The 288,358-nt window shown below is 39.0% G+C and overlaps 1 pseudogene; it reads right to left on the bottom strand.

Annotated features, from left to right (window-relative positions):
- Positions 1 to 4,730: 4,730 nt before the first annotated feature.
- LOC120311872 lies at positions 4,731 to 6,095 on the bottom strand (annotated as a pseudogene).
- Positions 6,096 to 288,358: the final 282,263 nt, after the last annotated feature.

Raw genomic sequence — 288,358 nt, forward strand, 5'->3', positions numbered from 1 at the left:
TTCAAGGACACCAGCACAAAATACTTCATTATGTTATTTACGCCCAACATGATAAATACAAGAAGCCTGGAATGACATAAAAGCTGAATATGAGCCCAATAATGAATCTGATACTGTGATGTCTACCATCAGATACTGAAGACCACAACTTATTAAACAATTTACCTCATTCTCCTGAAAACAGGAACCAGTTCTGCCAAAACAATTAAGTGCTATCATTGCTAGTCATATTATTAGATGAAACAACATTTCCAGGACCAAGACTGATCTGTGACCTTGGATGATAGATTCCTCACTCATCCCACAAAAGAAGGTTTTCTTAATTCATTGTAGTAATTACTGTGCAGGATTACTAATTCATCAAAGCAATTAGTTAGCATTAATGCCTTAATATGAAACTAGATTATCTGAGATTTATTTCATTATTATAATTTAACTCTCCCCTCCAATGCAAACTTAAAAAAAAAAAACAAAGTTAAATGGCCACTGGAAGGGGAATCACATTTTAGGACTACACCAGTTATATTTTAATACCAATAACATCCCAATCTACCCTAACCTGGATTGGGAAGTATCCATTGATGCATATTGTGGAGGATTGTTATTAACTGAGTCCTAGCCCTTATAAAATATAAAACTCATTTTCCATTTTCCTCCTTTTAAAGTACAAGAAAACTACATCACAATAATTCAATGTCACATATATTGCATTGACTTTGCATTCATGAATTGTCTACAGCATATAGTATACCTGCTTAGATAGTTGGGTTTATATTTGTTTCTGTAACCTGAGAATAGAACACAATAGAACAGAACAGAATAGAACAGAGCTGGAAGGGACCTTGGAGGTCTTTTAGTCCACCCCCTGCCCAAGCAGGAGAACCTAAACCATCTCAGAGAAGTGACTCTCTAGCCTCTTCTTAAAAATCTCCAGTGATGGAGTGCCCAGAATTTCTGGAGGCAAGCTATTTACTGGTTAATTGTCCTCACTGTCAAGAAGTTTCTCCTTAATTCCAGATTGCTTCTCTCTTTGATCAGTTTCCAACCATTGTTTCTTGTCCTGCTCTTTGATGCTTTGGTGAATAACATGACCCCCCCTCTTCTTTGTGGCAGCCCCTCAAATACTGGAATACTGCTATCATGTCTCCCCTATTTCTTCTTTTCTTTAGACTAGCCAAACCCAAGTCCTGCAGCTGTTCTTCATATGTTTTAGTCTCCAGGCCTCCAGGATCATCTTAGTTGCTCTTCTCTGTATTTTTTCCAAACTCTCAACATCTTTTTTGTGATATGGTAACCAAAATTGGCTGCATATGATTCAATATGATTGAAAAAAAATACAAAATACTTACAATCAATAAATTCCATTGTCTTTGTCAAACCCAGCCCAAGAATGACGTAGAACAGTCTAGCCAAAGTTCAATTCTTTATTTGATTATACCCAGGAGACTGAATCTTGCCAGACTACTACTCTCATCCTAATAGATATACAATGGAAGGTTCAAGGGAGTGACTATTCTAACTCTCTTTCTCTGTCTCTGATCCAGCTCTTGGCTGTACTTCTCTTGAGTCACTACCATCCTTTGAATATGCTCTCTCCTTCCTAAGAAACTGCCATTTTACTGTAGTCCTACATACTACAGTATCTCTTCCTATAGGCAGCATCCATCACAGGTGGTTTTTTAAAAAAAACAAACAAACAATAACAACAGAAATATCTGTGTCCTCATTTATTAAGTTAGCTTTGTGGAAAAAACCTAGACAGACAAAGATTGTGTTCCGAATTCATATTGACCTACACATATTTTGCATTTTTTCAGATAAATCCAACAATCAGGTAAATTCCACAATCTTTCTCAGTGATTTCAGCCTGGGTCTATTAGCATTACTTCTAATTAAATTACAAATATAAGGATTGAAAGAAGTATACAGTTTGTTCTTCTTCAACATCTATAGACAATAAAGCAGATCTTGAACACACCCACCAAAAAATAGTGATAAGGATACAAACAAGCATGGTACATATAGAAAATGATCCCTGGAATAAAAATGTAGACATTCTTAAAATTCATTGAACTGTCTTAGAACTCACATTCTTTCACCATTTTAAATTATTTTTAATTCAGGAATTTCTCTTCCTTGTTTCCCTCCCCTCCCCCCAAATACAGAACAAGCCACCTAAAGGATAATTGGGGAAGACTGTTCAAGTCCAATATAAATGTGTATGATTATGGATAAGTTGTTGCTTTGTTGTATTGTGTTATTGTGGTGGAGCCACTGAAGGTGAGGGCACCCATTCTATGTGGTGTAAAGAGATATTATAGTTTAGATTATGTTCAAGGCAGGAAATATCTGAGGTCAAAATCTTTGGTCTATATCTGCCATTTGCCAAGACAAGGTAGACAGACTGGAAAGATTCCTTAATATAGGTGATCAACAATAAAATACTTACTTGGGCTTGTCCATGAGTGGTTCTGTTTGCTTGTGCCTAACAATTTTTTTTATTATTATTTCCAAAGTTAAAATCCAAAATCCAAAAAAGAAAATAAAGATAAAAAAGACAAAAACAAAACAAGACCAGAAAAAAATGTGCCTAAAAACAAAGTAACAAAAATAAAGATTGTCCCCCCCCCCCACTTGAATGTTGATAATTATTATGTATATAGTTTATTGAGATTGTTTTGGTTTTCTTTTGCTTAGTCATTGTGGCACACTGCAAAGAGTACAGTGTTTTAGGTGATATATCAATAAGCAAACAAGCAATGAATAAATAGAAAGTTGTTCTTGTTATGTCAGGGTGGATGAGGTAAAACACTGTGCATACTAACAATCATACTCAATTGCTTATGAAAAACACATCTATTACTCTTAGATCTCTTGCAGATAAAAAAAACAGCTCATTGTAAGGAGTCATTGAACTCCAACTCCTCTCTCTCTTTTCACTTTCTCTTCAAAAATGAATCTCAGTTCATCTTACATACAGATGTAACATTTGTCCTAACAAAAGATATTTTTGCATTTAAAGTTTCTGTTTTATTCCCCCCCACCAACATATTGTAATGCGACTGTTAAAAGGTTATTAGAAGCATTCCAAATATTGTACAGATAGACCTCGACTTGCAACCACAACTGAGCTCAAATTCCTGTTGCTAAGTGAGATGTGAGACATTTGCTAGATGAGTTTTGCACCATTTTACAAACTGCAGTTGTTAAATTAGTAACACAGTTGTTAAGTGAATCTGGCTTCCCCATTGACTTTGCTTGTCAGGAGGTCACAAAAGGTGATCTATGACCCCCCCTGGACACAGCTACAGTCATAAATATGAACCAGTTGTCAAACATCTGAATTTTGATCACATGATCATGGGGTTGCTGCAATGGTTGTCAGTGTGTAAAAAGTCACTTTTTATAATGCCATTGACCATTCAGTTAAAGGTCACTAAATGAACTGTTGTAAGTCGAGGACCTTATAGCTCATACAAGGAGGAGATAAATCAGAAAAGAATGTTTCCTGGATTGTACCACCTGAAAATATAGCAGATTCAGTATTTTCTAGAACTAGTGACTAAAGCCAAGTTATTGATACCTAGACAAAACTTCTGCAATGTTAATTCAATACATTAGATGATCATTCTGCTTGACTAACATCCATGGACTTTAGAAAGCTATAGTGTACTAATGAGACAAAAGGTAAAGAAAGGATCAAAGCAGTAAAATATAAATAAAAGTGCATCAAAGCAGTACAATATAAATAAAAGTGCACTTTGTAGAAGCAAATGTAAGCATATCCTATTGGAACAAATTTCCAGGAAGCAGAAAAGATCTGCTTGAGCTTGTTGAGAATACATTGCAAACATTTGCTGGGAAAAGCTTTAAATGAATAAATTCAAATAAATGAATTCATCAGTAAGCATTTCCATGGTTTAAAAAGAGGCAAACTTCAAAATTCTTTGTTAACAGTGACTATGTTTTATGCCTGTCCCCTTGCATAGTGACTGATGCCACAGCTATGTCCAATAATGCACCACTGCGAAAGCCTACTAAGTAAAGCAATCCTTCTTTTTATAGACTGTGCCTCAGATCCCCACAGCATGCTATTATTCTGGTTTTGCCATATGCTACAACGTAACTTCATAAAGGAAACAGTTCTCTTTGTCAAAAATTCCCTTCACCATTTCAGCTGTATGATACTTTATATAAATGTCTCTTGCATCTCCAGCTGCGTATATCCTGTGTTAAATCTAGGTTCTGCTTTATTTGGGTGATTCAAGCTATTCCTTTTATCACTAAAACATTCTGTATGGCTATCCCAAAGATGGTTTTTCATGAAGCAACTGGACTTCCTTGGTTTTCTTTGAAGATATTTTGCTTCTCATCCAAGAAGCTTCTTCAGCTCTGACCGGATGGTGGGGAATGGAAAGATTTATACTCAGTGGGTGGGATTCAAATATGTGAACAACCAGTTCTCTGTGTGGATGCTGCTTCCAGAAGTCCATTCTGGGCCTGAGCTACAAAAAATTAGCTACGGGTTCTGCCAAAGTGGTGCAAACCAGCTGAATCCCACCACTGTTTATACTCTGGCAGACAGGTGTTCATTTGCATTCTTTTAGCGAGTCGTTAATGCTACCTGGAAGCTTATCTGTATCTTCAGGGTCACCTGAGTAGTGCAAATGGGTGTGGAGCCTTCTTGGAACTGTTGAAAAGACTGTGTTATAGACTGAAGGTAGATGATGTCATATCCCTCCCTCTCCGTTGACATGGATGGCCTCTTTGACCCCTCTTTCATACCAGCAGTTCTCTTTGTCTAAAATGTGGACTTTGCTGTCTTCGAAAGAGTGGCTTTTGTCTTTTAAGTGCAGATGGACTGCTGACACTTGTCCTGATGGGTTTGTTCTCCTATGCTATGCCATACATTTATGAAATTGTTGTTTTGTTTCCCCAATGTACAGATCTGCACATGGCTCACTGCATTGTACTGCATATGCTACATTGCTCAGTTTGTCTCTGGGTGTTTTATCCTTGGGATAGACAAGCGTCTGCCTTAGTGTATTCTTGGGTTTAAAATGTGCAAGTATGTTGTGTTGGCTGAAGATCCTCCTGAGCTTTTCCAATATTCCTGCAACGTATGGAATGACTACATTCATTTATTGTTTTCTTCGTCTGTTATGGAGGAGTTCCTGCTAGGTCTTTTTTGAGATTTGATGAAGGCCCACTTGGGATAGCCACATGTTCTGAGGGCTTCCTTGATGTGTTTTATTTCTTTTTCTTTTCCTTCTTTGCTGGTGGGCAGGTTTTTAGCTCTGTGGTGTAAGGTTCTGATAACTCCCATTGTGTGCTCCAGTGGATGATGTGAATCTAATGTAAATATTGATCTATGTATGGGAGTTTTCTGTAAATTTCAATGTTAAGGTTTGTCTTCCTTAATGTATACAGCACAGTCCAGGAAGGCTAGACTATTTTCCTTAACATCTTCATGTGTGAATTTGATATATCTGTCCACTGAGTTGATATGTTTGGTGAATGCTTCTAATTCCTGTGTTTTGATCTTGATCCAAGTATCATCCACAAACCTATACCAGTGAGTGGGTTGAATTCCTGTGAGGGAGTTTAGGGCTTTGGCTTCTACCTAGAGATTGTAGAGATTGGCCACAATGGGAAACACAGGTGAGCCCATGACTCAGCCATGTTTTTGTCTGTAGAAACCTTCACTGTATTGAAAATAGGTAGTAGTTAGGCAGACATCCAGCATGGCACATATGTGATCTGGGCTGAGGTTGATTCTGGGTGCTGTCTTGGGTGCTGTCTTGCAGCACATGTTTTTTCACTACTATGACAGCTTCAGTTGTTGTAATGCAAACGAAGAGGGAAGTCACATCATAGGAAACCATGGTCTTATCCGTGTCCAGTTTTATTTGCCAAACCTTGCTAGCAAAGTTGTGTGAATTATTGATGTGATGAGTGGTGTTACCAACTAAACCAGCTGGTATGGTAGTTAGATATTTTGCAATGTTGTAGGTGACTGAGTTGATGCTGCTAACAATTGGTCTGAATGACATTCCCTCTTTGTGGATTTTGGGAAGTCCCTATATGCATGGCATTGTTCCCCCATTTTGCAGGGCTATTTCCTTTGGTAATCTGTCAAGACCTCAAGACAGAGTCCTGGTGACCAATAATAGCTAGAAATACTTTTTTAAAAAGTTAGTCTCCTTACCTTACCCGCTGTAGTAAAGTAGTCCCCTTACTTGTCCTCTTACCCTGATATTGTACTGCTACTGTTATGTTTTGAGTTAGTGAGGCATTGACGAGGCGAATGGTGCAAACAACAACTCTTTATTCAGTTAACAGAAGCAGCTGATAGGCAACTGTTCAGTGATTTGACTGCTGAGAAGCTTCTCTCATGGATGCTGGTCCACTGCCACTGTGCCTTTTTATCCAAGAGTAATGGCTCTACCACTGCGGCCTTGTGTGGAAGAAAGGCATAATAAAAACTGAGTAGGCCTAGGAAAGCCTGGAGCATCCCCCTTGACTTGTGACTGGGGACCTGCTGAATTGCTTTGAGCTTGGATTCAGCAGGGTGAATGCCTATGGCATCAATGCGGAAACCAAGAAATTTGGTTGAAGCTATCCCTATTTTGCATTTTTCCCTCTTAAGGTTCAGCCTTAAGAAATTCACGGAAATGCTGAAGTATGGCTTTGAGCCTTTCTGCCAATATTTCCACTATGAGGATGTCATCAAAATGGGATATTTTTGAGCGTGTGCTTCATCACGCTCTGGAAAATCCCTGGGGCGACACTGACCCCAAATTGTAGGTGCCTTACTCTGAAAGCTCCCCTGTGGGTAATTATGGTCTGAGCTTCTGCCATGGCATCATCCACAAGCAGTTGCTGGTAGGCTTGAACCAAATCTAATTTGGCGAATATGCGACCTCCCTGTAGTGACACCAAAATATGCTGACTACAGACACTGGATATAAATGTTGAAATATGCTGACTACAGACACTGGATATGAATGTTGAAGTGCTTATTAATAGTGCATTTATAATCTGCGCAAATGCGCACCTCCCTGTTGGCCTTAAGTGGTGTAACTATAGGGGTTTCCCACCGGCTGCTGTCTATTGGCTGCAACACGCCTTATTGCAACAGCTTGTCCAGCTCTGCATTAATTCTAGATTTAAAGGCAAAAGGCACTCTGCGGGGCTTGATACTTATTGGAGTTATGATAGGATCAAGATGGAGAATAATTGGAGGTTCCTTGTACTTTCCCAAGTCAGAGCTGAAAACATCAGCAAACTCCTGGCAAATGACCTACAAATCCGTTGCTTGCATTCGGTTTATACCAGTCACATGGATGCCCAAGACATCAAACCAGTCTAGCCCGATGAGGCTTGTGTGGTTGCCTTCAACAACCATGACATCCAGGGGACCCTCAAATTCTTTGAATTGCACTTTGAGTATGGCTTCTTCTTTAACCGCTACATGGGAGTTTTGGAAATCAGTTAACATGAGATTCGATGGCTTGAATTTGACTTATTTGCCGCTGTGACTGCAAATGTGGTTAAAAGTTCCTTGGAAAATGTGGTTAAAAGTTCCTTGGGAAGTCTCAGCTTCTCCTTCATGGGTTGATGGGCACCTGTTCTAAACACACTCCTTCTGCTAGCAGAAAAACCAACTCTGTGTTTCCCCGGGGCCCCGGTACCTTTTCTGAGAAACTCTTCTTGTAGAGCTTCTCTCTGGCGGCCTTTACAGATGGCGGCGATGTGGCCTTGTTTGCCACATGCCCGGCACATTGCTGTGCGGAACCTGCACTCTGAGCATCTATGTTGGCCTCTGCAACCCACACATTGAGTGAAGGGAACTGTCTTGTCAAATGGCTGCTGGGCCCTTTCTGGTGGTTTCTGCAACCAATCGATCTCCTGGTCCACGTCGGGGTCTTCATTCTGTTCAGCATCTTCATGGTGAACGGTTTCTGGGCTGGGAGTGTTCTTGGAGGGCCGTAAGGCTTTGACGGCTCCCCCAGCAGCTTTGGTGGCCATAATCTCCTTCAGGGCATCCTGGAACAACAAGGTCTCCTTTGCGAACAATTTCTGCTGAAGGTCCTGGTTCCTCAGCCTCGAGGTCTGAGAAATTGCAGAGCTGGGACACCTGTCGTAGGGTGGCTATGAACTCGGTGGCAGACTCGCCTGGTTGGTGCTCCCTTTGTTCGAAAGCGTGTCTCCAGGCTATAACAGAGAGCTTCAGCTCAAAGTGTTCCTTGAGCATTTTCTTGAGCTCGGCGTAGGCAACTGACTCAAACATAGCTGGAGCGACCAAGTTCTTAGCTATATCGAATGTTGCCTGGCTGCACACACACAGCAGTGTTGCAGCCTTTAAGCCGTCTTCACTAACTTGGTTAGCTCTCAGATAGTTCTCGACGCAAGAGATATATGAGCTCCACCTCTCCAAACTCTGACAAATTTCCGAGTTTGGCCATGGTGAGTTGTCTCTGACTTTGCAATGCCTTGTGCTGCTAAGGCTTCTGTTGGTGGTCCTGGGGACGGGTCCCTCAGGCATTGGCCTCCAGCATTGCTTGCTGGCAGGCAGAGGGGGGAACATAGTTCCTACCAGGGCACTGAGGCCTGGTCTTACCCCTAGTGACTTCTGGCTCTATTTCTTCGCAGCACATCCCACCTTTGTCACCACTGTTATGTTTTGAGTTCAATGAGGCATTGACAAGGCGAATGATGCAAACAACAACTCTTTATTCAGTTAACAACAGAAGCAGCCCAAACTGCTGCTTAACCATTATTTATACAGTTCACCTCTAGGTGGCAGCCAGTAGAATTAAAGCAGTATTTCCCTCTTAAAGACAAGATAATTAGCATGTAGACAATCAGTCTGGAGTTTAAAAGGTGCAGCCTTTTGACCGTTTCCAATAGTTTCTAAGCGATTAACCTCAATACATAACAGCTACGATAAACTGAATTTTGACAATTAAATATCTGAAGCAACATCAAGAGAGTTTAGCCCTCACCTAAATGAAAACAGAGCATTGAAATTGAAGACAGGTATTTGCCAAGATCACCTGTAGAGGATTTTCTTGTATCACTAAAGGAAAATGGGCTTAACTATAAAAGTTCAAAGCTGCTTGCACTTTGAGTCCTCCAAATATCAGCCCATTACAGATAAATGGAGTGGCAAGGAAAAGCTTTACATATTCCAAAGGGAATATGTTTATTTGAAAGAAGCCATGTCTCTTTAAGGATATAGCTGGTTCTCAATAATAATTAACTGCAGTTTACTAGGCACTCTTTACTTGTTCTAGCATTACCATGTAACATACTTTGTGTAAATAATCAACACATATAGATCTCAAGCCTTGAAAAGAAATGCTCTGTAGGGAGGTTTAACACTTAAACTGAGGAGATTAGTTATTGAGCTCAGACTAAATAATTGAATCAAATAATTACCAAATTTAAGACTTCAGTGCAGAAAAGTTGATTAAATTTGTGCAATTAAGCTTACAGCAGCAGCTATAACGCTAGACGTGTCAAATAAGGAAGTAGGGAGGGAAAAAAGTCTTTTTCAACGATGGAAATGCAGAGAGTTGGCATTTAGTCAGAAGCATTAGAAGATCTCAGAACATTGAAAGAGTAGAAGAGCTATGATAGGAAAAACAATCTTAAATATAGCCAAAAAAGAGAAGGGTAAAAAGATTGGAGCAAGCATATTTATCTATTCCAGAAGAGGAGGATTGAACAGCTGTCAATTTTAGTTCCAGTTCCAGGGATTCTGCTTCTGTGATTTTGTAAGCAAAAAATAATGTCTAATACTTTGTTTATAACATCTACCTTTACACATTCAAAGAAGTGATCTATGCTTCCTGCTTGCCCCTGCATGAGGACAAACCACCTACCATTTCAGAAGGACAGGAACAATCAATGATGTCTTCAGCATATCTCTAGCCTGCTGGGAATGTGACCTTTACCCAGGTTAGCTGGCTTCACATCAAAAGCAGAGATTTTCCCTCTCTGCTGGCATAGTCTGGTTCACCCGTGATATCTCATTTATCCTGCACAAATGCCTCCAATCCAATTAGCTGGTGTGTGTGCTCTGCTGGGTGCGTCCCCAGGCTCTCCTCTCTATCTTCAATGGCCATGTCACTGTGGACTGCTGGGTTGACTGCCATGAAAGGCTGGACTATTTTAGAGGTTCATTGATGGCTGGATGGCTGGCTGGATAGCTTTTCTTCCTTTTAATTGGGTAAAATTGACAAGACTTTTGTCAGGTTCCCTCTTGCACTTCAGGAAAAGCTATAAAACTATTGGTCTTTTTTTAAAAAAACAAAAGCCCCCCCCCCCCCCCCCCCCCCCCCCCCCCTTAGAAGACCTGCCCATTGAAGAGGAAACAATTGGTGCTTGCTCTCCTGGCATGGAAGGGAGAAGGAAAGCAGGAATCCACTATAACTTTTTAACAAGTGTTAAAAGAGTCCGTGTTAACTTTCACTAGACAGAAAACTAACCAGAACTGTGGAGAAAGTAATTGAAGTCCAGAAATGGATTTCGGCAAGCCAGATTCATTTCTAACCAATTTATACCCAGGAGACTGAAGAACTGAAGGCAGCTCTGTGGAAAAGCCCAAGTAATCAAAGTAATGTATTTTGTACTGATAGGCAAAGATACTTTCTGCTTTTAATAATTCCTACATGTTTCAATGAGCATTGCAAAAAGGGGGAGCAGGGAAGGCACGGAAGAAGGAATATTCAAATACATTTAAACATTAATATTGTTCAACACGAAGCATATTTATACAAAGGTTTTGAAAGAAAAACATATCTAATGTAAGTAATTAAATGTAGAAGCATAGAAATCTACATGTCAATGTGTATTAAATGTCACTGAATGTGAAAACAGGATGAAATGAATTTCTGGTTGAATATGTAGATGAGAGTGGCATATTTCTGTATTTGTAATTTGTAGTGTCATTCAGCCACAACTGTGGCAAAATAGATCCTGTTTTTATTAATCATATGTCATAATAGTAATGCGAACATGACACTAGTTTCTAGCATTGTCTCACCCATTGTAAAATTCCCATTTAACTTACATTTCTATTTATGTGAACAATAGCTTATATTACATCTTGCATATTGCAAGATAATTTTTTCCCCACAGGCATCCAGGGAATTAAAGCATGGCATTTAACAAAATATATATCATGATACAAAAACTATAGTTTGTATATTAGCATTAAACATCTAAAGAGGGATTTGCATTATGATGTCACTGCAAGTCTGATTGTGTTGATTTAATCTCAATTCACTGCAAATGCCTGTGATTATTCCATGTCTTAAAACAATATTCTCCAGTTTGATGTTATCCAAACAGATGGACTACAACACCCATTATTTTTGGTCAGTGAAGCCTTTGAGGAAGACTTTTCAGGAAGAACCCTGACTTTGAAGAAGTACCTTAAATGAAGTAATATGCCACTACAATATCTGTTTCATTTCATATCTTAAAAGTTATTAAGGTCTTGCAGGGATAGTGACATATGCCTAATGCTTAATGAAGTTAATGGCATTTAAATTGTCATAACTATGTGCAAAATTATAGCCGTAGGCTATGATCCTAAGCTCACTTATCTGTTACTCCTTTACTTATACATGAGGTTTCTTCCTAGTACTTCCTAGTACAAATGCTGGTGATGGGGATATTAGATTAGATGAAAATGGCTATTATCACACCTCTGATGTCAGTCTTCTGTGGAATGAAATGCTTATCTGGAGATAGAAATTGAAGGCATTAACTAACGGAATGGCAAGATTTGGAGATAAATATATGTAATGATACCAGCCACCATATTACAACATCTAAAGCATAACTAAATTGCTATAGCAGAACTAAATAATAGAGGAAATGCAGGGGATTAACACTGGCAGAGCCAGTAATGGCTGATCTTGGGTCAGCTGGAGCAAAATGGAGCTGGCAATACTATGGAAGGCTGAAGAGGCAATAATGGTGGCTCATCCAATCAGCAATCTGTCTTTGGATTGCTGCACTTTAGGGAGATGGCAAACAATCCGGCTTGATGGACAAGGACCATTTTAAAGTATTGATAATTTCCATGTAAATTAAAATGATCTAGCTGAAAGTGTAATAACAGGCCTGGAGGGATGCTTGGCAGGTTGCCTGCTTATTACAACAATGCAGTCACCAAGGAAGGATATCAAAGCTATTTAGAATTACAGCTGTAACTTATCCTTGGTGTTGAGTAGTTGGGGAATAATATATTCCTCCCAGGGGTTTGCTTTGTGATTTACTGACAGTGCAGTTTATTAACTTAGAACAAGGTGGCAGAGCTTACATCCTTCTCTCAGTGTAATTCTTCCATGATTAAAACAATGGAACTGATGGCACAGGAAGCTGGTGCCAACTCATTCGTGGACTTAAAATATTGCACTGGTATCAGGACAAGAAATGAATACATGATGAGGGCAAGGATAATAGTAACATGGCTTAAGTTGCCTTGAGACCTTGTTCTTAAAATGCAGCTTCATATGATGATGCAGCTCTACTTGGACTCTGGGCCTAATGGTTTTATTACTATAACTTTCCTCCCTATAGAAGGCTATAGGCATAATTATAGCCATAAAGCACAGAAGAAACATTTTGACACTGAATCCTTTGCAGTTGTTAAAATTCCTTAAATGTTAAGTTCCTTTAAAATGAACATAAATCCCATCAGCATGATTTGATCATCTTGATCCTGTCTTATATTACATACTATACCCCAACTAAAGCAATTGCTGTCAATCCATCTGACCCAGGAGTCTCTGGTGCTGAAGTCTAACCATCTTCTCAATGATCTTCCCCAGGAGATTGGATGAAAATTGTCCAGAATAATTGTGTTTGTGAAGGTTTCCTGAGCATACAATCTTGAGGACCCTCTTCACTTTCTCAAGACTCACATCCTGAAATATCCTCCAGATAACTCTACAACTAGACCTGTTCACTGGAATCCAACTTGGAGCAGATCTAAGTGACATTATTTTCCAGATAACAAGAGTAATCATCACAATGATTCAATAAATGTTCATATGTCCATTCATTCCCAAACAAAGCCACCACACAGTTATCAGCAGATGAAATAGCATTTTGCCATCCTTATTGCCATAATGTAATCCTGAATTTGAACTTGTACCCATATTTGCTGTTTGTCTTCTTTCTCCAGTACTTAAGATGGCTCTTATAATCACCTGGAGTTCCTTCAAAAAATCTCTGCATAGCCCATAATCAGCTCACAGAGGCTTCCTAGGAGCAATTCAAAGCAGGGTCTCAGGTGCCCATTCCAATCTAGGTGGTGACTAAGGTCTCAGATGAACTGTCCACTAGTTTTTTAGTGAAAGCCCTAAGAGTTTTCTGGAAACAACCAGGCCCATCATACACCTGGAGTAGGCCAATCTGACAGATCCTAAACCTCATGCTTTGGGGTAGTCTCAGAAAGTCAAGAAAAAAGAATCAGAGAAGAGAGATGGCATCATCAGCCACCTAAAGTGTTGGACCCACTTAACTCTCTTTTTGAGCAGCAGAAAGGAAATTTCAAAAAGCTTCCCTGGGGGAAAAGTGAAAATAAAAAACTCTTAAGAACTTTGTAATGAAGTATGGCTTGAATTTGCTTCCTTTTCCCCTCATCTTCTCCTTCCCAGAATCATTTGCTTTTTTGTGTCATGTCTGTAAGGATGTGACCCTTAGGATAATGATTGCTTTATTATTAAACTTCAGAAAAAGCTATGTGAGATTTTCAGCTGAAGAGTAAAGTAAAAATGTTTTACAGCAAGTCAGGCAACTTTTTGAAGGGGGTTTACAGGTTTTGGAGCTTATCTTTTTGGTCTTGAAGGCCCAGAAGTAGAAATGATGTAATAATGTAATCAAAGAGTTTAAATTTTTACTCTAATATTTAGGAACAGCATAGTTTTTGAAGCAAAATACTGTAAGTACTAATTTCACATTCCTATTTAACAGATTTTTAAAATTGGAGAAGGAAAGAGTTGCAGCTGGCTCAGTTTAATTAAATCACCGGCTGTTGGTACAGACATCTTGTCACATTGATGTTTAATATGAAATTTAATAGGGTGGTTATCATGGATTTGCCTCCCTAAAATCAGGTCTAAGACCTTATCTGGCTTCAGTTGCTAAGCACTATTTGGGATTAACAGGCCTGTAGGGAAGTAGACAATAGTAGCCCACTTACAAATTTTGTAAGGAAAATTGCACCCACCTGTTCCTAGGATCATCAGAAAATCAAGTTTGACTTGAAGAACACTTTTCCTTTTTCAGATCTGCTATCACTTTTGTGTCAATAAAAAAAAAGCACTTTCTCAACATTGTCTTTTGGTGTCACTGAAGCTCCAGTACAGTCTCAGCTTTGTTTACATGCAAATATCATGTAGAATTATCTGTCCTACACCGATGCTCGTTGCTCCCAAGTCTTTCTGCATGGTTTGCCTGCCTGCCAGTTCCATATGTTTGTCCATCATGGTTCTTTTTGTTGCTGGTTGCTTGTATGCAATCTGGTCCAACTAACTGTCCTGCCAATTCAGATAATGAAGAAAGGATACTGTGAAGACCAACCAGATATCTACATTTTCATCCATCCACAATTTTTTTCTTTATGAATTTAAGGGATTTCTAGAGATGAAGCTCTTCCTTTCCTGGCATTGATACTGGAGTACTAATCCCTATAGCACTTCAAGGAGACTTGGAGGTCTGCAATATTCTCTAATTAGATGAATTCTCTTTTAAAATAGTGGAAAAGTCTAGTAATTTACTCTTTGTTCAGTTCTGCACTGTACCTGGAATTTGTTTGGGTTGTTCGAAGTTTTCATTCAGTTCCAAATTATATTGCAAAACTTGAGAAGAAATATAGATTTTGGCACATAAAGTTTGTGTACTGGTTCACAAATTACAAACTACATTAAGTTCATTCATGTGTTTCAACATGAATGCTTATCTTATTCAAATCAAATCAAAATCTTTATTATGGTCATAGACCATCATAATGTATCTTATTCACACTTTACATTGTTAAGGATGTGTTAGCTATATAGTGAGAGACTGACTTCAGTCATCAGACTTGGACTGAATCAGAGAAATCTGTTCCAACTCATTTCTCAAATCCAAATTAAAACCCAGAAAACAAATACTCGTATCTTCCATTGTTTAACATAGAGACAGAAAAATTTTGTAGACACAATAGATTCCTAAATATATGCAAATATCCAACAGGAATTCCTCCTTCTGTCATGGAAAAAGCAGAGGAAATTTCAGTGAGGCGTAAAAAGAGTATAGAAAGGGAAAGATATTCCAGGAACGTATAATTTTTTGCCAAAGTCCTGAATGTGGAAAGGTGGAAGGATAGAAATACAGGTTAGAATAAACATTTCTAATAAACCAATCACTTAAAAGGAGCTGGGAAAAGGTTAAATAAATCAAGAATCAAATAAAAGGAATTAAGAGATGTGTCAAATTATCTATTTATTAAACTTATAATACAAAGCTAATAACTAAAAATGTTAGCAACGGTTAACGCAATGAAGCTGCTGCTGATGGATACTTTCATGTGAGTTGGGTGGATTGTACAAATATGATAAATAAATAAGGAAGAAACAAATGGAGCTTGTTTCCTACTCTAAATGGTTGTTCCAGATGAGTCCCAATAAGAAAGAAAACAGTTATGCACTGCCTCCTGGTGGTCACATAATTATACAATGTCCAACTATTAGGTTGATCTCACTGATCTGCTCCCAGAGTACAATTATTTGAACTGAGAAATTCAGTATTTTTGTCTGTTACCTCCATTCTTATTTTCCAGTAAATTTAATGTGCTATTCCCTTTGCAACAGCAAATAGTTCCGGAGATGTAGATAACTTTATTGAGAATCAGATTCAGTCAATAAAAAGTTAATTTGATTCTTCTTTGTCTTGCGGTCGAGATCCTCTCAGTTGTACTTGGGGCTTTAATTCATCTGAATTTGAAGCACTGCCTTAATAATACACTTAAAGCACACACACACACACACACAGAGAGAGAAAGAGAGAGAGAGAGAGAGAGAGAGAGAGAGAGAGAGAGAGAGAGAGTTTACATCAAAAACTGCATGTATGACTTTGAAAAAAAAGATTTCTGGTATTTTTATGATGCCTAGAAGTTTTACCATTTTGATAAAGCCATTCCTGCGAATTTACTAAGAGTCTGCCCTATAGTACGTATTTTCTATTCAGTCATGTATAATTGTCAGAGACTGCCTGGACAAGTCCCTGAAATTTACTTGTCAAGGTTTTACAGAAGTGGTTTTCCATTACCTTCTTCCTAGAGCTGAGAGAAAGTGATTGGCCCAAGGTCACCCACTTGGCTTTGTACCTAGGGCTGGGCTAAAATGCATGGTCTCCCAGTTTCTAACCTCAATTCTGTATTCTTATATAAGAATTTCCTAATTCATAGTTGCAAACGTATGGCTTAATGGAAACATGGAGCTGAAAATTCAGTATAATTTTCAACTTTTCAACTTTTCTTGATCAAGTGGTAGATAGAGGCCAGAAAGGAGGGCCTTGCCCAACTTCAGCTGGTGCAGCAGTTGTATGCCTTCTACCACAGTGGCATGTGTTATCATTGCTCACACTTAAACCATTCCAAGATGCTTTGCCCAAGTCTCTCTTGTAAGTGATTAATTAACTCAAAATGCAGTGGTATGATTGTAAAATACAGAAGAGTCATTAGCATTATTCCAATTCTCTAATCAGTGCATTGGACTTCTGGGTTCAGTTCATGCATTTATCTTCCATCCAAGCAGGACTACTGTGAGTCCTACCCATATGTGATAAAAGGACATGGTTTCCCCTGTAGTGTGGAATTTCCTGTACTTTGATGTGTGGAAAGCACACACTGTTTTCAAACAATAACAAAGACCATGTTGTTCAAATCAGCTTTGGCACAGATGATGTTCTTGGATTATTCCTGCCTTCCTTTTCTGTTCCTTTTGGTCAGAGTAATGTTGAAATGGCTGTATGTATGTATGTATGTGTGTGTGTGTGTGTGTGTGTGTGTGTGTGTGTGTGTGGATTAAAGAATGTAATAGAGTTGATAAAATTTAAAATATGTATCTTTGTCAATACTAACTTCATGTTGTATAAATCATAAGCCCAAGACCAAGCTAGTGAAACAAATTCCTCTAATTAATGAGTGATTGCAGGAAAATTAGTAGAGTTCATTAGCATCATACCAGGAATTATTTTAGTCTGTAAAATCATCCATCCTTGGTCACTCTAAAAAATAAATCAAGTCAGGTCCAATTACAGATTCTATATGCTTAACTTTGCACAATCAGTGGAATGAAAATTGCAGACAAAATTTGAGACCCTGCCAAGATTTTTGCATTCAAATAATTACAAATTCCACAATGGTCTTAATGTATGAGATTCACTGCCACAAGGTAGGATCATGATCCAACAAAGAGGCTAGACAAATTCAAAAATGATAAATTTCCTGTTCAGGTGAAATGAGTTTTAAAACAGTACATGCTAATAAAAGGAGAAGCCTGATCTAATTAATTGCTATGGTAAACTTGATGCTTGGCTAGATGGGCTTTGATCTGTTTAAGAAGACTTGAGTTTTTTATGAAATGTACAAATCTCTCATTAGAGTTTTGGAGATTCATTCTAGCTCAGTGGTTCTCAACCTGTGGGTTGGGACCACATTTGGGGTCAAACGACCATTTTATGGGGGTCGCCAAACAACGCAGTCCGCCATTTTTCCCCCTTTCCTTAGCTGTGCTATTCCCTTTTATTCTATTGGCTTTTGAAAGCCAATAGAATAGACTCCCTTGAATAGAGTCTAATTCTATTGGCTTTCAAAAGCCAATAGGAATTGTCCAGGCTGTCTCTGCCCTGCTGAGCCCGCCAAAAGTCCCATTCTGCAAACGGTGCTGCACCAGTTGAGTAGTCCTCGACTTACGACCAGTTGAGTAGTCCCCGACTTATGACTGGTTGGGGGTTGCGGCATTAAAAAGGTTGAGAACCACTGTTCTAGCTTCTACAGTGTCTCTGTCCTTGACGATGATGGCATTAGTGAATTGTAACCTAGATAGGTAGATAGATGATAGGTAGGTAGGTAGGTAGGTAGGTAGATAGATAAATAGATAGATAGATAGACAGACAGACAGACAATGCTTTTGGCTTGTGGCATTATAAATAATTTCTAGGGCTATGGCCACTGCATGAAGAAATTGGATATAGTTCAATCCAACTGGAACCTAAAAGGTGTTGTTCTTGTACAAGATCCAAACCATTTCTTCTGAACAATTTTCTTAAAGCTCAGTTCCACTATTCTCAAACACTATATCCAATGTCAATTCAATGTCACATTTTATAAGAAAATCTCTGAAAGACACGTAAACTACTTTTGAGTTTTTGATCAATAAGTTTTACAGCATCAGGGAAGTTTCATTTAATCCTTAGTGAAAGAAGTGGGGTGGGGAATAAACAGGAAAAGGGTGATTAACATTGGACACAATAAAGGATATTTTTCAACAATGGACTCAAAATTTTTAAAAAGTGTCTATCTCTATAGATAGGGTGTGTCTAAAAGGTGTTATGGAATAGGAACAAATTACACTTGACAAGATTAAGACTGAGTTAAAAGAGGATTTAAAAATGACAACTACAAGAATGACATGGATAGACACGCAAAAGAAAACAGATGATGTCTTAATAATTAAAAAAGACAAGCATAAACCAAGAAAGTGAGCTGAATAATTTCTCTGTATTGAAATTACAAAAAAAAGGCTTATTAAGATTTTGAAGAATTGGAGAATGGATAAAGAAAAAATGAAATCAAGTTATGCAACACTATTTGAATGGACTAAAGGTCAAGATTGTTAAAAGTAAAAAAAAGGAATATAAAGTTGATTTATTTGATCAAGGCTAAAATAGATATGTTATCTTTTGCTGACATCAGAATTGAAATGATGAGGCTTTGTGGATTTGTTGATAGACAAGAGAGGGGATATGGGAAGAAGAGATTGTTGTATTTTAAGAGAAGGTAATAAGTTACTAAAATTGTTTATATATTTTGTGATGAAAATGGGAGATTCCTTCTTTATACTGTATATATTTTTTCCTTTTCTTACTATATCCTTTTTTCCTATTCCTCTTTCTAGTTTTTCTTTTATTTCTTCTCTGCATAGTTTACATTTTCTTTTTCAGTTGTTTTTTTTTCAGTTTGTATTAATTTTAATGTTGTAATTATAACAGTAACTCTGAAAAACAGTCATCTAAAATACCTATTTGGTTGTCTTAAAAACTGTGATCAAAATACTGTGGAATGGATATGATAAATACTTCCCTATCTTCATACTAATGGATAATAGCATGGCATGATAGTTTCTGCAGGAAGTTGCTATATAAGTATTAAGAGCAAATACTAAAAGGTAGTAGTTGTATTGTAAATCTGAAGTTGTTATCAGATATGGGAGGGAGGATAGCAATATAAGAGCTGGAATGCTCTCTTTGTAACTAGGCAACAGGGCCATCCCTTTCTTCCCTCCTTCTTCGTGCTGTAACTTTTGTTAAGGCCTTTACTGAACTATTGTTCTATTTCTTTGTTTCTGCCAGTAAACTGCTATGATCTCATGAGTTTTAGCATCACTTAATTGTTGCCACTGAACCTTTTATATAAAAGTTGATGCAATTTATCTCTCTTCATTGTATAAAAGTATTGGTATCGCTGAGTACTCCACTCAGCTGGGAAGTAAGATGTATGCATGGTGTTCTGGATTGTTGGTTTTTCTTCTATTACCAATCTCATATATTACTAAAATCTCATGTAGAGGCACAACAAGGGTCCTAGCATTGATTATATGATTCTTTCTGGGCTCAACTATCAAAAGAGATATCATTTTAAGCATTGGTTAGCAAATGTGGAAATCAGTTTATGTACATTTGAGTGTGAGAGAGTTTCTCTATGTTAGATGCAAAGAATTGTTAATCTAAATCAAAAGTCACCTTGTGACAATTGTTACCATCTGAAGGAAAGTGCATAGTTCCTACATCTTTGATTTATGGTCCCATCCTCTTGTTTATTTACCTTGTCAACTGAATTCATATAAAAATAGGTGGCAACTGGTTCACTCTGGTCAGAGATGGCAGTGGTGCCATATAAGGTCACTTCCTTTCAGAAATTGCTTAGTTGCTCATCAAATCCATCATAAATGTTCCAAGGTTAATGAAAAAACCTTTTAAGCCCCCTGGATGCACTGGAAACAAGGTAATCTTTTTATTAGAAATGTCGACCATTTCTCAAAAGCTGGCCCTCTGGTTGCCTACTGAAGTAAAATGATCACACTTTTCAATGGCAAATAGATTGCTCAATTGCTAAATATGAATAGCCTTTCCATTCAACAAGACTTCTACTTTGAATTCATAACAAAGAGAATATGAATGATCCTATCTAAAGCATCTCCCTCTGATTACACTATCTTTCTAAATCTTCCTGTGAGTTACTACCAAAATGCCTGTGTGCAATATTATCCATTTGTTGTTCTTACAGAGTGCAAGGACCAACTACCACCTGGCACTCCATCAGGTTATAGTCAGATGAGTCATTCAACTTTTGTATTAACTGCCAAGTAAGCTGAAACAAAGCTTTTCAGGTACACAAGAACATTTTATCTTCTTCTCATCCTTCTGTAACCAAATGTTCGGGTTGCAGCCAAGAGGCAAGGAAGAGAGACACGATGAATGGCACATTATTCTGCCAGAAGACAGTGACATGATAAAAGAAGGTAGAAGACAGGCAAGGCAGAATTTGAAATGACAGGGAATCCAGGAAGAATAAACAGCCTGCTTGAAGAGCATTTGAAAGACAATTGATCTTTTTTTGCTTAATAGCATTGAGAAATGTACTTATAAACAAATATTTTAATTAATGCAACTTCTTAATACAGCCAGGGAACTATATACCATAACTATTTAATCATGAATATTAATATTCTTTCTGTTGTAGTGTTATATACTGTATTGCCTTGGGATGTCCACATTTGCAAAAAGTTCATTTTGGGATAATCTGGCAATCGTGTTAGCTTTTCATTACCACAAACAACAAAAACAAAGCTACATGAATTTGCTATATGCATATGGCAGTTCAGTTTATGGATGATGCAAAAAGAGGGACAAAAACTATGGCTTAGATAATAATAGAATAACAGAACAGAATAACAGAGTTGGAAGGGTCCTTGGAGGAGTTCTAGTCCAACCCTCTGCACAAGCAGAAGACCCTATACCAGTGGTGGGATTCAAATACCTGAACAACAGGTTTTCTGCATGGATGCAGGCCTGGGCTTCTGAGGCCTAGAATGGACTTCTGGAAGTGACATCCACACACTTCCTGTGGGCCGTTCTAGGCCTGGGAGGCCTCCAAGGCCTAGAATGGACTTCCAGAAACAACATGGGTTCAGCCGTTTTTCCGAACTCAGCAACGTTTAGCTACCAGTTCTCCCAAACTGGTGCGAACCGGTTGAATCCCACTACTGCCCTATCCCATTCCAGACAAGTGGCTATTCAGTCTCTTCTTAAAAGCTTCTAGTGATGGAGTACCCACAATTTCTTTCAATAATATCAGGATTGTCAAATATCAATATTAAGATAATATATATATATTATATTGATAGATAATATCAAGATTGTCAAAGGGCATCTGGACAAGCTGAAACACTGGACAAATGCAAAAAGAGGCATTCCAACAGGAAAAATACATGCTATGCAAAAATACAAAGTCCTACATTTGGATATCTTAGCAGGGTAGACAGAATTAAATGCACCAGTCTTCTTTACCCATAGAAGAACATCAAAGATGAACAGGTTTCTCAAAGCAAAATTTAGTAGTGATTGGAGCTGTTGCAAGCCTACAGGACTAATAATAGTACTCTTCAAGTATCTGAAAGGTTATCATGTACAACAGTAGAGATTATTCAAATTTATTCCAGAAGATAGGAAAAAAATAATGGATTCAAATTGCAAAGTAGATCTCAATTTTAACTTGATGAGATAGCAGTGAAAGCTTGGAAAAGAAATTCAGATGTGATTATTTTCCCTGTGACACTCTATGGAAGTGAAAGTTGGATTTTGAAGAAGTAAGATAAAACGACTACTGAGAATTGTATAACTAACCAAAAAAAAAAAAAAAAATCCTAAGCATGGAACATATCAATCCAATGTTCTACATAAGGCACAGGTAAGTGGGCTCAAATTCCATATTTTGAATACATTATGCAAAAACCTCAATAGTAAAGAATAAGCAATCAAGAAATAGTCCATGACTAGCATATGAAGACCTTGGAAAAGATATGAACAGTGCAGGCAATGGAATTCTCCATGACATTCAATGGAAGCAAAATTTGGACTTTGAAGAAGCCAGATAAAAAAGATATTGCAATTTGGAATTGGAAAATATTCCCAATATTCCAAGAAAATAAACAAATGGATGAACCCAGAGTTCTCAAATTACCAGGCTCAAATTACCCTACTGTGGACATGTTATCTGAAGATCTAGCTCTAATATTCTTAAAGGAGAAAGGAAAGAGAAAAACAGGAAGATCAGCAGCAAGATGGATCAGTTACAGAGCCCACTGGAGTTGGGTGACTATAATCAATTTGGAAATTTATAATAAAATGAAATGATGGATGCATCATTGGAAGGCTGCCCTATAGGACCAAATTAGGGATAAATTATCCTGCAGAAATTCTCCCTATGTGATTGCAAAGAGTTAATTTTAACTTAACTGTACACAATCAGTCTATCATTTAATCAATCAGATTAAACGATCAGACATGTCAAACTCGCGATGTCATGTGACATTGCGCAATGTATCAGGGCAGTTTTGCCATTGCTGGCAATGGGGTGGGCATGGCTTTCATGTGATGCGTCCAGCACGTGGGCCAGCAGTTTGACACCCCTGAACTAGATAATCTCCAAGATCCAGGGCTTTTTTTCTCATAGAACGGATGGAACCTTGTAGGATAGGCAAGGCGGGTTGTATGATGTTTGTGAGTTCCGGCACCTTTTTTTTTTTAGAAAAAAAGCACTGCCAAGATTACTTTAACTCCACATGAGATTATGATCCTTTGAAGTGGTCCCTGGTGGTTTATATATATTCAACTGAATTTACATGCTTCTGGAGACAGAAAGTTACTGGAAATATTGCATAAACTGCAATGTACTTCAATTTGCAGAATGAAAGAAATAGGAGATGTACCAGAATTCTGCAAGTAATTAAACCTTATTTAAGAACTGAAACCTGCAGGTCTTGCATGAAAACAAACAGAATATTTTCCTTGACATTCCTACTGCAGCTCAACTGTTAAGATCTAGCTAAAATCATGTAGTTCATGATGTGAAGCCTATATATTCTCATATTTCATACCAGACATGGCAATAAATCTTAACTCTCCAGACACTTAAATAAAGAAAGTTAATATAGCAGACGTTCTCAAAAATGATATGGTTAGATAAAAGGCTTATTGCAGACAAGATAGAAGACATAAATATGTAAAACATTTGCCTATTCACAACTCAGAAATTAATAAATGTTTGCATAAACACGTGTGTGTGTGTGTGTGTGTGTGTGTGTGTGTGTGTGTGTGTTATAAACTCTGGGACCTCTCTCTTTTTGAGTGAATAGACATGTGACCACTTTTCCCCATATTTAGTATTGATAGACATCTGACACAATCTGTCTGGCTTGAGAACTGTGGCTCCCACCTTGCCAGTGCGTACTTTTATATATATAATTCAAAATTGCTTTGAATAAGCTACCTGAAAATAGGTAAGAATGGCTGACTTTTCCCAAAGCTATTTATATGCATCTAAAAACAGCAGCTTCAATCCTTCATAGCTTCATTCTGGTGCATCAAGTTGTTAAGGTAATCTTTGATAACTTGTGTAGCATGTTATATTAAAAATACATCCTGTGCATTTTATCATCCTCCCACATTAAAATGCTGCTCATTATTTCATAAAAGCAATTTCATAAATTTGGTTTAGGATTGCAGCCAAACTATAAATTAGTTAAACAAATTCTAAGCAACCAATACAAAGCATGCAAGTTTCTATGTTAACGAAGCAGGCTAAACTTAGTATTGAATATATATGAATATGGTTTAAATTATTAAATGACCCCACGGTAACCATGGGAACATGGAGCTAAGAAGCACAAACATGGAAAGTTCTACACAGTCAAAAATGAATTTAATTTCCTAAACTGTACATTGACCTCTTAGCAGTGGTGGGATTCAGCCAGTTCGCACCAGTTTGGTAGAACTGGTAGCTAATTTTTTGTTACCCAGGCCCAGAATGGACTTCCGGAAGTAGCATCCACACAGAGAACCAGTTGTTCACATATTCAAATTCCACCACTGCATGTTAGGTATACGTGAGTTGAGATGGAATAGAATTAGACAATTTCAATCAGAAAATTATACTGTTTGCTACTCAGGACATTAAAAACCAAGAAGGAACAAAAGTTGGTTACAGTGCAATCAATGACTGATTAATAATAATCAGACTGCCATTATTATGATTATCCAAGTTTATATTCCTACTACTAATGCAGAAGAGAAGGAGGTTGATAAGCTTCATGATCAAGTTCAATTTGAAATCTACAGAACATGCAAACAAATGTGCTGGATGTGGCTGGACCCTGGAATGCCAAAGCTGGAAATACTAAGGAGGAAAAAGTACTTGGACTGTATGACATAAGAAACCAAAATGAAGCAAGAAAACAACTTATGTTTATGCTGGTCCAATGGTTTCTTAGCAATAGCTAACACAGTTTTCAAACAATCAAAACAACACCTATATAGACATCACTAGATGGAGTACCAGAAACTACCAGAAATTAAATGGATTGTATTGGTAGAAGGCAATAAAAAATGCTCAGTTATACCAGAAAAGATTTGGCTAGGGCAGACTGTGCCACGGATCACAAAGTGTCCGTTTACAAGTTCCATGTTAAGCTGAAGGGGAAGAAGAAAACCACCTAATTTCCAGGATACTATTTTTATCTAAGGAAAAAAAGTGATTGTTGAATAAATCAACCCAGAGTTCTCACTCAAGGTACAAATGACTAAGCTCAAATTATCATAACTGGCTCATGATATGCAAAGATCTAGTTCTCTATAGAAGACTGTAATACTGGTGAAAGTGGAAGAAAAGAGAAGAGGATAGCCAATCACAAGATAGATGGAGTCATTTATATTAAAAGGGTACCTTGATGGAAGACCTAGAGTAGAGGTCCCCAACCTCCCAAGCTGTGGACCAGTAGTAGTCCCTGGCCTGTTAGAAACCACACCATGTAAGTGGTGGGTGAGCTAATGAAGCTTCATCTGTGCATGATCAGAATCCAGGTAACATGTGAAACCATTCCCACCCATCCCCACCCCCAGTTTCATGGAGAAATTGTCTTCCATGAAACTGCTCCCTGGTGCCAGAAAGGTCAGGGACTGCTGATCTATAGCACCATTTTGGGGAGAGATCCTCAGATAGACAGATCCTATGTCTATGTATGAGTGCACAGCAATTTGATGGCACATAATCATGAGCCAATACTTCGTGGTACAAGATAATTATAAATTATTTTGAAATAACTGGAAATTAGTCATGCTACCCCACCCCTGCAACCCTTCCCCCAACAAAACTTTCTAAAGCAGAATTGAAATTATGTTTTCAATAACCTAGCAAAATAGTCAAACAAATGTATTAAAGGCTTCTATTCAGTGGATCAATTCAGCAGCGAGAAGCAATGGAGCTATACTTCATCCACATTACCAAAAAAATGCTAATATAAAAAAGCACTTCTTAAAACGTCTGCATTTAGAGCAAGGAAGGACATTATTATATGTTTCTTTGTTTGTTTATTAAATAGATTTATATGGCTACCATATTTAACCCAATAAATATAAAACTATGTCTCTTTATATGCTTTTAAAACTCCAGTATTATTTCTTCATTAATTATTTAGATATATAGAACTCAGGTGACTGTAATGTTACCTGACAACACAAAGGGAATCTTTAATAATATTGTCAGTGTCAAAAACAATTAGTTTGGCAACATCCCTCTGTGTTCTGGAATGTCCCTTCACTCATGAGCAGTGATGCCCGACTGAGTTAATGATTTGGTTTTAATTATAAAAGGGACACTGAGCTGGGAAACCATTTTAATCCCCTGTAAGTTATTATGGAGGCAATTCTTTACACAATTATTACTGCAAAATTCACTCTCTGGTGATGGAAGGCCACTCAAAATGAAAAGAGAACAAAGCAATCTTTCATAGTCTTCTGGCTTGATAAACTCTTGTACCACAAGAATGAAATTTGTTTTGTTTTGTTTTCCTAATGAAATATTAGGTAAAACAAGACAGCAATGACATGTGTTGTTGTGTTTCTGTCAGATGAATTACACATGAAGCTGAGTTAGATAATCTGTTCATCTAATTCAGTGACTTCCTAAATGGTCTGGCAGAAGTTTTTTTTTTCCATGCTGCCTACTGACATCTCTTTGAAATTGTGATGGACATTGTATAAAATGTGTGGCAGTGTATTAGTCTGCTAATGAATTAGTGGTGTATTAGTCTGCAATTTGATTTAAAGGCATCGCATCAAATGGGCAAAAATAATGGTTTCTTATTTTAACTATCTGAAAAAAAACTTTTAAACCTTTAACTTCCTTCACCCAATCAATATGCTATGATAATATCGGTCCCCATTTCCACTTCTCCATACCCACTTTTGACATCATGCTGGTGGAAATATCTTCAGACAATGCTGGCTCAATCAACCTTGAAACGGACATGAGCATCATCTCATATAATCAGCAACAACTAGCAGAGTAAAATCCTTTATACCTACTATGAATAACCTGTGGGTTTTGATATGATCCAGTTAGAATTGTTTGTTCAAAACTTTGCACATGCATTGCCTCAAGGGCTAGAAAAGTGCTTGGATTTTTTTTTGCATGATTATCAATCATATAGTAGCCCTTTAATGTCATCACATTGATACTGTTCCATGAAGATTCTTCCACAAAATGATTATTTATGCGGAGGCATAGAAATAAGGACAGAGAGACAACTGCTATGTGATTAGCATAACAGAAGAATCCCCTTCCTGTTTCTTCCAAAATCTTCCAATAACCCTCTTTGAGATAAACTAATAAAAACAGAAGTAAGATGAAAATGGTGTGAATTTGTTGCCCTTAATCCTGGGAATTATGAGGGTGGCATATTTTGGATAAAGAAACATTATTTTCAAAGTGTCGATGGAAATTCTCAGTCATCCAGGTCATGGTTGTTCCAAAGGTGCTTTTTCCAAAAGGCAACTGGACTTTGTTTTTCCTTGAAGATGTTTTGCTTCTCATCCAAGAAGCTTCTTCATTCCACTGGTTTATTGTTCTAACTGTCAGGAAATTTCTCCTTAGTTCTAGGGTGCTTCTCTCTTTGGTTAGTTTCTATCTGTTGTTTCTTGTCCTGCCTTCAGGTGCTTTGGAGAAGAGCTTGATTCCCTCTTCTTTGTGGCAACCTCTGAGATATTGGTACACTGCTACCATGTCACCTCTCATCCTTCCTTTCACTAGACTAGAGATACCCAATTCTTGCAACTGTTCTTCATATGTTTTAGCCTCCATTCCCCTAATCATCTTTAGTGCTTTTCTCTGCGCTCTTTCTAGGATCTCAACATCTTTTTTGTACCATGGTTACAAAAACTGGATGCAGAATTCCAACTATGGTCTTACCAAGACATTATAAAGTGGAACTAACAATATGATCTTTATACTATCCCTCTGTTGATGCAGCCTGGGACTGCATTGGCTTTTGTGGCAGCTGCAACACACTGCTGGCTCATATATAAGTGGTTGTTCACTAGGACTTTAGGACCCCTGAATTTGAGAAAGTACCCTAATTGATTTGTAAAAAAGCAAACCAGATTTAGACATTGTTTATATTTGGAGGACACACATGCAGAGGCACACAAACCTCCAGGGTTCTACGCTAAAGTGGAAAAAGAAGATGATTGTAAATTGTTTCCACATTTTTATGAAAAGTGAATGGATGCATCCATGAAATTTCCAAATTATGAACTGTACTTTATTTAATAAAAGATTCACAATTCAAAAGACATTGTTATGTATTTCAAGACAACGTGTATTTTTAAAAACAATTTGATGTATGGTTTATATTTTTAAGTAAGTTTGCATCAAGGAAATGATTTAAATTACGAAAACATATTCTAAAAAATCCAGTGCTCAGAATAAGTGTCTTTTGTACATGTCTCCATTAATTAAACTTGTTTGGAAATCAATACCAGTGTCAGAGTGGAAAAAGGAGTTAAAACAAAAGGAGCAATGTATATTTGGGAGCAGAAGACTAGCTCATAATTAGTCTCACAGTTAAAATAAATGCATGGATGTAAGAATGTTCTGCATCCTTAAAGCTAAGAATTCCACAATGGAACATGGAATTCTTGATTCAAATGTGCTTATTCTCTATTGCCCTTCAACATGAATTTATCTCTCAGAATAGCAAAGGCATCTGTAGGTCACAATGTACATTAGTTTGTATAGCCATCTTTTAATCTCATAATCTTCTAAGGATCTGTACATTTTAGCTGAGGTATTATCTTCAATATTAATGCATTTTATTGTAAATTAATAACCATGAGGATAATATGGATTGACATCTCTTTTACAAATGAAATTTTACCAGTGTGTTCTCATGTGCATTTTTATAATAAAATAGCACTGAAAGTCTAATATTAAACACAGATTTATTGAAATGTTGGGGACAATAGGCTGACTCTGTAAACCACTTAGAGCAGCAGTTCTCAACCTGTGGGTTGGGACCCCTTTTGGGGTTGAACGACCATTTCACGGGGGTCGCCAAACAATGCAGTCCGCCATTTTTTCCCCTTTTCCTTAGCTGTGCTACTCCCTTTTATTCTATTGGCTTTTGAAAGCCAATAGAATAGACTCTCTTGAATAGAGTCTAATTCTATTGGCTTTCAAAAGCCAATAGGAATTGTCCAGGCTGTCTCTGCCCTGCTGAGCCCGCCAAAAGTCCCATTCTGCAAATGGTGCTACAAATTGTCTGCAGTGAAGGTGAGCTGTCTGGAAGTTTCCACCCCGCCATGCTGAGCAACTACTAAAAATGTAAGTAAAAGAGGGCCAGGGGTGGGAGGTGGGAGGCCGGCGGGCACAAGGAGGGTTGCTGGCGCACATGGGGCCCGGCGGGTGCCTTACCTCCCTTGGGCTGGGCCAGCTGGTGGCCCAGCTGGTGGTCGGCCTGCGCCGTCTCTGCCACTTGCCAGCTACACCTTGGCCGGCACAGGGGGCGGCACCACGCATGCGCGGCGCTCCAGGGCAGGGAAAGTCTTCGACTTATGACTGGTTGGGTAATCCTTGACTTACGACTGGTTAGGGGGTCACGGCATTAAAAAGGTTGAGAACCACTGACTTAGAGCATCGTGAAGAGGTATATATGTCTAAGTGCTATTGTTATTGCTATCAACATAAATTAGTAAAATAACTCTGAGGTATACTTCTTGAAACCAGTATATACACTAGGTGAATCAGATATAGCTTTTGCCATCTAGACCATGGCTAAGTAGAAAGCACTGAGTAGGAAGTATCTACTGTTTCTTTAGTGTTTTCTAGTATCTTGGAAGCTCCTAGATTTGATGAGACATGCTCTATGATGAAACTATAGGAGAAAATAATGTGCTTCATCTCTTGTCACCCACACAACCCAAATCTTTCTCTATTTTGCTGTCTTGATATTTAAGAAGGTCTCCACCTGCACAGTGTTCTGTGAGATTCCCTACATTGATTTTAGCTGCTCTTTGGCAGCAGATGGTAACTCTGCTTTTGATAGTTTTTTCTTACCTGCCTTTATGCTGCACTGTAATGTGCTGCAGTCTGCTTACTCTGTAACTGTAACCATGCAGAAAGTTTTCTGTATTTATTTTTGTACTATTTTGCTGATGAAAGAATCTGTAACAGAAACTCAATTTGGTATATTAAACACCTACGTGGAAAGACTCTGGAAGAGACTATGAAACCTTTCAGATCTCAGTTTACTGGTGACAGTTTTGATTAATTTCAAGAACTCTAAATGAGGCATGAAATCCTGAGTCGTTGATTTAGTGTACAGGCATAGGAAGTCACAAACCTGCAACTGGTGGGCTGTTATAAATTGCAGGGAAAGCCACAACATAGTTTCCTGCCCAACTCTACCTGTTTCACCTTCTAGTGGTTTATTTTGTTGTACATGGATTCATAGCTAGTGATTTACCCTCCATGCACAGAGCAGGAACTCAATAAAAGACACTGCAGCAGCACAGTTGGTCACCATAGGTGAGGAGTAATGCTATTGGAAGTGTTGAGCAATAGAAACTGTGCAACTGGTCAATGAAAAGTAACTCACACCAACACTTGTATGTGCAAATACACATATAAATGTCCATACCCAAGGGTTATGCAAAAGTTTTGTTCAGGATCTTTTTTTTGTTTCTTTTCAGACAAACAAAAGTCTCATGCCAATAGTGAGATCTGCCATAAGTACAGTCTTTTTTGCATCTGGATGTATTATTACAGGTTATAGCACTAGTAACCATGGAAAATGTGGGTGTCTTTTTCTATCTGTTTCCACTGCTTCCACTGAAGGAGTTTGAATATTGATATTCAGTATTAATATTGTTATTGTTCTCTCTGCAAAATGAACAAACGTGACATCTAGAACAGAACAACAGAGGCAGGTGTATCTACATTAGCAGTCTGTGATGACATGATGCTGCTTACATCATGAAGTAAGGTTCAGATAATGGTCACACTCTCTTTGTTTGGCTCTAGCAAACATTTCATCAGCCTTTTTTCTGTTCTGTCTGAAAATATGACCAGGAAAGCCCCCACCCTTTCCTTAACAATCAGCCTTTCTAATTGTAAACTACTCAAGTTTAACCAATACCTTATGTGCATTGAATTTCATAGAGGGAAGAATTGATCTTCAAAGGTAGCTCCATATAGGGTGGTTTGAAGTAGCCCAGGTTTCTCTTGATATGTTGCCTGAACTTACTTCTTTTAATCCATTGACTTTGGTTCTAGCTTTCCTCTCTATTTGTTTTATGATAAAAGTTTTTTAGACCCTGTTTTCTACCTTTTGGATTTAAAGTAAAGTTTTAGAAACTGGAGTCCTAACTTTCTCATACAAGTTCAATATATCTGAAGTACAGTGCCGAGAGTTTTTTCAAATTGGAATCTAAGTATGTCTTGACTTTTTTTTCTTGTGATGTCATTTTCAAGCCCATTAACCTCTTGTCCTAGCAAGAAAATGGGAATTTATTCTGACACCATGCAAGCCTAAAAACTGCATTGAATGTATTATGTGACAGGTGACAGCCATGACTCGAAACAGAGGCAACAGAAGTAGGCTAAGAATCAGCAGTGGGAAGCACAGATTTCATGTGTGTAGTATTTTCTGTTGACTCAGGGGATGAGTGAAAAACTCTGCTTTCTCTAGAATTATTGTTTTCATTGTTATGCATTGTGTTGTTTTGTTGATTATTTCTTAATTAGATAATAGGAATGCTGAAAGGAATGAAAGCTGTAAAAACTGCGTTTTGTTCAGTGTTTAGAGTAGATTGACCAGGAGACCTATTATATCTCCTGGTTTATTTGCAAAAAGGAACAGGAGGAAACCCCATGAAGATCATTCTGGAAACTTTTCACTACATTTAATATGCAATGACCCACTCAGTTAAAACAAGTAGAAATACTGTTATTTGCACCAAGCAATCATCTGCTTTGTAGATATTTCATTGGTTACATTTAACTAATTCTAACTCTTGTTGAAAAAAAATCTAAACAGTACAAACCAGTGATTGGGGGAGAGAACGTATTTCTACCATTTATTCATTGTACAGATAAATGCCATTGGTAGTTATTTTGTATTTCATTTTGGGAAGGTGCCAAACTGAATGCTTTTACATCCTATACTTTAAAAACCTTTTTATTCAACATTTCATACTGATGGTAAATGTTGTTTCCATCTTTCTCCAATTAAGTGTAAGTCTACTTTCTGCTGTCTATTTTGATAAGCATAAGGGAAAAATGCCATGATTGTCTGAGTCTTACTTTCAAGTTTGAGGCCTGAGTTTAATAGGGATTTCCAGAAATAAAAGTATAGATAGGTGAAACAGCCTATATCTCTTTCACTTGCCATCAATACCCATAGATGCCAATTCAACATAACCAACTATTACATATGTACTAATAAAGAAGAATATTTGTTGCTCAAGGTTGACATGAGGGGTCCTTGGAGCTCTCTGAGCTTGCTTGTTTTCTTGCAGATGTTTCATGAACCAAACTAGGTAATATTATCAGTGCTAGTAAGGAGTGAAGTTGGCTGTTAGTTTATATTCTAGTGGCTTGCCTGTCATTGTTGGTGGGGTGGTCTTAGAGATTATTTGATTGGGAAAAACCACCCATACTAACAAGGTGGTCCACTATCAAAGCAACACCCCAATCTCCCACAAGAGAGGGACTATGTAAGGACTTGATTTAGATGAACCCAAACACACTGCAGCAACCTGGAGCAGCACAAAAAAAGGAAATAGAACATCTATACAACATATTCCCACAAATTGGATATCCATGCAACTTTATTAAAAAGTTCCTGGCCACTCAACCCAATACTGCACAACCAACACAAACCTTAAAAAGAATCACACTGCCATATGTCAAGAATATCTCAAAAACACCAACAGACTACAACAACCCACATCGAATCAGCACAGCACACAAGCCAACTAAAGCTCTTCAAAATATCTTAAGCAGAACAAAAGACCCAGTAACCCCAGAAGAAACAACAGGACTCATCTACAACATACAATGTAAGAACTGCAACAACCACTGTGTAGGACAAAAAGGCAGAAGACTGGCAGAATGCATCCATGAAGACCAACTAGCAGTCAGAAGACATGATGATGATTTTTTAATTCACAACCTATAGATAGATTTAACCATAGTTTCATTTGGGAAGATGTGACCATTCTAGAGGAGGACAAGTCTAAAAATGCCAGGGAATTTCTCAAAGCACTCTGACAAATTAGCCATCAATAGGCACATAGACATTAACAACATCTATAGACTATGCAAAAGAGACTATCACCCAGCTCAAAAAGGAACAAAAAGACCCAAGCACCTCTCCATTAGCAATCAGCACCCAGATCAGCATAGATTAACTCCAAGATTAACATTAGACCAACAATCAAGTAAACAATATCCCAATCAAGAAACTGCCAAAGAAGCCAACAGCAAACAGCCCAACCAAAGAATCTCCAAAATCATCCCCACCAACACTGACAGGCAAGCCATACTAGAATATAAACTGACAGCCAACCGCACTCCTTACATGCACTAATAAAGTTATCTAGTTTGGGAACAAAACTTCTGCAAGAAAAAAAGCAAGGTCAGAGAGCACCAATGTAAACCAGCGAATATTACACTTTATCATAGAACCATACATAATTATGCTAATTACAAGTTAGCATTTCCTTATCTACATATTTTATACATTTTTTGTACATACCCTTTGCAAATGTGTATTTTTGATCCTGTTTTCTTAAATCTGTAAGATGTTAGGTTTGAAATAAGAAATAGTTAAGATGAATTGTAGTGGATTCTGTGAATTGCATGTTTTGGGGCTATACTAGATTCTATTTTGGAAGATAGTATTATTTTGCTTAAAGAGAATACTTAACTGATTTTCTCCCCAATATCTCTATATTAAACAAAGCAAGAATAGAATTAAGATAAATAGTGCTTTCATCCAAAAGGAGTATATATTTGACAAATGTGTAGAAAATGAAAATATTAACTCTTGTTATCAAGGACATTTCTTTCAAGGACAAAGATATATAAAGAACTTTGAAAAATTCAAAAGTATACTGTGCTGTGCAGTATACTCTAAAATACAAATTTCTCTTATCTTTTCACAAGGATTTTGAAGTAGAAGTTTTTCTTAAGTAACACCATTGGCTAACATCTGTTGTTTACATTAAAAACTGAGGTACTGGGCATTTCATTCATTCATTCATTCTGCATCCTTCTATCTGATCAGATACTCAAGAAGTCTAACAAAACTTTAAAATGAAAACAGAACGTAAAATATTAAAAATATTGATTTAAATTAATAAAATAATTGAAAGGCTGGGAAGATGTGCTAAATGTGGTGGGAGGACACAATTCCCAATAGCAATTGGCCACTAGTACAGATCTTTCTGAAAGTGTAAGCTTCATCTATATTTATCTTCCACCAGTTATAGCTGTGGAATTTTGCTCCAATTGCAACTCTTAAAAACTTCTCAACAGTAGTCCCACACAAAGTGTGCTACAGTAAACCTATTTAGAAGAAGTAGATTTGATGAATGATTCAGGGACAATGTGAGGCCTCCAATTACAAAAATATACTGTACAAGCTCTATAATATGGAGATTACAGAAGAGTGGGAAAATTCTATTTCTCCTCTTGCCAAGGGAGAAATATTTTTCAATTGAATCCATGCCACAACATTAATACACATGGCATTATATATATAGCATGTGTATATATGTGTTATATATGTTTATGGGTAGATATTTAATTTCTTTTGAGGGCAGGCAACATAATTTCATTTTTAATGTGGGCCAGGGTGCTCACAGTAAAAAATGACAATATAGTTTATCTTATCTTATCTCTTATCTTATGTATATTAAAGAAAGAAAAAAAATGCTAAGCCTTGGTTATGATTCTGAATTCTTCCCCAAATAACAAAGTTACTACAGCTTTCTGTAAAGTGGCCACGTAGCAATTATTTTTTGTAAAACTGAGAACCATATCACAATAACCACTTAATTAAGCAACAGTAGTGGTATATATATAAGTACAAACATTTTTTAAAAGTTTTCATCTAGATATTTTTAGACATTCTCAGAATTATGGAGGGGTATTGTTCACACCCTATGAGTTGTTTTGTACATTACACAACAAAGTCATGCTGACTTTGTGTGCCCAGTAAATTATGCATTATTTCAGCAATTACCAGGCTGTGTTTGATGAAATATGCCATAGCATGCACATCAGTGTAACAGTCCAAAACTTTTATAATACTTGTTTCTTTGTATGTAATCAATGTGAACTTTACACAAGAGATCTTGAAGTTATAATGAGATCAGCCAGAGTTAATTGCTCTGGGGATAATTAGAATAGTTTTAGCAGTATCTTAGCTGCTAATAAGGAATAATTTAGGTCTTCCAAAACATGGACAGGTTTGGTTGTTCATAACTATCCAACTACTTTGCACTATGTTGTAAATGTATTCCACAATACAGTAATCATAAGAAGGAAGGCAAGCAGGAAGGCAGTTCTGTATAAAGATAATAACAAACCACTTCTATATTGTTTTTGATCCTAGGCAGCTCCTTTGGACCGACGAAGAAAAGATCGGCCATCAACATGGCCGATCACTAAGCCATACCGGCCAAAAGTCAGAAGCACATATCCAATGGAGATATTGGTATTTACCATATTACGCTGCTTTGTCCAATGGAAGTGCCATTTGAAGATGCTCCAAGAGGAAACTAGAAGAATTCAAGTATCTAATTTTTTTATATATATAAAGTATTTTATTAGGTTTTATAAGGATGGGAAAGGAATGGGACCGGTACGGTATGGAAAAAGGTAAAGATAAGGGGTTAGGGATGAGGTAAGGATGGGTACAATAATGGGGTTACCCCCAACAGAAATTCCACACTTTAGCAAACAGATTACCATCCGGGTGTAAATATTAAGTAAGCATAACTAGTATAACACTAAACAGTTACAATAAATTGTATTAACAATAATCATAAAAATAAAGGTTAGTAAATACATATCATTCATCTTACTAAATAACAATAATTAATAAAGTACTAGTTAATTATAGTCACTAATGCTTCAAATCACTGGTGATAGTAATATTCATAAATTAAAAGAGAAGCTTAATTGGAAAATATCATTCATCCTATTGGGTTTCAGAATCTTTTTTTGTTCTATTGTATTGCTAACCAATGATAAAAATTTTCCCATGTTTTAAAATAGATAGAGTCTTCTTTCTCTCTGTCCAACGGAAGTGCCATTTGAAGATGCTCCAAGAAGAAACTAGAAGAACTCAAGTATCTAATTCTATGGTAATTGAATACATGAGGGAACCAACACATTGAGATGAGTAACACTTTGTAGAACATTCTACTGAGTTGACAGATGACAGAAGCCAATTTCATTCAGCTTTTATTTTTTCTGCAAAATATAGCTACTTTCTTGCAAAAGATACCTGCTGCCTTCTCACAGGGAATAAGATCAAGAAGATAATGGGTTCTCAGCTGAGGCCTCAATAGATTATATAGGAAACTATCAAACCAAATATAGATAATAGTACACAAGGAGGTTCCACATCTTTTAATAACAATAGCATGTAGATTTATATACTGCCCCATAGCGCTTTACTGCCTTCTCTGGGTAGTTTACAATATAGAAGCATTATTTGCATATTTTCCCCAATAATCTGGGTCCTCATTTTACTTACCTCACAAGGCTGAGTCAACCTTGAGCCCCATCAGGATTGAATTCCAGGCTGTTGGCAGAGTTTGCATGCAATACTGCACTTTAACCACTGGACCACCATGGCTCATACCACCCAGTATGTTTGTGGTTCCAGCTAGACTAGATAATCATTGTATCATCTGTAATGAGCCAGGTGCCTTGTCAAATGATAATTCCTAAGAATCTTTGTACATGTTATTGCTGTTGGCAAAACCTTTTGGATTCCTAAAAGTCTGGGGTTCCTATCACCCAATTTCTTAGCTCTCCTGTTTGAAAGAAATGGGGAAAGAGCAGGAGAGAAATAGGGATTGCTTGCCCGTTTTGATTCTGAATGGTTTGATTCTTGATACATGACATGTTTGTGAGGTTTTAAACAATTGTAGGAAGAAGCCTGAGTTAATTCTGAATGATATTTATTAAAACAAACAAATAAAACCTTATGAACTATGGAGTCAATCTATATGAGCTATCTCCTTGGCCAAAACAGAGATAACATGCTGGGTTATTATTGACTGATTACTTCCCTCATATAACCTCTTATCTGTAGCTTCAAGCACACAAGACTTCTATCCCATGCTGCTTTTGGTCAATTACATTTCTTAACTTCAGCAAGCTACAGTTTTTTTAAAAAATACATCAGCAATCAGACAGCAATATCTTTTTATATCAATTCCCTATGGTGGACAGATATAAATTAAGCAGTGGTATAATTCTTTTTTTAAAAAAAGTTAACTCAATATTTATGAAATTGGTGTGGTAGATTTTTATTTATGATTTATAATGCAATCAGATGACATGACAAATACATGCTAGCACTTTTCTTCATGCACTCATACAGTGTCTCTCAAACAGCAGGAAATCATTCTTTGACTGTTTGCTTTGACTTCTTTGACCTACAGCATTGTGTTTGATTCCTAGATTTAGCAGAAGCCTACCATAGGGCATAAACAACTTTCTTAAAGATTCTTTTTGATGCACGAGTTTCTTCAGCATGAATTCTGTTCACAATGTGAGCAGCCAACTCTTTATAACATGTTTTCTTCCCAGAAGACCCACTTCAACAACTTCAAACCAAATTCACTAAAGTCTCTGAAGAAGTTCATCTGCCCTTTGTGAGTGGTTATTTTTCCATATGATGAAACCCCAAAACACTAGCTGGCCAACTAAGTTTATACTCAGTTTATTCACAGAAAATAACAAATCAGATAATCCAACTTTTTCAGGAACAGCACATTGTCAGTTCAAATGCCAAACTCAAAGACCTCAATAGGACTTATTCTGAGATAAACAAATAGGATGCAGTAGCCTAAACATCCTATATTACATTAATAGTGAGCTGAAAATACCAAATGAAAAGAGACTCAAAAGCAAATAGTGAGCCCAAATCTCACAACAGAAAGGAAATAAAAAACAAACAGTAAAGATGCATGCATGAATAAATACAGAATTAAAACAAAGAAGGCCTTTATTTTAAATATATTTCAGCAATATAAATTTTGATCAACATGATTATCCTGTAGCGAGATAGGAAACATAAGATAAAAAACAGAAAATCTCATTTTAAGACAGTTGGGTAGATAATGCATTGAAATCATGCAATCATTTTTTTCAGAGGAAGATGCAGTTTAAAACATGACTGACTAATTAAAGAGAGAAAGTGAAGGTTGATTTAAAAAATCTTAAATACATTTTTAAGTCTTAAACTGCTGGTGTTTTCAAGGAAGAGAAAATAGCAGTCATGATGCTGATATCCCTTTCTTAAACAAAAAAAAAGTGGAACCGGTTAACTTTATTTACCTTATTTAGCATTTGAACTAGCCTATGAAAATAATCTAGAATTCCATAATGAATCCTAGAATTTATTATGGAAGTGATGCAGTTTCTCTTTGAGGAAGTAAAGAGGCAATATATCTGGTCTTAATCAGGCACAGCTCCTTGTACAAGAGGTCCTCATTTAGTGATCACAATTGGGACTGGTAACTCAGACGGTAAACAAAGCAGTCACTACTGAACTCTTGATCTTTCTTTGGCTTTTCTTTTCTTTACAGACCTGCAAAGATCATAAATGTGAGGATTGGTCACAAACTTGCTTTTTCATTACTGTTCTACTGTAACTGCAAAATGAATAATGAATATATAATGAGTAATGTTATTTTAAAAGATATAGAAGCAATTGGCTTTATATTTGTGAAAGCCTGATTCTGAGTATGTATAAATGAGGATGCGTTGCCTGTGCTAAAATTCAAGGGAATGGCATGTAAATACTGTTCCCTTAATTTCTGTATGAGATTTAGCTTGAAATAGAACATTGTTTTGGAGCTGAATATCAAATTAAAGGCTTGAATAGGGAATAGGGTTAGGATTAAGGTTAGGATAAATGAGGCAGTTGCTGAATGTAATAAATGTATACATGTAATACATTTTGTTTGTTTGTTTGTTTGTTTATCAAATGTATTTGCTGACCATCTCACAGTTTAGGTAGGAGTCCAAGATTTGAAAAAAAGTATCAGTAATTATTGATTAAATCCAGTATTTGTACAGAAGCCCCTTCTGAATCTTCTGAATGCTTTGAACTTGGAAATAAGGAAACCACATTGCTTCAAGGCAGCATTTTGCACAGATTTCATTGTGAAGCATTCCCTCAAAGATGTGTATAGCCCTAATCTTAATGCAAGTCACTTGAGGAAGAAGATAATGAAAATAGTCATATCTGTTCTTCCCTCCTTCCTTTAATTATAATAGTGGCTTGGATAAGCTGGAAATCACTGGATCAATAAGTTGTATGACCTAGCTTTATTGTGTGTATTGTGAGTCAGGACCGCACCAGAATTAATTTTGCAGAAAATTTCCAATTCAAATCTCCAAAATGATTTGTAGGATTGAATCAAATTGGTTGCCTCCAATCCATATTGGCACGATTCAAGTATGTTTGATTATTCAAAAGATATGTGTGTGTGCCTGTATAAATGGGGAAGTGTGAAACTTACCATATTTTCATAGCTTGCCTATACTACTGCTTGTTAGATCTTCATATACTGCTTAGATGTAATAATGTCAACATTTTAATTAAAGAAGAATAACAGATTGTCTTTTTTGAAAGTGATCCAAATAGTTTGACAATGATGGTGATTCAAGCCACGATAAACATTCATTTAGGAACTACACTATTTGGCTGACAACTCCGATATTCTGAAATTAAAATGCAGCCATGCTCTCTTTTTGCTCCCCCATGCATTAAATGAACTATTCTTTGCCAATGATACCAACCTATGAAGAAACTATTTCATTTATGATATTTTCTGATGGACACAAATCAATATTTGAGAAGTTGTTTATATTTCAGCCTTGTGATCTCTGGAAATCATGGAAGAAATAGTAACGCTTACATCTGCATGCCAGCACTCACCAGGAATTTAAGCACATTTGCTTAGTGCTTCAAATGTTGGTGTTATGTTTGTGATAGCTGAACTGTGTATTTGCAACAAAGAGTTCCAGAGCCAGCTGGGTGAATTTGGGCCAGTTACTCTCTTAGCCCAACTCCACTCACAGGGTTATTGTTATGTGGAAAATAGGAAGAGGAAGGTCTAGTAGGTGTTCACTGCCTTGAGTTATTTATAAAAAAATAATGAATGCATAATCTAAAATTAATAAATAGACTCCCCCAAAAGCTGAACTTCACATTGATTTGCTTGTATAACAAGAAGAAAGGGATGTTTCTTATGGATAAACCACATTAACTATTCAGTTTCATAGGTGAATAGTTACTTTCCCTATGTTTGATAACTTTAAGATTTACATTTTACCTTTAATAGAATATTATAGTCAGATACATTTACAATCTGGAGGGGATAAGGAGGTCAAAGTTGTGGGAATTTGTATATGTCTGTATAAACAGTGCAGGTCCAAAGGGATGGGACTTTGATCTGTAGCCACATCCAGCCTCTTGATCTTCTTGGTCCCTTTGCAGACAACTTTAATTCCAGTTCTCCTTGCTAAAGAGATATTTTTTAAAAAAATAAATGTTTTTGCAGGAGTGGCTTCTATGAGAATTACTGTTACACATGTGCTGGATCTTCCTTTCCATTCCTTTAAAAGCTCTATGGATTACATTCCAGATCTTAGATATAATCTAAGATCATATTTATTTATTGAATTTATTTGCCACCCATTTCACCACAGGTGTCTCTGGACAGCTTACAACATTAAGGGAAATATATATGTATATAAACAATAAAAGAAAAAAATATAATTAGAAATGGGGAGGAAGGAGGTGGGATCTTCTATATTTGTTATTAGGGATTCAATATTTTCACATTTGAATGTGAACAAATGGCTCTAGTTTGAGGCTACTGAGCTGCTTGTTTTGAGTTTGTCAGTGAAAACTATAACTTCCTCTGTGCAATTTGCTATTATTCGTCTTAAGATCTTCCTTCTTGAAAATATCAATTCAGGCAGGATATCTCTTCTGCCTCTTTTACAATAAAAACAGATTCCAATAACACAATTGACTTCTGTACAGTATCCATATTCCTCTTTGACATCCCTTTGACTCCCTTGTCATTCAGGGAACAAACTGACTCTCACATAGATCTTGAGCTTCTGAGCTACACAAATCAGCCCTTGCTGGTTTCATTATTATTAATATGTTTCCCAGAAATATTCCTTGTAACTTTCATTGGCTGCTTGAATTTTCATTGAAACCACAGTGTGGCTGCAGGTATCTGCAGCTTAAACTTTTTTAAAAAAAATAATTGTATTGAGTTTGAAGAGAACAATAGAATATAAAATAACTCAGGGCTCTTGTTGGCACTAACAGGGTATTTTCTATGCATGATTTGTGAACTTTTTTTGTGCATCTTATCTTGATTTAGAGCAAAGGAATTTATTATGATGAATTTTAAAAAAGAATACTAATTCATATTACACATTTAAAATATTATATAGCTTACTCTATTACGCTCCTTTTTTAAATTAAAGTAGGACTACAAGATGTATATTTGAGCAGGGTTAATTATTAGCTAATTCTTTATTGATATCTAACCTAAAATACCAAATGCAGTTATTTTCCAATATTCCAACAGTAAGGAATGGAGACAGATAATTCCATTTTCACTAAAAGTTTTTCTTTTCTGAAAATTTTATTTAATTTGGCCTGTTTCTGAATTTGCAATTATTTCCTTTTTCCTTTTACACATTTATTTTATTCATTTCTTGGCCATTTCAGTTTACATATTTAGTGTACATGTTTCTTGGGATTTCTCCAAAAGTGAACATGAATGAAAGTGCCCACTTTTTGCAAGCATTTTTTCCCCAACTATAAAATGCAGTTTTGTGCCTATGGCTGAATACCTGATAATTAATACTGAGTGTTTCTCAGGTACTGTTTGAAATTTCAGTTGCTTCCTTTGAGGTACACTGTATTTTAAAAACATTTCTGAGTTTACTACTCATTAAATTATTGAAATAATATCTGTGCAATGTGCAAAATGAAGCTGTATTTACTACTATTGTTAAGTTTACTGTAATAGATGCTGGATAAAAGAGAAAATTTTCAAGGGAGTTGGAGTTACATCTTACAATTATGTAGACTGGGATTGATACCATGATTGTGGTTAATGTTATTTTATTATCCTGTTACTTTATTGATATTGTTTTAGAATTGGATTTCCTTGTCTTTTTCAATTTTATTTTGTTTTGCAAACAGAAATGTGTCAGTCTGATTCAGTGCAATACAATACATAAGCAATAATAATAATAATAATAATAATAATAAATAATAAACAATAATAAATGAACTGAACTCCCCATCAAAAGAAATAACATTTTTAGAAAACTACAGAGATTAAACATAGATATAATTTGTTTGTAAGAGACAAATATAAAAAGACAATACTATAAACTGTTGGAATACCCAAAAATGGGGAAACTTTATCATGCATTAGCGCAGCAGAAAAAAACAGGTGTAACTGTATATATTAAAGAGACAATAGACTCTAAAATGATTTATTCAGATGAAGAAGGAAGAATTGTGATGGTAGAAATATTTCTACATCAAAAACAAACATTGTTAGTAGTAATATATGCACCAAATAATAAAGAGGAAGAATTCTATCAAACTCTCCATAGAAAAATAACAGAAATGGAGTACCAAAATATTTGTTTAGTAGGAGATTTCAATGCAGTAGTGGATGGGACATTACATTATAAAAGTAGCAAAACAGGAAAAAATGGAAGAAAAAAATTACCTAAGACTTTTTTTAATATGATAGAGGAAATTGGGGTATAAAATGTCTGGAGGAAAATTAATCCAGGAAAATTACAATATACATTTTATTCAAATAGTCATAAATCCTGGTCCAGAACTGATATGATTTGGATGACATCTGAATTGGGGACAAGTATGCAGGAGATTGAGATAGAACCAGGTACATGGACAGATCACAACCCTTTAAAAATGATATGGAAAGGAATACCCAAAAAATTAAGATGGGCCTTGAATCAATCCATATTAAAAGAAAATATTTTTATAGAACTAGCAACAAAAGAAATGGAGTTTTTCTTTAAAGAAAACAAAAAAGAAGATACATTACAAAATGTATGGGATACAGCCAAAGCATATTTTAGATGTATAGCTATAATATACACAGCGAAAATATAAACAAACAAAAAAGACAACAATATATATTATTAAGGGAAGAATTTGAAAAATTAGACTCACAACTGCAAATGAATCCACAAAAGAAAATATTTGAAAAGAGAAATGGAAACAATAAAACATAAATTAAATATGTTGGATTCAGAAAAATTGGCACAGCAAATCAAAAGAGCAAAACAAAACTTTTTTGAAAATGCAAACAAACCAGGAAGATGGTTAGCATATAAACTTAAAAAACAGAAGGAGAAGAAACTGATAAATAACTTAGTAGATGAAAAAGGTTGGGTACAATTTAAAAACAAAGAAATAAAAAAGATAATTAAAGACTACCATAAGAAACCTTTGGAGATCTCTCAGATAAGTAAAAAAAATGAAAGAAAAAATAGAATTACAAATAGTTAAAAAGGTTAAATACCTGGGAATATACCTAAGAGCAAGATGTTCAATGATAAAAGATGATAATTATATAAAATTATTGAACTAAATAAAAGTGGACTTGGAAAAATGGAAAAACTTGCAATTGTCAATATTAGGAAGAATTGCTACAGTGAAAATGAATATATTACCAAAAGTTTTATTTCTATTCCAAACAATACCTATAAAACATGAGAAAAAATTATTTGAAGATTTAAATTCATTAATTTTGAAATTTATTTGGCAAGGAAAGAAAGCTAGAATCAAGATGAAAACGTTACAAGATGCCAAGGAAAATGAAGATTTTGGTTTGCCAGAGTGGGTTTTATATTATCAAGCATCTAATAATAATAATAATAATAATAATAATAATAATAATAATAATAATAATAACAATAATGTTGGAAGGGACCTTGGAGGTCATCGAGTCCAACCCCCTGCTCAGGCAGGAAACCCTATACCATTTCGGACAAATGGCTGTCCAGTCTCTTCTTAAAAACTTCCAGTGTTGGAGCATTCACCGCTTCTGCAGGCAGGTTGTTCCATTGGTTAATTGTTCTAACTGTATTAACATGGTAAAAGAATGGATAACTCTTAGAAATAAAAGGTTGTTATATTTGTAGGGACATGATTTACAACTGGGGTGGCACGCTTTTTATGGTATGGGAAAAATAAAATTCATAAGTACTTTCAAAATCACTATATAAGAAATGCGTTATTATCAACATGGGAAAAAATAAAATGTAAAATATATCTGAAAATCCCAGGGGGACTTTTAACAATGGAAGCATTTTTAAACCCAAATTTAGTCAATTCTGAAAAAATCCAGACATATAGAGATATTCTAAACTCTGAAGGGAATTTAAAATCTAAATAAGAAATGGAAAATCAGGATATCAATCTATCATGGTGGGCATATTTACAAATGCAAGTTAGATATGATAAAGATGTCAAACTGTATGGATTTTATAAGGAACAAACTTTGTTTGATAAGATATGATTAACCTCTGATGAGAAACTAATTAAGAAAATTTATAATTTTTTATTAAATCTGAAAATGGAAAGCAAACAAGTTAAAGAAACAATGATAAGATGGGCAAACATTTTTGGATACAATATAGAATTAGAAAAAAATGGCAAAATTTGTGAGAAAGAAATTATAAATTGACAATGTCAACTTCTTATAAAGAAAACTTATATAAAATGTTTTATAGATGGCACTTGCCACCAGCAAGACTAGCAAAAATGTTTAGAAACATATCAGATAGATGTTGGAAATGCAAACATAAGTCAGGTACTTATTACCATGTTTGGTGGACATGTGCCAAAGCAAAGAGGTATTGGAAAAAAATATATGCCTGACTAGAAAAGATGTTGGGAGACTATGTAGATTTTAAACCTGAACTTTTTTTATTAAGTATAATGCCAGAAAAGATTAATAAACAAAGTATATATTAGATTCTACATATTACAAAAGCGGCAAGAATTATATTTGTGCAGTATTGGAAAAATAAAGAAATACCATCAGATGAAGAAATAATTTAAAAAGTACTAGAATGTGCGGAGATGGATAGATTGACTCTGAGGTTGAAAGAAAAAGAAGAAATGGAATATTATCAAACTTGGGACTTATTTTATCGATGGCTAAAGGAAAGAATAAAGGATTAGGAATTAAATATGTATTAGTGAATGTAAACTCAGACAGCACAATTGTTGAACAAATACTATTGAATGTATGAAAAAAATCAATAAAAAACATAATAATAATAATAATAATAATAATAATAATAATAATAATAATAATAAAAAATGGGTTACAGGACTCAGGACTGTTGGCTGAGCAACCAGGGCCAGCAGCTGCAGAACTACTGGAAGAAAAGGTGTTTACCCGTCGCAGATACACAGTGATGGAAAACAAAGAAATAATGATCTGTTACTACAGATCAAGTCCAACAAGAAGAGGATATCTAAAACGAATGCACCAGTTCTGGAAAGAACAACATCCAGAATCAGAAATAACAGAACAGAGACTAGCAGATCAACGCCGATTTATAACACGAAATAAATATTCACAGAAACAGAATTGGACGAACTGCAAAGGTTTACCCAGGGCAAAGAAATCAAAGCCTTACCAGAAGTAATTCAGAATGTAGAGGCAAACCAGGGGGAGTTGGCAGTGAAGGAATCTAGCAGAGATATACAACTGTTCTCATTTGGAAACCAGGCACCTCTACCTCAGGAAGAACAAAACCCTCTAACTAAAGAAATAAAAGAATTGAAACAAAGAATAACTGAGCATCTAGAACAGCACAAAAACAACAGAATAAGGCTACCTGCATTGAAGCTTGTTCCAAAGAAACAGCTAGCACAAGCATTAAAAGATGCAAATATTGCAATATCAAGTATAAGCACCAATTCACTGCAAGAAACAAACCAACTAATGTACAGCACAGCTGCAGTTATAACAGAATACCTGGGATGCAAAATCAACAAAGAAGAAAAACAAACAAACAGTGCACCAGAAAAATGGAAGGTTAGACTAGAAAATAAGATCAGCAAGTTAAGATCACATGCAAGCAAGCTAGAACAGATGAAAGAAAAGAAGCTGAAGAACAAGAAGACCAAAGAATACCTAATCAAGAAATACCACTTAGAAACAAGGAAGATCAAGGAAGCACTGGAAATAATAAAGCAACAAATAACAGCTATAGCCAGGAAAATCAGTAGATATGAAGCTCGAATTGCAAACTATAGGCAGAACCTCCAATTTCAATCCAATCAGAAACGTTTCTACCAATCCATCAATGGAGAAACTGCAAGGAATCAGTCAGTACCTGACAAGGAAGAAACAGTGCAGTTCTGGAAGCAGATATGGGATAACCCAAAGAAATACAACAAGGATGCGGCTTGGTTAAAAGAGGTGGATGCAAATAAAACAGAAGTTGAAATGAAAGAACTAGTAATAACAACAAAAATGGTAGAAAAAAGAGCAAAGAAAATCAAAAATTGGTCAGCACCAGGTGAAGATGAACTGCATGGGTTTTGGTTGAAACATCTAACTGTTATACACCCACTCATTGCCAAGCAGTTCAACAATATACTACAAGGAGGAGAAATTGAAAAGTGGCTAACAACTGGGAAAACCTACCTAATAATGAAAAATCCAGCAAAAGGGGCAACACCAGGTAACTACAGGCCAATTACCTGCTTACCAACAACTTTCAAATTACTAACTGGTGTGGTAGCTGATGCAGTACAACAGCATCTAGTTGAAAACAATCTCTTTCCACCTGAGCAGAAAGGAAACCGCCCCAATAGCAGAGGAACAAAAGATCAACTCCTAATAGACAAAATGATCTTGGAAAACTGCAAGAGAAGGAAGACCAACCTGAATGTGGCATGGATTGACTACAAAAAGGCATTTGACTCTCTGCCACATGATTGGATAATAAAGTGCCTAGAAATAACAGGAGTCAGTAGAAACATCAGAAAATTTGTGCAAAGATCGATGGCACAATGGAAGACACAGTTGCAGATCAATGGTGAGAGGCTGGGAGAGGTTAATATCAAGAGAGGAATATTTCAAGGAGATTCATTATCACCATTACTATTTGTTATTGCACTGTTTCCTCTGTCAACAATACTGAATAACTCAGGACATGGCTATCAAACATCAAAAACATCTGCCAGACTATCCCACCTCCTTTATATGGATGATCTGAAGCTGTATGGAAAAACATCATCTGAAATAGAATCGCTGCTCAACACTGTCCGTATATATAGCCAAGATATTGTAATGGAGTTTGGCTTGGACAAATGTGCCACACTTACTATCAAACAAGGAAAAATAATGAAAACTGAAGGAATCAAGATGCCCCACGAAAATAACATTAAGAGTCTGGATGAGGAAGAGTACTACAAATACTTGGGTATCCTTCAAGCTGACAACATCAAGCACACTGAAGTCAAGAAAAAGATTAGAGGTGAATACATCAAGAGAGTGAAGAAGATCTTAAAATCCAAACTCAATGGAGGAAATACCATAAAGGCAATCAACACCTGGGCAATCCCAGTCATTAGGTACACAGCTGGAATAGTGGACTGGACTCAAGCAGAACTAAAAGCAATGGATAGGCAGACCAGAAAAATAATGACAATGAATCATGCCCTTCATCCACGCAGTGACATTGATAGACTTTATCTACCAAGGCAAATAGGTGGGCGTGGAATGCTACAAGTACATCAGATGGTTGAAGAAGAAAAAATGGCTTTGGAAGAATATCTGAAGAACAATGATGAAGATGCACTGAAATTAGTATATCAGGAAGGCTTACTAACTACTGGAGAGACCAAACTGGCCTACAAGAAAGACCAAATGAAGAACAGAATAGAGGCATGGGAAGACAAAGCACTACATGGCCAATACATGAAAAAAATAGCTGGGAAAGCAGATAATAATAAAACCTGGCAATGGCTAAGAGCAGGAAAATTGAAGAAAGAGACCGAGGGACTAATTCTGGCTGCACAAGACCAAGCCTTAAGGACAAATGCATACAAAGTCAAAATTGAGAAGACAGCAACAGACAGTAAGTGCCGCCTATGCAAAGAAGCTGAAGAAACAGTGGACCACTTGGTAAGCTGTTGCAAGAAGATTGCACAAACTGATTACAAGCAGCGGCATGACAAAGTAGCAACAATGGTGCATTGGAAGATCTGCAAAAAATATCATTTGCCTGTAAGCAAAAACTGGTGGGATCATAAAATAGAGAAAGTCATAGAAAATGATAAAATTAAACTGCTCTGGGACTTCAGAATTCAAACAGACAAGCACCTGCAACATAACACCCCAGACTTAACAATTGTCGATAAGAAAGACAAAAAAGTCTGGATAGTGGACGTGGCAGTGCCTGGAGATAGCAGAATAGAAGAGAAAGAACTGGAGAAGATAACAAAATACAAAGACCTACAAATAGAAATAGAAAGACTGTGGCAAAAGCAAGCAAGGGTAGTACCAATAGTAATAGGCTCCTTGGGTGCAATCCCAAAACAACTGGAGCACCACTTGAACACCATTGGCATTGACAAATTCGCTATTAGTCAATTGCAAAAGGCAGCCTTACTAGGAACTGCTTCCATCCTGCGACGATATCTGTAATACCATCAAACATCCACATCTGCCTATCCCAGGTCCTGGGTAAGGACTCGATAGGTAGACAAAATGCCAAATCCAGTCTGAACATCTGGCTGACTGTGCGATGATCGATAATAATAATAATAATAATAATAATAACAGTTCTATGTATGTATGTATTTTGATTTATATAGCCACCATTCATATACATAACTCTGGGAAGCTCACAAGTTAAAATAGCAAAACCAAAAATTGTATAAAATAAAAATTACAAACTTAAAACAATTAAAACAAGTCAACCAAAAACAAAACAAAAACAGAACAAAAAATGCAAACAAAACCACCCATCCAATGTGAGGGAGAGGGCCAACAAACAATCTATTTTTCAGGCTTCTCTTCCTTCCTTCCTTCCTTCCTTCCTTCCTTCCTTCCTTCCTTCCTTCCTTCCTTCCTTCCTCCCTCCCTCCCTCCCTCCTCCCTCCTCCCTCCCTCTTTAATTGCATCTTGGGTGTTCATATTTCATGCCACTTAAAGAAGCAGCAAAAACTTTCTTCCTGCTTAAATACATGTGTTCTCGGTATTTGGAAGGACTGAAACTGACATGTCAGTAAAAGCAAAAATGACAAAAACAGCCAGCCAAGCCAAGCAGAGTAATAAAAAACAGGCATACAGCAACCCTGACCAAAGCAAGTAGTATAAATACACATAAAAACTCAGCAAACCCATTCTCTCTTGTCAAAAAAAATGGATAATGTTATTTAGTTCAGAAATGAAATGTTTGCAATAAGGAATGCCAACTCAGTGAACACCTATATCCTAATACAAATATTCCACCATTCTCATTCCAATGTTGTCTTTCACCTACTGAAATTTGGCAAGCAGAACATCAATAGCCTGGCAAGAAGAACATAGTTAGTCCAAATACACACAGAAATAATAATTAATTTTGTAGACTTGTAGCAGTATAAAGAAGGAGAAACTCACTCTGAGTCCTCCATTGATTGGGATCCAGTAGTTTAATTTTAATCCACTCTGCTTTGTTAGAATTTCATATACAGAAAGATAGCTCCTCAGTCGCTTCTGCATCAGACAGTTCTGCATGCCAGCTTTTCAGGAAGGTGAGATCTAAAGCAGGCCTGTCTTTGGGTATTACTTAAAACTCCTGTGAAGTTGTCTGTTAATGAGAAAAACCCTAACATAGACATGAAACAGGGCAGGAAGTGTTCCTTAGACAACAATTCAGGGAGAAGCCTTTAGGGACTTAGCTGGGTTTGAGCCAGGAGTTCCAAGACTGAAACCCTAAAACACACACTGGGCAGTTTCCCATTAGTTCAATGTGGCAAATGCCTGAACTTTTTCTGCACATTAACTCTACAACCAGACTTTGTAAGGAATGGTCTAAATAAACTCATTTCAGAGATATATAGGCCATCGGTCCCCAACAACAAGGAAGAGAAACCAATAAAGAGAGAGTACAGTGTAACATCTTTATCAACTTATCTCTTTCCCCCATCAGCTGTACTCTAAAGTGAGTAAGATTATTCGTATATTGGTGTGGGATTAGACTGAAACTTAAGGCTTAGAATTTAGATATTGGTATGTGGTATCAAAGCTTGCTAATTTCTTCATTCCTTGTTTTTTTGGAGGCTATATGAGTATTTTTTGTTAAATTTTCCACATAAAAAATAAAATTGTTTTTGCTCTCTAATGAACCTTGCCTTATGACTTTTTCTCTGCATGTACATTAACTCATACACTGAAGCAAATAGAAACAAAATCCCATCATGTTCCACATTAAAAAAAATTTTTTATCCTGAAGCACAATATTTGCTGGATAGCTTATCCACGGAATACCCCAATTCTCTACAATCCATAGAATGCCTTGGTCCTCAAAATCACTTTAAGTAAGGACTTGCAACTTAAATGATCTTAACCTGACTCTACTATGGCTGCAATTGCTGGAATTTATTGCAAATCTAGTTTGGAGGGATAGCGCAGAGAATCTGAAACTACAGCCTGTCTTGTTCAAGGGTGGTCTTCATCAGGGGTTTGTGACAGCAATGTAGTCCAAAAGGGTAATCAAGAATATGAAGTCATGAATCAATTTTTGGATCCTGGTACACAATTCAGAAGACCTGAGAGAGATTCATTAGATGCCCTTAGAAGAATCTCAGTTGCAAGCAACTCTAAGGGAAATAAAATAGGAACATATCTGCAAAGCAATATGTCTCCTCAGATGTCTCCAGTCCTCTTTTTCTCCAAAATACTACTTCTGTCAGAAGCTCCAGCTCTCAATTTTCAAATGTACATTCTATATTTGCTTCAGCAAACTCTTTGGAAGCTAAAACTGAATCCAACTTGGCTAGAGACAAAAAATAGGGTATCACAAAATTAATCCAAGTAATAACTTTGATTAGAGACAAGGTCCAAATAAAACCCAAATATCAGCAAACGGGAACTGGTGAAAAATTGATGAGTGGCACTGATGCAGCTCCTCAGAAGGATTGACTTTTAAAGCTGGATTCTCAGATCCCCACCTAAAATTCAGATGCAAATGAGCAGAATGAGTATACTTGTAGGAAAAGACATACTCATGAAGAGTTCAATCTTTAATTTGCTTTATGGGCATTTCTTCACCTGACCATCAATTCACTGTGCATATTTTACTGCCTGAGATTCTTAGGACTATATCAGAATCCGAGGATCCCATCACATCCCAAGTGAGCCAAAAATGATTCCCTTTCAGGAAGGAACAGGAGTTTTCTGGTTAACTTCAGAGTCTTGGAAACTATTTTCGTCAGGTAAATTTCTTAACTTAGTTCTTTGAAAACAAATCCTCCAGGGCATGGAGGCAAAGATGACAGAATAGACTCTTTCGACTATTTTCATGCTGTTAATCCAATTAAATATCTCTATAAGCTCTACCTAAGCAGTTTTTCTAAAATTAGGCTCAAAGGCAAATTTTGTGTCACATTGTAATGTTATTTAACTGATGATAACCAGATTTTTTTAAAAAAGAAAGGACAGCTGAAATTGCTTTCTCTAGCCCTTGAATCTGTGCATCATTTTTTGATAACTTTTGTGTGAATTCTATCAGTCAAGTGTACATCATGCTCAGACTAAATCTGTGACTTTTGCCTCTCAGAGAATATAGTTATTGTTTTTTCTATTTCCATGCCTACTCATTAAAATAAAACAATATTTTGTGGTAAATAGAACACTGATACAAATCCTTGCCATTTTCAGAGGAAATTGGCAGGGCAGTGCCTTATATATTTCTTATCCATATAAGAAACTGGAGTCTCAATTCTGTGCGACTATGTATGAAACTGTATGTATTAGTGTCTTTAAAGCAGGTGAAAAAGGTTCATAGTGAAATATTTTCACTGTAATACTGATTAACAAGCCACTCTATATTCTTTGTCTTCTCATTTTCAGACTTTTCTGAGATAGTGTTTTCTTTACCTTCCCCAATTTTTAAACACAATCTGCTGCTTTACCCTAGAAACAGTCTAAGAAACTTGATGCACAGCTTGACAAGAAAATAGAATGTTTTCAAATAGGTGTAAGTTGTAATCCCCTTGGTGCTACCTTAAAACTTTCAATAACCCTTTAATAGATTTTTCAGTTAAACATCTTGTCTGAACATAGAGAGATACTTTATACCTACCCTTACTTTTGCAAAAAAGAGAATTTCTGAATGTGGAATGGTCAATTTTTAATTTTATAGTCAAAACTCCTTCAATAACAACATTTGCTTAGGAATTATTTCATCCCTTTTCTCCCTGAAATCCATATACCCTGAGTCCTTTTAGGTAAGCAGTGCAAGTCTATGTCAATGAATAAGTTTAAATATACGGTTCACCAATCTAGGGAACCATTGTGTATCAGTTCATTTGCCCATTCATTAGTTTTTTGTCCCACTTTTCCACTAAGAGCAGAAGACTGCATTCATAGCACATCCTCCTCTAATTTTTGATAACAATCTTGTGAAGTTGAATGGACTATGAAATAGTGACTGGCATAATGTCACCCAGTTATACAAATTTTAAGTTAGGTAGTCCTACTAATAGCAAAAAAGACAGAGATAAAGACAAAAATATATAAGAACCTTCTTTACTTTAAAAAAAATTCTTAAATTTGCTGTGTGGTGGTACAATTCTCAATAGGGAAGTCCCTACAGAGACTCACTTTTACAATTACTGCCAAACAAAAATATTCCTGCTTTAAACAACAGAAGAAGCTCAAGGCTCAAGAGAATTCCATATAACTCAAGATTTTAGATACAAGCACAGCACAATAAATGTTTGACTGACCTAGTTCCCATTCTACAACTGAGAACATGCCCTGAGCTGCTGCACAGAAGTCTCACATTCACTCACATTTGTCTTTTCCAATGGCCAGTGGATATTTACTATATTCTACTTCATTTTATATATCATGCTGGAAGCAATTTTTTTTCTGCTTAAAGTGGCCATTTTATAAAATGAATATGTCGATTGATCATTTTTTCCCTTTTCTCTGCCTGAGAAAAAGGGATGTGTGCAGCCTAAGATCTTCCCCTCCCCTCCATTTTTAAAACAAAAAATCACTGTCAAAAGGTCACAAAAGGACAATATTAACATTTTCCCTCAATGCGGAATCAATTTTTGACACTGGCAATGTTCTCATCAAGGAAGACGCTGTGGGATAAGAAATACATCAGGATGTACAAGCAAAAATTGTAGTGAAAGTGGAACTGTCCCAAATGAAGTCATTTCTGTACTTCCAAATGAAGACATTTCTGTACTCCGCGACTTTTTAATTCCTTTTCATCATGAGCAGAACTCGCACCATTATTTAAAGGCACCTTCCTTTGATAGCTTGGGGGATGAGAAAAAGGAAGGGAGCATTCCCATGAGATATTACCTTCATTTCCATAAGCTTAAATTCAGCTTTGTGGAATATCCTTCCCTATAGGAAAAACAGCAGGTGTCAAACACACTGGCAAAGAACAAATCCCTTTAGCTGGTGACCTTTCTTTTCCAAGATAGAATGGCACTGTTTTTCAATATTGCTCTTTAATATTGGTCATTAGCAGCTGCTGCGACAGATGTTGTTAGAACTTTATACTTACACTGGGGCTTGCATAATGGGCATTGAAGATCATGATCTGGCCTTGGCTTTTCTGAGAGATTTCTGCCTTATCTTCCCAAGACATTCTCAAAGATGCACAAGGCATGGCTTTCTTTGATAGACTTTGGAAGGGAATTTGAAAAGTTGATCCCCTTTGTGGCCACTCTAGTATCGTTCTTTTACTGTAGGTTGTCTGGAGGACAGGGTCTAGTTCTGCTGAGTGAAAGAAAAAGTTACCAAACAGCACTTTCAGCTTATATTAATTGTACTAAATCCTGTTAAAGCAAAGATTCCACAATGCTGGAAAGCAGCAGAAGGATGTAAAATGTACAGACTGTTATAGGAAAATATGGGAGATACCATAGCTCATAAAAGTAACTTATTTTGCTAGGAGTCAACACAACTTAGTAATGATTTTATCCAAAGAATATAGTGTGATAAACTTTGGGCAAGATACATTTCACAATAGGATTTAACTACATACAGTTCAGTGCAATATTAATGATTGTGCATTTGTTGCCCTTTAAGTTATTGGTATTTCTTTCTTCAATATACTCATATTAATTTATTAATTTATGGAAGAAATAAAAATGGTGAGGAAAAAGATAATGATGGCAATACTTTAAAATATTTTTCCTTAGAAATTAGAAATGAAGGAGGATTGCTTGTGCTTTGTTTTAAATAATTTTTATTGGGAATTTTTACTTGAATAAAAGAAACAATACAGATATATAAAAGAAAGTAAAAAAGAAAAAAGTGTGGAAACAATACAGTTAAAAGAGAAGAAGGAAAAAAGATAATTAAAGAGGTGATATCTGACCTTATTACAGCAGTTACAATCAAAATGATTATCCCTTCTCCCTCTTAAACATAACCACAATCCCTTTGTCCACTAATTCAACAGTTTTTAAATTGTCCCATCTAAAAATATATTATTTTAGCTCTTTTCATTTTCAGCAAAATATTCAGCAACAGTATTTGTTATTTTAATCTTTTATTTTGGGTATATCCATTTTATACATGTAATATAATTTTGCTTGTCAATGAAATTATATCTTCTTCAATGAATTTATCTATCATAAATATATTCTTTTGGAGTGGACCAATCCTGTCAGAGCTGCTTGAATTGAATAATAATAAATATTTTAAAAAAACCTTACTGAACATGAAAAGCCTGGCTGGATTTTTACACTCTCTTTGTTTGACATTGATGTCATCAGGACTGCTTGAATTTAATAATAATAACAAATAATAATGATTTTCTGATCATGTGAACCTGGGTGGATTTTATATTCTCCCCGATCCACATTGATGTCATTAGGATTTCAAAATGACCTCAACCTGATGATAAGCAGTTATTTTTATTTCTTAGCTAGCTTAACTTCCTTGCAAAAATGTGTGGAAAGAACAGTAATTATTCTGACACAGGACTAATTCTCTTCTTAAGCGTGAACGTCAAGGGATAGTATTCTGTGTGGCATTTTATAGAACTGCATCTGTGCCCAACAGAGACTTGCCAACAAGCATAGCTGAAAAGTTTCATGCATCTCAGAAATGAAAGGGACTTTAACAAGCAAAACATGAGAAATATACTCAAGGCTGGCAGGAAAGTTCCATGCGTTGTAAATCCGGAGTTTGCAAGCACCAAGCAATTGTCTCCAGTGAGCAAACTGGGATTCCATCAGCCACAATAGGCTTATCAGGTGCATTCTAAAAGTGATGTTTCCAAAGCACATTTACTGTTTTTCAGGTTGATATGTTGTGCTCTGACAGATCGCGTCAAGTTGTGTCAATTGGGCAATTTATAAAAGGGTATTTTTTCCTTTTAAATTTGCAGTTGCTGAGAAGTGCTATTTGGAAAGGAACTTTTATAAAAAAAAGAAAGCAGAAATACAAAACCATCTTTACAGAAACACATCAAAATTTGCACTACTCATATTTTCCCATTATGGCTAGAAATGTGGAGTGTCCATGACACGTTTCTATATATAGAACATACTGTTTGATGTCCTTTATTTGCCTAGAGTGCATATTATTTGCATCCTGGGAAGATCCAATTAATCATAAATGCTATGAAAATAAATTCTAGCCCCTATTCTCTTCAGAGTGGGGGAAAAAACCCTCTTACCCAAAAACGGTTCTTTTGAAATTAATTTCAAATCTGACATTTCCACTCTCCTTTGACTGTCTTCATGAGCTTTCTTTCCCACTACCATCTATATTCATCGTCTTTGTGTGAGGCAAAGAAGTGACAAGGCACTTATGCATCAATAACATTTTCTTTTCTCATATATAGCTTGCTTGGCTAAGCTCCGAAGGGGGGGGAGAGGAGGAAAGGATGTCCATGGAGGTCTTTCTGTGTGTCAAAATGGCGATCACAACTTGTGATCAAAGCACCACTCCTTTTAACACCACATGCACATACAAAGGGATCAGATTTCAAATGCGTAATTGTGACCACCCTTTCTCCAACCACAGCACATATAATCTTACATAAATGCAAACTGACAATTATTGTATATGAAAAAAAAAATCAATCAATTAATTAATACACACAAACATACAGGCACTTCCACTTACCTATCCTTAGTGACCATGATGGCTTGTTTGTAAATATCCATGCTGATCTGATGAATCATTCCATAGTACTCTTCATTTGGGAAGATGGATGTAAGCATAGTTAAAGGTTCCATATTGCATTTAAAAAGAATAGCTAAATTCAATTTCTCTCTGCCCCCCCACCTCTCCATGTATATGTGTATAAATAAAATCTTGAGTTTTCTCCTGGATGTTCACCATGCACCCTATTGATATTTGCTTACTTTTCAACACTGTAAAATCCAGTAAATAATTTATCAGCTACTGTGTGTAGTTCCACATTACCCATCAAACTTAAAAACCAGCTAGCAACATGCCCCAGCCATGAACCTATTGTTTTTCAGAGGGAGGGAAATAAGAGGCAACCATCATCCACACTGGTGATAATTTGAAGTATAACTACTATCAAATAAAAAAATAAGCAGCACAATCCTTTTATGTTTTTAAGGAAGCTTGAGAAAGATCAACAATGTCTATCTATAAACTTAACTTTTGAGAACACACAGCAATGACAAAACTAACTATATACTTACACAATGGAAGTCTAACTAAATTTAAGCAAGAATGGTTCCCATAGATACAATGCATCAGGAAGCATTGTAAATATAAGCACTTATAGTCTGACTTTTAAGGGGGCCTGAATGCTAACAGAAAATGATTTTTGATTCCTAGCAACCACATAGAAAGATTTTCTTTATGATATCCTGTTCCTAAACTTTTAAGTTTCCCCAGTGGTGTATGTGTATACATAATAATGATACAATTAACTTAAGATCAAAACCATTAACATAAAACCAATACTTTGATGTGAATTGCACTCATTTTAATTTTATATTTAACTTTGGATGAAAAAGCAAATTATTTTAACCTTGTAATATTGACATACTAAATTGTAATTGATAGTGATGCATTTATTCTTTGTTTCAATCTATTTTCAATATTTTAAGCTATCTAAATAATAGAATGTTAATAATCTCTAATCATATCATATTAAGTCACTGCAATGAAATAGTATCAATAGTTATAACAATATAATAAAAGCTAAAACAAGTAAAAATATCAGTGGATGATTCTAAGGACAGTTTGCAGCATCTATACAAGAGGAGAATGGGATTAATTTGCTCATGAAACAAACCTTCAAGTTATAAGCTTGCTAACTTGGTAACAGGAGTTTTTGAACTCAATGGAGCTTATGACGGAATAAGGACATATATATTTTCTTGTATTTGTGGGCCAGTTCAATGGTCTCTGTTGACCTCTTTCCTTTTAAAAAAAGGTCAGTGTGGCAGAAGTCCATGTCAAGCATACTGTAGCAATAGCTCATGCATATATACTTGAACAAATGTAAAATGGGACTTCCTAGAAGGTATTTAAGGCTAGATCTGTGCGTTATCTCTAAAAATGTATGTGCACCATGAAGTATGTCTAAGAGGAAGAAAGAGAAAAAGAGAGAGGAAGGTTTCTTGGGAGACAATGAATTGTATAAATATTTGTAGAGAAGATCATGGCATTTTAAAAGTGAGATGTCTTATTTTAAACCTGATAAAAACTTATTTTATTAATCATCAGTAATTGTATTTTTCTTTTGGGCTTGTGCTCTTTCGGAGTATGTGTGCATGTGTATGTATGTACATGGAAAAGTAGAGAGAGAGAGATTTATACATGCATAACCCACATACCACATATTTGCCCACCAATCAAGTATGCTGTTGCTGAGGTGGTGATGTATATTTGTGTGTGTTTTTGAAAGGGATGAGTGAAGAACACCAAGATTGTATGCCAATTGGTATTCACTGGAAGATCACCCAAGGCATGAAAATTATCCCATCAATCAGGCACCTATTGGGCAGCAGCAATATAGCATGATGCTGATCTTAGAAAATTATTTTAATAGCAATGACATTTCCTACTGTGTGAGATAAGGCCTCTTGCCTCTTGTATTTTACAAAAAATGGATAGAAAGTATAAAATTAGCAATATAATGCTGGATGTTGCACTACTGAGTTAGGATGACCAAACGATTGGTCATGTCAGGGTTAAGTGGAAGTAGAAAGCCAATCAATTTTGACAATATGATCCTGAGCACATAACTATCATTTTCAAGAAAAACATCACAAATCATATTGAAGTAATGAACCTCATTGATAGAGAACTAAAGGAATTGTGGAATGAACATAAAGTCATTAAAGATGAATATGAAAAGCCACTGCCACAGATCAAGAAACAAAGAGAAAGAAAAATGGAAATGATTAAGAACAAGAGAGATAGATCTATGCCTATCGATATAAGAATGATACAGGGAATGATTTTCCTGGTGACACTCTTTAGGAGCCAAAGTTGGATTTCAAAGAAGCAGTATAGAAAGAATTTTGATGCTTTGGAATGTTAATGTTGAAGAAGACTCCTGACATACTGTGGACAACCCAAAGTTCTCAGTCAAGGCACAAATGAACAATCTCAAATTATTATTCTTCAGACATTTTATGGAAAGACCTTGCTATCCAAGGAAGTTCATAATATTGTTACATTTGGGAAGAAAGAAAAAAAGAAGGTGAGCAGCATGCAGGATAGATAGATTTAATTAGAGTGACAGCAGCGCACTGTTGGAACAACTAAAGGACCATGTTAGAAAAAGATCTTCCTGAAGAAATTCTATATATGCAATTGCTAAGAGCCAATACCAATCTGATGGCACACTTCATATTTATGTTTATGAACATACAGACATACCTGTGCATAAAATGCAAGATTGTATACATAGAAGCATTTACTGGAGTGGTAATTTTCCAAATTTGTTTTCAATGGAAATTACCAATCAATGGTGACATGAAAGAGAACCTGGGCAAAATGTATTTTTTCTTTCATATTTATAAATTGCTTTTTTGGAGGGGGGCCTTTTGGGACAGGTGGGGTTATCTTAATTTTGGAGTTGTCTTTCTTTAGGGTAAATTTTGTTCAATCTTACCAATCACCCAAATCATGACAAGGTTGGCCCACTTGATTAATATCAAGATACCATGAGCCATGCGTTCACACCTTCAGTCAGTTTCAACAACAGAAATGCAATGACACAAAAGCCATCCCCACTACTGCTGTACTGGGACAAGACAATGTTTTTGTCATTTCTGATCCACTTCTACTCACGATTGTACATCAATTCCTTTGAGGCTCAACTATTTGGCAGGATACCCACCAGCTCTTTTTTGTATGAAAATAGTATCAGTGAAGGAAAAGTCTTTCAAATGAGCAATTTGCATAAACCTGTCAAGTGGGTTTTTTTTTTTTTAAATACTTTGAAACTGTTCAAATGTTAATGTGTCCAAGAATATATGTAGTCATCCTGTTTCTTAACATAGGAAAACATAAGTCATTGTTGCATGTTTGTTTCCACTATTTAGGCTTGTGGAATTTAATATTTTAGAAAGTTGTCTTTTACTTCTACAACAGTAAGAGAATGTCTATTGATTAGGGTCAGTTATTTAATGGAAAGAGATAAAGAGACTTTACATTTAAATCCTAATCCAATAGCTATGTTTTAGCCAAACTAATAATTTGATATCATATTTTCTTTCTTCAATGTTGTGTCCTTGTATGAACTGTGAATTTTGTATTTGTAAATTATGCAGCATACCACATGCATGGGATAGATAGATAGATAGATAGATAGATAGATAGATAGATAGATAGATAGATAGATAGATGATAGACGGACAAAGAGACAGACAGACAGACAGACAGACATTCTAAAAATAAATAGTTGAGAAGAATTGATCCATATTGGAGCATTCTATTACTGTATGGAATTGTATGGGTATTTGTCTTACACTGATTGGTGTAAATATATACACCCTATATATTTAAACAAAAAAAAAAACTAAGTTTCAAATACTTTGGCCATTAAACACCTTCTTCTAGCAACTTATTCACATTTATGGCACCTTAATTTTGCAAATATTATGTTCAAACAAAGAGCAGATGCAGTTATATCTGAAAATATGGTTACAAAGTTATCAAAGCAGATTGTTCTGCAGGAGACTGAATTTGGAAAGAAGAGATCTTTAAAAAGGAAGGAGGACCTTTATCCATACAGAATCCTCAGCTTGTGATCAGATTATATAGATAATATAAAGAGATGCAAGGGAATGAAGAATAAAAGAATCTAAGCTGTAGTTATTCTTGAAGCCCCTTAAAAGAAAGAATGTCCTGGTGATTTTTTAAAAAGTTATTAACAGGCTGCATTTTACAGGAGAAAGGTCCTAAAGCAAGCAAAAAGAGGCTTCTTTTTATTTACAAAATAATAAATAATATAAAAATAATTTTATATCCTTTCTTATTTGCAAAATCCCCATGAGAGCAGTCATTTCCTGATGTCTTTTTTTTGCATTTAATTAAACTGTGGGAAACGAAGCAAAATGCAAAGGTTTCCATTCATAGACACATACATATATGCACACACCTTGAACTTCCAACCACTTCCTTTCATGTTCTACATTGTTCAAATCTTACATGGCTACAAACTTTCTTTCAAAGGATTTGCATTGTACATTTGACATAGCTATCAGATATAGTGAATGAATAGGATGGAAAACAAGAGACTGTCTGTGCCCTAGAGTCTTTTGGTATATGTTCTGGCAGTATATTGTAGGATTTTTCACAAAGTTTTCATAAACTTTTATGATTCGCTTTCATGTTTGATGCCACTGTATCAATATGAACTACACAACCCTGCCAATTAGTTTTGTGAAATTGAATTGCTATGACAAAAAGGTTAACTGTGATATAATTATTGAGTGATCTTGAATGAAAGAGAATAATGTTGGAAGTGTGGAATTGGGTCTAAGACTGTCTTACTACTTAGTAACACAATATTACTGCTGACAAAGATCAAACTCAATTGAAGCCATTGGGGAACTTAAGAGTTGAACAAGTAGCAGGACCAACTGATTTATTTCTGTTTAGATTTCTAGCAACTCATGATTCTCTTTTGAGAAGTCATATGCTAGTTATCACTTTGGCTGTTGAAATCATCAATTACAATTGTGTTTTTTGTTTTTATAAAGCTGACTCCATGAAATAAAAGATCATACATTATTTGTAAAGCAGGCTGGCTTACATTCCTCAGTATCTCTATCCATTGCCACTGCAGTTGTCATAATGCATTAAATTATCATTACGAAAGCCATGACATCTTTAATTTCATATCCTTAGCTAGGGCAAATTATCATCTTGGTTCTCTGCATTTCTTTTAAAATGAGCATTTGCTATTTTATATATTTTAGTAAATGAGGGCCTATTGGCAATTTTAGTAGTCTTTGATATGTATTTAGATATGTAACTGAAGAGCCAAGGTGGCGCAGCAGTTAGAGTGCAATACTGCAGGCCACTTTAGCTGACTGTGTTCAGCAGGTCAGCGGTTCAAATCTCACCGGCTCAAGGTTGACTCAGCCTTCCATCCTCCTGGGGTAGGTAAAATGAGGACCCAGATTGTTGGGGGCAATGTAAATATAATATACATTGCTTACTGGTGTACACCGCTTAGAGAGTGCTTGCACTTAAAGCGGTATATAAGTCTCATAAATAAATAAATAATAAACTGTCACTGAAAGTTCCATAGGGGACTCTTATCATATGTAAAACATCTAGACATCTTTAAAGTTCACCTTTAGATTATCAGTGAACCTTATATCGTATTAGAAGATTAGTAGTCAATAATCAAAGAATAACTCCTAGTAAAGCATGATATGATGGCTGAATTATACAATCCTATTTAAGTATGTGAAATTTGTAGAGCTCCTGGCCTGAATGAAATTTAACTGACCAAATAAAAACATTTTGGACTGAGGAAACAAAAAATGCTGAAGCTCATCTGAAATATTGAAAACAATTTTTTTTAAATGTCATATCAGAAGTGTAGTGTTGATTGACTGCTCAGTTGCAATCAGCATGGTTAATCATTGCACTTGGGTATGGAAATTATACAATCTGACAAAGGATTTCAAATTAATTATTATGTGAATGCTCCACAAACTCATGGAAAATTGCTGCTTCCAGGTTGACCTTGGAGGCAAATGTAATATCAGCATTTTCAATAGAAAGTCTCCCCACAAGGAAATGTGATGTCACCACTCCTCTTTAATATTTATAGGACTGATCCACCAATCCAGCCATACACAAGAAGCTATTATACCAGGCCAGGTTTGGGAATGTATTTAATCTGAATATATTCAGTTTAAAAAGAAATAACAGAAGCATTAGAATAAAATGACTATCAGACAACTTTTCCAAATAAAAGTAAGTCTCTGATCAGCTTCCTCTAGTTGTGCAACCAAGAAGCAATTTATTTAATACTGTGTAATAACTTTGGATCAGATACTTATTTAAAATACATACAGAGAAATTCAGAAGCAAAATTAGTGCCCCCAACCTTTGAAATTTCCACTAGAGATGCAATCTGCAAATGTTAAAAGCTCTTTTTTTGGTTCTCTGTTACTCCAGTGCATGTCTGATGTGGCAATATTTCATTCATGCAAAAAAAAAAATGACTTGCTATTGAACAGCAGCTGCTGAATTATTGCAGATAGTTTGAAGCTTGCTAAAATATGTAAAATGTATATTCCTGCTGCAGTAACTGTTCCACATACCCAGAGAACTGTAACCAATTGATCTGAGAGAAAGCAACAGTTGGCAGATGCTAGACATTCTCAGTTCAACTGCACCAATGAACAGAAATGGCTGAGACGAGCCAATTTTTTTCTGATAGCAACAAAAGTATGAAGTACCAGAGCAATTTAAGTTAGAGAAGGATTATAGCAGACATGACTAAAAAGACCTTGTGGAAGATGACTTAGGTATTGATATAGAAGAATATCTATCTGGTAGAGCAGAGTGGACATTTGGAAAACCTTTGTACCCAGGTAATAAAGCAAAGCACCAAATGAGGATATTCTGTCAGACCAGAGGCTAATGACTATGGAAAGAGGCAGACGATGTTCTATTTTGTTCTTTATCAAGGGCAAACTGCTGCATTGCACAGGGCCTCCCAGAGGCTGACTCACAAGCAGTGAGATATGCACAGCAGAAAAAAGAAATATCATGTGTTGAATGGACATAAGAAAAAGATTTCTTTGACTCCTCTCAAAATATATATATATATAATCCCTGCCTCCTATCTACGAGAAAATCACTGAATTGTTATTCTTTGGGCATGGGAGGGAGGAAAATAAGGCATTTTTAATGACATGAAAGAGAAATGATAACAATGCAAAATAATATTTCAAAACAGAAATAATCCTGAAGATCCAGATGTGAGTAATCATTTTAATACATAGGGTTTTTAAAAGAATTTTATTATATAAACTAAACTTAAATAAAGAAAAGAGAATTTCAATGAGGAGTAAAAAGAAAAAAAGAAGAAAAGAGAACGAAAAAGATAGGAATATAATGAAGAAAAAGGAAATATATAAGGAAGTTACTTCCAGCCTTCATTGTTACAAGCATAAACAAATTTAGTGATTATTCACCTTTATGATTACATTTTTCTCTTCATCTCATATCCCCTGTCTTTATACACAAATTCATTAAACATAATCTTTTCAGTTTTGGCATCATCCTAACCTCATCCTTACCCTATGACAGAGAAAAGTCCACAAAGAGTTGCCAGAAGTAACAACATATCTTTTTTAAAATCGTGATCAAGTAAACCAACTTTATAGTCCTTCCTTTTTCTTCTAACTATCTCACTTAGTTCGTTCACATATTTGGTATAATATTTGATTTCTCTTTGTTTCTTCTTTATCCCATTCCACTGAGTTCTTCAAGACTTTAAACAAGCATCTTTTTAAAAACGTTTTATTAGTTTATTGTATACATTACAATGAAAATACAAAAGTAAATAGCGGAAAAGATGGGGAAGGGAAAAGGGAACAGAGAAATAAGGTAGGGAACAGAAAAAAGAAAAAAAAGGCATTGACTTCCGACTTCCTTTGGTGCAGCAAAGTAGAGTATCAATTTCAAGCCTCAACTTTTTACTTTTACAAATATAAGCTAGTCATTTCGATAATATCAACTCTATTTAACTGGTAAAACCCGAAATCAAAATTTCATTATTTCGCATCATTTTGCATGCCTATATATTTTTCTGCTACTTAAAGTCTTTAGTCCTCTTTAGTGTCCAGTTTTTGAAATCATGGAATTATCTTTGTTAGTTTTATAAAACCCAAAATAGGATCTATAACCCATGAGAAGTTGTATACCATATAATTAATTCCAAAATGTTATTATAAAAGTGTCAACATTCCAATTATTTATCTGGAGCATTAATTTATAACTTTCTAAAATCAAAATCTTATTTAGTTTTTCTTCTGTCTATTTCAGATTCTTTAAATTCTTAAGCTTATGATTAAAATTTCCTTTCCTTTAGGATTGAAGGCAGAGTCACCCAGCATTTTTAAACTTGTTGCTCCAAGGGTCTCTAGTAACTTAGTAGTAGTTAATGAGCAATTTCCAAAAGTGATTAGAAATTGAGGTCTGTGAACTTGGTGTCCTTTAAAAATTGTTGCTGTTGCGAGGAAGATGGCTAATCCTATAATCTCCTGGCACTCAAATCTATAGAACATCACTGTCCTGCAGTCTCCTTGTAAGGAACAAGTATCCAGAGCACAAGTGGGTGATCTCCCTTTTTCCTCTTACCCAGAAAATTTCCAAGGAACAGATCTACTCACCAGATCTTTGGTCTTTGCCACAGGTGTCAGTTCTACTTCCACTGAGATGTTCTCAGTTTGCCATATCTCCATCAGAAGTAAATAAGTGAGCAATCATATAATACATCTTTAAACATCAGTGTCTATTTTTTTAATCCATAAGAAACTGCTACTACATTTAATGCACGAAAAAAATAGGGATATAGTCATAAATTAGATGAAAAAATGGCAGATATTTGTATATTAAATTGCAAATGGTATTTCGGTTTAGGTGAGCTCAACCATTGAAAATCATATCAGTTTACAGTATTTTTACCACTTTATAGCTAATATTGTATTTTGTCAATCAAACACCTTTCTAAGGCTTTCACTATACAAATTTGTGATATAGTTTAACCGAACTTTATCTACCGAGTGCTAAAACTCTACATGTCAGTTCTTTTTTTTCCTCTAGAAAGTCTTTCCTTGATTTGCCTTGAAAAATGATTTCTATTTATTAAACTGAAACATTTATATAATTTTGGCACTAGAAGGAACTGTGAAACATTTAAATGTTTGATATAAATTTAATAGGCTGCATTAACAGAGGGATTAAATCAAGATCATGTAAATACCACTTTACAATGACTTGGTAAGGCCACACTTGGAATACTGCATCCAGTTTTGATTACCACGATGTAAAAAAGATGTTGAGACTCTAGAAAGAGTACAGAGAAGAGCAACAAAGATGATTAGGGGACTGGAAGCTAAAACATATAAGGAAAGGCTGCTGGAACTGGGTATGTCTAGCTTAATGAAGAGAAGAAAGAGGGGGGACATGATAGCAGTGTTCCAATATCTCAGGGGCTGCCACAAAGAAGAGGGAGTCAAGCTATTCTCCAAATTGCCTGAAGGCAGGACAAGAAGCACTGGGAAGTACAAAACACAAAGCTCAAAATGGTATTTGAGTAAATCTCAGACTGATCTGTAAGAAGTTAATCTGGCAAAATATGGGTTACCTGGTTCACAAATGGACTGGATGTTCAAATTGTGCATGATTTCCTAAATGCTAATGTTGTGCCATTGTCTTTGCTTATGCCTTTGTAAAATTATTTTTATCTCAACTGAAAATAAAAGGTTTGATTTGAAGAATTAAATTGTTCTTTCCCAAGTACTTCTTACTTATGTTCTTTCTGCTATAGCCATCATGACTGTTCCTTCTTCTCATCCTCTTCACTGGCTAAGATCACAGTTCATTACAATGCTTACCATAGACTCTGAGCCAAGTAAATCTTGCTGTGGCCAAACACTTCCAGAGCATTACATGCATGCTAATAATAATGTTGGCAATGTGTTAACATTAGGAAGCCTACATTTGGATAACAAACAGAGAAGGACTTTGAAAATGGCATCCAGAATCCTTAATCTCGTTCTTGGAAATGAAAATCCAGTATAATCCATCATATATTATTTGAAAATGTATTTATTTAATGGCAAGAGAAAGCAATACACTTAGAAATTTTTCTGATTTTAAAATAATAACAGAAGAAAGAAAAACAAAAAGAACAAAACAAAAAGATACATACATAAAAACATACATAATAAGTATATTAAATATTAATATATTCCAATATCTGTATGCCACTTAAGAACTTCATGTGCCCACAGCACAGTTTTCAAATGATATAACAATATTTGTTCTAAGAAGAAAGATATACGATATGATGACTATGGCCAGGAGGTCATTGGAGATTTCAAAATAGTATCATTTCTGATGGGCATCCAAGACAGTTTCACAAAGTCTCCTTGTTTTCTTTGCCTCTGCGACAGCTGGGACACTAAGGCACACTATCACAGATGGGAATGGCCACAGTGGACCACGTTCTCTATAGGAAAGAACAACATAAAGTGAAAGCCACTGATAGACCCTTGAAAGGGCTGGTGCCACCCCTGCACATCAAGTTAGGCCTCATCAAATAATTTGTCACAGTTCTAGACAAGGAATCAGCAGCTTTCAAGTACCTCCAAGATCTCTTTCCACGGCTGTCAGAGGCAAAGGTTAAAGCTAATATCTTTGTCAGACCACAGATAAAGAAGATCATAGAGTGTGACAAATTCACCAAGAAGCTGGAAGAAAGTGGCTCAGAAAATTTCTTTGTAATGGTTCATGGCTTTCTTCGCAATCACAATTATGAGCAGCTGGTTCAGACACTCATAAAGAACTTGCCAAAATGGGATACAGAATATCCCTCAAAGTCCATATCCTTGATGCTCATTTTGAAAAATTCAAGGAGTACATAGGTGCTTACTCAGAGAAGTAAGACAAGCATTTTCACCAAGATATACTGGACTTAGAACATCATTACCATGGACAGTATAATGAAAACATGATGGAGGACTATGTTTGGAGCCTTCTTTGAGAAAGCAATTTGCAGTATAGCTGCAAATTTAGAAAATCTACTAATTTCTGAACCCTTTTGAGTGGTTTTGATTGTCTTTGTATATTTGCTATGCAAGTATATATTGTTCTTTCTCTAACTGCTTAAAAAGATAAAAATTTGCCTGATTTGTCTTTAAAATAGGAAACCTTTATAGGCTGTGATCACAAAATCAAAGTTTGTGATGAATATAGCCATTTTTGTATAGACTTTAGAAATAAGCAGTTGAAATAAGACATTTAGAAGCCAGGAACATAGTGTAATATTTGTAACACCATCAAACAACATGTTACGATATCATACACATGTCCATAAAATACAAAACTTACAGTGCAATATTGCTTTTGATGATGTGGATGGCCATGTCTTCTTCCTACGCATTTGTTTGTTGATTTTTACTTCCTCATCTACACTGCAGCCTTGGCAGTTACTGGTGATTTTTCATAAAAGTACTAAATTGACCTATTCCTGCTTAGCTCTGAGCCCAGAAAAGTTCAGTATGGTGTTGTCATTTGCTGAGGCATATACAAATGAGGTCTGAACAAATATTCTCAGAGGACTCTTTTTGCTGATGTTCATTATTCTTTCTTCAGTTTTCATTTTATGATTTAGGTCAAGTTAGATTTTTCCCACAATAAATAGATTCTTCCAATTTATTCATTTCTCTGTACACTGTCTCTCATCTTCTATTTTTATTAGTGTTGGCATTGCTCCATCTGCTTTAAAGTCTGGTACAGAGGCATCCAAGCTGGCAAAGCACTGTAGAAAAACATCCATTGAATGATTAGTGTTGTTTTGACTGCAGAAGAAACTGAAATTACAAAGAAATGATAAGACAAAAAGGCACCCAATACAGAAAGAAAATAATAGGTCTCTCATTTAAAGATTTTGAAAGACATTGCATTAAAAAAAATCATTTTTGAGTTGAGTACATTGATAATTTAGATGGATGAAACTGATTTCAGGACATAACAAACATGGGAAGCTGTTTTATACTGAATAAGATATTGCTCCATTGGTATTGCTAAAGTTAACTGATGAAAGCATCTTCAGATTGATTGGAATATGCTAAACCTGGATATAGTCCAAGGCTCAAAATGCTGAATTGCAGAACTCCAGAGGACTAGTAGCAACAACAATCACCAGGGAGGATGAGATAGTAGCAGGGACTATCATCTAATCATTATCCAGATTTTTGCAGATCACATCTTGTGCCCTAACTGAGGTAAAGTGGTTTATTGCATACCAATAACATAGTTAGTGATTGATTAGGAGGGGATAAATACTTAGATAAATACATTTGAAAAGGACCATGGCAACAATTGACACTATTAGAGAGATAACTCCTACTTAAATTTCAAAATGTATGTCTGGATGACCAAAATTTTCAAATTTATAAACTCAGTCCTTGTTTTTCTAGAATGCGTGTTTGTTGAATAAAGGAAGGGATTTATTTTTCTCTCTTCTGTAATTATGCTTTTTGTTACATTACTGTTCTACTTATCCTCTATGAAACTGTTATCACATCCATACACACCACTTTTATTTTTAACTGAAACTATTAAAACAAACAAAAAAATGAAAAGAATTCCCTTATACAAATGAAACCTATTCCTACAAAAACCTACTAAAACGTGAACAGTTGTATAATATGACATGACTATACAACTGAATTGTTCACATTTGCCAGTTTTTGTAACCAAAACATAGGAAATTAAAAATAAATTAGTATGTAGTCTGAATTTCAGAACAATGCTTCTGTCAAGACTTTCAGCAATAAAAAGTACTTCATCAAGAAGTACATTTTAAAAGACCACCATATTCTTGATGTAGAATGGAAACCTGGAATTCTCTTCAAGAATCTAAGCTCAAGGCTAAACTAGGCTGATTTGGTTTTTTCATAAGACATATCTAATGGGTGAGAATAAGGATTAGATGAAGGAAAATAGACATCTGAACATTGATAACTTTAGCATATTTGATTAGGCAGAAGATGGCATTCATGATTTAAGGGAAGGAGCAGAAAGTAGTCTTATTTAGAATTAGAATTTTTTGGTAAAGTTTGGTCTTCCATACCAAATTAATGTATTTGGAATCTTCCTGTGTATTACACTACTTAAACACTTTGCTTGGATCAATGGAGGGTAAAACCCCTTTTAAACCTACTTCATAATATTCCAGTTTCTCCATGTATACCTTTAAACAAAGAGGAACCATTGTTCACAACTTGTCAGGATAGGCAAAAGGGGTGGATTAAGGTCAACAGGATTTCACTACTAGCCCTATGCCTTTTCTATGTGGAATAAGATATTGCACCCACACCTAAAACTAGCAGAGGTAGTTACCTAATTGCCTAAAGGTAATTGGCACACTGGGGACTATGTAGGATCATATTGTGATGCCATTTTCATCAGAATGTCCAAATTAATCGATTTGTACAGATGCCATTGTTCCCAAAGACTTTGTGGGCAGGTCAACCTTTAGAAGCAGCAGAAGGCAGCATCAAGGCAATGCAAAGAACCCTGCATTGCCTCCATTTCTGAATGAAACAAAGAGTGATGCATATTATCCTATTGAGGCAAGGGTAGTTACCTTACACAAGCCTAAAGGAAATTGGCACACTGGGGACTATTAGAGCTAAAAATTATTTGGACATTTTTGATGATGACCAAACAAGTAACTGGCAAGGAGGATGATGAAGAGGTTTTGACTAGACTTTAGAGTGCGTAAATCAGTGGATCAATGTAATATGGAATGCTTTATCCTCTCACCTTTATGCTTTTGTTTATGGAAGAAACACGTTCATACAATATATCATACAACTGACCAATCAGATTCAGAAGGGAGAAAAGAGACAGAGAGGCAAACAAATGTTGGCACTGCAGTGTCCTTTCATTTGTCAAAAGAGATTGTAATTGCAACACCATACGTTTGGAATGCTAAAGAAGTAAGAAAAACAGCAGAAAATAAATATTACCCAATATAGATACTGAGGTGTTTGATTTAATTTAAGAAAAAGACTATCTACATATCAACATAGCCAGACTTACCCTACTCCCACCTCCATAATTTAAAATATACAAAGGGAACATAATTGAGATCTTTAATAATTAGAGCATCCCTGTTTTCATTCCTTGGTGTTCAGTATTCATCACTGTGATTGTGCCTACAGAACTCAAACTTTCCAGTTCCCAGTTAAGCCAGTATCTGTCATCACTAAAACATGCTCTGCTGTTTAAAAGATTGGTAGGAATCAATGGAAATACATAGATAACTCTTGCAAGACTAGCTTACTGTAGTTATACTAAATATGGTGCAATATTAATATATTCCACTGTGATTGTGATGGAAAGACAATTCTATGCCTGAAGCTTAAAACTTTATGGGGGTTTTAAAACTTGCATCAGTGTGAACCACAGCTGCTTGGTGGCCCAATCTTAAATCTGCAAGACTCAAAAAGGTTTTCTGACAACCAGCAACATTACAGGAAGAATAAGATCTGAACGATGGCAGGTTTCTTCCTTGGAATTGGACCTACACTACATTTCTCCACCTGTCATCTTACATTTTTTTTATTCTCCCCCCAAAGATACCAATGCTAACATGGTTGTCAAAAAGTAGAACATTAAAAATCATGCTCATAATTACATACAAAAATAGCCAAATCATTTTTTAATTATACTTCTCTAATATGGAAGAGGCTTTCTCACAAGTCAGTGTGCAGTAAACCATGGATTCCTTCCATGATACTATGGCAATTAATTAATTACAACATACTTTTATAAAGGTGACTTTATATTAGGGTCATAAAAGAAGCCTGTCCACATATTTATTTTCAAATCAAATGTTGCAATCCATCAAAGTAAATTGACAACAGAAGGTAGCAATGAATGAAAACCTCTGCTATTTATCATTCTTCATTAGAAGGGTTTGCATGCCAATTGGTATATTTGAGAGAATAATACCTAGAGTTTGGCACAATGTTAATGAATAACAATTACTGTATATAAGAAAAAAACAATGTATAAATTGTTGCAACATAAGTGATCTCTTCTAGAAAATTATGTTGATTAGGGGTGCCTACAGCAGGGTAAACAAAGGACATTTGTATACAAAATTGCTTGTACTTATTTATTTATTGAATTTATATCCTGCCTTTATTTTATACAATTCAAGGTGATATACATAAACATGTTTCCTATTTTCCTCAGAAAACAATTCTCAGATTGGTTTGAGAAAGAGGGATTGGCCCAAAGTCACTTCTGTTCCTAAGTAAGGATTAGAACCAGGGGTGGGATTCAGCCAGTTTGCACCACTTCAGCAGAACCGTTAGCTAATTTTTTTTTGCCCAGGCCCAGAATGGACTTGTGGAAGCGGTATCCACACAGAGAACTGGGTGTTCACATATTTGAATCTCACCACTGACTACACTCATAGTCTCCAGCTTCTAGTCTACTATCATAACTATACTGTTTTATTTATATTTTAAAATATTTTGTACAAATCTGTAAAAATTTAGGAAAATTTCAGGGACACGTTCTTTCATAAAAATTAGTTTTGACATATGTTGAAAAGAATAGGATGAAAAAAACACAGAGTTTTTTCCCAACTAGATATGAATTTTTATAGACAAATAAACCTTTCTAGGCTGTCCTGTCTATATTTTCTGGTAAAATACATGGGAAAATCCTATTTGGGAAAATTCCACTTAGGATTAGGGTTAGGTAACCAAGAACTCGTAGAGCGAAATGGATATTCCAAACAAATTCGGGTGCTTGGGAATGGTAAGGATGGCACTGATTCTTCTAGCCTTCGATCTCCGTGTTTCCTGCTAAAATACATGTTGTTGTTGTTAATTGCGAAGTCGTGTCCGACCCATCGCGACCCCATGGACAACGTTCCTCCAGGTCTTTCTGTCCTCTACCATCTTCTGGAGTCCATTTAAGTTCTCACCTACTGCTTCAGTGACTCCATCCAGCCATCTCATTCTCTGTCGTCCCTTTCTTCTATTGCCCTCAATCTTTACCAGCATTATGCCCTTTTCCAGTGAGTCCTTCCTTCTCATTAGGTGACCAAAGTATTTGAGTTTCAACTTCAGGATCTGGCCTTCTAAAGAACAGTCAGGGTTGATCTCTTCTAGGATTGACCAGTTTGAACGCCTTGCAGTCCAAGGGACTCGCAGGAGTCTTCTCCAGCACCATAGTTCAAAGGCCTCAATTCTTTTGCGCTCAGCCTTTCTTATGGTCCAACTTTCACAGCCATACATTGCAACTGGGAAAACCATGGCCTGGACTATACGCACTTTTGTTGGCAGGGTGATGTCTCTGCTTTTTAGAATGCTGTCTAGATTTGCCATAGCTTTCCTCCCCAGGAGCAAGCGTCTTTTAATTTCTTGGCTGCAGTCCCCATCTGAGGTGATCTTGGAGCCCAGAAAAATAAAATCTGTCACTGCCTCCATTTCTTCCCCATCTATTTGCCAGGAATTGAGAGGGCCGGATGCCATGATTTTGGTTTTCTTAATGTTGAGTTTCAAGCTTACTTTTGCACTCTCCTTCTTCACCTGCATCAAGAGGCTCTTTAGTTCCTCTTCACTTTCTGCCATTAGAGTGATATCATCTGCATATCTTAGGTTGTTGATATTTCTCCCGGCAATCTTAATTCCAACGTTTGATTCATCTAGCCCTGCCTTTCTCATGATGTGCTCTGCATATAAGTTAAATAGGCAGGGTGACAGTATACAGCCTTGCCGGACTCCTTTTCCAATTTTGAACCAATCAGTGGTTCCGTGTCCAGTTCTCACTGTTGCTTCTTGACCCGCATATAAGTTTCTCAAGAGACAAATGAGATGGTCTGGTACTCCCATCTCTTTAAGAACTTGCCACAATTTGTTGTGATCCACACAATCAAAGGCTTTAGCATAGTCAATGAAGCAGAAGTAGATGTATTTCTGGAACTCCCTAGCTTTCTCCATGATCCAGCGTATGTTGGCAATTTGATCTCTAGTTCCTCTGCCTCTTCGAAATCCTGCCTGTACTTCTGATACTTCTCGATCTACATACTGCTGGAGTCTAGCTTGTAGGATTTTAAGCATAACTTTACTAGCATGTGAAATGAGTGCAATGGTGCGATAGTTTGAACATTCTTTGGCATTGCCTTTCTTTGGAATTGGAATGTAAACTGACCTTTTCCAATCCTGTGGCCACTGTTGAGTTTTCCAAATTTGCTGGCAAATTGAGTGTAGCACTTTTACTGCATCGTCTTTTAAGATTTTGAATAGCTCAGCTGGAATACTGTCACCTCCACTAGCTTTGTTGTTGCTCAGATTTTCTAAGGCCCATTTCACTTCACATTCTAGGATGTCTGGTTCGAGGTCAGTGACCATCTCATTGTGGTTATCTGGGATGTTAAGCTCATTCTTGTATAGTTCTTCTGTGTAGTTTTGCCATCTCTTCTTAATCTCTTCTGCCTCTGTTAGGTCTCTGCCATTTTGGTCCTTTATCATGCCCATCTTTGCATGAAACGTTCCCTTCATATCTCCAATTTTCTTGAAGAGATCTCTGGTCCTCCCTATTCTGTTGTTTTCTTCTATTTCTTTGCACTGTTCATTTAAGAAGGCATTCTTATCTCTTCTAGCTACTCTCTGGAATTCTGCATTCAATGGGGTGTATCTTTCTCTTTCTCCTTTGCCTTTCGCTTCCCTTCTTTCCTCAGCTATTTGCAAAGCTTCCTCAGACAGCCATTTTGCTTTCTTGCATTTCTTTTTCTTTGGGATGGTTTTAGTTGCTACCTCTTGTACAATGTTGCGAACTTCCATCCATAGTTCTTCAGGCACTCTGTCTATCAGATCTAATTCCTTAAATCTATTTGTCACCTCTACTGTATATTCATCAGGAATATGATTTAGTTCATACCTGAGTGGCCTAGTGCTTTTCCCTACTTTTTTCAATTTAAGCCTAAATTTTGCAACGAGAAGCTCATGATCTAAGCCACAGTCAGCTCCTGGTCTTGTTTTTACTGACTGTATAGAGCTTCTCCATCTTTGGCTGCAGAGCACATAGTCAATCTGATTTCTATGTTGACCGTCTGGTGATGTCCATGTGTAGAGCCGTCTCTTGGGTTGTTGGAAAAGAGTGTTTGTTATGACCATCGTATTCTCTTGACAAAATTCTATCAGCCTGTGCCCTGCTTCATTTTGTACTCCAAGGCCAAACTTGCCTGTTATTCCGGTTATCTTTTGGCTTCCTACCTTAGCATTCCAATCCCCCATGATGATAAGGACATCATTTTTTGGTGTTAATTCTATAAGGTGCTGTAGGGCTTCATAAAACTGGTTAATTTCATCCTCTTCAGCACCAGTGGTTGGAGCATAGATTTGGACTATTGTGATATTGAATGGTTTGCCTTGGATTCGAATTGAGATCATTCTGTCATTTTGGGGATTGTATCCCAGTATTGCTTTTCCTATTCTTTTATTGACTATGAAGGCTACTCCATTTTGTCTGAGGGATTCTTGCCCACAGTAGTATACCTGATGGTCATCTGAGTTAAATTCACCCATTCCTGTCCATTTTAGTTCGCTGATTCCTAAGATGTCGATGTTCAGTCTTGTCATCTCTTTTTTGACTACGTCTAGCTTGCCTTGATTCATGGATCTTACATTCCAGGTTCCTATGGAGAAAAAATCTTTACAGCATCGGACTTTCCTTTCACCACCAGATATATCCACAGCTGAGCGTCCTTTCGGCTTTGGCCCAGTCGCTTCATTCTTTCTGGCGCTACTAGTACTAGCCCTCTGCTCTTCCCCAGTAGCATATTGGACACCTTCTGACCTGAGGGGCTCATCTTCCAGCGTCATATCTTTTTGCCTTTTAATACTGTCCATGGGGTTTTCATGGCAAAGATACTGGAGTGGTTTGCCATTTCCTTCTTCAGTGGATCACATTTTGTCAGAATTCTCTGCTATGATCTGTCTGTCTTGGGTGGCCCTGCGCGGTATAGCTTATAGCTTCATTGAGTTAGGCAAGCCCCTTCGCCACGACAAGGCAGTAATCCATGAAGGGGGGTAAAATACATAGAAAAATCCTATTTGGGAAAATTTCACTTAGGGTTAGGGTAAGGTCACTCTGAAATCAGACAGGAAAAGGGACATCACCTAGAACAGTGGTTCTCAATCTTTTTAATGCCGCGACCCCCAATCGGTTGTAAGTCGAGGACTACTCAACCGGTCATAAGTCGAGGACTACTCAACTGGTGCAGTACCGTTTGCAGAATGGGACTTTTGGCAGGCTCAGCAGGGCAGAGACAGCCTGGACAATTCCTATTGGCTTTTGTAAGCCAATAGAATTAGACTCTATTCAAGAGAGTCTATCCTAATGGATTTCAAAAGCCAATAGAATAAAAGGGAGTAGCAAAGCTAAGGAAAAGGGGAAAAAATGATGGACTGCGTTATTTGGCAACACACGTGAAATGGTCGTTAGACCCCAAAATGGGGTCCCGACCCACAGGTTGAGAACCACTGGCCTAGAAACTCGGACGGCTTGGGAATGATTAGGAGAGCACTGACATTTCTAGGCTGTCCTATTTGGGAAAATTCTACTTAGGGTTAGAGTTAGATCAGGATGAATTCAGTAAGGAAAATCGAAATCACAAAGAAATTTGGAGTGCATGGGAATGGTTTGGAGGGGACTGACTTTTCTATGGTGTCCTATATATGTTTCCTGTTAAAATACATGGGAAACTCCTATTTAGGAAAATTTCACTTAGGGTTAGAGTTAGGTCACCCTGAATTCAGAGAGGAAAATGTAGATCACCCAGAAACTCAGATTGCTTGGGAATGGTTAGGAGAGCAGTGATTTTTCTAGGCTGCCCTATCTGTTTCCTGGAAAAATACATGGGAAAATCATATTTGGGAAAATTCCACTTAGGGTTAAAGTTAGGTCACCATGAAGTTGGAGAGCAAAATGAACATCAGCAAAAAACTCGGAGTGCTTGGGAATGGTTAGGAGATCACTGACTTTCCTACAGTGTCGTATCTATGTTTCCTGGTAAAATACATGGGAAAATCCTATTTGGAAAAATTCCATTTTGGGTTAGGGTTAGAGTTACACTGACCATGGAGAGGAAAATAGATATTGCCAAGAAACTCGGAGTACGTGGGAAAGGTTAAAGGGGTACTGACTTTTTTAAGCTGCACAATCAAGGTCACCCAAACTCCGAGACGAAAATGGACACTGCCAAGAAATTCAGAGTGCTTGAGAATGGTTAGGAGAGTACTGAACGGAGAGAAAAAAATAGATATTACCAAGAAACCCAGACTGCTTTGCAATGGTTACAAGGGCAGTGACTTTTCTCAGCTGCCCTTTCTATGTTTCCTGGCAAAATACATAAGAAAATCCTATATGGGAAAATTTCAATTAGGGTTAGTGTTAGGTTACCCTGAACTCAAAGAGGAAAATGGACATCACCAAAAACTCGGAGTGCTGGAGAATGGTTAAGGGGGCAGTGACTTTTCTTGGCTTCTCTCTCAATGTTTCCTGGCAAAATACAGGGAAAAATCCTATTTGGGAAAAATCCACTTAGGGTTAGGGTTAGGGTTAGGGTTAGGTCACCCTGAAATCGGAGAGGAAAATGGACATCGCCAAGAAACTCAGAGAGCTTGGGAACGGTTAGGAGGGAACTGCCTTTTCTAGGCTGCACTATCAATGTTTCCTGGAAAAATACATGGGAAAATCCTATCTGGGAAAATTCCACGTAGGGGTAGGGTTAGGTCATGCTGAACTCGGAGAGGAAAATGGACATTGCCAAAAAAATCGCAGTTCTTGGGAATGCTTAGGAGGGTACTGAACTTGGACAAAAAAATAGATATTGCAAAGAAACCCGGACTGCTTGGCAATTGTTAGGAGGGCATAGACTTTGGTCGGCTGCCCTTTCTATGTTTCCTTACAAAATACATGGGAAAATACTATATAAGAAAATTCCACTTAGTGTTAGGGTTAGGTTACCCTGAACTCAGAGAGGAAATAGGACATCACCAAAAATTCGGAGTGCTTGAGAATGGTAAACGGGACAGTGACTTTTCTAGGGTTCTCTCTCAATGTTTCCTGGAAAAATACATGGGAAAATCCTATTTGGAAAAAATCCACTTATGGTTAGGGTTAGGGTTAGGTCACCCTGAAATCGGAAAGGAAAAAGGACATCGCCAAGAAACTCGGAGTGCTTGGGAATGGTTAGGAGGGTATTGAATTTTCTAGGCTCCACTTTATATGTTTCCTGGGAAAATACATGGGAAAATCCTATTTGGGAAAATTCCACTTAGGGTTAGGGTTAGGTTACCCTGAACGCGGAGAGGAAAATGGACATTGCCAAGAAACTCGGAGTGCTTGGGAATGGTTAGGAGGGTACTGAATTTTCTAGGCTCCACTTTATATGTTTCCTGGGAAAATACATGGGAAAATCCTATTTGGGAAAATTCCACTTAGGGTTAGGGTTAGGTCACCCTGAATTCGGAGAGGAAAATGGACATCGCCAAGAAACTCAGAGTGCTTATGGATGGTTAGGAGGGGACTGCCCTTTCTAGGCTGCACTATCTATATTTCTTGGCAAAATATATGGGAAAATCCTATTTGGGAAAATTCCACTTAGGGTTAGGGTTAGATCATCCTGAACTCGGAGAGGAAAATGGACATAACCAAGAAATTCGGAGTGCTTGGGAATAGTCAGGAGGTACTGACTTTTCTAGGCTACACTATTTCTATTTCCAGGGGAAAATACATTGGAAAATCCTATTTGGGAAAATTCCACTTAGGGTTAGGGTTAGGTCATCCTGAACTTGGAGAGGAAAATGGACATTGCCAAGAAACTCGGAGTGCTTGGGAATGGTTAGGAGGGTACTGACTTTTCGAGGCGGCACTATCTATGTTTCCTGGCAAAATATATGGGAAAATCCTTTTTGGGAAAATTCCACTTAGGGTTAGGGTTAGATCATCCTGAACTCGGAGAGGAAAGGGGATATCACCAAGAAATTCAAGGTGCTTGGAAATGGTTAGGAGGCTACTGACATTTCTAGGCTGCACTATCTATGTTTCCTGTCAAAATACATGGGAAAATCCTATTTGGGAATATTTCACTTAGGGTTAGGGTTAGGTCATCCTGAACTCGGAGAGGAAAATTGACATTGCCAAGAAATTTGGAGTGCTAGGGAATGCTTAGAAGGGTACTGACTTTTCTCGACTGCACTATCTATGTTTCCTGTCAAAATATATGGGAAAATTCTTTTTGGGAAAATTCCACTTAGGTTTAGAGTTAGGTCATCCTAAACTCGGAGAGGTACATGGACATCGTCAAGAAATTCAGAGCGCTTTGGAATGGTTAGGAGGGTACTGACTTTTCTCGGCTGCACTATCTATGTTTCCTGTCAAAACATATGGGAAAATCCTATTTGGGAAAATTCCACTTAGAGTTAGGGTTAGGTCACCCTGAATTCGGAGAGGAAAATTGAAATTGCCAAGAAATTGGGAGTGCTAGGGAATGGTTAGGAGGGTACTGATTTTTCTAGGCTGCACTATCTATGTTTCCTGGCAAAATACATGGGAAAATCCTATTTGGGAACATTCCACTTAGGGTTAGGGTGAGGTCATCCTGAATTCGGAGAGGAAAATGGACATTGCCAAGAAATTTGGAGTGCTAGGGAATGGTTAGGAGGGTACTGACTTTTCTCGGCTGCACTATCTATGTTTCCTGTCAAAACATATGGGAAAATCCTATTTGGGAAAATTCCAATTAGGGTTAGGGTTAGGTCACCCTGAATTGTGAGAGGAAAATGGACATTGAGAAGAAACTCAAGGTGCTTGGAAATGGTTAGGAGGGTACTGACATTTCTAGGCTGCACTATCTATGTTTCCTGTCGAAATATATGAGAAAATCCTTTTTCGGAAAATTCCACTTAGGGTTATGGTTAGGTCAAACTGAACTCGGAGAGGAAAATGGACATTGCCAAGAAATTTGGAGTGCTAGGGAATGGTTAGGAGGGTACTGACTTTTCTCGGCTGCACTATCTATGATTCCTGGCAAAATATATGGGAAACTCCTTTTTGTGAAAATTACACTTAGGGTTAGGGATAGGTCACCCTGAATTCTGAGAGGAAAATGGACATTGAGAAGAAACTCGTAGTTCTTGGGAATAGTTAGGAGGGTACTGCCATTTCTAGGCTGCACTAGCTATGTTTCCTGGCAAAATACATGGGAAAATCCATTTTGGGAAACTTTCACTTAGGTTTAGGGTTAGGACACCCTGAATTCTGAGAGGAAAATGGACATTGACAAGAAATTCGTAGTTCTTGGGAATAGTTAGGAGGGTACTGCCATTTCTAGGCTGCACTAGCTATGTCCTGGCAAAATACATGCGAAAATCCCATTTGGGAATATTCCACTTAGAGTTAGGGTGAGGTCATCCTGAACTCGCAGAAGAAAATGGATATTGCCATAAAATTTGGAGTGCTAGGGAATGGTTAGGAGGGTACTGAGTTTTCTAGGCTGCACTATCTATGTTTCCTGGTAAAATACATGGGAAAATCCTTTTTGGGAAAATTCCATTTAGGGTTAGGGTTAGGTCATCCTGAACTCGGAGAGGAAAGGGGATATCACCAAGAAACTCAAGGTGCTAGGGAATGGTTAGGAGGCTACTGACTTTTCTAGGCTGCACTATCTATGTTTCCTGTCAAAATATATGGGAAAATTCTTTTTGGGAAAATTCCACTTAGGGTTAGGGTTAGGTCATCCGGAACTCGGAGAGGTACATGCACATCGTCAAGAAATTCAGAGTGCTTTGGAATGGTTAGGAGGGTACTGACTTTTCTCGGCTGCACTATGTTTCCTGGCAAAATACATGGGAAAATCCTTTTTGGGAAACTTCCACTTAGGGTTAGGGTGTGGTCATCCTGAACTCAGAGAGCAAAATGGACATTGCCAAGAAATTTGGAATGCTAGGGAATGGTTAGGAGGGTACTGCCATTTCTAGGCTGCACTAGCTATGTCCTGGCAAAATACATGGGAAAATCCCATTTGGGAATATTCCACTTAGGGTTACGGTTAGGTCCTCCTGAACTCGGAGAGGAAAATGGACATTGCGAAGAATGTTGGAGTGCTAGGGAATGTTTAGGAGGGTACTGATTTTTCTAGGCTGCACTATCTATTTTTCCTGTCAAAATATATGGGAAAATCCTTCTTGGGAAAATTCCACTTAGGGTTAGGGTTAGGTCATCCTGAACTCGGAGAGGAAAGAGGATATCACAAAGAAACTCAAGGTGCTTGGAAATGGTTAGGAGGCTACTGACATTTCTAGGCTGCACTATCTATGTTTCCTGTCAAAATACATGGGAAAATCCTATTTGGTAACATTCCACGTATGGTTAGGGTGAGGTCATCCTGAACTCGGAGAGGAAAATGGACATTGCCAAGAAATTTGGAGTGCTAGGGAATGGTTAGGAGGGTACTGATTTTTCTCGGCTGCACTATCTATGTTTCCTGTCAAAATATATGGGAAAATCCTATTTGGGAAATTTTCTCTTAGGGTTAGGGTTAGGTCTTCCTGAACTCGGAGAGGAAAAGGGATATCACCAAGAAATTCAAGGTGCTTGGAAATGGTTAGGAGGGTACTGACATTTCTAGGCTGAACTATCTATGTTTCCTGTCGAAATATATGAGAAAATCCTTTTTGGGAAAATTCCACTTAGGGTTATGGTTAGGTCAAACTGAACTCGGAGCGGAAAATGGACATCGCCAAGAAATTTGGAGTGCTGGGGAATGGTTAGGAGGGTACTGACTTTTCTCGGCTGTACTGTCTAATTTTCCTAGCAAAATACATGGGAAAATCCTATTTGGGAACATTCCACATAGGGTTAGGGTGAGTTCATCCTGAACTCGGAGAGCAAAATGGACATTGCCAAGAACTTTGGAGTGCTAGGGAATGGTTAGGAGGGTACTGATTTTTCTAGGCTGCACTATTTATGTTTCCTAGCAAAATACATGGGAAAATCCTATTTGGGAACATTCCACTTAGCATTAGGGTGAGTTCATCCTGAACTCGGAGGGCAAAATGGACATTGCCAAGAAATTTGGAGTGCTAGGGAATGGTTAGGAGGGTACTGACTTTTCTAGGCTGCACTATCTATGTTTCCCGGCAAAATACATGGGAAAATCCTATTTGGGAACATTCCACGTAGGGTTAGGGTTAGGTCATCCTGAACTCGGTGAGGAAAATGGACATTGCCAAGAAATTTGGAGTGCTAGGGAATGGTTAGGAGGGTACTGACTTTTCTAGGCTGCACTTTGTTTCCTGTCAAAATATATGGGAAAATCCTATTTGGGAAATTTTCTCTTAGGGTTAGGGTTAGGTCTTCCTGAACTCGGAGAGGAAAAGGGATATCACCAAGAAATTCAAGGTGCTTGGAAATGGTTAGGAGGGTACTGACATTTCTAGGCTGCACTATCTATGTTTCCTGTCGAAATATATGTGAAAATACCTTTTTGGAAAATTCCAGTTAGGGTTATGGTTAGGTCAAACTGACCTCGGAGAGGAAAATGGACATCGCCAAGAAATTTGGAGTGCTGGGGAATGGTTAGGAGGGTACTGATTTTTCTCGGCTGTACTATCAATGATTGCTGGCAAAATATATGGGAAACTCCTTTTTGTGAAAATTACACTTAGGGTTAGGGTTAGGTCATCCTGAACTCGGAGAGGAAAATGGACATTTCCAAGAAATTTGGAGTGCTAGGGAATGGTTAGGAGGGTACTGATTTTTCTAGGCTGCACTATCTATGTTTCCTAGCAAAATACATGGGAAAATCCTATTTGGGAACATTCCACGTAGGGTTAGGGTGAGTTCATCCTGAACTCGGAGAGCAAAATGGACATTGCCAAGAAATTTGGAGTGCTAGGGAATAGATAGGGGGGTATTGACTTTTCTCGGCTGCATTATCTATGTTTCCCGGCAAAATACATGGGAAAATCCTTTATGGGAACATTCCACGTAGAGTTAGGGTGAGGTCATCCTGAACTCGGAGAGGAAAGGGGATATCACCAAGAAACTCATGGTGCTTGGAAATGGTTACGAGGCTACTGACATTTCTAGGCTGCACTATCTATGTTTCCTGTCAAAATATATGGGAAAATCCTATTTGGGAATATTTCACTTAGGGTTAGGGTTAGGTCATCCTGAACTCGGAGAGGAAAATTGACATTGCGAAGAAATTTGGAGTGCTAGGGAATGGTTAGGAGGGTACTGATTTTTCTAGGCTGCACTATCTATGTTTCCTAGCAAAATACATGGGAAAATCCTATTTGGGAACATTCCACTTAGCGTTAGGGTGAGTTCATCCTGAACTCGGAGGGCAAAATGGACATTGCCAAGAAGTTTGGAGTGCTAGAGAATGGATAGGAGGATACTGATTTTTCTAGGCTGCACTATCTATGATTCCTGGCAAAATATATGGGAAACTCCTTTTTGTGAAAATTCCACCTAGGGTTAGGGTTAGGTCATCCTGAACTCGGAGAGGAAAATGGACATTGCCAAGAACTTTGGAGTGCTAGGGAATGGTTAGGAGGGTACTGATTTTTCTAGGCTGCACTATTTATGTTTCCTAGCAAAATACATGGGAAAATCCTATTTGGGAACATTCCACTTAGCATTAGGGTGAGTTCATCCTGAACTCGGAGGGCAAAATGGACATTGCCAAGAAATTTGGAGTGCTAGGGAATGGTTAGGAGGGTACTGACTTTTCTAGGCTGCACTATCTATGATTCCTGGCAAAATATATGGGAAACTCCTTTTTGTGAAAATTCAACTTAGGGTTAGGGTTAGGTCATCCTGAACTCGGAGAGGAAAATGTACATCGCCAAGAAATTCAGAGTGCTTGGGAATGGATAGCAGGATACTGACTTTTCTCGGCTGCACTATCTATGTTTCTTGTCAAAATATATGGGAAAATCCTATTTCGGAAAATTCCACTTAGGGTTAGGGTTAGGTCATCCTGAACTCGGAGAGGAAAGGGGATATCACCAAGAAACTCAAGGTGCTTGGAAAAGGTTAGGAGGCTACTGACATTTCTAGGCTGCACTATCTATGTTTCCTGTCAAAATATATGGGAAAATCCTATTTGGGAATATTTCACTTAGGGTTAGGTCATCCTGAACTCGGAGAGCAAAATGGACATTGCCAAGAAATTTGGAGTGCTAGGGAATGGTTAGGAGGGTACTGACTTTTCTAGGCTGCACTATCTATGTTTCCCGGCAGAATACATTGGAAAATCCTATTTGGGAACATTCCACATAGGGTTAGGGTGAGGTCATCCTGAACTCGGTGAGGAAAATTGACATTGCCAAGAAATTTGGAGTGCTAGGGAATGTTTAGGAGGGTACTGACTTTTCTAGGCTGCACTATCTATTTTTCCTGTCAAAATACATGGGAAAATCCTATTTGGTAACATTCCACGTAGGGTTAGGGTGAGGTCATCCTGAACTCGGAGAGGAAAATGGACATTGCCAAGAAATTTGGAGTGCTAGGGAATGGTTAGGAGGGTACTGATTTTTCTAGGCTGCACTATCTATGTTTCCTATCAAAATATATGGGAAAATCCTATTTGGGAAATTTTCTCTTAGGGTTAGGGTTAGGTCTTCCTGAACTCGGAGAGGAAAAGGGATATCACCAAGAAATTCAAGGTGCTTGGAAATGGATAGGAGGGTACTGACATTTCTAGGCTGCACTATCTATGTTTCCTGTCGAAATATATGAGAAAATCCTTTTTGGGAAAATTCCACTTAGGGTTATGGTTAGGTCAAACTGAACTCGGAGACGAAAATGGACATCGCCAAGAAATTTGGAGTGCTGGGGAATGGTTAGGAGGGTACTGATTTTTCTCGGCTGTACTATCTATGATTGCTGGCAAAATATATGGGAAACTCCTTTTTGTGAAAATTACACTTAGGGTTAGGGTTAGGTCATCCTGAACTCGGAGAGGAAAATGGACATTGCCAAGAACTTTGGAGTGCTAGGGAATGGTTAGGAGGGTACTGATTTTTCTAGGCTGCACTATTTATGTTTCCTAGCAAAATACATGGGAAAATCCTATTTGGGAACATTCCACTTAGCGTTAGGGTGAGTTCATCCTGAACTCGGAGGGCAAAATGGACATTGCCAAGAAATTTGGAGTTCTAGGGAATGGTTAGGAGGGTACTGACTTTTCTAGGCTGCACTATCTATGTTTCCCGGCAAAATACATGGGAAAATCCTATTTGGGAACATTCCACGTAGGGTTAGGGTGAGGTCATCCTGAACTCGGTGAGGAAAATGGACATTGCCAAGAAATTTGGAGTGCTAGGGAATGTTTAGGAGGGTACTGATTTTTCTCGGCTGCACTAGCTATGTTTCCTGGAAAAATATATGGGAAAATCCTTTTTGGGAATATTCCACTTAGGGTTAGGGTTAGGTCATCCTGAACTCGGAGAGGAAAATGGACATTGCCAAGAACTTTGGAGTGCTAGGGAATGGTTAGGAGGGTACTGATTTTTCTAGGCTGCACTATTTATGTTTCCTAGCAAAATACATGGGAAAATCCTATTTGGGAACATTCCACTTAGCATTAGGGTGAGTTCATCCTGAACTCGGAGGGCAAAATGGACATTGCCAAGAAATTTGGAGTGCTAGGGAATGGTTAGGAGGGTACTGATTTTTCTAGGCTGCACTATCTAAGTTTACTGGCAAAATACATGGGAAAATCCTATTAAGGAAAATTCCACTTAGGGTTAGGGTTATGTCATCCTGAACTCGGAGAGGAATATGGACACCACCAAGAAATTCAAGATGCGTGGGAATGGTTAAGAGGGTACTGAGTTTTGTAGGTTGCACTGTTTATGTTTCCTGGGAAAATACATGGAAAATCCTATTTGCAAAATTACACTTAGGGTTAGGGTTAGGTCAGCCTGAACACGGAGAGGAAAATTGAAATCACCAAGAAATTCGGAATGCTTGGGAATGGATAGGAGGGTAGTGACTTTTCTAGGCTGCACTATCTATCTTTCTTGGGAAAATACATTGGAAAATCCTATTTGCGAAAATTCCACTTAGGTTTAGAGTTAGGTCATCCTGAACTCGGAGAGGAAAATGAACATTGCCAATTAATTTGGAGTGCTTGGGGACGATTAGGAGGGTAATGAATTTTCTAGGCTGCACTATCTATGTTTCCCGGGAAAATACAATGGAATATCCTATTTGGGAAAATTCCACTTAGGGTTAGGGTAAGGTTAACCTGAACTCAGAGAGGAAAATGGACATCGCCAAGAAACTCGGGATTAGTTAGGAGGGTATTGCCTTTTCTAGGCTATACTATCTAAGTTTCCTGTCAAAATACATGGGGAATGGTTAGGAGGGTACTGACTTTTCTGGGTTGCACTATCTATGTTTCCTGGCAAAATGTATGGGAAAATCCTATTTGGGAAAATTCCAATTAGGGTTAGGGTTAGGTCATCCTGAACTCTGAGAGGAAAATGGACATCACCCAGAAAATCGGACTGCTTGGGAATTGTTAGGAGGGTTATTAATATTCTAGGCTGCATTATCTATATTTCCAGGGAAAAAACATGGGAAAATCCTATTTGGGAAAATTCCACATAGGTTTAGGGTTAGGTCATGCTGAACTCGGAGAGGAAAATGGACATTGCCAAGAAATTTGGAGTGCTAGGGAATGGTTAGGTGGGTACTGACTTTTCTAGGCTGCACTATCTATCTTTCCTGGCAAAATATATGGGAAAATCCTATTTGGGAAAATTCCACTTAGGGTTAGGTCACCCTGAACACGGAGAGGAAAATTGACATCACCAAGAAATTCGGAGCGCTTGGGAATAGTCAGGAAAGTACTGACTTTTCCAGGCTGCACTATCTATGTTTCCTGGCAAAATATATGCGAAAATCCTATTTGGGAACATTCCACTTAGGGTTAGTTTGAGGTCATCCTGAACCCGGAGAGGAAAATGGACATTGCTAAGAAATTTGGAATGCTAGGGAATGGTTAGGAGGGTACTGACTTTTATAGCCTGCACTATGTATGTTTCCTTGGAAAATACATGGAAAAATCCTATTTGGGAAAATTCCACTTAGGGTTAGGGTAAGGTTAACCTGAACTCAGAGAGGAAAATGGACATCGCCAAGAAACTCGGAGTTCTTGGGTATGGTTAGGAAGCTACTGACTTTTCTAGGCTGCACTATGTATCCTGTCAAAATATATGGGTAAATTCTATTTGGGAAAATTCCATATTTCTCTCCTGAACTCGGAGAGGAATATGGACACCACCAAGAAATTCAAGATGCGTGGGAATGGTTACGAGGGTACTGACTTTTGTAGGTTGCACTGTCTATTTTTCCTGTCAAAATACATGGGAAAATCCTATTTGGGAACATTCCACTTAGGATTAGGGTGAGGTCATCCGGAACTCGGAGAGGAAAATGGACATTGCCAAGAAGTTTGGAGTGCTAGGGAATGGTTAGGAGGGTACTGATTTTTCTAGGCTGCACTCTCTATGTTTCCTGGCAAAATATATTGGGAAAATCCTATTTGGGAAAATTCCACTTAGGGTTAGGTCACCCTGAACACGGAGAGCAAAATTGACATCACCAAGAAAATCGGAGCGCTTGGGAATAGTCAGGAAAGTACTGACTTTTCCAGGCTGCACTATCTATGTTTCCTGGCAAAATATATGCAAAAATCCTATTTGGGAACATTCCACTTAGGGTTAGTTTGAGGTCATCCTGAACCCGGAGAGGAAAATGGACATTGCTAAGAAATTTGGAGTGCTAGGGAATGGTTAGGAGGGTACTGATTTTTCTAGGCTGCACTATCTATGTTTCCTGTTAAAATGCATGGAAAATCCTATTTGGGAATATTCCACTTAGGGTTAGGATGAGGTCATCCTGAGCTCGCAGAAGAAAATGGACATTTCCAAGAAATTTGGAGTGCTAGGGACTGGTTAGGAGGGTACTGACTTTTCTCGGCTACACTCTCTATGTTTCCTGGGAAAATACATGTAAAATCCTATTCTGCAAAATTCCACTTAGGATTAGGGTTAGGTCACCCTGAACACGAAGAGGAAAATTGACATCACCAAGAAATTCGGAGCGCTTGGGAATAGTCAGGAAAGTACTGACTTTTCCAGGCTGCACTATGTATGTTTCCTGGCAAAATATATGCGAAAATCCTATTTGGGAACATTCCACTTAGGGTTAGTTTGAGGTCATCCTGAACCCGGAGAGGAAAATGGACATTGCTAAGAAATTTGGAGTTCTAGGGAATGGTTAGGAGGGTACTGATTTTTCTAGGCTGCACTATCTATGTTTCCTGGCAAAATACATTGGAAAATCTTTTTTGGCAAAATTACACTTAGGGTTAGGGTTAGGTTACCCTGAACTCAGAGAGGAAAATGGACATCGCCAAGAAACTCGGAGTGATTGGGAATGGTTAGGAGGCTACTGACTTTTCTAGGCTGTACTATCTATGTTTCCTGGCAAAATACATGGGAAAATCCTATTAAGGAAAATTCCACTTAGGTTTAGGTTAGGTCACCCTGAACTCAGAGAGGAAAATGGATATTGCCAAGAAATTCGGAGTTCTATGGAATGGTTAGGAGGGTACTGCCTTTTGTAGGCTACACTATTTAAGTTTCCTGGCAAAATATGTGAGAAAATCCTATTTGGCCGAAATCCGCTTAGCGTTAGGTCACCATGAACTCGGAGAGGAAAATGGACATCGCCAAAAAATTCGGAATTCTTCGGAATGGTTAGGAGTGTACTGACTTTTCTAGGAAGCACTATCTATGTTTCCTGGGAAAATTCATGGGAAAATCCTATTTGGGAAAATTCCTCTTAGGGTTAGGGTTAGGTCACCCTGAATTCTGAGAGGAAAATGGACATTGGCAAGAAATTTGGAGTGCTAGGGAATAGTTAGGGGGATACTGCCTTTTCTAGGCTATACTATCTAAGTTTCCTTTCAAAATACATGGGAAAATCCTATTTGGGAAAATTCCACTAAGGTTTAGGGTTAGGTCATCCTGAACTCGGAGAGGAAAATGGACATCGCCAAAAAATTCGGACTGCTTGGGAATGGTTAGGAGGGTACTGCCTTTTCTCGGCTGAAGTATCTATGTTTCCTGGGACAATACATGGGAAAATCCTATTAGGGAAAATTCCACTTAGGGTTAGGTCACCATGAACTAAGAGAGGAAAATGGACATCGCCAGGAAAGGTGGGGTTTTTGGAAATGGTTAGGAGGGTACTGCATTTTCTAGGGTACACTTTCTGTGTTTCCTGGCAAAATACATTGGAAAATGATATTTCGGAAAATTCCACTTAGGGTTAGGGTTAGGTCATCCTGAACTCTGAGAGGAAAATGGATATCACCAAGAAATTCGGAGTGCTTGGGAATGGTTAGGAGCGTACTGCCTTTTCTAGGCTACACTATCTAAGTTTCCTGGAAAAATACATGGAAAAATCCTATTTAGAAAAATTCCACTTAGGGCTAGGGTTAGTTCATCCTGAACTCGGAGAGCAAAATGGACATTGCCAAGAAATTTGGAGTTCTTTGGAATGGTTAGGAGGGTACTGACATTTTTAGGCTGCACTATCTATGTGCAGACTAGAAATGTCAGTACCCTCCTAACCATTCCCAAGCACTCTGAATTTCTTGGCGATGTACATTTTCCTCTCCGAGTTCAGGATGACCTAACCCTCACCCTAAGTGGAATTTTCCCAAAAGGGTTTTTCCCATATATTTTGACAGGAAAATAGATAGTGCAGCCTAGAAAAGTCAGTACCCTCCTAACCATTTCCTAGCACTCCAAATTTCTTGGCAATGTCCATTTCCCTCTCCGAGTTCATGGTACCCTAACCCTAACTTTAGTGGAATTTTCCCGAATAGGATTTTCCCATGTATTTTCCCAGGAAACATATATAGAGCAAACTAGAAAAATCAGTACCTCCTAACCATTTCCAAGCACTCCTAGTTTCTTGGCGATATCCATTTTCCTATATGGTTTCTGGGTAACCTAACCCTAACCCTAAGTGGAAATTTCCCAAAAGCACATTTCCATGTATTTTCCCGGGAAACATATATAGAAAGACTAGAATAGTCAGTACCCTCCTAACCATTGCCAATCACCCCGAATTTCTTGGCAATCTAACCCTAACCCTATGTGGAATTTTCCCAAAAACGATTTTCCAATATTTATTTTTGAGGAAACATAGATAGTGCAGCCTAGAAAGGGCAATACCCTCCTAACCATTCCCAAGCACTCCAAATTTCATGGTACTGTGTTCAGGCTGACCTAACCCTAACCCTAACTGGAATTTTCACAAATAGGATTTTCCCATATACAGTGCAGCCTAGAAAAGTCATCACCCTCCTAACCATTCCCAAGCACTCCGAGTTTCTTGGCAATGTCCATTTTCCTCTCAGAGTTTTGGATGACCTAACCCTAACCCTAAGTGGAATGTTCCCAAATAGGATTTTCCCATGTATTTTCCCAAGAAACATATATAGTGAAGCTTAGAAAAGTCAGTAACTTCCTAACCATTCCCTAGAACTCCAACTTTCTTGGCGATGTCCATTTTCCTCTCAGAGTTCAGGGTAACCTAACCCTAACCCTAAGTGGAATTTTCCCAAATAGGATTTTCCCATATATTTTGCCAGGAAACCTATATAGTGCAGCCTAGAAACGTCAGTACCCTCCTAACAATTCCCAAGCACCCCAAATTTCTTGGCAATGTCCATTTTTCTCTCTTACTTCAGGGTAATATAACCCTAATCCTAAGTGGAATTTTCCCAAATACGATTTTCCCATATATTTTGCCAGGAAACATATATAGTGCAACTTAGGAAAGTCACTATCCTCCTAACCATTCCCGAGAACTCCGAATTTCTTGGTGATGTCCATTCTCCTCTCAGAGTTCAGGATGACCTAACTCTAACCCTAAGTGGAATTTTCCCAAATACGATTTTATCATATATTTTGCCAGGAAACATAGATAGTACAGCCTAGAAATGTATTTAGCCTCCTAACCATTCCCAAGCATACCGAATTTCTTGGCGATGCCCATTTTCCTCTAAAAGTTCAGGATGACCTAACCCCAACCATAAGTGGAATTTTCCCAAATAGGATTTTCATATGTATTTTCCCAGGAAACATATATAGTGCAGCCTCGAAAAGTCAGTACCATCCTAAAAATACCCTAGCACTCCAAATTTCTTGGCGATGTCCATTTTCCTCTTCGAGTTCAGGGTAACCTAACTCTAACCCTAAGTGGCATTTTCCCAGATAGGATTTTCTCATGTATTTTCCCAGGAAACATATATAGTGAAGTTTAGAAAAGTCAGTAACCTCCTAACCATTCCCTAGAATTCCAAGTTTCTTGGCGATGTCCATTTTCCTCTCAGAGTTCAGGGTAACCTAACCCTAACCCTAAGTGCAATTTTCCCAGATAGGATTTTCCCATATATTCTCCCAGGAAACATAGATATATAGTGCAGCCTAGAAAAGTCAGGACCCTCCTAACCATTCTAAAGCACTCCGGGTTTCTTGGCGATGTCCATTTTTCTCTCCGACTTCAGGGTAACCTAACCCTAAGTCGAATTTTCCCAAATAGGATTTTCCCATGTATTTTCCCAGGAAACATAGATAGTTCAGTCTCGAAAAGTCAATACCCCCCTAACCATTCCCTAGCATTCCATGTTTCTTGTCGATGTCCATTTTCTTCTCAGAGTTCAGGCTGACCTAACCGTAACCCTAACCCTAAGTGGAATGTTCCCAAATTCGATTTTCCCATGTATTTTGCCAGGAAACATAGATAGTGCAGCCTAGAAAAATCAGTACCCTCCTAACCATTCCCTAGCACTCCAAATTTCTTAGCAATGTCCATTTTCCTCTCCGAGTTCAGGGTGTCCTAACCCTAACCCAAAGTGGAATTTTCCCATATAGGATTTTACCATGTATTTTGCCAGGAAATATATAAAGTGGAGCCTAGAATACTCAGTACCCTCCTAACCATTCCCAAGCACTCCGAATTTCTTGGCGATGTCCATTTTCCTCTCTGAGTTCAGGATGACCTAACCCTAACCCTAAGTGGAATTATTCCAAATAGGATTTTCCCATGTATTTTCCCAGGAAACATAGATATTGCAGCCTAGAAAAGTCAGTACCCTCCTAACCATTTCCTAGCACTCCAGGTTTCTTGGCAATGTCCATTTTTCTCTCCGAGTTCAGGATGACCTCACCCTAACCCTAAGTGGAATTTTCCCAAATAGGATTTTCCAATACATTTTGCCATTAGTTAATAGATATTGCAGCCTAGAAAAGTCAGTACCCTCCTAACCATTCCTAGCACTCCAGGTTTCTTGGCGATGTCCATTTTCCTCTCTGAGTTCAGGATGACCTAACCCTAACCCTAAGTGGAATTTTCCCAAATAGGATTTTCCCATACATTTTGCCAGGAAACATAGATAGTGCAACCCAGAAAAGTCAGTACCCTGCTAACCATTTCCTAGCACTCCAAATTTCTTGGCAATGTCCATTTTCCTCACCGAGTTCAGGATGACCTCACCCTAACCCTAAGTGCAATGTTCCCAAATAGGATTTTCCCATGTATTTTGCCTTGAAATATATAAAGTGCAGCCTAGAAAAATCAGTACCCTCCTAACCTTTCCCAAGCACTCCAGGTTTCTTGGTGATTTCCATTTCCCTCTTCGAGTTTATGGTACCCTAACCCTAACTTTAGTGGAATTTTCCCGAACAGGATTTTCCCATGTATTTTCCCAGGAAACATATATAGAGCAAACTAGAAAAATCAGTACCTCCTAACCATTTCCAAGCACTCCGAGTTTCTTGGCGATATCCATTTTCCTATATGGGTTCCGGGTAACCTAACCCTAACCCTATGTGGAATTTTCCCAAATAGGATTTCCCCATATATTTTGCCAGGAAACATAGATAGTGCAGCCTAGAAAAGTCAGGACCCTCCTAACCATTCCCTAGAACTCCAACTTTCTTGGCGATGTCCATTTTTCGCTTCGAGTTCAGGATGACCTCACTCTAACACTAAGTGGAATTTTTCCAAATAGGATTTTCCAATGCATTTTGCCATTAGTTAATGGATATTGCAGACTCGAAAAGTCAGGACCCTCCTAACCATTCCCAATCACCCCGAATTTCTTGGCAATCTCCATTTTCCTCTCCGAGTTCAGGATGACCTAACCCTAACCCTATGTGGAATTTTCCCAAATAGGATTTTCCCATATATTTTCCAATATTTATTTTTGAGGAAACATAGATAGTGCAGCCTAGAAAGGGCAGTACCCTCCTAACCATTCCCAAGCACTCCAAATTTCATGGTACTGTGTTCAGGCTGACCTAACCCTAACCCTAACTGGAATTTTCACAAATAGGATTTTCCCATATACAGTGCAGCCTAGAAAAGTCATCACACTCCTAACTATTCCCAAGCACTCCGAGTTTCTTGGCAATGTCCATTTTCCTCTCAGAGTTGTGGATGACCTAACCCTAACCCTAAGTGGAATGTTCCCAAATAGGATTTTCCCATGTATTTTCCCAAGAAACATATATAGTGAAGCTTAGAAAAGTCAGTAAATTCCTAACCATTCCCTAGAACTCCAACTTTCTTGGCGATGTCCATTTTCCTCTCAGAGTTCAGGGTAACCTAACCCTAACCCTAAGTGGAATTTTCCCAAATAGGATTTACCCATATATTTTGCCAGGAAACCTATACAGTGCAGCCTAGAAACGTCAGTACCCTCCTAACAATTCCCGAGCACCCCAAATTTCTTGGCAATGTCCATTTTTCTCTCTTACTTCAGGGTAACATAACCCTAATCCTAAGTGGAATTTTCCCAAATACGATTTTCCCATATATTTTGCCAGGAAACATATATAGTGCAACCTAGAAAAGTCACTATCCTCCTAACCATTCCCGAGAACTCCGAATTTCTTGGCAATGTCCACTTTACTTTCCGGGTTCAGGGTGACCTAACCCTAACCCTAAGTGGAATTTTCCCAAAAGGGTTTTTCCCATATATTTTGACAGGAAAGATAGATAGTGCAGCCTAGAAAAGTCAGTACCCTCCTAACCATTTCCTAGTACTCCAAATTTCTTGGCAATGTCCATTTTCCTCACCGAGTTCAGGATGACCTCACCCTAACCCTAAGTGGAATGTTCCCAAATAGGATTTTCCCATGTATTTTGCCTTGAAATATATAAAGTGCAGCCTAGAAAAATCAGTACCCTCCTAACCTTTCCCAAGCACTCCAAGTTTCTTGTTGATTTCCATTTCCCTCTCCGAGTTCATGGTACCCTAACCCTAACTCTAAGTGGAATGTTCCTGAATTGGATTTTCCCATATATTTTGCCAGGAAACATAGATAGTGCAGACTAGAAAAGTCAGTACCGTCATAAAAATTCCCTAGCACTCCAAGTTTCTTGGTGATGTCCATTTTCCTTGCCGAATTCAGGGTAACCTCACCCTAACCCTAAGTGGAATTTTTCAAATAGGATTTTCCAATGCATTTTGCCATTAATTAATGCATATTGCAGACTCGAAAAGTCAGGACCCTCCTAACCATTCCCAAGCCCTCAGAATTCCTTGGCAATGTCCAATTTCCTCTCTGAGTTCAGGGTAATGTAACCGTAACCCTAAGTGGAATTTTCCCAAATAGTATTTTCCCAGGAAAAATATATAGTGCAGCCTCCAAACGTCAGTACCCTCCTAACCATTCCCAAGCACTCCGAATTTGTTAGGGATGTCAGCTTTCCTCTCCGAGCTCAGGGTGACCTAATCGTAACCCTAAGTGGAATTTTCCCAAATAGGATTTTCCCATATATTTTGCCAGAAAACATAGATAGCACAGCCTAGAATACTCAGTACGCACCTAACCATTCCCAAGCCCTCCGAATTCCTTGGCAATGTCCATTTTCGTCTCCGGGTTCAGGATGACCTAACCCTAACCCTAAGATACGTAGATACTGCAGCCTAAAAAAGTCAGTACCATCCTAAAAATTTCCTAGCACTCCAAGTTTCTTGGTGATGTCCATTTTCCTCTACGAGTTCAGGGTAATGTAACCCTAACCCTAAGTGGAATTTTCCCAAATAGGATTTTCCCATATATTTTCCCAGGAAACATAGATAGTGCAGCATAGAATACTCAGAACCCTGCTAACCATTCCCAAGCACTCCGAATTTCTTGGCGAAGTCCATTTTCCTCTCCGGGTTCAGGGTGACCTAACACTAACCGTAAGTGGAATTTTCCCAAATAGGATTTTCCCATGTATTTTCCCAGGAAACATATATAGTGCAGCCTAGAAAAGTCAGTACCCTCCTAACCATTCCCAAGCACTCCGAATTTCTTGGTGATGTCCATTTTCCTCTCCGAGTTCAGGATGACCTAACACTAACCCTAAGTAGAATTTTCCCAAAAAGGATTTTCCCATATATTTTGCCAGGAAACATCTATAGTGCAGCCTCGAAAAGTCAGTACCCTCCTAAGCATTCCCTAGCACTCCAAATTTCTTGGCAATGTCCATTTTACTCTCCGAGTTCAGGGTAACCTAACCCTAACCCTAAGTGGAATTTTCCCAAATAGGATTTTCCCATATATTTTGCCAGGAAACAACTATAGTGCATCCTCGAAAAGTCAGTACCCTCCTAACCAGTCCCTAGCACTCCAACTTTCTTGGCGATGTCTATTTTACTCTGCAAGTTCAGGGTGACTTAACCCTAACCCTAAGTGGAATTTTCCCAAATAGAATTTTCCAATGTATTTTCCCAGGAAACATCTATAGTGCAGCCTCGAAAATTAAGTACCCTCTTAACCATTCCCAAGCACTCCGAATTTATTGGAGATGTCACTTTTCCTCTCTGAGTTCAGGGTAACCTAACCCTAAGTAGAATTTACCCAAATAGGATTTTCCCACGTATTTTCCCAGGAAACATATATAGTGCAGCCTAGAAAAGTCAGGACCCTCCTAACCATTCCCAAACACTCCGAATTACTTGGCAATGTCCATTTTCCTCTCCGAGTTCAGGATGTCCTAACCCTAACCCTACGTGGAATTTTCCGAAATAGGATTTTCCCATATATTTTCCCAGGAAACATAGATAGTGCAGCATAGAATACTCAGAACCCTGCTAACCATTCCCAAGCACTCCGAATTTCTTGGCGATGTCCATTTTCCTCTCCGAGTTCATGGTACCCTAACCCTAACTCTAAGTGGAATGTTCCTGAATTGGATTTTCCCATATATTTTGCCAGGAAACATAGATAGTGCAGACTAGAAAAGTCAGTACTGTCATAAAAATTCCCTAGCACTCCAAGTTTCTTGGTGATGTCCATTTTCCTTGCCGAATTCAGGGTAACCTCACCCTAACCCTAAGTGGAATTTTTCAAATAGGATTTTCCAATGCATTTTGCCATTAATTAATGGATATTGCAGACTCGAAAAGTCAGGAACCTCCTAACCATTCCCAAGCCCTCAGAATTCCTTGGCAATGTCCAATTTCCTCTCTGAGTTCAGGGTAATGTAACCGTAACCCTAAGTGGAATTTTCCCAAATAGTATTTTCCCAGGAAACATATATAGTGCAGCCTCCAAACGTCAGTACCCTCCTAACCATTCCCAAGCACTCCGAATTTGTTAGGGATGTCAGCTTTCCTCTCCGAGCTCAGGGTGACCTAATCGTAACCCTAAGTGGAATTTTCCCAAATAGGATTTTCCCATATATTTTGCCAGGAAACATAGATAGCACAGCCTAGAATACTCAGTACCCACCTAACCATTCCCAAGCCCTCCGAATTCCTTGGCAATGTCCATTTTCGTCTCCGGGTTCAGGATGACCTAACCCTAACCCTAAGATACGTAGATACTGCAGCCTAAAAAAGTCAGTACCATCCTAAAAATTCCCTAGCACTCCAAGTTTCTTGGTGATGTCCATTTTCCTCTACGAGTTCAGGGTAATGTAACCCTAACCCTAAGTGGAATTTATCCAAATAGGATTTTCCCATATATTTTCCCAGGAAACATAGATAGTGCAGCATAGAATACTGAGAACCCTGCTAACCATTCCCAAGCACTCCGAATTTCTTGGCGAAGTCCATTTTCCTCTCCGAGCTCAGGGTGACCTAACCCTAACCCTAAGTGGAAGTTTCCCAAATAGGATTTTCCCATGTATTTTCCCAGGAAACATATATAGTGCAGCATAGAATACTGAGAACCCTCCTAACCATTCCCAACCACTCCGGGTTTCTTGGCGAAGTCCATTTTCCTCTCCGGGTTCAGGGTGACCTAACACTATCCGTAAGTGGAATTTTCCCAAATAGGATTTTCCCATGTATTTTCCCAGGAAACATATATAGTGCAGCCTAGAAAAGTCAGTACCCTCCTAACCATTCCCAAGCACTCCGAATTTCTTGGCGATGTCCATTTTCCTCTCCGAGTTCAGGATGACCTAACACTAACCCTAAGTAGAATTTTCCCAAAAAGGATTTTCCCATATATTTTGCCAGGAAACATCTATAGTGCAGCCTCGAAAAGTCAGTACCCTCCTAAGCATTCCCTAGCACTCCAAATTTCTTGGCAATGTCCATTTTACTCTCCGAGTTCAGGGTAACCTAACCCTAACCCTAAGTGGAATTTTCCCAAATAGGATTTTCCCATATATTTTGCCAGGAAACATCTATAGTGCATCCTCGAAAAGTCAGTACCCTCCTAACCATTCCCTAGCACTCCAACTTTCTTGGCGATGTCTATTTTACTCTGCAAGTTCAGGGTGACTTAACCCTAACCCTAAGTGGAATTTTCCCAAATAGAATTTTCCAATGTATTTTCCCAGGAAACATCTATAGTGCAGCCTCGAAAAGTAAGTACCCTCTTAACCATTCCCAAGCACTCCGAATTTATTGGAGATGTCACTTTTCCTCTCCGAGTTCAGGGTAACCTAACCCTAAGTAGAATTTACCCAAATAGGATTTTCCCACGTATTTTCCCAGGAAACATATATAGTGCAGCCTAGAAAAGTCAGGACCCTCCTAACCATTCCCAAGCACTCCGAATTACTTGGCAATGTCCATTTTCCTCTCCGAGTTCAGGATAACCTAACCCTAAGTAGAATTTATCCAAATAGGATTTTCCCACGTATTTTCCCAGGAAACCTATATAGTGCAGCCTAGAAAAGTCAGTACTGTCCTAACCATTCCCAAGCACTCCGAATTTCTTGGGGATGTCAATTTTCCTCTCCGAGTTCAGGGTGACCTGACACTAACCGTAAGTTGAATTTTCCCAAATAGGATTTTCCCATGTATTTTCCAAGGAAACATATATAGTGCAGCCTAGAAAAGTCAGTACCCTCCTAAGCATTCCCTAGCACTCTACTTTTCTTGGCAATGTCCATTTTACTCTCCGAGTTCAGGGTAACCTAACCCTAACCCTAAGTGGACTTTTCCCAAATAGTATTTTCCCATGTATTTTCCCAGGAAACATATATAGTGCAGCCTGGAAAAGTAAGTACCTTCCTAACTATTCCCAAGCACTGTGGATTTCTTGGTGATGTCCATTTTCCAGGCCGAGTTCAGGATAACCTAACCCTAACCCTAAGTGGAATTTTCCCTAATAGGATTTTCCCAGGTATTTTCCAGGAAACATAGATAGTGCAGCCTAGAAAAGTCAGGACCCTCCTAACCATTCCCAAGCACTCCGAATTTCTTGGCGATGTCCATTTTCCTCTCCGAGTTCAGGATGACCTAACCCTAACCCTAAGTAGAATTTTCCCAAAAAGGATTTTCCCATATATTTTGCCAGGAAACATAGATAGTGCATCATAGAATACTCAGAACCCTCCTAACCATTCCCAACCACTCCGGGTTTCTTGGCGAAGTCCATTTTCCTCTTCGAGTTCAGGGTGACCCACCCCTAACCCTACGTGGAATTTTCCCAAATATGATTTTCCCATTTATTTTCCCAGGAAACATCTATAGTGCAGCCTCGAAAAGTAAGTACCCTCTTAACCATTCCCAAGCACTCTGAATTTATTGGAGATGTCAATTTTCCTCTCCGAGTTCAGGGTAACCTAACCCTAAGTAGAATTTACCCAAATAGGATTTTCCCACGTATTTTCCCAGGAAACATATATAGTGCAGCCTAGAAAAGTCAGGACCCTCCTAACCATTCCCAAGCACTCCGAATTACTTGGCAATGTCCATTTTCCTCTCCGAGTTCAGGATGTCCTAACCCTAACCCTACGTGGAATTTTCCGAAATAGGATTTTCCCATATATTTTACCAGGAAACATAGATAGTGCAGCATAGAATACTCAGAACCCTGCTAACCATTCCCAAGCACTCCGAATTTCTTGGCGATGTCCATTTTCCTCTCCGAGTTCAGGATGACCTAACCCTAACCCTAAGTAGAATTTTCCCAAAAAGGATTTTCCCATATATTTTGCCAGGAAACATAGATAGTGCAGCAAAGAATACTCAGAACCCTCCTAACCATACCCAACCACTCCGGGTTTCTTGGCGAAGTCCATTTTCCTCTCCGAGTTCAGGGTGACCTAACCCTAACCCTAAGTGGAATTTTCCCAAATAGTATTTTCCCATTTATTTTCCCAGGAAACATCTATAGTGCAGCCTCAAAAAGTCAGTACCCTCCTAACCATTCCCTAGCACTCCAACTTTCTTGCCGATGTCCATTTTATTCTCCGAGGTCAGGGTAACCTAACCCTAAGTGGAATTTTCCCAAATCGGATTCTCCCGTGTATTTTGCCAGGAAACATATATAGTGCAGCCTCGAAAAGTCAGTACCCTCTTAACCATTCCCAAGCACTCTGAATATATTGGAGATGTCAATTTTCCTCTCCGAGTTCAGGGTAAACTAACCCTAAGTGGAATTTGCCCAAATAGGATTTTCCCACGTATTTTCCCAGGAAAACTATATAGTGCAGCCTAGAAAAGTCAGTACTGTCCTAACCATTCCCAAGCACTCCGAATTTCTTGGGGATGTCAATTTTCCTCTCCGTGTTCAGGGTGACCTACCACTAACCGTAAGTGGAATGTTCCCAAATAGGATTTTCCCATGTATTTTCCCAGGAAACATATATAGTGCAGCCTAGAAAAGTCAGTACCCTCCTAACCATTCCCAAGCACTCCGAATTTCTTGGTGATCTCCATTTTCCTCTCTGAGTTCAGGGTGACCTAACCATAACCCTAAGTGGAATTTTCCCAAATAGGATTTTCCCAGGTATTTTCCCAGGAAACATAGATAGTGCAGCCTAAAATACTCAGAACCCTCCTAACCATTCCCAACCACTCCGGGTTTCTTGGCGAAGTCCATTTTCCTCTCCGAGTTCAGGGTGACCTAACCTTAACCCTAAGTGGAAATTTCCCAAATAGGATTTTCCCATTTATTTTCTCAGGAAAAATCTATAGTGCAGCCTCGAAAAGTCAGTACCCTCCTAACCATTCCCTAGCACTCCAACTTTCTTGGCGATGTCTATTTTACTCTCCGAGTTCAGGGTGACCTAACCCTAACCCTAAGTGGAATTTTCCCAAATAGAATTTTCCAATGTATTCTCCCAGGAAACATCTATGTGCAGCCTAGAAAAGTCAGGACCCTCCTAACCATTCCCAAGCACTCCGAATTTCTTGGCGATGTCCATTTTCCTCTCTGAGTTCAGGATGACCTAACCCTAACCCTAAGTGGACTGTTCCCAAATAGGATTTTCCCATATATTTTCCCAGGAAACATAGATAGTGCAGCCTCGAAAAATCAGTACCCTCCTAACCATTCCCTAGCACTCCAACTTTCTTGGCGATGTCTATTTTACTCTCCGAGTTCAGGGTGACCTAACCCTAACCGTAAGTGGAATTTTCCCAAATAGGATTTTCCCATGTATTTTCCAAGGAAACATATATAGCGCAGCCTAGAAAAGTCAGTACCCTCCTAAGCATTCCCTAGCACTCTAAGTTTCTTGGCAATGTCCATTTTACTCTCCGAGTTCAGGGTAACCTAAACATAACCCTAAGTGGAATTTTCCCAAATAGGATTTTCCCATGTATTTTGCCAGGAAACATAGATAGTGCAGCCTAGAAAAGTCAGTACCCTCCTAACCATTCCCTAGCACTCCAAGTTTCTTGCTGACGTCCATTTTACTCTCCGAGTTCAGGGTAACGTAACCCTAAGTGGAATTTACCCAAATAGGATTTTCCCACTTATTTTCCCAGGAAACATATATAGTGCAGCCTAGAAAACTCAGTACTGTCGTAACCATTCCCAAGCACTCCGAATTTCGTGGCGATGTCCATTTTCCTCTCCGAGTTCAGGATGACCTAACCCTAACCCTAAGTGGAATGTTCCCAAATAGGATTTTCCCATGTATTTTGCCAGGAAACATAGATAGTGCAGCCTATAAAAGTCAGTACCCTCCTAACCATTCCCTAGCACTCCAACTTTCTTGCCAACGTCCATTTTACTCTCTGAGTTCAGGGTAACCTAACCCTAAGTGGAATTTTCCCAAATAGGATTTTCCCAGGTATTTTCCCAGGAAACATAGATAGTGCAGCCTAGAAAAGTCAGGACCCTCCTAACCATTCCCAACCACTCCGGGTTTCTTGGCGAAGTCCATTTTCCTCTCCGAGTTCAGGGTGACCTAACCCTAACCCTAAGTGGAATTTTCCCAAATAGGATTTTCCCATGTATTTTGCCAGGAAACATAGATAGTGCAGCCTAGAAAAGTCAGTACCCTCCTAACCATTCCCAACCACTCCGGGTTTCTTGGCGAAGTCCATTTTCCTCTCCGAGTTCAGGGTGACCTAACCCTAACCCTAAGTGGAATTTTCCCAAATAGTATTTTCCCATTTATTTTCCCAGGAAACATCTATAGTGCAGCCTCAAAAAGTCAGTACCCTCCTAACCATTCCCTAGCACTCCAACTTTCTTGCCGATGTCCATTTTATTCTCCGAGGTCAGGGTAACCTAACCCTAAGTGGAATTTTCCCAAATCGGATTCTCCCGTGTATTTTGCCAGGAAACATATATAGTGCAGCCTCGAAAAGTCAGTACCCTCTTAACCATTCCCAAGCACTCTGAATATATTGGAGATGTCAATTTTCCTCTCCGAGTTCAGGGTAAACTAACCCTAAGTGGAATTTGCCCAAATAGGATTTTCCCACGTATTTTCCCAGGAAAACTATATAGTGCAGCCTAGAAAAGTCAGTACTGTCCTAACCATTCCCAAGCACTCCGAATTTCTTGGGGATGTCAATTTTCCTCTCCGTGTTCAGGGTGACCTACCACTAACCGTAAGTGGAATGTTCCCAAATAGGATTTTCCCATGTATTTTCCCAGGAAACATATATAGTGCAGCCTAGAAAAGTCAGTACCCTCCTAACCATTCCCAAGCACTCCGAATTTCTTGGTGATCTCCATTTTCCTCTCTGAGTTCAGGGTGACCTAACCATAACCCTAAGTGGAATTTTCCCAAATAGGATTTTCCCAGGTATTTTCCCAGGAAACATAGATAGTGCAGCCTAAAATACTCAGAACCCTCCTAACCATTCCCAACCACTCCGGGTTTCTTGGCGAAGTCCATTTTCCTCTCCGAGTTCAGGGTGACCTAACCTTAACCCTAAGTGGAAATTTCCCAAATAGGATTTTCCCATTTATTTTCTCAGGAAAAATCTATAGTGCAGCCTCGAAAAGTCAGTACCCTCCTAACCATTCCCTAGCACTCCAACTTTCTTGGCGATGTCTATTTTACTCTCCGAGTTCAGGGTGACCTAACCCTAACCCTAAGTGGAATTTTCCCAAATAGAATTTTCCAATGTATTCTCCCAGGAAACATCTATGTGCAGCCTAGAAAAGTCAGGACCCTCCTAACCATTCCCAAGCACTCCGAATTTCTTGGCGATGTCCATTTTCCTCTCTGAGTTCAGGATGACCTAACCCTAACCCTAAGTGGAATGTTCCCAAATAGGATTTTCCCATATATTTTCCCAGGAAACATAGATAGTGCAGCCTCGAAAAATCAGTACCCTCCTAACCATTCCCTAGCACTCCAACTTTCTTGGCGATGTCTATTTTACTCTCCGAGTTCAGGGTGACCTAACCCTAACCGTAAGTGGAATTTTCCCAAATAGGATTTTCCCATGTATTTTCCAAGGAAACATATATAGCGCAGCCTAGAAAAGTCAGTACCCTCCTAAGCATTCCCTAGCACTCTAAGTTTCTTGGCAATGTCCATTTTACTCTCCGAGTTCAGGGTAACCTAAACATAACCCTAAGTGGAATTTTCCCAAATAGGATTTTCCCATGTATTTTGCCAGGAAACATAGATAGTGCAGCCTAGAAAAGTCAGTACCCTCCTAACCATTCCCTAGCACTCCAAGTTTCTTGCTGACGTCCATTTTCCTCTCCGAGTTCAGGGTAACGTAACCCTAAGTGGAATTTTCCCAAATAGGATTTTCCCACGTATTTTCCCAGGAAACATAGATAGTGCAGCCTATAAAAGTCAGTACCCTCCTAACCATTCCCTAGCACTCCAACTTTCTTGGCGATGTCCATTTTACTCTCCGAGTTCAGGGGACCTAACCCTAACCCTAAGTGGAATTTTCCCAAATAGGATTTTCCCAGGTATTTTTAGATAGTGCAGCCAGTCAGAAACCATTCCCTAGATAGTCCATTTTACTCTCTGCAGGGTAACCTAACCCTAAGTGGAATTTTCCCAAAAGTATTTTCAGTGCAGCCCTCCTAACCATTCCCAAGCACTCCGGGTTTCTTGGCGAAGTCCATTTTCCTCTCCGAGTTCAGGGTGACCTAACCCTAACCTAAGTGGAATTTTCCTAAATAGGATTTTCCCATGTATTTTGCCAGGAAACATAGATAGTGCAGCCTAGAAAAGTCAGTACCCTCCTAACCATTCCCAACCACTCCGGGTTTCTTGGCGAAGTCCATTTTCCTCTCCGAGTTCAGGGTGACCTAACCTTAACCCTAAGTGGAATTTTCCCAAATAGGATTTTCCCATGTATTTTGCCAGGAAACATAGATAGTGCAGCCTAGAAAAGTCAGTACCCTCCTAACCATTCCCTAGCACTCCAAGTTTCTTGCTGACGTCCATTTTACTCTCCGAGTTCAGGGTAACCTAACCCTAAGTGGAATTTACCCAAATAGGATTTTCCCACTTATTTTCCCAGGAAACATATATAGTGCAGCCTAGAAAAGTCAGTACTGTCGTAACCATTCCCAAGCACTCCGAATTTCTTGGGGATGTCAATTTTCCTCTCCGAGTTCAGGGTGACCTACCACTAACCGTAAGTGGAATGTTCCCAAATAGGATTTTCCCATGTATTTTCCCAGGAAACATATATAGTGCAGCCTAGAAAAGTCAGTACCCTCCTAACCATTCCCAAGCACTCCGAATTTCTTGGTGATCTCCATTTTCCTCTCTGAGTTCAGGGTGACCTAACCATAACCCTAAGTGGAATTTTCCCAAATAGGATTTTCCCAGGTATTTTCCCAGGAAACATAGATAGTGCAGCCTAAAATACTCAGAACCCTCCTAACAATTACCAACCACTCCGGGTTTCTTGGCGAAGTCCATTTTCCTCTCCGAGTTCAGGGTGACCTAACCCTAACCCTAAGTGGAAATTTCCCAAATAGGATTTTCCCATTTATTTTCCCAGGAAACATCTATAGTGCAGCCTCGAAAAGTCAGTACCCTCCTAACCATTCCCTAGCACTCCAACTTTCTTGGCGATGTCTATTTTACTCTCCGAGTTCAGGGTGACCTAACCCTAACCCTAAGTGGAATTTTCCCAAATAGAATTTTCCAATGTATTCTCCCAGGAAACATCTATGTGCAGCCTCGAAAAGTTAGTACCCTCTTAACCATTCCCAAGCAATCCGAATTTATTGGAGATGTCAATTTTCCTCTCCGAGTCCAGGGTAACCTAACCCTAAGTAGAATTTATCCAAATAGGATTTTCCCACGTATTTTCCCAGGAAACCTATGTAGTGCAGCCTAGAAAAGTCAGTATTGTCCTAACCATTCCCAACCACTCCGAATTTCTTGGGGATGTCAATTTTCCTCTCCGAGTTCAGGGTGACCTAACACTAAACGTAAGTGGAATTTTCCCAAATAGGATTTTCCCATGTATTTTCCAAGGAAACATATATAGTGCAGCCTAGAAAAGTCAGTACCCTCCTAAGCATTCCATAGCACTCTACGTTTCTTTGCAATGTCCATTTTACTCTCCGAGTTCAGGGTCACCTAACCCTAACCCTAAGTGGACTTTTCCCAAATAGTATTTTCCCATGTATTATCCCAGGAAACATATATAGTGCAGCCTTGAAAATTAAGTACCTTCCTAACCATTCCCAAGCACTGTGAGTTTCTTGGTGATGTACATTTTCCTCTCCGAGTTCAGGATAACCTAACCCTAACCCTAAGTGGAATTTTCCCTAATAGGATTTTCCCAGGTATTTTCCCAGGAAACATAGATAGTGCAGCCTAGAAAAGTCAGGACCCTCCTAACCATTCCCAAGATCTCCGAATTTCTTGGCAATGTCCATTTTCCTCTCCGAGTTCAGGATGACCTAACCCTAAGTAGAATTTTCCCAAAAAGGATTTTCCCATAAATTTTGCCAGGAAACATAGATAGTGCAGCATAGAATACTCAGAACACTAACCATTCCCAACCACTCCGGGTTTCTTGGCGAAGTCCATTTTCCTCTCCGAGTTCAGGGTGACCTAACCCTAACCCTAAGTGGAATTTTCCCAAATAGGATTTTCCCATGTATTTTGCAGGAAACATAGATAGTGCAGCCTAGAAAAGTCAGTACCCTCCTAACCATTCCCTAGCACTCCAAGTTTCTTCCCGACGTCCATTTTACTCTCCGAGATCAGGGTAACCTAACCCTAAGTGGAATTTACCCAAATAGGATTTTCCCACTTATTTTCCCAGGAAACCTATATAGTGCAGCCTAGAATACTCAGAACCCTGCTAACCATTCCCAAGCACTCCGAATTTCTTGGGGATGTCAATTTTCCTCTCCGAGTTCAGGGTGACCTACCACTAACCGTAAGTGGAATGTTCCCAAATAGGATTTTCCCATGTATTTTGCCAGAAAACATATATAGTGCAGCCTAGAAAAGTCAGTACCCACCTAACCATTCCCAAGCACTCCGAATTTCTTGGTGATCTCCATTTTCCTCTCTGAGTTCAGGGTGACCTAACCCTAACCCTAAGTGGAATTTTCCCAAATAGAATTTTCCAATGTATTCTCCCAGGAAACATCTATGTGCAGCCTCGAAAAGTAAGTACCCTCTTAACCATTCCCAAGCACTCCGAATTTATTGGAGATGTCAATTTTCCTCTCCGAGTTCAGGGTAACCTAACCCTAACCCTAAGTAGAATTTATCCAAATAGGATTTTCCCACTTATTTTCCCAGGAAACCTATATAGTGCAGCCTAGAAAAGTCAGTACTGTCCTAACCATTCCCAAGCACTCCGAATTTCTTGGGGATGTCAATTTTCCTCTCCGAGTTCAGGGTGACCTAACACTAACCGTAAGTGGAATTTTCCCAAATAGGATTTTTCCATGTATTTTCCAAGGAAACATATATAGTGCAGCCTAGAAAAGTCAGTACCCTCCTAAGCATTCCCTAGCACTCTACGTTTCTTTGCAATGTCCATTTTACTCTCGGAGTTCAGGGTAACCTAACCCTAACCCTAAGTGGACTTTTCCCAAATAGTATTTTCCCATGTATTTTCCCAGGAAACATATATAGTGCAGCCTCGAAAAGTAAGTACCTTCCTAACCATTCCCAAGCAGTGTGAGTTTCTTGGTGATGTCCATTTTCCTCTCCGAGTTCAGGATAACCTAACCCTAACCCTAAGTGGAATTTTCCCTAATAGAATTTTCCCAGGTATTTTCCCAGGAAACATAGATAGTGCAGCCTAGAAAAGTCAGGACCCTCCTAACCATTCCCAAGCACTCCGAATTTCTTGGCGATGTCCATTTTCCTCTTCGAGTTCAGGATAACCTAACCCTAACCCTAAGTAGAATTTTCCCAAAAAGGATTTTCCCATAAATTTTGACAGGAAACATAGATAGTGCAGCATAGAATACTCAGAACACTCCTAACCATTCCCAACCACTCCGGGTTTCTTGGCGAAGTCCATTTTCCTCTCCGAGTTCAGGGTGACCTAACCCTAACCCTAAATGGAATTTTCCCAAATAGGATTTTCCCATGTATTTTCCCAGGAAACATATATAGTGCAGCCTCGAAAAGTAAGTACCTTCCTAACCATTCCCAAGCACTGTGAGTTTCTTGGTGATGTCCATTTTCCTCTCCGAGTTCAGGATAACCTAACCCTAACCCTAAGTGGAATTTCCCCTAATAGGATTTTCCCAGGTATTTTCCCAGGAAACATAGATAGTGCAGCCTAGAAAAGTAAGGACCCTCCTAACCATTCCCAAGCACTCCGGGTTTCTTGGCGAAGTCCATTTTCCTCTACGAGTTCAGGGTGACCTAACCCTAAACCTAAGTGGAATTTTCCTAAATAGGATTTTCCCATGTATTTTGCAGGAAACATAGATAGTGCAGCCTAGAAAAGTCAGTACCCTCCTAACCATTCCCTAGCACTCCAAGTTTCTTCCCGACGTCCATTTTACTCTCCGAGTTCAGGGTAACCTAACCCTAAGTGGAATTTACCCAAATAGGATTTTCCCACTTATTTTCCCAGGAAACCTATATAGTGCAGCCTAGAAAAGTCAGTACTGTCGTAACCATTCCCAAGCACTCCGAATTTCTTGGGGATGTCAATTTTCCTCTCCGAGTTCAGGGTGACCTACCACTAACCGTAAGTGGAATGTTCCCAAATAGGATTTTCCCATGTATTTTCCCAGGAAACATATATAGTGCAGCCTAGAAAAGCCAGTACCCACCTAACCATTCCAAAGCACTCCGAATATCTTGGTGATCTCCATTTTCCTCTCTGAGTTCAGGGTGACCTAACCCTAACCCTAAGTGGAATTTTCCCAAATAGAATTTTCCAATGTATTCTCCCAGGAAACATCTATGTGCAGCCTCGAAAAGTAAGTACCCTCTTAACCATTCCCAAGCACTCCGAATTTATTGGAGATGTCAATTTTCCTCTCCGAGTTCAGGGTAACCTAACCCTAAGTAGAATTTATCCAAATAGGATTTTCCCACGTATTTTCCCAGGAAACCTATGTAGTGCAGCCTAGAAAAGTCAGTACTGTCCTAACCATTCCCAAGCACTCCGAATTTCTTGGGGATGTCAATTTTCCTCTCCGAGTTCAGGGTGACCTAACACTAACCGTAAGTGGAATTTTCCCAAATAGGATTTTCCCATGTATTTTCCAAGGAAACATATATAGTGCAGCCTAGAAAAGTCAGTACCCTCCTAAACATTCCCTAGCACTCTACGTTTCTTTGCAATGACCATATTACTCTCCGAGTTCAGGGTAACCTAACCCTAACCCTATGTGGACTTTTCCCAAATAGTATTTTCCCATGAATTTTCCCAGGAAACATATATAGTGCAGCCTTGAAAAGTAAGTACCTTCCTAACCATTCCCAAGCAGTGTGAGTTTCTTGGTGATGTCCATTTTCCTCTCCGAGTTCAGGATAACCTAACCCTAACCCTAAGTGGAATTTTCCCTAATAGAATTTTCCCAGGTATTTTCCCAGGAAACATAGATAGTGCAGCCTAGAAAAGTCAGGACCCTCCTAACCATTCCCAAGCACTCCGAATTTCTTGGCGATGTCCATTTTCCTCTCCGACTTCAGGATAACCTAACCCTAACCCTAAGTAGAATTTTCCCAAAAAGGATTTTCCCATAAATTTTGCCAGGAAACATAGATAGTGCAGCATAGAATACTCAGAACACTCCTAACCATTCCCAACCACTCCGGGTTTCTTGGCGAAGTCCATTTTGCTCTCCGAGTTCAGGGTGACCTAACCCTAACCCTAAGTGGAATTTTCCCAAATAGGATTTTCCCATGTATTTTCCCAGGAAACATATATAGTGCAGCCTCGAAAAGTAAGTACCTTCCTAACCAGTCCCAAGCACTGTGAGTTTCTTGGTGATGTCCATTTTCCTCTCCGAGTTCAGGATAACCTAACCCTAACCCTAAGTGGAATTTCCCCTAATAGGATTTTCCAAGGTATTTTCCCAGGTAACATAGATAGTGCAGCCTAGAAAAGTCAGGACCCTCCTAACCATTCCCAAGCACTCCGGGATTCTTGGCGAAGTCCATTTTCCTCTCCGAGTTCAGGGTGACCTAACCCTAACCCTAAGTGGAATTTTCCCAAATAGGATTTTCCCATGTATTTTGCCAGGAAACATAGATAGTACAGCCTAGAAAAGTCAGTAACCTCCTAACCATTCCCTAGCACTCCAAGTTTCTTGCGGACGTCCATTTTACTCTCCGAGTTCAGGGTAACCTAACCCTAAGTGTAATTTACCCAAATAGGATTTTCCCACTTATTTTCCCAGGAAACCTATATAGTGCAGCCTAGGAAAGTCAATACTGTCGTAACCATTCCCAAGCACTCCGAACTTCTTGGCGATGTCCATTTTCCTCTCCGAGCTCAGGGTGACCTAACCCTAACCCTAAGTAGAAGTTTCCCATATAGGATTTTCCCATATATTTTGCAAGGAAACATAGATAGTGCAGACTAGAATACTCAGAACCCTGCTAACCATTCCCAAGCACTCCGAATTTTTGGCGATGTCCATTTTCCTCTCCGAGTTCAGGATGACCTAATCCTAACCCTAAGTAGAATTTTCCCAAAAAGGATTTTCCCATATATTTTGCCAGGAAACATAGATAGTGCAGCATAGAATACTCAGAACCCTCCTAAACATTCCCAACCACTCCGGGTTTCTTGGCGAAGTCCATTTTCCTCTCCGAGTTCAGGGTGACCTAACCCTAACTTTAAGTGGAAATTTCCCAAATAGGATTTTCCCATTTATTTTCCCAGGAAACATCTATAGTGCAGCCTCGAAAAGTCAGTACCCTCCTAACCATTCCCTAGCACTCCAACTTTCTTGGCGATGTCTATTTTACTCTCCGAGTTCAGGGTGACCTAACCCTAACCCTAAGTGGAATTTTCCCAAATAGAATGTTCCAATGTATTCTCCCAGGAAACATCTATGTGCAGCCTCGAAAAGTAAGTACCCTCTTAACCAATCCCAAGCACTCCGAATTTATTGGAGATGTCAATTTTCCTCTCCGAGTTCAGGGTAACCTAACCCTAACCCTAAGTAGAATTTATCCAAATAGGATTTTCCCACGTATTTTCCCAGGAAACCTATGTAGTGCAGCCTAGAAAAGTCAGTACTGTCCTAACCATTCCCAAGCACTCCGAATTTCTTGGGGATGTCAATTTTCCTCTCCGAGTTCAGGGTGACCTAACACTAACCGTAAGTGGAATTTTCCCAAATAGGATTTTTCCATGTATTTTCCAAGGAAACATATATAGTGCAGCCTAGAAAAGTCAGTACCCTCCTAAGCATTCCCTAGCACTCTACGTTTCTTTGCAATGTCCATTTTACTCTCGGAGTTCAGGGTAACCTAACCCTAACCCTAAGTGGACTTTTCCCAAATAGTATTTTCCCATGTATTTTCCCAGGAAACATATATAGTGCAGCCTCGAAAACTAAGTACCTTCCTAACCATTCCCAAGCAGTGTGAGTTTCTTGGTGATGTCCATTTTCCTCTCCGAGTTCAGGATAACCTAACCCTAACCCTAAGTGGAATTTCACCTAATAGGATTTTCCCAGGTATTTTCCCAGGAAACATAGATAGTGCAGCCTAGAAAAGTCAGGACCCTCCTAACCATTCCCAAGCCCTCCGGGTTTCTTGGCGAAGTCCATTTTCCTCTCCGAGTTCAGGGTGACCTAACCCTAACCCTAAGTGGAATTTTCCCAAATAGGATTTTCCCATGTATTTTGCCAGAAAAAATAGATAGTGCAGCCTAGAAAATTCAGTAACGTCCTAACCAGTCCCTAGCACTCCAAGTTTCTTGCCGACGTCCATTTTACTCTCCGAGTTCAGGGTAACCTAACCCTAAGTGTAATTTACCCAAATAGGATTTTCCACTTATTTTTCCAGGAAACCTATATAGTGCAGCCTAGAAAAGTCAATACTGTCGTAACCATTCCCAAGCACTCCGAATTTCTTGGGGATGTCAATTTTCCTCTCCGAGTTCAGGGTGACCTACCACTAACCGTAAGTGGAATGTTCCCAAATAGGATTTTCCCATGTATTTTCCCAGGAAACATAGATAGTGCAGCCTAAAATACTCAGAACCCTGCTAACCATTCCCAAGCACTCCGAACTTCTTGGCGATGTCCATTTTCCTCTCCGAGCTCAGGATGACCTAACCCTAACCCTAAGTAGAAGTTTCCCATATAGGATTTTCCCATATATTTTGCAAGGAAACATCTATAGTGCAGCCTCGAAAAGTCAGTACCCTCCTAACCATTCCCTAGCACTCCAACTTTCTTGGCGATGTCTATTTTACTCTCCGAGTTCAGGGTGACCTAACCCTAACCCTAAGTGGAATTTTCCCAAATAGAATTTTCCAATGTATTCTCCCAGGAAACATCTATGTGCAGCCTCGAAAAGTAAGTACCCTCTTAACCATTCCCAAGCACTCCGAATTTATTGGAGATGTCAATTTTCCTCTCCGAGTTCAGGGTAACCTAACCCTAACCCTAAGTAGAATTTATCCAAATAGGATTTTCCCACTTATTTTCCCAGGAAACCTATATAGTGCAGCCTAGAAAAGTCAGTACTGTCCTAACCATTCCCAAGCACTCCGAATTTCTTGGGGATGTCAATTTTCCTCTCCGAGTTCAGGGTGACCTGACACTAACCGTAAGTTGAATTTTCCCAAATAGGATTTTCCCATGTATTTTCCAAGGAAACATATATAGTGCAGCCTAGAAAAGTCAGTACCCTCCTAAGCATTCCCTAGCACTCTACTTTTCTTGGCAATGTCCATTTTACTCTCCGAGTTCAGGGTAACCTAACCCTAACCCTAAGTGGACTTTTCCTAAATAGTATTTTCCCATGTATTTTCCCAGGAAACATATATAGTGCAGCCTGGAAAAGTAATTACCTTCCTAACTATTCCCAAGCACTGTCAGTTTCTTGGTGATGTCCATTTTCCAGGCCGAGTTCAGGATAACCTAACCCTAACCCTAAGTGGAATTTTCCCTAATAGGATTTTCCCAGGTATTTTCCAGGAAACATAGATAGTGCAGCCTAGAAAAGTCAGGACCCTCCTAACCATTCCCAAGCACTCCGAATTTCTTGGCGATGTCCATTTTCCTCTCCGAGTTCAGGATGACCTAACCCTAACCCTAATTAGAATTTTCCCAAAAAGGATTTTCCCATATATTTTGCCAGGAAACATAGATAGTGCATCATAGAATACTCAGAACCCTCCTAACCATTCCCAACCACTCCGGGTTTCTTGGCGAAGTCCATTTTCCTCTTCGAGTTCAGGGTGACCTAACCCTAACCCTAAGTGGAATTTACCCAAATAGGATTTTCCCACGTATTTTCCCAGGAAACCTATATAGTGCAGCCTAGAAAAGTCAGTACTGTCGTAACCATTCCCAAGCACTCCGAATTTCTTGGGGATGTCAATTTTCCTCTCCGAGTTCAGGGTGACCTACCACTAACCGTATGTGGAATGTTCCCAAATAGGATTTTCCCATGTATTTTCCCAGGAAACATATATAGTGCAGCCTAGAAAAGTCAGTACCCTCCTAACCATTCCCAAGCACTCCGAATTTCTTGGTGATCTCCATTTTCTTCTCTGAGTTCAGGGTGACCTAACCATAACCCTAAGTGGAATTTTCCCAAATAGGATTTTCCCAGATATTTTACCAGGAAACATAGATAGTGCAGCCTAAAATACTCAGAACCCTGCTAACCATTCCCAAGCACTCCGAATTTCTTGCCGATGTCCATTTTCCTCTCCGAGCTCAGGATGACCTAACCCTAACCCTAATTAGAAGTTTCCCATATAGGATTTTCCCATATATTTTGCAAGGAAACATAGATAGTGCAGCCTAGAATACTCAGAACCCTGCTAACCATTCCCAAGCACTCCGAATTTCTTGGCTATGTCCATTTTCCTCTCCGAGTTCAGGGTGACCTACCACTAACCGTATGTGGAATGTTCCCAAATAGGATTTTCCCATGTATTTTCCCAGGAAACATATATAGTGCAGCCTAAAAAAGTCAGTACCCTCCTAACCATTCCCAAGCACTCCGAATTTCTTGGTGATCTCCATTTTCTTCTCTGAGTTCAGGGTGACCAAACCAAAACCCTAAGTGGAATTTTCCCAAATAGGATTTTCCCAGGTATTTTCCCAGGAAACATAGATAGTGCAGCCTAAAATACTCAGAACGCTGCTAACCATTCCCAAGCACTCCGAATTTCTTGGCGATGTCCATTTTCCTCTCCGATCTCAGGGTGACCTAACCCTAACCCTAATTAGAAGTTTCCCTTATAGGATTTTCCCATATATTTTGCAAGGAAACATAGATAGTGCAGCGTAGAATACTCAGAACCCTGCTAACCATTCCCAAGCACTCCGAATTTCTTGGCGATGTCCATTTTCCTCTCCGAGTTCAGGGTGACCTACCACTAACCGTATGTGCAATGTTCCCAAATAGGATTTTCCCATATATTTTGCAAGGAAACATAGCAAGTGCAGCATAGAATACTCAGAACCCTCCTAACCATTCGCAACCACTCCGGGTTTCTTGGCGAAGTCCATTTTCGTCTCCGAGTTCAGGGTGACCTAACCCTAACCCTAAGTGGAAATTTCCCAATTAGGATTTTCTCATTTATTTTCCCAGGAAACATCTATAGTGCAGCCTCGAAAAGTCAGTACCCTCCTAACCATTCCCTAGCACTCCAACTTTCTTGGCGATGTCTATTTTACTCTCCGAGTTCAGGGTGACCTAACCCTAACCCTAAGTGGAATTTTCCGAAGTAGAATTTTCAAATGTATTCTCCCAGGAAACATCTATGTGCAGCCTAGAAAAGTCAGGACCCTCCTAACCATTCCCAACCACTACGGGTTTCTTGGCGAAGTCCATTTTCCTCTCCGAGTTCAGAGTGACCTAACCCTAAGTGGAATTTACCCAAATAGGATTTTCCCACTTATTTTCCCAGAAAATATATATAGTGCAGCCTAGAAAAGTCAGTACTGTCGTAACCATTCCCAAGCACTCCGAATTTCTTGGGGATGTCCATTTTCCTCTCCGACTTCAGGGTGACCTAACCCTAACCCTAAGTGGAATTTTCCCAAATAGGATTTTCCCATGTATTTTGCCAGGAAACATAGTTGTGCAGCCTAGAAAAGTCAGTACCCTCCTAACCATTCCCTAGCACTCCAATTTTCTTGCCGACATCCATTTTACTCTCCGAGTTCAGGGTAACCTAACCCTAAGTTGAATTTACCCAAATAGGATTTTCCCACTTATTTTCCCAGAAAACATATATAGTGCAGCCTAGAAAAGTCAGTACTGTCGTAACCATTCCCAAGCACTCTGAATTTCTTTGGGATGTCAATTTTCCTCTCCGAGTTCAGGGTGACCTACCACTAACCGTAAGTGGAATGTTCCCAAATAGGATTTTCCCATGTATTTTCCCAGGAAACATATATAGTGCAGCCTAGAAAAGTCAGTACCCTCCCAACCATTCCCGAGCACTCCGAATTTCTTGGTGATCTCCATTTTCCTCTCTGAGTTCAGGGTGACCTAACCATAACCCTAAGTGGAATTTTCCCAAATAGGATTTTCCCATGTATTTTCCCAGGAAACATATATAGTGCAGCCTAGAAAAGTCAGTACCCTCCCAACCATTCCCAAGCACTCCGAATTTCTTGGGGATGTCCATTTTCCTCTCCGACTTCAGGGTGACCTAACCCTAACCCTAAGTGGAATTTACCCAAATAGGATTTTCCCACTTATTTTCACAGGAAACATATATAGTGCAGCCTAGAAAAGTCAGTACACTCCTAACCATTCCCTAGCACTCCAAGTTTCTTGCCAATGTCAATTTTCTCTCCAAGTTCAGGGTAACCTAACCGTAAGTGGAATTTTCCCAAATAGGATTTTCCCATATATTTTGCCAGGAAACATAGATAGTGCAGCCTCGATAAGTTAGTACCTTCCTAACCATTCCCAAGCACTCCGAATTACTTGGCAATGTCCATTTTCCTTTCCGAGTTCAGGGTGACCTAAACCTAACCCTAAGTAGAATTTTCCCAAATAGGATTTTCCCAGGTATTTTCCAGGAAACATAGATAGTGCAGCCGAGAAAAGTAAGGACCGTCCTAACCATTCCCAAGCACTCCGAATTACTTGGCAATGTCCATTTTCCTCTCCGAGTTCAGGATGACCTAACCCTAACCCTAAGTAGAATTTTCCCCAAAAGGATTTTCCCATATATTTTCCCAGGAAACATAGATAGTGCATCATAGAATACTCAGAACCCTCCTAACCATTCCCAACCACTCCGGGTTTCTTGGCGAAGTCCATTTTCCTCTTCGAGTTCAGGGTGACCCACCCCTAACCCTACGTGGAATTTTCCCAAATATGATTTTCCCATTTATTTTCCCAGGAAACATCTATAGTGCAGCCTCGAAAAGTAAGTACCCTCTTAACCATTCCCAAGCACTCTGAATTTATTGGAGATGTCAATTTTCCTCTCCGAGTTCAGGGTAACCTAACCCTAAGTGGAATTTACCCAAATAGGATTTTCCCACGTATTTTCCCAGGAAACCTATATAGTGCAGCCTAGAAAAGTCAGTACTGTCGTAACCATTCCCAAGCACTCCGAATTTCTTGGGGATGTCAATTTTCCTCTCCGAGTTCAGGGTGACCTACCACTAACCGTATGTGGAATGTTCCCAAATAGGATTTTCCCATGTATTTTCCCAGGAAACATATATAGTGCAGCCTAGAAAAGTCAGTACCCTCCTAACCATTCCCAAGCACTCCGAATTTCTTGGTGATCTCCATTTTCTTCTCTGAGTTCAGGGTGACCTAACCATAACCCTAAGTGGAATTTTCCCAAATAGGATTTTCCCAGGTATTTTACCAGGAAACATAGATAGTGCAGCCTAAAATACTCAGAACCCTGCTAACCATTCCCAAGCACTCCGAATTTCTTGGCGATGTCCATTTAACTCTCCGAGCTCAGGATGACCTAACCCTAACCCTAATTAGAAGTTTCCCATATAGGATTTTCCCATATATTTTGCAAGGAAACATAGATAGTGCAGCCTAGAATACTCAGAACCCTGCTAACCATTCCCAAGCACTCCGAATTTCTTGGCTATGTCCATTTTCCTCTCCGAGTTCAGGGTGACCTACCACTAACCGTATGTGGATTGTTCCCAAATAGGATTTTCCCATATATTTTCCCAGGAAACATATATAGTGCAGCCTAAAAAAGTCAGTACCCTCCTAACCATTCCCAAGCACTCCGAATTTCTTGGCGATGTCCATTTTCCTCTCCGATCTCAGGGTGACCTAACCCTAACCCTAATTAGAAGTTTCCCTTATAGGATTTTCCCATATATTTTGCAAAGAAACATAGATAGTGCAGCATAGAATACTCAGAACCCTCCTAACCATTCCCAACCACTCCGGGTTTCTTGGCGAAGTCCATTTTCGTCTCCGAGTTCAGGGTGACCTAACCCTAACCCTAAGTGGAAATTTCCCAAATAGGATTTTCTCATTTATTTTCCCAGGAAACATCTATAGTGCAGCCTCGAAAAGTCAGTACCCTCCTAACCATTCCCTAGCACTCCAAATTTCTTGGCGATGTCTATTTTACTCTCCGAGTTCAGGGTGACCTAACCCTAACCCTAAGTGGAATTTTCCCAAGTAGAATTTTCAAATGTATTCTCCCAGGAAACATCTATGTGCAGCCTAGAAAAGTCAGGACCCTCCTAACCATTCCCAACCACTACGGGTTTCTTGGCGAAGTCCATTTTCCTCTCCGAGTTCAGAGTGACCTAACCCTAACCCTAAGTGGAATTTTCCCAAATAGGATTTTCCCATGTATTTTGCCAGGAAACATAGTTGTGCAGCCTAGAAAAGTCAGTACCCTCCTAACCATTCCCTAGCACTCCAATTTTCTTGCCGACGTCCATTTTACTCTCTGAGTTCAGGGTAACCTAACCCTAAGTGGAATTTACCCAAATAGGATTTTCCCACTTATTTTCCCAGAAAACATATATAGTGCAGCCTAGAAAAGTCAGTACTGTCGTAACCATTCCCAAGCACTCTGAATTTCTTTGGGATGTCAATTTTCCTCTCCTAGTTCAGGGTGACCTACCACTAACCGTAAGTGGAATGTTCCCAAATAGGATTTTCCCATGTATTTTCCCAGGAAACATATATAGTGCAGCCTAGAAAAGTCAGTACCCTCCCAACCATTCCCAAGAAATCCGAATTTCTTGGTGATCTCCATTTTCCTCTCTGAGTTCAGGGTGACCTAACCATAACCCTAAGTGGAATTTTCCCACATAGGATTTTCCCATATATTTTGAAAGGAAACATAGATAGTGCAGACTAGAATACTCAGAACCCTGATAACCATTCCCAAGCACTCCGAATTTCTTGGGGATGTGCATTTTCCTCTCCGACTTCAGGGTGACCTAACCCTAACCCTAAGTGGAATTTACCCAAATAGGATTTTCCCACTTATTTTCACAGGAAACATATATAGTGCAGCCTAGAAAAGTCAGTACACTCCTAACCAGTCCCTAGCACTCCAAGTTTCTTGCCAATGTCAATTTTCTCTCCAAGTTCAGGGTAACCTAACCGTAAGTGGAATTTTCCCAAATAGGATTTTCCCATATATTTTGCCAGGAAACATAGATAGTGCAGCCTCGAAAAGTAAGGACCGTCCTAACCATTCCCAAGCACTCCGAATTACTTGGCAATGTCCATTTTCCTCTCCGAGTTCAGGATGACCTAACCCTAACCCTAAGTAGAATTTTCCCCAAAAGGATTTTCCCATATATTTTCCCAGGAAACATAGATAGTGCCGCATAGAATACTCAGAACCCTCCTAACCATTCCCAACCACTCCGGGTTTCTTGGCAAAGTCCATTTTCCTCTCCGAGTTCAGGGTGACCTAACCCTAACCCTAAGTGGAATTTTCCCAAATAGGATGTTCCCATTTATTTTCCCAGGAAACATCTATAGTGCAGCCTCGAAAAGTCAGTACCCTCCTAACCATTCCCAACCACTCCGGGTTTCTTGGCGAAGTCCATTTTCCTCTCCGAGTTCAGGGTAACCTAACCCTAAGTGGAATTTACCCAAACAGGATTTTCCCACTTATTTTCCCAGGAAACATATATAGCGCAGCCTAGAAAAGTCATTACTGTCCTAACCATTCCCAAGCACTCCGAATTTCTTGGGGATGTCAATTTTCCTCTCCGAGTTCAGGGTGACCTACCACTAACCGTATATGGAATTTTCCCAAATAGGATTTTCCCATGTATTTTCGCAGGAAAACATATATAGTGCAGCCTAGAAAAGTCAGTACCCTCCTAACCATTCCCAAGCACTCCGAATTTCTTGGGGATGTCCATTTTCCTCTCCGAGTTCAGGGTGACCTAACCCTAACCCTAAGTGGAATTTACCCAAATAGAATGTTCCCATTTATTTTCCCAGGAAACATCTATAGTGCAGCCTCGAAAAATCAGTACCCTCCTAACCATTCCCAACCACTCCGGGTTTCTTGGCGAAGTCCATTTTCCTCTCCGAGTTCAGGGTAACCTAACCCTAAGTGGAATTTACCCAAATAGGATTTTCCCACTTATTTTCCCAGGAAACATATATAGCGCAGCCTAGAAAAGTCATTACTGTCCTAACCATTCCCAAGCACTCCGAATTTCTTGGGGATGTCTATTTTCCTCTCCGAGTTCAGGGTGACCTAAACCTAACCCTAAGTAGAATTTTCCCAAATAGGATTTTCCCAGGTATTTTCCCAGGAAACATAGATAGTGCAGCCGAGAAAAGTAAGGACCGTCCTAACCATTCCCAAGCACTCCGAATTACTTGGCAATGTCCATTTTCCTCTCCGAGTTCAGGATGACCTAACCCTAACCCTAAGTAGAATTTTCCCCAAAAGGATTTTCCCATATATTTTCCCAGGAAACATAGATAGTGCAGCCTCGAAAAGTCAGTACCCTCCTAACCATTCCCTAGCACTCCAACTTTCTTGGCGATGTCCATTTTACTCTCCGCGTTCAGGGTGACCTAACCATAACCCTAAGTGGAATTTTCCAAAATAGGATTTTCCCATGTATTTTGCCAGGAAACATAGATAGTGCAGCCTAGAAAAGTCAGTACCCTCCTAACCATTCCCCAGCACTCCAAGTGTCTTGCCGATGTCCATTTTACTCTCTGAGTTCAGCGTAACCTAACCCTAAGTGGAATTTTCCCAAATAGGATTTTCCCATGTATTTTGCCAAGAAACAAATATAGTGCAGCCTCGAAAAATAAATAACCTCTTAACCATTCCCAAGCACTTCGAATTTATTGGAAATGTCAATTTTCCTCTCCGAGTTCAGGGTGACCTAACACTAACCGTAAGTGGAATTTTCCCAAATAGGATTTTCCAATGTATTTTCCCTGGAAATATAGATAGTGCAGCCTAGAAAAGTCAGTACACTCCTAACTATTCCCAAGCACTGCGAGTTTCTTGGTGATGTCCATTTTCCTCTCCGAGTTCAGGGTGACCTAACCCTAAGTGGAATTTTCCCAAATAGGATTTTCTCATTTATTTTCCCAGGAAAAATCTATAGTGCAGCATAGAATACTCAGAGCCCTGCTAACCATTCCCAAGCACTCCGAAATTCTTGGCGATGTCCATTTTCCTCTCCGGGTTCAGGGTAAACTAACCCTAAGTGGAATTTACATCGCCAAGAAATCCGGTGTGCTTGTGAATGGTTAGAATGGAAATTACTTTTCTAGGCTGCACTATCTATATTGGAAAATCTATATTGGAAAATCCTATAAAGGAAAATTCCACTTAGGTTTAGGGTTAGGTCACCCTGAACTCAGACAGGAAAATGGATATTGCCAAGAAATTCAGAGTTTTATGGAATGGTTAGGAGGGTACTGCCTTTTCTGGACAGCACTATCTATATTTCCATGTAAAATACATTGGAAAATCCTATTTGGGAAAATTCCACTTAGGGTGACGGTTCGGTTCTCCTGAACTCGGAGAGGAAAATGAACATTGCCAAGAAATTTGGAGTGCTTGGGAGTGGTTAGGAGGTACTGACTTTTCTAGGCAGCACTATCTATATTTCCAGGGAAAATACATTGGATAATCCTATTTGGGAAAATTCCACTTAGGTTTACGGTTAGGTCATCCTGAAGTCGCAGAGGAAAATGGACATCACCAGGAAATTCGGAATGCTGGGGAATGGTTAGGAGGGTACTGCCTTTTCTAGGCTGCACTATCTATGTTTCCTTGCAAAATACATGGGGAAATCCTATTTGGAAAAATTCTACTTAGGGTTAGGGTTAGGTCACGCTGAACTCGTAGAGGAAAATGGACATCACCAAAAAATTTGGGGTGTTTGGGAATGGTTAGCAGGGTACTGACTTTTCTAGGCAGCACTATCTATGTTTCCTTGCAAACTACATTCGAAAATCGTATTAGGGAAAATTCCACTTAGGGTTAGGGTTAGGTCAACCTGAACTTGGAGAGGAAAATGGACATCACCAAGAAATTCGAAGTGCTTGGGAATGGTTAGGAGCGTACTTCCTTTTCTAGGCTACACTATCTATGTTTACAGGGAAAATACATTGGAAAAACCTATTAAGGAAAATTCCAGATAGGTTTAGGGTTAGGTCACCCTGAACTCCAAGAAGAAAATGGACATTTTTAAGAAATTCGGAGTGCTAGGGAATGGTTAGGAGCGTTCTTACTTTTCTAGGCAGCACTATCTATATTGCCAGGGAAAATACACTGGAAAATCCTATATGGAAAAATTCCATTAGGGTTAGGGTTAGGGTTAGTTTATCCTGAACTCGGAAAGGAAAATGGACATCGCCAAGAAATTCAGATTTCTTGGGAATGGTTAGGAGGGTACTGACTTTTCTAGGAAGCACTATCTATGTTTCCTGGCAAAATACATGGGAAAATCCTATTTGGGAAAATTCCACTTAGGGTTAGGGTTAGGTCACCCTAAACTCTGAGGGGAAAATGTACATTGCCAAGAAATTTGGAGTGCTAGGGAATAGTTAGGAGGGTACTGCCTTTTCTAGGCTGCACTACCTATGTTTCCTTGCAAAATACATTAGAAAATCCTATTTGGGAAAATTCCACTTAAGGTTAGAGTTAGGTCACCCTGAACTCTGAGAGAAAAATGGACATCACCAAGAAATTCGGATTGCTTGGGAATGGTTAGGAGCGTTCTAACTTTTCTAGGCTGCACTATCTATGTTTCCAGGGAAAGTAGATTGGAAAATCATATTAAGGAAAATTCCAGATAGGTTTAGGGTTAGATCATCCTGAATTCGGGGAGGGAAATGGAAATCACCAAGAAATCCGGTGTGCTTGGGAATCGTTAAAATGGAACTTACTTTTCTAGGCTGCACTATCTATATTTCCAGGGAAAATACATTGGAAAATCCTATTAAGGAAAATTGCACTTAGGTTTGGGTTAGGTCACCCTGAACTCAGAGAGGAAAATGGATATTGCCAAGAAATTCAGAGTTTTATGGAATGGTGAGGAGGGTACTGCCTTTTCTGGGCAGCACTATCTATATTTCCATGTAAAATACATTGGAAAATCCTATTTGGGAAAATTCCACTTAGGGTTAGGGTTCGGTTCTCCTGAACTCGGAGAGGAAAATGAACATTGCCAAGAAATTGGAGTGCTTGGGAATGGCTAGGAGGGTACTGACTTTTCTAGGCAGCACTATCTATATTTCCAGGGAAAATACATTGGAAAATCCTATTTGGGAAAATTCCACTTAAGGTTAGGGTTAGGTTATCCTGTACTCGGAAAGGAAAATGGACATCACCAAGAAATTCGGAGTGCTTGGGAACGGTTAGGAGGGTACTGCCTTTTCTAGGCTGCACTATCTATGTTTCCTTGCAAAATACATGGGAAAATCCTATTTGGGAAAATTCCACTTAGGGTTAGGGTTAGGTCATCCTGAACTCTGAGAGGAAAATGGACATCACCAAGAAATTCGGAGTTCTTGGGAATGGTTAGGAGGGTACTGCCTTTTCTAGGCAGCACTATCTATATTTCCATGGAAACTACATTGGAAAATCCCATTTGGGAAAATTCCACTTAGGGTTAGGGTTCGGTTCTCCTGAACTCGGAGAGGAAAATGAACATTGCCAAGAAATTTGGAGTGCTTGGGAATGGTTAGGAGGGTACTGACTTTTCTAGGCAGCACTATCTATATTTCCAGGGAAAATACATTGGAAAATCCTATTTGGGAAAATTCCACTTAGGGTTAGGGTTAGGTTATCCTGTACTCGGAAAGGAAAATGGACATCACCAAGAAATTCGGAGTTCTTCGGAATGGTTAGGAGTGTACTGACTTTTTTAGGAAGCACTATCTATGTTTCCTTGCAAAATACATGGGAAAATCCTATTTGGGAAAATTCCACTTAGGGTTAGGTTAGGTCACCCTGAACTCTGAGTGGAAAATGGACATTGCCAAGAAATTTGGAGTGCTAGGGAATAGTTAGGAGAGTTCTGCCTTTTCTAGGCTGCACTATTTATGTTTCCTTGCAAAATACATTCGAAAATCCCATTTGGGAAAATTCCACTTAGGGTTAGAGTTAGGTCACCCTGAACTCTGAGAGGAAAATGGACATCACCAAGAAATTCGGGCTGCTTGGGAATGGTTAGGAGCGTTCTAACTTTTCTAGGCAGCACTATCTATATTTCCAGGGAAAATACATTGGAAAATCCTATTTGGGAAAATTCCATTAGGGTTAGGGTTACGGTTATCCTGAACTAGGAAAGGAAAATGGACATCGCCAAGAAATTCAGAGTTCTTGGGAATGGTTAGGAGGGTACTGACTTTTCTAGCAAGAACTATCTATGTTTCCTGGCAAAATACATGGGAAAATCCTATTTGGGAATATTCCACTTAGGTTTAGGGTTAGGTCATCCTGAACTCTGAAGGGAAAATGGACATTGCCAAGAAATTCGGGGTGATTGGGAATGGTTAGGAGGTTACTGACTTTTCTAGGAAGCACTATCTAAGTGTCCTGGTGTCAAGCCCCCAAGGGCTTGACATACACATGGGGACGAGGGAACACGAAGGATACACCCCTCCACCCCGTGGATGCCGAGATACCAGCAGCCACAGCCAAGAACTACACCAGGCAGAGAGCTGGAGTTGCGCATCTTCCCGACCCGGCCATACTGGCTTGGGCAGCTGCAAACTGACTTCCAGATTACACCCTCCCCAAACATCAGCTGCTGCCGGGGCGCGCCGAACTCCAGCTGACGCTGGAATGCTGGGGAAATGCTGACGCACGGACACAAGAGCCGAGCGGGACAGCGCAGGATGGAGGAGAACGCAGCAGACACGATTGGAGGACATTTCAACCGTGCTCAGAGTGTACTAGTGGTGGGGAAGACTCACCAGTCGGGCGGCATAGCAGCTTGGGACAGATGGGGGGTGGAGACAATACACAGAGGCTGGGTGACGGGGTGGAGGATTGCGGAGGCGGGATAGCGTCGGTGAAAGGGGGAACACAGGGAGAGGGTGGGGCATTTACCCAAATTAGGCGGATGTCGGTTTGGGGCCGAGGGCGGGGCAACAGGGTGTGGCAAACAGTTATAGAGCACCGGAGAACTACCATTCCCAGTGCTGACTTCATTTCATCCTTGGAATAAAGTACTTGATGAGTTCGTTGTATACTGGCGTTCCAGTGCATTCTTTCTTCTTTCGGACGACGGCGGATACTCCTGACACCTGGCAAAATACATGGGAAAATCCTATTTGGGAAAATTCCACTTAGGGTTAGGATTAGGTCATCCTGAACTATGAGAGGAAAATGGACATCACCAAGAAATTCGGAGTGCTTGGGAATGGTTAGGAGGGTACTGCCTTTTCTAGGCTGCACTATTTATGTTTCCAGGGAGAATAGATAGGAAAATCCTATTAAGCAAAATTCCAGATAGGTTTAGGGTTAGATCATCCTGAATACGGGGAGGGAAATGGACATCACCAAGAAATTCGGAGTGCTTGCGAATGGTTAGGTGGGTACTGCCTTTACTAGGCTACACTATCTATGTTTCCTGGCAAAATACATTGGAAAATCCTATTTGGGAAAATTCCACTTAGGGTTAGGGTTAGGTCACCCTGAAGTCTGAGAGGAAAATGGACATTGCCAAGAAATCCGGGGTCCTTGGGAATGATTAGGATGGTACTGAATTTTCTAGGTTGCAGTATCTATGTTTCCTGGAAAAATACATTGGAAAATCCTATTTGGGAAAATTCCATTAGGGTTAGGGTTAGGGTTAGGTTATCCTGAACTTGGAAAGGAAAATGGACATCGCCAAGAAATTCAGATTTCTTGGGAATGGTTAGGAGGGTACTGACTTTTCTAGGAAGCACTATCTATGTTTCCTGGCAAAATACATGGGAAAATCCTATTTGGGATAAATCCACTTAGGGTTAGGGTTAGGTCACCCTGAACTCTGAGGGGAAAATGGACATTGCCAAGAAATTTGGAGTGCTAGGGAATAGTTAGGAGAGTACTGCCTTTTCTAGGCAGCACTATCTATGTTTCCTGGCAAAATACATGAGAAAATCCTATTTGGGAAAATTCCACTTAGGGTTAGGGTTAGGTCACCCTGAACTCTGAGGGGAAAATGGACATTGCCAAGAAACTCAGAGTTCTTGGGAATGGTTAGGAGGGTACTGATTTTTCTAGGCAGCACTATCTATGTTTCCTTGCAAAATACATTCGAAAATCCTATTTTGGAAAATTCCACTTAGGGTTAGAGTTAGGTCACCCTGAACTCTTAGAGGAAAATGGACATCACCAAGAAATTCGGGCTGCTTGGGAATGGTTAGGAACGTTCCAACTTTTCTAGGCTGCACTATCTATATTTCCAGGGAAAATACATTGGAAAATCCTATTTGGGAAAATTCCATTAGGGTTAGGGTTAGGTTATCCTGAACTAGGAAAGGAAAATGGACATCGCCAAGAAATTCAGAGTTCTTGGGAATGGTTAGGAGGGTACTGACTTTTCTAGGAAGCACTATCTATGTTTCCTGGCAAAATACATGAGAAAATCCTATTTGGGAAAATTCCACTTAGGGTTAGGGTTAGGTCACCCTGAACTCTGAGGGGAAAATGGACATTGCCAAGAAACTCAGAGTTCTTGGGCATAGTTAGGAGGGTACTGACTTTTCTAGGAAGCACTATCTAAGTGTCCTGGTGTCAAGCCCCCAAGGGCTTGACATACACATGGGGACGAGGGAACACGATGGATACACCCCCCAATCCCGTGGATGCCGAGATACCAGCAGCCACAGCCAAGAACTACACCAGGCAGAGAGCCGAAGCTGCGCACCTTCCCGACCCGGCCATACTGGCTTGGGCGGCTGCAAACTCACTTCCGGATTCCACCCTCCCCAAACATCAGCTGCTGCCAGGGCGCGCCGAACTCCAGCTGATGCCGGAATGCTGGGGAAATGCCGACGCACGGACACAAGAGCCGAGCGGGAGAGCGCAGGATGTAGGAGAACACAGCAGACACGATTGGAGGACATTTCAACCGTGCTCAGGGTGGACTAGGGGTGGGGAAGACTCACCAGTCGGGCGGCATAGCAGCTTGGGACAGATGGGGGGTGGAGACAATACACAGAGGCTGGGTGGCGGGGTGGAGGATTGCGGAGGCGGGATAGCGTCGGTGAAAGGGGGAACACAGGGAGACGGTGGGGCATTTATCCAAATTAGGTGGATGTCGGTTTGGGGCCGAGGGCGGGGCAACAGGGTGTGGCAAACAGTTATAGAGCACCGGAGAACTACCATTCCCAGTGCTGACTTCATTTCATCCTTGGAATAAAGTACTTGATGAGTTCGTTTTATACCGGCGTTCCAGTGCATTCTTTCTTCTTTCGGACGACGGCGGATACTCCTGACACCTGGCAAAATACATGGGAAATCCTATTTGGGAAAATTCCACTTAGGGTTAGGGTTAGGTCACTCTGAACTCGGAGAAGAAAATGAACATTGCCAAGAAATTCGGACTGATAGGGAATTGTTAGGACGGTACAAACTTTTCTAGGCTGCACTATCTAGGTTTCCTGACAAAATACATGGGAAAATCCTATTTGGGAAAATTCCACTTAGGATTAGGGTTAGGTCACCCTGAACTCGGAGAGGAAGATTGACATCCCCAAGAAATTCGGAGTGCTTGGGAATGGTTAGGAGGGTACTGACTTTTCTAGGCTGCAGTATATATGTTTCCTGGGAAAATACATGGGAAAATCCTATTTCGGAAAATTCAACTTATTGTTAGGGTTAGGTCATCCTAAACGCGGAGAGGAAAATGGACATTGCCAAGAAATTCGGGATGCTTGGGAATGGTTAGGAGGGTACTGACTTTTCTAGGCTGCACTATCTATGTTTCCTGGCAAAATACATGCAAAATCCTATTTGGGAACATTTCACTTAGGGTTAGGGTTAGGTCATCCTGAACTCGGTGAGGAAAATGGACATTCCCAAGAAATTTGGAGTGCTAGGGAATGGTTAGGAGTGGACTGACTTTTCTAGTCTGCACAATCTATCTTTCCTGTCAAAATATATGGGAAAATCCCTTTTGGGAAAATTCCACTTAGGATTAGGGTTAGGTCATCCTGAACTCAGAGAGGAAAAGGGATATCACCAAGAAATTCAAGGTGCTTGGAAATTGGTAGGAGGGTACTGACATTTCTAGGCTGCATTATCAATGTTTCCTGGCAAAATACATGGGAAAATTCTATTTCGGAAAATTCCACTTAGGGTTAGGGTTAGGTTATTCTGAACTCGCTGAGGAAAATTGACATCCCCAAGAAATTCGGAGTGCTTGGGAATGGTTAGGAGGGTACTGACTTTTCTAGTCTGCACATAGCTAGTGCAGCCTAAAAATGTCAGTACCCTACTAACCATTCCAAAGCACCCCAAATTTCTTGGCAATGTCCATTTTGCTCTCAGAGATCAGGATGACCTAACCCTAACCCTAAGTGGAATTTTCCCAAATAGGATTTTCCCATGTATTTTCCCAGGAAACATAGATACTTCAGCCTAGAAAAGGCAGCACCCTCCTAACCATTCCATAGAACTCCGAATTTCTTGGTGATGTACATTTTCCTCTCCGAGTTCACGATAACCTAACCCTAACCCTAAGTGGAATTTTCCCTAATAGGATTTTCCCAGATATTTTCCCAGGAAACATAGATAGTGCAGCCTAGAAAAGAAAGTACCATCCTAACCATTCCCAAGCAACCCGGATTTCTTGGTGATGTGCATTATCGTCGCCGAGTTCGAGATGAACTAATCCTAACCCTAAGTGGTATTTTCCCAAATAGGATTTTTCCATGTATTTTTCCAGGAAACTTAGATAGTGTAGCCTAAAAAAGCAGTACGCTCCTAACCATTCCCAAATACTCCGAATTTCTTGGCAATGTGCATTTTCCTCTCTTAGTTCAAGGTGATCTAACCCTAAACCTAAGTGGAATTTTCCCAAATAGGATTTTCCCATGTATTTTGCCAGGAAACATGGATAGTGCAGCCTTAAAAAGGCAGTACCCTCCTAACCATTCCCTAGCACTCCAAATTTCTTGGCAATGTCCATTTTCGCCACAGAGTTCAGGATGACCTAACCCTAACCCTAAGTGGAATGTTTCCAAATAGGATTTTCCAATGTATTTTCCCTGGAAACATAGACAGTGCAGCCTAGAAAATTCATTACCCTCCTAACCATTCCGAAGCACTCCGAATTTCTGGGTGATGTCCATTTTCCTCTCAGAGTTCAGGGTGACCTAACCCTAAACCTATCTGGAATTTTCCTTAATAGGATTTTCCAATGTATTTTCCCTGGAAATATAGATAGTGCTTCCTAGAAAAGTCATTACACTCCTAACCATTCCGAAGAACTCCGAATTTCATGGCGATGTCCATTTTCCTTTCCGAGTTCAGCATAACCTAACCGTAACCCTAAGTGGAATTTTCCCAAATAAGATTTTCCCATGTATTTTCCCAGGAAACATAGATTCTTCAGCCTAGAAAAGGCAGCACCCTCCTAACCATTCCCTAGCACTCCAAATTTCTTGGCAATGTCCATTTTCGCCACAGAGTTCAGGATAACATAACCCTAACCCTAAGTGGAATTTTCCCAAATATCATTTTCCCATGTATTTTGCCAGGAAACATAGATAGTGTACCCTAGAAAATGCAGTACCCTCCTAACCATTCCGAAGCACTCCGAATTTCTGGGTGATGTCCATTTTCCTCTCAGAGTTCAGGGTGACTTAACCCTAAACCTATCTGGAATTTTCCTTAATAGGATTTTCCAATGTATTTTCCCTGGAAATATAGATAGTGCTTCCTAGAAAAGTCATTACACTCCTAACCATTCCGAAGAACTCCGAATTTCTTGGCGATGTCCATTTTCCTTTCCGAGTTTAGGATAACCTAACCGTAACCCTAAGTGGAATTTTCCCAAATAAGATTTTCCCATGTATTTTCCCAGGAAACATAGATTCTTCAGCCTAGAAAAGTCAGTACCCTCCTAACCATTCCCTAGCACTCCAAATTTCTTGGCAATGTCCATTTTCCTCACAGAGTTCAGGGTGACCTAAATCTATACCTATGTGGAATTTTCCCAAATAGGATTTTCCCATGTACTTTGCCAGGAAACGTAGATAGTGCTGCCTAGAAAAGTGAGTACCCTACTAACCTTTCCCAAGCACTCCGAACTTCTTGGCGATTTCAATTTTCCTCTCTGAGTTCAGGATAACCTAACCCTAACCCTAAGTGGAATTTTCCCAAATAGGATTTTCCCATGTATTTTGACAGGAAACCTAGATAGTATAGCGTAGAAAAGGCAATCCCTCCTAACTAATCCTTAGTACTCCAAATTTCTTGCCAATGTCCATTTTCCTCTCAGAGTTCAGGGTGACCTAAATCTATCCCTATGTGGAATTTTCCCAAATAGGATTTTCCCATGTATTTTGCCAGGAAACATAGATAGTGCTTGCTAGAAATGACAGTACACTCCTAACCATTCTTAAGAACTCCGAATTTCTTGTCGATGTCCATTTTCCTTTACGAGTTCAGGATAACCTAACCCTACTATTTCCCAAATAGTATTTTCCAATGTATTTTTCCTGATAATATAGATAGTGCAGTCTAGAAAATTTAGAACCCTCCTAACCATTCCCAAGCACCCCGAATTTTTTGGCAATGTCCATTTTCCTCTCCGAGTTCAGGATGAACTAACCCTAGCCCTAAGTGGAATTTTCCCAAATAGGATTTTGCAATGTATTTTTCCAGGAAACATTGATAGTGTAGCCTAGAAAAGGCAGTATGTTCCTAACCATTCCCAAGCACTCCGAATTTCTTGGTGATGTCCATTTTGGTCTCAGAGTTCAGGATGGCCTAACCCTAACCCTAAGTGGAATTTTCCCAAATAGGATTTTCGAATGTATTTTGCAAGGAAACATAGACAGTGCAGCCTAGAAAAGGCAGTACTCTCCTAACTATTCCCTACAACTCCAAATTTCTTGGCAATGTCCATTTTCCCCTTAGAGTTCAGGGTGACCTAACCCTAACCCTAAGTGGAATTTTCCCAAATAGGATTTTCCCATGTATTTTGCAAGGAAACATAGATAGTGCTTGCTAGAAAAGTCAGTATACTCCTAACCATTCCGAAGAACTCCGAATTTCTTGGCGATGTCCATTTTCCTTTCCGAGTTCGGGATAATCTAACCCTAACCCTATCTGGAATTTTCCTTAATAGGATTTTCCAATGTATTTTCCCTGGAAATATAGATAGTGCAGCCTAGAAAAGGCAGTAGCCTCCTAACCATTCCCAAGCACTCCGAATTTCTTGGTGATGTCCATTTTCCTTTCAGAGTTCAGGATGACCTAACCCTAAACCTAAGTGGAATTTTCCCAAATAGGATTTTCCCATGTATTTTGCCAGGAAACATAGATAGTGCTTCCTAGAAAAGTCCGTACCCTCCTAACCATTCCCAAGAAATCTGAATTTCTTGGCGATATCCATTTTCCTTTCCTAGTTCAGGATAACCGTAACCCTAACCCTAATGGAATTTTCCTTAATAGGATTTTCCAATGTATTTTCCCTGGAAATATAGATAGTGCAGCCTAGAAAAGGCAGTAGCCTCCTAACCATTCCCAAGCACTCCGAATTTCTTGGTGATGTCCATTTTCCTTTCAGAGTTCAGGATGACCTAACCCTAAACCTAAGTGGAATTTTCCCAAATAGGATTTTCCCATGTATTTTGCAAGGAAACATAGATAGTGCTTCCTAGAAAAGTCAGTACACTCCTAACCATTCCAAAGAACTCCGAATTTCTTGGCGATGTCCATTTTCCTTTCCTAGTTCAGGATAACCGTAACCCTAACCCTAATGGAATTTTCCCGAATAGGATTTTCCAATGTATTTTCCCTGGAAATATAGATAGTGCTGCCTAGAAAAGTGAGAACGCTCCTAACCATTCCCAAGCAGCCCGAATTTCTTGGTGATGTCCATTTTCCTCTCAGAGTTCAGGGTGACCTAAGTCTAACCCTAAGTGGAATTTTCTCAAATAGGATTTTCGAATGTATTTTGCAAGGAAACATAGATAGTGCAGCCTACAAAAGTCAGTAACCTCCAAACCATTCCCTAGCACTCCAAATTTCTTGGCAATGTCCATTTTCCCCTCAGAGTTCAGGGTGACCTAACCCTAACCCTAAGTGGAATTTTCCCAAATAGGATTTTCCCATGTATTTTGCAAGGAAACAGATAGTGCTTCCTAGAAAAGTCAGTACACTCCTAACCATTCCGAAGAACTCCGAATTTCTTGGCGATGTCCATTTTCCTTTCCGAGTTCAGGATAATCTAACCCTAACCCTAAGTGGAATGTTCCCGATTAGGATTTTCCAATGTATTTTGCCAGGACACATTGATAGTGTAGCCTAGAAAAGGCAGTACCCTCCTAACCATTCCCAAGCACTCCAAATTTCTTGGCGATGTCTTGGACATTGCCACGAAATTTGGAGTGCTTTGGAATGATTTATAGGGTTCTGACATTTTTAGGCTGCACTATCTATGTGCAGACAAGAAAAGTCAGTACCCTCCTAACTATTACCAAGTACGCCGAATTTCTTGGTGATATACATTTTCCTCTCCGAGTTCAGGATGACCTAATCCTAACCCTAAGTGGAATTTTCCGAAATAGGATTTTCCCATGTATTTTGCCGGGAAACATTGATAATGCAGCCTTGAAATGTCAGTACCCTCCTAACCATTCCCAGGCACTCCGAATTTCTTGGCGATGGACATTTTCCTCTCTGAGTTCAGGATGACCTAACCCTAACCCTAAGTGGAATTTTCCCAAATAGGATTTTTCCATGTATTTTGCCAGAAAACATAGAGAGTGCAGCCTAGAAAAGTCAGTAACCTCCAAACCATTCCCTAGCACTCCAAATTTCTTGGCAATGTCCATTTTCCTCACCGAGTTCAGGATGACCTAACCCTAACCCTAAGTGAAATGTTCCCAAATAGGATTTTCCCATCTATTTTCCCAGGAAACATATATAGTGCAGCCTAGAAACGTCATTACCCTCCTAACCATTCCCAAGCATTCCAAATTTCTTGGTGATGTCCATTTTCCTCTCCGTGTTCAGGGTGACCTAAATCTAACCCTAAGTGGAATTTTCCCAAATAGGATTTTCCCATGTATTTTGCCAGGAAAAATATATACTGCAGCCTAGAAAAGTTAGTACCCTCTTAACCATTCCCAAGCACTCCTAATTTCTTGGGGATGTCAATTTTCCTCTTCGAGTTCAGGGTGACCTAACCCTAACCCTATGTTGAATCTTCCCAAAAAGGATTTTCACATATATTTTGACAGGAAACATAGATTGTGCAGCCTAGAAAAGTCAGTACCCTCCTAACCATTCCCAATCACCCCGATTTCTTGGCAATATCCACTTTACTCTCCGGGTTCAGTGTGACCTAACCCTAACCCTAAGTGGAATTTTCCCAAAGAGGATTTTCCCATATATTTTGACAGGAAACATAGATAGTGCAGCCTAGAAAAGTCAGTACCCTCCTAACCATTCCCTAGCACTCCAAATTTCTTGGCAATGTCCATTTTCCTCACGGACTTCAGGATGACCTCACCCTAACCCTAAGTGGAATGTTCCCAAATAGGATTTTCCCCTGTATTTTGCCTTGAAATATATAAAGTGCAGCCAAAAAAGTCAGTACCCTCCCAACCATTCCCAATCACCCGATTTCTTGGCAATGTCCACTTTACTCTCCGGGTTCAGGGTGACCTAACCCTAACCCTAAGTGGAATTTTCCCAAATAGGATTTTCCCATGTATTTTGCAAGGAAACAGATAGTGCTTCCTAGAAAAGTCAGTACACTCCTAACCATTCCGAAGAACTCCGAATTTCTTGGCGATGTCCATTTTCCTTTCCGAGTTCAGGATAATCTAACCCTAACCCTAAGTGGAATGTTCCCGATTAGGATTTTCCAATGTATTTTGCCAGGACACATTGATAGTGTAGCCTAGAAAAGGCAGTACCCTCCTAACCATTCCCAAGCACTCCAAATTTCTTGGCGATGTCTTGGACATTGCCACGAAATTTGGAGTGCTTTGGAATGATTTATAGGGTTCTGACATTTTTAGGCTGCACTATCTATGTGCAGACAAGAAAAGTCAGTACCCTCCTAACCATTACCAAGTACTCCGAATTTCTTGGTGATATACATTTTCCTCTCCGAGTTCAGGATGACCTAATCCTAACCCTAAGTGGAATTTTCCGAAATAGGATTTTCCCATGTATTTTGCCGGGAAACATTGATAATGCAGCCTTGAAATGTCAGTACCCTCCTAACCATTCCCAGGCACTCCGAATTTCTTGGCGATGGACATTTTCCTCTCTGAGTTCAGGATGACCTAACCCTAACCCTAAGTGGAATTTTCCCAAATAGGATTTTTCCATGTATTTTGCCAGAAAACATAGATAGTGCAGCCTAGAAAAGTCAGTAACCTCCAAACCATTCCCTAGCACTCCAAATTTCTTGGCAATGTCCATTTTCCTCACCGAGTTCAGGATGACCTAACCCTAACCCTAAGTGAAATGTTCCCAAATAGGATTTTCCCATCTATTTTCCCAGGAAACATATATAGTGCAGCCTAGAAACGTCATTACCCTCCTAACCATTCCCAAGCATTCCAAATTTCTTGGTGATGTCCATTTTCCTCTCCGTGTTCAGGGTGACCTAAATCTAACCCTAAGTGGAATTTTCCCAAATAGGATTTTCCCTTGTATTTTGCCAGGAAAAATATATACTGCAGCCTAGAAAAGTTAGTACCCTCTTAACCATTCCCAAGCACTCCTAATTTCTTGGGGATGTCAATTTTCCTCTTCGAGTTCAGGGTGACCTAACCCTAACCCTATGTTGAATCTTCCCAAAAAGGATTTTCACATATATTTTGACAGGAAACATAGATTGTGCAGCCTAGAAAAGTCAGTACCCTCCTAACCATTCCCAATCACCCCGATTTCTTGGCAATATCCACTTTACTCTCCGGGTTCAGTGTGACCTAACCCTAACCCTAAGTGGAATTTTCCCAAAGAGGATTTTCCCATATATTTTGACAGGAAACATAGATAGTGCAGCCTAGAAAAGTCAGTACCCTCCTAACCATTCCCTAGCACTCCAAATTTCTTGGCAATGTCCATTTTCCTCACGGACTTCAGGATGACCTCACCCTAACCCTAAGTGGAATGTTCCCAAATAGGATTTTCCCCTGTATTTTGCCTTGAAATATATAAAGTGCAGCCAAAAAAGTCAGTACCCTCCCAACCATTCCCAATCACCCCGATTTCTTGGCAATGTCCACTTTACTCTCCGGGTTCAGGGTGACCTAACCCTAACCCTAAGTGGAATTTTCCCAAATAGGATTTTCCCATGTATTTTGCAAGGAAACAGATAGTGCTTCCTAGAAAAGTCAGTACACTCCTAACCATTCCGAAGAACTCCGAATTTCTTGGCGATGTCCATTTTCCTTTCCGAGTTCAGGATAATCTAACCCTAACCCTAAGTGGAATGTTCCCGATTAGGATTTTCCAATGTATTTTGCCAGGAAACATTGATAGTGTAGCCTAGAAAAGGCAGTACCCTCCTAACCATTCCCAAGCACTCCAAATTTCTTGGCGATGTCTTGGACATTGTCACGAAATTTGGAGTGCTTTTGAATGATTTATAGGGTTCTGACATTTTTAGGCTGCACTATCTATGTGCAGACAAGAAAAGTCAGTACCCTCCTAACCATTACCAAGTACTCCGAATTTCTTGGCGATATACATTTTCCTCTCCGAGTTCAGGATGACCTAATCCTAACCCTAAGTGGAATTTTCCGAAATAGGAATTTCCCATGTATTTTGCCGGGAAACATTGATAATGCAGCCTTGAAATGTCAGTACCCTCCTAACCATTCCCAGGCACTCCGAATTTCTTGGCGATGGACATTTTCCTCTCTGAGTTCAGGATGACCTAACCCTAACCCTAAGTGGAATTTTCCCAAATAGGATTTTTCCATGTATTTTGCCAGAAAACATAGATAGTGCAGCCTAGAAAAGTCAGTAACCTCCAAACCATTCCCTAGCACTCCAAATTTCTTGGCAATGTCCATTTTCCTCACCGAGTTCAGGATGACCTAACCCTAACCCTAAGTGAAATGTTCCCAAATAGGATTTTCCCATCTATTTTCCCAGGAAACATATATAGTGCAGCCTAGAAACGTCATTACCCTCCTAACCATTCCCAAGCATTCCAAATTTCTTGGTGATGTCCATTTTCCTCTCCGTGTTCAGGGTGACCTAAATCTAACCCTAAGTGGAATTTTCCCAAATAGGATTTTCCCTTGTATTTTGCCAGGAAACATAGATAGTGCAGCCTAGAAAAGTTAGTACCCTCTTAACCATTCCCAAGCACTCCTAATTTCTTGGGGATGTCAATTTTCCTCTTCGAGTTCAGGGTGACCTAACCCTAACCCTATGTTGAATCTTCCCAAAAAGGATTTTCACATATATTTTGACAGGAAACATAGATAGTGCAGCCTAGAAAAGTCAGTACCCTCCTAACCATTCCCTAGCACTCCAAATTTCTTGGCAATGTCCATTTTCCTCACGGACTTCAGGATGACCTCACCCTAACCCTAAGTGGAATGTTCCCAAATAGGATTTTCCCCTGTATTTTGCCTTGAAATATATAAAGTGCAGCCAAAAAAGTCAGTACCCTCCTAACCAGTCCCAATCACTCTGAGTTTCCTGGCGATGTCCAACTTCCTCTATGGGTTCCGGGTAACCTAACCCTAAGTGGAATTTTCCCAAATAGGATTTTACCATGTATTTTGCCAGGAAACCTAGATAGTGCAACCCAGAAAAGTCAGTACCCTCCGAACCATTCCCTAGCTCTCCACGTTTCTTGGCGATGTCCATTTTCCTCTCATAGTTCAGGGTGACCTATCCCTAACCCTATGTGGAATGTTCCCGAATAGGATTTTCCCATGTATTTTGCCAGGAAACATAGATAGTGCTGCCGATTAAAGTCAGTACTCTCCGAACCATTCCCAAGCACTCCGAATTTCTTGGCGATGTATATTTTCCTCTCCGAGTTCAGGATAACCTATCCCTAACCCTAAGTGGAATTTTCCCAAATAGGATTTTCCCATGTATTTTGACAGGAAACCTAGATAGTATAGCGTAGAAAAGGCAATCCCTCCTAACTAATCCTTAGTACTCCAAATTTCTTGCCAATGTCCATTTTCCTCTCAGAGTTCAGGGTGACCTAAATCTATCCCTATGTGGAATTTTCCCAAATAGGATTTTCCCATGTATTTTGCCAGGAAACATAGATAGTGCTTGCTAGAAATGACAGTACACTCCTAACCATTCTTAAGAACTCCGAATTTCTTGTCGATGTCCATTTTCCTTTACGAGTTCAGGATAACCTAACCCTACTATTTCCCAAATAGTATTTTCCAATGTATTTTTCCTGATAATATAGATAGTGCAGTCTAGAAAATTTAGAACCCTCCTAACCATTCCCAAGCACCCCGAATTTTTTGGCAATGTCCATTTTCCTCTCCGAGTTCAGGATGAACTAACCCTAGCCCTAAGTGGAATTTTCCCAAATAGGATTTTGCAATGTATTTTTCCAGGAAACATTGATAGTGTAGCCTAGAAAAGGCAGTATGTTCCTAACCATTCCCAAGCACTCCGAATTTCTTGGTGATGTCCATTTTGGTCTCAGAGTTCAGGATGGCCTAACCCTAACCCTAAGTGGAATTTTCCCAAATAGGATTTTCGAATGTATTTTGCAAGGAAACATAGACAGTGCAGCCTAGAAAAGGCAGTACTCTCCTAACTATTCCCTACAACTCCAAATTTCTTGGCAATGTCCATTTTCCCCTTAGAGTTCAGGGTGACCTAACCCTAACCCTAAGTGGAATTTTCCCAAATAGGATTTTCCCATGTATTTTGCAAGGAAACATAGATAGTGCTTGCTAGAAAAGTCAGTATACTCCTAACCATTCCGAAGAACTCCGAATTTCTTGGCGATGTCCATTTTCCTTTCCGAGTTCGGGATAATCTAACCCTAACCCTATCTGGAATTTTCCTTAATAGGATTTTCCAATGTATTTTCCCTGGAAATATAGATAGTGCAGCCTAGAAAAGGCAGTAGCCTCCTAACCATTCCCAAGCACTCCGAATTTCTTGGTGATGTCCATTTTCCTTTCAGAGTTCAGGATGACCTAACCCTAAACCTAAGTGGAATTTTCCCAAATAGGATTTTCCCATGTATTTTGCCAGGAAACATAGATAGTGCTTCCTAGAAAAGTCCGTACCCTCCTAACCATTCCCAAGAAATCTGAATTTCTTGGCGATATCCATTTTCCTTTCCTAGTTCAGGATAACCGTAACCCTAACCCTAATGGAATTTTCCTTAATAGGATTTTCCAATGTATTTTCCCTGGAAATATAGATAGTGCAGCCTAGAAAAGGCAGTAGCCTCCTAACCATTCCCAAGCACTCCGAATTTCTTGGTGATGTCCATTTTCCTTTCAGAGTTCAGGATGACCTAACCCTAAACCTAAGTGGAATTTTCCCAAATAGGATTTTCCCATGTATTTTGCCAGGAAACATAGATAGTGCTTCCTAGAAAAGTCCAGTACCCTCCTAACCATTCCCAAGAAATCTGAATTTCTTGGCGATGTCCATTTTCCTTTCCTAGTTCAGGATAACCGTAACCCTAACCCTAATGGAATTTTCCCGAATAGGATTTTCCAATGTATTTTCCCTGGAAATATAGATAGTGCTGCCTAGAAAAGTGAGAACGCTCCTAACCATTCCCAAGCAGCCCGAATTTCTTGGTGATGTCCATTTTCCTCTCAGAGTTCAGGGTGACCTAAGTCTAACCCTAAGTGGAATTTTCTCAAATAGGATTTTCGAATGTATTTTGCAAGGAAACATAGATAGTGCAGCCTACAAAAGTCAGTAACCTCCAAACCATTCCCTAGCACTCCAAATTTCTTGGCAATGTCCATTTTCCCCTCAGAGTTCAGGGTGACCTAACCATAACCCTAAGTGGAATTTTCCCAAATAGGATTTTCCCATGTATTTTGCAAGGAAACAGATAGTGCTTCCTAGAAAAGTCAGTACACTCCTAACCATTCCGAAGAACTCCGAATTTCTTGCCGATGTCCATTTTCCTTTCCGAGTTCAGGATAATCTAACCCTAACCCTAAGTGGAATGTTCCCGATTAGGATTTTCCAATGTATTTTGCCAGGACACATTGATAGTGTAGCCTAGAAAAGGCAGTACCCTCCTAACCATTCCCAAGCACTCCACATTTCTTGGCGATGTCTTGGACATTGCCACGAAATTTGGAGTGCTTTGGAATGATTTATAGGGTTCTGACATTTTTAGGCTGCACTATCTATGTGCAGACAAGAAAAGTCAGTACCCTCCTAACCATTACCAAGTACTCCGAATTTCTTGGTGATATACATTTTCCTCTCCGAGTTCAGGATGACCTAATCCTAACCCTAAGTGGAATTTTCCGAAATAGGATTTTCCCATGTATTTTGCCGGGAAACATTGATAATGCAGCCTTGAAATGTCAGTACCCTCCTAACCATTCCCAGGCACTCCGAATTTCTTGGCGATGGACATTTTCCTCTCTGAGTTCAGGATGACCTAACCCTAACCCTAAGTGGAATTTTCCCAAATAGGATTTTTCCATGTATTTTGCCAGAAAACATAGATAGTGCAGCCTAGAAAAGTCAGTAACCTCCAAACCATTCCCTAGCACTCCAAATTTCTTGGCAATGTCCATTTTCCTCACCGAGTTCAGGATGACCTAACCCTAACCCTAAGTGAAATGTTCCCAAATAGGATTTTCCCATCTATTTTCCCAGGAAACATATATAGTGCAGCCTAGAAACGTCATTACCCTCCTAACCATTCCCAAGCATTCCAAATTTCTTGGTGATGTCCATTTTCCTCTCCGTGTTCAGGGTGACCTAAATCTAACCCTAAGTGGAATTTTCCCAAATAGGATTTTCCCTTGTATTTTGCCAGGAAAAATATATACTGCAGCCTAGAAAAGTTAGTACCCTCTTAACCATTCCCAAGCACTCCTAATTTCTTGGGGATGTCAATTTTCCTCTTCGAGTTCAGGGTGACCTAACCCTAACCCTATGTTGAATCTTCCCAAAAAGGATTTTCACATATATTTTGACAGGAAACATAGATTGTGCAGCCTAGAAAAGTCAGTACCCTCCTAACCATTCCCAATCACCCCGATTTCTTGGCAATATCCACTTTACTCTCCGGGTTCAGTGTGACCTAACCCTAACCCTAAGTGGAATTTTCCCAAAGAGGATTTTCCCATATATTTTGACAGGAAACATAGATAGTGCAGCCTAGAAAAGTCAGTACCCTCCTAACCATTCCCTAGCACTCCAAATTTCTTGGCAATGTCCATTTTCCTCACGGACTTCAGGATGACCTCACCCTAACCCTAAGTGGAATGTTCCCAAATAGGATTTTCCCCTGTATTTTGCCTTGAAATATATAAAGTGCAGCCAAAAAAGTCAGTACCCTCCCAACCATTCCCAATCACCCCGATTTCTTGGCAATGTCCACTTTACTCTCCGGGTTCAGGGTGACCTAACCCTAACCCTAAGTGGAATTTTCCCAAATAGGATTTTCCCATGTATTTTGCAAGGAAACAGATAGTGCTTCCTAGAAAAGTCAGTACACTCCTAACCATTCCGAAGAACTCCGAATTTCTTGGCGATGTCCATTTTCCTTTCCGAGTTCAGGATAATCTAACCCTAACCCTAAGTGGAATGTTCCCGATTAGGATTTTCCAATGTATTTTGCCAGGAAACATTGATAGTGTAGCCTAGAAAAGGCAGTACCCTCCTAACCATTCCCAAGCACTCCAAATTTCTTGGCGATGTCTTGGACATTGCCACGAAATTTGGAGTGCTTTGGAATGATTTATAGGGTTCTGACATTTTTAGGCTGCACTATCTATGTGCAGACAAGAAAAGTCAGTACCCTCCTAACCATTACCAAGTACTCCGAATTTCTTGGCGATATACATTTTCCTCTCCGAGTTCAGGATGACCTAATCCTAACCCTAAGTGGAATTTTCCGAAATAGGATTTTCCCATGTATTTTGCCGGGAAACATTGATAATGCAGCCTTGAAATGTCAGTACCCTCCTAACCATTCCCAGGCACTCCGAATTTCTTGGCGATGGACATTTTCCTCTCTGAGTTCAGGATGACCTAACCCTAACCCTAAGTGGAATTTTCCCAAATAGGATTTTTCCATGTATTTTGCCAGAAAACATAGATAGTGCAGCCTAGAAAAGTCAGTAACCTCCAAACCATTCCCTAGCACTCCAAATTTCTTGGCAATGTCCATTTTCCTCACCGAGTTCAGGATGACCTAACCCTAACCCTAAGTGAAATGTTCCCAAATAGGATTTTCCCATCTATTTTCCCAGGAAACATATATAGTGCAGCCTAGAAACGTCATTACCCTCCTAACCATTCCCAAGCATTCCAAATTTCTTGGTGATGTCCATTTTCCTCTCCGTGTTCAGGGTGACCTAAATCTAACCCTAAGTGGAATTTTCCCAAATAGGATTTTCCCTTGTATTTTGCCAGGAAAAATATATACTGCAGCCTAGAAAAGTTAGTACCCTCTTAACCATTCCCAAGCACTCCTAATTTCTTGGGGATGTCAATTTTCCTCTTCGAGTTCAGGGTGACCTAACCCTAACCCTATGTTGAATCTTCCCAAAAAGGATTTTCACATATATTTTGACAGGAAACATAGATTGTGCAGCCTAGAAAAGTCAGTACCCTCCTAACCATTCCCAATCACCCCGATTTCTTGGCAATATCCACTTTACTCTCCGGGTTCAGGGTGACCTAACCCTAACCCTAAGTGGAATTTTCCCAAAGAGGATTTTCCCATATATTTTGACAGGAAACATAGATAGTGCAGCCTAGAAAAGTCAGTACCCTCCTAACCATTCCCTAGCACTCCAAATTTCTTGGCAATGTCCATTTTCCTCACGGACTTCAGGATGACCTCACCCTAACCCTAAGTGGAATGTTCCCAAATAGGATTTTCCCCTGTATTTTGCCTTGAAATATATAAAGTGCAGCCAAAAAAGTCAGTACCCTCCTAACCATTCCCAATCACTCTGAGTTTCCTGGCGATGTCCAACTTCCTCTATGGGTTCCGGGTAACCTAACCCTAAGTGGAATTTTCCCAAATAGGATTTTACCATGTATTTTGCCAGGAAACCTAGATAGTGCAACCCAGAAAAGTCAGTACCCTCCGAACCATTCCCTAGCTCTCCACGTTTCTTGGCGATGTCCATTTTCCTCTCATAGTTCAGGGTGACCTATCCCTAACCCTATGTGGAATGTTCCCGAATAGGATTTTCCCATGTATTTTGCCAGGAAACATAGATAGTGCTGCCGATTAAAGTCAGTACTCTCCGAACCATTCCCAAGCACTCCGAATTTCTTGGCGATGTATATTTTCCTCTCCGAGTTCAGGATAACCTATCCCTAACCCTAAGTGGAATTTTCCCAAAGAGGATTTTCCCATATATTTTGACAGGAAACATAGATAGTGCAGCCTAGAAAAGTCAGTATCTTCCTAACCATTCCCTAGCACTCCAAATTTCTTGGCAATGTCCATTTTCCTAACTGAGTTCAGGATGACCTCACCCTAACCCTAAGTGGAATGTTCCCAAATAGGATTTTCCCATGTATTTTGCCTTGAAATATATAAAGTGCAGTTTAGAAAAGTCAGTACCTTCCTATCCATTCCCAAGAATTCCAAATTTCTTGGTGATGTCCATTTTCCTCTCCGTGTTCAGGGTGACCTAACCCTAACCCTAAGTGGACTTTTCCCAAATAGGATTTTCCCATATATTTTGACAGCAAACATAGATAGTGCAGCCTAGAAAAGTCAGTACCCTCCTAACCATTCCCAAGCACCCCGAATTTCTTGGCAATGTCAGGGTGACCAAACCCTAACCCTAAGTGGAATGTTCAGAGTTCAGGGTGACCCAACCCTAACCCTAAGTGGAATGTTCCCAAATAGGATTTTCCAATGTATTTTGCCAGGAAACTTATAAAGTGTAGCTTCGAAAAGTCAGTACCCTCCTAACCATTCCCAAGCACTCCGGGTTTCTTTGCAATATCCATTTCCCTCTCAGAGTTCAGGGTGACCTAACCCTAACACTAAGTGGAATGTTCCCAAATAGGATTTTCCCATGTATTTTGCCAGGAAAAATATAAAGCGCAGCCTAGAAAGGGCAGTACCCTCCTAACCATTTCCAAGCACCTTGAATTTCTTGGTGATGACCATTTTTCTCTCCGAGTTCAGGATGATCTAACCCTAAACCTAAGTGGAATTTTCCCAAATAGGATTTTCCCATATATTTTGCCGGGAAAAATAGATTGTGCAGCCTAGAAAAGTCAGTACCCTCCTAACCATTCCCAAGCACTCCGAGTTTCTTGGCGATGTCCATTTACCTCTCCGGGTCCTGTGTAACCTAACCCTAAGTGGAATTTTCCCAAATAGGATTTTCCCATGTATTTTCCCAGGAAACATATATACTGCAGCCTAGAAAAGTCAGTACCCTCCTATCCATTCCCAAGCACTCCTAATTTCTTGGGGATGTCAATTTTCCTCTCGGAGTTCAGGGTGAACTAACTCTAACCCTAAGTGGAATTTTCCCAAATAGGATTTTGCCATATATTTTGCCAGGAAACATAGATAGTGCAGCCTAGAAAAGTCAGTACCCTCCTAACCAATTCCAAGCACAGTGAATTTCTTGGCGATGTCCATTTTCCTCTCCAAGTTCAGGATGACCTAACCCTAACCCTAAGTGGAATGTTCCCAAATAGGATTTTCCCATATATTTTGCCAGAAACATAGATAGTGCAGCCTAGAAAAGTCAGTACCTTCCTAACCATTCCCAATCACCCCGAATTTCTTGGCAATCTCCATTTTCCTCTCCGAGTTCTGGGTGACCTAACCCTAACCCTAAGTGGAATGTTCCCAAATAGGATTTTCCCATATATTTTGCAAGGAAACATAGATAGGGTAGCCTAGAAAAGTCAGCACGGTCCTAACCATTCCTTAGCACTCCAAATTTCTTGGCAATGTCCATTTTCCTCTCAGAGTTCAGGATGACCTAACCCTAACCCTAAAGGAATGTTCCAAAATAGGATTTTCCCCTGTATTTTGCCTCTAAATATATATAGTGCAGCCTAGAAAAGTCAATACCCTCCTAACCATTTCCAACCACCTTGAATTTCTTGGTGAAATCCCTTTTCCTCTCTGAGTTCAGGGTGACCTAACCCTAACACTAAGTGGCATGTTCCCAAATAGGATTTTCCCATGTATTTTGCCAGGAAAAATATAAAGTGAAGACTAGAAAGTGCAGTACCCTCCTAACCATTTCCAAACACCTTGAATTTCTTGGTGATGTCCATTTTTCTCTCCGAGTTCAGGATGACCTAACCCTAACCCTAAGTGGAATTTTCCCAAATAGGATTTTCCCATGTATTTTCCCAGGAAACATATATAGAAAACCTAGAATAGTCAGTACCCTTCTAACCATTCCCAATCACCCCGAATTTCTTGGCAATCTCCATTTTCCTCTCCGAGTTCTGGGTGACCTAACCCTAACCCTAAGTGGAATGTTCCCAAATAGGATTTTCCCATATATTTTGCCAGGAAACATAGATAGGGCAGCCTAGAAAAGTCAGCACCGTCCTAACCATTCCCAAGCACTCCGAATTTGTTGGCGATGTCCATTTTCCTCTCTGAGTTCAGGATGACCTCTCCCTAACCCTAAGTGGAATTTTCCCAAAAAGGATTTTCACATATATTTTGACAGGAAACATAGATAGTGCAGCCTAGAAAAGTCAGTACCCTCCTAACCATTCCCAATCACCCCAATTTCTTGGCAATGTCCACTTTACTCTACGGGTTCAGGGTGATCTAACCCTAACCCTAAGTGGAATTTTCCCAAATAGGATTTTCCCATGTATTTTCCCAGGAAACATATATAGTGCAGCCTAGAAACGTCATTACCCTCCTAACCATTCCCAAGCATTCCAAATTTCTTGGGGATGTCAATTTTCCTCTCTGAGTTCAGGGTGACCTAACCCTAACCCTAAGTGGAATGTTCCCAAATAGGATTTTCCCATATATTTTGCCAGGAAACATAGATAGGGCAGCCTAGAAAAGTCACCACAGTCCTAACCATTCCCAATCACTCTGAGTATCTTGGTGATGTCCATTTTCCTCTGCGAGTTCAGGGTAACCTAACCCTAAATGGAATTTTCCCAAATAGGATTTTCCCATATATTTTGCCAGGAAACATGGATAGTGCAGCCTAGAAAATTCTGTACCCTCCTAACCATTCCCTAGCACTCCGAATTCCTTGGGGATGTCAATTTTCCTCTCCGAGTTCAGGGTGACCTAACCCTCACCCTAAGTGGAATTTTCCCGAATATGATTTTCCCATATATTTTACCAGGAAACATATATAGTGCAGCCTAGAAAAGTCAGTACCCTCCTAAACATTCCCTAGCACTCCAAATTTCTTGCTAATGTACATTTTCCTCACTGAGTTCAAGATGACCTCAACCTAACCCTAGGTGAAAAGTTCCCAAATAGGATTTTCCCATATATTTTGCCAGGAAACATAAATAGTGCAGCTTAGAAAATTCAGTACCCTCCTAACCATTCCCTAGAACTCCAGGTTTCTTGGTGATGTCCATTTTCCTCTCCAAATTCAGGGTAACCTAACTCTAACCCTAAGTGGAATTTTCCCAAATAGGATTTTCCCATGTATTTTCCCAGGAAACATATATAGTGAAGTCTATAAACGTCATTACCCTCCTAACCATTCCCAAGCATCCCAAATTTCTTGGCAATGTCCATTTTCCACTCCGCGTTTATGATGACCTAACCCTAACAATAAGTTGAATATTCCCAAATAGGATTTTCCCATGTATTTTCCCAGGAAACATGTATACTGCAGCCTAGAAAAGTCAGTACCCTCCTATCCATTCCCAAGCACTCCTAATTTCTTGGGGATGTCAATTTTCCTCTCGGAGTTCAGGGTGAACTAACTCTAACCCTAAGTGGAATTTTCCCAAATAGGATTTTGCCATATATTTTGCCAGGAAACATAGATAGTGCAGCCTAGAAAAGTCAGTACCCTCCTAACCAATTCCAAGCACAGTGAATTTCTTGGCGATGTCCATTTTCCTCTCCAAGTTCAGGATGACCTAACCCTAACCCTAAGTGGAATGTTCCCAAATAGGATTTTCCCATATATTTTGCCAGAAACATAGATAGTGCAGCCTAGAAAAGTCAGTACCCTCCTAACAATTCCCAATCACCCCGAATTTCTTGGCAATCTCCATTTTCCTCTCCGAGTTCTGGGTGACCTAACCCTAACCCTAAGTGGAATGTTCCCAAATAGGATTTTCCCATATATTTTGCAAGGAAACATAGATAGGGCAGCCTAGAAAAGTCAGCACGGTCCTAACCATTCCTTAGCACTCCAAATTTCTTGGCAATGTCCATTTTCCTCTCAGAGCTCAGGATGACCTAACCCTAACCCTAAAGGAATGTTCCAAAATAGGATTTTCCCCTGTATTTTGCCTCTAAATATATATAGTGCAGCCTAGAAAAGTCAATACCCTCCTAACCATTTCCAACCACCTTGAATTTCTTGGTGATATCCCTTTTCCTCTCTGAGTTCAGGGTGACCTAACCCTAACACTAAGTGGAATGTTCCCAAATAGGATTTTCCCATGTATTTTGCCAGGAAAAATATAAAGTGAAGACTAGAATGTGCAGTACCCTCCTAACCATTTCCAAACACCTTGAATTTCTTGGTGATGTCCATTTTTCTCTCCGAGTTCAGGATGACCTAACCCTAACCCTAAGTGGAATTTTCCCAAATAGGATTTTCCCATGTATTTTCCCAGGAAACATATATAGAAAACCTAGAATAGTCAGTACCCTTCTAACCATTCCCAATCACCCCGAATTTCTTGGCAATCTCCATTTTCCTCTCCGAGTTCTGGGTGACCTAACCCTAACCCTAAGTGGAATGTTCCCAAATAGGATTTTCCCATATATTTTGCCAGGAAACATAGATAGGGCAGCCTAGAAAAGTCAGCACCGTCCTAACCATTCCCAAGCACTCCGAATTTGTTGGCGATGTCCATTTTCCTCTCTGAGTTCAGGATGACCTCTCCCTAACCCTAAGTGGAATTTTCCCAAAAAGGATTTTCACATATATTTTGACAGGAAACATAGATAGTGCAGCCTAGAAAAGTCAGTACCCTCCTAACCATTCCCAATCACCCCAATTTCTTGGCAATGTCCACTTTACTCTACGGGTTCAGGGTGATCTAACCCTAACCCTAAGTGGAATTTTCCCAAATAGGATTTTCCCATGTATTTTCCCAGGAAACATATATAGTGCAGCCTAGAAACGTCATTACCCTCCTAACCATTCCCAAGCATTCCAAATTTCTTGGGGATGTCAATTTTCCTCTCCGAGTTCAGGGTGACCTAACCCTAACCCTAAGTGGAATGTTCCCAAATAGGATTTTCCCATATATTTTGCCAGGAAACATAGATAGGGCAGCCTAGAAAAGTCACCACAGTCCTAACCATTCCCAATCACTCTGAGTATCTTGGTGATGTCCATTTTCCTCTGCGAGTTCAGGGTAACCTAACCCTAAATGGAATTTTCCCAAATAGGATTTTCCCATATATTTTGCCAGGAAACATGGATAGTGCAGCCTAGAAAATTCTGTACCCTCCTAACCATTCCCTAGCACTCCGAATTCCTTGGGGATGTCAATTTTCCTCTCCGAGTTCAGGGTGACCTAACCCTCACCCTAAGTGGAATTTTCCCGAATATGATTTTCCCATATATTTTACCAGGAAACATATATAGTGCAGCCTAGAAAAGTCAGTACCCTCCTAAACATTCCCTAGCACTCCAAATTTCTTGCTAATGTACATTTTCCTCACTGAGTTCAAGATGACCTCAACCTAACCCTAGGTGAAAAGTTCCCAAATAGGATTTTCCCATATATTTTGCCAGGAAACATAAATAGTGCAGCTTAGAAAATTCAGTACCGTCCTAACCATTCCCTAGAACTCCAGGTTTCTTGGTGATGTCCATTTTCCTCTCCAAATTCAGGGTAACCTAACTCTAACCCTAAGTGGAATTTTCCCAAATAGGATTTTCCCATGTATTTTCCCAGGAAACATATATAGTGAAGTCTATAAACGTCATTACCCTCCTAACCATTCCCAAGCATCCCAAATTTCTTGGCAATGTCCATTTTCCACTCCGCGTTTATGATGACCTAACCCTAACAATAAGTTGAATATTCCCAAATAGGATTTTCCCATGTATTTTCCCAGGAAACATGTATACTGCAGCCTAGAAAAGTCAGTACCCTCCTATCCATTCCCAAGCACTCCTAATTTCTTGGGGATGTCAATTTTCCTCTCGGAGTTCAGGGTGAACTAACTCTAACCCTAAGTGGAATTTTCCCAAATAGGATTTTGCCATATATTTTGCCAGGAAACATAGATAGTGCAGCCTAGAAAAGTCAGTACCCTCCTAACCAATTCCAAGCACCGTGAATTTCTTGGCGATGTCCATTTTCCTCTCCAAGTTCAGGATGACCTAACCCTAACCCTAAGTGGAATGTTCCCAAATAGGATTTTCCCATATATTTTGCCAGAAACATAGATAGTGCAGCCTAGAAAAGTCAGTACCCTCCTAACCATTCCCAAGCACTCCGAGTTTCTTGGCGATGTACATTTTCCTCTCCGGGTTCTGGGTAACGTAACCCTAACCATATCTGGAATTTTCCAAAATAGGATTTTCCGAAGTATTTTCCCAGGAAACATATATAGAAAGCCTAGAAAAGTCAGTACCCTCCTAACCATTCCCAAGCACTCCGAATTTCATGGGGATGTCAATTTTCCTCTCCGAGTTCAGGATGACCTAACCCTAACCCTAAGTGGAATTTTCCCAAAAAGGATTTTCCCATATATTTTCCCAGGAAACATATATAGAAAACCTAGAATAGTCAGTACCCTCCTAACCATTCCCAGTCACCCCGAATTTCTTGGCAATCTCCATTTTCCTCTCCGAGTTCAGGATGACCTCTCCCTAACCCTAAGTGGAATTTTCCCAAAAAGGATTTTCACATATATTTTGACAGGAAACATAGATAGTGCAGCCTAGAAAAGTCAGTACCCTCCTAACCATTCCCAAGCACTCCGAATTTCATGGCGATGTACATTTTCCTCTCCGAGTTCAGGATGACCTATCCCTAACCCTAAGTGGAATTTTCCCAAAAAGGATTTTCACATATATTTTGACAGGAAACATAGATAGTGCAGCCTAGAAAAGTCAGTACCCTCCTAACCATTCCCAATCACCCCGATTTCTTGGCAATGTCCACTTTACTCTACGGGTTCAGGGTGATCTAACCCTAACCCTAAGTGGAATTTTCCCAAATAGGATTTTCCCATGTATTTTCCCAGGAAACATATATAGTGCAGCCTAGAAACATCATTACCCTCCTAACCATTCCCAAGCATTCCAAATTTCTTGGGGATGTCAATTTTCCTCTCCGAGTTCAGGGTGACCTAACCCTAACCCTAAGTGGAGTATTCCCAAATAGCATTTTGCCATATATTTTGCTAGGAAACATAGATAGTTCAGCCTAGAAAAGTCAGTACCCTCCTAACTATTCCCAAGCACCCCGAATTTCTTGGCAATGTCCATTTTCCTCTTCGAGTTCAGGATGACCTCGCCCTAACACTAAGTGGAATGTTCCCAAAAAGGATTTTCCCATGTATTTTGCCAGGAAACATATATAGTGCAGCCTCGAAAAGTCAGTACCCTCCTAACCATTCCCAAGCACTCCGAGTTTCTTGGCAATATCCATTTGCCTCTCAGAGTTCAGGGTGACCTAACCCTAACACTAAGTGAAATTATCCCAAATAGGATTTTCCCATGTATTTTGCCAGGAAAAATATAAAGTGCAGCCTAGAAAGGGCAGTACCCTCCTACCCATTTCCAAGCACCTTGAATTACTTGGTGATGTCCATTTTTCTCTCCGAGTTCAGGATGACCTAACCCTAACCCTAAGTGGAATTTTCCCAAATAGGATTTTCCCATATATTTTGCCAGGAAAAATAGATTGTGCAGCCTAGAAATGTCAGTACCCTCCTAACCATTCCCAAGCACTCCGAGTTTCTTGGCAATGTCCATTTACCTCTCCGGTTCCTGTGTAACCTAACCCTAAGTGGAATTTTCCCAAATAGGATTTTCCCATGTATTTTCCCAGGAAAGATATATAGAAAGCCTAGAATAGTCAGTACCCTCCTAACCATTCCCAATCACCCCGAATTTCTTGGCAATCTCCATTTTCCTCTCCGAGTTCTGGGTGACCTAACCCTAACCCTAAGTGGAATATTCCCAAATAGGATTTTCCCATATATTTTGCCAGGAAACATAGATAGGGCAGCCTAGAAAAGTCAGCACGGTCCTAACCATTCCTTAGCACTCCAAATTTCTTGGCAATGTCCATTTTCCTCTCAGAGTTCAGGATGACCTAACCCTAACCCTAAAGGAATGTTCCAAAATAGGATTTTCCCCTGTATTTTGCCTCTAAATATATATAGTGCAGCCTAGAAAAGTCAATACCCTCCTAACCATTTCCAAAAACCTTGAATTTCTTGGTGATATCCCTTTTCCTCTCTGAGTTCAGGGTGACCTAACCCTAACACTAAGTGGAATGTTCCCAAATAGGATTTTCCCATGTATTTTGCCAGGAAAAATATAAAGTGAAGCCTAGAAAGTGCAGTACCCTCCTAACCATTTCCAAACACCTTGAATTTCTTGGTGATGTCCATTTTTCTCTCCGAGTTCAGGATGACCTAACCCTAACCCTAAGTGGAATTTTCCCAAATAGGATTTTCCCATGTATTTTCCCAGGAAACATATATAGAAAATCTAGAATAGTCAGTACCCTTCTAACCATTCCCAATCACCCCGAATTTCTTGGCAATCTCCATTTTCCTCTCCAAGTTCTGGGTGACCTAACCCTAACCCTAAGTGGAATGTTCCCAAATAGGATTTTCCCATGTATTTTCCTAGGAAACATATATACTGCAGCCTAGAAAAGTCAGTACACTCCTATCCATTCCCAAGCACTCCTAATTTCTTGGGGATGTCAATTTTCCTCTCGGAGTTCAGGGTGAACTAACTCTAACCCTAAGTGGAATTTTCCCAAATAGGATTTTGCCATATATTTTGCCAGGAAACATAGATAGTGCAGCCTAGAAAAGTCAGTACCCTCCTAACCATTCCCAAGCACTCCGAGTTTCTTGGCGATGTCCATTTTCCTCTCCGGGTTCTGGGTAACGTAACCCTAACCATATCTGGAATTTTCCAAAATAGGATTTTCCGATGTATTTTCCCAGGAAACATATATAGAAAGCCTAGAAAAGTCAGTACCCTACTAACCATTCCCTAGCACTCCAAATTTCTTGGCAATGTCCATTTTCCTCTCAGAGTTCAGGATGACCTACCCCTAACCCTCAGTGGAATGTTCCCAAATAGGATTTTCCCATATATTTTCCCAGGAAACATAGATAGGGCAGCCTAGAAAAGTCAGTACCCTCCTAACCATTCCCAAGCACTTTGAGTTTGTTAGCCATGTCCATTTTCCTCTATGATTTTAGGATGCCCCACCCTAACCCTAAGTGGAATTTCCCAAAAAGGATTTTTGCCATGTATTTTCCCAGGAAACATAGATAGTGCAGCCTAGAAAAGGCAGTACTCTCCTAACTATTCCCTAGCACTCCAAATTTCTTGGCAATGTCCATTTTCCCCTCAGAGTTCAGGGTGACCTAACCCTAACCCTAAGTGGAATTTTCCCAAATAGGATTTTCCCATGTATTTTGCAAGGAAACATAGATAGTGCTTCCTAGAAAAGTCAGTACACTCCTAACCATTCCGAAGAACTCCGAATTTCTTGGCGATGTCCATTTTCCTTTCCGAGTTCAGGATAATCTAACCCTAACCCTATCTGGAATTTTCCTTAATAGGATTTTCCAATGTATTTTCCCTGGAAATATAGATAGTGCAGCCTAGAAAAGGCTGTAGCCTCCTAACCATTCCCAAGCACTCCGAATGTCTTGGTGATTTCCATTTTCCTCTCAGAGTTCAGGATGACCTAACCCAAACATAGTGGAATTTTCCCAAATAGGATTTTCCCATGTATTTTGCCAGGAAACATAGATAGTGCTTCCTAGAAAAGTCAGTACCCTCCTAACCATTCCCAAGAAATATGAATTTCTTGGCGATGTCCATTTTCCTTTCCTAGTTCAGGATAACTGTAACCCTAACCCTAATGGAATTTTCCCAAATAGGATTTTCCAATTTATTTTCCCTGGAAATATAGATAGTGCTGCCTAGAAAAGTGAGAACGCTCCTAACCATTACCAAGCAGCCCGAATTTCTTGGTGATTTCCATTTTCCTCTCAGAGTTCAGGGTGACCTAACTCTAACCCTAAGTGGAATTTTCCCAAATAGGATTTTCGAATGTATTTTGCAAGGAAACATAGATAGTGCAGCCTACAAAAGTCAGTAACCTCCAAACCATTCCCTAGCACTCCAAATTTCTTGGCAATGTCCATTTTCCCCTCAGAGTTCAGGGTGACCTATCCCTAACCCTAAGTGGAATTTTCCCAAATAGGATTTTCCCATGTATTTTGCAAGGAAACAGATAGTGCTTCCTAGAAAAGTCAGTACACTCCTAACCATTCCGAAGAACTCTGAATTTCTTGGCGATGTCCATTTTCCTTTCCGAGTTCAGGATAATCTAACCCTAACCCTAAGTGGAATGTTCCCAATTAGGATTTTCCAATGTATTTTGCCAGGAAACATTGATAGTGTAGCCTAGAAAAGGCAGTACCCTCCTAACCATTCCCAAGCACTCCAAATTTCTTGGTGATGTCTTGGACATTGCCACAAAATTTGGAGTGCTTTGGAATGGTTTATAGGGTTCTGACATTTTTAGGCTGCACTATCTATGTGCAGACAAGAAAAGTCAGTACCCTCCTAACCATTACCAAGTACTCCGAATTTCTTGGCGATATACATTTTCCTCTCCGAGTTCAGGGTGACCTAAATCTAACCCTAAGTGGAATTTTCCGAAATAGGATTTTCCCATGTATTTTGCCGGGAAAGATGGATAATGCAGCCTAGAAAAGTCAGTAGCCTCCTAACCATTCCCAAGCACTCCTAATTTCTTGGGGATGTCAATTTTCCTCTTCGAGTTCAGGGTGACCTAACCCTAACCCTAAGTGGAATTTTCCCAAATAGGATTTTCCCATGTATTTTGCTGGGAAACATATATAGAAAGACTAGAAAGGGCAGTACCTTCCAAACCATTTCCAAGCACCTTGAATTTCTTGGTTATGTCCATATTCCTCTCCGAGTTCAGGATGACCTATCCCTAAGTGGAATTTTCCCAAATAGGATTTTTCCATGTATTTTGCCAGGAAACATAGATAGTTCAGCCTAGAAAAGTCAGTACCCTCCTAACCATTCCCAAGCACCCCGAATTTCTTGGCAATGTCCATTTTCCTCTCCGAGTTCAGGATGACCTGTCCCTAACACTAAGTGGAATGTTCCCAAAAAGGATTTTCCCATGTATTTTGCCAGGAAACATATATAGTGCAGCCTCGAAAAGTCAGTACCCTCCTAACCATTCCCAAGCACTCCGAGTTTCTTGGCAATATCCATTTGCCTCTCAGAGTTCAGGGTGACCTAACCCTAACACTAAGTGGAATTTTCCCAAATAGGATTTTCCCATGTATTTTGCCAGGAAAAATATAAAGTGCAGCCTAGAAAGGGCAGTACCCTCCTAACCATTTCCAAGCACCTTGAATTACTTGGTGATGTCCATTTTTCTCTCCGAGTTCAGGATGACCTTACCCTAACCCTAAGTGGAATGTATCGAAATAGGATTTTCCCCTGAATATTGCCTCTAAACATATATAGTGCAGCCTAGAAAAGTCAATACCCTCCTAACCATTTCCAAGCACCTTGAATTTCTTGGTGATATCCCTTTTCCTCTCTGAGTTCAGGGTGACCTAACCCTAACACTAAGTGGAATTTTCCCAAATAGGATTTTCCCATGTATTTTGCCAGGAAAAATATAAAGTGCAGCCTAGAAAGGGCAGTATCCTCCTAACCATTTCCAAGCACCTTGAATTACTTGGTGATGTCCATTTTTCTCTCCGAGTTCAGGATGACCTAACCATAACCCTAAGTGGTATTTTCCCAAATAGGATTTTCCCATATATTTTGCCAGGAAAAATAGATTGTGCAGCCTAGAAAAGTCAGTACCCTCCTAACCATTCCCAAGCACTCCGAGTTTCTTGGCGATGTCCATTTACCTCTCCGGGTCCTGTGTAACCTAACCCTAAGTGGAATTTTCCCAAATAGGATTTTCCCATGTATTTTCCCAGGAAAGATATATAGAAAGCCTAGAATAGTGAGTACCCTCCTAACCATTCCCAATCACCCCGAGTTTCTTGGCAATCTCCATTTTCCTCTCCGAGTTCTGGGTGACCTAACACTAACCCTAAGTGGAATGTTCCCAAATAGGATTTTCCCATATATTTTGCCAGGAAACATAGATAGGGCAGCCTAGCAAAGTCAGTACCCTCCTAACCATTCCCAAGCACCCCGAATTTCTTGGCAATGTCCATTTTCCTCTCCGAGTTCAGGATGACCTCTCCCTAACACTAAGTGGAATGTTCCCAAAAAGGATTTTCCCATGTATTTTGCCAGGAAACATATATAGTGCAGCCTCGAAAAGTCAGTACACTCCTAACCATTCCCAAGCACTCCGAGTTTCTTGGCGATGTCCATTTACATCTCCGGGTCCTGTGTAACCTAACCCTAAGTGGAATTTTCCCAAATAGGATTTTCCCATGTATTTTCCCAGCAAAGATATATAGAAAGCCTAGAATAGTCAGTACCCTCCTAACCATTCCCAATCACCCCGAATTTCTTGGCAATCTCCATTTTCCTCTCCGAGTTCTGGGTGACCTAACCCTAACCCTAAGTGGAATGTTCCCAAATAGGATTTTCCCATATATTTTGCCAGGAAACAAAGATAGGGCAGCCTAGAAAAGTCAGCACGGTCCTAACCATTCCTTAGCACTCCAAATTTCTTGGCAATGTCCATTTTCTTCTCAGAGTTCAGGATGACCTAACCCTAACCCTAAAGGAATGTTCCGAAATAGGATTTTCCCCTGTATTTTGCCTCTAAATATATATAGTGCAGCCTAGAAAAGTCAATACCCTCCTAACCATTCCCAATCACCCCGAATTTCTTGGCAATGTCCATTTTACTCTCCGAGTTCAGGGTTACCTAAACCTAACCCTAAGTGGAATTTTCCCAAATAGGATTTTCCCATATATTTCACCAGGAAACATAGATAGACCAGCCTAGAAAGGGCAGTACCCTCCAAACCATTTCCAAGCACTTTGAATTTCTTGGTTATGTCCATATTCCTCTCCAAGTTCAGGATGACCTATCCCTAAGTGGAATTTTCCCAAATAGGATTTTTCCATGTATTTTGCCAGGAAACATAGATAGTGCAGACTAGAAATGTCAGTACACTCCTAGCCATTTCCAAGAGCCTTGAATTTCTTGGTGATATCCCTTTTCCTTTCTGAGTTCAGGATGACCTAATGCTAACCTTAAGTGGAATGTTCCCAAATAGGATTTTCCCATGTATTTTGCCAGGAAACATATAAAGTGCAGCATCGAAAAGTCAGTACCCTCCTAACCATTCCCAAGCACTCCGGGTTTCTTGGCAATATCCATTTGCCTCTCAGAGTTCAGGGTGACCTGACCCTGACACTAAGTGGAATTTTCCCAAATAGGATTTTCCAATGTATTTTGCCAGGAAAAATATAAAGTGAGCCTAGAAAGGGCAGTACCCTCCTAACCATTTCCAAGCACCTTGAATTTCTTGGTGATGTCCATTTTTCTCTCCATGTTCAGGATGACCTAACCCTAACCCTAAGTGGAATTTTCCCAAATTGGATTTTCCCATGTATTTTGCCAGGAAAAATAGATTGTGCAGCCTAGAAAATCAGTAACCTCCTAACCATTCCCAAGCACTCCGAGTTTCTTGGCGATGTCCATTTACCTCTCCGGGTCCTGTGTAACCTAACCCTAAGTGGAATTTTCCCAAATAGGATTTTCCCATGTATTTTCCCAGGAAAGATATATAGAAAGCCTAGAATAGTCAGTACCCTCCTAACCATTCCCAATCACCCCGAATTTCTTGGCAATCTCCATTTTCCTCTCCGAGTTCTTGGTTACCTAACCCTAACTCTAAGTGGAATGTTCCCAAATAGGATTTTCCCATATATTTTGCCAGGAAACATAGATAGGGCAGCCTAGAAAAGTCAGCACGGTCCTAACCATTCCTTAGCACTCCAAATTTCTTGGCAATGTCCATTTTCCTCTCAGAGTTCAGGATGACCTAACCCTAACCCTAAAGGAATGTTCCGAAATAGGATTTTCCCCTGTATTTTGCATCTAAATATATATAGTGCAGTCTAGAAAAGTCAATACCCTCCTAACCATTTCCAACCACCTTGAATTTCTTGGTGATGTCCATTTTTCTCTCCGAGTTCAGGATGACCTAACCCTAACCCTAAGTGGAATTTTCCCAAATAGGATTTTCCAATGTACTTTCCCAGGAAACATAGATAGTGCTGCCTAGAAAAGTCAGTAACCTCCTAACCATTCCCAATCACCCCGAATTTCTTGGCAATGTCCATTTTACTCTCTGAGTTCAGGGTTACCTAACCCTAACCCTAAGTGGAATTTTCCCAAATAGGATTTTCCCATATATTTCACCAGGAAACATAGATAGACCAGCCTAGAAAGGGCAGTACCCTCCAAACCATTTCCAAGCACCTTGAATTTCTTGGTTATGTCCATATTCCTCTCCGAGTTCAGTATGACCTATCCCTAAGTGGAATTTTCCCAAATAGGATTTTTCCATGTATTTTGCCAGGAAACATAGATAGTGCAGACTAGAAATGTCAGTACACTCCTAACCATTTCCAAGCACCTTGAATTTCTTGGTGATATCCCTTTTCCTTTCCGAGTTCAGGATGACCTAACGCTAACCTTAAGTGGAATTTTCCCAAATTGGATTTTCCCATATATTTTGCAAGGAAACATAGATTGTGCAGCCTAGAAAATCAGTAACCTCCTAACCATTTCCAAGCACTCTGAGTTTCTTGGCGATGTCCATTTTCCTCTCCGGGTCCTGGGTAACCTAACCCTAAGTGGAATTTTCCCAAATAGGATTTTCCAATGTATTTTCCCACGAAACATATATAGAAAGCCTAGAATAGTCAGTACCCTCTTAACCATTCCCAATGACCCCGAATTTCTTGGCAATCTCCATTTTCCTCTCCGAGTTCTGCGTGACCTAACCCTAACCCTAAGTGGAATGTTCCCAAATAGGATTTTCCCATGTATTTTGCCGGGATACATATATAGAAAGACTAGAAAAGTCAGTACCCTAATAACCATTCCCAATCACCCCAAATTTCTTGGCAATTTCCATTTTACTCTTCAAGTTCAGGGTTACCTAACACTAACCCTAAGTGGAATTTTCCCAAATAGGATTTTCCCATATATTTTGCCGGGAAAAATAGATTGTGCAGCCTAGAAAAGTCAGTACCCTCCTAACCATTCCCAAGCACTCCGAGTTTCTTGGCGATGTCCATTTACCTCTCCGGGTCCTGTGTAACCTAACTTTAAGTGGAATTTTCCCAAATAGGATTTTCCCATGTATTTTCCCAGGAAAGACATATAGAAAGCCTAGAATAGTCAGTACCCTCCTAACCATTCCCAATCACCCCGAATTTCTTGGCAATCTCCATTTTCCTCTCCGGGTTCTGGGTGACCTAACCCTAACCCTAAGTGGAATGTTCCCAAATAGGATTTTCCCATATATTTTGTCAGGAAACTTAGATAGGGCAGCCTAGAAAAGTCAGCACCGTCCTAACCATTCCCAAGCACTTCGAATTTGTTGGCGATGTCCATTTTCCTCTCCGAGTTCAGGATGACCTCACCCTAACACTAAGTGGAATGTTCCCAAATAGGATTTTCCCCTGTATTTTGCCTTGAAATATATAAAGTGCGGGCCTAGAAAAGTCAGTACCCTCCTAACCATTCCCAATCACTCTGAGTTTCTTGGCGATGTCCATTTTCCTCTATGGGTTCCGGGAAACCTAACCCTAAGTGGAATTTTCCCAAATAGGATTTTCCCATGTATTTTGCCAGAAAACATAGATAGTGCAACCCAGAAAAGTCAGTACCCTCCGAACCATTCCCTAGCACTCCAAGTTTCTTGGCGATGTCCATTTTCCTCTCAGAGTTCAGGGTGACCTATCCCTAACCCTAAGTGGAAAGTTCCCGAATAGGATTTTCCCATGTATTTTGCCGGGAAACATATATAGAAAGACTAGAAAAGTCAGTACCCTCCTAACCATTCCCAATCACCCCAAATTTCTTGCCAATTTCCATTTTACTCTCCGAGTTCAGGGTTACCTAAACCTAACCCTAAGGGAAATTTTCCGTAAGAGGATTTTCCGATATATTTTGCTAGGAAACATAGGTAGTGCAACCCAGAAAAGTCAGTACCATACTAACCATTCCCTAGCACTCCAAATTTCTTGGCAATGTACATTTTCCTCACCGAGTTCAGGATGACCTCACCGTAACCCTAAGTGGAATGTTCTCAAATAGGATTTTCCAATGTATTTTGCCTTGAAATATATAAAGTGCAGCCTAATAAAGTCAGTACCCTCCTAACCATTCCTTAGCACTCCAAATTTCTTGGCAATGTCCATTTTCCTCTCAGATTTCAGGATGACCTTACCCTAACCCTAAGTGGAATGTTCTGAAATAGGATTTTCCCCTGAATATTGCCTCTAAATATATATAGTGCAGCCTAGAAAAGTCAATACCCTCCTAACCATTTCGAAGCAACTTGAATTTCTTGGTGATATCCCTTTTCCTCTCTGAGTTCAGGATGACCTACTAAGTGGAATTTTCCTAAATAGGATTTTCCAATGTACTTTCCCAGGAAACATAGATAGTGCTGCCTAGAAAAGTCAGTAACTTCCTAACCATTCCCAATCACCCCAAATTTCTTGGCAATGTCCATTTTACTCTCCGAGTTCAGTGTTACCTAACCCTAAGTGGAATTTACCCAAATAGGATTTTCCCACTTAGTTTCCCAGGAAACATATATAGAAAGCCTAGAAATATCAGTACCCTCCTAACCATTTCCAAGCACCTTGAATTTCTTGGTGATATACCTTTTCCTCTCCGAGTTCAGGGTGACCTAACCATAACCGTAAGTGGAATTTTCCCAAATAGGATTTTCCCATATATTTTGCCAGGAAACATAGATTGTGCAGCCTAGAAAACTCAGTACCCTCCTAACCATTCCCAAGCACCCCGAATTTCTTGGCAATGTCCATTTTCTTCTCCGAGTTCTGGGTGACCTAACCCTAACCCTAAGTGGAATTTTCCCAAATAGGATTTTCCAATGTATTTTCCCGGGAAACATATATAGAAAGACTAGAAAAGTCAGTAACCTCCTAACCATTCCCAAGCACTCCGGGTTTCTTGGTGATGTCCATATTCCTCTCCGGGTACTGGGTAACCTCACCCTAACCCTAATTGGAATTTTCCCAAATAGGATTTTCCCATGTATTTTCCCAGGAAACCTATATAGAAAACCTAGAAAAGTCAGTACCCTCCTAACCATTTCTTAGCACTCCAAATTTCTTAGCAATGTCCATTTTCCTCTCAGAGTTCAGGATGACTTTACCCTAACCCTAAGTGGCATGTTCCGAAATAGGATTTTCCCCTGTATATTGCCTCTAAATATATATAGTGCAGCCTAGAAAAGTCAATACCCTCCTAACCATTTCCAAGCACCTTGAATTTCTTGGTGATATCCCTTTTCCTCTCTGAGTTCAGGATGACCTAACGCTAACCCTAAGTGGAATTTTCCCAAATAGGATTTTCCAATGTACTTTCCCAGGAAACATAGATAGTGCTGCCTAGAAAAGTCAGTAACCACCTAACCATTCCCAATCACCCCGAATTTCTTGGCAATGTCCATTTTACTCTCCGAGTTCAGGGTTACCTCACCCTAACCCTAAGTGAAATTTTCCCAAATAGGATTTTCCCATATATTTCACCAGGAAACATAGATAGACCAGCCTAGAAAGGGCAGTACCCTCCAAACCATTTCCAAGCACTCCGAGTTTCATGGCGATGTCCATTTTCCTCTCTGGGTTCCGTGTAACCTAACCCTAACCCTAAGGGGAATTTTCCCAAATAGGATTTTCCCATCTATTTTCCCAGGAAACATATATAGAAAGCCTAGAAATGTCAGTACCCTCCTAACCATTTCCAAGCACCTTGAATTTCTTGGTGATATCCCTTTTCCTCTCCGAGTTCAGGGTCACCTAACCCTAACCGTAAGTGGAATTTTCCCAAATAGGATTTTCCCATATATTTCACCAGGAAACATAGATAGACCAGCCTAGAAAGGGCAGTACCTTCCAAACCATTTCCAAGCACCTTGAATTTCTTGGTTATGTCCATATTCCTCTCCGAGTTCAGGATGACCTAACCCTAAGTGGAATTTTCCCCAATAGGATTTTTCCATGTATTTTGCCAGGAAACATAGATAATGCAGCCTAGAAAAGTCAGTACCCTCCTAACCATTTCCAAGCACTCCGAGTTTCTTGGCGATGTCCATTTTCCTCTCTGGGTTCCGTGTAACCTAACACTAACCCTAAGTGGAATTTTCCCAAATAGGATTTTCCCATCTATTTTCCCAGGAAACTTATATAGAAAGCCTAGAAATATCAGTACCCTCCTAACCATTTCCAAGCACCTTGAATTTCTTGGTGATATCCCTTTTCCTTTCCGAGTTCAGGATGACTTAACCCTAACCCTAAGTGGCATTTTCCCAAATAGGATTTTCACATATATTTTGCCAGGAAACATAGATTGTGCAGCCTAGAAAACTCAGTACCCTCCTAACCATTCCCAAGCACTCCAAATTTCTTGTCGATGTCCATTTTCCTCTATGGTTTCCGGGTAACCTAACCCTAACCCTAAGTTGAATTTTCCCAAATAAGATTTTCCCATATATTTTCCCGTGAAACATATATAGAAAGACTAGAAAAGTCGGTAACCTCCTAACCATTCCCAATCACCCCGAATTTCTTGGCAATGTCCATTTTACTCTCCGAGTTCAGAGTTACCTAACCCTAAACCTAAGTGGAATTTTCCCAAAGAGGATTTTCCCATATATTTTGCCAGGAAACATAGGTAGACCAGCCTAGAAAGGGCAGTACTCTCCTAACCATTTCCAAGCACCTTGAATTTCTTGGTGATGTCCATCTTCCTCTCCGAGTTCAGGATGACCTAACCCTAACCCTAAGTGGCATTTTCCCAAATAGGATTTTCACATATATTTTGCCAGGAAACATAGATAATGCAGCCTAGAAAAGTCAGTACCCTCCTAACCGTTTCCAAGCACTCTGAGTTTCTTGGCGATGTCCATATTCCTCTCCGGGTTCTGGGTAACCTAACCCTAACCCTAATTGGAATTTTCCCAAATAGGATTTTCCCATGTATTTTCCCAGGAAACCTATATAGAAAACCTAGAAAAGTCAGTACCCTCCTAACCATTTCTTAGCACTCCAAATTTCTTGGCAATGTCCATTTTCCTCACAGAGTTCAGGATGACCTTACCCTAACCCTAAGTGGAATGTTCCGAAATAGGATTTTCCCCTGTATATTGCCTCTAAATATATATAGTGCAGCCTAGAAAAGTCAATACCCTCCTAACCATTTCCAAGCACCTTGAATTTCTTGGTGATATCCCTTTTCCTCTCTGAGTTCAGGATGACCTAACGCTAACCCTAAGTGGACTTTTCCCAAATAGGATTTTCCAATGTACTTTCCCAGGAAACATAGATAGTGCTGCCTAGAAAAGTCAGTAACCTCCTAACCATTCCCAATCACCCCGAATTTCTTGGCAATGTCCATTTTACTCTCCGAGTTCAGGGTTACCTCACCCTAACCCTAAGTGGAATTTTCCCAAATAGGATTTTCACATATATTTCACCAGGAAACATAGATAGACCAGCCTAGAAAGGGCAGTACCCTCCAAACCATTTCCAAGCAACTTGAATTTCTTGGTTATGTCCATATTCCTCTCCGTGTTCAGGATGACCTAACCCTAAGTGGAATTTTCCCCAATAGGAGTTTTCCATGTATTTTGCCAGGAAACATAGATAATGCAGCCTAGAAAAATCATTTCCCTCCTAACCATTTCCAAGCACTGCGATTTATTTGGCGATGTCCATTTCCTCTCTGGGTTCCGTGTAACCTAACCCTAACCCTAAGTGGAATTTTCCCAAATAGGATTTTCCCATCTATTTTCCCAGGAAACATATATAGAAAGCCTAGAAATGTCAGTACCCTCCTAACCATTTCCAAGCACCTTGAATTTCTTGGTGATATCCCTTTTCCTCTCCGAGTTCAGGGTCACCTAACCCTAACCGTAAGTGGAATTTTCCCAAATAGGATTTTCCCATATATTTCACCAGGAAACATAGATAGACCAGCCTAGAAAGGGCAGTACCCTCCAAACCATTTCCAAGCACCTTGAATTTCTTGGTTATGTCCATATTCCTCTCCGAGTTCAGGATGACCTAACCCTAAGTGGAATTTTCCCCAATAGGATTTTTCCATGTATTTTGCCAGGAAACATAGATAGTGCAGACTAGAAATATAAGTACACTCCTAAGATTTCCAAGCACCTTGAATTTGTTGGGGATATCCCTTTTCCTTTCCTAGTTCAGGGTGACCTAACCCTAACCCTAAGTGGCATTTTCCCAAATAAGATTTTCACATATATTTTGCCAGGAAACATAGATAATGCAGCCTAGAAAAGTCAGTACCCTCCTAACCGTTTCCAAGCACTCCGAGTTTCTTGGCGATGTCCATTTTCCTCTCTGGGTTCCGTGTAACCTAACCCTAACCCTAAGTGGAATTTTCCCAAATAGGATTTTCCCATCTATTTTCCCAGGAAACATATATAGAAAGCCTAGAAATATCAGTACCCTCCTAACCATTTCCAAGCACCTTGAATTTCTTGGTGATATCCCTTTTCCTCTCCGACTTCAGGGTGACCTAACCCTAACCCTAAGTGGAATTTTCCCAAATAGGATTTTCCAATGTATTTTCCCGGGAAATATATATAGAAAGACTAGAAAAGTCAGTAACCTCCTAACCATTCCCAAGCACTCCGGGTTTCTTGGCGATGTCCATATTCCTCTCCGGGTTCTGGGTAACCTAACCCTAACCCTAATTGGAATTTTCCCAAATAGGATTTTCCCATGTATTTTCCCAGGAAACCTATATAGAAAACCTAGAAAAGTCAGTACCCTCCTAACCATTTCTTAGCACTCCAAATTTCTTGGCAATGTCCATTTTCCTCTCAGAGTTCAGGATGACCTTACCCTAACCCTAAGTGGAATGTTCCGAAATAGGATTTTCCCCTGTATATTGCCTCTAAATATATATACTGCAGCCTAGAAAAGTCAATACCCTCCTAACCATTTCCAAGCACCTTGAATTTCTTGGTGATATCCCTTTTCCTCTCTGAGTTCAGGATGACCTAACGCTAACCCTAAGTGGAATTTTCCCAAATAGGATTTTCCAATGTACTTTCCCAGGAAACATAGATAGTGCTGCCTAGAAAAGTCAGTAACCTCCTAACCATTCCCAATCACCCCGAATTTCTTGGCAATGTCCATTTTACTCTCCGAGTTCAGGGTTACCTCACCCTAACCCTAAGTGGAATTTTCCCAAATAGGATTTTCCCATATATTTCACCAGGAAACATAGATAGACCAGCCTAGAAAGGGCAGTACCCTCCAAACCATTTCCAAGCACCTTGAATTTCTTGGTTATGTCCATATTCCTCTCCGAGTTCAGGATGACCTAACCCTAAGTGGAATTTTCCCCAATAGGATTTTTCCATTTATTTTGCCAGGAAACATAGATAATGCAGCCTAGAAAAGTCAGTTTCCTCCTAACCATTTCCAAGCACTCCGAGTTTCTTGGCGATGTCCATTTTCCTCTCTGGGGTCCGTGTAACCTAACCCTAACCCTAAGTGGAATTTTCCCAAATAGGATTTTCCCATCTATTTTCCCAGGAATCATATATAGAAAGCCTAGAAATGTCAGTACCCTCCTAACCATTTCCAAGCACCTTGAATTTCTTGGTGATATCCCTTTTCCTCTCCGAGTTCAGGGTCACCTAACCCTAACCGTAAGTGGAATTTTCCCAAATAGGATTTTCCCATATATTTCACCAGGAAACATAGGTAGACCAGCCTAGAAAGGGCAGTACCTTCCAAACCATTTCCAAGCACCTTGAATTTCTTGGTTATGTCCATATTCCTCTCCGAGTTCAGGATGACCTAACCCTAAATGGAATTTTCCCCAATAGGATTTTTCCATGTATTTTGCCAGGAAACATAGATAATGCAGCCTAGAAACGTCAGTACCCTCCTAACCATTTCCAAGCACTCCGAGTTTCTTGGCGATGTCCATTTTCCTCTCTGGGTTCCGTGTAACCTAACACTAACCCTAAGTGGAATTTTCCCAAATAGGATTTTCCCATCTATTTTCCCAGGAAACTTATATAGAAAGCCTAGAAATATCAGTACCCTCCTAACCATTTCCAAGCACCTTGAATTTCTTGGTGATATCCCTTTTCCTTTCTGAGTTCAGGATGACCTAACCCTAACCCTAACCCTAAGTGGAATTTTCCCAAATAGGATTTTCACATATATTTTGCCAGGAAACATGGATAATGCAGCCTAGAAAAGTCAGTACCCTCCTAACCATTTCCAAGCACTCCGAGTTTCTTGGCGATCCCCATTTTCCTCTCCGAGTTCACGATGACCTAACGCTAACCCTAAGTGGAATTTTCCCAAATAGGATTTTCCCATGTATTTTGCCAGGAAACTTAGATAGTGTAGCCTAGAAAATGCAGTACGCTCCTTACCATTCCCTAACACACCAAATTTCTTGGCAATGTCCATTTTCCTGTCAGCAACAAATTTGGAGTGATAGGGAATGGTTACGATGGTACTGACTTTTCTAGGCTACACTATCTATGTATCCTGGCAAAATATATGGGAAAATCCTATTTGGGAAAATTCTAATTAAGGTAGGGTTAGCTCACCCTGAACTCGGAAAGAAAAATGGACATCACCAAGAAATTCCGAGTGCTTCGGAATGATTAGGAGCGTATTGCCTTTTCTAGGCTACACCATCAAAATTTCCTGGCAAAATACATGAGAAAGTCCTATTTGGGAAAATTCCACTTAGGGTTAGGTCATCCTGAATTTGTGGAGGGAAATGGACATCACCAAGAAATCCGGTGTGCTTGTGAATGCTTAGAATGGAAATTACTTTTCAAGGCTGCACTATCTATATTTCCAGGGAAAATACATTGGAAAATCCTATTAAGGAAAATTCCACTTAGGTTTACTCTTAGGTCACCCTAAACTCAGAGTGGAAAATGGATATTGCCAAGAAATTCAGAGTTCTATGGAATGGTTAGGAGGGTACTGCCTTTTCTAGGCTGCACTATCTATGTTATCTTGCAAAATGCATTCGAAAATCGTATTTGGGAAAATTCCACTTAGGGTTATGGTTAGATCACCCTGAACTCCGAGAGGAAAATGGACATTGCCAAGAAATTCGGAGTGCTTGTGATTGGTTAGGAGGGTACTGTCTTTTCTAGGTTGCACTATCTATGTTTACAGGGAAAATACATTGGAAAAACCTATTAAGGAAAATTCCAGAAAGGTTTAGGGTTAGGTCATCCTGAACTCCGAGAGGAAAATGGACATTACTAAGAAATTCGGAGTGCTAGGGAATGGTTAGGAGGGTAATGACTTTTCTAGGCAGAACTATCTATATTTCCAGGAAAATACATTGGAAAATCCTATTTGGGAAAATTCCACTTAGGGTTAGGGTTAAGTCATCCTGAACTCGGAGAAGAAAATGGAAATCGCCAAGAAATTCGGAGTAGTTGAGAATGTTTAGGAGCGTACTGCCTTTTCTAGGCTACACTATTTATGTTTCCTGGCAAAATACATGGGAAAATCCTATTTGGGAAAATTCCACTTATGGTTAGGTCATCCTGAACTCTGAGAGGAAAATGGACATCACCAAGAAATTCGGAGTGCTTGCGAATGTTTAGGTGGGTACTGCCTTTTCTAGGCTACACTATCAATGTTTCCTGACAAAATACATGGGAAAATCCTATTTGGGAAAATTCCACTTAGGGTTAGGGTTAGGTCATCCTGAACTCTGAGAGGAAAATGGACATCACCAAGAAATTCGAAGTGCTTGGGAATGGTTAGGAGGGTACTGGCTTTTCTAGGCTGCACTATCTATGTTTGCAGGGAGAATAGATTGGAAAATCCTATTAAGCAAAATTCCAGATGGATTTAGGGTTAGATCATCCTGAATTCGGGGAGGGAAATGGACATCACCAAGAAATCTGGTGTGCTTGGGAACGGTTAGAATGGTACTTACTTTTCTAGGCTGCACTATCTATATTTCCATGGAAAATACATTGGAAAATCCTATTTGGTAAAAGTCCACTTAGGGTCACGGTTAGGTTCTCCTGAAGTCGGAGAGGAAAATGGACATCGCCAAGAAATGTGGAGTGCTTGGGAATGGTTAGGAGGGTACTGACTTTTGTAGGCTGCACTATCTGTGTTTCCTGGCAAAATACATGAGACAATCCTATTTCTGAAAATTCCACTTAGGGTTAGGGTTAGGTGACCCTGAACTCAGAGAGGAAAATGGACATTGCCAAGAAATTCGGGGTGCTTGGGAATGGTTAGGAGCGTGCTACATTTTCCAGGCTACACTATCTACGTTTCCTGGCAAAATATGTGAGAGAATCCTATATGGCAGAATTCCACTAAGGGTTAGGTCATCCTGAACTCTGAGAGGAAAATGGAGATCACCAGGAAATTCGGAGTGCTTGCGAATGGTTAGGTGGGTACTCCCTTTTCTAGTCTACACTATCTATGTTTCCTGGCAAAATACATTGGAAAATCCTATTTGGGAAAATTCCACTTAGAGTTAGGGTTAGGTCACCCTGAACTCTGAGAGGAAAATGGACGTTGCCAAGAAATCCGGGGTCCTTGGGAATGACGAGGATGGTACTGACTTTTCTAGGCTGCAGTATCTATGTTTCCTGGCAAAATATATGGGAAAATCCTATTTGGGAAAATTCCACTTAGGGTTAGAGTTAGGTCACCCTGAACTCTGAGAGGAAAATGGACATCACCAAGAAATTCGGGCTGCTTGGGAATGGTTAGGAGGGTACTGCCTTTTGTAGGCTGCACTATCTATGTTTCCTTGCAAAATATATGTGAAAATCCTATTTGGGAAAATTCCACTTAGGGTTAGGGTTAGGTCACCCTTAACTCTGTGAGGAAAATGGACGTTGCCAAGAAATTCGGAGTGCTAGGGAATGGTTAGGAGGGTAATGACTTTTCTAGGCAGAACTATCTATATTTCCAGGGAAAATACATTGGAAAATCTTATTTGGGAAAATTCCACTTAGGGTTAGGGTTAGGTCATCCTGAACTCGGAGAGGAAAATGGACATCGCCAAGAAATTCGGAGTGCTTGAGAATGTTTAGGAGCGTACTGCCTTTTCTAGGCTACACTATCTATGTTTCCTGGCAAAATACATGGGAAAATCCTATTTGGGAAAATTCCACTTAGGGTTAGGTCATCCTGAACTCTGAGAGGAAAATGGACATCACCAAGAAATTCGAAGTGCTTGGGAATGGTTAGGAGGGTACTGCCTTTTTAAGGCTGCACTATCCATGTTTCCTGGCAAAATACATGGGAAAATCCTATTTGGGAAAATTCCACTTAGGTTTAGGGTTGGGTCACCTTGTACTAAGAGAGGAAAATGGACATCGCCAAGAAATGTGGGGTATTTGGAAATGGTTAGGAGGGTACTGCATTTTCTAGGGTACACAATCTATGTTTCCTGGCAAAATACATGGGAAAATGATATTTGGGAAAATTCCACCTAGGGCAAGGGATAGGTCACCTTGTACTAAGAGAGAAAAATGGACATCGCAAAGAAATGTGGCGTATTTTGAAATGGTTAGGAGGGTACTGCATTTTCTAGAGTACACTATCTATGTTTCCTGGCAAAATATGTGGGAAAATCCTATTGGGGAGAATTCCACTTAGGGTTCGGGTTAGGTCACCCTGAAATCTGAGAGGAAAATGGACGTTGCCAAGAAATCCGGGGTGCTTGGGAATGGTTAAGATGGTACTGACTTTTCTAGGCTGCACTATCTATATTTCCAGGGAAAATACATGGGAAAATCATATTTGGAAAAATTCCAATTAGGGTTAGGGTTAGGTCACCTTGTACTAAGAGAGGAAAATGGACATCGCCAAGAAATGTGTGGTATTTGGAAATGGTTAGGAGGGTCCTGAATTTTCTAGGGTACACTATCTATGTTTCCTGGCAAAATATGTGGGAAAATCCTATTGGGGAGAATTCCACTTAGGGTTAGGCTTAGGTCATCCTGAACTCTGAGAGGAAAATGGACATCACCAAGAAATTCGGAGTGCTTGGGAATGGTTAGGAGCGTACTGCCTTTTCTAGGCTACACTATGTAAGTTTCCTGGAAAAATACATGGGAAAGTCCTATTTGGGAAAATTCCGTTTACGGTTAGGGTTAGTTCATCCCGAACTCGGAGAGGAAAATGAACATCACCAAGAAATCCGCGGTGCTTGGGAATGGTTAGGATGGTACTTACTTTTCTAGGCTGCACTATCTATATTTCCATGGAAAATACATTGGAAAATCCTATTAAGGAAAATTCCACTTATGGTTAGGGTTAGGTCACCCTGAACTCTGTGAGGAAAATGGACGTTGCCAAATAATTCGGAGTGCTAAAGAATGGTTAGGAGGGTACTGACTTTTCTAGGCTGCACTATCTATATTTCCAGGGAAAATACATTGGAAAATCCTATTTGGGAACATTCCACTTAGAGTTAGGGTTAGGTCACCCTGAACACTGTGAGAAAAATGGACGTTGCCAAGAAATTCGGAGTGCTAGGGAATGGTTAGGAGGGTGCTGCCTTTTCTAGGCTGAAGTATCTATGTTTCCTGGGAAAATATATGGGAAAATACTATTTTGGAAAATTCCACTTAGGGTTAGGGTTAGGTCACCCTGAACTCTGAGAGGAAAATGGACATTTGCAAGAAATTTGGAGTACTAGGGATTAGTTAGGAGGGTATTGCCTTTTCTAGGCTATACTATCTAAATTTCCTGGAAAAATACATGGAAAAATCCTATTTGGGAAAATTCCACTTAGGGTTAGGGTTAGGTCATCCTGAACTCTGAGTGGAAAATGGACATCACCAAGAAATTCGGAGTGCTTGGCAATGGTTAGGAGGGTACTGACTTTTCTTGGCTGCACTATCTATGTTTCCTGGTAAAATATATGGGAAAATCATATTGGGGAAAATTCCACTTAGGGTTAGGGTTAGGTCACCCTCAACTAAGAGAGGAAATTGGATATAGCCAAGAAATTCGGGGTTCTATGGAATGATTAGGAGGGTAATGCCTTTTCTAGGCTGCACTATCTATGTTTCCTTGCAAAATATATTCGAAAATGCTATTTGGGAAAATTCCACTTAGGGTTAGGGTTAGGTCACCCTGAACTCTGAGAGGAAAATGGACATTGGCAAGAAATTTGGAGTACTAAGGATTAGTTAGGAGGGTATTGCCTTTTCTAGGCTATAATATCTAATTTTCCTGTCAAAATACACGGGAAAATCCTATTTGGGAAAATTCCACTGAGGGTTAGGGTTAGGTCATCCTGAACTCGGCAAGGAAAATGGACATCGCCAAGAAATTCAGAGTTCTTGGGAATGGTTAGGAGGGTACTGACTTTTCTAGGAATCACTATCTAAGTTTCCTGGCAAAATACATGGGAAAATCCTATTTGGGAAAATTCCACTTAGGGTTAGGGTTAGGTCATCCTGAACTCGGAGAGGAAAATAGACATCACCAAGAAATTCGGAGTGCTTGGGAATGGTTAGGAGGGCACTGACTTTTCTAGGCTGCACTATCTATGTTTCCTGGTAAAATATATGGGAAAATCGTATTGGGGAAAATTCCACTTAGGGTTAGGGTTAGGTCACCCTGAACTCAGAGAGGAAAGTGAACATTGCCAAGAAATTCGGAGTGCTAGGGAATTGTTAGGACTTTACTAACTTTTCTAGTCTGAAATATCTAGGTTTCCTGGCAAAATACATGGGAAAATCCTATTTGGGAAAATTCCACTTAGGGTTAGGGTTAGGTCACCCTGAACTCTGTGAGGAAAAAGGACGTTGCCAAGAAATTTGGAGTGCTAGGGAATGGTTAGGAGGGTGCTGCCTTTTGAAGGCTGTACTATCTATCTTTCCAGGGAAAATAGACAGGAAAATCCTATTAAGGAAAATTCCAGATAGGTTTAGGGTTAGATCATCCTGAATTCGGGGAGGTTAATGGACATCTATATTTCCAGGGAAAGTATATTGGAAAATCCTATTTGGGAAAATTCCACATAGGGTTAGGTTTTGGTTCTCCTGAACTCGGAGAGGAAAATGGACATCGCCAAGAAATGTGGAGTGCTTGGGAATGGTTAGGAGGTTACTGACTTTTCTAGGCTGCAGTATCTACGTTTCCTGGAAAAATATATGGGAAAATCCTATTTCGGAAAATAGGTTAGGGTTAGTTCATACCGAACTCGGAGAGGAAAATGAACATCACCAAGAAATCCGAGGTGCTTGGGAATGGCTAGGAGGGTACTGAATTTTCTTGGCTGCACTATCTATATTTCCAGGGAAAATACATTGGAAAATCCTATTTGGGAACATTCCACTTAGGGTTAGGGTTACGTCATCCTGAACTTTGTGGCGAAAATGGACATTGCCAAGAAATTTGGAGTGCTAGGGAATGGTTAGGAGGGTACTGCGTTTTTAAGGCTGCACTATCAATGTTTCCTGGCAAAATACATGGGAAAATCCTATTTGGGAAAATTCCACTTAGGTTTAGGGTTAGGTCATCCTGAACTCGGAGAGGAAAATGAACATCACCAAGAAATTCGAAGTGCTTGGGAATGTTTAGGAGAGTACTGGCTTTTCTAGGCTGCACTATCTATGTTTCCAGGGAGAATAGATTGGAAAATCCTATTAAGCAAAATTCCAGATAGGTTTAGAGTTAGATCATCCTGAATTCGGGGAGGGAAATGGACGTCACCAAGAAATCCGGTGTGCTTGGGAACGGTTAGAATGGTACTTACTTTTCTAGGCTGCACTATCAATATTTCCTGTGAAAATACATTGGAAAATCCTATTAAGGAAAATTCAACTTAGGGTTAGGGTTAGGTCACCCTGAACTCCCAGAGGAAAATGAACATTGCCAAAAAATTCGGAGTGCTAGGGAATGGTTAGGAGGGTACTGACTTTTCTAGGCAGCACTATCTATATTTCCTTGGAAAATACATTGGAAAATCCTATTTGGTAAAATTCCACTTAGGGTCACGGTTCGGTTCTCCTGAAGTCGGAGAGGAAAATGGACATCGCCAAGAAATGTGGAGTGCTTGGGAATGGTTAGGAGGGTACTGACTTTTGTAGGCTGTACTATCTATGTTTCCTGGCAAAATACATGAGACAATCCTATTTCTGAAAATTCCACTTAGGGTTAGGGTTAGGTGACCCTGAACTCAGAGAGGAAAATGGACATTGCCAAAAAATTCGGGGTGCTTCGGAATGGTTAGGAGCATGCTACCTTTTCCAGGCTACACTATCTACGTTTCCTGGCAAAATATGTGAGAAAATCCTATTTGGGAGAATTCCACTAAGGGTTAGGTCATCCTGAACTCTGAGAGGAAAATGGAGATCACCAGGTAATTCGGAGTGCTTGCGAATGGTTAGGTGGGTACTGACTTTTCTAGGCTACGCTATCTATGTTTCCTGGCAAAATACATTGGAAAATCCTATTTGGGAAAATTCCACTAAGGGTTAGGGTTAGGTCATCCTGAACTCTGAGAGGAAAATGGACATCACCAAGAAATTCGGATTGCTTGGGAATTGTTAGGAGGGTACTGCCTTTAATAGGCTGCACTATCTATGTTTCCTTGTAAAATACATTCGAAAATCCTATTTGGGAAAATTTCACTTAGGTTTAGGGTTAGGTCATCCTGAACTCGGAGAGGAAAATGGACATCACCAAGAAATTCGGAGTGCTTGGGAATGGTTAGGAGGATACTGCCTTTTCTAGGCTGCACTATGTAGGTTTCCTTGCAAAATACATGGGAAAATCCTATTTGGGAAAATTCCACTTAGGGTTAGGGTTAGGTCACCCTGAACTCTGTGAGGAAAAAGGACGTTGCCAAGAAATTCGGAGTGGTAGGGAATGGTTAGGAGGGTGCTGCCTTTTCAAGGCTACACTATCTATCTTTCCAGGGGAAACAGACTGGAAAATCCTATTAAGGAAAATTACAGATAGTTTTAGGGTTAGATCATCCTGAATTCGGGGAGGTTAATGGACATCACCAAGAAATCTGGTGTGCTTGGGAATGGTTAAAATGGTACTTACTTTTCTAGGCTGCACTATCTATATTTCCATGGAAAATACATTGGAAAATCCTATTTGGGAAAATTCCACTTAGGGTTAGGGTTAGGTCACCCTGAACTCCCAGAGGAAAATGAACATTGCCAAAAAATTCGGAGTGCTAGGGAATGGTTAGGAGGGTACTGACTTTTCTAGGCAGCACTATCTATATTTCCTTGGAAAATACATTGGAAAATCCTATTTGGTAAAATTCCACTTAGGGTCACGGTTCGGTTCTCCTGAAGTCGGAGAGGAAAATGGACATCGCCAAGAAATGTGGAGTGCTTGGGAATGGTTAGGAGGGTACTGACTTTTGTAGGCTGTACTATCTATGTTTCCTGGCAAAATACATGAGACAATCCTATTTCTGAAAATTCCACTTAGGGTTAGGGTTAGGTGACCCTGAACTCAGAGAGGAAAATGGACATTGCCAAAAAATTCGGGGTGCTTCGGAATGGTTAGGAGCATGCTACCTTTTCCAGGCTACACTATCTACGTTTCCTGGCAAAATATGTGAGAAAATCCTATTTGGGAGAATTCCACTAAGGGTTAGGTCATCCTGAACTCTGAGAGGAAAATGGAGATCACCAGGTAATTCGGAGTGCTTGCGAATGGTTAGGTGGGTACTGACTTTTCTAGGCTACGCTATCTATGTTTCCTGGCAAAATACATTGGAAAATCCTATTTGGGAAAATTCCACTAAGGGTTAGGGTTAGGTCATCCTGAACTCTGAGAGGAAAATGGACATCACCAAGAAATTCGGATTGCTTGGGAATGGTTAGGAGGATACTGCCTTTTCTAGGCTGCACTATGTAGGTTTCCTTGCAAAATACATGGGAAAATCCTATTTGGGAAAATTCCACTTAGGGTTAGGGTTAGGTCACCCTGAACTCTGTGAGGAAAAAGGACGTTGCCAAGAAATTCGGAGTGGTAGGGAATGGTTAGGAGGGTGCTGCCTTTTCAAGGCTACACTATCTATCTTTCCAGGGGAAACAGACTGGAAAATCCTATTAAGGAAAATTACAGATAGTTTTAGGGTTAGATCATCCTGAATTCGGGGAGGTTAATGGACATCACCAAGAAATCTGGTGTGCTTGGGAATGGTTAAAATGGTACTTACTTTTCTAGGCTGCACTATCTATATTTCCATGGAAAATACATTGGAAAATCCTATTTGGGAAAATTCCACTTAGGGTTAGGGTTCGGTTCTCCTGAACTCGGAGAGGAAAATGGACATCGCCAAGAAATGTGGAGTGCTTGGGAATGGTTAGGAGGGTACTGCATTTTCTAGAGTACACTATCTATGTTTCCTGGTAAAATATAGGGGAAAATCATATTGGGGAAAATTCCACTTAGGGTTGGGGTTAGGTCACCCTGAACTAAGAGAGGAAAATGAACATCACCAAGAAATCCGAGGTGCTTGGGAATGGTTAGGAGGGTACTTACTTTTCTAGACTGCACTATCTATATTTCCATGGAAAATACATGGCAAAATATGCGGAAAATCCTATTGGGGAGAATTCCACTTCGGGTTAGGGGTTGATCATCCTGACCTCTGAGAGGAAAATGGACATCACCAAGAAATTCGGAGTGCTTGGGAATGGTTAGGAGCGTACTGCATTTTCCAGGCTACACTCTGTAAGTTTCCTGGAAAAATACATGGAAAAATCCTATTTGGGAAAATTCCACTTACGGTTAGGGTTAGTTCCTCCCGAACTCGAAGAGGAAAATGAACATCACCAAGAAATCCGAGGTGCTTGGGAATGGATAGGAACGTACTGCCTTTTCCAGGCTACACTATATAAGTTTCCTGGAAAAATACATGGAAAAATCCTATTTGGGAAAATTCCACTTACGGTTAGGGTTAGTTCATCCCGAACTCGGAGAGGAAAATGAACATCACCAAGAAATCCGAGGTGCTTGGGAATGGTTAGGATGGTACTTACTTTTCTAGACTGCACTATCTATATTTCCATGGAAAATACATTGGAAAATCCTATTTGGGAAAATTCCACTTAGGGTTAGGGTTCGGTTCTCCTAAACTCGGATAGGAAAATGGACATCGCCAAGAAATGTGGAGTGCTTGGTAATGGTTAGGAGGGTACTGACTTTTCTAGGCTGCAGTATCTACGTTTCCTGGCAAAATATATGGGAAAATCCTATTTCGGAAAATTCCACTAAGGGTTAGGGGTAGGTCACCTTGTACTCAGAGAGGAAAATGGACATGGCAAAGAAATGTGGCGTATTTGGAAATGGTTACACTATGTAAGTTTCCTGGAAAAATACATGGAAAAATCCTATTTGGGAAAATTCCACTTAGGGTTAGGGTTAGTTCATCCCGAACTCGGAGAGGAAAATGGACATCACCAAGAAATCCGAGGTGCTTGGGAATGGTTAGGATGGTACTTACTTTTCTAGGCTGCACTATCTATATTTCCAGGGAAAATACATTGGAAAATCCTATTAAGGAAAATTCCACTTAGGTTTAGGGTTAGGTCATCCTGAACTTGGAGAGGAAAATGGATATTGCCAAGAAATTTGGAGTGCTAGGGAATGGTTAGGAGGGTACTGACTTTTCTAGGCAGCACTATCTATGTTTCCTGGCAAAGTCCATGGGAAAATACTATTTGGGAATATTCCACTTACGGTTAGGGTTAGTTCATCCCGAACTCGGAGAGGAAAATGAACATCACCAAGAAATCCGAGGTGCTTGGGAATGGTTAGGAGCGTACTGCCTTTTCCAGGCTACACTATGTAAGTTTCCTGGAAAAATACATGGAAAAATCCTAATTGGGAAAATTCCACTTAGAGTTAGGGTTAGGTCATCCTGAACTCTGAGAGGAAAATGGACGTTGCCAAGAAATTCGGGCTGCTTGGGAATGGTTAGGAGGCTACTGCGTTTTCTAGGCTGCACTATCTATGTTTCCTTGCAAAATACATGGGAAAATCCTATTTGGGAAAATTCCACTTAGGGTTAGGGTTAGGTCACCCTGAACTCGGAGAGGAAAGTGAACATTGCCAAGAAATTCGGAGTGCTAGGGAATTGTTAGGACTTTACTAACTTTTCTAGGCTGAAGTATCTAAGTTTCCTGGCAAAATACATGGGAAAATCCTATTTGGGAAAATTCCACTAAGGGAAATGGACATCACCAAGAAATTCGGATTGCTTGGGAATTGTTAGGAGGGTACTGCCTTTTCTAGGCTGCACTATCTATGTTTCCTTGCAAAATACATTCGAAAATCCTATTTGGGAAAATTTCACTTAGGTTTAGGGTTAGGTCATCCTGAACTCGGACAGGAAAATGGACATCACCAAGAAATTCGGAGTGCTTGGGAATGGTTAAGAGGATACTGCCTTTTCTAGGCTGCACTATGTAGGTTTCCTTGCAAAATACATGGGAAAATCCTATTTGGGAAAATTCCACTTAGGGTTAGGGTTAGGTCACCCTGAACTCTGTGAGGAAAAAGGACATTGCCAAGAAATTCGGAGTGGTAGGGAATGGTTAGGAGGGTGCTGCCTTTTCAAGGCTACACTATCTATCTTTCCAGGGGAAACAGACTGGAAAATCCTATTAAGGAAAATTCGAGATAGTTTTAGGGTTAGATCATCCTGAATTCGGGGAGGTTAATGGACATCACCAAGAAATCCGGTGTGCTTGGGAATGGTTAAAATGGTACTTACTTTTCTAGGCTGCACTATCTATATTTCCATGGAAAATACATTGGAAAATCCTATTTGGGAAAATTCCACTTAGGGTTAGGGTTCGGTTCTCCTGAACTCGGAGAGGAAAATGGACATCGCCAAGAAATTCCGAGTTCTATGGAATGGTTAGGAGGATACTGCATTTTCTAGGGTACACTATTATGTTTCCAGGCAAAATACATGGGAAAATGATAATTGGGAAAATTCCACTTAGGGTTAGGTCATCCTGAACTCTGAGAGGAAAATGGACATCACCAAGAAATTCTAAGTGCTTGGGAATGGTTAGGAGCCTACTGCCTTTTCTAGGCTACACTATGTAAGTTTCCTGGAAAAATACATGGAAAAATCCTATTTGGGAAAATTCCACTTAGGGTTAGGGTTAGGTCACCCTGAACACTGTGAGGAAAATGGACGTTGCCAAGAAATTCGGAGTGCTAATGAATGGTTAGGAGGGTACTGACTTTTCTAGGCTGCACTATCTATATTTCCAGGGAAAATACATTGGAAAATCCTATTTGGGAACATTTCACTTAGGGTTAGGGTTAGGTCATCCTGAACTTTGTGGCAAAAATGGACATTGCCAAGAAATTTGGAGTGCTAGGGAATGGTTAGGAGGGTACTGCCTTTTTAAGGCTGCACTATCCATGTTTCCTGGCAAAATACATGGGAAAATCTTATTTGGGAAAATTCCACTTAGGTTTAGGGGTAGGTCACCTTGTACTAAGAGAGGAAAATGGACATTGCCAAGAAATGTGGGGTATTTGGAAATGGTTAGGAGGGTACTGCATTTTCTGGGGTACACTATCTATGTTTCCTGGCAAAATACATGGGAAAATTATATTTGGGAAAATTCCACTTAGGGCTAGGGGTAGGTCACCTTGTACTAAGAGAGGAAAATGGACATGGCAAGGAAATGTGGCGTATTTGGAAATGGTTAGGAGGGTACTGCATTTTCTAGGGTACACTATCTATGTTTCCTGGCAAAATACATGGGAAAATGATATTTGGGAAAATTCCACTTAGGGCTAGGGTTAGGTCACCTTGTACTATAAGAGGAAAATGGACATCGCCAAGAAATGTGGGTTATTTGGAAATGGTTAGGAGAGTACTGCATTTTCTAGGGTACACTATCTATTTTTCCTTGCAAAATATGTGACAAAATCCTATTGGGGAGAATTCCACTTTGGGTTAGGGTTAGGTCATCCTGAACTCTGAGAGGAAAATGGATGTTGCCAAGAAATCCGGGGTGATTGGGAATGGTTAATATGGTACTGACTTTTCTAGGCTGAACTATCTATATTTCCAGGGAAAATACATGGGAAAATCCTATTTGGGAAAATTCCAATTAGGGTTAGGGTTAGGTCACCTTGTACTAAGAGAGGAAAATGGACATCGCCAAGAAATGTGGCGTATTTGGAAATGGTTAGGAGGGTACTGCATTTTCTAGGGTACACTATCTATGTTTCCTGGCAAAATATGTGAGAAAATCCTATTGGGGAGAATTCCACTTACGGTCAGGGTTAGTTCATCCTGAACTCGGAGAGGAAAATGAATATCACCAAGAAATCTGAGGTGCTTGGGAATGGTTAGGAGCGTACTGCCTTTTCTAGGCTACACTATGTAAGTTTCCTGGAAAAATACATGGAAAAATCCTATTTGGGAAAATTCCACTTACGGTCAGGGTTAGTTCATCCTGAACTCGGAGAGGAAAATGAATATCACCAAGAAATCTGAGGTGCTTGGGAATGGTTAGGATGGTACTTACTTTTCTAGGCTGCACTATCTATGTTTCCAGGGAGAATAGATTGGAAAATCCTATTAAGCAAAATTCCAGATAGGTTTAGAGTTAGATCATCCTGAATTCGGGGAGGGAAATGGACATCACCAAGAAATCCGGTGTGCTTCGGAACGGTTAGAATGGTACTTACTTTTCTAGGCTGCACTATCAATATTTCCTGTGAAAATACATTGGAAAATCCTATTAAGGAAAATTCAACTTAGGGTTAGGGTTAGGTCACCCTGAACTCCCAGAGGAAAATGAACATTGCCAAGAAATTCGGAGTGCTAGGGAATGGTTAGGAGGGTACTTACTTTTCTAGGCAGCACTATCTATATTTCCTTGGAAAATACATTGGAAAATCCTATTTGGGAAAATTCCAATTAGGGTTAGAGTTAGGTCACCTTGTACTAAGAGAGGAAAATGGACATCGCCAAGAAATGTAGGGTATTTGGAAATGGTTAGGAGGGTACTGCATTTTCTAGGGTACACTATCTATGTTTCCTGGCAAAATATGTGAGACAATCCTATTGGGGAGAATTCCACTTAGGGTTAGGGTTAGGTCATCCTGAACTCTGACAAGAAAATGGACATCACCAAGAAATTCGGAGTGCTTGGGAGTGGTTAGGAGCATGCTACCTTTTCCAGGCTACACTATCTACGTTTCCTGGCAAAATATGTGAGAAAATCCTATTTGGGAGAATTCCACTAAGTGTTAGGTCATCCTGAACTCTGAGAGGAAAATGGAGATCACCAGGAAATTCGGAGTGCTTGAAAATGGTTAGGTGAGTACTGCCTGTTCTACGCTACACTATCTATGTTTCCTGGCAAAATACATTGGAAAATCCTATATGGGAAAATTCCACTTAGAGTTAGGGTTAGGTCATCCTGAACTCTGAGAGGAAAATGGACATCACCAAGAAATTCGGATTGCTTGGGAATTGTTAGGACTTTACTAACTTTTCTAGGTTGAAGTATCTAAGTTTCCTGGCAAAATACATGGGAAAATCCTATTTGGGAAAATTCCACTTAGGGTTAGGGTTAGGTCATCCTGAACTCTGAGAGGAAAATGGACATCACCAAGAAATTCGGATTGCTTGGGAATTGTTAGGAGGGTACTGCCTTTTCTAGGCTGCACTATCTATGTTTCCTTGCAAAATACATTCGAAAATCCTATTTGGGAAAATTTCACTTAGGTTTAGGGTTAGGTCATACTGAACTCGGAGAGGAAAATGGACATCACCAAGAAATTCGGAGTGCTTGGGAATGGTTAGGAGGATATTGCCTTTTCTAGGCTACACTATCTATCTTTCCAGGGGAAACAGACTGGAAAATCCTATTAAGGAAAATTCCAAATAGGTTTAGGGTTAGATCATCCTGAATTCGGGGAGGTTAATGGACATCACCAAGAAATCCGGTGTGCTTGGGAATGGTTAGGAGGGTACTGACTTTTCTAGGCTGCACTATCTATATTTCCAGAGAAAGTATATTGGAAAATTCTATTTGGGAAAATTCCACTTATGGTTAGGGTTCGGTTCTCCTGAACTCGGAGAGGAAAATGAACATTGCCAAGAAATTCGGAGTGCTAGGGAATGGTTAGGAGGGTACGGACTTTTCTAGGCTGCACTATCTATATTTACATGGAAAATACATTGGAAAATCCTATTTGGGAAAATTCCACATAGGGTTAGGTTTCGGTTCTCCTGAACTCGGAGAGGAAAATGGACATCGCCAAGAAATATGGAGTGCTTGGGAATGGTTAGGAGGGTACTGACTTTTCTAGGCTGCAGTATGTAAGTTTCCTGGCGAAATATATGGGAAAATCCTATTTCGGAAAATTCCACTTAGGTTTAGTGTTAGGTCACCCTGAAATCGGAGAGGAAAATGGACATCGCCAAGAAATTCCGAGTTCTATGGAATGGTTAGGAGGGTACTGCATTTTCTAGGGTACACTATTATGTTTCCTGGCAAAATACATGGGAAAATGATAATTGGGAAAATTCCACTTAGGGTTAGGGTTAGGTCATCCTGAACTCTGAGAGGAAAATGGACATCACCAAGAAATTCTAAGTGCTTGGGACTGGTTAGGAGCCTACTGCCTTTTCTAGGCTACACTATGTAAGTTTCCTGGAAAAATACATGGAAAAATCCTATTTGGGAAAATTCCACTTAGGGTTAGGGTTAGGTCACCCTGAACACTGTGAGGAAAATGGACGTTGCCAAGAAATTCGGAGTGCTAAAAAATGGTTAGGAGGGTACTGACTTTTCTAGGCTGCAATATCTATATTTCCAGGGAAAATACATTGGAAAATCCTATTTGGGAACATTTCACTTAGGGTTAGGGTTAGGTCATCCTGAACTTTGTGGCAAAAATGGACATTGCCAAGAAATTTGGAGTGCTAGGGAATGGTTAGGAGGGTACTGCATTTTCTAGGGTACACTATTATGTTTCCTGGCAAAATACATGGGAAAATGATATTTGGGAAAATTCCACTTAGGGCTAGGGTTAGGTCACCTTGTACTAAGAGAGGAAAATTGACATCGCAAAGAAATGTGGCGTATTTGGAAATGGTTAGGAGGGTACTGCATTTTCTAGGGTACACTATCTATGTTTCCTGGCAAAATATGTGGAAAATCCTATTGGGGAGAATTCCACTTCGGGTTAGGGTTAGGTCACCCTGAACTCTGAGAGGAAAATGGACGTTGCCTAGAAATCCGGGGTGCTTGGGAATGGTTAAGATGGTACTGACTTTTCTAGGCTGCACCATCTATATTTCCAGGGAAAATACATGGGAAACTCCTATTTGGGAAAATTCCACTTAGGTTTAGGGTTAGGTCATCCTGAACTTGGAGAGGAAAATGGACATCGCCAAGAAATTCGGAGTGCTTGGGAATGGTTAGGAGCGTACTGCCTTTTCTAGGCTACACTATGTAGGTTTCCTGGAAAAATACATGGAAAAATCCTATTTGGGAAAATTCCACTTAGGGTTAGGGTTAGTTCATCCTGAACTGGGAGAGGAAAATGGACATCAACAAGAAATCCGAGGTGCTTGGGAATGGTTAGGATGGTACTTACTTTTCTAGGCTGCACTATCTATATTTCCAGGGAAAATACATTGGAATATCCTATTAAGGAAAATTCCACTTAGGGTTAGGGTTAGGTCATCCTGAACTCTGAGAGGAAAATGGACATCACCAAGAAATTCGAAGTGCTTGGGAATGGTTAGGAGCCTACTGCCTTTTCTAGGCTACACTATGTAAGTTTCCTGGAAAAATACATGGAAAAATCCTATTTGGGAAAATTCCACTTAGGGTTAGGGTTAGGTCACCGTGAACACTGTGAGGAAAATGGACGTTACCAAGAAATTCGGAGTGCTAGGGAATGGTTAGGAGGGGGCTGCCTTTTCTAGGCTGAAGTATCTATGTTTCCTGGGAAAATATATGGGAAAATCCTATTTTGGAAAATTCCACTTAGGGTTAGGGTTAGGTCACCCTGAACTCTGAGAGGAAAATGGACATTGGCAAGAAATTTGGAGTACTAGGGATTAGTTAGGAGGGTATTGCCTTTTCTAGGCTATACTATCTAAATTTCCTGGAAAAATACATGGAAAAATCCTATTTGGGAAAATTCCACTTAGGGTTAGGGTTAGGTCATCCTGAACTCTGAGCGGAAAATGGACATCACCAAGAAATTCGGAGTGCTTGGCAATGGTTAGGAGGGTACTGACTTTTCTTGGCTGCACTATCTATGTTTCCTGGTAAAATATATGGGAAAATCATATTGGGGAAAATTCCACTTAGGGTTAGGGTTAGGTCACCCTCAACTAAGAGAGGAAATTGGATATAGCCAAGAAATTCGGGGTTCTATGGAATGATTAGGAGGGTAATGCCTTTTCTAGGCTGCACTATCTATGTTTCCTTGCAAAATATATTCGAAAATGCTATTTGGGAAAATTCCACTTAGGGTTAGGGTTAGGTCACCCTGAACTCTGAGAGGAAAATGGACATTGGCAAGAAATTTGGAGTACTAAGGATTAGTTAGGAGGGTATTGCCTTTTCTAGGCTATAATATCTAAGTTTCCTGTCAAAATACACGGGAAAATCCTATTTGGGAAATTCCACTGAGGGTTAGAGTTAGGTCATCCTGAACTCGGCAAGGAAAATGGACATCGCCAAGAAATTCAGAGTTCTTGGGAATGGTTAGGAGGGTACTGACTTTTCTAGGCTGAAGTATCTATGTTTCCTGGGAAAATATATGGGAAAATCCTATTTGGGATAATTCCACTTAGGGTTAGGGTTAGGTCACCCTGAACACTGTGAGGAAAATGGACGTTGCCAAGAAATTCGGAGTGCTAGGGAATGGTTAGGAGGGGGCTGCCTTTTCTAGGCTGAAGTATCTATGTTTCCTGGGAAAATATATGGGAAAATCCTATTTTGGAAAATTCCACTTAGGGTTAGGGTTAGGTCACCCTGAACTCTGAGAGGAAAATTGACATTGGCAAGAAATTTGGAGTACTAGGGATTAGTTAGGAGGGTATTGCCTTTTCTAGGCTATACTATCTAAATTTCCTGGAAAAATACATGGAAAAATCCTATTTGGGAAAATTCAACTTAGGGTTAGGGTTAGGTCATCCTGAACTCTGAGCGGAAAATGGAGATCACCAAGAAATTCGGAGTGCTTGGCAATGGTTAGGAGGGTACTGACTTTTCTTGGCTGCACTATCTATGTTTCCTGGTAAAATATATGGGAAAATCATATTTGGGAAAATTCCACTTAGGGTTAGGGTTAGGTCACCCTCAACTAAGAGAGGAAATTGGATATAGCCAAGAAATTCGGGGTTCTATGGAATGATTAGGAGGGTAATGCCTTTTCTAGGCTGCACTATCTATGTTTCCTTGCAAAATATATTCGAAAATGCTATTTGGGAAAATTCCACTTAGGGTTCGGGTTAGGTCATCCTGAACTCTGAGCGGAAAATGGAGATCACCAAGAAATTCGGAGTGCTTGGCAATGGTTAGGAGGGTACTGACTTTTCTTGGCTGCACTATCTATGTTTCCTGGTAAAATATATGGGAAAATCATATTGGGGAAAATTCCACTTAGGGTTAGGGTTAGGTCACCCTCAACTAAGAGAGGAAATTGGATATAGCCAAGAAATTCGGGGTTCTATGGAATGATTAGGAGGGTAATGCCTTTTCTAGGCTGCACTATCTATGTTTCCTTGCAAAATATATTCGAAAATGCTATTTGGGAAAATTCCACTTAGGGTTAGGGTTAGGTCACCCTGAACTCTGAGAGGAAAATGGACATTGGCAAGAAATTTGGAGTACTAAGGATTAGTTAGGAGGGTATTGCCTTTTCTAGGCTATAATATCTAAGTTTCCTGTCAAAATACACGGGAAAATCCTATTTGGGAAAATTCCACTGAGGGTTAGTGTTAGGTCATCCTGAACTCGGCAAGGAAAATGGACATCGCCAAGAAATTCAGAGTTCTTGGGACTGGTTAGGAGGGTACTGACTTTTCTAGGCTGAAGTATCTATGTTTCCTGGGAAAATATATGGGAAAATCCTATTTGGGAAAATTCCACTTAGGGTTAGGGTTAGGTCACCCTGAACACTGTGAGGAAAATGGACGTTGCCAAGAAATTCGGAGTGCTAGGGAATGGTTAGGAGGGGGCTGCCTTTTCTAGGCTGAAGTATCTATGTTTCCTGGGAAAATATATGGGAAAATCCTATTTTGGAAAATTCCACTTAGGGTTAGGGTTAGGTCACCCTGAACTCTGAGAGGAAAATTGACATTGGCAAGAAATTTGGAGTACTAGGGATTAGTTAGGAGGGTATTGCCTTTTCTAGGCTATACTATCTAAATTTCCTGGAAAAATACATGGAAAAATCCTATTTGGGAAAATTCCACTTAGGGTTAGGGTTAGGTCATCCTGAACTCTGAGCGGAAAATGGAGATCACCAAGAAATTCGGAGTGCTTGGCAATGGTTAGGTGGGTACTAACTTTTCTTGGCTGCACTATCTATGTTTCCTGGTAAAATATATGGGAAAATCATATTTGGGAAAATTCCACTTAGGGTTAGGGTTAGGTCACCCTCAACTAAGAGAGGAAATTGGATATAGCCAAGAAATTCGGGGTTCTATGGAATGATTAGGAGGGTAATGCCTTTTCTAGGCTGCACTATCTATGTTTCCTTGCAAAATATATTCGAAAATGCTATTTGGGAAAATTCCACTTAGGGTTCGGGTTAGGTCATCCTGAACTCTGAGCGGAAAATGGAGATCACCAAGAAATTCGGAGTGCTTGGCAATGGTTAGGAGGGTACTGACTTTTCTTGGCTGCACTATCTATGTTTCCTGGTAAAATATATGGGAAAATCATATTGGGGAAAATTCCACTTAGGGTTAGGGTTAGGTCACCCTGAACTAAGAGAGGAAATTGGATATTGCCAAGAAATTCGGGGTTCTATGGTATGATTAGGAGGGTAATGCCTTTTCTAGGCTGCACTATCTATGTTTCCTTGCAAAATATATTCGAAAATGCTATTTGGGAAAATTCCACGTAGATTTAGGGTTAGGTCATCCTGAACTCGGAGACGAAAATGGACATCACCAAGAAATTCGGAGGCTTGGGAATGGTTATGAGCGTAGTGCCTTTTCTAGGCTACACTATCTATGTTTCCTGGCAAAATACATGGGAAAATCCTATTTGGGAAAATTCCACTTAGGTTTAGGGTTAGGTTATCGTGAACTCGGAAAGAAAATGGACATCGCCAAGAAATTCGGAATTCTTCGGAATGGTTAGGAGTATACTGACTTTTCTAGCAAGCACTATCTATGTTTCCTGGCAAAATACATGGGAAAATCCTATTTGGGAAAATTCCACTTAGGGTTAGGTTTAGGTCATCCTGAACTCGGCAAGGAAAATGGACATCGCCAAGAAATTCAGAGTTCTTGGGAATGGTTAGGAGGGTACTGACTTTTCTAGCAAGCACTATCTATGTTTCCTTGCAACATATATTCGAAAATGCTATTTGCGAAAATTCCACGTAGGTTTAGGGTTAGGTCATCCTGAACTCGGAGAGGAAAATGGACATCACCAAGAAATTCGGAGTACTAGGGATTAGTTATGAGCGTAGTGCCTTTTCTAGGCTACACTATCTATGTTTCCTGGCAAAATACATGGGAAAATCCTATTTGGGAAAAATCCACTTAGGGTTAGGGTTAGGTTATCCTGAACTCGGAAAGAAAATGGACATCGCCAAGAAATTCGGAGTTCTTCGGAATGGTTAGGAGTATACTGACTTTTCTAGCAAGCACTATCTATGTTTCCTGGCAAAATACATGGGAAAATCCTATTTGGGAAAATTCCACTTAGGGTTAGGGTTAGGTCACCCTGAACTCTGAGAGGAAAATGGACATTGGCAAGAAATTTGGAGTACTAAGGATTAGTTAGGAGGATATTGCCTTTTCTAGGCTATAATATCTAAGTTTCCTGTCAAAATACACGGGAAAATCCTATTTGGGAAAATTCCACTTAGGGTTAGGGTTGGGTCATCCTGAACTCTGAGCGGAAAATGGACATCACCAAGAAATTCGGAGTGCTTGGCAATGGTTAGGAGGGTACTGACTTTTCTTGGCTGCACTATCTATGTTTCCTGGTAAAATATATGGGAAAATCATATTGGGGAAAATTCCACTTAGGGTTAGGGTTAGGTCACCCTCAACTAAGAGAGGAAATTGGATATAGCCAAGAAATTCGGGGTTCTATGGAATGATTAGGAGGGTAATGCCTTTTCTAGGCTGCACTATCTATGTTTCCTTGCAAAATATATTCGAAAATGCTATTTGGGAAAATTCCACTTAGGGTTAGGGTTAGGTCACCCTGAACTCTGAGAGGAAAATGGACATTGGCAAGAAATTTGGAGTACTAAGGATTAGTTAGGAGGGTATTGCCTTTTCTAGGCTATAATATCTAAGTTTCCTGTCAAAATACACGGGAAAATCCTATTTGGGAAAATTCCACTGAGGGTTAGTGTTAGGTCATCCTGAACTCGGCAAGGAAAATGGACATCGCCAAGAAATTCAGAGTTCTTGGGAATGGTTAGGAGGGTACTGACTTTTCTAGGCTGAAGTATCTATGTTTCCTGGGAAAATATATGGGAAAATCCTATTTGGGATAATTCCACTTAGGGTTAGGGTTAGGTCACCCTGAACACTGTGAGGAAAATGGACGTTGCCAAGAAATTCGGAGTGCTAGGGAATGGTTAGGAGGGGGCTGCCTTTTCTAGGCTGAAGTATCTATGTTTCCTGGGAAAATATATGGGAAAATCCTATTTTGGAAAATTCCACTTAGGGTTAGGGTTAGGTCACCCTGAACTCTGAGAGGAAAATTGACATTGGCAAGAAATTTGGAGTACTAGGGATTAGTTAGGAGGGTATTGCCTTTTCTAGGCTATACTATCTAAATTTCCTGGAAAAATACATGGAAAAATCCTATTTGGGAAAATTCCACTTAGGGTTAGGGTTAGGTCATCCTGAACTCTGAGCGGAAAATGGAGATCACCAAGAAATTCGGAGTGCTTGGCAATGGTTAGGTGGGTACTAACTTTTCTTGGCTGCACTATCTATGTTTCCTGGTAAAATATATGGGAAAATCATATTTGGGAAAATTCCACTTAGGGTTAGGGTTAGGTCACCCTCAACTAAGAGAGGAAATTGGATATAGCCAAGAAATTCGGGGTTCTATGGAATGATTAGGAGGGTAATGCCTTTTCTAGGCTGCACTATCTATGTTTCCTTGCAAAATATATTCGAAAATGCTATTTGGGAAAATTCCACTTAGGGTTAGGGTTAGGTCACCCTGAACTCTGAGAGGAAAATGGACATTGGCAAGAAATTTGGAGTACTAAGGATTAGTTAGGAGGGTATTGCCTTTTCTAGGCTATAATATCTAAGTTTCCTGTCAAAATACACGGGAAAATCCTATTTGGGAAAATTCCACTGAGGGTTAGGGTTAGGTCATCCTGAACTCGGCAAGGAAAATGGACATCGCCAAGAAATACAGAGTTCTTGGGAATGGTTAGGAGGGTACTGACTTTTCTAGCAAGCACTATCTATGTTTCCTGGCAAAATACATGGGAAAATCCTATTTGGGAAAATTCCACTTAGGGTTAGGGTTAGGTCACCCTGAACTCTGAGAGGAAAATGGACATTGGCAAGAAATTTGGAGTACTAAGGAGTAGTTAGGAGGATATTGCCTTTTCTAGGCTATAATGTCTAAGTTTCCTGTCAAAATACACGGGAAAATCCTATTTGGGAAAATTCCACTGAGGGTTAGGGTTAGGTCATCCTGAACTCGGCAAGGAAAATGGACAACGCCAAGAAATTCGGAGTTCTTGGGAATGGTTAGGAGGGTACTGACTTTTCTAGGAATCACTATCTAAGTTTCCTGGCAAAATACATGGGAAAATCCTATTTGGGAAAATTCCACTTAGGGTTAGGGTTAGGTCATCCTGAACTCGGAGAGGAAAATGGACATCACCAAGAAATTCAGAGTGCTTGGGAATGGTTAGGAGGGTACTGACTTTTCTAGGAATCACTATCTATGTTTCCTGGTAAAATATATGGGAAAATCATATTGGGGAAAATTCCACTTAGGGTTAGGGTTAGGTCATCCTGAACTCGGCAAGGAAAATGGACAACGCCAAGAAATTCGGAGTTCTTGGGAATGGTTAGGAGGGTACTGACTTTTCTAGGAATCACTATCTAAGTTTCCTGGCAAAATACATGGGAAAATCCTATTTGGGAAAATTCCACTTAGGGTTAGGGTTAGGTCATCCTGAACTCGGCAAGGAAAATGGACAACGCCAAGAAATTCGGAGTTCTTGGGAATGGTTAGGAGGGTACTGACTTTTCTAGGAATCACTATCTATGTTTCCTGGTAAAATATATGGGAAAATCATATTGGGGAAAATTCCACTTAGGGTTAGGGTTAGGTCACCCTGAACTAAGAGAGGAAATTGGATATTGCCAAGAAATTCGGGGTTCTATGGAATGATTAGGAGGGTAATGCCTTTTCTAGGCTGCACTATCTATGTTTCCTTGCAAAATATATTCGAAAATGCTATTTGGGAAAATTCCACGTAGATTTAGGGTTAGGTCATCCTGAACTCGGAGACGAAAATGGACATCACCAAGAAATTCGGAGGCTTGGGAATGGTTATGAGCGTAGTGCCTTTTCTAGGCTACACTATCTATGTTTCCTGGCAAAATACATGGGAAAATCCTATTTGGGAAAATTCCACTTAGGTTTAGGGTTAGGTTATCGTGAACTCGGAAAGAAAATGGACATCGCCAAGAAATTCGGAATTCTTCGGAATGGTTAGGAGTATACTGACTTTTCTAGCAAGCACTATCTATGTTTCCTGGCAAAATACATGGGAAAATCCTATTTGGGAAAATTCCACTTAGGGTTAGGGTTAGGTCATCCTGAACTCGGAGAGGAAAATGGACATCACCAAGAAATTCAGAGTGCTTGGGAATGGTTAGGAGATTACTGACTTTTCTTGGCTGCACTATCTATGTTTCCTGGTAAAATATATGGGAAAATCATATTGGGGAAAATTCCACTTAGGGTTAGGGTTAGGTCACCCTGAACTAAGAGAGGAAATTGGATATTGCCAAGAAATTCGGGTTTCTATGGAATGATTAGGAGGGTAATGCATTTTCTAGGCTGCACTATCTATGTTTCCTTGCAAAATATATTGAAAATGCTATTTGGGAAAATTCCACGTAGATTTAGGGTTAGGTCATCCTGAACTCGGAGACGAAAATGGACATCACCAAGAAATTCGGAGGCTTGGGAATGGTTATGAGCGTAGTGCCTTTTCTAGGCTGCACTATCTATGTTTCCTGGCAAAATACATGGGAAAATCCTATTTGGGAAAATTCCACTTAGGTTTAGGGTTAGGTTATCGTGAACTCGGAAAGAAAATGGACATCGCCAAGAAATTCGGAATTCTTCGGAATGGTTAGGAGTATACTGACTTTTCTAGCAAGCACTATCTATGTTTCCTGGCAAAATACATGGGAAAATCCTATTTGGGAAAATTCCACTTAGGGTTAGGGTTATGTCACCCTGAACTCTGAGAGGAAAATGGACATTGGCAAGAAATTTGGAGTACTAAGGATTAGTTAGGAGGGTATTGCCTTTTCTAGGCTATAATATCTAATTTTCCTGTCAAAATACACGGGAAAATCCTATTTGGGAAAATTCCACTGAGGGTTAGGGTTAGGTCATCCTGAACTCGGCAAGGAAAATGGACATCGCCAAGAAATTCAGAGTCCTTGGGAATGGTTAGGAGGGTACTGACTTTTCTAGCAAGCACTATCTATGTTTCCTGGCAAAATACATGGGAAAATCCTATTTGGGAAAATTCCACTTAGGGTTAGGGTTAGGTCACCCTGAACTCTGAGAGGAAAATGGACATCGCCAAGAAATTCGGAGTTCTTCGGAATGGTTAGGAGTATACTGATTTTCTAGCAAGCACTATCTATGTTTCCTGGCAAAATACATGGGAAAATCCTATTTGGGAAAATTCCACTTAGGGTTAGGGTTAGGTCACCCTGAACTCTGAGAGGAAAATGGACATCACCAAGAAATTCAGAGTGCTTGGGAATGGTTAGGAGATTACTGACTTTTCTTGGCTGCACTATCTATGTTTCCTGGTAAAATATATGGGAAAATCATATTGGGGAAAATTCCACTTAGGGTTAGGGTTAGATCACCCTGAACTAAGAGAGGAAAATGGATATTGCCAAGAAATTCGGGTTTCTATGGAATGATTAGGAGGGTAATGCATTTTCTAGGCTGCACTATCTATGTTTCCTTGCAAAATATATTGAAAATGCTATTTGGGAAAATTCCACGTAGATTTAGGGTTAGGTCATCCTGAACTCGGAGACGAAAATGGACATCACCAAGAAATTCGGAGGCTTGGGAATGGTTATGAGCGTAGTGCCTTTTCTAGGCTGCACTATCTATGTTTCCTGGCAAAATACATGGGAAAATCCTATTTGGGAAAATTCCACTTAGGGTTAGGGTTAGGTCACCCTGAACTCTGAGAGGAAAATGGACATTAGCAAGAAATTTGGAGTACTAAGGATTAGTTAGGAGGATATTGCCTTTTCTAGGCTATAATATCTAAGTTTCCTGTCAAAATACACGGGAAAATCCTATTTGGGAAAATTCCACTGAGGGGTAGGGTTAGCTCATCCTGAACTCGGAGAGGAAAATGGACATCACCAAGAAATTCGGAGTGCTTGGGAATGGTTAGGAGGGTACTGACTTTTCTAGGCTGCACTATCTATGTTTCCTGGTAAAATATATGGGAAAATCATATTGGGGAAAATTCCACTTAGGGTTAGGGTTAGGTCACCCTGAACTCTGAGAGGAAAATGGACATTGGCAAGAAATTTGGAGTACTAAGGATTAGTTAGGAGGGTATTGCCTTTTCTAGGCTATAATATCTAAGTTTCCTGTCAAAATACACGGGAAAATCCTATTTGGGAAAATTCCACTGAGGGTTAGGGTTAGGTCATCCTGAACTCGGCAAGGAAAATGGACATCGCCAAGAAATTCAGAGTTCTTGGGAATGGTTAGGAGGGTACTCACTTTTCTAGGAATCACTATCTAAGTTTCCTGGCAAAATACATGGGAAAATCCTATTTGGGAAAATTCCACTTAGGGTTAGGGTTAGGTCATCCTGAACTCGGAGAGGAAAATGGACATCACCAAGGGATTCGGAGTGCTTGGGAATGGTTAGGAGGGTACTGACTTTTCTAGGCTGCACTATCTATGTTTCTTGGTAAAATATATGGGAAAATCATATTGGCGAAAATTCCACTTAGGGTTAGGGTTAGGTCACCCTGAACTAAGAGAGGAAATTGGATATTGCCAAGAAATTCAGGGTTCTATGGAATGGTTAGGAGGGTAATGCCTTTTCTAGGCTGCACTATCTATGTTTCCTTGCAACATATATTCGAAAATGCTATTTGCGAAAATTCCACGTAGGTTTACGGTTAGGTCATCCTGAACTCGGAGAGGAAAATGGACATCACCAAGAAATTCGGAGTACTAGGGATTAGTTATGAGAGTAGTGCCTTTTCTAGGCTACACTATCTATGTTTCCTGGCAAAATACATGGGAAAATCCTATTTGGGAAAATTCCACTTAGGGTTAGGGTTAGGTCACCCTGAACACTGTGAGGAAAATGGACGTTGCCAAGAAATTCGGAGTGCTAGGGAATGGTTAGGAGGGGACTGCCTTTGCTAGGCTGAAGTATCTATGTTTCCTGGGAAAATATATGGGAAAATCCTATTTTGGAAAATTCCAATAAGGGTTAGGGTTAGGTCACCCTGAACTCTGAGAGGAAAATGGACATTGGCAAGAAATTTGGAGTACTAGGGATTAGTTAGGAGGGTATTGCCTTTTCTAGGCTATACTATCTAAATTTCCTGGAAAAATACATGGAAAAATCCTATTTGGGAAAATTCCACTTAGGGTTAGGGTTAGGTCATCCTGAACTCGGAGAGGAAAATGGACATCACCAAGAAATTCGGAATGCTTGGCAATGGTTAGGAGGGTACTGACTTTTCTAGGCTGCACTATCTATGTTTCCTGGTAAAATATATGGGAAAATCATATTGGGGAAAATTCCACTTAGGGTTAGGGTTAGGTCACCCTCAACTAAGAGAGGAAATTGGATATTGCCAAGAAATTCGGGGTTCTATGAAATGATTAGGAGGGTAATGCCTTTTCTAGGCTGCACTATCTATGTTTCCTTGCAAAATATATTCGAAAATGCTATTTGGGAAAATTCCACATAGATTTAGGGTTAGGTCATTCTGAACTCGGAGACGAAAATGGACATCACCAAGAAATTCGGAGTGCTTGGGAATGGTTATGAGCGTAGTGCCTTTTCAAGCAAGCACTGTCTATGTTTCCTGGCAAAATACATGGGAAAATCCTATTTGGGATAATTCCACTTAGGGTTAGGGTTAGGTCACCCTGAACTCGGAGAGGAAAATGGACATCGCCAAGAAATATGGAGTGCTTGGGAATGGTTAGGAGGGTACTGACTTTTCTAGGCTGCAGTATGTACGTTTCCTGGCGAAATATATGGGAAAATCCTATTTCGGAAAATTCCACTTAGGTTTAGTGTTAGGTCACCCTGAAATCGGAGAGGAAAATGGACATCGCCAAGAAATTCCGAGTTCTATGGAATGGTTAGGAGGGTATTGCATTTTCTAGGGTACACTATTATGTTTCCTGGCAAAATACATGGGAAAATGATAATTGGGAAAATTCCACTTAGGGTTAGGGTTAGGTCATCCTGAACTCTGAGAGGAAAATGGACATCACCAAGAAATTCTAAGTGCTTGGGAATGGTTAGGAGCCTACTGCCTTTTCTAGGCTACACTATGTAAGTTTCCTGGAAAAATACATGGAAAAATCCTATTTGGGAAAATTCCACTTAGGGTTAGGGTTAGGTCACCCTGAACACTGTGAGGAAAATGGACGTTGCCAAGAAATTTGGAGTGTTAAAGAATGGTTAGGAGGGTACTGACTTTTCTAGGCTGCAATATCTATATTTCCAGGGAAAATACATTGGAAAATCCTATTTGGGAACATTCCACTTAGGGTTAGGGTTAGGTCACCCTGAACTCTGTGAGGAAAATGGACGTTGCCAAATAATTCGGAGTGCTAAAGAATGGTTAGGAGGGTACTGACTTATCTAGGCTGCACTATCTATATTTCCAGGAAAAATACATTGGAAAATCCTATTTGGGAACATTCCACTTAGGGTTAGGGTTAGGTCACCCTGAACACTGTGAGAAAAATGGACGTTGCCAAGAAATTCGGAGTGCTAGGGAATGGTTAGGAGGGTGCTGCCTTTTCTAGGCTGAAGTATCTATGTTTACTGGGAAAATATATGGGAAAACACTATTTTGGAAAATTCCACTTAGGGTTAGGGTTAGGTCACCCTGAACTCTGAGAGGAAAATGGACATTGGCAAGAAATTTGGAGTACTAGGGATTAGTTAGGAGGGTATTGCCTTTTCTAGGCTATACTATCTAAATTTCCTGGAAAAATACATGGAAAAATCCTATTTGGGAAAATTCCACTTAGGGTTAGGGTTAGGTCATCCTGAACTCTGAGCGGAAAATGGACATCACCAAGAAATTCGGAGTGCTTGGCAATGGTTAGGAGGGTACTGACTTTTCTTGGCTGCACTATCTATGTTTCCTGGTAAAATATATGGGAAAATCATATTTGGGAAAATTCCACTGAGGGTTAGGGTTAGGTCATCCTGAACTCGGCAAGGAAAATGTACATCGCCAAGAAATTCAGAGTTCTTGGGAATGGTTAGGAGGGTACTGACTTTTCTAGGAATCACTATCTAAGTTTCCTGGTAAAATATATGGGAAAATCATATTGGGGAAAATTCCACTTAGGGTTAGGGTTAGGTCACCCTGAACTAAGAGAGGAAATTGGATATTGCCAAGAAATTCGGGTTTCTATGGAATGATTAGGAGGGTAATGCCTTTTCTAGGCTGCACTATCTATGTTTTCTTGCAAAATATATTCGAAAATGCTATTTGGGAAAATTCCACGTAGATTTAGGGTTAGGTCATCCTGAACTCGGAGACGAAAATGGACATCACCAAGAAATTCGGAGGCTTGGGAATGGTTATGAGCGTAGTGCCTTTTCTAGGCTACACTATCTATGTTTCCTGGCAAAATACATGGGAAAATCCTATTTGGGAAAATTCCACTTAGGGTTAGGGTTAGGTTATCCTGAACTCGGAAAGAAAATGGACATCGCCAAGAAATTCGGAGTTCTTCGGAATGGTTAGGAGTATACTGACTTTTCTAGCAAGCACTATCTATGTTTCCTGGCAAAATACATGGGAAAATCCTATTTGGGAAAATTCCACTTAGGGTTAGGGTTAGGTCACCCTGAACTCTGAGAGGAAAATGGACATTGGCAAGAAATTTGGAGTACTAAGGATTAGTTAGGAGGGTATTGCCTTTTCTAGGCTATAATATCTAAGTTTCCTGTCAAAATACACGGGAAAATCCTATTTGGGAAAATTCCACTGAGGGTTAGGGTTAGGTCATCCTGAACTCGGCAAGGAAAATGGACATCGCCAAGAAATTCAGAGTTCTTGGGAATGGTTAGGAGGGTACTGACTTTTCTAGCAAGCACTATCTATGTTTCCTGGCAAAATACATGGGAAAATCCTATTTGGGAAAATTCCACTTAGGGTTAGGGTTAGGTCACCCTGAACTCTGAGAGGAAAATGGACATTGGCAAGAAATTTGGAGTACTAAGGATTAGTTAGGAGGATATTGCCTTTTCTAGGCTATAATATCTAAGTTTCCTGTCAAAATACACGGGAAAATCCTATTTGGGAAAATTCCACTGAGGGTTAGGGTTAGCTCATCCTGAACTCGGAGAGGAAAATGGACATCACCAAGAAATTCGGAGTACTTGGGAATGGTTAGGAGGGTACTGACTTTTCTAGGCTGCACTATCTATGTTTCCTGGTAAAATATATGGGAAAATCATATTGGGGAAAATTCCACTTAGGGTTAGGGTTAGGTCACCCTGAACTAAGAGAGGAAATTGGATATTGCCAAGAAATTCAGGGTTCTATGGAATGGTTAGGAGGGTAATGCCTTTTCTAGGCTGCACTATCTATGTTTCCTTGCAACATATATTCGAAAATGCTATTTGCGAAAATTCCACGTAGGTTTAGGGTTAGGTCATCCTGAACTCAGAGAGGAAAATGGACATCACCAAGAAATTCGGAGTACTAGGGATTAGTTATGAGCGTAGTGCCTTTTCTAGGCTACACTATCTATGTTTCCTGGCAAAATACATGGGAAAATCCTATTTGGGAAAATTCCACTTAGGGTTAGGGTTAGGTTATCCTGAACTCGGAAAGAAAATGGACATCGCCAAGAAATTCGGAGTTCTTCGGAATGGTTAGGAGTATACTGACTTTTCTAGCAAGCACTATCTATGTTTCCTGGCAAAATACATGGGAAAATCCTATTTGGGAAAATTCCACTTAGGGTTAGGGTTATGTCACCCTGAACTCTGAGAGGAAAATGGACATTGGCAAGAAATTTGGAGTACTAAGGATTAGTTAGGAGGGTATTGCCTTTTCTAGGCTATAATATCTAAGTTTCCTGTCAAAATATACAGGGAAAAATCCTATTTGGGAAAATTCCACTGAGGGTTAGGTTTAGGTCATCCTGAACTCGGCAAGGAAAATGGACATCGCCAAGAAATTCAGTGTTATTTGGAATGGTTAGGAGGGTACTGACTTTTCTAGGAAGCACTATCTATGTTTCCTGGCAAAATACATGGGAAAATCCTATTTGGGAAAATTCCACTTAGAGTTAGGGTTAGGTCATCCTGAACTCGGAGAGGAAAATGGACATTGCCCAAAAATTATGGCTGCTTGGGAGTGGTTAGTAGGTTTCTATCTTTTCTAGGCTTCACTATCTATATTATCAGGAAAAATACATTGGAAAATCGTATTTGGGAAAATTCCACTTAGGGTTAGGGTTAGGGTTAGGTTATCCTGAACTCGTAAGGGAAAATGGACATCGCCAAGAAATTCGGAGTTCTTCGGAATGGTTAGGAGTATACTGATTTTCTAGCAAGCACTATCTATGTTTCCTGGCAAAATACATGGGAAAATCCTATTTGGGAAAATTCCAATTAGGGTTAGGGTTAGGTCACCCTGAACTCTGAGAGGAAAATGGACATTGGCAAGAAATTTGGAGTACTAAGGATTAGTTAGGAGGATATTGCCTTTTCTAGGCTATAATATCTAAGTTTCCTGTCAAAATAGACGGGAAAATCCTATTTGGGAAAATTCCACTGAGGGGTAGGGTTAGCTCATCCTGAACTCGGAGAGGAAAAGGGACATCACCAAGAAATTCGGAGTGCTTCGGAATGGTTAGGAGGGTACTGACTTTTCTTGGCTGCACTATCTATGTTTCCTGGTAAAATATATGGGAAAATCATATTGGGGAAAATTCCACTTAGGGTTAGGGTTAGGTCACCCTGAACTAAGAGAGGAAAATGGATATTGCCAAGAAATTCGGGTTTCTATGGAATGATTAGGAGGGTAATGCATTTTCTAGGCTGCACTATCTATGTTTCCTTGCAAAATATATTGAAAATGCTATTTGGGAAAATTCCACGTAGATTTAGGGTTAGGTCATCCTGAACTCGGAGACGAAAATGGACATCACCAAGAAATTCGGAGGCTTGGGAATGGTTATGAGCGTAGTGCCTTTTCTAGGCTGCACTATCTATGTTTCCTGGCAAAATACATGGGAAAATCCTATTTGGGAAAATTCCACTTAGGGTTAGGGTTAGGTCACCCTGAACTCTGAGAGGAAAATGGACATTAGCAAGAAATTTGGAGTACTAAGGATTAGTTAGGAGGATATTGCCTTTTCTAGGCTATAATATCTAAGTTTCCTGTCAAAATACACGGGAAAATCCTATTTGGGAAAATTCCACTGAGGGGTAGGGTTAGCTCATCCTGAACTCGGAGAGGAAAATGGACATCACCAAGAAATTCAGAGTGCTTGGGAATGGTTAGGAGATTACTGACTTTTCTTGGCTGCACTATCTATGTTTCCTGGTAAAATATATGGGAAAATCATATTGGGGAAAATTCCACTTAGGGTTAGGGTTAGGTCACCCTGAACTAAGAGAGGAAATTGGATATTGCCAAGAAATTCAGGGTTCTATGGAATGGTTAGGAGGGTAATGCCTTTTCTAGGCTGCACTATCTATGTTTCCTTGCAACATATATTCGAAAATGCTATTTGCGAAAATTCCATGTAGGTTTAGGGTTAGGTCATCCTGAACTCGGAGAGGAAAATGGACATCACCAAGAAATTCGGAGTACTAGGGATTAGTTATGAGCGTAGTGCCTTTTCTAGGCTACACTATCTATGTTTCCTGGCAAAATACATGGGAAAATCCTATTTGGGAAAATTCCACTTAGGGTTAGGGTTAGGTTATCCTGAACTCGGAAAGAAAATGGACATCGCCAAGAAATTCGGAGTTCTTCGGAATGGTTAGGAGTATACTGACTTTTCTAGGAAGCACTATCTATGTTTCCTGGCAAAATACATGGGAAAATCCTATTTGGGAAAATTCCACTTAGAGTTTGGGTTAGGTCATCCTGAACTCGGAGAGGAAAATGGACATTGCCCAAAAATTATGGCTGCTTGGGAGTGGTTAGTAGGTTTCTAACTTTTCTAGGCTTCACTATCTATATTATCAGGAAAAATACATTGGAAAATCGTATTTGGGAAAATTCCACTTAGGGTTAGGGTTAGGGTTAGGTTATCCTGAACTCGTAAGGGAAAATGGACATCGCCAAGAAATTCCGAGTTCTTCGGAATGGTTAGGAGTATACTGATTTTCTAGCAAGCACTATCTATGTTTCCTGGCAAAATACATGGGAAAATCCTATTTGGGAAAATTCCAATTAGGGTTAGGGTTAGGTCACCCTGAACTCTGAGAGGAAAATGGACATTGGCAAGAAATTTGGAGTACTAAGGATTAGTTAGGAGGATATTGCCTTTTCTAGGCTATAATATCTAAGTTTCCTGTCAAAATAGACGGGAAAATCCTATTTGGGAAAATTCCACTGAGGGGTAGGGTTAGCTCATCCTGAACTCGGAGAGGAAAAGGGACATCACCAAGAAATTCGGAGTGCTTCGGAATGGTTAGGAGGGTACTGACTTTTCTTGGCTGCACTATCTATGTTTCCTGGTAAAATATATGGGAAAATCATATTGGGGAAAATTCCACTTAGGGTTAGGGTTAGGTCACCCTGAACTAAGAGAGGAAATTGGATATTGCCAAGAAATTCGGGTTTCTATGGAATGATTAGGAGGGTAATGCATTTTCTAGGCTGCACTATCTATGTTTCCTTGCAAAATATATTGAAAATGCTATTTGGGAAAATTCCACGTAGATTTAGGGTTAGGTCATCCTGAACTCGGAGACGAAAATGGACATCACCAAGAAATTCGGAGGCTTGGGAATGGTTATGAGCGTAGTGCCTTTTCTAGGCTGCACTATCTATGTTTCCTGGCAAAATACATGGGAAAATCCTATTTGGGAAAATTCCACTTAGGGTTAGGGTTAGGTCACCCTGAACTCTGAGAGGAAAATGGACATTAGCAAGAAATTTGGAGTACTAAGGATTAGTTAGGAGGATATTGCCTTTTCTAGGCTATAATATCTAAGTTTCCTGTCAAAATACACGGGAAAATCCTATTTGGGAAAATTCCACTGAGGGGTAGGGTTAGCTCATCCTGAACTCGGAGAGGAAAATGGACATCACCAAGAAATTCGGAGTGCTTGGGAATGGTTAGGAGGTACTGACTTTTCTAGGCTGCACTATCTATGTTTCCTGGTAAAATATATGGGAAAATCATATTGGGGAAAATTCCACTTAGGGTTAGGGTTAGGTCACCCTGAATTCTGAGAGGAAAATGGACATTGGCAAGAAATTTGGAGTACTAAGGATTAGTTAGGAGGATATTGCCTTTTCTAGGCTATAATGTCTAAGTTTCCTGTCAAAATACACGGGAAAATCCTATTTGGGAAAATTCCACTGAGGGTTAGGGTTAGGTCATCCTGAACTCGGCAAGGAAAATGGACAACGCCAAGAAATTCGGAGTTCTTGGGAATGGTTAGGAGGGTACTGACTTTTCTAGGAATCACTATCTAAGTTTCCTGGCAAAATACATGGGAAAATCCTATTTGGGAAAATTCCACTTAGGGTTAGGGTTAGGTCATCCTGAACTCGGAGAGGAAAATGGACATCACCAAGGGATTCGGAGTGCTTGGGAATGGTTAGGAGGGTACTGACTTTTCTAGGCTGCACTATCTATGTTTCTTGGTAAAATATATGGGAAAATCATATTGGCGAAAATTCCACTTAGGGTTAGGGTTAGGTCACCCTGAACTAAGAGAGGAAATTGGATATTGCCAAGAAATTCAGGGTTCTATGGAATGGTTAGGAGGGTAATGCCTTTCTAGGCTGCACTATCTATGTTTCCTTGCAACATATATTCGAAAATGCTATTTGCGAAAATTCCACGTAGGTTTACGGTTAGGTCATCCTGAACTCGGAGAGGAAAATGGACATCACCAAGAAATTCGGAGTACTAGGGATTAGTTATGAGAGTAGTGCCTTTTCTAGGCTACACTATCTATGTTTCCTGGCAAAATACATGGGAAAATCCTATTTGGGAAAATTCCACTTAGGGTTAGGGTTAGGTCACCCTGAACACTGTGAGGAAAATGGACGTTGCCAAGAAATTCGGAGTGCTAGGGAATGGTTAGGAGGGGACTGCCTTTGCTAGGCTGAAGTATCTATGTTTCCTGGGAAAATATATGGGAAAATCCTATTTTGGAAAATTCCAATAAGGGTTAGGGTTAGGTCACCCTGAACTCTGAGAGGAAAATGGACATTGGCAAGAAATTTGGAGTACTAGGGATTAGTTAGGAGGGTATTGCCTTTTCTAGGCTATACTATCTAAATTTCCTGGAAAAATACATGGAAAAATCCTATTTGGGAAAATTCCACTTAGGGTTAGGGTTAGGTCATCCTGAACTCGGAGAGGAAAATGGACATCACCAAGAAATTCGGAATGCTTGGCAATGGTTAGGAGGGTACTGACTTTTCTAGGCTGCACTATCTATGTTTCCTGGTAAAATATATGGGAAAATCATATTGGGGAAAATTCCACTTAGGGTTAGGGTTAGGTCACCCTCAACTAAGAGAGGAAATTGGATATTGCCAAGAAATTCGGGGTTCTATGAAATGATTAGGAGGGTAATGCCTTTTCTAGGCTGCACTATCTATGTTTCCTTGCAAAATATATTCGAAAATGCTATTTGGGAAAATTCCACATAGATTTAGGGTTAGGTCATTCTGAACTCGGAGACGAAAATGGACATCACCAAGAAATTCGGAGTGCTTGGGAATGGTTATGAGCGTAGTGCCTTTTCTAGCAAGCACTATCTATGTTTCCTGGCAAAATACATGGGAAAATCCTATTTGGGATAATTCCACTTAGGGTTAGGGTTAGGTCACCCTGAACTCGGAGAGGAAAATGGACATCGCCAAGAAATATGGAGTGCTTGGGAATGGTTAGGAGGGTACTGACTTTTCTAGGCTGCAGTATGTACGTTTCCTGGCGAAATATATGGGAAAATCCTATTTCGGAAAATTCCACTTAGGTTTAGTGTTAGGTCACCCTGAAATCGGAGAGGAAAATGGACATCGCCAAGAAATTCCGAGTTCTATGGAATGGTTAGGAGGGTATTGCATTTTCTAGGGTACACTATTATGTTTCCTGGCAAAATACATGGGAAAATGATAATTGGGAAAATTCCACTTAGGGTTAGGGTTAGGTCATCCTGAACTCTGAGAGGAAAATGGACATCACCAAGAAATTCTAAGTGCTTGGGAATGGTTAGGAGCCTACTGCCTTTTCTAGGCTACACTATGTAAGTTTCCTGGAAAAATACATGGAAAAATCCTATTTGGGAAAATTCCACTTAGGGTTAGGGTTAGGTCACCCTGAACACTGTGAGGAAAATGGACGTTGCCAAGAAATTTGGAGTGTTAAAGAATGGTTAGGAGGGTACTGACTTTTCTAGGCTGCAATATCTATATTTCCAGGGAAAATACATTGGAAAATCCTATTTGGGAACATTCCACTTAGGGTTAGGGTTAGGTCACCCTGAACTCTGTGAGGAAAATGGACGTTGCCAAATAATTCGGAGTGCTAAAGAATGGTTAGGAGGGTACTGACTTATCTAGGCTGCACTATCTATATTTCCAGGAAAAATACATTGGAAAATCCTATTTGGGAACATTCCACTTAGGGTTAGGGTTAGGTCACCCTGAACACTGTGAGAAAAATGGACGTTGCCAAGAAATTCGGAGTGCTAGGGAATGGTTAGGAGGGTGCTGCCTTTTCTAGGCTGAAGTATCTATGTTTACTGGGAAAATATATGGGAAAATACTATTTTGGAAAATTCCACTTAGGGTTAGGGTTAGGTCACCCTGAACTCTGAGAGGAAAATGGACATTGGCAAGAAATTTGGAGTACTAGGGATTAGTTAGGAGGGTATTGCCTTTTCTAGGCTATACTATCTAAATTTCCTGGAAAAATACATGGAAAAATCCTATTTGGGAAAATTCCACTTAGGGTTAGGGTTAGGTCATCCTGAACTCTGAGCGGAAAATGGACATCACCAAGAAATTCGGAGTGCTTGGCAATGGTTAGGAGGGTACTGACTTTTCTTGGCTGCACTATCTATGTTTCCTGGTAAAATATATGGGAAAATCATATTTGGGAAAATTCCACTGAGGGTTAGGGTTAGGTCATCCTGAACTCGGCAAGGAAAATGTACATCGCCAAGAAATTCAGAGTTCTTGGGAATGGTTAGGAGGGTACTGACTTTTCTAGGAATCACTATCTAAGTTTCCTGGTAAAATATATGGGAAAATCATATTGGAGAAAATTCCACTTAGGGTTAGGGTTAGGTCACCCTGAACTAAGAGAGGAAATTGGATATTGCCAAGAAATTCGGGTTTCTATGGAATGATTAGGAGGGTAATGCCTTTTCTAGGCTGCACTATCTATGTTTTCTTGCAAAATATATTCGAAAATGCTATTTGGGAAAATTCCACGTAGATTTAGGGTTAGGTCATCCTGAACTCGGAGACGAAAATGGACATCACCAAGAAATTCGGAGGCTTGGGAATGGTTATGAGCGTAGTGCCTTTTCTAGGCTACACTATCTATGTTTCCTGGCAAAATACATGGGAAAATCCTATTTGGGAAAATTCCACTTAGGGTTAGGGTTAGGTTATCCTGAACTCGGAAAGAAAATGGACATCGCCAAGAAATTCGGAGTTCTTCGGAATGGTTAGGAGTATACTGATTTTCTAGCAAGCACTATCTATGTTTCCTGGCAAAATACATGGGAAAATCCTATTTGGGAAAATTCCACTTAGGGTTAGGGTTAGGTCACCCTGAACTCTGAGAGGAAAATGGACATTGGCAAGAAATTTGGAGTACTAAGGATTAGTTAGGAGGGTATTGCCTTTTCTAGGCTATAATATCTAAGTTTCCTGTCAAAATACACGGGAAAATCCTATTTGGGAAAATTCCACTGAGGGTTAGGGTTAGGTCATCCTGAACTCGGCAAGGAAAATGGACATCGCCAAGAAATTCAGAGTTCTTGGGAATGGTTAGGAGGGTACTGACTTTTCTAGCAAGCACTATCTATGTTTCCTGGCAAAATACATGGGAAAATCCTATTTGGGAAAATTCCACTTAGGGTTAGGGTTAGGTCACCCTGAACTCTGAGAGGAAAATGGACATTGGCAAGAAATTTGGAGTACTAAGGATTAGTTAGGAGGATATTGCCTTTTCTAGGCTATAATATCTAAGTTTCCTGTCAAAATACACGGGAAAATCCTATTTGGGAAAATTCCACTGAGGGTTAGGGTTAGCTCATCCTGAACTCGGAGAGGAAAATGGACATCACCAAGAAATTCGGAGTACTTGGGAATGGTTAGGAGGGTACTGACTTTTCTAGGCTGCACTATCTATGTTTCCTGGTAAAATATATGGGAAAATCATATTGGGGAAAATTCCACTTAGGGTTAGGGTTAGGTCACCCTGAACTAAGAGAGGAAATTGGATATTGCCAAGAAATTCAGGGTTCTATGGAATGGTTAGGAGGGTAATGCCTTTTCTAGGCTGCACTATCTATGTTTCCTTGCAACATATATTCGAAAATGCTATTTGCGAAAATTCCACGTAGGTTTAGGGTTAGGTCATCCTGAACTCAGAGAGGAAAATGGACATCACCAAGAAATTCGGAGTACTAGGGATTAGTTATGAGCGTAGTGCCTTTTCTAGGCTACACTATCTATGTTTCCTGGCAAAATACATGGGAAAATCCTATTTGGGAAAATTCCACTTAGGGTTAGGGTTAGGTTATCCTGAACTCGGAAAGAAAATGGACATCGCCAAGAAAATTCGGAGTTCTTCGGAATGGTTAGGAGTATACTGACTTTTCTAGCAAGCACTATCTATGTTTCCTGGCAAAATACATGGGAAAATCCTATTTGGGAAAATTCCACTGAGGGTTAGGGTTAGGTCACCCTGAACTCTGAGAGGAAAATGGACATTGGCAAGAAATTTGGAGTACTAAGGATTAGTTAGGAGGGTATTGCCTTTTCTAGGCTATAATATCTAAGTTTCCTGTCAAAATATACAGGGAAAAATCCTATTTGGGAAAATTCCACTGAGGGTTAGGTTTAGGTCATTCTGAACTTGGCAAGGAAAATGGACATCGCCAAGAAATTCAGTGTTCTTTGGAATGGTTAGGAGGGTACTGACTTTTCTAGGAAGCACTATCTATGTTTCCTGGCAAAATACATGGGAAAATCCTATTTGGGAAAATTCCACTTAGAGTTAGTGTTAGGTCATCCTGAACTCGGAGAGGAAAATGGACATTGCCCAAAAATTATGGCTGCTTGGGAGTGGTTAGTAGGTTTCTAACTTTTCTAGGCTTCACTATCTATATTATCAGGAAAAATACATTGGAAAATCGTATTTGGGAAAATTCCACTTAGGGTTAGGGTTAGGGTTAGGTTATCCTGAACTCGTAAGGGAAAATGGACATCGCCAAGAAATTCGGAGTTCTTCGGAATGGTTAGGAGTATACTGATTTTCTAGCAAGCACTATCTATGTTTCCTGGCAAAATACATGGGAAAATCCTATTTGGGAAAATTCCACTGAGGTTAGGGTTAGGTCATCCTTAACTCGGCAAGGAAAATGGACATCGCCAAGAAATTCAGAGTTCTTGGGAATGGTTAGGAGGGTACTGACTTTTCTAGGAATCACTATCTAAGTTTCCTGGCAAAATCCATGGGAAAATCCTATTTGGGAAAATTCCACTTAGGGTTAGGGTTAGGTCATCCTGAACTCGGAGAGTAAAATGGACATCACCAAGAAATTCGGAGTGCTTGGGAATGGTTAGGAGGGTACTGACTTTTCTTGGCTGCACTATCTATGTTTCCTGGTAAAATATATGGGAAAATCATATTGGGGAAAATTCCACTGAGGGTTAGGGTTAGGTCATCCTGAACTAAGAGAGGAAATTGGATATTGCCAAGAAATTCGGGTTTCTATGGAATGATTAGGAGGGTAATGCCTTTTCTAGGCTGCACTATCTAAGTTTCCTTGCAAAATATATTCGAAAATGCTATTTGGGAAAATTCCACGTAGATTTAGGGTTAGGTCATCCTGAACTCGGAGACGAAAATGGACATCACCAAGAGATTCGGAGGCTTGGGAATGGTTATGAGCGTAATGCCTTTTCTAGGCTACACTATCTATGTTTCCTGGCAAAATACATGGGAAAATCCTATTTGGGAAAACTCCACTTAGGTTTAGGGTTAGGTTATCCTGAACTCGGAAAGAAAATGGACATCGCCAAGAAATTCGGAGTTCTTCGGAATGGTTAGGAGTATACTGACTTTTCTAGCAAGCACTATCTATGTTTCCTGGCAAAATACATGGGAAAATCCTATTTGGGAAAATTCCACTTAGGGTTAGGGTTAGGTCACCCTGAACTCTGAGAGGAAAATGGACATTGGCAAGAAATTTGGAGTACTAAGGATTAGTTAGGAGGGTATTGCCTTTTCTAGGCTATAATATCTAAGTTTCCTGTCAAAATACACAGAAAATCCTATTTGGGAAAATTCCACTGAGGGTTAGGGTTAGGTCATCCTGAACTCGGCAAGGAAAATGGACATCGCCAAGAAATTCAGAGTTCTTGGGAATGGTTAGGAGGGTACTGACTTTTCTAGGAATCACTATCTAAGTTTCCTGGCAAAATACATGGGAAAATCCTATTTGGGAAAATTCCACTGAGGGTTAGGGTTAGCTCATCCTGAACTCGGAGAGGAAAATGGACATCACCAAGAAATTCGGAGTGCTTTGGAATGGTTAGGAGGGTACTGACTTTTCTAGGCTGCACTATCTAGGTTTCCTGGTAAAATATATGGGAAAATCATATTGGGGAAAATTCCACTTAGGGTTAGGGTTAGGTCACCCTGAACTAAGAGAGGAAATTGGATATTGCCAAGAAATTCAGGGTTCTATGGAATGGTTAGGAGGGTAATGCCTTTTCTAGGCTGCACTATCTATGTTTCCTTGCAACATATATTCGAAAATGCTATTTGCGAAAATTCCATGTAGGTTTAGGGTTAGGTCATCCTGAACTCGGAGAGGAAAATGGACATCACCAAGAAATTTGGAGTACTAGGGATTAGTTATGAGCGTAGTGCCTTTTCTAGGCTACACTATCTATGTTTCCTGGCAAAATACATGGGAAAATCCTATTTGGGAAAATTCCACTTAGGGTTAGGGTTAGGTTATCCTGAACTCGGAAAGAAAATGGACATCGCCAAGAAATTCGGAGTTCTTCGGAATGGTTAGGAGTATACTGACTTTTCTAGCAAGCACTATATATGTTTCCTGGCAAAATACATGGGAAAATCCTATTTGGGAAAATTCCACTTAGGGTTAGGGTTATGTCACCCTGAACTCTGAGAGGAAAATGGACATTGGCAAGAAATTTAGAGTACTAATGATTAGTTAGGAGGGTATTGCCTTTTCTAGGCTATAATATCTAAGTTTCCTGTCAAAATATACAGGGAAAAATCCTATTTGGGAAAATTCCACTGAGGGTTCGGTTTAGGTCATCCTGAACTCGGCAAGGAAAATGGACATCACCAAGAAATTCGGAGTACTAGGGATTAGTTATGAGCGTAGTGCCTTTTCTAGGCTACACTATCTATGTTTCCTGGCAAAATAAATGGGAAAATCCTATTTGGGAAAATTCCACTTAGGGTTAGGGTTAGGTCACCCTGAACTCTGATAGGAAAATGGACATTGGCAAGAAATTTGGAGTACTAAGGATTAGTTAGGAGGATATTGCCTTTTCTAGGCTATAATATCTAAGTTTCCTGTCAAAATACACGGGAAAATCCTATTTGGGAAAATTCCACTGAGGGTTAGGGTTAGGTCATCCTGAACTCGGCAAGGAAAATGGACATCACCAAGAAATTCAGAGTTCTTGGGAATGGTTAGGAGGGTACTGACTTTTCTAGGAATCACTATCTAAGTTTCCTGGCAAAATACATGGGAAAATCCTATTTGGGAAAATTCCACTTAGGGTTAGGGTTAGGTCATCCTGAACTCGGAGAGGAAAATGGACATCACCAAGAAATTCGGAGTGCTTGGGAATGGTTATGAGCGTAGTGCCTTTTCTAGCAAGCACTTTCTCTTTCCTGGCAAAATACATGGGAAAATCCTATTTGGGAAAATTCCACTGAGGGTTAGGGTTAGCTCATCCTGAACTCGGAGAGGAAAATGGACATCACCAAGAAATTCGGAGTGCTTCGGAATGGTTAGGAGGGTACTGACTTTTCTAGGCTGCACTATCTATGTTTCCTGGTAAAATATATGGGAAAATCATATTGGGGAAAATTCCACTTAGGGTTAGGGTTAGGTCACCCTGAACTCTGAGAGGAAAATGGACATTGGCAAGAAATTTGGAGTACTAAGGATTAGTTAGGAGGGTATTGCCTTTTCTAGGCTATAATATCGAAGTTTCCTGTCAAAATACACGGGAAAATCCTATTTGGGAAAATTCCACTGAGGGTTAGGGTTAGGTCATCCTGAACTCGGCAAGGAAAATGGACATCGCCAAGAAATTCAGAGTTCTTGGGAATGGTTAGGAGGGTACTCACTTTTCTAGGAATCACTATCTAAGTTTCCTGGCAAAATACATGGGAAAATCCTATTTGGGAAAATTCCACTTAGGGTTAGGGTTAGGTCATCCTGAACTCGGAGAGGAAAATGGACATCACCAAGAAATTCGGAGTGCTTGGGAATGGTTAGGAGTGTACTGACTTTTCTTGGCTGCACTATCTATGTTTCCTGGTAAAATATATGGGAAAATCATATTGGGGAAAATTCCACTTAGGGTTAGGGTTAGGTCACCCTGAACTAAGAGAGGAAATTGGATATTGCCAAGAAATTCGGGTTTCTATGGAATGATTAGGAGGGTAATGCCTTTTCTAGGCTGCACTATCTATGTTTCCTTGCAAAATATATTCGAAAATGCTATTTGGGAAAATTCCACGTAGATTTAGGGTTAGGTCATCCTGAACTCGGAGACGAAATTGGACATCACCAAGAAATTAGGAGGCTTGGGAATGGTTATGAGCGTAGTGCCTTTTCTAGGCTACACTATCTATGTTTCCTGGCAAAATACATGGGAAAATCCTATTTGGGAAAATTCCACTTAGGTTTAGGGTTAGGTTATCCTGAACTCGGAAAGAAAATGGACATCGCCAAGAAATTCGGAGTTCTTCGGAATGGTTAGGAGTATACTGATTTTCTAGCAAGCACTATCTATGTTTCCTGGCAAAATACATGGGAAAATCCTATTTGGGAAAATTCCACTTAGGGTTAGGGTTAGGTCACCCTGAACTCTGAGAGGAAAATGGACATTGGCAAGAAATTTGGAGTACTAAGGATTAGTTAGGAGGGTATTGCCTTTTCTAGGCTATAATATCTAAGTTTCCTGTCAAAATACACCAGAAAATCCTATTTGGGAAAATTCCACTGAGGGTTAGGGTTAGGTCATCCTGAACTCGGCAAGGAAAATGGACATCGCCAAGAAATTCAGAGTTCTTGGGAATGGTTAGGAGGGTACTCACTTTTCTAGGAATCACTATCTAAGTTTCCTGGCAAAATACATGGGAAAATCCTATTTGGGAAAATTCCACTTAGGGTTAGGGTTAGGTCATCCTGAACTCGGAGAGGAAAATGGACATCACCAAGAAATTCTGAGTGCTTGGGAATGGTTAGGAGGGTACTGACTTTTCTGGGAATCACTATCTATGTTTCCTGGCAAAATACATGGGAAAATCCTATTTGGGAAAATTCCACTTAGGGTTAGGGTTAAGTCATCCTGAACTCGGAGAGGAAAATGGACATCACCAAGAAATTCTGAGTGCTTGGGAATGGTTAGGAGGGTACTGACTTTTCTGGGAATCACTATCTATGTTTCCTGGCAAAATACATGGGAAAATCCTATTTGGGAAAATTCCACTTAGGGTTAGGGTTAGGTCATCCTGAACTCGGAGAGGAAAATGGACATCACCAAGAAATTCAGAGTGCTTGGGAATGGTTAGGAGGGTACTGACTTTTCTAGGAATCACTATCTAAGTTTCCTGGCAAAATACATGGGAAAATCCTATTTGGGAAAATTCCACTTAGGGTTAGGGTTAGGTCATCCTGAACCCGGAGAGGAAAATGGACATCACCAAGAAATTCGGAGTGCTTGGGAATGGTTAGGAGTATACTGACTTTTCTAGCAAGCACTATCTATGTTTCCTGGTAAAATACATGGGAAAATCCTATTTGGGAAAATTCCACTTAGGGTTAGGGTTAGGTCACCCTGAACTCTGAGAGGAAAATGGACATTGGCAAGAAATTTGGAGTACTAAGGATTAGTTAGGAGGGTATTGCCTTTTCTAGGCTATAATATCTAAGTTTCCTGTCAAAATATACAGGGAAAAATCCTATTTGGGAAAATTCCACTGAGGGTTAGGTTTAGGTCATTCTGAACTTGGCAAGGAAAATGGACATCGCCAAGAAATTCAGTGTTCTTTGGAATGGTTAGGAGGGTACTGACTTTTCTAGGAAGCACTATCTATGTTTCCTGGCAAAATACATGGGAAAATCCTATTTGGGAAAATTCCACTTAGAGTTAGTGTTAGGTCATCCTGAACTCGGAGAGGAAAATGGACATTGCCCAAAAATTATGGCTGCTTGGGAGTGGTTAGTAGGTTTCTAACTTTTCTAGGCTTCACTATCTATATTATCAGGAAAAATACATTGGAAAATCGTATTTGGGAAAATTCCACTTAGGGTTAGGGTTAGGGATAGGTTATCCTGAACTCGTAAGGGAAAATGGACATCGCCAAGAAATTCGGAGTTCTTCGGAATGGTTAAGAGTATACTGATTTTGTAGCAAGCACTATCTATGTTTCCTGGCAAAATACATGGGAAAATCCTATTTGGGAAAATTCCACTTAGGGTTAGGGTTAGGTCACCCTGAACTCTGAGAGGAAAATGGACATTGGCAAGAAATTTGGAGTACTAAGGATTAGTTAGGAGGATATTGCCTTTTCTAGGCTATAATATCTAAGTTTCCTGTCAAAATACACGGGAAAATCCTATTTGGGAAAATTCCACTGAGGGGTAGGGTTAGCTCATCCTGAACTCGGAGAGGAAAATGGACATCACCAAGAAATTCGGAGTGCTTGGGAATGGTTAGGAGGGTACTGACTTTTCTAGGCTGCACTATCTATGTTTCCTGGTAAAATATATGGGAAAATCATATTGGGGAAAATTCCACTTAGGGTAAGGGTTAGGTCACCCTGAACTAAGAGAGGAAATTGGATATTGCCAAGAAATTCAGGGTTCTATGGAATGGTTAGGAGGGTAATGCCTTTTCTAGGCTGCACTATCTATGTTTCCTTGCAACATATATTCGAAAATGCTATTTGCGAAAATTCCACGTAGGTTTAGGGATAGGTCATCCTAAACTCGGAGAGGAAAATGGACATCACCAAGAAATTCGGAGTACTAGGGTTTAGTTATGAGCGTAGTGCCTTTTCTAGGCTACACTATCTATGTTTCCTGGCAAAATACATGGGAAAATCCTATTTGGGAAAATTCCACTTAGGGTTAGGGTTAGGTTATCCTGAACTCGGAAAGAAAATGGACATCGCCAAGAAATTCGGAGTTCTTCGGAATGGTTAGGAGTATACTGACTTTTCTAGCAAGCACTATCTATGTTTCCTGGCAAAATACATGGGAAAATCCTATTTGGGAAAATTCCACTTAGGGTTAGGGTTAGGTCACCCTGAACTCTGAGAGGAAAATGGACATTGGCAAGAAATTTGGAGTACTAAGGATTAGTTAGGAGGGTATTGCCTTTTCTAGGCTATAATATCTAAGTTTCCTGTCAAAATATACAGGGAAAAATCCTATTTGGGAAAATTCCACTGAGGGTTAGGTTTAGGTCATCCTGAACTCGGCAAGGAAAATGGACATCGCCAAGAAATTCAGTGTTCTTTGGAATGGTTAGGAGGGTACTGACTTTTCTAGGAAGCACTATCTATGTTTCCTGGCAAAATACATGGGAAAATCCTATTTGGGAAAATTCCACTTAGAGTTAGGGTTAGGTCATCCTGAACTCGGAGAGGAAAATGGACATTGCCCAAAAATTATGGCTGCTTGGGAGTGGTTAGTAGGTTTCTATCTTTTCTAGGCTTCACTATCTATATTATCAGGAAAAATACATTGGAAAATCGTATTTGGGAAAATTCCACTTAGGGTTAGGGTTAGGGTTAGGTTATCCTGAACTCGTAAGGGAAAATGGACATCGCCAAGAAATTCGGAGTTCTTCGGACTGGTTAGGAGTATACTGATTTTCTAGCAAGCACTATCTATGTTTCCTGGCAAAATACATGGGAAAATCCTATTTGGGAAAATTCCACTTAGGGTTAGGGTTAGGTCACCCTGACCTCTGAGAGGAAAATGGACATTGGCAAGAAATTTGGAGTACTAAGGATTGGTTAGGAGGATATTGCCTTTTCTAGGCTATAATATCTAAGTTTCCTGTCAAAATATACAAGGAAAAATCCTATTTGGGAAAATTCCACTGAGGGTTAGGTTTAGGTCATCCTGAACTCGGCAAGGAAAATGGACATCACCAAGAAATTCAATGTTCTTTGGAATGGTTAGGAGGGTACTGACTTTTCTAGGAAGCACTATCTATGTTTCCTGGCAAAATACATGGGAAAATCCTATTTGGGAAAATTCCACTTAGAGTTAGGGTTAGGTCATCCTGAACTCGGAGAGGAAAATGGACATTGCCCAAAAATTATGGCTGCTTGGGAGTGGTTAGTAGGTTTCTAACTTTTCTAGGCTTCACTATCTATATTATCAGGAAAAATACATTGGAAAATCGTATTTGGGAAAATTCCACTTAGGGTTAGGGTTAGGGTTAGGTTATCCTGAACTCGTAAGGGAAAATGGACATCGCCAAGAAATTCGGAGTTCTTCGGAATGGTTAGGAGTATACTGATTTTCTAGCAAGCACTATCTATGTTTCCTGGCAAAATACATGGGAAAACCCTATTTGGGAAAATTCCACTTAGGGTTAGGGTTAGGTCACCCTGAACCCTGAGAGGAAAATGGACATTGGCAAGAAATTTGGAGTACTAAGGATTAGTTAGGAGGGTATTGCCTTTTCTAGGCTATAATATCTAAGTTTCCTGTCAAAATACACGGGAAAATCCTATTTGGGAAAATTCCACTGAGGGTTAGAGTTAGGTCATCCTGAACTCGGCAAGGAAAATGGACATCGCCAAGAAATTCAGAGTTCTTGGGAATGGTTAGGAGGGTAGTGACTTTTCTAGGAATCACTATCTAAGTTTCCTGGCAAAATACATGGGAAAATCCTATTTGGGAAAATTCCACTTAGGGTTAGGGTTAGATCATCCTGAACTCGGAAAGAAAATGGACATCGCCAAGAAATTCGGAGTTCTTCGGAATGGTTAGGAGTATACTGACTTTTCTAGGCTGCACTATCTATGTTTCCTGGTAAAATATATGGGAAAATCATATTGGGGAAAATTCCACTTAGGGTTAGGGTTAGGTCACCCTGAACTAAGAGAGGAAATTGGATATTTCCAAGAAATTCAGGGTTCTATGGAATGGTTAGGAGGGTAATGCCTTTTCTAGGCTGCACTATCCATGTTTCCTTGCAACATATATTCGAAAATGCTATTTCTGAAAATTCCACGTAGGTTTAGGGTTAGGTCATCCTGAACTCGGAGAGGAAAATGGACATCACCAAGAAATTCGGAGTACTAGGGATTAGTTATGAGCGTAGTGCCTTTTCTAGGCTACACTATCTATGTTTCCTGGCAAAATACATGGGAAAATCCTATTTGGGAAAATTCCACTTAGGGTTAGGGTTAGGTTATCCTGAACTCGGAAAGAAAATGGACATCGCCAAGAAATTCGTAGTTCTTCGGAATGGTTAGGAGTATACTGACTTTTCTAGCAAGCACTATCTATGTTTCCTGGCAAAATACATGGGAAAATCCTATTTGGGAAAATTCCACTTAGGGTTAGGGTTAGGTCACCCTGAACTCGGCAAGGAAGATGGACATCACCAAGAAATCCGAGGTTCTTGGGAATGGTTAGTATGGTACTTACTTTTCTAGGCTATACTATCTAAGTTTCGTGTCAAAATACATGGGAAAATCCTATTTGGGAAAATTCCACTTAGGGTTAGGGTTACGTCACCCTGAACTCTGAGAGGAAAATGGACATCACCAAGAAATTCGGAGTACTAGGGATTAGTTATGAGCGTAGTGCTTTTTCTAGGCTACACTATCTATGTTTCCTGGCAAAATACATGGGAAAATCCTATTTGGGAAAATTCCACTTAGGGTTAGGGTTAGGTAATCCTGAACTCGGACAGGAAAATCGACATCACCAAGAAATTCGGAGTACTAGGGATTAGTTATGAGCGTAGTGCTTTTTCTAGGCTACACTATCTATGTTTCCTGGCAAAATACATGGGAAAATCCTATTTGGGAAAATTCCACTTAGGGTTAGGGTTAGGTTATCCTGAACTCGGAAAGGAAATGGACATCGCCAAGAAATTCAGAGTTCTTCGGAATGGTTAGGAGTATACTGACTTTTCTAGAAAGCACTATCTATGTTTCCTGGCAAAATATATGGGAAAATCCTATTTGGGAAAATTCCACTTAGGGTTAGGGTTAGGTCACCCTGAACTCTGAGAGGAAAATGGACATTGGCAAGAAATTTGGAGTACTAGGGATTAGTTAGGAGGGTATTGCCTTTTCTAGGCCATACTATCTAAGTTTCCTGTAAAAATACATGGAAAATCCTATTTGGAAAAATTCCACTTAGGGTTAGGGTTAGGTCATCCTGAACTCGGACAGGAAAATGGACATCGCCAAGAAATTCACAGTTCTTGGGAATGGTTAGGAGGGTACTGACTTTTCTAGGAAGCACTATCTAGGTTTCCTGGCAAAATACATGGGAAAATCCTATTTGGGAAAATTCCCCTTAGGGTTAGGGTTAGGTCATCCTGAACTCGGAGAGGAAAATGGACATTGGCAAGAAATTTGGAGTACTAGGGATTAGTTAGGAGGGTATTGCCTTTTCTAGGCCATACTATCTATGTTTCCTGGAAAAATACATGGAAAAATCCTATTTGGAAAAATTCCACTTAGGTTTAGGGTTAGGTCATCCTGAACTCGGACAGGAAAATGGACATCGCCAAAAAATTCAGAGTTCTTGGGAATGGTTAGGAGGGTACTGACTTTTCTAGGAAGCACTATCTAAGTTTCCTGGCAAAATACATGGGAAAATCCTATTTGGGAAAATTCCACTTAGGGTTAGGGTTAGGTCATCCTGAACTCGGAGAGGAAAATGGACATTGCCCAAAAATTATGGATGCTTGGGAATGGTTAGGAGGTTTCTAACTTTTCTAGGCTTCACTATCTATATTATCAGGAAAAATACATTGGAAAATCGTATTTGGGAAAATTCCACTTAGGGTTAGGGTTAGGTCACCCTGAACTCGGAGAGGAAAATGAACATTGCCAAGAAATTCGGAGTGCTAGGGAATTTTTAGGACTTTACTAATTTTTCTAGGCTGAAGTATCTATGTTTCCTGGCAAAATACATGGGAAAATCCTATTTGGGAAAAGATAAGGGTTAGGTCATCCTGAACTCGGAGAGGAAAATGGACATCACTAAGAAATTCGGAGTGCTTGGGAATCGTTATGAGCGTAGTGCTTTTCTTGGCTACACTATCTATGTTTCCTAGCAAAATACATTGGAAAATCCTATTTGGGAAAATTCCACTTACGGTTAGGTCATCCTGAACTCTGAGAGGAAAATGAACATCACCAAGAAATTCGGAGTTCTTGGGACTGGTTAGGAGGGTACTGCCTTTTCTAGGCTGCACTATCTATGTTTCCAGGGAAAATAGATTGGAAAATCCTTTTAAGGAAAATTCCAGATATGTTTAGGCTTAGATCATCCTGAATTCGGGGAGGGAAATGGACATTGCCACGAAATTCGGAGTTCTATGGAATGGTTAGGAGGGTCCTGACTTTTCTAGGCTGCACTATCTATGTTTCCTGGCAAAATACATGGGAAAATCCTATTTGGAAAAATTCCACTTAGGGTTAGGGTTAGGTCACCATGAACTCTGAGAGGAAAATTGACATTGCCAAGAAATTTGGAGTGCTAGGGAACAGTTAGGAGGGTAATGAATTTTCTTGGCTGCACTATCTATGTTTCCAGGGTAAATACATTGGAAAATCCTATTTGGAAAAATTCCACTTAGGTTTAGGGTTAGATCATCCTTACCTCAAAGAGGAAAATGAACATTGCCAAGAAATTCAGTGTACTTGGGAATGGTTAGGAGGGTAATGAATTTTCTTGGCTGCACTATCTATGTTTCCTGGCAAAATACATGGGAAAATTCTATTTGGGAAAATTCCACTTAGCTTTAGGGTTAGGTCATCCTGAACTTGGAGAGGAAAATGGACATCGCCAAGAAATTCGGAGTGCTTGGGAATGGTTATGAGCGTACTGCCTTTTCTAGGCTGCAATATCTATCTTTTCAGGGGAAATAGATTGGAAAATCCTATTTGGTAAAATTCCACTTAGGGTTAGAGTTAGGTCACCCTGAACTTTGAGAGGAAATTGGACATTGCCAAGAAATTCGGAGTTCTATGGAATGGTTAGGAGGGTACTGCCTTTTCTTGGCTGCAGTATCTATGTTTCCTGGGAAAAAAGATAGGAAAATCCTATTTGGGAAAATTCCACTTAGGGTTAGGGTTAGGTCAGCCTGAACTCAGAGAGGAAAATGGACATCACCAAGCAATTCAGGCTGCTTGGGAATATTTAGGAGGGTTCTTTTCTAGGCTGCACTATCTATATTTCCAGGGAAAATCCATTGGAAAATCCTTTTAAGGAAAATTACACTTTTGTTTAGGGTTAGGTCACCCTGAATTCGGAGAGGAAAATGGACATTGCCAAAAATTCAGGGTGTTTGGGAATGGTTAGTAGGGTACTGCCTTTTCTAGGCTACACTATCTAAGTTTCCTGGCAAAATACATGGGAAAATCCTATTTGGGAAAATTCCACTTAGGGTTAGGGTTAGCTCTTCCTGAACTCTGAGAAGAAAATGGACGTTGCCAAGAAATTCGGAGTGCTTGGGAATGGTTAGGATGGTACTGACTTTTCTAGGCTGCACTACCTATGTTTCCAGGGAAAATACATTGGAAATCCATATTAAGGAAAATTCCAGTTAGGTTTAGGGTTAGGTCACACTGAAATGGGAGAGGAAAATGGACATTGCCAAGAAATTCAGAGATGTATGCAATGGTTAGGAGGGTACGTACTTTTCTAGTCTGCACTATGTTTCCTGGAAAAATATATGGGAAAATCCTATTTGGGAAAATTCCACTTAGGGTTAGCGTTAGGTCACCCTGAACTCTGAGAGGAAAATGGACATCACCAAGAAATTCAGGCTGCTTGGGAATGGTTAGGATCTTTCTCACTTTTCTAGGCTGCACTATCTATGTTTCCTGGGAAAATGCATGGGAAAATCCTATTTGGGAAAATTCCACTTAGTGTTAGGGTTAGCTCATCCTGAACTCTGAGAAGAAAATGGATGTTGCCAAGAAATTTGGAGGTCTTGGGAATGGTTAGGAGCGTACTGCCTTTTCTAGGCTGCATTACCTATGTTTCCAGGGAAAATACATTGGAAAATCCTATTAAGGAAAATTCCAGTTAGGTTTAGGGTTAGGTCACACTGAAATCGGAGAGGAAAATTGACATTGCCAAGAAATCCGGGGTGCTTGGGAATGGTTAGGATGGTTCTGACTTTTCTAGGCTGCATTATCTATGTTTCCTGGCAAAATATATGGGAAAATCCTATTTGGGAAAATTCCACTTAGGGTTAGGGTTAGGTGACCCTGAACTCAGAGAGGATAATGGACATCGCCAAGAAATTCGTTGTGCTAGGGAATGGTTAGGACAGTACTTTCTTTTCTAGGCAGCACTATCTACGTTTCCTGGCAAAATACGTGGGAAAATCCTATTAGAGAAAATTCCACTTAGGGTTATGGTTAGGTCATCCTTAACTCTGAGAGGAAAATGGACATCAGCAAAAAATTTGGAGTGCTAGGGAATGGTTAGGTGGGTACTGCCTTTTCTAGGCTACACTATCTAAGTTTCCTGGGAAAATACATGTGAAAATCCTATTTGGAAAAATTCCACTTAGGGTTAGGGTTAGGTCATCCTGAACTCGGAGAGGAAAATGGACATCACCCAGAAATTCGTGGTCCTTGGGAATTATTAGGAGAGTAATGGTTTTTCTAGGTTGCAGTATATATGTTTCCAGGGAAAATACATTGGAAAATCCTATTAAGATAAATCCCAGTTAGGTTTAGGGTTAGGTCACCCTGAACTCGAAGAGGAAAATGGACATTGCCAAGTAATTCAGAGTTCTATGGAATGGTTAGGAGGGTACTGACTTTTCTAGTCTGCACTATCTATGTTTCCTTGCAAAATACATGGGAAAATCCTAATTGGGGAAATTCTTCTTATGGTTAGGGTTAGGTCATCCTGAAATCGGAGAGGAAAATGGACATTGCCAAGAAATTCGGAGTGCTTGGGAATGGTTAGGAGGGTACTGACTTTTCTAGGCTACACTATGTAAGTTTCCTGGGAAAATACATGGGAAAATCCTATTTGGGAAAATTCTACTTAGGGTTACAGTTATGTTATCCTGAACTCGGAGAGGAAAATGGACATCGGCAAGAAATTCGGAGTGCTTGGGAATGGTTAGGCGGGTAATAAATTTTCTAGGCTGCACTATCTATGTTTCCTGGGAAAATACATGGGAAAATCCTATTTGGGAAAATTCTACTTAGGGTTAGGGTTAGGTCATCCTGAACTCGGAGAGGAAAATGGACATCACCAAGAAATCTGGGGTGCTTGGAAATGGTTAGAATGGTCCTGACTTTTCTAGGCTTTACTATCTATGTTTCCAGGGAAAATATATTGGAAAATCATATTAAGGAAAATTCCACTTAGGTTTAGGGTTAGGTCATCCTGAACTCGAGGAGGAAAATGGACATCGCCAGGAAATTTGGAGTGCTTGGGAATGGTTAGGAGGGTACTGCCTTTTCTAGGCTGCACTATCTATGTTTCCTGGCAAAATGCATGGGAAAATCCTTTTTTAGGCTGCACTATCTATGGTTTCTGGAAAAATACTTGGGAAAATCCTACATTGGAAAATTCCACTTAGGGTTAGGGTTAGGTCATCCTGACCTCGGAGACGAAAATGGACATTGCCAAGAAACCCGGAGTGCTAGGGAATGGTTAGGAGTGTACTGAGTTTTCTAGGCTGCACTATCTATATTTCCAGGGAAAATACATTGGAAAATTCTATTTAGGAAAATTCCACTTAGGATTAGGGTTAGGTCATCCTGAACTCTGAGGTGAAAATGGACATTGCCAAGAAATTTTGAGTGCTAGGGAATGGTTAGGAGGGTACTGACTTTTGTTTCCAGGGAAAATACATGGGAAAATCCTATTTGGGAAAATTCCACTTAGGGTTAGGGTTAGGTCATCCTGAACTCGGAGAGCAAAATGGAAATCGCCGAGAATCTCGGAGTTCTTGGGAATGATTAGGAGGGTACTTACTTTTTTAGGCTGAACTATCTATGTTTCCTGGCAAAATACATGGGAAAATCCTATTTGGGAGAATAGGTATTGTTGGTATTGTGCTAGACTGGGCTTTTATTATCTCATTTTTCAAAATTTCCCAAGCTTCTTGGGTTTTTTTTCCTCTTGAGGATTCTCATCCATGGAATCCTTCCCAAGGCCTCTCTAAGTTTATCGAAATTAGCTCTCTTGAAGTCTCAGACTCTAGTTTCACTATGTTCTATTGTTTGTGCTTCCATAATGTTGAATTCCAATATTGCATGATCACTTCCTCCCAGGGTTCCTATGCCTTCTATATCTTCTGTCATTTCATCTCTGTTAGTGAGAATTAGATCCAAAATGACTAATTCCCTAGTTCCCTTGTCTACTTTTTGGGAGACATAGTTTCTGCTCAGTTTGCCAAGAACTTGTTTGATCTTCCACTTGGTGTAGAGTTTGTCTCCCAGTTGATGTCCCAGTTGATGTCAGTGTCCGAACGAAAAGTTTTTATGTCTTCTTTCATTTGAGAACCTCCTAGAATGTAGCCCCCTCACCATTTTGCAACCCGGACTCCAAAGGAATGTATGGCTAACTCTAACTGAGCCCTAACTCTATCCCATCTTTCATTTTCATTGTCAATGGGATTTTCCCATGTATTTTACTGCAGCCCAAAAACGAGTACGACTGAAAAGCTGTTATATTTTTTTTCATTTGTGAATTTCCTGGAATGTAGCCCTAACATTATTTTTCATCCCTGACTACAAAGGCATCTAACCCTAACCCTAACTTCAGCCCTAACTCTAACTCATCTTTCATTTTCATTGTCAATGGGATTTTTCCATGTATTTCACTGCTACCCAAAAAGTGTCTGAATGAAAAGCTTTTATGTTTTTTTTCCTTTGAGAACATCCTAGAATGTAGCCCTCACACTATTTTGCAGACCTGTCTCGAAAGGAATCTAACCCTTATCCTGACTTGAGCCCTAACTGTAACCCTTTCTTTCATTTTCATTGTCAATGAGATTTTCCCATGTATTATACTGCAGCCAAGAAAAGAGTATGAACGAAAAGCTGTTATGTTCTCTTTAATTTGTGAACCTCCTACAATGTAGCTCTCACATCGTTTTTCACCCCTGATCCAAAGGGATCTAATCCTAACCCTAATCTGAGCTCTAACCCTAACCCTACTTTCATTTTCATTGTTAATGTGATTTTCCCATATATTTCTCTGGGGCCCAGAAATGTGTCCAAAATAAAAGCTATTATGTTCTCTTTCTATTGAGAACTGCCTAGAATCTTACAATAACACCATGTTTCAGCCCTGAATCCAGTGTGACCTAATCCTAACCCTAACTTTACTTCTAACCCTAACCCTTGTTTCATTGTCATTGTCAATGGGATTTTCCCCTGTATTTTTCTGTGGCCCACAAAAGAGTCTGAATCAAAAGTTGTTATTTTCTCTGAGAACACCCTAGAAAAGGGCTTTTCAACCTTATCACACATTGTACCACTTTTAGGACATGACAATATTTGAGGATCACCAGTGCTTAGCAAGGTGTCAAAAACCTGATGACTTAAACAAAAGCCTCCTCTCTCCCCCTTCCTCCTTTTATATCCCCTCCTCTCTCCCCCCTCCTCCTCCTTTTCTCTTCTGGGTGCCCTGGAAGTGCTGATCAGCTGAAGGAGTGCATGCTGATCCTGGGCTCTTAGCACAGTCCCAGCAACATCGCATGCAGCTCCAGCTGAATCTCCACCTGAAGACTGCATGCAGCTGTCTGCCACCCCCAAGGCCCCTGGAAGCATCAATCAGCTGTAGTCATGCATGTCAATGCTGGATTCTCAGCACAGACCCAGGAACACTGCAGCTCCAGCTGACTCTCCCACAGCCCTGTGTGGCACTGCCACCGCTTCACCTCATCCACTTTTTACACTTTTTTTTTACAGTGCTTTTCAACCCATCATATGCATTCCACCTGCCAGGTGCCAAAGTACTTCCAGTGGTACACATATCATGAGTTGAAAAGTCCTGACATAGGTAACCAAATTTCACCTAGTTAGTTTCTAGAGTTTGTTTATTATTCGAATTTATATAGCCACCCATACATTCTCCCTGTACATCTTTTGAAGCAGGGGTGGCAGGATGGAGAAAAGGACAGAAGATAGCCTGTATAGGAATTATGATAAACAATTTTTTTTTAAAAAAATAAACATCATTGCAGTTTGTTTTCTGAGTGGCAATCTTGTTGATATAGTTTCTTGGAAGTTTAGCCTCTTCCTGGAGTAAATCATTCCATCTGGCTTAAGCACCTTTTTTTAGAAAGCTCAGAGAAATGTGTTATGAATTCAGTATTATTATTGGATATTGTATATAATATCTCTTATATAAAGAAGTAATTAATTTTGTATGCCACAGTCTAGCAGCAAAACATTATGTCAAATTCAAACAGACAGCAAAGAAAACTCCATAATAAACAAGATATAAACAAACCAAAATGAAAATATAAAAGGAGCTGAAAGTCTTAAGAATAGAGAAAGGCTGGGCACAAAGACTTAGAGGGACTATGCTACTTGTCAGACACATAGATTCAGAGTTAAGGCCTAAGGGAATAGGAATGTAGAGAAAGATAGAAGATCACATATAATAATGTCCAACCAAGATAATAGTAATAATAATAAAAAAAACAAATCTGACTCATTTTCCTGGTAATCTGCTTGAGCATATAGTGGTCTCCTCATCCTCTTCTCACCATGGTGTCAGGATTGAAGTTAGTTTCTGCTCTGCTCTTGACTGTGGTTTCTTTAATAGCAATGCCAAGTTGTTATTAAAATACTGCTTTTCTTTGCTACCCATGGATTTCTCACTATTGTTTCCCTATTGTTCTGGCTTGTTTTGATGCTTAAAGAACTGTTTAAATTAAATAAGTAGTTTGAACAATCCTGGGGAAGGAGAAAAAAAGAACAGGGATCTGTTCGAGGTACAATCATGCTCCTTTTTCATTTCTCCATTCCCACTACAGTTCCAGAGCAGGGTGAGATTAAGAACCTGCTATCATATTGCTATTGTCTCATCTGTAAGGAGCAATAATTTATTCTCAAGTAATAAATATGATCCAGTAGAACACCTTGAACTGATATGGGATGGAGAACATTCCTATACTTCACTTTCAGTCAGAGGACAATGTCCATTCTGGGAGCCATGGAAGATGACAAATCCTCCAGCCCTTGTTAGGTTTTTAACTATAGCAGTTGGAAAGCAGCACTAAAGATCTTATGACTAAATAGTGTCTTCTACCTGCCAATATTGTGTCCTTTATTTTTAAAGAAAGGGTGGCAATAATTATATATATTCCAAAGTCCTTTTAATTTCTGCTTTAAGGGCAGAATGGAAAAGTTTTAGGAGTTTCATTGGGGAAAAAAAAAACATTAGTGGGTTGAAATGGAAGCCAGTGGCATGATCACAGTGCAAAAACACAATGTATATTTCTACCTGAGCAATTAATGCTTTTTTAAAGAGATAACAATATTAATAAAGAAAATAATCTCAGAAAGACATCATTTCCTCCTTAGGTTGGCTAAAAAGTTTCAGGTGGACCTGCAAAGGTTTAAATGGGTACCAAGGACAAATGACAGCAACAAAATTTTGCTGAAGCTCAAATTTCCAACTATTTTATTAACATCTTTCTCACCAAATGATGATGTTCTTGGAATCCTTCCAAATATACCCAACCTGTTTATTTGAAGACACCAGTATTACAGCACCTCTCCCAAAGAAAGCAAATGTGCAAGACTCTAAACCAGTTCCCTGTTCAGAAGCAAACAATTTAGATAAAAACTCAATGCTAGATGACCTTGAGGAGAGGAAAAAAAGCAAAGCACCTTCTAAAAATTAATTCAGTATGCTATCTAATGAAGGACAAACTGAAAATATATGCAGTCTGGAAGACTATATCTAACCTTCCTTCACCAGACTTTGCCATACTCCTTCTTGTCAGTTCAGAGCTCAGAAGAACCACAACAGCATTACAATAGATAGTGACTAGCCTGATCCTCTCAAGTGATCAGTTTGAAAAAAGTTTGCCTGGAGGAGCTGATAATTAAAACTTGAACTGGTTGATTACATCAAAACAGCCTGGGTGAGAGGCAGAGGGAGGAACAAAATAATAATCTCAACCAAAGTGACTACAACCTAATGTATAACATGAAGCCCCTGTTTACAGGGACTGGAGCTACCGGCTCTTGGTTTATTATTGGGAAGCCCCAAGATGAGGTATATATATCACTAATCTTACAATTCATGCTGCCCATGAAATGGGCCCTTATTTAAGACATCATCAGCAAAACAAGCTGAGTAAACCTTTTTTTCAGAGATCAGTATGAGTCCCTACTGATGTCCTGGACAATCATAATATCTCCTTAAATGAATTGATGTAACTTAATGTTATATTATCATAGGATACTTCAATGGCTAGCATGGAAATCATGTTCTGAAAACATTAACCATTGTTTTTAGCCTGAACTTTGGAAGCTGTAGCCTCCATTTATCTAAAGTCCACCTCTCTCTACAGAAGTTGTTGGAATTAGCAAACAACAATTGGGATCAACTATTCATTGAAGCATCTATTACTCTACTTTGCTTAGATGAAATACCAACATCAGTTGTTTTAATTCCACTCCAGGCCATAATGACTGTTTTCTAGGTTTGTTTCAATAGCCAGATTTAAATTGCTTTCATCCCTATTACTCACAAACGTAAACAATTAACTGGGATGGGAGTTGATGGTTGGTGTATGGTCCAAAAATATTTTAATGCATTTAACTGTTCTAGAAAGAGCTGCAGAAGAAGATTATTCTTTTATTCCAATATAATCTGATTTTAAGTACTTTTTTTTAAAAAAAAGACATACTCCAAACACCTCCATGTGTATCTGTCTTGTATTATGCTTGGAATCAGGACTGGTTTCACTTGTAATACCTGTGAGGTTATGCCATCTCAGATTTTGGTCCAAACTGATTTCTTAATCAAAGGTCTTTTACCTTAATTGTGCTGTATGGCTATCAATAAAAAAAATGGCTTAACAATTCAGCATTTCATTTCTCTGCTGGAAGAAGATAGTAATTCAGAACTAAAATTTGTCCTCAACTCTGATCTTTAAAATGATCAGACTGTTATCCCCACTTTTTTATTGAGCAGGGCCAAGGCTGAAAACCCATCACTCATGCCAACTGTCTATTTAACATCTTATGCTTTCTGTACCACACCTTATCCTTGATGAGGTTTAATACTTCACCTTCAATGTTATTGAAAGGGAGATAAAACAACCTCATTAAAGACAAAATATATCCATGACAGCTGGGAGTCATTAAGATAGACACATGTATACTACTGTATTATCTATTCTACTTAAACTGTTATGAAGACTTTTCTCCAAAACTTATTTTGATGGGTTAGATGAAGGGAACGTGTTATTCCTTTTCATGGACAACTATACAGAAACTTATAAAAAGGTAGCCAAGTTCTATAACTATTTAAGCAGGGGTGTCAAACTGCCGGCCTGTGGGCCAGACACGTCACCAGGAAACCGCGCCCACCCCATTGCCAGCAATGGGAAAAAAGCTCCAATATGTTGTGCAATGTCATGTGACATCGTGAGTTTGACATGTCTGATTTAAAGACTCTTCTCAGTCCCTAAATATATATGAACTTTTCTTCTACTGTTGAAAATTTTAATTCAGTTAGCATTTATCTTTGCATATTATATCTTTCTGCTCTATATTGTATATCTGTATATTAATTTTGGACAGTTTGTTCTTTGTAATGTATTTGAGACTTCCTTTTTAAAATTAGTTTTATATAACATAAAATGTGAAAATCAAAAGCAAATAGTAGGGGACAACAGTAGAAAAAGGGAAAACAAAAAAGGTGTGAAGAAAGAGAGGGGAAGAAACAAAAGACATTGACTTCCAACTCTCTCTGTTTCAGTAAAATCAGACATTAAAATCAAATCTCAACTTTTTACATTTGTATAGTAGTATGCACTAGCCATTTCTGTATCAGCAAATCAGTCTAATAAGTAAAACCCAAAATCATAATATCATATTTTTCCACCTCAAGCACAAAGTGCAGAAGCGGTTTCCAAGTAGAAACAAAAGTACTTATGTTCTTTTCTTTTATCAAAATAGTCAATTTGGCCATCTAATTCCATCAGCTTTTGTAACCATTCCTCCATGGTAGGAATCGTGGCATCCTTCTACTTTTGTGCATAGAGCAATCTTGCTGCCGTTACCATATATAAAAACAGAATTCCAATTTTTTTCCAGTTCTGTTTCCATTAGACCCAGAAGGAAAGTTTCTGGTTTAATCTTTATGAGACTTCCTAAATACAACAAGTTCTCAAAAAATTCATACAAATCCCTGAATCACCTCCAACTTTTCTGAGAGTGATAGGAAGGCAGGAAAAATTGGATTTAATGGATGATTGGATTGAACCTTCTTCAAGTCAAATCAATCCTTTGAAACTTCACAATTGTCCTAGTGAAGAAGTTGACTTGAAAATGTTACAGTGCCTCTATCTCCCTTAACTTCTAGATTTACTCTCTGGCTAAGTAAAATAAAATTCATTTTCAGACCACAAAATTTTAGCTGGTAGCCAGCTGAAATGAATTATCCAATCCTATTCAATCCAATTTATATCTCATTGCACTGATAGTATACTACTTCAGTAAAAAGAGATGCATGTTCTGGTTTGTGCCCCTGGAATTAGATTTATTTTTACATTCAGATATTTCAGAATTGAATATTGTCTATGACATAACTGTGTTTAAACTACACAGTCTAGTGCAGAACATGCAAGTTAATGTTATTCTGAACAAGCAGGTATTGTCCTATATTTAATTCAAAGTGGATCTGTCTTAATCAGATAACATGGAGAGCATCTGCTAGATATTAGGAATTAATCCAATTTTAAAGTTGCTTCCATATTGAATGAGTATATTTTTCAGCTTTGTTGAATCCCTAACAGACTATCAGTTACAATATAACAGTTCTGAAAGTATCTCTCTACCTTTAAGAACTGGGTGTTGTCCCAGGTTTCTACATTTCAGAAAATGCACATTAGTGGTAGCAGAAGTAGCAGCAGCTTTTTCACTTCAGGCAGTGAATATCCGTGGCTGCATCCAGCATCATTTAACTCTATATAGCACCAAGGATCCCAAAAATATGGAGAGTATTCAAATGTGTTATGCTTTGTTCTTTGATTTCAGTGTCTGTAATATAAGTTTCTTTCTGCATACTTTTAAACATTTTTAAGCTAATTCCTATTTGATTTTCTCTCTGCCCTAAAAAGTGTTATGGTCTAAGAAGAGAGCAATTTCAGAGACTATTCCCAAGGTTTCATGCTGCCATGAATCTTGTGTAATAAAATCAAGATGATTACCCTTGATTAGAATTGTCAATGTATTTACAGATGTGCCTGAATTGGTAATTGCTTTCCTCTTTAAAGTGACAAGCAATCATTTTAATTCAACCACCATTCTCACCACCCTCTAGTTTAAAATCAGTGATTGGGTTTTTTTTTTTTTAAAAAAAAAATATTCTCATATATTCTTGTAAATGATGCGTACAAAGGCAAGTCACCATGTTTGAAATCATACCTCATCATATTTGATTCACCTCTTTTCACAGCCTTGAATCTTGATAGTTTCTGATGTTTCCTTTCCTGTTGGAAAAGGTAATGTAAACTGTCATCTGTACTTCCAATTAATACATATCAGTTACAGTCTACAGCCTGTACAAATGTAAAACTACCAAACATTTCTTCAACTTTGCCTATTGCTCCCCAGGTGCTTCTATGATTTCTAGCTGGGCAAGCAAAAGTAGCGTAGTCTGGATTTGACAAATCTGTTGACAAGGAGAACTTTCTCTTAGCAAAATGAGCCTCATCTATAGCACAATTCAATTTATTAATATCATTTTGGTAAACATATGTGATCATAGGGAGGCCTTATCATAACAAAACAGCTTATGTTGACACTAAAGGAATAAAGTTGCTATTAGCCAAATTGAAGAAGGTGGTTCCAGATGTAAAAAAATATAACCTTGATTTTGGTAGGACACAGTTGTTTGGCCAAATTTCGGTTGATGTAACTAAATCATTCTGAGTGGCTGAAGATTTATTTATCTCCAGCTGTACAGGAAACATTTAACTAGTTCTAGTGAAACTGGAAAATGTTCCCAGGAAGAAAGATCTCCCCCTCCCATCCCAAAAAATAAAAAAATGGGCATGCTGTTTTGATTTTAAGAGAATCCAATCTAGAAATATATAACTGAATTCTGGTGCATGTAAAAATCCCTGCAAGACAAATTTTGTTCATAGGTAAATAAATGTTTGATACATTTGCTGGCTAATAAGTTATATCTTTCATAGGAGAGAACTGATCACATCCATACATGCCTGGCTAAGCAATAGTTTGTATCAAATGTCACTTTGGCTATCAAGCATAGGGTAGCACTAACCGACCATCACATTACATTGGAAGCATAGAGTTTGAACTGAACAAAGTTATATTTGATATAGATAAGTAGGCACTGCACTGCAGGACAATGAATCAAGATTTGGGCTTCCAGATGGCAACAAATACTTAGTTTTCCATATCTCTTTGCTGCCATATAGTGGACATCTGGATTTTGCAGTATCTGGCAGGATAAACTTTACTCTTTACTTAAAATGCAGTTTGATTTAAGGTAGCATACAGTTTTTTTCTGAAGTTTATTAAACAAATTACCCTTGAGCCTTCATATTCTTGATAAAGCTTCAATTATCACTTCAGGATTGGTTTTTCACTATGAAAGAAGGGTTAAAAACTTCATAAATAAGACTAGGTCTTTGCTTTGGGTCTGGGAAAATGTTGTTTCTCCTATGTTCAGTTTGTGTTCTATTTACAGTACAGAGCATTATTTTATACTGGAAACGATGATTTCAAGTGTATTGCCCAACAGAATGGGATATGCTCTGAAACAGCGATGATCAGTACTATTCATTGTATTTGCTTCAAAAATTGAAACTTGGAATGGTTTGGCATATAATTCTGATCCTCTTTGCAATCTCAACTGAATATTGTTGCCTTGGAATAATGAACTTTGCAAGTTAATTATGTCTCAAGGAAGTAAAAGTATTGAATTTCCTTCAGTATTTTTTTAAATTCTCTTTACTTGACTCAGTTTGTGCCATTTCAGAATAAATCCATACACCTTGTTACTCCACTGAATCCAATTTTTGTTCTGTGATGTTTCTTTTGCCAATGATATCCATTGAAATTATAATTATTGTTTTCTACCATTTCTGGTACTAGAGTTGCAGTTGCTATTATATTATAATGCCAAACCAAAAGCAGATGAAACCATGTATTGAAAAAAGCACACACAGATACAATAGCATTTCCCTCTGTAACTTCATTGTTACCTTAACTGAACACCCATGCAAAAGATATTCATATTGCAGCATTATCTCATCCATCATTTAACTAGCAAGGAAAGGAACAATTACTCACTAGAAACTGTTCACTTTTCAATATGCACCATTCTCTTTGTTTCTTTGTAAGCTAGAGAATGATAGATATTAATAAAATGGTTGACCAATAAAGAAAATAATTATAGTAATTCTAAGAAAAATTCAGTGTAGAGAATCCAAAAATATAGCAATATCTGAAGAAAAATATTCAGACAGAAAGAGGTGATAGCCAATGATAGAGAAAAGATAAATAGTTAAAAAAAGAATCTAGCAAAAGAATAAAATGAAATCTTTCTGCTCAAATGCCAAATTGATGTTTCTATTTGATAGTTGATATTTGGCACCAGTTCATTAAACCTACCTTCCTTCCTTCCTTCCTTCCTTCCTTCCTTCCTTCCTTCCTTCCTTCCTTCCTTCCTTCCTTCCTTCCTTCCTTCCATCCACCCTCCCATCCATCCATCCATCCATCCATCCATCCATCCATCCATCTCAGTTTAGGACCAGTTTCCCAATAGTGAACCAATGTCAACAGGGTCTACCAGTCTCAGCAACAGATCATACACTAGAAAACTCGAAACAGATCTATATTACCTAAGTTGTTTCTGATTCTTTCCTTTCTAGGGCCATTTCATTTTTTTAAACATATAAGGAGTTATGAAATTGCTACTGATTCTGCTTTGCGAGCTGTTGCTGAAGGAGAAATTACTGAAAAGAGAAAGGAGAAAAAGAGATGATAAAAACAAAACTTGAATAATTTATGTTTAAAGTTTAAGATAATAAGTATTTTTTATTATATATATATATATTGGACTTTTTATTATATATATATATATTGGATTTTTTTAATGTATTTTGTTTCAGGTTTACTTAAGTTTAAATGTTTTGTATTCTTAGTTCTAGTTAACCCTGTATTCAGCTCTGGGAAGAGGGGGGGAGGGTTTTTGGGAGGGTAGGGAGGTAGTGGGAGAGGGATTTTATTGTAAAATTGCAAAAACTTTTAATAAAAAAAACAAAAAAAAATACTCGCTTGGCTATTCTATCAAACTATGGTTATGGTCAATAAAATTATTTAAAAAGACTCATTATATGCTATTTCGGCTTTAAAGTGCATTAAAATTCTAAGTCATATGGCAGATGTCACAAAAATACAAAGAATGCATTTCCATGCAACACTCGGTCTGTGTTATCAGAAGTGTCCTCAGGATATGATCCTTTTTTTTTTAATGGGATACAAACTCTACTGTCTTCATACAATGTTACAACACAAGCATGAAAGAATGATGCTTGTATCATGATGGTGCAATGATGCTATTGTTGTTTGTCCTCCTTTCCCCCTGCAGATACCTCTATAACATCATAGTCAGATTGTACTGCATTACATAGAATGGACATTTCTTACCTGTTGCTTATTTGCTACCTTTCAGGCAACCAAGTACAACAAAGTGGAACGCAACATAGAATTCAAATAAACATTGCTGTGTGGATTTCACAGGTATATACTAAAGAAAAGGAGAATTTGGGTTTTAATTTTAGCTATTTTTTAAAACAGCAAACAGCAGAAAACCTTGAAAATCTGGACATTCTCCCAAGCTTTGGAGTAGGATAGATGGATCTGCTTGTTTAAGTTTGTTTGGATTGCTCTCTTTAACTTTTTTGTGATTTTCTTTTGAATTAATGCTATTGTATTTTTATTTATCTGTTACATGTTTTTATGTTGTTCTTAATTTATGAGCCAACCAGAGCTGGTTGGAGTTAAGCAGCAATCAATCAATCAATCAATCAATCAATCAATCAATCAACTACAGAATTTCTAGCCTTTATAAGTGAACATAGATACATACATACATACATATCTGAAACTGCATTGTCTACTGACATCTCAAAAAGTTCTCTGAAATGAATATTCCTGCACATGTTGATTTTCTCATGCAAAACTAACTGAAATATTAGATAATTCAATATGTTTAAAAAAATCTCAAGCAATGATTAGTAATGGTTACACAGTCTTTACCACAACATTACATTTTCTATATTAATTTTGTTAGAGGACAGAGATTGTCTTCAAGTCATTCAACAGTATAACTACTTCTTGGAATGAGGTTTACCCCATTCCTGAGATATTTCAAGTGAATGAATGCAGTATGTCTGACAGGTGAGCCTGTAGCGCTTCTAAACACCCAACAGGTTAAAAATTGCATCTTAAAGCATACCTGATACTGTGCGGTGGAGGAAAATTAAAAGAATTATGAGTTATATTCCTGAGCAATCTTTTCTCGGAGAAAAGCTTCTGATTAATAAGATAAACATCAAGAAGTGCTAAAGTATAGCATGGTGGTTAGATCCTTTCCTTTTCATTTACAGCTAAATGAGATGATGAGCTTCAGGAAGTGAAGAGATTTGCAAGACGTTTATGAAATGCAGATCTAATCAAAACTTGGGAGGAAGATTTTTAGTTCAAAACAAGGTTAGAATTAGACATGAATTATAATAGACATCTTTTCTTTCATAAGAAACTCTGAATTGCTGAAAAATATGAGTGATTTATTCTCTGCTAGAAAATCCTAAAGTTCCCACGGACCCTTTCATTTTTATATCCTGGATAGGGCTGGATTTTGAGGAGCTAAAATTTTTCTTCCACCCATTAATTGGAAAAATAGCTGTTTTTCTTCCTTTAAAAAAAGGTGACCGAAGCTTTTGAGACGGCATTGATAGTGAGTAAAAGACAATCCCTCTACAACCTAGTCTGAACAATTTTGTCAAGTTTAAAGCTTTAAGAAATTTGCTGCAAGCTTTTCTCATGTGCAAGCTAGTTCTTTTCTTTTCTTTCTCTTTATCATTACTCTGGCACTGTCCAAGGACAAGCACAAGGTGCATAAGATCTCTTAGATTTGTGGCTCATGACTTTGATGGAAAGTCAGGAGTCTCTGCTGCTGGGGAACAGAGACAATAAGGAGAAAATTAGAAATATGAGCAGTGAGCAATGAGGATGAGCACAGCAAATTTCAGGTCAATCTATTTTTCTGTTTATGTCCTCACACTTTTACCCCCATTCTGTATATGTCCTCACAATTTTACTTCTTACCCATTGCTAAAGCATCCAAAGCCATCTTTTTATTTTCCTGATTGAGGAGTGCTTATTTTCCTTCTGCTGATTAGACAATCTAAGGTTCATTAGAAGATCTACACATGACATGATCAGGGATATACTGCTTACCTAGTTGGTTGGTTAAGTCTGTTGTAATACTACTCCATCTTCATAAAATTAATGAACATTCTGCCTTTGCTTCTATTTTATCTTGAGTTAAGGAGGCTGGTTATCTGGTACTGTCAGACACAAAAAACCAGATCCACACATTAAGATTCAATTAGTTCCTTTATTACGTACACAGGAATCTTCTCAAACTGATGGTTTGCACCTGGATCAGACTAGGTAAGTTTCAATGGCATTCAAAAGGGGTTGGATCTTGCTCTCTTGTGCCTACAGTATGTAAAGATTCCAGACTAATTCCATGCTTGACTCCTTCTCCTGGCTCAGCCAGTTTCTCTCCAACATGCCCACCCTATTTCTTTGGGATGGGGGTAATGATCAGGGGAGTATTGATTTCATAGAAGAATAAACGTTTAAAAAGAGAGGGGTTATTTTGGATGGGAACCCAAATGCATTTGATTTGGGTTCTCAGCTGATGATAATCTGAAATAATTTTCATTTTTAAAATTTGATAAATTCTAGGCTGCAACTGAGCCACATTTGTCAAGCCACTAGAGATAATCCCCTTCGCCCTACTGGCACTTCTCCAAAATAAATGTGTGTATGGATTCCACCAACCTAGCAGTTAATATCAATCTTTAAACCTTTCAAATATTGATATTTTAGAGTGATGGTTTAGAAAACTAATGCTTGGTTACACCAATCTCTGTAGTTCCTACAGATGTTTGGATTGGGCTTACTCTGCATTGGTTCCTTCCCTATGCCAAGAACATCACTAATATAGAAAGCCAATTGGCAGCTTGCCAGTTTTAGCCAACCTTGGGGGATTTTCATCTCTTCCAGGAAATCTTGCCAATGTAAATGAAAAAAAATGTTTTATTTAAAGGTCATATTATTTTTAACAATATTATCTCATGCTACCTAACCAGCTGGTCTTCTTTTGATTTCTTTATCCCAAACTTATATATTTTCCCCTTGAAGTAAGTAGATAGAAATCATATTTGTGATTTAAGTTAACAATGTTAAGCTAAGAAGTCAGTGATGGAAAATATAGTGAAACTATATTTTTTATGACTCTATGTGTACACTTTAAACACAGTCACAAAAAACCATTTCCCAGGATCTGCCTGCTCTAAATATTAATATTAATAGCAGAGTGATTCTAATTCATATTTTCATATCTCCTTTAATATCCTCTATGATATATAGGAAATAATAACAGTACAAAGATGATTAGGCAACAAATTCCAACAGAAACAACCTTTCTATAATGTTCAAGGAGGCAAAAAGGAAAGCTTTTATCATTTGGACAAAAACTGTATTTAATAAGAACAATAAATGAAATTACTTTTGAATATTTATATATACAATTATTATTTTCTCTAATCAAAGGAATTTCTTTTTAGGGATTTGGCTCTGGTTGCTCTTCTTTTCTTTATTCCAACTTTCATCCCTTCAACAGATACACAGATTCTGCTCCTCCCCAGCTCTTCCTAAGCAAACCAGCTCACTCTTCCTGCCAATTCTCTATATGTTCTGCCTTGCCAGGACTAATCAGATGTCAGTAAGGGATTTCCCCCTGCCTTTGTTTTCAGATTTTCCTAAACCGAAATGGAAATAGAACGCACACTAAAAAAAGAGGAAGAATGGTCAAACAAGTGCAGGTTAGGAAATAAGTCTCTACTATTGGCTTATTAAAATATATATAATTAAACTAGACTCCAATTTGTGCAATATTTTTCAGTTCATTTTTTAAACACCATGATCTCTTCATTTAAGAGCCATCACTGTATCATTTCTGAAATCAGTGTTGTGAATTCAACAATACTCTTTCGTCCTGGAGCAAAACAGTCCTGACACCAAAAGCCCATTCCTTTACACAGTTTTGAATGAATAGATTGATAATGAATTCCTATATTGTACAAGGTACACTGAAGTCAACACAGAGTTGGGATAGGGTTGGATGGTGACAAGAATCTATTAGGGCTCAATTGCAAAGTTATAAAGGTAAATTGTTCGCTGAGTTGAAATTTTACTCTTGACTACAATGTTTTGTCTATACTGTTTTCACGACAGCAATATAGGAGTGACTTGCCATTTCATTCAAGGAAGCTCCAATCTTCAGATTTCTTAATACAATCATTGCCATCCTTTTTGTTTTTTGAGAAGTTTGGCTAGATGCTGACATCTAAGATAGGGGGCCTCCAAATTTAGAAACATGTCGCTAAACATTTTCCTTTAATTTAAATTACTTTTCATATGTGAAGTGGACACATTCCATGCACAAAGGCCACCTTGGAGGTGTCAAGTAACGTCCCTGTTCTAAATGTCTCAGTCATCCAGGTCATGGTTGTCCCAAAGGTGCTTTTTCATGAGACAACTGGACTTCCTTTTTTCTCTTTGAAGACGTTTTGCTTCTCATCCAAGAAGCTTTTTCAGTTCTGACTGGATGGTGGGGAATGGAAGGATTTATACTCCTTGCAGACAGCATTTTTAGAGAGTTAGTGAGGCCACTTGGAGGTTTATCTGTGTCATCAACATCACCTGAGTAATCCACACCCATCTGCACTACTCAGGTGACTTTGAGGAAACAGATAAACCTCCAAGTGGCCTCAATGACTCTCTAAAAGAATGCAAATGACCAGCTGTCTGCAAGGAATAGAAATCCATTCACAACCATCCAGTCAGAGCTGAAGAAACTTCTTGGATGAAAATCAAAATGTCTTCAAAGTAAAACAAGAAAGTGCCTCTTGAAAAAAAACCTTTGTGACTTCCCTGTTCCATTGTTCAGACATATGAAGGCCTTTTTCTGGATGCTCCCAGAAGAGATATTTTTACCTTTTGTCCAGAAGATATGTTCCACCTTTGACGCTTTGAACAACCATACAAATTATGTTTCATTTTAATTTGTGTCTTACTTTGTTTTTGTGTGTCATCATTTTAATGTTTTTATTAAGATTAGAGACATCAGAATGGGTAGCAGCCAGGCTTGTCTGGATTTCTGAAAGGACCTCAGTAACATTTACCTCAGGGATTGTGATAGTGGTATAAATCTATGTATCAATTCTATCAAAGAGGTTTGCACCAGAACTTGTAAGAGATCTTAAATTCATGTTCATATGAGACCCATCTCTGCTAGTGTTTCCAAAATGGAAAATGCAACCATTTCACTAATGCACGAGTGAAATTTTAGCTTTGAAAATTTCATGATACAGAATCATCATTCCATACTACAAGCCCATTGTACATAGTCATCTTGTCTCAACAAAGATGAACTGCCCATATGGACAACTCCCATTGGAACATCATAGCTAAGGGCAGATGGCTGAGATTTTTCACCAAACAAAAGGCATAATTAAACTAATAGCAGAATGCTGAGAGCCAAAAATCATCCAACATTAATTAAGCCCTGGGCACTAGGATCAAGGAGGAGGAGAAAGCCTGTTCTGGCAACCATAAATAGCAGGATGTTATGAATACTAAATAATATCAGCATAATGTGTTAAGCATACATTGCTTAATTGTGCTTGTCATCAAATAACTTCCTTAAAATATGAGATATTACTTTGGATGGCTGTTATCGTTGGGTGCAGAAACGGAGCATGTTTCTCTGGATAAAGAGTAATATTATTGATTGCTAAATTCTCTTTTCTCAAAAGAGTAATATTATTGATTGCTAAATTCTCTTTTCTCAAGTTATGCTTGGCTTTTGCTGTGGCCTCATCCAGTCTTAGAGAATAGTGATTGCCTCTTAAGGAATGTGCAAGAAGGGAATCACAAAGCAAGTATTTTTTTATTCTGATGAGATGCCAGAGAAGATGTGAATCTATTGTTAGAAAATGCTAAGGTCCCAAGGGCCTCGACTATTAAATTTGCTTTGCTTTCCACCAAAAGGGAAAAATAGAGGAAAAAGAGACACAGAGAGGAAAATGCTATGCAATCATTGATACAAATGGGTTCAAGAGCTTCAATTCCACATATGAATAACAATCAGCTGACAGGGACAGTAATTTTTGGAAGGTTAATCCAGGAGTAGGGGAATAATTCAAACTAAAAACTTACAGTGATTTTAATCACTGTATTTCAATGTTAATCTGCTAAATATTTTCAGCGCAGTTTTACTTTTGAAAATGAGCCAGTGGAAAAACAAGGCAAATTTAACTTAACACAAAAAGAAAAAGCAAAAAAATAGCAAAGAAAACAAAATAGCATCATGAGGTTGAACCCTAATGTCACAAACTGAGGGAACATGTCTCCCTGATTACATCAACCTGCCTCATTAGATTTGCCAGAGAAGGCATGCTGCAGGTACTATACTACTTGGGAGGGACTTACATTTGGTGGATCCCAGAAGATGGGCCTTCTCTCCTGTGACACTCACCTTATTGAACTTTCTGCCTCTCCAAGTTGGGCTTTCTTTCTTTCTTTCTTTCTTTCTTTCTTTCTTTCTTTCTTTCTTTCTTTCTTTCTTTCTTTCTTTCTTTCTTTCTTTCTTTTCCCATGACTTTTATTGTTTTATCAATGTATAATATACAAATAAAAATAAAAATAGGAAATTAAGAGAAAGAAAAAGAGAGGGGGAAAGAAAATATGAGCTACAAGGGAAGAAAGAAAAAAGCATTGACTTCCTACTCTTTTTTATAACAATACAAGATAACAACATTACAGCCTCAGCTTTTCACTTTTACGCATTAGTATATAATTAGCCATTTCTGTAACAACAAATCTATCTGATCTGCAAAACCAAAGTTTCATTTTTTTATCACAAGCACAAAACCCAGAAGTGATATCCAAATAAAAAAACATAATTAAATATTGGAATTGGGTATGTCTAGTTTAATGAAGAGAAGGACGAGGGGGGACATGATAGCAGTGTTCCAATATCTCAGGGGCTGCCACAAAGAAGAAGGAGTCAAACTATTTTCCAAAGCACCTGAAGGCAGGACAAGAAGCAACGGATGGAAACTAATCAAGGAGAGAAGCAACCTAGAACTAAGGAGAAACTTCCTGACAGTGAGAACAATTAACCAGTGGAACAACCTGCCTCCAGAAGCAGTGAATGCTCCAACACGGGAAGTTTTTAAGAAGAGACTGGAGAGCCATTTGTCTGAAATGATATAGGGTTTCCTGCCTGAGCAGGGGGTTGGACTAGATGACTTCCAAGGTCCCTTCCAACTTTACTACTACTACTACTACTACTACTACTACTACTACTACTACTACTACTATTATTATTATTATTATTATTATTATTATTATTATTATTATTATTATTATATTCTCCCCTTTAAATAAAGCAATCAGTTTAAACCATTTCTGCTTTATCTTCCTTGCTGTGGAAATAATATGTATGTCAATGTTGCAAATATTGTATATTCTTGCTTTTGACAATATGCAAAGAGCAGAAGGGGCATTGGGGGTAAAGCCCGGGAAAGAAAGAGGAAAAGAACATTTGACCTTCACACTAATTGGATAGTGTGAGATATGACGGCTAATTTAGGGAGGGAACATGCTCAGAGGAAGAGAACTTAGATCCTAGCATCCCTCCGTTGTACTTGTGCCAACATTGTGTAACAATAAAAGACTTTTAGGAAAATCAATGCCTGGAAGATCTTTGGAATGTTTCATTAGCTGGAACCAAAACATCCTGCTAGGATCACTCATTCTTTTCAATGGGGTCCTGAGCCCCATCCACTATCTCTATGCTTGAGAGGAGCTGGCAAAGATTCGGGGAATCATTATGAAGAAAGAAAGATTGCCTGAGGCCAGCCCCGTGGCTGCAACAGTTGCCCCGAGGGGGGGGGGAGTGACAGCCAGCAAGCCGGGGGAGAGAGGAATTTGGCAGATTTCCCAACTGAGAGCAAAGACTTCAAAAGCAGAATGGACAGATAACACAGTTATGGGTGAGTCGTTGGAAAGATTTCAAAACTTAGAAATCCAGAAATCAGTTTCTATAAAGTAAAGTGAAACCTACAGCCCTTCCATTGCAAATGTTCCTGCCAGGGACTCCAGCCCTGAGAGAGAGAATCCTAGTCTGAATTCTCTGCAGCAATGGGGAGATTGGGTTTCCCAGCAGGTGGCTGATCCATGTCCTCTGAACTTACCACAGCTAATAGAGACCTTGCAATGCCTTGGGGTGGTACAGAAGCCAGGAGATCAGCAGCTGTTGGGAGAACAGCCACAGCAAGGAGGTTGGCCACAGCCCCCAAACGTGCAACCCCTGGGCATAAATCTGCAGCCAGGTTGGGGCCTACAGCAACTGGGGGGGCCACAAGAGCAGTGGGGAGCCCAGCAGGAAGCCTGTCAGACCTTGCCTTTACCGGCCAGAGACCCCAACCCTGAAGAGAGGGTGAGTTCCAGTCTGAGGCATGTGCAGCAATGGGTAGATGGGTTTCCCCAGCAGATAAATGATCAACAGCAGCAGAGGGTGTCACCACCCCCTGCAGTCCAACAACAGAGAAGACCACTACAACCCCCACTTGCACAGCCACCATTGGGAGGCCTACAGCAGCAGGGGGCACCATCCAACCCCGCTGGCCAGCAGCAGAGGGCCCAGCAGCTGTGGAACCAGCCCCAGTGGGGGCCACAGCAGCCTGTGTTTGCACCACCTTTCAATGCAACCTTTGATGTGGACCCAGAGAAGCTGATTTTTTTCCTCAACCAAGTGCGTTCTCACTTGAAATGCTGGGCCTATCTGTACCCGGAACCAGGGGCCATGGTCAATGTCATTGTGTCCAACCTAGAAGAAGAAGCATCTGAATTGCTGAACAATTTATATAGCGAGCAAGCCCCCAAATTGGAAGATCCTCACCGCTTTTCTTTAAGTCTGAGAGAATGATTTGAGGACCCATCCATTGGCCTCAAAGCAGCAGGACAAATTCATAAAATAAAACAAGCCGGAAGGCCTGCCCTGGAGTATGTGCGAGAATTCCACAAGACAGCAGGTTGAATAGATGGGTGGCCTGAGCAGTCCCTCATACATTACTTCATCGAAGGATTAGACGATCACCTCTCTCAGGCCTGCATCTATTGAGAAGTACCTGATCGGCTGCAGGAGTGGTACCAGACGGCCGTGAAGCTAGATGTTAAGCTCTCTCACTATAAGAAGCCTCCTCCACATGAACCCGAACAGCAACCAGAGCTACCCGGACAGCAATCACCCCCACGAAAGCCTTTGACTACTGTAAGAGCTGAGAGACCCAGGCCATCTACACACCCTTCCTTCAAGTGTTTCCGGTGTGGACAAGGAGGACATCAAGTGGCCATCTGTCCAGTCCCCTACCCCCAACTGCAGAGCAGGCCAGAACCAGCAATGCGAAAGAAATCTGTTCAGTGGCCAATGAGAAAAAAATCCAACCGACTCATGCAGGAACCTGTCGCCCAGGTTACACCCCACACACAAGAGGATGCCGAGACTCCAGATGGACCCGCCCCTGCTCTACCCTTCTTTGACAGCAACGATGAAGGAGAAAACGACCCAATGGTGAGTCGACAAATCCTGCCTTTTTCACTGGCTGCCAAACTTTAATCCCTAAGTCTGGGGCACAAATAGACTTGAACGTACTAATTGATTCAGGATGCACCTGTTGCATTATTAGTCTGGCGTTTGCCATGAAAATGGGCATAAGGGCAAAACAGCTTTCCAAACTGGTGAGATTTGAGCAAGCTGATGGCTCCCTGATGGGAGGGACTCTTATCACACAATTAACTGAGCCTTTATGCCTAGAAATAGGTGCACACTGGGAGTTTATTCGCTTCCTGGTGGCTCCAAAAATGACTGAGGCAGTGATCCTAGGACTAGCCTGGTTAGACAAATGGAAGCCGTTTATCTGGTGGGAGAAAGGAATGAGAACTGTGAGACTACCTATAGGGCCTGATCCCCCCATTGATTCAACAGATGTTACTGGGTATCTTAGGCCACCCAATGAGCGAGCACATATGGCCACCTCACTGCCTCCAGGTGAACCAGTCATCCCCAAGGAATACCAGGACCTGGCGGAGGTGTTCAGTGAAAAAGAATGTGATGCCCTACCCCTTCACAGACCCAATGACTGCTCCATCGAACTGGTGCCCGGAGCCAAACTCCCACATCCGAGGATATATGCTATGTCCCCCCTCGAAATGGAGGAGATGCAGCGATACATGAACAAAAACCTAGTGAGGGAGTTTATTGAATGGGCCAAATCTTCCGTGGGAGCCCCTGTGTTGTTCAAAGAGAAAAAAGATGGGTCTCTTCACCTCTGCGTAGACTACAAGGGACTCGACGCTGTAAGAGTGGAAAATAAATGCCCCCTCCCCCTCCTAAAGGATTTATTGACCCATCTGGCTAAGGGAAGTGTCTTCACTAAGTTAGACCTAAGAGAGGAATACTACCGGGTGAGAATAAAAGAGGGAGACGAGTGGAAAACTGTCTTCAACTGTCCTATGGGGAGCTATCAGCTATTTGGACTACAGGGGGCCCCAGCTGTATTTATGCAGTTGATTAATGAGGTTCTACATGATCACTTGTACAAAGGGGTTTTGGTGTATCTTGATGATATCCTGATATACAGCACAAATATGACTGATCACATAAAGCTAGTGAGAGAAGTGTTAAAGAACCTATTGAATGCCAAGCTTTATGTCAAATTGTCAAAATGTGAATTTCACCAAACCCAATTAGACTATCTTGGCTACCGAATTTCCAATGAGGGTATTGAAATGGATCCAGCCAAGGTGAAAACTATAATCGAATGGCAGCCCCCAAGGACTCGCAAACAGCTCCAGAGCTTTTTGGGTTTTGCCAACTTTTATCGTCAATTCATCCCTTCTTTTGCTGAGATTGCCCTACCTCTTACAGAACTACTCAAAACAGGCAAAGGAGGAGGGAAGCCACAATCGGGCCAACTACTAGCATGGACAATGAGCTGTCAAACAGCTTTTGAGAATTTAAAGAGACTATTTGCTGCTGAAGCGGTTCTAAAGCACCCCTGCCCAGGGGAACCCTTTGTGATTCAAGCTGGTGCCAGCGATGTGGCAGTTGGAGCTGTGTTACTGCAAAAGAACAAAAATGGGATCCTGCAACCCTGCGCCTACACCTCTAAGAAATTTACTGAGAGTGAGCGGAGATGGGCAATCTGGGAGAAAGAGGCCTTCATGATTAGATGGGCACTATTAAACTGGGGACACTATCTGGAAGGGAGCAAAGTGCCATTTGAGGTATGGACAGATCACAAAAACCTAGAAGCACTGAAAACTCCCTACAAATTGTCACCAAAGCAAGTACGGTGGGCACAGTACTTTAACCGCTTCAACTTCACTCTAAAGTACATACCAGGAGGAAAGAACTTCCTAGCTGATGCGCTATCCCGGTTACCCCAGTACAAAAGCGAACCAGAGCAGGTTAATGAGGTGATTATTCCCAATCCAAAAACTGTTGCTCAACTTACACCCCGCAGGGTCCCCAATCCTGATGACCCTGGAGTGAAGAAAATAAAATGAGAGCTCCTCACTGACCAATGGTTCAAAGATAATCAAGGGTCCTTAACATGCATGGATGGCTTGGCTTACAAAGGGGGGAAGCTATATTTGCCAGAAGCGCTCCATCTTAATACTCCCAAACACAGCCACGATGTAAAGCAGGCTGGACACTTTGGATATTTGAAAACCCTACACCTCACCCGCTGGCAATTCTGGTGGCCGGGCTGAAAAAGAATGTGGAAAACTATGTAAAAAGTTGTACTGTATGTGCCACAATGAAAAGAATCCCGGGGAAAACTCCAGGGTTACTGCAACCCGTGGCAGACCCTTCTCAACCCTGGGAAGAAATAGCTATGGACTTTATAGTAGACCTACCTGAAAGTAGGGGAAATACTGTCATCTGGACTGTAATAGACCTGTTCTCAAAACAGGCTCATTTCATCGCCTGCAAAGGACTCCCATCTGCCCAACGACTGGCCAAATTGTTCCTGAAACATATCTACCGGCTGCATGGCACCCCTAAGCAAATAATTTCAGACAGGGGGGTGCAATTCACAGCAAAGTTTTGGAGAAATTTCCTTACATTGATTGGATCATCTCAAGGGTTATCATCTGCTTTTCATCCGGCCACCAATGGGGCAGCAGAAGCTGCTAACAAAATGGTGGAGCAATATCTTAGATGCTACATTTCTTACCAATAGACGAACTGGGCTGATCTCCTCCCTTTTGCGGATGTGGTGTACAATAATTCTATGCACAGCAGCACTGGCTACACACCTTTGAAAGTAGCCACAGGGAAAGAATTTAACCCAATACCTGAATATCCTCAGTTGCCCTCTGCTTCCCAGACACTTGATCAGTGGGTGAGAGGGTGGGAAGAAGTTTGGAAAAACACAAAAACTGCTTTAAAAAGACTTTTGAAACCTATAAAAATCAGGCTAATAAAAAGAGGGCTCCCCAAAGAACATTCCAAGTTGGGGAAAAGGTCTATCTGTCAACTAAATATCTACGCCTCAAATTGCCCAGCAAGAAATTGGGACCAAAATTCTTGGGGCCTTTCCCCATAGTAAAGATCATCAACCCGGTCACAGTAAAACTAAAACTCCCTAGACTTTTAGGGAAAATTCACCAGGTTTTCCATTGTAGCTTGTTGAAGCCTTATCGGGGCTCCACTTTAAGACCTCCCCCGAAAAAAGCACCTGGGCCCCTCATAGTTGCAGGGCAGATCCACTATGAAGTAAAATGTATTCTTGATTCTAGAATTTTTAAAGGGAAATTGCAGTACCTAATCCAATGGAAGGGATACCTGTTGTCTGAAGCCACCTGGGTGAAATCCAGTGAAGTGAAAGCTGACAGATTGGTCAAAAGGTTTCATATGAAACACCCCAACAAACTGAAAGATAACCCTTAACATATGCTTTTGTTTACTTTACAGGATCCGTCCTTCTTGTAAGGGGGGGCGGATGTCAACGCTGCAAATATTGTATATTCTTGCTTTTGACAATATGCAGAATTGTCTGGTAAATATGGAGTTAATAAAGAGCAGAAGGGGCATTGGGGGTAAAGCCCGGGAAAGAAAGAGGAAGAAAACATTTGACCTTCACACTAATTGGATAGTGTGAGATATGATGGCTAATTTAGGGAGGGAACATGCTGATAATTTAACTGCTCAGAGGAAGAGAACTTAGATCCTAACATTCCTCCATTGTGCCTGTGCTGACATTTTGTAACAATAAAAGACTTTTAGGAAAATTAATGCCTGGAAGTTCTTTGGAATGTTTCATTAGCCGGAACCACAACAATGTATTTTTGTTTGCACTTAATAATGTTTATAAACAATCACCATTTATATTAACAAAATTCACTGTATTCTTTTAGATTCTTAACTTTAAAGGGAAAAATAATCAATTTCAATCAATTTTAAAACACTAAACTTTTCTTTAAAAACATTTCTAAAATCAAAACATTGTAATACATCTTTGTTAACTTCCTCTTAACATACATACTTTAAAGTTCAAATACTTTCAAATACACTTTCATTAATATTTTACAAGCTTTAGGAATTGCTTAAGCATTATATGTAAAGAAAAAATACATTTTCAAACTTTACATTAAGACTTTTCCAATTACAAATATCAAACTAATAAAAATCCATCCTAATTCCAATTGACTCATTAAGTTTAAGTCACTCCTTCCAGCTTATTTTCATGGAATAAAACTTTTTTCTTCTCGGGAATGTTTATCAAGTAGTTATAAGTTTATCTTTTTCTCAAAGTTTCTCAACCCTGTAAATGTCCATGAGGAAAAAATCCCAAACTTGTCCTTTTAAAAGTTACAGATTTTCTTAGAACTCTTCTTTCAATTGTGCTATAAGGTTTATATTTAAACCATCATAATAGAAATTGGTGTCAGGTTTATATTCCAAAATTGCAATTGACTCCTCTGCCTTGTCAGCTACTTGTGGAATTGTCTGGGTGGTTTGATAACTTTCTACATATATTTGCATCTCTGAAGTAGTTTGAGTAGTTTTTTTTAACATCCTTGGTGCATAGCAGGTCTATGAACTGATGGATTTTATTTAAATATTTTTCAAATACATCTCTAATAATTTGTTCCTCCATCTTATTAACTTCCTCTTTAGTCAAAGAGTAGCTTTTTTATAAGTCACTTAAGAATTAATGGCCAATCAGGAATCATAAAAATTGGAAAGTTTTAGCCACCATAGCAAAGGAGATCAAGCTACAAATTACTAAAAATAATAAACCACAAGTTTCTGCCCTTATATTTTTCCATCATTTTTTTAAAAAAAGATATTCCACACTTCCTTATTTTAGCTTGCCTTCAGTAGTCTTCTTCCTTGTTGTTTAACAATGAGGAAATCTCCAAAATGGCAAAGATCTTCAAAAAGAAATAACAGGCCGTGGCTAAAGAGAGCCTGTTTTAGCTTAATAAAGATTAATAGCATTTAAAAGTGTTTAAGAAATGGAAGGCATAACTTACTGTTCATTTGAAAAATAAATTCCAGAAAGGCTGCTTCTTCAACAACAAAGATAAAGAATTATTTCGGGAGGAAAAAAAAGCTGCCTTTATTCACTAAATTTGTCATGAGGGGAAAAAGTAGTTCATCAGAGGAAATGTTTTCCATTTTAAACAAAATGAAGATTTTCTTTTTGTCTCCTTAAATAATAGCTCATGTCCTATTTCAGTGATGGTGAACCTTTTAGAGACCGAGTGCCCAAAAACTGCCCCTGCCCCCGCTCCGCCTCCCACCCTGCCTGCTCCACCCCCCTCCTTCTGCCCTGCCCACCTGCAGGGATATGCACCGCCTCCATGGCCTGCAGCAGATCACCAAGGCAGCCCTGTAGCACCATGGCAGCCATGCCCTCTGCCCACACCCTGCAGCATCATCTGCAAACTATGAGGTGCAAGGGCGGAGTCGTGCCCCTGCTCCCCAGCTATGTCCTTGGCTGCACTGCTCTGTGTGGGCTGCACCCAGGGGCGATTCTCCTCTAGGGAGGCTGCTGGTGAGGAGGGGGCCATGGGAGGAGGTGGGGCTGGGGCGACGGCATGTGTGCCCACAGAGAGAGCTTCCATGCCATAGGTTCACCACCACTGTCCTATTTTATTCCTGATGATGATGATGATGTGTGTGTGTGTCTGTGTGTGTGAAAGAGAGAATTAGGAGGTTTAAGGTTACCATATATATTGGCTGCACCACATACTGAATAACATTCTGATTTTAACCCTCTTGCAATCTTGTTCTTATTTATATTGAATTATTTAAATATTTTAAGTTGTTTTGTAATATATTTTTTGATTTTTTTATGCTGCCCAAATTCAACCTGTATGAGATGGAAGGCCATATAAATATCTGGGCTGCAAAAATCTAGAGGACCATAAATGATAAGATGGAACATTGATGATGACAATGATGATCTCAGAGAGCACCAAGGACTCCAGAGCTTTCTTTTCTGCCGAGTAATGGGCAGATAGTTGCAGTCCAGATATGTCAACCTTAATATGTTATGTCACCAGCAAGATTAAGGACAAGCAAGTCAAGAACAGATCACGGTTATTTGTGCTTATAAAGTATTACTAGGAGCTTTGTGAATGGTGAAGAATTCAACCAAATAAGTAGCCATTAAGAGCTATGTAACATCCTACCTAAGTTTCTAAAAATGAATCACACTTCAGCCCCTCATAAGATTCTAACTGCCCTAAATCTTTCAGTAAAAAAGCAATACTATTACAGTATTGGCAGTTAATAAACCAGAGTTCAAAGAAGTAGAATTAAAATCTACCTACTTCTTTGTTTCTAATGAACACAGCATACCTTGTGCCCTTATAACAGTTTAAAAGTAAAATATAATTTCATCATTCTGTCAGACCTTCAAAATAGATCAGGTAAAATATGACCAGGAATGTTATTTTATTGTTGTCGGGTATATTAACAGAACCTTGAAAACTGTCCAAAACGTTCACTGCTCCTTTTTAAGGGCAAGATTATGGTGGGGCTATGCTGAGTCTTTTTCTCACTCTTTTTATTATTTTCAGGACTCAGCAATTGTACATGTAGTCCTCGATTTACAACCACTATTGAGCTCAAAATTTCTATTGCTAAATGAGATAGTTAAGTGAGTTTTGCCCATTTTACAACCTTTCTTGCCACAGTTGTTAAGTGAATCATTACAGTTGTTAGTAACGTGGTTGTGAAGTGAATCTGACTTCCCCTTTGGCTTTGTCAGAAACTCACAAAAGGGGATTACATGACTCCAGGACTCTGCAACTGTCATAAATATGAGCCGATTGCCGAATTTTGATCACATGACTATGGGGATGCTGTAAGGATCATAAACGTGAAAAGCAATTATAAGTCACTTTGTTCAGTGACATTGCATCTTTGAACAGTTAATAAACAAATTATTATAAGTCAAGGACTACCTGTACCAACTTTCCCTCCTGCTTCTCAAGACAAAGCTGCACATTCAAACTGTGCTTGAGTCATTAATGGCTTCATGAATACATGTAACTTGTTTTCTTGGTTAAAAAAAAAACATTGTTCTTCTGGGATTTTTTTTTTAAATTTCAAGCCTAGTCTATAGCCTTGGTATTCCCAGGAGAAATTCTCCTTCTCTAAAATCATATAATTTCGGTGGACTACTGGTGTTTGTAAGAATGGCAAATCTATACAGCCAAAATAACCAAACGGATAGGTAGAGAATGGGTAAGAATTTCATCTTGCCTACTTGCTTGTCAGCTAGACCAGTGGTTCTTAACCTTTTTGAACGAATTGCCCCCTTGAGCCAATGAGGAAGTTGTCATCGCCCCCTCCCCCAACATAACACCTCAATCACAACATAGGAAATAATTCTTCAATTTATGCAAACACTTGTTTTATTTTCTTTAAAATTGTCATCAGGACATATTGATGCAAATAATTTATTTCCAATCGTTTTCCCATATCTCAACTGTGTGAAAAATTTTGGTGCCACCCGTCACTTTATTCCCAAACTTTGTGATACATGTATTTCATTATGATCTTATTTATTCAAGACACTTAAATGTAATGACCACTTTGAAAACAAAATTCAATTGCAAGAAAGTGAAATGCCTGAAAAGAAAAACAGTAATATTTAATTATTGAATTACAAGTAAAATTTAAAACGCAAAAAGAAATATAAAAAGGGTAGAGGCTGCTGTGCAATGTGCATGAAGATAAGCAATGTGTATTCACATATGTACGGTGTTCTGTACTGAAGCTAGCTGGAGGAACATTTGAAAACACAATTCAATCCACTAATAGCGAGCAATCTGATGTTTTGTATGACAGATATACAGTGATTCACTGTATGAAAAAGTCTCAAAAGTGTCCCCAAAACTTCTCGCTCCATCACCCCCATATTGCTCCCTTTTCGTTCCTTCACTGCCACATCACCCCTTTTTGTTCCATCACCCCCCTGAAAAATGAAATCGCCCCCTGGGGGGCAATATTGCCCAGGTTAAGAACCACTGAGCTAGACAACTTTAGGTCAAAGGTTTACCAGTCTTACAAAAGACAGTAGATGGACCATTCTTCCCATTACTTGAGAAAAATAGCTGCCAGTATGAAACACCTCCACTTCGGTGCTCTGTCACTTGGGCAATTTGCAGGATGGCTAATGCCTCCATCTCAGGCTCTATTCTACTCTGTCCTGAGAAATGTTTTTCTTCCTCTGGAAGCAGCCACCTCTGGATGTAATAAAGCTCGGCTGTCTCATTTTTCTACAAAGGTAGAGAGGTACCTAGAGAAGCTGTGTGACACAACCCTGTTGCTATATAAATCTAATAAATAAATAAAGGTATAAACAATAGCGGGGGGCTGGACTAGAAGACCTCCAAGGTCCCTTCCAGCTCTATACTATTCTAATAGTGCATGGTTGGAAATAAGAGCCAAATTCTCAACTGCTCTCATGTTAGGCCATTTTAGCTTCTGCCACTCTTTCACTCTTGTTCCTGGTTTTAAAACCTGCCATCCTATCAGCCTCTCTATTTTGTACATATCCTCTTTGTATGTTTGGAACTTCCTTCCAGCCAGTTTTAATTAGGTCTCTGTTTGCCCTTTAGGCTTGAGGTTTTAGATATGCACATTTTATTAAAAATATTTTACTAATCCTCTATTTGCTCAAGGTAATTTTTTAATATTTTGTCCAAAACAACTTTTTTTGTGAGATCCTTAGTGCTCTCTAAGCTGGGTTGTTTTCTTGCAGATGTTTCCTTACCAAACTAGATAACATTGTCAATGCTAGTACAGATGATGTTCAACCATGAGCTACAAATATCCTCTTCTATCTAAACCTTTCTCTAGGTATATGACAAACTTTAGGAGCTCCTGTCTAAACCGAATCCCTATATAAGCAGAAGCTAACATAGCCTCTGCATGGTACAAGTTAAACATGGCATCCTTCTGCAAACATTTAGACAAATTAATGTCCAACAACATAGTGGGAGAGAAAGCCACAAATCCCATGAGAATGTTGAAAAAATGGAAAAGCTGAAGGGGTAGATGTTAAAACTGGATAAATGTTAAAATACGGAAGTGATATGCTTACAGTGTCTGTATGGCTTGTTTATTGTGTGTACAAAGAATGCATCTGTACCTGACAATAGAAAAAGCTGTTATGCAAAATGAAAAATAGCAAGTGGAGATACAGAAACTACAGGGGGGTTCCATAAATATGCCTGGGAAAGTGTTTGGCGGCATTTGGATTGAAAGGATAAGACAGAGACAATGCACAACATTTGGGAAGTGCAGTGTGTCTCTAGGACTGGTAGAGAATTTGCAGAAAAAAGATTTCTGCTCTTCTCTAAGAAATGCAGGAATGTGAGAAAGAACACTGTGTATTTCTTGACCTATAAAAAATAATTAGAAAATAGATAGCTTTGAATTGTGGAACATTTTTGCATGAATATGGAACTGAAAATTAGTTGCTCCATTGTAACTTACTGGTGAACAGCCAACAGTGTCAAACATGAGCCTGATCTCTGGTGATATGCTAAACCATAATAAGGAGGGGGGGGGGTAATCTACTTGAAAAAAAACAATGCTGTTTTTGTCCAAATCAAGGCTTGAACCCTGTCTGGAAAGGTCCAAATAATCAGTTTCTTTTACAGTACTCTGTAGTTTTCTTCTCACCATAATCTCAACAATGGGTTTTATATCAGAAGCTATATTCCAGAACTCTTATATCCGTTTCAATGCTCTTTGTCAAGCTTTATCCTTCAGAAAGACGTATGTGAAAATTAATATTATCTAACACAAAAAGACCAATAAAATGCATCTTTTATTTTAAGAACTGTATTTATCTGTTAAACTGTCTGTTCTTCGAGAACTTAAGGCAGCTTCTGTATCATCTCCTTTTTATTTTATCCCCACAACTCTGTGAGGTATACCAACTGAAAGACAGCGACTGGTTCAAAGTCTCCCAGGGGCTTTTCATGGCTAAAGAAGGATTTGAACCTAGTCACAATCCAGCAGTAGTTGCAACACAATGGGTGGGATTTGCAAACAACTTTAGATTTTGACCCAAACTAAATTAAAACTTTTCTTCCCAAAATAATTAAATTGGGAACAGTTCCTTTGATTTATGCACCAAATCAAATGTTTTAGTGAAGAGGTCTTTAGCCTGAGCTTGATGCATGCATCAGCTAGACTTTATTGTGTTTTCCCTGCTCTGATTGTGTTTGTCCCTTTGTGTTTTTCTTTTCTATGACCTTGCATTCTTAGAATGTTGAGAGTCTGTCGGTATTCTTCATGGTACACATATTTTGACAAGCTTGGTAATATTAATTGGTCCCTCAGGAGCTTTCAGTAATAAATCTGTCTTACTGGCAGTCAGAAGTACATGCGAAGAACTCTGCTTTTCTTATTTCCACTATTCAGTGGGGACCACACCATAGAAATATGAGAAGATATGACAAAGTTTCCCCTTCAAACACCTCTTTGCACCTCTGCTTGCAATGAGGTGGGAAGGAGAAAACTGCGATCCCATATATTGCAAATTTTGCAGTATACTAAAAGTTTTTTTTTTTAAAAAAAATAAATTAAAATTAATGTGTTAGTGTTCAGAGTATATCACATCCACTTTGAATGGTTAATTTAAGGTTTTTGAATCAGTGAATTCAAAAAGTCAGATTCTTAAAGAAAATAGCTTTTCTGCCTATTTGCAAAAGAGCATTGAGTCACTGGAATACTTCTGACACAATTTAATTTGACAATTTCATCCAACCTGACAGACCCAGGCGGAACATTGATTTGGTTTCAGGTTTCAGTCAAATTACTTTCAAACTGAGTCTCCCAATACAGGGCAACTTGTATTGCTCATTAACCAATGTAGTAGCCATTTTGTGAATAAACAAATCTCACAGGGTGACTATTTTGTAAACCTGCTCACCCTGTACTTTCAACTGTCCCTGGCTACCCAAATTACTTACTAGTTTGTTTTAGTTTTTGTAATTTCAATCCATTTTGTATTTATAACTGTTATTATATGTTGTTTTATCTTATGTAAGCTGAACCGTAAGATGGGTGGCAAATAAATTTGATAAATAATAAATAAACAAATACTTTGGATTGCATCAAAATAGTTTTCTAAAGCCAAAGCCTCTCACTATATAAGCTTTCTTGTTCAGCCCCATTTGGAATTGTGAATTCATCTATTTGAAAGAAGGTTCATGAAATGCATAATGGATCACTTTTTAAGTACATGGAGAAAGTACTGGCAATTCCTTCAAATGGGAAATTTTCTTGATCCAAAAAGCTCCAATAAAATCCCATCTTCAGGCTACTTTGGTTTTGAGACTGCATTCATGCATTCATAGAAGTGAATAAGTCAGAATCTTAATAAATGTACGGAAATAATTCACTAAAAATGAACAATTGGTCCAGTCCTCAGTTAATGTAAACTGATGCATTTTCTATTGATTCCAGGGAATGAACTAACAATGATTTGCACCATTATGTAAATTATTCCTGAACTGCATACCCCTTTTCATGTATTTGAGAGATTTATATATTTACCATATTGCAAAAGTTCTTTAATATTTTATAGATTTTATTTTAAGATTTTGAAAGAATAGCCTGCCAACATTTAGAATCAGAATAATTTTGTTTTGTATGATGTTCATAAAATTAATGTATTTCTTTATAATTGCACATATCATTTGGACATCTACTGAAGGATATTGACCTTAATTACAAAGCTCATATACATACTGATGAAATTGTAGTGTGATTACCATCTTATGGTCTTGAAAGTATTGGCAAGTTTCACAAGAGTAGAAGAAAAAACAAATTTATTTTACATGACCAATACCTGGAAACAGAAATAGAAAGGTATCTTAAAACTATTCAGTACTTATGCAACAACATCTACAGGAACCAGAGAACAGTGTTTTTGCAAACAGATCCAGCATAATTTAAGATATTCTTAGAATGATATGAGAGAGATGTCAGTTTTCAATACAGCCAAGCACAGATGCTAATTTGTTGATGCTTATTATCTAGCATCATCTTTTACAAATAGTTATAAATTAGTTTTAAATAGTTATAAATTCTTTTCCATAAAGGATACACATTTCATTCTAACTTTGTTTAAAGAAATTAATGGAAGTCCAGGATAACAATACCTATTATTCTGTGGTTTTCTGAACTTTTGTTCAGTTTAGAAAGTCTTTTACTGGTCCTCCCAGCCAGGTCAACACTTCTTATAAATCAGTCCTTGATTCTTTTCTTTAGGCTTGATTCCCAAAATTCCATATGTGTGCATTTGTGCATGCTGATAGCAGGCTTCACCCTTCCCCTGGTTTCTTCTCTGTGATGTGTGTTATGTGCTCCTGGCTACTTTCCTTCGTGACCAGAGGCAAGCTCGCCTGACCGATAACCAGCCAAGACACAGTGAAAGCCTTTTGTTTCGTTTATTGCAATAAGTGGGGAGAGAAGCTTTCAAAGCTTAGTTCTCTCCAAAGTTTTAACCCAAAATATCTCCTTCTTTTATTCATCCCTATCACCGGCCGCTACAGCCCTCCTCTTTCCCCATTGGCTGAGGTAGTATGAGGTTACACTCTTTCCGTCCGCCTATACACATTTCCTGATAACATACTAAATCATATTCACATATACAATAAGAATAAGAAAAAAATATTTTCTTATGGTTATTTTTAAACTCAGATATATTTATATCTCCATTTTACAATGTGCCTCTTTTTCTGTTCTCCATTCAACCTTCCTTTCTGGCTAGCCATTTCCTATAAAAAAACTATTTATCTATTTTATGACTTTCCTCTTCCTTTCTCAGACCCAGCTATTTTTACCTCTATGGTTATCTTACTTCCTTAATGTCTTCCTGACTCTCACCATCTGTATTTTTCTTACTCATTTCCATTGTATTGTAGGTTTTAACTGTCTCTGAAGATTTATCATACTGATGTATATTTATCATGTGACTCACTGGATAATGTTTCTTCTCAACCTGTGCTACAATAATTTCTGGTTTTTGTGGCAGTCCTACTCTCATACCCTATTCATGGAACATGTGGCTACTCAGCCTAGACTTCATATTCTTGTCTTTTTCACTACTGAGGTATTTTGCAGTCAGTATTTGACAGGACCACCTCTCACACTTTTCAGTTGGGACAGTTGCTTGCTTTGTAAGAGTATACAAAATGGACAATTTCTCGGCACTTTGTTCACAAGAGTAACTTCTGCCCATGCAGAGATGCAACTTTTGGGTGAAATTACTTAGAAGCAGCAGAAAGGGAGTTGCTCTGAAAGAGTGCATTCATCAATCCTTCACTGAAGCAAAAGTGCCCCTTGGAATCTTCGCATGGTTGTGTTTTCCTCAGATATTCTAAATTTTCATTGTTCCTAACATGTTCTCCCCATGACTTCCTCAGGCATCAGAGACTTGACTTTTCTTCCAGTGTGAATACTGAACAGTTCCTCCTATCTTTTTCCTCCTCTGTTGGTTTATGAAAGCCTTAAGAAGAGTTCCTTATCTGAACTAAAGAGATAGGTAAGAAGGATATTTTCAAGGTGGCTACTTTACATACCCCAAAGTAAATTGATTGTTTCTTGCCTTTGGTGGAAGGAGGCATATTGCTAAATTAATGCATTTGTGCTCTCTCTCTCTCTCTCTCTCTCTCTCTCTCTCTCTCTCTCTCTCTCTCATCAAAAAAATTAAAAACTTCTGCAGAAAATATTTTATTTCTGAATTTTTGAAGTATCTTTCAAAATTTGCAGAGTATAGTATAGACTCTAACTGCACAATTATCAACGTTATAAAATAATGTATTTTAAGAATGACATGTCTGATGCAGAAAAATAAATAAGCAGAAGACACAAATGGAATACTGAGTGGACACAGTGGTCAGCTCTTAAGTATAATACCCATTTAATTTTTCAGTTTATATTTCTGACTCAACTATGGTTTAGATTGTATACAGGTGATCAGGGCTGGCCTAGATTAGTATCACTCAGAAATGTAATACCTAAGATAAGATAAGATAAGATAAGATAAGATAAGATAAGATAAGATAAGATAAGATAAGATAAGATAAGATAAGATAAGATAACCTTTATTGTCATTTTTTTACTGTGGGCACAACAGCACACATCAAAAATGAAATTTAGTTGCCCGCTCTCAAAGTGAAACACATACATGACACACACCTAAACATATTATGAACAACATATGTATAGACCCATACCCCTACATATACGTAGCAAATAAATATTAAATACTAGGAGGAAAGACTTGGTAATAAATGGTAGAACAGAAAAATCTAAAAATAATTTTCCCCTTCTTATTTCCCCTCTGCTACTGAAACACATCTGTGTCTTTTTCATTCTTTGGCTTGGCACTGAACATTTGAATTCCCTGGGATTACTTTGTAGGAATAACTGACATGCCTCGCATCTGCATATAAAGGGGTAGTGAAGATATAATTCTGTTTGCCCACATTCAAAATTGGTGATGGTGCCCCAGTTACAGAGAAGGCCCGCTTCTATTGCAAGATAATGTAAGATGAGAAGTTTTTAAAAAGTTCTGTAACAGAATATTTTCAGAAGTCTAGGATGTTTATGAAATACAAGTGCCTATTTTCGCTTTGAATCAGTGTGGGCTCATTGCAACAAGTCCCTGCAGACCGGCTGAAGGTTGACTCAGCCTCCCATCCTTCTGAGGTCAGTAAAATGAGGATACAGATTGTAGGGGAAATATGCTGATTCTGTAAACCACTTAGAAAGGGCTATAAAGCACTATGAAGTGGTATATAAGTCTAAGTGCTATTGCTAGTGCTATTTCCTGGCAAGACTTTTCAGAAGTGATTTGCCTTTGCCTCCTTCCTAGGGCTGAGAGAGAATGACTGGCACAAGCTCTCCCAGCTGGCTTTGTGCCAAAGGTAGGACTAGACTCGTGATCTGCCAGTTTCTAGCCTGGTACCTTAACCATTACACCAATCATGCTTTCATGTGCCTATTAAAATAAGCAAGCAGACAATCACATTTATTTAGGGGCTAAATAGTGATGTGTGATAATTTAACAGATAAATAAAACTTCATCTTCTCCTTTTCACATATCCTTTCCTATAATGCAAAATTATAATAATCTAGAAGAGCAAACCTGTATGTCTGTTTAAAAGTAAGGCCCCTTTAATTCCAGGGGTCTTAATTAGAGATTTAGAGTATAAAAGACCAGCATCAGAATGTTTTCTGTGTAGTATTTGTTCTATATCCTTGCTTGTGCAAAAAATGGCTCCATTGTTGAAAGTAAGTAAGTCCCCTTCAGAGGTTATCACTTCACATATCAATAAAATATATTCCTCGTGTTGCATGCTATCAGTTCTTAATGCTTTTTTCTAAGAGTGCATCTCTTCTTTAGGCATTGTTACTGAAGTGCCTTTAATGTGTCTCTGATGGCTTCAGAATGCTTTATTTTGCCATGTTATTAATGGTAATATTTCATGGTTCATTTGCTCCTCATAATAACCTTTTTGCTCTTCAATGGTAAAAAAAATACCAATGTGTTTGATCTCTGTGGATCAATAAAATGAGTCCTTGGAATTTCTTTAATTTTTTTCATAATTAAGTTGCAAGCTAGAGTGATTTTTTCCTAATTAAAAATAAACTTGATTTCATTCTGACCAATGTACTAGACTAAAATGCAGAACACATGGATCTTGAGCATTTCTAGAAATATACTCTGCTATAGATATTATATTCTCTATTTGTCATCTATAAACACTTCAATATTGTTTTAAATATGAGCACAAGTACAATATAGGAAGCTGATTTATATTATATCAAGCTATTTACCCATTTACCCATGCAGTAGGGCTAGATTACTATTATCCCTCTCATCTTTCTTATTATCTTTTTCTGTTGGTACTCTTTGATTTATGATTTGTTGTTTGAATGTCACTGAGAGCTTATGCACTGGAGTGTCTATGGAGATTCTCAGTCACCCAGATCATGGTTATCCCAAAAGTGCTTTTTCAAAAGGCAGCTGGACTTTGTTGTTCCTTGAAGACATTTCACTTCTCATCAAGAAGCTTCCATTCAGAACTGAAGAAGCTTCTTGGATGAGAAGTGAAACATCTTCAAGGAAAAACAAAGTCTAGCTGCTGTTTGAAAAAGCACCTTTGGGATGATTATGCATCGGATACAAATTACTTGTGTGTCTAATCACACTTGGCCAATAACAAATATTCTAATTCTAATTAATTATAATTCTAATTTGATTATAGGTAACCCTCGCCTTACAACTACAATTGAGCCCAGATTTTATATGGCTGTGAAAAATTTATTAAGTGAGCTTTGCCCCATTTTTCCTGCCACGATTAGTTAAGTGAATCACTGTAGTTGTTAAGTTAGTAACATTGTTGTTAAGTGAATGTAGCTTTTCCATTGGTCACAAAAAGGGATCACATGACCTTGGGACACTGCAACTGTCATAAATATGAACCAGTTGTCAAACATCCGAATGTAAATCACATGACCATGGGAATGCTACAGTGGCCATAAGTGTGAAAAACGGTCATAAGCTATTTTTTTCAGTGCTGTTATAACTTTGAACGGTTACTGTTGTAAGTTGAGGATTACCGGTATATCATAATGACATATTATGACGCAAGCTCAAAAATTTAACAATTCAGGGTTCTTCCAGACTTTGGCTATCAGAACCATTACATTGTGCAGAGACGGGTGGACTTGAGATGAAGATCCACAATTTTAACAGTAAAGTACATGTTATTCTGATTATAGAAACCACAAAGCTTATGTCTCTTCAGCTGCTCAGTGGAGCCCCTCCAACAGCCCTTCCTTGACTAGTATTATAAAAATAATAATAATCAAGATGATGATTGTAGTGAGGACTTAAGGCACCCAACTTGAAATTATATTATGATGCAGCCGCTTTAACTTGGTTAAGCGATTGGCTCAACTTAACAAATAAGGATATTCTGTTTTTGGAAGGTTGGGACTTAATATATGGTTGGCATGCATACCTGATTTTCAATAAGAAAGTTGATCGGATTTTTAAATTACATATTTTGAGGAATGCCTTACTTCGTGTTTGGAAAAAGTATTATTTTAGATTGAATTATAAAATACCTATCTGGGGGATTCCCAGACATGCAATTGAGGGAATTTCTAAGGGGACAAATTTCGATAAAATCTCGTATAAAGAATTGTTAATTTGGTCTGGTTCGAATTGGCATTTGAAATCCCTAGATGTATTAACGCAAGAAAATACTCTACAGTCATGGTTTCAATACTTACAAATAGTGGATAGATGGACTGAAGATAAGAAAGAGGGAATAACATTAGAAGATAAACAATTGGTTATTCAGATTAAAAATCAGAGTCAGGTCCATATAAAAAGAATTTACAATGTTTTATTAGAGTTAGACTCGGAAACAGAATTGGTTAAAGACTGTATGATTAAATGGGCTCAAAATATACAGGAACCGATTTCATTGGATTTATGGGAGACAATTTGGACTAGAAATGTTAAATTTACACAAGCTCAAAATTTGAGAGAAAATTTTTATAAAATGTTTTACAGATGGCACTTAGATCCTAAAAAATTATCTTGTATGTATCCTAACATACAGCCCAAATGTTGGAGATGTGGCAATAAAGATGTGACATATTTTCATATTTGGTGGAATTGTAAAAAGGTAAAGGCATTTTGGATTATGATTTGGTGGAACATTCAAAAGATTTTTAGAAGGAAGATAAAGTTTACTCCTCAACTATTTTTATTGGGTATCTTTATGGATTTAAATGATAAAGAAACTATTTTGATGTTGAATTTATTAACTGCCACAAGGTTATTAATAGATTTATATTGGAAGAAAGATTCGTTGCCTACTTTAGAAGAATGGGTATTTAAAGTATCTAGTTTTGCAGAGATGGCAAAAATTTCTGCCTGTTTAAAGAATCATACACAAGAAAGATACATTATTGTATGGAGAAGATGGATAGATTATATTCAGAAAAAGTATGGAACTAAAAAGTTTCACTTATTTTATGAATGAATATTATAGTAAATATTACAGAGAATTGTCTTATAGGCTATTGGAGTTAAAGGTTAAGTATGATATTTTTTTTCCTTTTTTATTATTATTTTTTCTTTTATTCTTTTTTTTCTTTTTTCTTTTTCTTTTCTTTTTTCTTATTATTATAAATTCTTTTAATTATTGACCCTGTATTCTGCTCTGGGAAGTGAAGAGAGGGGGGTTGGGGGTGGGAGGGAGGAAATGTGGGGGGTAAGTGTAATATAGATAATGGTTGCTTATAGGGGTGCGGCCTGGGCACTCCCCTTATGCTGCGTTCATGGGTTTGATAGGGATGAGAGGTGGGCAAGTGTAGAGAGGAAGTAGGGTAGTGAGAGGAGAAGGGGAGTGGAAGAGAGTAGGATGGGAGGTGAGAAAGAGGAGGGAAGTAGGGAATGTTTTAAGAGAGGGTGGACGCGGCCTGGGGGGAGTGCGCAGGTCGTAATAATGTTTATTTTATCTTAAAATTGTATTGTATACTTTTTTTTATAATGTTTATATGGAAAAAATAAAAAACTTTCATTAAAAAAAAGATGATGATTGTAGCCAGATGGTCAAAGCCTGCACCATTTGTATTGCATGCACATACAAATAGAAGAGGCCTAGTCACATCCACCATTTTTATTTTTCTGAGCCTTTGAGAAACATGCTGCCCCAAGGCAAATGTTTCACATTGCAGCTGGCTAGCCCATCGATGATGGAGTTCAAAATAGCACAGGGATGGATTATTTTATCACAGACTTCCACTCCTAAATTTAAGTGAGAAAAAAGGTGTAATTTCAGACTAAACTTTGCTGAAGAATGTATGTTTACCACAGTTCCAGAAAATTCCCATTCACCCTGTCATATGGATCTTTAGGAATCTGCAATGGCCATTATCCAAGAATCTCGAAGACTTTAACTAATAGTGTATACATATCATTATACTGAAACAATATAATATATTAAGATTTATAACAAGACAGTGAACAGTAAAATAAATGAATAAATTATCCAGCTTCATTTTCTGCCCAGGTGGGTGACAGAATACGCTGCAATGTCTTTATCCTTGAGGAAACTCATCACATGAAATTAATGGCTTCAGGTCAGCCATCTGGGAGGAAGGAGAGGTTTTCTTTTTTCTTTTCTTTTCTTTTCCTTTTCTTTAAGGATAAGAAGCACAGACTAAGGAAGGAAATAAAATAGCCCTGTCTTAAAGCAGGGCAAAAAAAATAACCATAAAGTAACAAAATTAAATCAGTGGGAGAAGCTCTCCATCTTAATGGGGCATCATTGCTACATGTATTGTGAACTACTCTTATGCTAGTGTGGGAAGTCAGTCCCCCAGAGAAGGAAATATTAAAAGGGCAGGAAAATATATTTCCTCGAAGGATCTTAAAGAGGGAGAAAAGCATGCCCAGTTTTTCTTAATAGCCCCAAGTCTCCCTTCCCCAAGCAGAAACCAGCTCTTTAGAAATGCAGATGTAATAATCCATTCAGGAAGGTTGAAGCTAGAAGCTTAGGAAGACAAATACTCCTAAAATCTACATACCCCACCCAAACTCTAAGACAGGACATAATAGGATTAACACAGAGATACCAAAGGGCACACTCAGACTCAGGTCAAAGTTCATGCCACAGGAACAACTCCAAACAAAAGGCTTCAGAGGATATTAAAAACCCACTCCCTACATGTGCTCACTCTTTTTTCTGCCAGAGCCATCTTTCTGTCTGGCTCTCCTCTTCAATAAACTGCAACCTTCTTTCTAAAGCAGTTGCCATGTTGTTTATGCCCGGCTTGGACAGAACCATGATGAAGACTTTTCTTCCAACACTAGACTAGTGTTTCTCAATCTCAGTAATTTTTAGATGTATGGACTTCAGCTCCCAGAATTCCCCAGCCAGGAAGGGTTTGAGTCAACTGTGACCTCAGCTGCATGCTTTTGTGCTCTTCTGCATGGAATGGGACCAAATTTATTGTGTATTTTTGCAAAAGAAATACTGGTTTTCTTTAACCTTGCAGAAAATTAAAGCAAAAATCACAACCCTGTTTTATGACATTTTAAAAAATAAATAAATACATTTTATTTATTTTATTTTATCTATTGCTACCTTCCTTGAAATCTCTCCCCCACACACCCTGTCCATTTCACTTAATCTTTCCATAAGTTGCAAAAAATAATTTTAAAAAACCAACAACAGACTTCCGGCTTCACTTACTCTACCGACATTGTTTTCTACTTGCTTTTCATTTGTTAAGAGAAAAAGTAAGAAAAGAAAGAATTATATTGTTGCCCCTTTATCAGAAGAGGCAGCTGCAGTCCAGACAAAATGAGTCTTTGGGTCACTGTACTCCTTTACTGATGAAAGAAGATTTCTGAAACTAATTAGAAGAGGGATATTGCTAATAACCATCTCCCTTCACAAAATATAAATAAAAAATACCTCTCTCAAATACTCATACAACAAAATAACATAAAACTTAAAAAAAGAAAAGAAAACCAACATCCACATTTTCAAAGCAGAAACTCAGAATATTATGGTAAGATCAAGGCATTTCTCAGCCAATACAAGTCTTGTTCTCCTGCTCCAGATGATGCTGGATTACCTCATCCCTGTCCACCAAATTATTTCCTTTAGGCTGCAGAAGAGAGAAGGACATCACTTGGTGTCCTTTTTTCCAATGTCTACTCTGCTGCAATCATGCACATAAAAGGATTAAACCTGGAATAGAATTAAAATTTAGAATTAGAATAAGAGAGTTGGAAGGGATCTTGTAGGTTATCTAGTCCAACCCCCTGCCCAAGCAAGAGACCCTACACCATTTATGACAAATGGCAGTCCAGTCTCTTCTTGAAAGCTTCTAGTGATGAAACTCCCACAAGATCTGAAGGCAAACTATTCCATTGGTTGATTGTTCTCACTGTCAGGAAATTTCTCCTTATTTCTAGGTTGAATCTCTCTTTGATCAGTTTCCATCCATTATTCCTTGTCTGGTATTCAGGTGCTTTGGAAAATAGGTTGATCTCCCTCCTCTCTGTGACAGCTCCTCAAATATTGGAACATTGTCTCTCCTGGTCCTACTCTTCACTAGACTAGCCATGCCCAGTTCCTGTAACCGTTCTTCATATGTTTTAGTCTCCAGTCCCCTAATCATCTTTGTTGCTCTTCTCTGCACTTTTTCTAGAATCTCAACATCTTTTTTATAGTGTGGAGACAAAAATTGATTGCAGTATTCTAGGTGTGGTCTTATTAAGGCTTTATAGAATGGTATTAGTACCTCACATGATCTTGATTGAATCCCTTTGTTAATGCAACTTAGGATCGCATTGGATTTTTTGGCTGCCACTGTACACTATTATCTCATATTTAACTGATTGTCCACTAAAACTCCAAAATCCCTCTCACAGTTACTGCCATTAAGCCTGATTTCACCCAGTCTATATGTGTACTTTTGTTTTTTCTTGCCTTAATGTAAGATTTTACTTTTCTCTACATTGAATTTCATTTTGTTAGATAGGGCCCAGTATTCAAGTCTTGAGCCTATCATCTAAGGCAGGGGTGACAAACTGCCAACCCATGGGCTGGTTGCATCATACAGAGGCCGTGCCCACCCCAGCTCCAGCAATGCAAAAAAAAAAAAATGTGATATGTTGCAACACGTCACATGACATGGCAAGGTTAACACTCATGATCTAAGGTGTTGTCTATTCCTGCCAGCTTAGTGTCACCTGCAAATTTGATAAGTTCCCCTTCTATTCCCTCATCTAGGTCATTTATGAAGATGTTGAAGAGTACTGGGCCTAGGACAGAACCCTGTGATACCCCACTGCTTACTTCCCTCTGTGTAGACATAGTACCATTAAGGACTACTTGTTGAGTACGGTTTGTCAGCCAATTTAAAATCCATCTGAAGGTGATGCTATCTATCCCACTGTTTTTTTAGTTTTCCAAGAAGTAGGTTGTGGTCTACTTTGTTGAATGCTTTGCTGAAGAAGTATACTTTTTCCTTAGCCTTTCACTGGTCTACTAATTTAGTCATTTTATCAAAGAATGAAATAAGATTGGTTTGGCATGATCTGTTTTTGACAAACCTGTGCTGGCTTCTAGTTATAACTTTTTTTGTTTCTAAATCTTTGCAGATCTACTTTTTGATTATGTTTTCCAGTATCTTCCCATGTATTGATGTTAGGCTGATTCGTCTGTAGTTTCTTGGGTCTGTTTCAGGGGTTTCAAGCTTCCAGTAATTCCAATTATATCATATCTACCTTCATATATTAATAATTCTAGTTTACCCTGTTTGTTCCTCAAACTTTGTGCATTTGCTTATAGGCACTTGAGATCTTTATGTCTGACTCTGGGTAAGTTTCCTATGTCTCCTATTTGGTGTTTGAGTTTGTCTTCCTTCCCATCCCACCTTACCTCATTATTTGATTTGTTTTCTAGGGGTTTTTGCTTGTAATTAGGTCCTGAAGATCCTAAAGATTGGTCAACCTCCCCCCTCAGTTTTAGTTTAAAGCCCTCCTGATAATTTGAGCCAGTCATTTTCTGAAAACATTCTTCCCAGTTTTTGTGAGCTGCAGCCTGTCCCTTGCCAAAAGCCCATCATGGTGGTAGTGCAGTCCATGGTCCAGGAATCCAAAGTTTTTTTGATGATATCAATCCTTTAGCCAGTGGTTCACTTCTAGAATCCTTTGTTCCCTTACTGGATGTTGACTTTTCATTGGCAGTACAGATGAAAAAATTACTTGTGCACCTAACTCCTTGACCTTCTTGCTTAACTATTCGTAATCACTCAATATTGTTTTCAGGTCTATTTTTGTGTCATAGTAGAAATGGGTAGTAATCTGTGGGTTTTATTATTTTTGTTAGGTTCTCAGCCACATTTTTGATTTTTGCTCCAGGGAGACAACATACTTCTCTGAATTGACTGTCTGGTCTACAGATGGCTGATTCTGTTCCCTTGAGAGTTGACTCTCCTATCACCAACACTGGCCTTTTTTTTCTTAGGGAATTTTGGGGTATTTTTCTATCTATCACCGAAGCACTTGATGTTATTACTATTTTAGGGATATTTGAAGATGCTTCTTTTCTAAGTATCTGCATGTTTTCTTCCAGGGACAGTCTATGAAATTGATTGCTTGGCACCAGTAGGGCTGCAACAGAGTGGATTGGATTGGACAGGAGTTTTGTTCTAGGTTTGTGTTTTTTTTTCCTATGAGTGACATGTTTCCATCTCTCTTCTTCTTCTAAGGGATCAATTCTTTTAGAAGTTGTTTGATCTTTATTATGTTCAATTTGGGCACGTTCTTCTTGCAAGGTTGGGGTTTCCCATTTTGTAGATTAAGTTTCAAAGTGGTTAGAGTTTCTCTAGACCTTTTACTTCTAATAACATAATTGGCTTACATTTAGTACATTTATAATTTGGATCTTCTATGGGCATAAGCGTACATAGGGAATATGTTTTGCAGATAACAATAGCACAAGTTTCTTTTTCCATGAGTGGATTAAAAAAATGAAAATGAGAAAAAAAAATGAAAATGAGAGTGTAGAAGGTTTTACCACAGATTTTTAAAAGGGAAAAATGTCCAATTTAGAAATTTAATATTATAACAAATTATTTAAAATTTTCAACATTTGGGGAAAGATGTCTAGTTAAAAAAATTAAACTTCTAGCAGTTCATTTAAAACGTCAAACTTTAAGAATAATCAAAGGCTTTTCTGTTTAGAACTGCCTCAGAATTACTTTGGGTAACTTTCTGACAGATATTAGGGATGGGATTTTAAGAAGTGTCTGTGAGAAGCTTAGGAATCAAGATGTTATACTTCTACTGACACAGAAGACAGTTTGAATGAAAGTTTATGAACCTAGTACTTTATAGGAGGGAATTAAAATACGTTTCCTTCTGTTAAAGCTCCTGGGTCCTAAACTAGCTTTCAATTCTTTTATGACTGCCTAATATGATACTTTCCTTTGGGGAATTATCAAGAAAGAAAGCCTTCCTGTCACCAGCTGTAAGAATTTGGTTGAGCTTCTCTATTTCAGTATATTTAAAACTAATTTCATGTTGATGCCCCCAAATTGTGTGGTCTCCACTCCCCACCGAAGATATATTAAAGAGCCAGGATATTTCAAATTGGTCTGGTTTCTCAGAAGCACCAAAGAAGAGGGGTGGGTGGGTGGAGAGAAATTGCTAAAATTGTCTTGAAATATTAGCATCCAAATGAGACCTGTAAGCTTTTAAGATAAAGCTTTTAAAATTTATCTCAAAGCTCTGTGGGATTTCTGCAAAGGATTTGAAGTTTTATATCATCATGCATAAAACAGCTATAGTAAATTGTCAAGCTTTGCTTTGTGTAATGGCATAAGGCTATTAATTTTAAAGCAAAATAATAATAATAATTTAAGGACCCTTTTTCAATCGGATGCAGTGCATTTTCAGAGAAAAATCAATAGGGTAAGCTTATTTCTTTTAAAATTGTGATTGTTTTCATGTAGTGTTAATTTCCTTACTGGTGCACAGATTCCTCAAAAAAATTTAGTAAGTTCTTTGACCTCCACAGGGATGAGAGCAAATTGTTTGGCCATTGACCAAAAAATAGCACAGGCTAGCTTTATTACACTATATCCAGGGCTTTTTTTGTCATAGAACACCCAGAACGGAGTTCCAGCATCTTTTTTGGATGGAATCTTGTAGTGTAGGCAAGGCGGGCTGTATGACATGTGTGAGTTCCGGCACTTTTTTTTTTTACAAAAAAAGCATTGACTATATCACTTTTTTAAAAATTGTCTTCCTCCAACCTTCCATCTTGAGTTACAAAGTGGAAAACAGCTTAGTGCAGCTCAGTTTTCCTTCTTCAGATCTGTTTGGAATTCATTTTCAGTCAGGCAGAAGGAGCTGAAAGCATCATGAAGCTTTTTATATACCAAATATGAAAATGCAAACTTTAGTTAAGTCTGTGCAGTAACAGTTTCAGTAGGTTGCACCTCAAATCAATAGAGGCCACATCCCAAGTTCTCTAAATTGGTTCATGGCTATTCTTTTATTTATTTATCAAATTTTAATACTATCCATCTCACTTTCATGACACTGGGCAGTTTACAAATAAAACATTATGTATATGGGTAGGCAGAGGCCAAGCACCTAGTGCAAAGGTACAAGTACAGATTAGGCGAGACCTGGTTTAAAAACAATAACTGTGAGAGGGACCTTGGAGTCCTAGTGGACGATCACTTGACTATGAGCCAGCAGTGTGCAGCAGAAGCCGAAAAAGCTAACACTATCCTGTATTGTAAAAACCCAGAGGTATAAACAAGATCACACGAAGTATTAGTACCACTTTATAAAACCCCAGTAAGACTACACCTGGAATACTGCAGCCAATTTTGGTCACCATATCACAAAAAATTTGTTGAGAGTCTGGAAAAAATCCAGAGAAGAGCAACTAAGATGATCAAAGGCCTGAAGACTAAAATATATGAAGAATGGCTGTAGCACTTAGGTTTGGCTAGTCTGAAGAAAAGAAGAAATAGGGGAGACACAATAGCAGTATTCCAGTATTTGAGGGGCTGCCACAAAGAAGAGGAGGTCACGTTATTCACCAAAGCATCAGAGGGCAGGACAAGAAACAATGGTTGGAAACAGATCAAAGAGAGAAGCAACCTGGAATTAAGGAGAAACTTCCTGACAGTGAGGACAATAAACCAATGAAACAGCTTGCCTCCAGAAATCATGGGCACTCCATCATTGGATATTTTTAAGAGACTAGACAATCACTTGTCTGAGATGGTATAGGTTCTCCTGCTTGAGAAGAGGGCTGCACTAGAAAACCTCCAGATTCTATTCTATTCTATTCTATTCTATTCTATTCTATTCTATTCTATTCTATTCTATTCTATTCTATTCTATTCTGTTGTTTTTATGTGGCATTTCATATATATTTCCTGTTTCAACAGAGCAAGTATCTGGGAATAATTTAACTGATTATTCAATTAATAAGTTTAAAGAAGATGAAAAATTGGAAATTCTGCTATTAGTTGAGATCAGAACTAAAACTCCTAACAAATAATAATAATAATAATAATAACCCCCAGTGAGGCACTACCTTGACGTGGTTGTGGGGCTTGTGTACTCTGAGGAAGATGAGAGCTATGCCAGAGGTTCAACCATACTGGATAGGTCTCATCAGAGGAGTCAGACAAAGAGTGTCTCTCCCATAAAAAATATGGTGAGACGTAAATTGCAGAATGCCATACCGGCTCGGACGTCGCCCGGGTTAACAAGGTCCGCACTAGATATTGGAGTTCCTGGATATCTGGTGAAAAATGGGTTACAGGACTCAGGACTGTTGGCTGAGCAACCAGGGCCAGCAGCTGCAGAACTACTGGAAGAAAAGGTGTTTACCCGTCGCAGATACACAGTGATGGAAAACAAAGAAATAATGATCTGTTACTACAGATCAAGTCCAACAAGAAGAGGATATCTAAAACGAATGCACCAGTTCTGGAAAGAACAACATCCAGAATCAGAAATAACAGAACAGAGACTAGCAGATCAACGCCGATTTATAACACGAAATAAAATATTCACAGAAACAGAATTGGACGAACTGCAAAGGTTTACCCAGGGCAAAGAAATCAAAGCCTTACCAGAAGTAATTCAGAATGTAGAGGCAAACCAGGGGGAGTTGGCAGTGAAGGAATCTAGCAGAGATATACAACTGTTCTCATTTGGAAACCAGGCACCTCTACCTCAGGAAGAACAAAACCCTCTAACTAAAGAAATAAAAGAATTGAAACAAAGAATAACTGAGCATCTAGAATAAGGCTACCTGCATTGAAGCTTGTTCCAAAGAAACAGCTAGCACAAGCATTAAAAGATGCAAATATTGCAATATCAAGTATAAGCACCAATTCATTGCAACTAATGTACAGCACAGCTGCAGTTATAACAGAATTCCTGGGGTGCAAAATCAACAAAGAAGAAAAACAAACAAACAGTGCACCAGAAAAATGGAAGGTTAGACTAGAAAATAAGATCAGCAAGTTAAGATCACATGCAAGCAAGCTAGAACAGATGAAAGAAAAGAAGCTGAAGAACAAGAAGACCAAAGAATACCTAATCAAGAAATACCACTTAGAAACAAGGAAGATCAAGGAAGCACTGGAAATAATAAAGCAACAAATAACAGCTATAGCCAGGAAAATCAGTAGATATGAAGCTCGAATTGCAAACTATAGGCAGAACCTCCAATTTCAATCCAATCAGAAACGTTTCTACCAATCCATCAATGGAGAAACTGCAAGGAATCAGTCAGTACCTGACAAGGAAGAAACAGTGCAGTTCTGGAAGCAGATATGGGATAACCCAAAGAAATACAACAAGGATGCGGCTTGGTTAAAAGAGGTGGATGCAAATAAAACAGAAGTTGAAATGAAAGAACTAGTAATAACAACAAAAATGGTAGAAAAAAGAGCAAAGAAAATCAAAAATTGGTCAGCACCAGGTGAAGATGAACTGCATGGGTTTTGGTTGAAACATCTAACTGTTATACACCCACTCATTGCCAAGCAGTTCAACAATATACTACAAGGAGGAGAAATTGAAAAGTGGCTAACAACTGGGAAAACCTACCTAATAATGAAAAATCCAGCAAAAGGGGCAACACCAGGTAACTACAGGCCAATTACCTGCTTACCAACAACTTTCAAATTACTAACTGGTGTAGTAGCTGATGCAGTGCAACAGCATCTAGTTGAAAACAATCTCTTTCCACCTGAGCAGAAAGGAAACCGCCCCAACAGCAGAGGAACAAAAGATCAACTCCTAATAGACAAAATGATCTTGGAAAACTGCAAGAGAAGGAAGACCAACCTGAATGTTGGCATGGATTGACTACAAAAAGGCATTTGACTCTCTGCCACATGATTGGATAATAAAGTGCCTAGAAATAACAGGAGTCAGTAGAAACATCAGAAAATTTGTGCAAAGATCGATGGCACAATGGAAGACACAGTTGCAGATCAATGGTGAGAGGCTGGGAGAGGTTAATATCAAGAGAGGAATATTTCAAGGAGATTCATTATCACCATTACTATTTGTTATTGCACTGTTTCCTCTGTCAACAATACTGAATAACTCAGGACATGGCTATCAAACATCAAAAACATCTGCCAGACTATCCCACCTCCTTTACATGGATGATCTGAAGCTGTATGGAAAAACATCATCTGAAATAGAATCGCTGCTCAACACTGTCCGTATATATAGCCAAGATATTGTAATGGAGTTTGGCTTGGACAAATGTGCCACACTTACTATCAAACAAGGAAAAATAGTGAAAACTGAAGGAATCAAGATGCCCCACGAAAATAACATTAAGAGTCTGGATGAGGAAGAGTACTACAAATACTTGGGTATCCTTCAAGCTGACAACATCAAGCACACTGAAGTCAAGAAAAAGATTAGAGGTGAATACATCAAGAGAGTGAAGAAGATCTTAAATCCAAACTCAATGGAGGAAATACCATAAAGGCAATCAACACCTGGGCAATCCCAGTCATTAGGTACACAGCTGGAATAGTGGACTGGACTCAAGCAGAACTAAAAGCAATGGATAGGCAGACCAGAAAAATAATGACAATGAATCATGCCCTTCATCCACGCAGTGACATTGATAGACTTTATCTACCAAGGCAAATAGGTGGGCGTGGAATGCTACAAGTACATCAGATGGTTGAAGAAGAAAAAATGGCTTTGGAAGAATATCTGAAGAACAATGATGAAGATGCACTGAAATTAGTATATCAGGAAGGCTTACTAACTACTGGAGAGACCAAACTGGCCTACAAGAAAGACCAAATGAAGAACAGAATAGAGGCATGGGAAGACAAAGCACTACATGGCCAATACATGAAAAAAATAGCTGGGAAAGCAGATAATAATAAAACCTGGCAATGGCTAAGAGCAGGAAAATTGAAGAAAGAGACCGAGGGACTAATTCTGGCTGCACAAGACCAAGCCTTAAGGACAAATGCATACAAAGTCAAAATTGAGAAGACAGCAACAGACAGTAAGTGCCGCCTATGCAAAGAAGCTGAAGAAACAGTGGACCACTTGGTAAGCTGTTGCAAGAAGATTGCACAGACTGATTACAAGCAGCGGCATGACAAAGTAGCAACAATGGTGCATTGGAAGATCTGCAAAAAATATCATTTGCCTGTAAGCAAAAACTGGTGGGATCATAAAATAGAGAAAGTCATAGAAAATGATAAAATTAAACTGCTCTGGGACTTCAGAATTCAAACAGACAAGCACCTGCAACATAACACCCCAGACTTAACAATTGTCGATAAGAAAGACAAAAAAGTCTGGATAGTGGACGTGGCAGTGCCTGGAGATAGCAGAATAGAAGAGAAAGAACTGGAGAAGATAACAAAATACAAAGACCTACAAATAGAAATAGAAAGACTGTGGCAAAAGCAAGCAAGGGTAGTACCAATAGTCATAGGCTCCTTGGGTGCAATCCCAAAACAACTGGAGCACCACTTGAACACCATTGGCATTGACAAATTCGCTATTAGTCAATTGCAAAAGGCGGCCTTATTAGGAACTGCTTCCATCCTGCGACGATATCTGTAATACCATCAAACATCCACATCTGCCTATCCCAGGTCCTGGGTAAGGACTCGATAGGTAGACAAAATGCCAAATCCAGTCTGAACATCTGGCTGACTGTGCGATGATCGATAATAATAATAATAATAATAATAGTCAATTGCAAAAGGTGACCTTACTAGGAACTGCTTCCATCCTGCAATGATATTGAGCCGAGGTGGCGCAGCAGTTAGAGTGCAGTACTGCAGGCCACTTTAGCTGACTGTGTTCAGCAGGTCAGCGGTTCAAATCTCACTGGCTCAAGGTTGACTCAGCCTTCCATCCTTCCGGGGTAGGTAAAATGAGGACCCAGATTGTTGGGGGGCAATGTAAATATATATATATACATTGCTTACTGGTATATACCGCTTAGAGAGTGCTTGCACTTAAAGCGGTATATAAGTTTCATAAATAAATAAATAAATATCTGTAATACCATTAAACATCCACATCTGCCTATCCCAGGTCCTTGGTAAGGACTCGATAGGTAGACAAAAATGCCAAATCCAGTCTGAACATCTGAGTGACTGTGCAATGATTAATAATAATAATAATAATAATAATACCTTAATTGATTAGCCTGTGGGCCTTATCAAGGTACAGAATTCCAAACACATGTTATACGTACAACCACAATTGAGCCCAAAATTTCCATTGCTAAGTGAGACAATTAAGTGAAATTTTGTCCCCATTTCATTGCCTTTCTTGTCACAATTGTTAACAGAATTATTGCAGTTGTTTAATGACACAGTTGTTAAATGAATCTGGCCTCCCCAATGACTTTGATTGTCAGAAGGTTGCAAAAGACCCCCTGACTCTAGGACACTGCAACCATCATAAATATGAGTCAGTTGCCAAGCATCTGAATTTTGATCACATGGGCATGGGGATGCTGCAATGGGATGAAATGGTTCCTCAGACAGCATGGACTCATGTTACGGAGGCTTTAAATGTAAGAACCAACACCTTTAGTTGGACCTGGAAGCAAACTGGCAACCAGTCCAGCTCCTAAAACAGCAGTGCAACAAGGGTTACCCTGTGGATCTCAAGATCTGTTCATGCAGCTGCATTCTGTACCATCTGTAGCTCCTGGTTAATCATCAAGGGTAGCAACATGTACAGTATGCTGCAACAGTCCAAGCAAGAGATGGCTTGAGTGACCATGGCTTGAGTGACTGAGTACAGGTATACCCGATCCAAGAAAGGGTGTAACTAGTGCACAACTTTGCACAAAGTTGTGCAAAGGCTGTCCAAGGCACAACTGCACCCACTCTTCAAGTAGGAGTCACGAGTCCAGGAGAACCCCCAAGTTGCATACTGGGTCTGTATGAGGCAGCACCATCCCATCCAGAACTAATGTTTAAATCCCAGATCCCAATGCTCCATGCATCCAAAGCCACTCAGTCTTACCAAGGTTCACCTGAAGACTGTTGTCCCCATTCAAATCCCTCACAACCTCCAGGCACTGCAAGATGGCAGTACAGAAATACTGGGTCACTGGGAATGGAGATGTAAAGTTAAGTATTATCAGCTTATTGATGGTACCTCATCCCATGGTAGTGGATGATCTCACCAGGTGGCTACCTGTATATTTAAAAAAGAATGGACAAGACACATGCTGATGTTAAATGCATAAAAAAAAACCAGATCATTTGGGGGAACACTATAATAGGAACACTGAAAGCATGAGAGTAGAAAAAGAGATAGCTGTTCTCTATGTATTACAGTCCTTCTGAAAATTGTCCCAAAACTGCTGTTAACTTGGAAGCTTCTGTTAATACCAAAACAAGTTTCAGTCTCAGAGCTATCAGTAAGACCAAGAAAAGCAACAATTGCAGGTGCAAACACAGAGTTCAGCTAAAGCAGGCATGACAAATTCACAATGTCACGTGACATTGCATGAAGTATCACAATTTTCTTCCCATTGCTGGCAATGAGGTGGGCACGGTTTCAGTATGATGCATCCAGCCCGCGGGCCAGCAGTTTAACATTCCTGAGCTAAAGAGTTAACTTGCCATTTCTGATCTCCTAATTATACTCTGGGAATAATGCAGCAGTTCAAGGAAAATCAAATAAGCCCTCAAATTGCTTTTATGAAATTAATGTAGGATTGAATCTTAAAAGCAAGAACAATTATTGATAAATAACAGGTAATTATTTTCGATGTTTCACCATGACTATGAGATTAATATTACCATTCATTACAAAAATGTCAAGTACAGCAGCACTTTTGGAATATTTAAGATTCTGTTTTAAATCAGTATAGTGTGACTTTTCTAAAATTGCATAGAAATGTGCACACAACATTAAGATACATTAGATTTAATTCCCACTTATTATAAATGGTTTACTACTTTCACTGAGCAATCTTTCCTTGGGGTCAAATCCATCTAGAATATTATTGCTAGTATACACTGGCCAAGTGAAAAAGTAACCTATTTAAGTGATAGCTTTAAAAGTTTTTCTTTTGCTCTGCTACTCCATTATAAGCAGAATAGAATGAATATTTGCATACATTGACATTTCAAATATAAATTAAAGCTTCTAAATGGAGCTTTGGTAGAAAATGAAGAATAATAAAAAAAAATTCAGTGCCAGCACAAATTAAAAAAAAAAAAACACACTTTTAAAGTGGAGCAAGAAAGCATGACTCGGGGCTTTCTCCACCGCAGAAGAGTGACAGTTGAGCATGATCTTATGTATTCACACATTCTCAATGTTATTTCTTATACTGGGGTTGGCTGTCTGAGGTCTATAGTCCTAAAATTGATATTTAAAATTCATTTTGTGAAAACTTTGATTGACTAAAGTCATGATGGATGGTAAAGATCAATTCATGGGCCTACATATTGACAACCACAATGTAGAAAGATTGATAATTGGCATATAAGAGAAATGATTTGCAGAAGTGGCTAAACTGACTTTGATTAAGGAGGCAATTATAATTAGTTTTATAAAAGGCTATGGATTTTTGCTGAAAATGCACAAAAATGAACTGGTGATTTTGGGATTTATTGATTAAAATGTTTATTTATGAGAAGAAGAGAATTGTGTTATGTAATTTGGGAGATGCAGATGGTATTTGTTACATTAATAACTGCTACGAGGAAGATTAAAAGTTGCTTCTTTAGATACCTTTTTCTTTTCTTTCTTTTATCTCACTTTTTCTTTTACCCTTTTATATTTGCTTTTTTCCTGCTTTTTCTTTTGTTTCTGTGGTTTTTAAATCTATGCAAAAACTTATTTTGATAAAAAATATTTTTAAAAAAGGAATGTAAGAGGAATGCATGGTAAAGAATATGAACTAATTAAAAAATGAAAGAAAGTTGATATTTTGTTATGAAACTTAGAGGAATGGAAAGGATGCAATATACCTGAGAAAACATATAGGTGACCCTAATTTAATGATCACTGATTTAAGGACCTTTTGAACTTATGTTAGCACTGAATGAGTGTTACGATCAGTCTTTGTACTTTGTTCTTAAAGGTCTGCTTTCTGGCTTTTGTATGATGTTCTTAAGCAGGCATGTCAAACTCGTGATGTCACATGATGTCGTGAGATGTATCGGGACAGTTTTGCCATTGCCGGCAATGGGGTGGGCGCAGCTTCCGGATGACGCATCTGCTCGTGGGCCGGCAGTTTGACATCCCTGTTCTTAAGGATTCTGTTCATGAAATTCTGATCTCTGGCCTGGCTGACTGTATCTTAAAACTTGGACTGGATTTTGACTATTCTTCTGCATGTTCCTATTAAAAGCAAAATCATTCAGACAAGCTTCTTTCAGAGATTCTGTTTTGGTTGTCGCTCCTTGTCTGCTGTTATCTCTTGACGTTGAATAAACTGCTAATTTCCATAGAAATTGTTTGAGAGTATATAATTGAAGCCAAAAGCAGGATACCTACTGTTGTCTTTAGACTTTAGATTCTTTAGACTCTCTGCCTCAGAATATCACCTTATCCTATTCTCCACACTCATGAGTTATTATTTTCAGTTTTAGAGTTTTGTTTTATCTGTTATTTGGCATCTATATGCTAGCTTTGCTTTTTTAAAGAATGTAATTGTTTAATAAGAATTATTAAATTTTAAATTGTGTATGTTAGTCATCCTGAGCTGTTTAAAAAAGACAGGAAGTAGTATGGATCGATAACTAATAGACACATGCATACTGCTCAAATATTTATCAAAATACTTTAGGAAGCAATGCATTTTCTTAAATCTAAACTAGCATTTCATATTTCTGGAATACAGTTAATGAAATGCAGAAAATCACTTTGAATGGCTAGTCCTAGCACTTCTATTCCTAATACAAAACTCAGCAAGTATGAAAGAAACTAAAGTGGATTTCTGATATTCCCATTGTAATTGATGTTAATTAACATTTTTTGCATAAAATGAACTCAACAGAAATATACAGATTACTGTATAAGGGTAACACATCTAAAGTATTCCCATTAGAATCATGGCACATTAAAACAGGAAATGATTAAAATTAAAATTAATTTCATTGAAATTAAAATGCAAAAGATGAAAGTAGTTCAAAATTCTGTATAAGATAGTATTTTAAAAAATACTTGCATTCCATTTCAAAACAGTTCCATGATTAACATCTGAGCTGTTTCATTCTCTACCACAGAGCTATGTCAGAAAGGAAAATGGGCAGAAAATTCAATATTCAGATTGATACCATCTAACACTGTGTAAACAGAGAAAACAATTATACCAATTCTCCTTCTAGTATCCCACATTCTTTTCTGTCTAAGCCTTGACATCAATGTAGTTAGCCTAAAAGTCTGAAGAAAAAAAGTCCAAGAGTTTGAATGAATGGATTTGCCATAAGGATTCCAGATTTTATAGACACTGAAATATCTGTAACTGTACCATATTCTTCTTTGACAGCATGGGACAGCAAATGCAGGAGTTTTCTGTATAAAAAGTTAAGTAGTTGACTAAGTAGTTTTCTTGATGGCAATATGGAAGTGATTTGCTCGTTCCTTCTTCCAGGATGTTGTTGTTTACTTCCCAATCTAGCTCATACCTCAAGGATGAACCAGGTGTGACCCCATTTAGTTTTTGAAATCAAGGTGAGCAAAGATCGAATGGCCTCATTTCAGTTCCCTTTCTGCCGTGGTTCCCTTCCTATTGTGAAACTATATGAACTCAGTGGCAGGAAATAATGTCTGAATCTTACTGAACTGACTGATTCCTGCATTCCTGATTCATGAGAGCCAGAATCTGACAAACAATTTAACTGAGATACAGGAGGCGGATGCCAATATTTTCACCTATGCAAGATTCCATATGGTTTGAGTGGTACTAGGAACTGTTATATTGCTCTATGCATTATTCATCTGAAATGCCCACCTTCTGACCTATAATTACCAGTACATTGTGGTTAATATGAAACTGTTGTCACGATGACAATTATTCTCAGTATGACATTGGGCCATTTGGAATCCTGGATGGAGAACCATTTTGCTTCCACCTTGCATTTCATATAACTATCATTCAGGAAGCAATGGAGACATTAAACATAAGGTTAGCACTGCATGTGTACTTTTTGACAGTCTCATATGGATGAATAAGTAAAGGTGCTCTGTTAACAGGGATTATTTAGGAAACATAGGCGATCTCATATAAATATGAATTGTAAAAAATACCAGCTTGGTGATGGTTTTCTAATTCAGTGTGTTATGATTGTTCATCTTTTGTTATTGTTGTTGTTAATTGTGAAGTCGTGTCTGACCCATCGCGGCCCCATGGACAACGTTCCTTCAGGTCTTCCGGTCCTCTACCATCTTCTGGAGTCCATTTAAGTTCACACTTACTGCTTCAGTGACTCCATCTAGCTATCTCATTCTCTGTCGTCCCTTTCTTCTATTGCCCTCAATCTTTTCCAGCATTAGGCCCTTCTCCAGTGAATCCTTCCTTCTCATTAGGTGGCCAAAGTATTTGAATTTCAACTTCAGGATCTGGCCTTCTAAAGAGCAGTCGGGGTTGATCTCTTCTAGGACTGACCGGTTTGAACGCCTTGCAGTCCAAGGGACTCGCAGGAGTCTTCTCCAGCACCATAGTTCAAAGGCCTCAATTCTTTGGCGCTCAGTCTTTCTTATGGTCCAACTTTCACAATCTTTTGTTATACAGGAAATAATTTCAAATGTTGTAAAGATGTAACAAAGCTATTGAAAATAACATGGAAAGAGTGGAGGTAGGAAATGTACAGTTTTAATAGCTTTAAAAAACATCTAATTTTCTAATAACTATTTTACTGCTACTTTGCTAGCTTTTTAAAATTGTATTCATCTACTTTCATTGCAAGGTTGATCAATGGTCAATAAGTCAAACTCTTTTTTGTCTTTTCTCAGGGCTATGATCACTATGTGACAGTTAAAATATCAAGAATAATGGCACAAATCTGTGTTAAGCTAATGATGGGAAAGGTCTGTTCAAATAAGGGTTTCAAGTCTAGGAAAGGAGTTTTCAAATGGGCTACTGAACTATATCATAGCACATTGCACAAAATGGAAAGCTGCACTGAATTTAAGTTGTTTTTTTAAAAAAATATTTAGGGGAATCCCAGGGCAATCCTGTTAATGGTGTGTTGCCTTTTGAAAAAAAAGCAAACAGGATACCATTTAGTCAGTGTTTCAGCTCCTGAGCTATGTTAGTTCCTGGACTAACTAACTAACTAACTAACTAACTAACTAACTAACTAACTAACTAACTAACTAACTAACAGGAATAAATTAATAAAGTGAATAAATAGAATTGCTACCTTTACCATCCAAGGGGAATGAATAGAATTGATACCTTTTCTCTCAATGTTTTCAGTACTTGTTTTATACCTTTGTTGGGCTGTTTGCAAGAAAAATCAGATTGATCATTATGAGTGAAAGCTGCAAAGTATCAAGCCATCCTTCTTTTGCAGAGTGTGAGAGTGAAAGGATTTCATGCTGGCATTTTTGCAGCCAAGAGCCTTTCTCAGTTGTTAATCATTTGCACATTGTTGCAACTAGTTATTTATTTATTTCTATTTTCATGGCCACTCATCTCATAGAGGTCACTTATATAAGAAAGGTGACAAGTGCAGTTAAAAACATAAACAGAATAGTACAAAATGAACATTAACAAATAAGAATATAATATTTGAGGTTTTTAAAATAAATTCTATGAAGTATGTATTCCTTGGTTACCCCTTTATGGTTTAATATCTTTTTTGTTCTTGATATGGTATTGATAAGAAAGTTAAGATGTATAAAGATAAGGAAGTAATGTTAAATTGTTCACTAAATATTTCAAATTTGTCAGTCTGTAAAAACTTTGGTTGCTGCAAGCTTAGGATGTAGCTAAGAATATGATGATGTGTGGCTAGAAAGAAACACAACATAAATCTTGGACTGAAGAAATGTATTCACTTCAAGCTTTCAATTTTTAGATATAACAAAATAGATACAACTGTCTTTTTGGCAAGGCTTAATTTGTTGTTTAAAAAGTAAGATGTGATTGTAGTTTATGAATATGTGATTTTTAAGAGGTTTTCTTCTTTGTAAATATTTTTCTTTGTATTTTAGCAAATAAAACAGTAGAAATATTTTTAAAGTCATCTTTACTCCAGCAAGTAGTGACAATGAGAGGATAGCATAATTTGTTACTTTCTCAGTAATCCTATCAATTTTTGAGGATGCCTGAGTTCCAGATGACTCTGGGTTTATAATTAAAAAATAACAACGTGCAAAGGAATATAACCATATTAACAAAGAGCAAAATATCTCAACCATAAGCCTACCAGAAGCAAGCCATACCATACAGAAACAAAAGAGGTTCCATAATCAGATTGTTCCCAAGGCTTCAATTATTTCCTAAACCATGTAAGGTGGGAAACACATGAATCTTTGTTATGCAAGAATACCTAGTAATTGGAACAAATTCCAACAAACTATATGAAACTACAGTATTGTTAAAGCCTCCCACTTACGATGTGATTGGTTCTGAAGTAGAACAAATTATTTACATAAATGAGTCAGTAGCATCTGTTAGTGGGGAAATGCTAATGAATATGAAATTTAAAAATGAACCACCTTTCAGAAACCCATGGAATTTCCCCCAGGGAATTCTCAAGAAGCTTTCTTTTATGAGTATCAAAATATCCTGGGTTTATGACTTAAAGAAAACTTTGTTCTCTTTCAAGTAAATCTGGACAAGATTCCCATTAAAATGTTGTCAGGCAACATCAGGGAATATCTGACAGGTGACATCAGTGATCAGACAAGTACTATATGTTCAATCCTATTTCTTTTTCCAATTTACACTAAGAATTACAGAGTCCGATTTAATAAATCTGGCAGGCCTCAGGTTAATACACACAACAGTATCCTATACAGTCCACTCTAGTAGACCATCCTGAAAGAGTCAGCATGTCTGAGACGGGATTCCAACTACATTTTGTGTTTGACACTGATTTATGCTTATACTTTTTCTTTACTATGAGATTATATAACTTGATCATTGTGTGAGGTGACCACCAATAGTGCTGATTTATATGAAAAGTAAATAAATATATGCGAAGTATATAAATATATGTATATGCAAAGTTTATTTCACATAAACTTTGCATATTTATCATTTAGAAATTATCTATCTATCTATCTATCTATCTATCTATCTATCTATCTATCTATCTATCTAAATCTCAGAAAATTCTTTATGCTAAGTCCCTATTAAATCTCTGTATTTTAAAGGTCTAAATGTGCCCTATCTCCCTAACATTAAAACAAATCAATAGCTTACAGAATCAACTACAAGTAAAAATAAAACAGATTCGAGCCAACTCAGATAGGTATGCCCTAGGTTAGAGCCTAATTCCTAAATATATCTGACTATCTCTCTATACATATTTCTAGGAGCAATGTTAAAATAAAACCTAACAACAAAAACTGCAGGACTAGCATAATAAACAGTATGTTCCTCTTTTTGCATTAGAGTTGTGAAAATAGAAATGGACTTGGTATTTAAAGTGATAAGTTTCTGAATAGATGTGATAGTACAAATTTCATGAATAAATTTAGGATTTAAAGCATCTGAAATGTTGATTTTTTCACTCAGCCTAAACAGTTTCCATTTTTAGTGAGTTCATGTTGACTGAAGGGAAACAACATTTTTTTAATAAAATATCAAGGTCTTGGAATGTTAAACTGAGTGTTCAATCAAAATCAACACCAAGTAACAATGAATTCATGTCAATCAAAGTAGACTTGATATCTGAAAATAAAATTTGGGCATAATGTCATAGAGGTGATACAAATGCATATACACATACATCACATTTATTCCTGAAATCTGTTAACCATGTGGTGGTGTAAAAAAAAAAAGACCCTAAGATTTTTTTCCTATGATGAGTCTTATGAAATTAATAATAGCTAGCTCTCTATTTTAAAAACAGATCAAACATAAAAGCTATGTATAAAATATATGTGATGGATTCATGAGGCTACCATTCTCATTTTAGGTGTTCTTCAGATTTGTGTGCTATGTCCATAATTTCTATCCAGCCTGGATGTTGCTGTAAAGCCTGAAGAGTTTAAGTCTATTCATCTATAGGGCACTCAGGATGTAGAAATCTGATCTAGATAAAGCCTCACAAATCTTTCTTTAATCCATGAAATGGTGGAAAGTGGCATTACCAGACTCATGACCTGGGGACATTTCCTGAACGTCTTCATAGATTACAGTTTATATGATAGATTGCAGTAACAATTGCATGTCAACAAGATAGATTAATAGAATTTTGATGAGAAATCTTGAAAAGCAGAGGGTTGTATTCAGTTGTATCTGACTATCAAGTTGTCAGCCCTTTGAGATAGGTCAGTTAAAAATGGAGTGCTTTTTATTCTAGTAAAGTAGTATAACAAAATTTTGAAAGCCTGTCCAAGTTTTTCTCTGTTCCATCATATACTAAACCAAGACAAGATGGGGTTATTTTGAATGAACAATTCATTGCAATAATCCAATCATGAGGTGACCAGAGCATAAGCAATTGTCTGAAGGGCCTCATGATTGAGGAAAGGGTGCAACTAGTGCACAAAATGAACCTGTGCAAAGGCTCTCCTGGTCTCAGTTTCAAGCAGCAGCTCCAGGTCCAGAAGAACCCTCACATTTTGGACTAAGGAAGTGCAGCCCATCTAAGACCAAGATGGTGATTGTGTCAATAAGAACATCAAAATAGGCTTTTTTTCACTTGAATTGTATCCAGAAGTAGTTATCTTGTGTTGCTTTTGAATGTGGCCTGTTCTCATTTGGGAAGGAAAGAACCACAGGAATATCTTCTAGGTTGCTGCAAGTAATACCTATCATTATTATTAGAATATTACTCATATAAAAGGATAGTGTCCTCTATCTACTCTAAGCTGGATTCCAACTGGAGAAGTCCATGCAAGTTGGATAAGGCACTGTCTTGTGTTGTTATCTAGAAGTCATTTGATTCTGTAGTTCCTGAAGTAGGGGATAGGATCTGTGGGGTAAACCTACCCAGCTGTCTTTTAGATCCATGCCTGAAAACTATCATTAGTTTGAAAATCAATGGTACAACTGGTAAAAGCTGCTTCTCAGTGTGCCCATGTGTCAGTAATGTTACACAAGTGGCAGGGGCTACCAGATGACTTCTGAGTGCAATTCAAGATGCTGGTTATTACTATAAATGGTTATTGCCATTTCTGCCCACACAGCATGTTCCAGCAGAATGGATACACTCCAGGTCCTTTCTTGTGTTACCTAAGAAGCGTGCCTTCACTGTCACTGCCACCACCTTCTAGAGCAGCATCTCCCTCCCCCCAAAAGTAAGAATGGCACCCTCTCTTCTCAGGTTCTGGAAAGTTCCGAAAATCTGGCTTTAGTCTCAGACCCCTGTTTTATTTCATTTTGATTTTGTTGGTTTTGTTATTAGAGCATTTTCGTTTGGATTGCCTATTGACTGAGTACCTTTAGCTATTGTTATGTCTTTGTTTAGTTTTGTGCATGGTCTAGAGCATGGGTGTCAAACTGGCAACATCATGTGATGTGTCGTGACATATTGTGACTTTTTTGCCATTGCCGGCAATGAGGTAGACGCGGTTTTGCTATGATGCATCTGGCCCACAGGCCGGCAGTTTTGACACCTCTGGTCTAGAGTCCACTGGAGTTGGATGGTCAATAATTTTTAAAATAATAATAGTAATAGTAATGACACCTTAACATGGGGAGGCTTATATTACAGATAGGGAATGAGAAAAAAATATCTAGTTCAGCTACTTCATCCCTAGACTGGAAAAATATTGATCACTCCAGAACTTTTTCTAGTTTTTGCAGAATCAAGACCTCATTTTTTTAAAAAAACCTTTTTTTGTGTGTCTTAATGCTGATGGTTGGATTGGTTTCAACTACTGTGTTCAACTGTGTTAATATTCCTAAATAGGTTCTATCCTCATAGTCTATGACCTGACTAAATATGCTAAAGAAAAAAAAAGCTGTAAAATAATTTTGTAATTCATCAAAGCACTTTGAAGTGTGACTTGAACAAAGGAAGTGTGTCAAACATAGAATTAAGTTAATAGCCTTTAGTGGTTACTGACCTTTCACGCTTGACCTATGTGTAAACCTGAGGAAGTCAGCCATGAAGATTTTACTTTCATTATAAATTCAGAGTAGCTTACTCACTGTTGCCCTCAGTCAAATTATTGTTTGGATTTATTTTAGTGCAGCAATTGATTGATTTCTTGGCCTTTTGATGAATCCCTCATCATCCCTTTTACGATAATTGTGAAAAATGAATGGTTGTGTGTAATGAAAATATAAGGATCTGATTTAGGTTTTGGTGCCTGATTAAGGTACCAATTCCAGGTTCCTAACAGTTGTAGCTTTATCACAATTGTATATATAATATTATAAATAGGGTATCATTAAAGCCTATATGGAATTTTCATGGGCAACTACATTAATAAGAAAACGTCCACAAAAAATTGAATAGTGGAATATCTCAGAATTGTTCCAGGAGTCCAACTTATAAGAAAGTAGCATTGGATGGTAATAGATTCCACGTCACTTCTGTTTATTTTCCCATTTTAAATAGCAAATCAAAGAAGAGGTGGAAAATCAGAAAATGTGGAGAGACCTAGCCCATAGAATCGTCAAGAGTTGGATATGACTGAAATGATAACATTATCATCAAATAGCAAACAAACCAGAAATAAAAAAAGACAGCATCATAACAGCAGAAATTTTAGGGTTTTTCAAGCCTGTAGCAAGTAGCATGTCTTCTGTGTGTGAGCAAGCTAAACATGAAGCCAGCTTAGGAAATTAATTTCTGGATCTGAAACTCCTCTTCTATTTGGCATGGTGATAATTGGTCTGTCCAGATAGATGTTAATGCAGTGCCTGATTGGTGGATCCTTCTACTACCACATATACCAGGAAAATGAGCACTAATTGCTTTTCATTCTGTGGGTGGCCCTTTGGAGGAGTAGTGAAAGAGGAAATGAGAACAGTTTTACAGTTCTTTTGATCACTTGGGCTATAAGGGAAAACTGAACTCTTGTTAGTTTAATCTAGTTAAACCAAAGCAAAGCAAAATAAAATGCCAGCACAGCTGAACCTGTTTGAAACAGAACAAAGCCAAAGACTGACCAGCATTTCCCCATTCTGTTTTATTTTGCCATTTAAAAAGAAACAAAATATGTGAATACAAATTTGGGCTAGGTAAAAATGTTCATTAACTCCTGACTACCTTTGGTCATTGATACAAAATCTTGTCTTTAATAAGGCAATGACCAAACTAAAAAAAAAGGGCATGCATTTGAGTTTTGTAGCTAGACAAAACTTTAAATTATGTTGTTTCTTTTTATTTTGAAGTAATTGCCTAATTTTGCTTTTGATAGCGAAAGCAGCCAGCCCCCGTTGGATGCCTATTGCTCCAAAGTGCCTGACTCTCTTCCAGGAATGACTTTGAGCCCAAAATAGTCCTATAATCTTTCTTAGGAAATACAAATGATGGATAGCTGCTACCCAAATCTCTACGTGATTTGAATTGATTAAAAAAAGATTCATTAACCATAGTTAGATTAAGAACTATAGATTTTTATCCATAGTTGGATATTTTTTTAAAAATAATAAAATTAGTAAAACTATTAAAAAAATTACAAAGTTTTAAATAATACAATAAAAGGGAGAAATACCATTATGATGGCAAACTAGCCAGAGTCAAAATCAGAAAGGAGTTTTCTTAGAAAACTGTTTGGTTCCATTTGTTTTTTATAAGGTTGTGATTCCATGATGATAATTTTGAATAAAATTTCATCAGACTATGAATGAACCAAGCAGTGGACAAAAATGTCCCATTTGCTCTACATGGACAGTTTGAAACCATAAGCAGAATCATCTAATCTAATAATTTTAAAATACACTTCAAACCTTTAGTAATGACTTAAAAAAGAAAAAAGAAAATTTAAATACCTGATGAAATTGACTCATGCAATGGTACTAAAATAAAAATTGACCATATAAAAAGGTTACAAGTATTTGGGGATATTGGAAATAAACAATATTTTGATGCATGCTTATGTGAAAAAGAAAACCAGCTCTGATATAATGGGTCAGAAAAGTTTTTAAATCAATGTTTCATCAAAGATTTAATACCGTGGGCTGCTCATGTAATATATTACATCATAGGTGTTATTGGCTGGACAGAAGCTGAATTAAATACTTTAGATCATAAGATTTAAAAACTTACGACAATTCATTAAATAGGCAATAGATCTACCAAGAAGGAAGCATAAGAAACATAATATTTGCAGCACAAGAATGACCACTAGCAAGAAATGATATAAAAATGAAATGTTAAATAAAATTGGAAACAAGAGCAAATGATTACATTTTTAGACTAGGCAAAGAGAAAAATGAAACTGTTGACTACCTAAGAAGCAGTTGTAGCAAAAGTTTTCAGATAGCTATGGATATGATAGCAGGGCAATAATGTTACTTTTTTATTTAATATCCCAGATTATTGGCATGATCACAACACTGGAAAAACTTTGCCATAATTATAAAGTAAATAGTTTGTGGGATTTGCATATTCAGATTAATTGAAATGTAGAACCTAACATGCTTGACATTACAATATTAGAAAAAAGCAAATTTTACTTACAGATCAGAATCCCTAACACGTTTAAATATTTGAAATCACAGCTATGTGCCACAATGTAAGTCACCAAGAGGAAAAATAAAAGCAAATATGTGGTAAATATAGCTAAGTTGTTAGACACAGATATTTCTTGCCTAAAAATGGTTGCTATGCACTTTGCTATATCAAAGAGTTCTGTAACTGTAGATCAGAGCTGGATCACACAGAGATGTATTACACATAGGCAAAATAAGTACCAAAGCAACATTATATTAGAAAATTCATAGCTCTCTTTCTGTTTGTTATCCAAGTTTTAGAACTTGTCTTGTGTTACAAAATGCCTTTAAGATCCTGACATATTTCTACTAACTCTTATCACCCTTTAAATTATGGAATATCAAATATTTCCTTGCTCTGATCATAAGTCTATCTTTCAAATGAATTTTGCTATATTGTGCTTTCTGGAACATTACTTGATGTCTGAACCTTTGCTGGCCTGACCATATTTTATATTCTGATTTGTTTTTTGTCTCTGAGCTGATCACTGCTAATCCCGACTCCTCTTCAGGCTACTACTATCTTGTCAGAGCACAGCAATGAGTTTACATGGATCCACATATCGCTGCATTTTGAACACTGAGCATTTCATGTTGGACTTCTCGAGTTGTCATATGTAATGCAATGGTCCATGTTCACAGATTCTTCTCTAATTGGCTCTATCTTGTGGGCAAAAAGAACAAAAGGCACAAGGAGGAACACAGCTACAGAGAATGGTAGTCCTGAAGTAAATGCAACTTGGAAATACAATAGTCCATATTAGCAATAACAATAGCAGATTACATACCACTTCACAGTGCTTTACAACCCTCTCTGGGAGGTTTACAGAGTCAGCCTATTGCCCCCCAACAATCTAGGTACTCATTTTACCGACCTCAGAAGTATGGAAGGCTGAGTCAACCTTGAGCCGGTCAGGATTGAACTGCTGGCAGTTGGCAGAGTTAGCTTGCAGTACAGATGGTCCTCAACTTACAACAGTTCATTTAGTGACCATTCAAAGTTAAAGTGGCATTTTAAAAACTGACATGACCATTTTTCATACTTATGACCATTATAGTTCCCCATGGTCACATGATTTACATTTGGATGCTTGATAAATGACTCAGATTTATGATGGTTGCCATGTGATCCCCTTTTGTGACCTTCTAACAAGCAAAGTCAATGGGGAAACCAGATTTACTTAACAACCACATTACTAATTTAACAACTGGAGTGATTCACTTAACAAATGTGGCAAGAAAAGTCATAAAATGGGGTAGAACTCACTTAATAAATTTTTCACTTAACTTAAATTTTGGGCTCAATTGTGATCATAATTTGAGGACTACATTCTAGAATGTACTGCATTCTAATCATTGTGCCACCACGCAGTGGTACAGGAGTGAACTACTACAGTTGTCTTTTTCTTCCCAATATTTAAAATATCAAAACTAGAGAATGTTGGTTACTAGAGTCATTTTTATGATGCAAAGATTAAATATATTCAAAAGCAGGACCTTTAGGGAAGATGGATGGGAGAGAGTGAAGTACATACTGCCCGTTTTTTACCATTCATCAATTATGTTGTTGATTTCAGAGGGCTGTGGATTATTAGAAATTTTTCACAAGGTGTCAGTGCTTTAATTAATTAGCAGACAACTACAATGAAAAAAGAGTGAAGGTTCAGCTCACAGTTTTATTTAAATGCCAAATATCTCTGATGTAGTAGAAAGAAAACCAAGTCATAATTTATAGCAATTCAATTTAACTTTCCATGGATGAACTTTAGGCATTTAAACATGCTTTTCACAGTGTTAACGGGATGTGCCACATTTGCGTATTAAAATGAAAACTGGATTATTATTCAGACAGACCCGAATATATTTGTATTTGGTGTTAGCCATAGTTGAATATTTTTGGAATTGGCAGACAAAATTGAATCAACTAGCTAAGAATTAGGTGAGGCTGAAATAAATGAAAATTTGGGGAGAGGAGTATGATCCAGTCAAACAATTTATATAGCAACTAGGGCAGAAAGCTCAGTGCCTCTCTACAAAATGAACAATCTTTGCATGTGTGAAGCCAAAATTAATAATAGTAATTTGAGGAAGGGGAGTCCATATGATTCTTTCTGCAGAGTTCTAATTTATAAAGTTACTTCATTAGATGGCAACTTTAAATAAGGAAGTACAGAAGGGATAGGGTTATCCTGAGCATTTTAGCTGTGCTCCCAAAACATAATTTGCTCAAAGCAGAGTACGTGGCTCAGAAGCAAGGTACAGGGTACAGATATTCCTGGACTTATGAGCATAATTGAACCCAAATTTCCATTCTAAGCAAGACAGTTATTAAATAATTTTTGCCCCATTTTACAGTCTTTCTTGCCACAATTGTTAAGTGTCCCAAAGGTGCTTTTTCAAAAGACTACCAAACTTTTTTGGATTTTTCCTGAAAACATTTCAATTTTCCTCCAAGAAGCTCCTTCACCTCTGACTGCCTCATCGACTTTGTGTCAATGCTGCAACAAATTAAACTGAAGCCATTTTCACTTTGTTTTCGGTTGCTGCATATTTAGAAGGGGGAGGGGGGAAGTGTAGTTTTAAGCTAGCCATAACAATTCTTAGGTATGGGAACCAAGGTCATTGCTGATTACATTTTAGTGGGCTGAAGATCTGGGAGAAGTGCCTGCATTTAGTAGCAATTGGTGAATGTGATTTATGACATCTAAATGGGGTGGGAATTGCAACAAACGGTCACTAAACAAATGGGTGTAAGTCAAGGACTACTTGTAGTCAGTCAACTCTCTCTGTTATAACTTTGGGTTCCCAGAGGAATTACTATCTACTTTAGAAAGTGCTAATGTTTTGGGGGCACAGTCCATAAAGATGCCAAAAATATGGGCATGGGAGGCTGCCTTTCACATACGGGTACATTGTACTCTGCTCTTATTTGAGTATTTGCCACTAAATTCTGTATACAAAAAGAGCTTTTTAAAACTACATTCACCTAATATGTTTATCAACAGTTTACTAAGTTACTATTCCATTACTATTACTAAGTTACTATTTACTAAGTTAATATTCCATTAATCTAATAATTATGACAAAAAGTAATCAATTAGCTGGCTTTGCGCAGGAAGCCAATCTAAAAGAGAATTGGCTGGTTTGTGTATTGCAAACACTGCCTAATGGAAGTAAATAAACTTCTCTAACCATTCCTTCTATTTTCCTCTCTTACTTAGCAGAACAAAACAAAAAATAACTGTAGCTTAATAAATCACAGCCAACCCATTGATTGTCAGGCAAGGACAGTTGAAATGTCCTAAAACTTCTACTGCCCACAGCAGAATGTTATGGATGATCAGCCTCTTACCTGCAACTTCTTTATCTACTTCTTCCTGGGTATGTTAGATATTTCTTCTGTGTCCTCTATAAGGGTACTTTTAGTGGCTGAAGTGGTTCTAGGGTCTTTTTGTCCAGAAAACTCCATCTACCTAAAGCCACAGACATAGTATTTCAAAACAGCAACTGAAAGACTGAAAGAAAAGATACAACGGGGCCTGATGCACAGCTAGGATAGTAAAAATATAAACCAACAGAAAAAAGAAAAATAGAAAAAAATAAGAGGATCAAAAGGGAAAATGAAGGTGGAGAAGATAAACTGAGAAGGGAAAGATATTGAAACTTGTATTCTTTCCCTCCCTCCATCACTCAGGTATTGTAGGGGCCCTTTTAATCCTAGATACATATAATAATTAAGGCTATAAGGAAAAATGGACTTGTTAAACATTGTTCTTTCATTGATATATATTTAAAGTTTCTATATTCCTTTGTCTTTCTCTGCCCCTTTTTTTTCTGTTGATGTCTCTGATTTTTACTAGCTTCATAGAATAACATATTTTTAAATTAATTGACTTGTATCTACCTTTTCTCTAAATTCAAAAACCTCTGTTGCTCTGTTGCTATTTTTTTTCCAGTTTTTGGAGTTTCCTAGATTCCAAAAGCCAGACCATTGACCATAAGTGATGCCAAGCTTATTAAGAACATTAAATTCCATCATAGCACAATAAATGAATTTTTATCCAGCATGCACAAAGATTTTACTGCACACACATAGACACAATTACATTTGTGTCAGCATTCTGACTGCTGCTCAACCACATGGCAACACTAAACTAGACCAGAGAGTTGGAAATCATCCCACAAGGCAACGATAAGCCACTTGGGTTTGGTTGCTGAGAAAGTAATGTGAACTTGTTCACATCCCCAGAAGTTCAACTCAGCTTGAAGAAGACTTTACCTATCCAGTAAAATGTAGTCAAATTATCTTTTAACACGAGAACAAAACACAATAATAGAGATATATCATCAAATTTAAATGTTTAATTTTGAACAAGTTTCTTTTTTTAATAATAATAATATTTTATTAGTTTTCTAATTTTACATTTAAGTATTTAGAAAGCAACGTGGTGGCTGGGTTAATCAATAGTTCAATAACATACATAAATCTTTAGTACAAATCTCAAGTTACAACATTAAATATTTCTTCTCTTTTTCCCTTAATATCTACTATCTCATATTAAGCTAATACAGTTCTTAGTATATCAACTAAGTAAAATCCTCATTATTATATTTATCAATAATTTTTAGCTTATACATATCTTAATTGCATATACATTCAATCCTTATAGATAGTTAATGTTCTGTTATTAGTTTTTTCCCAATCTTTAATTTCCCATCAATATTCAAATTGATATTTATAATTTCCAAGCTTTAGGTAACCAAAGTTTCCCTTATCTCAATTCATAACAAGATATAATATTTGAAATACACATCTTATCCATTTGAGTATAGTCTTGTTCTATTTTCTAAACGTTATCTATTTTCCACCATATCAAATCATCTAATTAATAATACAGTATCCTCTTCAATAAATCAAAACCATTATATATATTGTCTGGGTTAACCAATAAATCAAACATAATCATTTTTTTTCATTTGGGTCTAATTTTTAAATATTAACCAAATGGAATCCTTAGTTTCAGCTGATTTTCAAATTTTAAATTTTATAAAAATTTAAATAAAATTTAAAATTTAAATTTTATTTTAAATTAAATGACCAAAATTCCCCTTATCTCAACTTTTCCCTTTTTCCCTTTTGATACCAAAGTCTATTAGTCTTAGTCTCCCTATTACTCCAATTTCCCATGATTGTCCTGATATGTTTATCTTCCATTCAATCTGTTCTTCCTTCTCCTCAAATATCATCTGATTTATATAGAAAGTCTTTTCCATTTTCAGCGTTGTTACTCCCTTTTCTGGGTTTTCCATTGGCTGGATTTGTTGATCAATTGAGTCTTCAGTCTTAGTATTTGATTGTTCCACTTCTCCTGTTATTTTCTGCATTGTTAGTTCTTTGGTTGAAGTCAAGATCTGGGTTTGAATTTCTTAGCTGGCATCTTGTTCCTTTATGTTGCAACCTATTTTGTCACAAGCTGAAAGAATGGTTTCGTGTATTGCTTTCAACATGGAAAGAATCTTTTCCTGAACTTCATCCATATTCTCTTAAAAGTATGTTAAGTTGAAGTCTTTAAAATCTGACATTAAAAATATTTTTATAACTAGGTAAGGGACCTCTATTTCATGTATTATAAGTGGTCTTTATAATGGAAGATATTTGTCAATGGTATTCCATCATCTTGTGTAATAACAAATGTTTCTCATGTAAAGAAATAGGAAAGCAATTCCCCACATATAGCTCTGAAAGTCAGTAAAGGTTTACATTCATAGTTCAAGCAGGCCAATTATGCAGCCCAGAAATTCTCTTTACAGTGGAGTTTCTCACAGATGGTATCTATCAAGGTCAAAAGAGTTTTATCTGAAGTCTGGGCTTCAAGCCAAGTCTCTTTTAGGCAATAACAAGTTGTAATACCAGGCTTTGCCACAAGATGTCACCAATGCCATTTAAAACTTTTTAAGTCCAAAGATTTTGTAATCCTTTTTTCAGTTTAATTTCTTGGTTTTTTAAAGATTAAAACAAAAGTCTCCAGTAAGAATAAGAAAACTTTTGGTCCCTAAATTTCAGAAACATATAGATCCAATTAGATTAAAATTGTTCTTATAGTGCTTTAACTCCCCTGGGTAGTCATTTGCCACTGTTCTTAGAGGGTGGGGTACAAATTCCCTTCCCTCTCCCCTCACAGGGAGGAAAAATGCTTTGAGCAGTTTTTGCAAGAAGAAAAAAGATACTTAAGGTCTTAAAGAGAAGATCAGATCTCACCCAGTTTCATCCACATTGTTTTAAAGGTGCTTGATGGTAAGTTTGACTTCAGCTGTCAGCAGCTTAGTGATGAGCCATATTGCTATGGCCGGTCTTTCCTCCACCGGTTTGGAGGGCTGCCCTGGCTCAAGCGGAAGGGTTGCCACCCGCGATCAAGGGGGGGTCCCCTCCTTGCTCATTGCTCCTACAGGGCAACTTTCGACCCTTTCCAGCATCCTCCAATGGAGTGAAATCAAACGCGGAAGATTGAGCTCGCCTTCCAGCATTCACAGGGGCCGTGATGGCAAATTGGAATTCGCCAATGATTTTTCTAAAGGCCAATCAACTACATTCCAAATTGAGGTCAAATACAAATACAGTTTGTATAAAAGTAGAGCATCTCCTATCACCAAATGGAAATGGATAGATAACAGTTCTAAATTTAACAGTGATCAGTTTGGAGCTGTTGAGAAAACTCTGTGAAGTTGCACAGTCTTCTGTAAACTTTTCTTTATTGATTTCATGAAAATTGTTTCATTTTTAACCAGTGCAGCACTTTGCAGACTAATTTTTCCAACAAAAAAAGCGACAAGCAGACAGATATTAATAGTCTTTAAAAATGTTACAATAGCACCACATCATTGCAGCTGTTTTGGAAAATTTCTGTTAAATAACCCTCTTTTTTCCACCCTGTATCCCAAATAGAGGAACAGTATATGACATTTTTTTTTTTTACTTTGCT

This window comes from Crotalus tigris, unplaced genomic scaffold (assembly GCF_016545835.1).
Source record: "Crotalus tigris isolate CLP2741 ecotype Arizona unplaced genomic scaffold, ASM1654583v1 scf7180000018371.15429387391:27106975, whole genome shotgun sequence".
Taxonomy (NCBI): Eukaryota; Metazoa; Chordata; class Lepidosauria; order Squamata; family Viperidae; genus Crotalus; species Crotalus tigris.